We start from the raw sequence: 288,358 nt of genomic DNA, 5'->3' as shown, positions 1-288,358 counted from the left end.
GAAGAAGCTATTAATTGCTTCAACCTGCAGAAAGCCATTTTTGCTTCAGGTGTCCATTGTAATAAACCTTGTGCTGCCATCGGTTTTTTGTATATTAGGTCGGTCAGTGGAGCAGATTCCAAAGCATAGTTTGGTATCCAACTCTGGCAGAAGTTAGTTGTTCCCAGGAAGAACATCATTTCCTTCTTGGTCGCTGGTTTGGGTGCTTGTAAAATCGCTGTCTTTCTTTCCTCATCTAATATTCTACCTTCTTTGGATATTACATATCCTAGGTATCTAACCTGTTTTCTCCAAAGTTGTAGTTTGCTTTTGTTTACTTTGTGTCCCTGTGTTGCTAAGAATTGTAACAGTGCTATGGTATCCTCCCTGCATTGCTGCTGGGTGGGTGCTGCTAGCAAGATGTCGTCTACATAAAGTAGAATTTGACTACCCCCCGGTGAGGTGAATCCCACCAAATTACTAGCCATTTCTTGTGCGACTATTGTTGGACTTTCACAATATCCCTGTGGTAGTCTAGTATAGGTATACCTTTTTCCCTGAAATGTAAATGCAAACCAATATTGGCTATCAGGATGTATAGGTATTGAAAAAAAAGCATTGCAGATATCTACCACAGAAAAAATATTTCTGGTGAGGTTTCAAATCATTTAACAAAGTGTGTGGATCTGGCACCGTAGGTGCTCTAGGTATTATTGCATTATTTACAGCTTGTAAGTCCTGAACCATACGCCATTCCACATTTGCCTTTTTAACAGGAAATAGGGCTGTATTACATGGTGAATCCGGAGATTCTACCAGTATTCCTTTAAGTAATGCTGCTATTATAGGTTTGATTCCTATTTCTGCATCCTTTCTTAAAGGATATTGTCTCTTCTGCGGTCTGAATGCTGACTTTAGCGTAATAATAACTGGTCCTGCTGTTCGAATAAGTCCTACATCTGACTTGCCTGTTGACCAAAGAATGTCTGGTATGTCACATAAGGCTTTTTCTTCTTCTTCTAATAAAAATGCCAATCAGCTGTCCTTGCTAGACTGCAAGTGTACAGCTGGATGTGCCTGTGTTAACCAATTCAGTCTCTGTTTCTGTATTCCCTGTTCTGATAATTCTAATTCAGTTTGCTTTTCCCATCTTGTTACCTTTTCTCCTAGGTCTGCCCATTTTGCATTTTTGTTCTTCCTTAAACTAATATGTGGTAATTAATTAGATTTGTATAGTGCAAGGAATTCTTGAGGTAATGAACAACTAACAACACTTTTTCCCTCAGTATCCCAGTACAGATTACGTAACACTAATCTGTTTGCACGATTTCTGAACAATTCTTGCTCATATTCCTTATCAGGTCCTGGTGTGCTACACTAATACAGAGTACAATGTAACAAATGTTGTCTGTCAGTGTCAAGGGAGGGGGATTTACTGATGGCTACATTCATCAGTTCCTCGGTCACTGCCCCTGGACCAGTCGTAACTAAGTCCTGGCTGTACCAGTAAAAAGTTTCACCCTCCGGTCGCATCAAAAAAGTATCCATTTGTCACTGTGCCTCCATACCCTGCATAGTCAGAACTACTGCTATGCCAAATATCTGCATAAGGTCCCTACCTAATAGGTTCACTGGGCATTTTGCAGAAACAACAATTTTACTCCTTTGAGTCATCCCTGAAACAGGGTCAGTTATTGCTACATCATGGGAAAGTGGTTCCTGGTATAGCTGTCCATTTGCAGCTTTCACTAATATATAATCAGGTGATTCTGAATGTTCCGGTAACTTGGAGGGGTGTATCAGAGTCCGTGATGCTCCTGAATCACACAGGAATTTAACTTCCTTCCCCTCCACCAGAAGTGTAACTTCCGGTTTTGTGTCTGCTAGGTAGAGCTCTAGGCTCAATAATGCTAAATCTAAAATCTCATTTTCTTCATCTTCCATGTCTACTTGCACTTCCTCTACTCCTTCTATCGCATTTACATTTATCCTCTCTTTATTGTCTTTTCCCAATAATTTCTGACTCTCGTATGGTGTATCTTCACCATCATATAGTCAGTCCTCATCTCCCTTATCCTCTGTGGTTACCTTCTAATTTTGTTTGCAATCCCTAGCTAGATGTCCTTACTTCCCACACTTAAAGCATTCACCTCTCTTTTTCCTTTCTTCAAAGTCTTCTGACCGTTTGTCACAGTGTTTATTTCCCTGTGCATTTTTCTTACCCTTTTTACCAGATTGTAATACATAAACTTCAGCTCCGTCTTCAGCAGTGAAGACTTGCGCTTTCTTTTTCTTTTTGCTATTAAAATGTCTTTCAGCATGATATTCAAGTAAGGCTTGTAACCTACTTGTTCAATGATCTATCATATGTTTCGTAATGAAGCTACTAATAGGTGCAATGCAACCTTTTAAAAATGCATTTTTCAATTGTTGTTCATATGGGGAATCATTTGTTTGATTTTCAGGAACTGTCATGCCACTATGATTGCTAAAGCACTCTAATAATCTGGCATAGTACCCATCTACTGTTTCATTTTCATGCTGTATGCATTGATTAATACAAGTCCAGTCTGCTTTAGGTTTCCATTTCTCAGAGATTCGGTCTGTAAGGCCTTTTACTCTATTGTCAAGTTCTGCGTCACTATGTGGGAGTGGCTTAAATTCTGCATTACGAGGATTCCCGGTGCCACTAATCATGTGCCAATCTGGACCTACAATTTGTCTAACTACTTTTCCTACTTCTTCCCCATTTAAGTGGTAACTTAACCTCATGTCTTGTAAATCTTCTAGGAATTTTGTAAAATTAACTTTTGGATGGGGAATTCCCTCAGTAGCCTTCCGGATATCCTCTGGTGTCCATGGCCTATATACCAAGAAGGTTGGGTCCTGTCCAACCGGTCCTGCCTGAGTATTTGGTACCTCTATAAGTGGACATATTTCTTCCTCACTCTCAGCTTGTAAATTTCTCTCCATTTGATACGATTCTATGTCCCCCTGTGTTTTACGTGTTCGGGACCTAGTTTCAATGGGATCTCTAACAAACAATTTCAATTTCACTGAGACATCAAGATACCGTGGAGGTGGACCAGCTTGTCCACCTGCTTCATAACCTGAAAAAAGGAGTGTTGGGGGTGGAGGAGCCGTTGCTACTACTATATTATTATCTTATTTATTTATTTATTTATTTGCAGTTGGTTTACCAGGATAGTCCATTGGGCCTAAAAGAACCCGTTTTCAATGGAGTCCTGGGGAGAAAAGCTCCAAAAACAGACACACAGAATAGGTACAAACAATTTAAAAAGCCCTTAAAGCAAACCAGAGGACAGGAATAAACAATAGATAGCTTAGATACTTATACAAATGTAAAATAGGATACAGTCATTGATTTTGCATTTGAGGTAACATTCATATAATGCAGTGTAATAGAAATAGGTAAAATAAATGAGAGTTGTGTAATGACTTTAGAGAGGTAGAGTTGTTTTGTTATAAGTGAATTTAGTTATGAAGGGAACGATAAGTTATGTAGGCTTTGTTGAATAGCTTAAGAATGGATGAAGGATTAAGAGTTCCATATTTTTATGATGGATGAGAACAGGAACCTTCCCATTGCAACTTTAGATGTGTGTGTAGAGATTTTTTGAATGTATAAAGATTAGAGGTGGTACGTATGGATGGTGGGAGTGAGTTCCAAAGACGGGCTAGGTTAGAAGATAGAAGGTATTTGCCTGGGGGACGTGTTGGTTTATGTACTTCTAGTAGGTTTTGGTTGTTAGACCTTAAGACTCTGTCTGGTAGATGTAACTTAAAAGCAGAAGACAGGGAGGGACAAAGAGAGGGGTTATTTATGAGTTTATGGGCTAGGGTAAGCTGAATGTAGTTGAACTGATGAGGAAGTTCAAGCCAGTTTAGTTTTTGGAGAGAGGAACAGTGGTGGGTTGTCTAAAAACAATGCCTTTGAATCATTACTCTTTTGTTTCCTACGGTTTGCTTCCTCAATCCACCTGTGTGCCTGAGGAATGCCTAATTGCCTTTGTTTTTTTGCCTGACCTTTCATATCACTTTTAAGCTAAGAAGTTTAACAAGCAAATATTTGTCTGATTTTCCACCAAATTCATATTTGTTAACCTATTTTGCATAATATCTAACATTATCTGCATGTTGTAGTTGCATATATTTTGCGTCTTCGGTTAGGGACAGATCTCGCGATGTTTTAGTGCACTGATTTCCCATGTCAATAAATGTTACGTAACCCTTTTACCACGTGGCACCACAACTTCAGTTCCTTTCACAGTTTATCTAGAATAACTGCCTACCTTATTCTGTTACCCTGATCTATGACCAAATAAACAGTAATTTTTCTTGTCCCTGATCTGTATGACAAATCTGACAAAAAAAAACAAACAATATTTACTGTAACCTAGTCCCTGATCTAAAACAAAAAAAAAGGCAAAAAGTCTCCCTACCTGAGCCTCCGTTATTGACCAGTCATGGTTCAAAGTTGAAATCTGCTCTTCAGCCACAGATCAGAAAGTGGCCAGCCTCTCTAAACGACAATTCAGTCGGAGGTCTTTTCACTCAAGAAGAACCATTTCGGTATCTTCTCCTGCATGCAGTGTTCGACCACCGCTACACTCTGATCTGCAGTGTCTGAGGGATTCCGGTATGCAAGGACCAATCTGTTAAATGAAAAACACTGTAATAAAAAGATCAATACACAGGAGGTTCAGGTTCTTTACTAGAGTACACCAGGAGGCAAAAAACGTACAAGTACAGAATTTTGTCTGAATGAAACAGGAAGAACACAACTTTTATACGATTTCTCACTAGTATTAACCAACCAGGCTGACATAGTCAGTCACAAGGGGTTTTCCATCACTTTAGCTTACAATATTCTATTCATCTAAAATGCTGATACTACATTTTGCTTAAAAAGTTTTTCTGGTAAACAACGTGGCCTTGCTAGCCACCTGGTTAGTTATAATACCCTTTTACAAAAGTTGCCATTCAAGGTTTTGAACTAATTCGAGCATAATAGCAGGTACAGTTCTCAATACATTTCTCTTGTTACAAGTTATCACTTCTTCCTTGCAGCTGGTACGTTATCTAGCAACATATACAAGGTTGATTGCTCAAGCAGGAAAGAGCAGAAGATTCTCATTTTTTCACAAATTTAATTTCCTGACCCAGCAGATAATCACTTGTGAGAAGCATACACATCAATTCTTGCTGAGCTAGCAGTTGCTGGGGTCAGAGGCCACCTTGCAAAAAGCACACTGCAGTTTCCAAAAGCTTCTTGCAGTTTCATATGAATTCATTTTTCTTGTCATAACATTAATAGAATAAAATGCATATCTTTCTTATTTCTTAATAAGCACTAAACATATACATTAATACATATTTTTCTAACACAAAAACTCAACCACATTGAATTATTACAAGCAACTAAGAAACAAACCCCCCCCAAAAAGGTGAAAAATGACAAAAAAATAATTTTACAGCAACCCAACAAAAGTACTAAAATAACCCCCCAAAAATCTGGGCAACTATAAATCATCTCCTCAGCCAGACCAGTCTGCAACCCCAACTCCTTCCACCACAAATACATTGGACAGTACAGCCACCCAGGTCAACAGATACTTCACCAAGTCCATACTAAACCTAACCAAATCAAATAGCACTACAACACTAACAATCCCTAGTGAATCTAATGAAGCATCCGTCAACTTTTCTTTTAAGCCCATCCAGGTTAGTACTATAAAAAGAATGCTCCACAAACTTAAACCTACCACCCTTGCTGCTGGCAAACTACCCACTAAATACCTTCAGTTAGCTGCTGACGTCATACCTATGTAGTCTCCATATTGATCAAGCACTCCATAACTGAACTCCAAGTTCCCAAACTCTGGAAAACATCCTACATAACACCCCTCCACAAAGGGGGAACTGTACAGACCTTTATAACTTCAGACCAATCACAATTCTGTCATCTCTATCCAAAATTTTAGAAAAATGCATTCACTCTCAACTCATGAATCATATAGTTTCCAATAATCTTCTAACTAATACACAACGTGGCTTCAGACCCAACTACAGCACCACCACAGCTTTTCTAAGCTTTACAAACCCCATTAACTATCTCATAAACAATGGACAACTAGTCTCCTCAATATTTCTAGATATGCCCAAAGACTTTGCCACCATTCTCACCAGAAACTTCTACATGAACTACAGTCTCTAAAACTAAACCATTCTGCCCTTCAAAGGTTTCATGACTACCTGCCAGACATCAAGCAGTAAAATGGCAAAATTAATTCTCCCCTATATTACTTGTTACACCAGGCATACCAGAAGGCTCAATTTTAGGTCCACTCCAATTCAATATTTTCAATAACAAGCTCCACTCTGCTACCTAGCCACAATCATACAATATGCTGATGACTCAACACTCATCTGTGCGTCCCCCCCTCATTCACTAAACTCCAAGAAAAAAACAGGTTTCATTCTCTGCAGTAGAATCTTGGCTTACTGCATCTCAACTAAAATTAAATCTCAAAGACAAAACTAATGATCTTCAAAAATAACATGCATGCTGTCATCTAATAACACCAAGATCGAACCGGTACCCAACAGTAAGCTACTTGGCATCACAACTGATAATATGAAATTTGATAAGTATCTGTCGACTACAATAAAAAAAGTCCACACAAAACTAAGATCTCTCTGCAGATCAAAACAATGTTTCACTGGGGGGCGGAGCCTGAATGGCTAACTGAAAGCAGCAGTATTTTAGAGCTCCATATAACTAGTTAAATAAGACAGGAAAAATATTTTTTTTTCTTCAAAGTATAAAATCTTATAGATAAAAGACTAATTTACATAATTAGAAACTTTGGTGAAGTTTTACAAATAATTTCCTGTCAAAAAGCTTGGAGATATATTCACTTGTTAAAATGAGCAACTTAAGGAATTCTCACCAGGATGCTGCCTTAAAGAAGGAACTACAACAGATGCAGGAGTTGTCTTTGAAGAGGGATGATTTTAAAGAGAACCTAGAAAATCTTAAAACAAGCAGTCAGAAACAGGTTGACACCCTCAAGGAAATGCTACAACAACACCAGACAAGGATAATAGAAACAGGGGTGCTCTAAATGACTTAGAAAGCAGACTTAAGGAAGAGGAAACACAGAAAGAATTGCTTCTTCAACAAAGCACTTGGTTGGTTAATAAAGTATATGACTTGGAAAATAGGGAGAGGAGAAATAACATCAGGATTTTTGGATTACCTGAAAACACAGAAGGTGAGGATATAGGTTCATAGGTTCATAGGTAGGTACTAGGCTATCTGCCCGAGGGCATTTATAAGCCTAGCCAGAGTGTGTCAGTTTTTGCCAGCCCATTGATTAATTAACTGAGCTTCTGTCAAGAAGAGCCAATGAAGTGATCCCAGGGGTGTATTTTCTATTACCCATCCACTCGTCAAGGTTTCTCTTGAAGAGTGTTAATGAGGGGCTCTGCCTAATGTAGTTAGGAAATTTGTTCCCAAGCATAGGGAGTCTCTGTGACAGGAATCTATCCCTCCAGCATGTTCTATTTATTGTTGTGGTGAGGTTTAGCTCATTAGAGCGAGTGGCTCGCAGTGACTTGGATTTCTTTCGGTGGAGCATGTCCATCAATTCTGAGTCGGACATGGCTTTGTAAGTCAGGCAGAGATTACCTCTGAGTAAGCGATATGCCACTGAGTACAGCCGGACTTCTTCCAGTCAGGCTGCATAGGACATATGTTTGAAGCTAGTAATCCTCTTGGTGAGGTACTTTTGTGGTCTTTCCAGCTGTTGGAAGTATCTTGTGAGGTACATCCCAAATGGGCATTGTACTCTATGACTGGTCTGATGAGTGATGAGTAGAGAGGCACTATAACCTCTTTATTTCTAGATGCGAACCCTTTAGTAATTAGATGGGCTACATAGAAGGATTTCCTAACTTCTTTGGCAATATGATTGTGAAAGGAGAGATTACTATCTACCTGGGTCCCCAGATCTCTTATTACCTCTTCTGTATTAAGGGGGCTGCCACCTATGTTGTAATTCATGGGGGTTTTGTTTTTCCCAAACAGGATGACTAAGCATTTCTTGGCATTTAGCATGAGACCATGACTTTGACACCAGGTGTCGGTCTCAGTAAGGCCCTTTTGGAGAATGTCCATGTCAGCCGGAGAGTCAATTATGGCTCCCAGTTTGCAGTCATTGGCTAACTTGGTTAGCCATAGTCCTCCTGTGTTTGCCTGTACTTCTGAGAAGTATATACCGAACAGTAGAGATCCCAGGAATGAGCCTTGTGAAACACCAGTTGTGACTGGTTTAGAGTCGGACCTGGAGCCCACTATTCTTATAGGGTCATAGGTTCATAGGTAGATACCAGGCTATCTGCCCTAGGGCATTTATAAGCCTAGCCAGAGTGTATTTGGCTTCCACCTCCCTATTAGATTAGCCTACTGTGCCTCTGTAAAGTAGGTCACAGAAGGTACCCTTTTAAGATTAGTTTACTGTGCCTCTGTCTAGCAGGGACACAGAAGAGATCCCAGAGGTGAATTTGCGATTTCCCATCCACGCGTCAAGATTTCGCTTGAAGAGGGTCAGCGGGGGGCTATGTCTAACATGAATTGGGATTCTATTCCAGATTGAGGGGAGCCTCTGGGAAATGAATCTGTCCCTCCAGCATGTCCTATTTATTTTTGTGCTGAGGTTTAGGTCCCTGGAGCGTGTAGCTCTAAGGGACTTGGATTTTTTGAGGTGGAGCATGTCCATTAATTTTGGGTTTGACATGGCTTTATACATCAGGCATAGATTGCCTCTGAGTAGGTGGTAAGCAACTGAGTAGAGCTGGAGTTCCTTTAGTCGAGCTGCATAGGACATCTGTTTGTAGCCCATGATCCTCTTGGTGAGGTACTTTTGGGGTCTCTCCAGTTGCTGCAGGTGTCAGGTAAGGTACAGCCCAAAAGGGGCATTGTATTCAATTATGGGCCTGATGAGTGACGAGTAGAGGGGCACAATGACCTCTCTTGATCTAGATGCAAACCCTTTCGTGATAAGGTGGGCTCTATAGAAGGCCTTTCTAACCACTTTGGCAACGTGATTATCAAAGGAGAGATTACTATCTATGTTGGTCCCCAAATCTCTAATTACTTCTTCCGTACTTAATGGATTACCACCTATGTGGTAATTTGTGGGCACCTTGTTTTTCCCAAAGGGGATGACTATGCACTTTTTAGCATTTAGCTTGAAGCCGTGGCTCTGGCACCAAGCATCCGTCTCTCTGAGACCCTTTTGGAGGATGCTAGTGTCAGCTGGAGATTCGATTATGGCCCCCAGTTTGCAGTCATCTGCGAACTTTGTCAGCCATAATCCCCCGTGTTAGCCTGAACCTCAGACAAGTATATACCGAACAAGAGAGGTCCCAGAACTGAGCCCTGTGTGATGCCACTTGTAACTGGTTTGGATTTGGACATGGCATCTGCGATTCTGACTATGTGGGTTCTATCTCTGAGCCAGTTTGCAACCCATCTTGTGATATAGGGGTTGATATTTAAGCTGGTAAGCTTATTTATGATGCCCGAGTGGGGTATTGTGTCAAAGGCTTTTGTGAGGTCAAGGTAGGCTGTGTGGACTACCTTGCCCTCATTTATGGCTTTGGTAACTGTTTCAAAGAAATCAACTAGGTTTAAGAGGCGAGATCTGCCATTAACAAAGCTGAATTGGGTAGGGTCCAGTGTCTGGAGGCTCCCAATGTCTTTGTTTATGTATTCCATGATAATACGCTCCATAGCTTTACAGACCAGACTAGTCAGGCTTATGGGGTGATAGTTTCCGGGGTCCGTTGTGACACCACCTTTGTGGAGTGGGACCATTGTAGCTTTACGCCATTCTTTGGGTACATATCCTGTAGTAAGGCTAAGTATGAACAGTGACTTAATGTGAGGGTTCAGTTCTTCTTGGAGCTTGTGTAAGACACAGCCTGGGACACCGTCCAGTCCCATAGATGCTGTGTTTGTTGCTTTGGAGAGGGCAGCTTTCACCTGTGTATCTGTGATGTCAGTGAGGTTACATTCAGTTGGGTTAGGCATTTGCTCCTTTGGGGGGGGAAGGGGGAGACGTTTGCACTGAATCTGTCTGCCAGGATGTTGGCTATGTCTGTAGGTTTGGTATATTTTATACCGTTATGCAACAATTCAGAGCATATCTGGGAGTTTCTGCCCATGTTCCTGACATAACTAAAGAAGGCCTTATGATTATCTTTAGTGCAATTTTTCTTTCGAAACTGGCCTTTGATGATTTTATGAGGGATCGAAGTTTCTTGCTAATACTGATCAGAGATGCCTTCACTTTTTGGGATTTTGTTCTGTCATGGAGTAGCTTCCTCCTTCTGTTGTATAGCTTATTTATGGCTGGGATCCACCAGACCGGTGTCCTGTTTTTGGAGGAGTGAGTCTTGGTTTTATTTGGGATAGCATGATCCATGCATTCCTGCAGGTGCTCATAGAATGCATTTGTAAAGGATTCTGCGGATTGGGTTGTATTATCCTCTGGCCCAGGGGCTTTGAAGGATTCCACCTCAGTCTTGAGAAGTACAAAGTTGGCTTTTGAGAAATTCTTTACAGTGATTTGCTTGGCTGGGTGTGGGGTTGGGATATGGATGTCCAGGGAAATTTGTTTATGGTCTGATCTTACCAATGAGGGGTTTACCTCTGGTGTGGAACATAGAGTCCCCATGTTGGTGATGACCAGGTCCAATATGTTGCTCCCTCTTGTGGGAGTGGTGACCAGTTGTTCCATTGTGTTAGAGTTTATAAATTCAAGGAACCATTGGGCGAGGGTGTTTGGGCTTGAGTAGTTTTCCCAGTCAATGTTTGGGTAGTTGAAGTCACCCAATAACATAGTGTTTGGAGAGACCTTCATATTCTCCAGTGCTCTCAGGAATACCAAGTGGGGTTCCTGTAATAGGGAGGGTGTTCTGTAGCAGGCTACAAACTAAAAGGCAGTTTTGCCCACTGTTAGTTGCACATGGATGGTTTCCGATGCTTCGTGCAGTGCCACTAACCTGGAGGTGTAGGTATCTTTGATGAATATAGATACTCCCCCTCCTTTTTTGCTTCGGTCCGAGTTTTGGGGCCGAAACGCATGGTATGAGTTATAACCTGGTAGTGCTGGGGTGCTCTCAGGAGCCTTGAACCAGATTTCTTTTACTGCACAGGCATCGATTTTCTCCATACTGAGGAGAACCTCGAGTGCGTGCATTTTGAGGTTTAGACTTCTGGCATTGAGTAGCATTACCTTTAGTTTTTTATCCTTGGGTTGTCTATGGAGGTGGGTTTGTCCTTTGAGCCTTGCCTAAAAAAGGCACTATGGGGGGTGGCAAGAGCCTTGGTCAGTATATGAAAGCCTAAAGGTAACAGGTGCAAGTCATCCCTGGTGAAGCAACGTGGCTTGTCGAGCATGTCATCCCAGGCTGACAGACACTGGATCCCCTTTGAATGACACCAATACTTTAGCCAATTGTTGAAACTGATAATTTTGTCTTTATACTGTGGCATCATTCTTGGTGAGGGCAAGATGCTACTCAAGGTCAGGGTCATACCAGCCTGGGCTACATGGTCAGAGAGCTCCTCTATGTCTCTTTTCATGTAGTCCAGGAAGGTACATCTCAGGTCATTCACACCAGCATGGACAATGATGGAGTCATACTTGTACTTGCTTTGGAGTGACCTGAGTGCTTGCATTATGTGGCAGATCCTGGCACCCGACAGGCAGCTTACAGTGACCTTCTCCTTGTTCAGTCTGGTGAGCGGGACGTCAGTGTGCCGGACAATAAAGTCCCCTATAACAACTGTAGTTGGTGTGTTGTTTGGCCTTAAGGACTGTGACTGTGAGGCACACTGATTTTGTGAGATATGTGATTCATGGGTATTGTTGAGGGGTGGCTGTTGCTTGGATATCTGCTTAGGAGGTCTTTGCTGTTTAGTCAGATTTTTATTTAGAGCCTCTGAGTATGTTTTTGTGTGTTTATGTGTTGGGTATGCAGATGCAATGGTCTGTGTGAGACTGGATTTGTGGTGTGGGTGGTTACCTTTTCCTCCTGACTGACTGTGCCAGTCTTGGGTTGAGAGAGCTCTGCCTCCAGTTTGGCTGTGTAACTGCATCTCTCACATGTATTAGAGTTTGTTGGAAGGAGGAGAGGGTTGTCTGTGTACATAAAGCAATTGTAACATTGCCTCAAAATTCCCAGATTCACCAGCTGGACTGGAGAGTAACCTTGAAACTGACCCTTGGACATACCATATTAGTATAGGGAACTGTTTTTTTACTGATCCGATTAGGGAAGGGAACAGATTTTTCACTTGATCAGGAAGGACCAATACTTATGAGAAGTCAAGGAGGCTGTAGTGCTTTAGTTAGTGTTTCCTTATAAGAGCTGAGCAAGTGCAGGGCTTTAGAAAGAGAATAGAGTGATTACTTGGAGAGTTTGAACAGTTCTAAGGGAAAAACTGAAGAACAGACTTTGTGGAGCCTGGGATAGTTTAAACCTGTTTAGGCGGCACTGCCCGACGCTGCTCAGTGCGCAAAACCGTGCAAAAAAAGAGTTGTAGGGTTTTATGAGAGAGAGAGAGATAAAGGAGTTTAGAATTGACCCAAAATGGCCAATAAAACTACAGCTTCTAGGTAGGAACCACTCCTCCAGGGACAGGCAGGCTGTTCAGTGTTAACCACTCCCACTGGTGAACACAGAGACTTCCCTTTAGCCCAAGCAAGCACTGGCCTTCTAGAAACTTCCAAACAGTTCAGAACATCAAATCTGTAACTGAACTTTCTTAACTTTCAGAAAGTGGGAAAAAAGCAAGATTTTTTCATTTTTTTTTTCTTTTGTTGTAGTTTAAAGGTAGCAGAGACAGACAAGCAGCAAAAAAATCACAACAGTGCAATAAAAGACTCCACACTTGAGTGCTAGGCCAAAGTCAGGTAAAATGCAGTTTTTTAGAGAAAAAAATGATTTTAAATTAAGTGCAACACAGGAAATGCAGTAAACAGGCTCTAGATGTGTTCCAAGTATTGTTACTGTTACAGATATAAACTATAGCAAGCCGGAAAATGCCAAAAAGTAGGCGGCAAAGCAGTAAAACAACAAAACATCAGAAGAAAATACTTAAAATCACAAAAGTGTCTCCTTTTCTTCTCTCAATGTTTTCTCCCCTTGGTAGATGCTTCAGCAACAACTAGCAAGCCTGAAAAGATGCCAAAACCACGAGGCAGCCGGGTTTTAAGAGAGACAGATCAAGGAGTTTAGAATTGACCCAAAAATGGCCAATAAAACTACAGCTTCTAGGTGGTAACCACTCCTCCAGGGACAGGCAGGCTGTTCAGTGTTAACCACTCCCACTGGTGAACACAGAGACTTCCCTTTAGCCCAAGCAAGCACTGGCCTTCTAGAAACTTTCAAACAGTTCAGAACAGCAAATTTGTAACTGAACTTTCTTAACTTTTTTTTTCTTTTTGTTGTAGTTTAAAGGTAGCAGAGATACACAAGCAGCAAAATAATCACAACAGTGAAATAAATGACCTCACACTTGAGTGCTAGTGCTTACCATGTAAGTTCTGTCTGTAAGCCAGTTGACAACGCATCTCATGACATAGGGATTTATGTTCAGTCTGGTGATTTTTTCTATAATTCCTGAGTGAGGAATGGTGTCAAAAGCCTTGGAAAGGTCAAGGTAGACTGTGTGAGCCACCTTCCCCTCATCTATGGCCTTGATGATTGTCTCAAAGAAGTCAACCATGTTTAAATCACTGTCATGAAGCAAATCTTTTCTCACTACAGCACTATTAACACCACACACAAGCCTGTCCTTTATTAACTCATTTTTCAAGTCACCAAATCTGCACTGTTTAGCCATATTTCCAAAGTCAGTGATATAAGCTGCAAAAGTTTCACTTGGGTTTTGGTTTCTTGTATAGAATAGGTGCCTCTCTAATGTAACATTTGACTGGGGGTTGCAAATTTCTTTAAATTTACATTTCAAGCACTCAGTGTACTCTCTTGATTCAGCCAGTACAACAATATGGCGGTTTCCACCTCTCCTGCATACCCTGCTGGTACATACACAAATTAACTCTCTCTCTCTCAATGGCCTCTGACCCAGCTAAGTTAAACAAAATGAATGCCCTTGTATGTGCATCTTTGTCAGAAACATCTGCTTGTATGAAAATATTATATTCTTGCTCAAATATTCTTCAATTCTCTGCAATAGTATGACCAAACACAAGTGGACTGGGTATGTGAAATACCACTGCCATATCAACAAACAGTAGTGAAAGTGCTTGGAAAGATATACAAACATACACAGATAAATATATGTCAGAATTTTATGCCAGAACTTGTAATTATGCCCAATAGCACAACAGATTCTTTGAAACAGCTGCACTTTGCCAAATAAATCTCCATAGCTAAAGGATACTTTAAAATCAGTGTACTTTGCAAAACCACTCATCACTGTAAGAAATACTTTGAAATTATTGTACTTTGTGAATAAACTGTCCACAACAGAAGCTCAGAGTAAAAAAACACTTCAAAATTAATGCACTTTGCAAATAAACTGTACACAGCACAAGAACCTTTCAAAATGGCTGTACTTTGTGAAATAGCTCTGCACAGTGTAAGAAACACTTTGAAATGGTGGCACTCTGCGAATAAATGTACACAACACAAGAAACTTTTCAAAATGGCCATACGTTGACTGCACTTTGCAATATAAATGTACTTTGCACACAGCAAACCCTTTGAAATAATTGCACCATAATAAAGTACACACTCTGCAAACACTTTGCACACTTTGAGATACTTTGAACAACTCTAGTTATGCCTTGAATGGTTTTGGCCAACGCAAAATAGTAGTTTATGCCCAAAACACAGTCTTTTACTAAAAAAAATGAAGTTGCCTTGCTCTTTAAGCTTATTTTTCCCTTTTATTGTACACATCATGTCCATTTAACCTCTTATCATGCTCATTATACTTTTCCTGTGTCTGTTTTACTTTAAACATGCTTGTTATGCAAACCAAAGTTAATTCTGAGCCTCATATGAATATATTGTAGTTTCAAACATTTTGTTTAATTAATAATGTTTTGTGCCTTACAAATCCTCCATTTAATTTTCTTTGCAAAATAAATAATTTGTGCAAGTTTTGTTTACCTTTAGTTAATTTCTGGCCCTTTTTGATCATTTGTGCACTGTTATTACCCAATCTGCTGAATACATCTTCAGCTTCAACTCTGCACCTCATGGCTTGAAGAAGTTGCACCCTCAATCCCACTTCTGACACCATGTCACTCATCTGGTAAGGATAAAACATGCGAACTGTTGTGGGTTCAGTTCAAGCAGCTTTATTACACATAAACACATCAGGAATGAGGCTTTGTAACTTTAACTTAAATAAACTTATAAGCAGACCGACTACCCTATGCATACAGGTTAACACTCTGGCTGTTCTCTCAAAAATGTCACTGCTGCCTGCACATGCTCACTATTTATATGCATGTGCTTACATCTGGAAAATCTTCTTAAAGTTACATACACATGCTCTGTTCTACAATATCCTTACACATTTTAAGGCCAGTGATAGAAAATGGCTTACAGACTGTAAATCTCAGATTACTGGTCAGACAACTGAAGAACAACCATGAAACATAGAGAGGTGAGATAGACCTATATATTTGCAAGCAATTATCATAACAGATTGTGTAGTCACTAAGTGCACTATATCCAAAAAGGATGCATGTACTAATAACAGCTGTATGGTTTCATATTACTCTAGATGATGTTGCAGTTGGTTATGTGCAGAATGATTTCAGTTCTTTGCTGCAAAGCTGTTTGTGTGGCAAAGAGGAATAAGACACCCATCCTGTGTTCTGAAGGTTCATTGGTGTGAGAGTTCAAATCAAGATCTATGTAGACATATGTCATGTGAACCATCATTGTTTAGTGTGCATGTCATAGATCGAGTTTTCCTCATTTCAACTACTTGTCCTTTTTTCCTTTTCTGTCTTTTTTTTTTAATTATTGCTCTTTTTTTTGGCCAGTGTTTGCATGATGTGGCGTGTAGAACAATCATGACAATGGAGGAATTAAATGGCAAGTATGGCTGTGCTTATCTCATTGTGCAGTGTGCAAACTGGACAACTGGAGCACCCAGGAAGAAGACAGGACCCAGCAGGCAAAAATAGAAATGAGATGCATTCAATTAATTCTATTGGGCACTACACAAACCTGCTAAGTGGTGTTCTGCAGCACTTAACAGAGAGACCTTAATAATGATTATTAATTTATGGAATGTCATGTAACTAGTCCTGTGCCAGCAGGTGTAAATGTACAGCTGGACTACAGATGGTCCTGGATTCTAGTATAGGGAGTGCAACTTTTTTTTACCATTGTGACATTACAGATGATAGCAATGTACTGATACATGAACATCTGTCATTTTATTCCATACACATTTACTGTGGTTCTACTTCCCATTATAGTCTCTCAGTTATAACACTTTAGCTAGTGGAGCTGATCTTAATTATATGTATGAGGGATGAGACATCATTATTGTGTTATTATATTAATCTTCCAATTATAATAATTTCATTCCACACTGTTGCACTCTGTGCACCATTATGCAAATGCATCACATGGCTGGGCGCACTCCAGTAAATGCAATAACTGGAATTAGTGGGAAAGCAACAATCTCCATTGGTCTAGAAGATCCATAGGTAGATAGACATGGCAGACACTAGTATGAAAGGTGCTAGGATTAGGGCACATAGGTGGGGTGTCCAGGAGTCCAAGATATTCACTGGACTCCTAGTGAAGAACCACAGCCAAAGGCTTCTGCAGGGGGATTATTCTGGCTCCTGGTACAAGTCTGAGGAGTGGGACAGTTTATCCCATGCTGCATCCAGAGCCACTGGTATTCCAGACATTGGAGAGCAATGTAGGCATCATTATAATGACTTGTAGAGGAGAAAGAGGGATGCATTTGACTATTGGATTGAGGAATTTAGGACTGTGAACATCCCACATCTGTGTAAGTATCAACTCAAGAGAGTATTAGTAAGCCTTAGTAAGCTAAGCTGAATATAGAGAAGACTGGTATGTATGATGGTCTTTTATTCTTTTCTGTTTTTTCCCCACCTGCCAGTGATTATAAGTGCAATGTTTAAGCCCAGGGGGCTAGATTGGAGAGACTGAGGGGAGTAAGTGGTATGTATGCAGCAGAAGAGAATTGTTATTGTAGCATTAAAAGTTAATGATAGCTTTTTGGTATTTTATAGAGCTGTATCAAATTGAGCATACATATCCCAACTATAAATTCATGCATGTATGCATTAGTCTGTAGCATAAACTAATTGTAAGAGTCCAATATTAGACTTTAGTCAGATGTTGTGGGTTCAAATACCATAATTCACAGCTATACCATACTGTTATTTCTTCAGTTATATTTACATTAAATTAAAACCTTTATACCAGTGGCACAAATGCCCTGCTGTAAACTGTAATCTGTATAACTGGAACACGCATATGTGCAATATATGCAAATTTAAAGGAGTACTTGCAGCAATCTGTAGTATAGTGTTTATCTGTTAGTGGGTAGACTTAAATGTAAAACATAAGATAATAGAGTTGTATAATTGTATTAATGCACTGTATTTCACATATGATGGCACTGATCTTATCTCTTTTTTCTCTCACCCTAACCCTTATCGCTTTTTTATTTTCTTTATTTTTATTTTATTTTATTTTTAAAAATATTTTTTATTTTATTTTTATTTTATTCTAAATACATTTTTTATTTTAATTTTTATTGTATTTTATTTTATTGTTAAAATATATTTTTATTTTATTGTATTGTTAAAATATTTTTTATTGTATTTCATTTATGTGTTTATTCTTGTTTGTATTTTTATTATGTGTCATCAAAATTTGTCCATGTCATCCATCTGAACAACATCACTAAATACTCCACAGCACAGCAAGGTAGGCCACCCAGAGTGGATCAGCCTGCCCCCACTCCACTAGCTGCTGCATTGATGCCTAAAATGCCTGGGAGCCAACGTGGCAGCACTGCTTCTGCTGGCCCTGGAGTACCTGCTTCTTCAGATAGGCCTTCCCCAGAAGCTGAATCAGAGGCACTTCCTGGAGCAGTGGCAGATGTGGTGGTTTCATCACCCACAGTGAGTTGCCAGAGATGGTGCATATAATGGTATACCACAAAATTGGTGCATGCCTACACTGGCTGGAGAGGCTGCTCTCCCTCATGCTGCATACTAGGACTTGGAGGAGGAGGAGGAGTCATGCACTTCAGCCACCTGTGCAGTAAGGTGACAGTGATGACAGTCCAGTGGGTGGGGAATCGATTCTCAGTTTCTCCAAGACTGATGGCTGTAGGCCTGGGTTGTCCCCACTTACACCCCAATCATGGTGTCCCACAACCTTTTGTGTCCATCACCATCCCTGTCTCTTGTCTTGTTTTTCTTGTCTGTCTGCAATTGCTTCCTCACCTACTCAATTTACCTGACCCAGACATACCTATGTCCCTTCCCCAACATTCCTCTCTCTCTCAAACAAGAAAAAAATGGGCACCTGTCCCACAACAAAAATCATCCCATACATAACTCTCTATTTCACATGTGTCTTCTTGACACACTTAATTTGGTCCAATTGGCTGTACAACATGATTGCATTCTAGTCACCCCTCTCTCTGGAGGTGACAGTCCAAATTGAGTTAATATTCTGCACATATTTTCAGTTTTCACTGTTAAAGAAATGGATAACTATGTTTTTTTCCTACATTCCTCCGGCACATTCCTGTCCTGCTTCCACTTTGTTCTTCCCCATTTCAGCACTTTCCTATTTACCCCATTTTAACACCTTCATTTTGGTCAAAAACAGAATCACCCACAGCACACATCCATTGCTGCAAAAGCAATGGATTCCCTTCAATTTTTGGGCTCCATATTTGCATGTAGGTATGCATCACATACCAATGAACAGCAATAGTGAGCAGCGGCAAAATTATTTGGTTACCGCCTAGCAATGTCGCTTAACCCTGATGCGCTATGCCAACACACAGCTACACATGTACTATAAAGAATTCATGTTATTGCATTATTGATATTTAAATAAAAGTATTTAAAAGTATTAGATAGACCTGGATTTGAACCCAGTATCATCTGGTCCCAAAAAGGAATGTATCAATGCATTAATACATTGCCACAGAGTCAGTTAAGCAGCAGGTGTGTTGCTTAGACTCAATACTAACTGTCAGACTTTAGCAATGTAGTTTGCATTTGCACACTGCTTAACTATGGGCAAACATTTTTATCTCGCATGCATATACACTATACCAACCATCATGCAAACCCACTGCTCGCCGCACTATGGAAAAGTAAATATTATTAATGGGAGATAGGAAATTCACCCCTGGGATCATGCCAGTCGCCCTGCTAGACAGGGATCCAGAGAAGTAAATATCGTGGGAAGAAATATCCATGGAATTGTTATGGTTAGGCTTGCATAGGCCATAGGGCCGATAGCCTAGTACCAACCTATGAACCTATGAACCTGTTATGTATTGCTGCTGTTTACTGTCCATTTCCTCTCTATGACATGACATTACATGTGGAAAAATTACAAACTGAAGGTCTATCTAACAATATTCCACATATTTATAATACAGCCATGTGTTGCCATTCCACCAGTCACTGCAACCCTGGTGTCTCAGTATTTTTTCAAAAAATATATCACCTGCACTACAGAAAGTAATATCCAATGTTGTGTGATATGCAAGACACATCAATATAATAACATGCAGAACTACAACTATTGACCCATAAGCCTAAAAAGCCTTATGTACCAGTCTAGGGAAGGAATCAGCATGGACCTTATCCATAGGGACATAGTTGACCTTCAACACTCTTGAACTGACCCATTCTGTTTTTGTTAAGGGTAGATCTTGCTTACTGAACTTTGTGAACTTCTTTGATACTGATTCCAAAGACCTGGATGAGGGATAACAGGACAGTTCTCCAAGGCCTTAACAATATCCCCAATTATTGTCTCATAGCAAAGACCTCCCATCTGGGAATTAGGCTATACAGTACTAGATGGATTGCCAACTTGCTCACCAACATAACACACACTGACAAAGTTGGGGACTGCACCTTCAGCACTAGCCCACTTACCAGTGGAATACCACAATAATCTGTGCTGGGCCCTCAACTGTTTGGAAACTACTTCTGAAGAACAGGCAATAACATTAGAGGGCCTGTGGTTTCCCATGTTTGCAGATGACTCTTAACTGGATGCACTCATATAGAGTCCCCCAGTGATGGCAACATATTACAGAAGGGGCTGACACTCATGAACTGAACCTTAAAGCAAACAATGCCTCATTGTCTCACTTGGCAATGAAGTACCCCTGATAATTATGATATGCATAGCAACCCTATAAGCTCAAACACAGTGTTGTGACACTTTGGAACATATGTTGATATCAATCTACAATTTCATCACTATGTGTTAATAGTGGAGAGGCACATATTCTGCATTTGTGCATCTCATACATATGGACATCAAATACAAGACCAGGAAGGTCATAGGTCTGCAGTAATCTAGCCCTTATCAAACCACTAATTGAGTACAATGCACCCTTCTGTCTGTACCTTACCAGACACATGCAGCAATTGGAGGAAACACAGAGGATTGTGACTGGGAGAATCCAGGTTCTCCAAATATAGCATACATGGAAAGACTGAAAGACCTGTCACTGTATTCAGTATCATGCAGACTGCTGAAAGATGACCTATGCCAGTCCTACAGATCAGTCTCAGACCCTGTCCTACTGGAAATGCTGAACATCTGCAAATCAAGTAGGATAAGAATAACTTGCACCAGGGTTCTCAACCTAGCCTATGACATAAACATAGCATGCTGGGGACACAGCTATATTCCTTAGCAATTGACCCTCCTATGTAATAGGCTCCCACTGCATGTGAAGCAGTGCTCTTCAATGACACTGTTCAAGCACAACCTTGACAATTGGTTGAGTAATTATAAAGTCATCTCTGGGGTGGCACCTATGTCCCTCATGGACAGGGCCAGTCGGTGCTTCTCACAAAATCGCTCTCCTAACAATGACCATCTAACTATGCTCAATAAGGGTACTTGTGTTTTTACACAGCTAGGCTTGTAAACAGCTTAGGGCCATTAGGCTAGTAGCTACCTATGAACCTAGGAAGCAAAGAACCTATGCAGGCCTCCCAACATCATGTCCCCCAAATGTCCTGCTTATGTCATCTACTATAAGTTGACCTGCACTGTTTTAAAAAAATAGACTGGTGCCATGGTGATTATGTAAAGTAGTATGTTCTGTAGTCTGTGTACTTAGACAGGCGGCGGTTCCATTCTCACTGCAGTCAACTTGGTGCGTGTGTGTGTGTGTGCGTGTGTGTGTGCGTGTGTGTGTGTGTGTGTGTGCGTGTGTGTGTGTGTGTGTGTGTGTGTGTGTGTGTCTAGACAGAATAGCAGAAGTGTATATCCTGCAGTTACTGCAACAGTGCCATGGATTGCCAATATTTTGACACTTGCACATACCTAGACATCCATTCCATGCAGGCCTCCCAACCTCTTGTCTCCCACATGGCCTGCTAATATCCCCTACTTTAAGCTGACTTACACTCTGTAAATCAGACTTGTGCTTGTGCCATGGTGCTTGCATAAAGTTCTGTGCTTTGTAGTCTGTGTACTTAAATAGGTAGGGGTTCTGTTCTCACTACTGTCATGTGTGTGTGTGTGTGTGTGTGTGTGTGTGTGTGTGTGTGTGTGTGTGTGTGTGTGTGTGCAGATGCATGCTCTTGTTTGACATTGCAGAGAGCATTTTACACCAGCATGTGGGACACTGTTATTACTATACTCTCCACAACAGACCCTGCTGATATCATCAACTATAAAGTGTTGTTTGAGACCTCCAGGTTGGACTTGTGCTGTGGCACTTGTGTAATGTACTGAGTTTTATAGTCTGCGTACATAGATACGTAGGGGTTCTATACTCACTGCAGTCAACTGTGTGTGTGTGTGTGTGTGTGTGTGTGTGTGTGTGTGTGTGTGTGTGTGTGTGTGTGTGTGTGTGTGTATGTGTGTGTGTATGCACACTCTTGCTTAATATTACAGACAGCATTTTACCCCAGCATGCGGGACAATGTTATAAACATATTCTCTTCAACTGACATTGCTGATGTCATCAGCTATAAAATTTTGTCTGAGACACTCTATGTTGGACTTGTGCTATGGTGCTTGAGTAACATACTGAGTTCTGTAGTTTGTGTACCTAGATAGGTAGGGATTCTATTCTTACTGCAGCCAACTGGGTGTGTGTGTGTGTGTGTGTGTGTGTGTGTGTGTGTGTGTGTGTGTGTGTGTGTGTGTGTGTGTGTGTGTGTGTGTGTGTGTATGTGTGTGTGTGTATGTGCATGTGCGTGCTCTTGTTTGACTTTACATAGAGCATTTTACACCAGCATGTGGGACACTATTATTAGCATATTCTCCTCAAAAGACACAGCTAAGTTCATCAGTTATATCAGACTTGTGGATATACAGTACTTACACTAGGCAGGGCCAGAGACTGGACTGGAGGCCAGGCAGATATCACCTCATATTAGATTAGATAGATTACAGCGACGTGGCTTTTAATCTATCCACATACATCATGGCATGATTTGTAGGCCCTGTGTTTTCTTGATAAGAAAGCCTGGTCTGCATACATTTAGTGAGGTACATGCAAAAGAGAGCATTATACTCTTTTTGTCTTGTGATGATGCTCATTCTACTGAGTACAGTGTGATCAGTTGTGAATTCCCACCCCTTTAGCTTCCTAACCTTGAATTATCTTTTGTCTCCTCCCTTTCTATTCAAAAAATATTGTGTTCCTTCCTACTTCATTTTGTTGCTTATGCTTAGGTATTCAACTGCTTTTAGTTTGCCGCATTTGATACTGCTTGTCAGGAGCCTGATTAAATTGATGACAGTAGTCTATTGCATTGCTGCTTTATTTGAGCTGTTTTTATGTTGTGATTGTTAGCTAATATACCTCATTTGCATTGTTTTAAAGCAATTTGCTGATTAACTGCATTTTATTACTGTTTAATTGTATTTCATTGCTATTTACTGCAATTCACTACTGTTTACTGCATTTTACTGCATTTCATTACTGTTTAGCTGTATTTTTTCATATTGTGAGTTCTGTTTTTGTCTGTAAGTGGTTAGGCTGTGCTTTTTTGTGAGCTTTACTGTGTTCTTACCCTGAAATTGAGTAGCATAGTCTGAATGCAATGTTTGCTGCATCCAGAGCTGTTTGTTTTTGCCTTCTGTGTTTCTGGCAGCCATCTTGTGTTTGCCTTCTGTGTTTCTGGCAGCTATCTTATGTTGGTAGGAATCTATCTCCTCTGCTAGTGAGAGTAGCAGGGCTGCCTGGACATTGCCTTACACAGGTTGGAAAAGAAAGCAGGGACTAGCAGGACTGGCTAGATTACTGTGTTACTAGAACCTTTTTTGTGGTATTTAAACCCCATGTTTGAGATGGTTTGGGCTTGTTTGCACATCACTCACTACAGCTGCATGGTTTCTAACCCATTGCAAGGTATTCCAGCTACAAATTTACCCTTAATTGCACTTGTGTGATCACCTGGTAGTACTCCTCTTAGACCTTCCACCCTTTACCCCTTAGCTCTGTCTCTGGCCTCTCTCCCTCAGATTCTGACAAATATGGACAGACAATTTCCTATGTTTTTTCCTTGCATTCTGGTTGATATGGACTTCCTGGAGACAGTGTAGCAACTGCCTCATGTATACGGACAACCCTCTACTACTACTACCTCCTAGGAATACAATTTGTGAGAGATGCAATTACATTATGGGCTTAGAGTCTATGCTCTCTCCCCCACAAGCCAGTATATCTGGCACTGAGAAGGTTGTTAACACAAACACCACACCTCGGACATCACTCACACCTACACAACACACAGCCGCATATGTGGAGGTCCTCAATAAAAACATAGTCAAACAAAAGAGCTGACCGAGGCAAAAACACATGCAAACAGCACTGGCAACCACACAACACACCATAGTCCACACACCTCTGTCTCACAGCCACTAAGGCCTAAACAAAAACCCAGTATATTAGTCATAGGAGATTCCATTGTGAGACACACAGATGTACTCCTCACCAGGCTGGATAAGGAGAAAGTCACGGTTAGTTGTTTCTCAGGTGGCAGAATCCACCATATCCCCCATGTACTCAAGTCTCTCAACAACAGGTACTATTATGTTGCTGTCATAGTCCATGTTGGCGAGAATGACTCGAGACATGTTTAAATACAGAAATTGAGTTTTTAGATGTACATCTTGAAGTTGTCCATATGGGTAACCTGAATACCTCTCTATATCATAAAAAATGTTGGAAAAATAATTAATTAACAAGGGACAGCATACATCCTAGACATATTTATCTGAATATTGTAACGGGACAATATATGAGAGCTTCTAGGTTATGTACTCGAGACAGAGTTTAAGAGCACTGTAGAATCCATGACTATGATATGAATATGTTGGATGTGAACAAAAATTGATATAAGATGGAAGAAAGACTATATATAAACCATTTTTTGCACGAAAGCCATCCACTGATAGCCAGTTAGTGAATAACAGCAATAATAATAATAATAATAATAATAATAATAATAATAATAATAATAATAATAATGATAATAATAGTGACTGCGGAGTAAGATTTGGTACTAAATATACCAATGATATAGGTACCATTTTTTATATCATATGTAAAAATAAGAAATATCTAATAACAGCTGAGAAAACAGTGCCATGTGTAGGTGAGTCTCCCAAATTTTCTTTAGGAATGCCTTGAACATAAAGAGACAATTGTGTGGAAACGTAAAGAAGAATAACAGATTTAACATAATATCAACAAGAATTAGCACATATGCTTGTCGAACATGCCATCCATGTACATTCATTTTTAAGGAACAAGTTGTTCAACATCCAAGATTGAACTTTGTATTTAAACCTCATGCCTACATGGATTGCTGTACTGAAAATGTTGTCTAATTAGCTACATGTGATTTATGCACAAGTTTCTATGTAGGAAAAACTAACAACAAGTTAAAAGATAGAATAATGAGGCATTTGTATGACATTAAGAACGGCTATGTTAAAAACACACTAGCTAAGCATAATATAGAACATCAGAGACATACTTTTTCTTTTAGAGTGCTACAATATGTATATTCTAACTGTAGAGGGGTGATTTAGGGAACCTTACAGAGAAAGATGAATTAAAATGGATTTTAAAATTGCAGGCAGGTAGATATCCAGGTTTAAATGGACCCATTCCATTAATGCCAGCTTTGGAGGGATGTAAATTAATTTATTGAGAGAATATTTTTGATTGGCCATGATTTTACAGCATGATGGGGATTGGTTGATCATGTGTATTTAAATGGTTATCTGAGTTGTTGTTTTTAGATCTGATGAAGCGTTTGCCTGAAAATGCGAAAGCAGTTGTCTTTTATTAAAGTTGATGCCATTAGCCATGGCGGTCCTGCTATTTTCTTTTATTTTTGTGCTATATTGTATATACTTGTGCAGCTTGGACCTTAAAGGACTGTTGGTTCAGATTTTTGGTTAAAAAAAGAAAGAAAAAAAACTCAAAGCTATAGTTCAAAGCCAACAAACTTACAACAGAAAACGCTTGCTTAAATAGAAATACATGCAGTTAAGTGACAAATTTGGGGTCACCTTTTAAATATTGATTCTACATGCTTTTTTTGAAGGATATGAAGTCTGAAATTCTGATGTCTGTCATTATTTAGTGACACTATTCTTCAAAGATTTGTCTGAAAATTATAAAGTTTATGAAGAACAGACCAAAACTATGAGGCAAATTCAGAGAGATTCTGCAAAATCTGGGACAGTTGAGAAAATAGTCTCCAGGAATTAAGAAAAAAAAAAGCTTCATCACCATGCTGAAACATATGTGAGTGAGTTTATCTCACCCAAATGCATGCTAATTATTTTATTTGTTTGCACTTTGTTGACTCTGTTAGTACTATGAGGTAAGCTGCCTCATTTTTGGGGCAACCCACTATATTCATACCCAGCTGAACTTACCATGCCTCTCAACCTCTTAGTGAAAAAAATCTGGACAAAGCCTTACTAAATGGGGGGGGGGGGGCAAAGGCAAAAAATAAAGACAGATTTTAAACATTGCTCTTATAAACTTAGAAAGTTGTTAAAGTATTAGAGTTTGTGTTGGCATACATTTTCTGAAGGATTTGAAGTCTGAAACACAAATGCATGTCAAATTATCCCAGTGATTTGCTAGCAAAATATGAGGTAAAAATCTAGACATTGTGTGAAAATCTGGACAGTTGAAAGGTATGGAACTTACTCACTATACTTCGCTCACCCCCTTTAACATGTCACACCTCACAATCCTCTACAACATCTAACCCCATTCCTTTATTTTTTTCCACTACCTTACCTTATCCACTTCATCTCTGCAGACCTTTCCCCTACTCTTTCTTTTTCCTCCTACTCACCTAAGCTACCTGAAGACCACTACCCTGTGCTCTTCTTATAATCTCCTCTTCTCTTCATCCTTCTTCCTTCTATAACCATAAGATGAATACCATCTTTCATACTATGAAATCATTCAATCTCCCATCATAGTATCATTGGAGATTACTAGGCTAATAGACCAAGGGCCCTTACAAGCCTAGCCAAGTTCAACCCATGTTCCCAAGAGTGCCTGATTCAAGCAGACACTCAAATCAGCACCTATTGCCCTATCCAAGAGGGACTCAGGTAGAATGCTCAGGGTGAATTTCCAGTTACCTATCCAATTGCCAAATTATGCTTAAAGAGGACCAATGAGTAGTTTTGCTTAACATGAGTAGAAAGCTTGTTCCAAATGTGGGGCAACATTTGAGAGACAAATCTATCTCTCTACCAAGTTCTTTTGATGTCGCATACCAGGCTAAGTTCTGTTAAGCGAGTGACCCATGTACCATTTCACTTGCAAATGTGCAGCATTTATGTTAAAGATGGGTCAGAGATTGATCCATATGCAATGCACAAGTTGCATCTGAGCAGTCTGTATGACACAGAGTAAAGTGCCAATGATTTCAATCTCATAAAACAGATCTTGAAGACCATGATTTTTTTTTTTTTCTAAGGAACCTTTGTGGTCTCTCCAATTGCTGCAGGTGTTTGGAAAGGAACATACCAAAGGGAGCATTGTACTATATTATTGGCTTTATGAGGGAAGAGTACAGGGGAGGTTATGACCTCTTTTTCTGGAGGAAATGCCCTTACTTATGAGATGAGCAATATACTGAAAAAACCCACACTGTGAAAGAAGCAGACTCCAGATCCAACTTCAGACCAGTGACAAGTGGAATACCACAGGGTTCAGTCCTGGGACCTCTCCTGTTTGGTATCTACTTCCCTGAAGTACAGGCTAACAAGAAAAGATCTTTGGCTAATGAAGTTCACAGATGACTGCAAACTAGGAACCATAATAGAAACTCCTAACAATGTGGACATCCTACAAAAGGGCCACACTGAGATAGATGCCTGGTGTCAAAGCCATGGCTTCAAGCTCAATGCCAAAAAGTGCATTGTCATCCCCTTTGGTAAAATCTCTTTACCCATGAACTACCACATAGGCAGTAGTCTACTTAACACTGAAAGTATGATAAGAGGCCTTGGGAAACAGGTGGACAGTAGTCTCTCCTTTGATAATCACATCGCCAAGATAGTCAGGAAATCCTTCTATGTGGCACACCCCAAAAAAAAAGGTTTCTCATCCAGGAAAAAAAGAGGTAATTGCTCTCCTCTACTCATCACTCATTAGACCCATTATAGAGTACAACACCCCTTTTGGTATGTACCTCACAAGACATCTACAACAACTGGAAAGGCTGCAGAAATACCTCAAAAGAGGATTACTGGCCTCAAACAGATGCCCTAAACAGACTGTCTTAAAAAACTCCAGCTTTACTCCATTGCATATTGCCTACTCAGAGGCAATCTCTGTCTAACATACAAAGCTATGTCAAACTCAGAGCTGTTGGACACGCTCCACTTAAAGAAATCCCAATCTCTCTGAGATACATGCTCTAGGGACCTAAACCTTGTCACCACAATAAACAGAACATGCTGGATGGATAGATTCCTGTCCCACAGACTTCCAATACTCTGGAACAAACTACCTATCTATATCAAACAAATCTCCTAATTAGCACTCTTCAAAAAAAATCTTGATGATTGGATGGGAAATAGGAAATTCACCCCAGGGATCACCTCTGGGGCTCTGCTCGATAGGGGCACAGGAAAATAATTTTCTTGGGTACCGAAAGCCAGGGTACATTTTTGGCTAGGATAATATAGGTCCTAGGGCCAATAGCCTAGTACCTACCTATGAACCTATGAACCTATGAAAATGTCCTTTTTACCATGTGGAGAAGTGGTGATCGAAGTTAAGGTTGCTGTCGACGTGTGTGCCAAGATCTCTCACCACTAACTGTGTGCTTAGGGTATTGCTATTGATGTGGTAGTTTGCAGGAACATCACCCTTGTCAAATGGGATGATAATGAAATTTTTTGCATTAAGTTCAAGACTATGACTTTGGCACCAATCGTTAGTCTGCATAAGACCTTCTTGCAGGATGTTGGCATTGCTATGAGTTTCAATGATCGCTCCCAGTTTGCAGTCATCAGCAAACTTTGTCAGTCACAGTCCTTTAATTTTCCCCTGTACTTTGGAGAAGCAGATTCTGAGCAGTAGGGGTCACAGAACTGATCCTTGTGGAACACCACTGGTTATAGATCTGCTGGAAGAGGCAGAGTTCCTTATTTTGATCATATGAGTTCTATCAGTGAGCCAGTTTGCAACCCACCTAAAAATATATGGGTTGATACCTGGCTGGGTGAGTTTATCGATGATGCCTGAGTGGGGTATTGTGTCAAAGGCCTTGGCTAAGTCTTGGTGAGCCATATGCACAGATTTGCCTCATCTAAGGTTTTGGTGACTGTCTCGAAGAAGTCCACTGGTTTTACAGGCATGATCTCCACTTGACAAAGCCAAACTGGGTGGAGTCAAGTGTTTGGTGATATCCTATATCTTTGTTAATAAGGTCCATGATGAGTCATTTCATCGCTTTACAGATAAGGCTGGTCAAGCTAATGGGTCTATAGTTCATGGGGTCAGTGAATGTAACCCTGTTGTGCTAGGGGATGATGGTAGCTGTTTTCCATTCTGCTGGGATGAAGTTAGTGCTTCGGCTGTGATTGAAAAGCATTCCCAATGGTGGTGCTAACTCCTGTTTTAATCCATATCAAACACAGCCCAGTATGTTGTCTGATTCCATAGAGGCTGTGTTTTTGGCCTTGGGAGGGCATTAAAGACCTGCTTCTCAGAGATGCTATGTGGGGGACAGGTGTTAGGGATACTTTGGGATATATGTGACAGGGACATGGGAGTGAAGTTTTCACTGAACCAGTCAGCCAGCAGGTTTGCTATATCCACAGGTTCTTCATATGTAGTACCATGATCTATGAGTTCAGCACAAATTGTGGCCTTACATTTGAGGTTACAGATGTAACTAAAAATGCCTTGTGTTTATCCTTAGTTAGGCAAGCTAATTTGGATTTGTATTAGCTTTGGAGGACTTCACTAGGAGTCTTATTTGCTTGTTTAAGTTGAGTAGGGAGTGTTTCCTGTTTTGAGACCATTCCTTCCTACTTTTAGATAGCTATTTCTTTCTCCTATTGTGTAGCCTACTAATGGAGGTTGTCTACGAGGCAGGTTTATTTTTCCTTGAAAATCTTGCTTTGGTTCTATCAGGTATGGTAGAGTCAATACAATTGTACAGGTGCTTGTATAAAGCACTGGTGTATAAGCCAGCAGAGATGTCTGTTCCATCAGTGGGGGAGCTGCTATGAAGCTATTTATGCCATCGTGTAAAAGGCTGTAATTGGCCTTGGAGAAGTTTGGTCTAGTTGTTGCCAAGGGGGGGGGGTTGTGTTATACTTACTTCAAGCGAGACTGATTTGTGGTTAGATGTCACCAGGGATGGCCATACATGGTGCAGCGGTCCCCCATGTAGGTAAGCAACAGATTCAGGATGTTTGAGCCCCTTTTGGATGTGTCAACCAGATGGTCCAGGGCATTGGAGTTAACAAAGTCCAGAAACTTTTGGGAAAGTGAGTTAGAGCATGTATGATTTATCCAGTCAAAGAATGGGCAATTAAAGTCACCCAAAACCAGGTTGTTTGGTTGTATCTTGACTCAATCAAGTAGATCCAAGTAGGCTGAAGGATGTCGTGATTCATGGAAAGGCCCCTATAGCTGGCAGTGACATGAAGAGGGGTCTTACCTACAGTTAATTGCACCTGAAGTAATTCAAGGTAATCATGATATTTAACCAATCTAGAGGTGTATTTATCTTTAATGAATATTGATACACCACCTCCGTTAGTTCTCATGCCTTCAGTTTGCGGTCTGAAAGTGTGGAAAGAAATGTAACCCTGGTATAGTTGATGTGGTCTCTGCAGCCATAAACCAGGTCTCAGTGACTGCACAAATGTCAGCATCTTCCAGGGTGAGGACTGCGTCCAGTAAGTGCAGTTTCTGATTTAGACTCCTAGTATTTAGCAGCATAACATTGAGGTTGTTTTTAGAGGGTATTTTTATGTTGGGAATGCTGTTCTTGTGACACTGCCTAAAAAGGCACTATGGAATGGCAAGAGCCTTATACAGTAACCAAAATCCCATGGGAGACAGATGAAGACCACCTCTGGCAAAGCATTGAGGTCTGTCAACCATGTCATCCCAGGATGACATATACTGAACCCCCTTAGAATGACAACAGAAAATAAGCTAATTGTTGAAGTCAATAATTTTTTGCTTGTACCAAGGTATCATCCTAGATGAAGGTAAAATGCTGCTTAAGGCTAGGGACAAAACTGCCTGAGACACATAATGAGAAAGCATAGTCATGTTATTCATGTAGTCCAGTAAGGTATGTCTCAAGTCATTCACACCAACATGGACTATGACAGAGCCAAAACAGTGACTGTTGTTGAGAGACTTGAGTGCATGTGTGATGTGGTGGATCCTGGCAACTGACAGACAGCTTACTGTGACTTTTTCCTTATCCAGTCAATAATTAAAGGTGTGATTTGGAAATAATTCTACTTGGTGTTACCTCTGAGCTACTGTTGATCTAAAATATAGATCATACAGATGTTTAAAATTTAGTTTACTCAACCGGTGGACCAGCAACATAGCACGGACAGCTTCATGGGGTTAGTTCATAACTAGAAAAGAAACTTGCATTTTTCTTTGATTGTGTTTGTTGGGTACTTTGGACCCAAGGCTTGAGCAAGTCCCCCACAAGTAGTACTATCCAGGCCAACAGAAAGGAGGTAAAAAGGAGTAACAAGCTCAAAAATTTTATGGAAAAATCTTCTCTAGATATTCCCATGAGCAGCCAGCCAGTACATGGATATGAACACATGGAAGAAACTATCTTCCAAGAACTCAAGGAAGATTTACGCACACTAAAGTCTCTTCAATGGGAGGAAGCGTACCTTACAGCTTGCCTCAATAGCAATTTAGTTCCCAGAGGTCTACAGATCAAAAATAGACTACACTATAAATATAGAAATGAGACAGTAACTGAGAAATGGAACAAAGCACTACAAGGAGCAGGACTAAAACTTGTTGAAATCCTAAGAGATCATAATCACACCCAGCAGCAGTTCCTGACTAACAGTCTTGAGAAAGCTAACCTTAGACTCCAGGACTGGAATCTTTATGACAAAAAGATCACCAACACCATGGAAAAAATCCACAACCTTGACCAAAATCTTCGAAGCAAAAAGCTTGAGAAACTCAAATGAGTTGACTTCAATAATAACATTGATAAGTCTCCAATAATGGAGAGGAAATTCACCATCTACCCATCGGATACCAAGGACAGAGAAACTTTTGAAGTTAATGGACACAACCCACTCCAGAATCAAGTGCTCAATAAAACCAATAACAAAGAGCAGGTTTTTAAGCATGGCTCCATCACACCCCCACTGGATCCCAACATGGCAACAGCCACCACAGATGGGAACCAACCAGGTCCTTTGAGGATACACATCCCAATTAACCTTCACACCAGGAAGGAATACCACTGGAGAATGAACACAACACTGATTAGGATCAGCCAAGCCAGAAACAAGACATGGCAAGGGAAGAGGGACCTAAAGCACTTTTGGGCATCTCCAAAAAACCTACCTAGCAAGAGGAAGAGCCACCACAGACCCACATGGTCTGGAATCACTCAGAGAAACCACTCACAAGAACAGAACTAAGTTTACTTGAAAAAGGTCTGACTTTTGTACCTCACAGGAGAGGAAACACAGTAGAAACCATCATAGACCTTAAAACATTTTGCAAAGAACAAATTTAAAAATATTTTTCAATGACAAAATGGACAGCAATAAGAAAGAAAAATGGTCAAGAGCAAGTAATTTTATTCCTCCTCTGCATCCCCTGGTAACAGCCAAAATGTGAAATAGATATGGGAAAAGCCCTTAAGAAGCCACAAAAATGAAAATTCTACAACCTTAACCCACATGAAAGAAAGGCATTGAAAGACTTGAGCATGGATTGCACAAGAAGAGTGATGAAAGCAGATAAAAGAGGTGGAATTTGTGTAACAGATACTACATCATACAGCACTAAAATCCTTGGCATGCTCAACAATGAAACTTACTATGAGTGATGTGATTTTGAATCCATTAATGAAGCATACAATGGGATAAATGATTAGTTACTGCTTCTGTGTGAGGAGGACTTTATCAGCAATAGATTAATGGATTTCCTTACTGTCAAACAACCAAGGCTACCAAACATTTTCGGAATATACTTACCCCACAAAAATGTCAAAGATCAACCTTATTGCCCAGTGATTGTGAGCAGGGGATGCATAACAGAGGCCATTTTCATTTATTTGGAAGTCCAGATAAAACCGTTTGTAGAAAGGAACACTTCCTTCATACTCAACATCAGTGAACTCCTGAGAAAACTGAAGGATATACGAGTCATGAAAGAAACATTGCTAGTGACTATTAACGTAGAAGCCCTCTACACACTCCTTCCACACAACTATTGCACAGAGGCTGTGAAAGAAGCTCTAGAAAACTCAAACAGCAGGAGCTACAAGACTGAGACAATAAAAAGGCATCTTACTACCTTACTCAGCAATGGGAGCTGCTATGGCCCCAAGCTTAACTAATACAGCAAAAGGAAAATGAGAGAGGGAGCACATTTATAATTCCTCATACCATAAAGAGATGCAGTGCTATGTTCATTTTATTGATGACATGTTTATCATATGGAATGGCACAGAAGTGAGATTATTAGAATTCCTTAATCACATAGACAAATCCCCCAGTTTCCTTAAGTTCATGAATAGCTACGATGACAAAACCACCACATATTTGGACATAACCTTATGAAGACTCTGAAGACTTAACAAACAACCTCAACCAGATGCTAACAAAAGTCAACTTACTACTTCATAGTACTAGCATGCATCCCCTGACTACAAAAAATAACATAATCAAATCACAGGGGCTCAGGATTGTGCAGAACTACATGAATTCACAACCAACATAATCAATCTGGAAAGAAATTTTAAGTAGAGAAGCTATGGGGACAGTTTCATTGGACAAATTTTTGACCCTATAATAGAGAAAAAGCAGAATGACCCAGATTCTCTAGAAGTAGGGAGAAAAATAAAATTGAAAACTACAAAACAAGAAGACATTCGCAATGATCCTTACATACTCCACAAACTTTCATATGGTGAAGGACATCATACTGGACAACTGGACTATTTCAAGGAGTAATTTCACCCTCAACGAGATATTCCCCAATAAACCAAGGTTCCGTATTAGGAGAAATAAAAACCTCAGACACTACATGGAAAAAGCAAGCAAGGACTCTGATCCTCTTTCTTACACTAGACCAGGAACCTTCCCTTGTAGGAAATAGAACTCCCTCGACTGCCCACATTTGAGCAATGTGGACCACTTCTACTGCCCAAAACTCAAAGGACTTTTAACAGCAATAAAACAGGATACTAAGTTGGCATGTCTAGTCTACAGAGCCGAATGCACAAAATGCAATGCATTTTATATTGGTAAGATGATAAGGAAGTTCAAAAACATAATTGCACAACATCTACATGACCTAAGATACCACAACAACACTAACAAGACACAACAAGACAAAAAGGAGAAGTCATAGTACTTTAGTACTTTCCATTTCCACATTGATTAAATAAAATAAAGCTAGGCCAGATCAATGAGATCATGAAAAACAGGGAAAAAAGAAGCTTGAATGGCAGAGTGCAGAAATAGACCTCAGGCTTGAACTGCACATTTTCTGTCATTTCTGTCTTAACCACAAAAGGCTACTGAGGCCGCTACCTACTGAGAGACTAAGATGTTGGAGGGAGGTTAAAAAAATTTATTAATTTTTAAATAGAAATTTTTTTTTGAAGATTTAACTTGGTTATTAGATTAATGTTTTTCATGATTTTTAAATGTTTTTCACTTTTTATGTTTTTTTTTTTATGAGAAAGCGTTATTTTTTTTATAGGTGAAGTTCAGGGAAATTTTAGAGTTTTTTCTTGGAGTTTTTTGATTTTTTTTTTTAGCAAATTTTTTTTTTATTTTTTCGTTTTATTATTTTTTTAATAGAATAGCATTTTATTATAATAACTTTGATATTAAACAATAATAGCAATGGCCCTTTTAAATTAATATACATTTTTTTTTCTTAAGATTAAATTAATATTTCTTTAAACAAACCAAGAAGAACACCAAATGTGGTAAACAATTTAAGGTTTTTAAACACATTTTTGGTTTGTTTTTTTTTTTTTTCTTTATTTTATTGTTTTTGGTTAGTTTTATTATCATTTAATTTTCACAGCTGTGCTTCATTCAGGCAGCACTTTTAATTATTTTAATTTTGTCTTTTTTTATTTAAATTTTTTTTATTTATTTTTATTTGCTTTTTTTAATGTTTATTTTATTTTTATTTTATATTTTTTTATTTTTTTTTATATTTTATTTTTTTTTCTTAGTTTTACCACAATTTTTTTGGTTTTTTATCTTATTAATTTTTTCACCCCATTCCAACAAATTTGTTTTCCCACCATTTAGAATTTTCTATTCTTTTGTTTTTTTCTGTTTCCCATCTATTTTCCTTTTTTTTTAAATCCCCCATCATTTTTTTATTTTTGTTGATTTGGGTTCCAGTTATTTCAGTTTTTGGGCATTTGGCATTTTTCTTTAGGCATTTGTGGTATCCAGTTTTGTTTATTTTCGTTTTTAACTTTGTTAGCCGTTTTTGATGCCATAGATAATATTGGAAATTGTAATGTAATAATACCAATTATAGACCAGACTTACCAGTTGCATTGAATTTCTGGGCTTTTCTGCTCTCTCTCTCTATAATCTCTCTCTATACATATATATATATATATATATATATATATATATATATTAGACAGATATGGAGGGAAATGTCCCTTACATTTTCTTATTGATAAAGAACATTTGAGGAAAAAATTGTGTTAGTAATTCTGTTAGATAAAACAAGAAAAGCTTAAGTGGGGACCAGTGGTTTTAGATGGTTCATTTTGTCCTTTACTAGGAGGATGTTAGCTTTCAGGATTAATTTATTGGAAAAACATCACTGTTGATAAAGGCCTTTTTTGGTTTATTTTGTTCTGGCATAGTTTCTACTTTGATTCATAGCATACATTAAGGGATAAAATAGGGACTTGGATGATGACTCACACCCAAGATTGGTGGGACTGGATTTGGCTTTTGATTTGCCCTGTATGGTTTTGCTCCCCTGGCATGACATTGGCATGGCTGGGTTCAACTGGTTTCTACTCCCTAGTGTTTTTCCCCTAACAATGCATAAATATACTTTTTTATTTTTATCTTATTGTCATTATTCCGCCCATGGTGGTGGTTCTGCGGTAGCGTTGTCGCCTCACAGTAAGACGCTGTCCGGTTCGATTCTCAGCTAGAGCGTCTTCTGCGTGGAGACATGTGTGAATAGGCATACCTTCATTGAAGGTTGTGCATCAGGGCTGGTAACTTGACACGTAAAAATCAACTACCAATCATTTGCGGACCAGAGTTCTGCTGTGGCGACCCCTAACTGGGAAGAGCTGAAAGACACAACAAATTGTTCATTATTCCAAGCCTTGTTGTTTTCCAGTTTTTGCTGAACATTTTGATAGGTCATACAGTGACAGCCTTTTTGTTTTTTGATGCAGGTGAGTAAGTGGGAGTTGGGGGTGTTCTGGATGATTTGGGAAAGGGCGCTGATTGTGGGCTATGGAAGTTAGAAGGGCTTTTAGTTTAGGCTTCAGGAGGTGATGATGGCGAGGGTCCATGTCCCTCCTCTTGTTTTGTTTCCTTTTGCAGTTGGGCCAGGGGTTTTTGTCTTTGTTTGAAAGACGATGATGGTGTAGATTGTTTGGATGGCAGCTGCAGGTTTCTGCTTCATTGGTGTTGTTGGAATTGGTTGTGTTGGGTCTGGACAGAGGAATAATCTGTGTTTGTGGTGTGGCACATTTTTGATAGTCATCTTAGTAACAGAAAAACAAGCGCATGAAGTGTGATTCAAGCCATGACCACACCCCCAAACCCCATAGGCTGAATGGCAAACCTAGCCACCAATCCCTTTTCCAAGCACATTAGAATAGTTTTCTAGTTCTTGCAATATTATATAAAGAGCATAGAACAAGAACTAATATCACTGTTAATTTGAATTGAAGTTATCCATATACCCGGCCTAGATTTAGTTTTTAATAATACATATAACACTTAGGAATAAGCCCTCTTCTCAGGATTAAAAGGTTTATATTCAAATTTTCCTAGCAGGGATATAAACAAGATGGAGAAGGATGTGTTAGCCACAAGGGCTTACACGACCACTTTAGTAAGACCATCACAGTCTCTTAAGAAAGGTCTCTTTGCTTCTTTTAAAAATTAAAAATTAATTTTATCACTATAGCTAAAAGGAAAAGATTTTTATCTAACTAAAACCCCCCACCAGTCCAAGTTATTTCATAGCTAAAATCGCTGTAATACCTGGAGATGCCAAAACCACCCCCCTTACCCTCACGCTTAATCCTAACTTACTTTCAAAACACTCCATGATAAAGGAAACATCTTAAAGTGATTACTGGAGATCGAAAAGTTTATACAGCCCTTATATCTGCTCTGTTAACTCATCAAAATCCCCACACAGAGAGTTTTTTGCATCTGGCTTTTAATATTCATCTTATAAGCCACATGGCAGCCCCAATTGCCCTGCTATAAGTTGGTAACACTTTTTAGCTCATAGAGCTCTTTTTTGCTCTTCAAATTATTACCGGGGAGCTACAACACTTAACTAATTTCATTCTCTTGGCACCTTAATTAAATATAAAGGGACAATGGTATTGAGATAATCTATGAGTATTTTTTATATTGTGTCCTTCCACAATAATTAAGATCCACAAAAGGCAGATAATGTGTTTCCTAGCTAATAGCTATTAATAGCTACTTAAGGTTGCATGAAGCATAAATACTAACATTATTTTTTCTACCTCCTGCTTGGATTGGCTGATAAACTTGTCAACCTCCAATCAGGAACTACATTGGAAATTTCCAATCACACTCCAGGTTTGAACCTTTTTATCCAATCAAAATTAACTGTTTGGAATACAGTTTTATAAAAACAAAAATGCAGAAAGGTAGCAGTCTGTCGATACAAAAGAGATTTTAAATTAGTTTAATAAAACTTAAAACCAAACAGTAAAACTTTTTTAAAGGTTTAGAGGAAGTGTTAAAATTACATCACTTCCTATTGAGAACCTCATGACCACAGAGGTTTAAAGGAAGTGTGCAAAATACATCACTTCCTATTGAGATCCTAATGGCAACACACTTATGTAAAAACATTACTGGTGTAACTCCTAAGGTAAAAATGTGAAAGAAGTGACTAAATATAATAAAGCATAACACTGTATAGAATAACAGGTTTGAGACAAATAGAAGGTGAGACAAGATGGAAGGATGAAAGTGCAGACAGAAAAAGTGTTGTGGGAGGAAGTGTCTGAAAAGAAGAAAGGATGGGAGGGAAGCAAGAAGAAAAGAACAAGCAGAGGAATCAATAAATTTATCTAGTGTAACCAATAAAACAATATGTATATGGAGAAGATGCTCACTGTCTCTCAATGAAATGAACTTGGCATATAAAAGGATGAGGAATCATTGACCTGGACCTTTATAGCTATTTAGACATCACCTTAAACCTTGTAAATCCTCCCATGAGGGCCTTGGTGGATGGTAGGTTGTCTATGACATATCCATCAGCAATATTGTCAAAATACATCAAAGAAATTCCTACTATCTGCAAAGATTCTTGGTCTTTTAAGCAACATTAACAGCATGAATTTTGAGGATTGCAACAACTTTTAAAAGCTGTAGAATGGTTAGAACTGAAATTACTTGAACTGAAGGCTACTTCTAATGAAATTAGAATTGTCACTGAGTTACTGGACCTTGTTCTAAGTTCCAATTTCTTCATGTTTAACAACCAGATTTACCTTCAGAAACAAAACCTGTTCATGTTTTATTGGGAAAGTAAATTTCTCTTTTCTGATTCTACATTCAAGAATCAGATTCGAACCTAGATTACATCTTTATCCTCTTCAATGGAGACTGGCCACTACCCTTGTTGAACACATGAACCAAACAACTTCCTTTTTGAAATTTACTTACCATTTTTCCACTGAAGTTATTGACTATCTTGATGTGGAAATTAAAAAAGACCGATTAGGAGAAAGATACTTGTCCTCAGTGTTTGACCTACTGTAACTCAATGCTCCACTTTACTAGTCTACACCCTTACAAGCGGAATAGTAAAAGGCCAGCTAGTATTTCAAAAAGAGGTTCAATTTCTTAAGAACCAATTTTCCAGCAGACGATATCCTGAGCCACTCCTGGATGATACTATTCTTGAAATTGAGAGTAAGAACAGGTTACTTTAAACTAGATGAATTCAAGACTAACTTGTCCAATAATGCACCTGGAATCTCGAGTGTAATTTTTTCTACCTCCCCCATTGATGCAGACTGTCCTGTTTCTATTATCGCTACTTCCCAAGACAAAAATAACTTTGCTACCAGTTTCTAATGACTCCAAGAAAGTTACTGACATCATTTGGAAAAACTGGTATTTCATCAACAGCGACCTATACCTATCTGAAAAACTGGGTGCAGTCCCAAAGTTTGTTTTCAGAAGAGGTAAAAACCTTAAGGAGCTGTTACAAAGCAACCCCTCGAATATTGACTTTACTAGGAACAAGGGATGCTTCACGCAATGTGATCAAAGCTGGAAGTTCGTTTCAAGTCAGCAGGAGGAAATACTTCATTAAACACAGAATCAACTGTGACACCCGGTCTGTCATTTATTTAGCTCAATGTGAATGCTGTCCTGCATTCTACATTGGCAAGACTGACAGGAAATTGAAGCAGCATATTTACGCTATGAAGAATCATAAACTGGACAATGCACTGGCCAAACATACAGAAAGTAACCTTGGCCATATATTTTCCTTCATGGGCATTGACCATTTACCCAACAGCATTATGTTTACTAGAATTAAAAGAACTGCAATGGCACAATGCATTTAATAAGAACTGCAATATTTCAGCAGTTCTCAAACTGAGGAGTTACACTAGATAAATTTATTGATTTTTTCTCATCTTGTCTCACCTTCTATTTCATCCCCTGTCTCAAACCTGTTATTCTATACGGTGTTATGCTTTATTATATTTAGTCACTTCTTTCACATTTTTACCTTAGGAGTTAGACCAGTAATGTTTTTACATAAGTGTGTTGCCATTAGGATCTCAATAGGAAGTGATGTATTTTTGCACACTTAAAAGTCTTGGTTTCTTGTTTTATTTTGTGAAGAAGCTGCAGATTTTTTAAAAGTATCTTATTTAATTAATTTTGCATATTTCTTTGTTTAGTATCGGTCATGAGGTTCTCAAGAAGTGATGTAATTTTCTCTAAACCTTTTTAAAAGTCTCTTTACATTTCACTGCTACCTTTCTGCATTTTGTTTTTATACAGTACTTGTTTGGAATACAGTTTTAATACAGTTACTTGAAGATTCTGTATAAATATATATGTTTTTACTGGTCTGTTAATAAATACGCTCATGTACCAATAAATTAATTTGATGTATTAAAGATGTTTTCGGACCACAAACTAAATTTTTTGCAGCTTTTTTTTCAGAAAATAATTAAAGGTTTGATTTGGAATTAATTCTACTTGGTGCTACCTCTGAGCTACTGTTGATCTAGAATATAGATCTTGTGGATTGTGGATTGTGGAAACGTATATCTTCTTTTCCCACTTTATTTACTAAAACTTTGCTGCTTAGCCCTTGGAAGCAGGACTGTAACTAGTAAACTCAAATCAATGTACTGTGTGTATTCTATCCTGTTGATGTACTGAAATTCCTCATGTATCATACTATATAATAATTTCTCATACTGTATGTCACTTTTCTAGTGTAAATACCTATTTTACTATTACTTGTATTTTTATTGAAATCCTTTCATTTACTATGTAACAATATTGGTTTTAATTTCTATTTGCTACTACTGGAGCTTTTCTCTCTGGGCCTCTATTGAAAATGGAAATATATCCAGTTAGACTAGCCTGGTTAACAAATGTAAAATAAATAAAATAAATAAATAGATCATACAGCTGCTTAAAATTGAATTTATCCAGTCTGGTGAGAGGGACATCTGTGTGCCTCACAACTGAGTCACCTATGACTAAGATGTTTTTTTTTTGTGTTATGCCTTAGGGGCTTGACTGGTGAGACACTGGTCTCTAATCATGTAACCTCTAATATCTCTTTTAAATAACTTATTAGAAGTGTCTCAGGTCTCATTTATTGCATAATCTATGTAGCAAATATGACTGATGAGTTTTTACTCACATGTTTTCCTCTAACTCATGTTATTGTTTTTCATTGCTCTCTACTATGAAACATATGTACTGTGTTTTTCTCATTACATCATTTTCTTCACTCCTATATTTTGTAGTGCAATGTGATACTTTGTGGTTTAAAATATTTGTAAACTGATTTTTGAAAGATTGTGATTGTGGATTGTGGAGCTTTTCTCCCTGAGCCTATACTGAAAATAGTCTCTTGCTGGTTCAGTTTAACTTTCCCGTCAAATAAATGTCAAATAAAATAAATTAGAAGGGGAAATTTGCCCATGGCAATGAGGAACATCCCTTATTATTTTCAACCATTTGTTGGCACTCAAGAGCTATTGCAGAGGTCAATGTTTTCCTAGATAGAGGAGAAAAGGAAACAGCAAGCTTAGAGTGAGACAGAATACTGAACTATTCCAAATAGGTTCTGTAAGAGAGGAGATTGTTGTTAAAGAGCTGGAGAAATAGATCTGTAAAGTCCTGTGTTGATAGAGATGATGGATCATGGTAAGCCAAATGGTGATAAGGAATTCAGTTGGAGTTCTGTGGTGGATCATCTACTGGAAGAGATAACAGAGGAGGTGCTGCCAGATGAATTGGGAAATGCAGATGGATTACCAGAAGGGGCCAAGAAGGAACCAGAGGGGGTTATGTAGGGCTAGTGGAGTAGCTGGATTTTAAAAACATGCTCCTGCCAAAGGATGCTGTTGAAAGCAATAAGAAAAATCATTCATATACAGAAATGGTAAACAAAACAAGAAATATATTGTGATTGAAGCTCAAGAAAGCCAATGTCTGATGCAACAAAATCTGAAGAAAAAGGCAGTAATAAGAATCAAAACAAAAAGCAGTGACACTGTTAACAGATATGAAGTTATCAACTAGTAGTAGTATTACTTTTGGGGTTTAAGGTGCAGGGCATAACAGCATAGACATAAGAATAGGACATGTTTGCAAAGTTACTTTTGTAACGTTTATTTTACTTAAAAAACTAAAATTGCAGTGGAGAAAAGCAGCTGATTAGCTCCATGGAATAACTATAATATTAAAAACTTGGTAGAGCTGTTAAGGAAGAAAATTAATATGCAACTCAGTGTGTTGGAGCTGGAGGAACTTGAGTTAAAGACTGTTTTCTTTTTTTTTTTTGTTCAAAGATTTTTTATTATTTTTCAATAAAGAGAATATGAAAACATTTTAAATTTACATTTACGAATGAAAAACAAAATATGGTAAAACTATATACAAAATTTACAGAGGCCTCAAACAATAAATTAGAAAGTAGCAAATTACATACATATATAAAGAAAGACATATAAGATTCAACAGTCCAAATTCCAAGTAGTTAGTTGATTGAGGGTAGATCTGAATTCATTGTCTTAATAAGGGATATAACCTTCTTCCAAGGATTATTAGACCATTTTTGTGGGAAAAATTCTTAATTCTTTAGCTTGTATTTCCATTGATGCTACTTTATCCAACAAAGTCAAGAAGTCTTCAAAGGTTGGAACGGAAGGTGATTTCCATTTTCTCGTAATACACTTTCCGGCTACTGCCATTATTGACCAAAGAATATATTTATTATTATTATTCAGTATAACAAAATCCATTACATTCAAAAAAATTTAAGATTTTGATAACATGAAAGAATCACTGAAAATAGCTTGAAGAAATTTAACAATATCGTCCCAAAATTTCCTTATATGAGAACATTCATAGAAACTATGAGACCAATCAGCTTTACAAACTATTGAACATCTCCAACATTTTACTTCCTTAGAGAGATTACATTTAGCAATTTTATAAGGAGTGTAAAAGGCTCTATGTAAAAATTTTAAGGAAGAAATCTTCCAAACCTGCAAATTAGAAGTTAATTTAATAGAAAGTAAAAGATTAGCTTTATTATCGGATGTTAGAGACAACGTAAAATCCTTTGTAATAAAGTCCCAAAATTTCTGATTAAGGATAGATTTATAATTAATAATAATTTTATAAAGTTTTGATATTAAATTTTCCCAAGTGTATTCTCCTTGTAATGTTCCATGTATGAGTTATACATTTGGGCAAAGAATTAAAGGAAGAAGTTTCTGTTGCTCTGCATAAGTCTTGAGTGAATGGAATTAAACTATTAAGGGCTAACCAATCTGTTTTAGGTAAATTACATTTTTTGATTAAATTATGTGCATCCAGGGTAACTAAATTGATTGTGCAATGATACCAACAAGTAAAAGTTTTCTCTTCCCATATACTAAGAATATCCATATTAATATCATTGAAGAAGATTTTTGTAACTTTGAAAGGATATAGTAACTGTATCCACAATTTAATATCAATATTATTATTAACAAACCTTCTAAAAGTATTATAAATAGAGTTTATATAATTTGAATTAGTGAGTTTAGCAGTATTATACTGTAAATTAATACAAAGTGCATACCAAATCTTATTACTTAGACCATTAAATTGTAATTTTTTCATTAATTTATTTTCATTTAGTATAATGATTGCCTGTAAGTATTTCCAAGCTGAAGAGTAGTTTGGATTAATCCAATTTAAAATATTTTAAGATTAGAAGCTTTAATATATGACTCTATATCTGGAAAATGTATTCCTGCTGACTCCCATGGTCTAATGTGATTTGATAAGGCTATTCTATTTTTTGGGTGCCATAAGAATTTTAATAAAATTGTATTTATTGCTTTTAAAATATTTTTATTGGGTAGTATAGGGATAGATAAAGTAATATAATTTATTTTGGGTAACAAAATCATTTTAATTAATTGTAATCTGTCTTCAAAATTTAAATGTAAATTATTCCATTTTTCTGTAAGATCTTTATTATTTTAACAATGTTATTATAATTAGTATTTAGAGTTAAATCAAGATTTTCACAAATTTCAACTCCTAGATATTTTAAAGAAGGGACCCATTTCCCAATAATTTCCTTTGTATTCAATTTACTATTATCATTACTTTTTTATTATTTAAAATTATATGTTTAGACTTAGAACTACTCATTTTAAATCCTGAAATACAATAAATTTTTAATTAATAGATCTAATTCTTGCAAAGACTCTTCTGAATTTTTTTAAGTAAGTAGAATATCATCTGCAAATAACATTATCTTAGAATCAAATTTATTAATTATGTTAAGTTCTTTAATTTTAGGATTAGATTGTATTGTCAAAGAGAAAGGTTCTATTGCTAGAGCAAATAAAATTGGGGACATTGGGCATCCTTGTCTAGTACCTTTAGTTATTTCAACAGATTCAGAAACAAACAGACCTAATTTTAGATAAGCTAAGTTATTATTATAAATATGTTTAATAAAAGAAATAAATTGGATGGCAAACTCATATAGTTTAAGAATTTTAAAGAGAAAATCCCAATTTAGTGAGTCAAATGCTTTCTCAATATCAAGGGCAATTGTGAGGGCTTCTTGATTTCCCCTATTCAAAATATCTATGGTAGTTATAATTCTTCAGTGATAAATTGTGTTAGTGATTTCTTGAATCTATTCAAAATAGACATTAAGATTTTATAATCATTATTGATCAGAGAAATTGGCCTATATGAGCTGCACAAATGAGAATCTTTGTTTTCTTTTAGTATAGGGGTAATTAATGAATATTTCCATGAAGGTGGAATTATACCTTGTACGTATGACTCATTTAAAGCCTTATGTAAAACTGATACTGCTGAGTGTGGTAGAAGTTTATAAATCTCATTAATAATGCCATCTATTCCTGGTGCTTTATTTTTTTTGCTTTCTTTAATTTTTTTCATTAATTTCTTTTAAGGAAATTTTTTTTGAATTTCACTTATTACATTTTCTGGTTGCATTTTTATTCTAGAGAGGTCTAAATCCTTATCTGAAACTTTATTTTGACATTTTTTGTTTTTATATAAGTCAGAAAAGTGAAACCTAAAAGCATCTAAAACGTCCCCTATATCAGATACTTTTTTTTATTGTTTCTTCCTTCATGAAACACACTCACAATATTATTTTCGGTAGAGTACCTTTTAATTCTTAATGCTAGATTATACATATACTTTGGAGAAATCGATAAAGAATTTAATTTTAATTTTTATAAAGCTAAATTAGTTTTGTGGGTTAGAATATCATTATATTTTTTATTTAAGGAATAAATTTATTTTTTCTTGTTTAAGAGAGTTATTGTATTATCATCATTAATTAAAATGATTTGTTTTTGTATGTTAGATAATTCAGATTCCCATTCCTTTGTTTTAGTATTAAACCATGTAATAATTCTTCCATATAAATAAGCCTTTAAAGAGTCCCAGATAATTACTATATTCACTTCACTATTTAGATTTGTACCCAAGAAAAATGTTATTTCTGAGTCTAACCAAGGTTTAAACTGATTTAATTTGGTAATACAGGCCAGAATTCTTTTAGTGTAGGACAATTTTTTTAAAGTCTACCTGTATTTGAAAAGTGAGTGCGTTATAGTCAGAAATAGGACAAGGGATTATTGTAAAATATTGTATTTTTGTTTTTAGGTCTTGAGATGTAAAAATGTTGTCAAATCTAGTATGAGTCTTATGTCTAAATTCACAATGAGAAAAATCTAGAGAATTATTATTTTTAAGATAAAATAAATCAAATAACTGCAAATTATCTATCCATTTTTTAAAATTCTTCCCTATAGGAGTATTACAAAAATATTTTTTTATTAGAAGTTTCTGAATCATTGAATAAACAGTTAAAGTCCCCTCCTAAAATCAGACTACCCTTATAATTTTTGGTTATAAGTTCTAAGTGTTTTTTTATTGTTCTTACACCAATACCAGGAAACCAATAAACATGAACTAACGTCCAGATCCTATTACTATATTTTATTATTATAATCAATAAAAGACCTTCTTTATCCTCATAATTATATATAATTTGAGGAGAGATAATGCTTTTCTTCCATAATGTCAATACCCCTCTAGTTTTTTTGACATATGAAGAGTTGGACATTCTTAAATATTCATTTGGGTTCCAAATAAAACTATCAATACTTTTAAAATGGGTTTCTTGTAGAAAGATTACTTGTGCTTTATTTAATTTTAAGTATTTTAATAAATTAGACCTTTTCACTGGATTATTTAAACCATTAGCATTTAGGGAAAGAAAGGTTAATTATATCTTAGTTGCTCAAAAGTTGGGAATTTTGAAATGGTAAGGTAATAAGTATTTGTATTATCTAAATCTTGCATATCCTTCTTAAAGAAGCTGAATTTTAAGAGTAAATTACTAACTTTCATTAAAAATTAGAGCTTAAGTTTAAAATGAGGCCTGAAAAATAAGAAAAACATTTAAAAGAATAAGTTAACTTCAGTAAAACCTTTATCTGACATGGAATGAAATCCATTCCTAATCTGAGAGGACAAAAATATCCAATCAGATTATCCATCATACCAAAGATTTGGAATTATTGCCTAATTTGAGGCTCCAATATATGAAATCTATATGTATTTTATAAATTAATTAGTACAAGAGAACAACAAATATTGATGTAATATATACTAAAATTATTAAATATTTAATAGAAACTGAAAGTCTCTAAAATCTATACAGTCTTTACCAACTAGAAATAGAAACCTGACTAACACTAAATGAATAAGTTTATCAAATTATTTTGAGGTTAATGTATTATAAGTCTTATTATGCCGAATTCAAAAAACTTTATGATTTCTCTATTTTTATTATGAGTGAAATTGAATGTTATTATAATAAAACTGTTAACTAAGTTGATAATACCTATTAATCCATGCATGTTAATGGCTAAAATATATTGGTATACTAATAAATCACTCATGAAATGTAATAAGTCATAAGACTCTAAATAGTTGAATTTGTAATAGTCATCATTTCATTAACACTTCTAACTGAATATATAACTATATACAGTTAGTCAAATTTTAAGCTTCACACACTAAAATGTTATCATTGTCTCATTATTCCATTTTCATTTTATAGAAACTAATACAATTTACTGTCATTACCTCACTTCTCTCGGTGTTTGAATCTATATTAATAAATCTAGTGCCATATAATTGGAATGTGCTATGTTTACCAATTTTAGAGCAATGGAAAAAGTAAGTTGAATTTACTGCTCATATAATGTTTACCATTGATGATATTCCATTGTGTTCTGCCACAACCTCCTGTAGCATCCAGAATTCCATATTTCACACTATTTAAATTATCACCTGGAGAACTAGTTATGATAACATATCAACCCAATGAAAGCTGAATCAACTCATGGGTCATTACATTTTGCTCCTTAACTTCCGTCTTAAAACTAGTCACCTGCCTAATGAGTCACTTCAGGTTATCACACATAAACATTAAAGATCATTATTTTTTACTGAACTCTAATCCTCAGCAATCCCTTGAAAGCCACACATGCCTATATCTTATGAATAATAAACCATTTACAAACAATGACAGCTAAGAAGTATGATTATATCATCAGAATATTATTTTTTACTTTGTTATTACTAAAATTACTTCCTTGTCTTCATATTTTCCCACTGTTAATTCTCAGAATCTTTATTTGCCTATTTATGACTGTTCAGTTAACACCTACCCATACACTCTCACATACACACATACATGCAAATACACATACAGACACTACACAAAAATATATTCACAAAGAATTTAATTTTAGTATTCTTCTTATTAACCTTGTATTACTGTTGCTGCCCAACCTAATAATTGAATTGTTTTATAATAACTTTACCTACCTCTCAATTCCACAAAACCTTGTAAGATTACAGTTTTTTTTATCTCCAATTCCTGTCTCACCAGTCACAAAAAACGTACGGCCTTCTGGTAAATCACCCAGGACTATAGCAATTAAAAATGATGATATTTAAGATTTCCTATCGTTCAGAAAATGTATTACTAAACAAAGTCTGCTTCCTAACAATAAATAATATTTACTATGACAAGAGACAGGGAATGCATAAATTGTAAGATGTACCATTAAGAAATTAATGTTTTCCTCCTGAAGCAAATGGTAGAGGGAGTGTATGTGATAATATTTTGTTGTTGGCATACTGTGAGTAATATTTCTAGATGCCTTATTTCTTTATTAAATGCATTTTGTCTGCAGTCTTCTCAAGGGCAGAACTATCACTCTAACCTCTTTTTTCTCCTTTCCTTCTCTCCCCTCCCTCCCTCTCTCCCTTCCTCTTCCTCTTTTCCCCTCTCCTCTCTCTCCCTACAACTAGCACAACAACATATACATAATTGAGTACGTCAGTTCACATCAAGAACATAAAGTACAAATGAAATTGAACATATGACTTTTTGTAAAATGTCCTATTTTCTTAACTCTAAATAAAAGCAACAAATAAACATTTTGCTAAGTTAGTTAGAATATGAACCATTTCTTTTTGACAAGAAATATTAGAAAAACTGAGTTTCAAAGTATTTTTAACAATGTTTTCCACATTCTTTAACTCCTGCCTCTATGCATAATATCGCTACATCGGTATTAATTATGCAATAGTCATGCCAACTGGATATCAAACCAACAATGAGAAGACCTTCTTCTCTTTACTCTTGCATGCAAATTCTTTTGAGATAAAACACGTTTTTCAAAGTTTTAATTATTGAGAGGAAAGGTTTCAGTACAAAAATTTCATTAATACTTGAAATTAGTACAGCAGCATGCCACCTACCTACAAGTAACCTTACCTCCACGGATCATGCTTCTTAGCTGTGAGATGCATTTCTGAATAGTAATAGAAACTGTCGATCGTCTAAGGACTTCATAAATGTTCAAATATTTTAATGATTAAGCATACATATATGCGAGCATTATAGCTCTCTTTCATTGTATGTGTTTTAAGAAGTGCATAGCCTGGTATCAAATTTATATACCGTTCTAATTCTTTATGCTTCCCCTTCCCCTTTTCTACACATTGAAAAGGTAATTTATAGAGCTATTTGAAAATTAAACTATGTAGGTCAGTGGTTCTGAAATGATGACTGCAGCCTTCCATGGAGACCCAAACATGATTTAGGAGAGGTTCAAGCAAGTCTGAAATGCATATTTAAAATGTTAGCTTAACAATACTTATTTTATGTGCGGGTAGGGTAAATGTAAATGGGTATAAGTAAGTAAATATGTGCATCAGTTGCACATTCCTAGTAATACAGTTAATATACTAAGCCATTATTGACTATTTCAAGTTTGTAACTGTGTTTTCTGTTTGGGAGTCAGTTTATTTCTGTACAAAACAATATACTTTCTTGGGGATGGAGGAGCTACATTTGTAATGCTGATGTCTAGAAGGGTCCCAGCAACTTTTTAATGTGTTTGAGGGAGGCTAACTGTGAATAGTCTGTGAATTATAGTTTAGATTACTACCTTTTCAGCATAGCCTTTCGTACTATATTCGGCTTTCAATATGAACAACTGTTTTCCTGTATAAAAGATGAGTAAATTTCAACCTATGTCTTGCGTGATGTGAATCTTTCTCTAGACTGCATTTTCATTTGTACTGGCTGATGTTTACGAGTATACTATATCTGGCAATGGTTCTGTAGAACTGCATGCAGATACAAATACTTTTGATGTCACAAGCTGAATTTTACATATGTCAAACATACAATAAGCCAAGATGTTCACTTATTTATTATGTTAATGTATTCAGAATGTTTGGACATGACTACCTCTTTAATTTGCATATCACAGCTTACGTTATTATGGAAACCAACACAGTGCGAAAGCTAGATGCAGGATTAACTGATACTGTTTTTAAACTAACAAACTTTTAAATATACATCTATTAATGTTCTACATGTCCTCTAGGCAGACACCAACTGCCGGAAGACAGCAAGTAAATAACATGAGCTGTATGCTCATTCCAAAAGAGAAAAGGCAGGAAGAAAAATGTATATACATAAAGGTAAATTATACATAACTGTTTAGGATAACACTCGGTTTACTGTCAAAAGCGATCTACTCATATTGCTTGAACACCTTACCGAAGGGAAAAAAAACATAACCATTTTTCTGCACTGTTTTTCCTTATTATTCAAGATTTTGAACATAAGGTGGACATAGTATTTTTTTTCCCTTCGGTAAGGTGTTTGTCTGAGTCCTTAGATTTGAAATTTAACCAGTGTTAGAAATAAACTGATAATGCTATACTTTCCAAAAACTTTTTTTTGATGTGAAATAAACCAAAGATATGCAGATCCACAAAAATATTTTTTTCACACTTAAAAGTTAGGTGTAGTAGTTACTTAAAATATGCATGCCATACAATCAGGTTAGCTGGTCCCTTCTCTATATATATAATACTTTTTAATATACTTTTTAATGTATTTTACATATGTTTTTAATATATATTTTATAAAACATTTTTTATGGTTTGAAAGGATTTGTATTTGATGTTCACACCCTTGTACAAAAATATAAGAACATATAATTGATGTATTTCAGGAAACAGGAAGATGTCACTTCCTGGATGTTCCGATATATCTGGAGAGTGTGTGTTCTATGTTATACTTCCTCTGAAGAAGCCACAGACTTCTGTGGCAAAAACGCTCTGTCTTCTTCTTTTATGAATAAATTGCGTTAAGGTACTGGGCTGTTGAGTTACTCCACTGACAAGGACCTCGTTTTTGGACTACATTTTAAGGAGTTGTCAAACACAGTTACGTAAATAAATATGCCTATAAAACTAACTCCTATGATTAACTTTCATGTTCCCAACCATACATCTGAAATCTTAAACCCATTAAAAGGTTATAATCTGAAATAAAGTAAAACATGTAGACACAGAAACTATCAATGCTAGATAATATTTTAAAGAGTTCTACGCATATGTGGGAAGTTTAATTTAAATTATGTTATATATTTCATTGAAGAAGTGAGTATAGGAGTATTTACAGGTAAAATAAATGAGTAATACATACTTTTAGATCTTCATGAGTATTTTAAAGTGTAGGTTGATCTTTGAGAGAACTTAAAAGTCCAAAACTTTTTAGACCTGTCTTTAGCTTCTTCTTTTTTACATCTGACCAATTATTTTTGTCAGATGATCTTTTGAGAGTTGAAAATGGTGACCATTCCATTCCTTCTGGGATTGTAATGATATTTTGTTCTGGATAAAGGAAACAGCTTCTTCGATAGTATTAAAAGTTCTCAGTTCATTTTGATGAGTAATTTTGATTTTAGCTGGGTAGACAAGTTGAGCTTTGATATTGCTTTGCTTTAATAGTTATACTAATGGCCAAGAGTTTTTTCTCATTTCTAAAACTCTTGTGGAGTAATCATTGTCAAATCTTATTTGGTTTCCTTTAAATGACAAAGGACTTTTCCTCCAGGCTGTTTTTAGTACAAGTTCTTTGTCTAGAAAGGATAGGAACTTCACAATTATTGACCTTGGTGAAGCATTAGGAGAAGAAGGTATAGGTTTTCCAATAGTCCTGTGTGCTCTTTCAATTCCATAGGACAAACTTTCTTTTAAATCCAAAATTTCAGGGAGTCAGGCACTTAGAAAAGAGATGATGTCTTCTCCTTCGGACTTCTCAGGAACACCGAAAATTCTGATATTAGCTCTCCTTTCTCTATTTTCAACATCATCAACTTTATTTATCAGCCACTTATTTTGTTGCAATATGAGTTCACAGTGATATTCATCTTCTTTTAGCCTTCTATCTATATCACTCAGAGAGGTTTCGATGTACAAGATTTTAGATTGTTGTTCCTGGAGAATTTCCCTTAAAACATTTGTTTGTTGTTAACAGTTTACCTTTAAATTTTCAAGATTATCAGTAAATCTATCCCTCTTTAAAGATAGTTCCTGAAGAGTGGCTGATATAGACTGGATCTCTTTTTTTAGTGAAGAATCAGAATGTGAAGTTTTTGAGTTGCTCATCTCTGTTCAGGTAAGTAATCAGAAAATTTGACAGGAAAATCTTTAAGAAGACCCTTCAAAGTTGAATATCTAGTAGATTATAGGTTCTGGAACAACTTATTCAACTTTTAGACAATAGATAATAGAATTTTAATTAATAATTCCCTGTTTTCTAGTAACTGATGTGGAGCTCAAGAAAAAAGCTGTTACCAGTTGGCCATCTAGGCTCCCCCCCTGTTTTCTTTTTGTTTGTAATAAGGTGCATTAAGTTAAAAAAATTATGAAAAATGAAATATTTAGACAGAGGGTGGATGATATGGGTGACATGGGATGTGTATTAGAGAAAAACATAACATATGTCAAAGGTTAGAATGATGAATAGGAAACAGGGAAGATTGAGGTGTTGGGATAATCCTAAAGTATGTTTTCTGTGGGGATGTGAAGCACCTGGTGCATCAGTGTGGGAAAAAGAGATATACTACAAACAAAGTGTAGGCCTAAATGCAGGAAATGCAATGAGACTAAACTTTTTTTTCATTTGACTGTCCTATATGAGAAAATGAAAGTTTAGAGGAAGAAGAACATAATATATCAGAAGAAATGTCTAATGATATTATAGCTGAAGTTATTGGTGAAGAAATGTTATGGGAAAATCATCATCATCAACCCCCTTTTCCCATTTTCTACATGGGGTTGGGATGTTGCATCAACAGTCACCATCTCTTTTGATTCAATGCCACTCTCTTACCTTTGTTGACACTCATGCCTGACTGTTGCAGGTCTTCTTTCATACAGTCCATCCACCTCTTTGCTTTCTTCTTATTTTCTTCCTGTCAGTCCAAAATCCTCTTCACCAAACTTTCTACTGCTTTCCTGCACATGTGCCAGAACTACCATAATCTGTTCTCTTCTCCGTTTCTGCAATTAGAGCTACTAATGATTCTGCTCTAAAGACCTCATTTCATCATCTGTCCCACAGTGGCATCCTACCACCCATCTCAGGTACCTAATCTAATTCACCTCCAGCTTCCACAATTGCTCTGTTTTCACTGCCAAGGTTTTGTACCAAATAGTAGTACTGGTCACACCACTGCTTTTTACAACTTACTTTTCAGCTTAGTTTGATTTTTTTGACCATATACTACCTCTGACTTTGTGTGTCATTTGGCTACATACCCTCTGATTCTAGCCTTGGTCTCCTCATTAAGACTTATTTTCTCCTCAACCCCCCTCCCAGTATGTGAAGCTGTTGACTTCCACTATATCTCAATTTGCAGTTGTTTCCCCAATTGCTGCTATGGTATCTGTCTTAATTGTACTCAGTTTCATCCTATGTGCTGTCAGCTTTGCATTCCATTTCCCTATGAGTTTCTGAAGTTCTTGTTAATAGTCTGCATATAATGTCACATCATCTGCATACAGGATCTTTGTTGATCTGTCCCCTCCGACTGACTACAGTATGAACAACAATGGGCTCAGAGATTAACTCTGATGCACACCCAGTCCTGCTGTAAACCTCCCTGTGGGTCCAAACACTGTTCATACTCATGTCATTGGGTCCCTGTACATAGACTGATCTAATTCTACCAATGTTTCTGGGACTTTAAACCATTACAGGATTGCCCATATCAGCTTTCTTGGGGTTTTGTTATATACTTTCTCCAAGATTAGGAATGCTCAGTTAAACTCTATCTTCATCTGCAGCTTCTTCTCAACTATCTGTCTCATTGGGTCAGTTGTGCTGCATCCTGATCTGAATCTGAATCATCTCCCATCTTAGTTTCTACTATTCTGCATATTCATTTATCAATCACCCTCTCTAAAAATGTCATGTAGTATGACAGGAGTTTGAGAACTCTATACTAACCACAGCTGTGAATGTCCCCTTTGTTCTTGTATGCCAGCACTAGTATGCTTTTCTCCAGTCATGTGAGATATATACCTTTTTCTCTATTCTGTGATGAATATCCACAGGAGCCATTTCTCCCCTAACTCATCCAATATCTTTATCATCTCTGCTGTGACCTCATCTGAGTTTGCGGTTTCCCCTGACTTTATTTTCCTTAGTGCTGTTCTTATTTCTTCTATGGTAGATTCATCCTTTTCTCTCATCATAGGCTTTTTCTGGAGAAGAACAGCCTCTGTGGGGTTGTCTTCATTTAGAAGCTGCTGGAAATACTCCTTCCATCTGCCTTTGATATTCAGTGGACTGATGAGCAGGTTGTTGCAGGGATTCCTTATGAAGGGTGTCTGATGACTATATTCTTTTTCTTTCTATCTTTGTCTTGCAATATAAAATTATTTCTTTGTGCCATCTCTTGAGTCACTTCCCAGAGGCTGGTAGACTACTTCTGATGTCTTGTTTTTTTCTATTGCAACTGCTCTCTTAGCCTCTTTATCAGCCAACCAGTATTCCTTCTTACCTGGTCCATCTTTTCTGTCTCCCACCTTTCCCCTCTCTCTCTTTTGATGATCTCCTGGACTTCTGCTTTCCACCACCTGCTTTCTTTGTGTAACTTATTTCTATTCCTGGCCACATATCTATTGCCTAGTCTTCATACATGATATTTTAAAGCATTGAAATTCCTCCTCAGCTCCATCTATTTCCTCTTCTTCTTCTTGAGGTGCTAGAGCCCTACGTATTTCTTTAAACTCTTGTGCTTTCTCTCCAGCCAACTTCCAGGTCTTCAGCTTCTGTTGACCTTAAAACCTTCTCTGACCACTACTTGCAGCTGAATGTGGTAATCAGTGGTACATGCTGTGGGCTGTTTCACTCAGGATGACTTTGCAATCCCTGATTCTAACCAATGCCCATTCCTTACTAGGAAATAGTCTACCTGAGTTGCATGTTGGCTACTCCTGTATGTGACCCTGTGACTATCTGTCATACTTAAATATGTGTTGGTCACCATCAAGCCATTTACAAAATAGAAGTCTAGAATGGACAGAAGGCTGAAGAAGAAAATGTAATGAGTATATAAAAGGATGATGGGGAACTGGGGATGTGGTAGGAAATGTTTCACAAAAGGAAGATATTACAGTGCCAAACAAAAACAGGTATGCAGCTCTAGTAAGTGAAAAAGTAAAGAAGGGGAAGAGGTAGAATTTGAGAGAGAGAGAGGAACAAAAAGAAATGATGGCAAATTAGTTGGAAGGAGAATATGTGGAAGGAAAACAAATATAAAAACTCAAATAAAAAAAGACAACAAAAAGGAGAGGAACGCCTATTAGTGAATATTAGCAATAATGAAAATAAACAGCATTTAAAATTATAGTACAGGTGTCAAAGTGACTGAATATTGTAAAATAATATATTATTTATTTTATTTTATTTATTTTACATTTCATTACTGGGAAGTCCAACTGGATATAGATCCTTTTTTAGCAGATGCCTGAGGAGAAAAGCACCATTTTTACAACAGTACAATTGAAACATTACAACAAAGAAGTAACACATAGATACTGGCCGGGATTCACTAATTCTCTGTGTAAGACTAACTAAGTCTTACACGGAAACTGCAGTCTAAGAGTATGATGTCAGTGCATCATGCATATTCATGAGGGCGTGCTGACTCAACTCTAAGGCTAACACAGAGCATGCACGAGTGCAGGGGGTGTGTCAGACTGCCGAGCAGTCCAAATATCCACTCCCCTGCAAGTGCCTAAACTGCAAATGTCAACTGAAATGAGTGAGTCCGCTCAAATGTCTACATACCCAACACTACACTCCCCCACATTCTAAATCCCTGTACAAGTTTAAAATGTAAAGCTTTCCTTTTTTTTTTATTATTCCCGACATAGCTGCCCGTATTTGTGCGTGTATGTGCGGGTTTGCCCATTGCTTAGCTACAGTTAGCAGTGTAGACATCGAAGAGGATAATAAACTACTTATATGCAAATTAAGCCAAATAGCAATAGCATAGTGGTAGAGCCCTCGCACAAAGAGGAGGCATTCCTGGTTCGAGTCCTGCTACTCCCCTTCCTATTTTCTGTAGGAAATGTGTGCATAAAAAGAATTCCTGACAGTTACCTTTTAGATTTTAGTAAAATGCATTGAAATGGCCTATGTGGTAGTGAACGATATTTTATATATAAATAAGAAGGTGGAATGGTCATGCATACTGATAAATGCATACGTAACGTGTCTTAAGCAATGTGAAATAATGCTAAGCAAAGTTTACTAGTATTAAGCACAGTTAAGTATAATTGCTCATAGCTTAGCACTGCTTTAACTAGTGCAATGGCTTTGGGTGGAGCTGCGCATTGTACCAACTAGCTCAAACAAAACATGTTCACGCGGAGATGCGCACCGCGCTAACTAGAGCAACGTTGGGCAACGTAGAGCAAAGTAGAGCAACATCGAGCAACATTGAAAGTTGAACAAAGTCGGCTAAACACAGCCACACCTCCTAGCCGGTCTGGCCAGTAGTAAAATTAAAAGCAATGACAGGCCTCGAACCCGGGATAGTGTGCACCATAATCACAGTACTAAACCACTAAGCTATGACAGCTTTAAATATGGATGCATTTCCAACACACTCATATATATCAGTGGAAGTTTACCCATTGCTAAGCAGGTTTGCTTTTAGCTGAGATTTTTCAAAACCAGCCAATCACAAATAAGTGCGGGAAATGAGGCATATTTAAGCTCCATAGGCAGGAATAATTGCCATAACTGGTTGTAGCTCCCATCTGCAGACAGTATGGCCGGTGTTGGAGAGGGCTCTCGTTTTCGAGCGCAACTGTAGGGCATTGAGGAGTCAAAAGTAATGGTTTGGCTCCTCGTCCATCATCATGATGCAAGACTCCTGCAGGGCCAGTTTCAGGGCACTGAGTACAAAGCAGATGCCTGGAACCATCTAGCACATGGTCTCTCCAGTGCCACAGGCATCCCTCGGACTGGTGAACATGTCAGACACCACTACTCAGACCTGAAGAGACACAAGGAGGACCAACTGAACCAGTGGATACAGGAGGCCCGTGAAATGGAAAATGCCCCACTACTGAGTATGTAGACATGGAATGAAGTATGTAAGAATTGCTATTGTAGTCTACATTATGGATAGGTATGTCTCAATATCCCTTCATTTACTTTACAGCTGCAGGTGTCCTTGCTGCGAATCAGCAAGCCTATGCAGATAGGCTGCTAAGGCTGCGCCACCAGGCAGGTTAGTAATAATTCTGCATGTGTTGTCATATAAAAGAAGTGAGAGAGCCTGAAAAAGAGTGCTGAAACCCATTAATAAAGGTATAATAAGTGTTGAATAACTTCTCTGCATGTACGGTTATATAAAATAAGTGAGACAGCGTGAAAAGGTGGTGTAACCCATTAATAAAGGTATAATATGTCTTGAATAAAAGACCTCTGCATGCACTGATATATCAAATAAATTAGACAGCCACTAGAAAAGTGTGTAATGTAATTAATAAAGGTATAATTCCTGGAGTGTGTCCGTGTCACTTTCTTCGATATGTTGCTGTACCCTTGCATTATAGAAATTGTACTGTTGTATTAAGTGCAGTCAACCCACACATGGGTAGGCCCATATAAAGTGGATGAAGGGAGTGCCAGTAGCTGTTAAGCATATATACAGTCCTCAACTGTCGTTTCATGGCCTGCATGTACAGGTTAATCTGGCACATGAGTAGCTTGTTGTTGTGTTCCCCAGAAATGTCAGTGTGCTGCTAGAAATGTAGGGGGCTGTTAACATATACCTGATAATGTCACCTGAACACATCCAGATATGTAGATATATAAATATAAATAAAATATATAAATATGTAGCAGTAACATCCGCATCCAGGACAGTTTGTATGTCAGATACAGGTCAGGTATATCAAGAACTAGCAAAACACATTTCACAATTTAATGGGCACTGCCTAGTGTAATAATACATGTAGGGGATATATAACTGCAGTCAATAGGAATGTAGTGTAAACTATAAGTATATATAAGTTGTTAATGGAGGTATATTTTTACTCCCTACTGTATGTGCATAAACAATGCAATTCTACACCTCAATGGGTATGTCTAATCTCATAACATTTGTTGGGACATATGTCCTATTGGTTTATAAATATCTGCATTTACTTTGATGCATGTGCCCTGTTCACATACCACAATCTTGGTGACCTGTTGCCACCAATCAATCCTGCATGCTGTTGGAATGTCCACTGTTGTTCTATATATGCATGTGTTATGCTTGCTGTTAAACTGTTGGAACTCTGGTGTGTTGGGTTAATGGGATTACTACTGTATGCTGTTACAACTAAATTGGAATGCTGTTGGCTATTACTAACCCATATTGTCATTAAATCCTCCTAAACATAGAATGCATGGGAAGGCCGGTCCCAGTAGACCCACCTGTCCCACCTCAGCTGGCGATGGCACCTGGCACCAGTAGGTCCGGTGCCCAGCCCAGGACCTCCTCCTCCGTTGGTCCTGTGCCACCTTCAGGTGGAAGCGCTGCAGGGGATTGGGCTCATCCCCTCCATGCAAGCATGGCCGGAGGAGGGCCACCTATCACTCTCCAAATGGTCAGGGCTGTGGTGCGTAGGGAGATCGAGCATTCAGTCGCTGATCCTCTACACCAACTCGAGGCAAGAGTGTCATGACTCACAGGTGAGCCTGCCCCTCCTACACAGCCCCCAGCACAGTCACCCTCCAGGCTGTGAAGGTGGGGATCTCAGTTCCACTGTTGCCATCTGTGGGCTCATGGGCTTGCGATTTCCAAACATCCTTCCCCCGTCAATGGTGTTCACCCACCCCATGTGTCATATTCTGCCCCTGTATGCGTCTTGTTTGTCTTGTCTGTTTACCTCCCCAACCTACCTCCCAAAATATACCTACTTTCCCTACCCCACATTCCACTCTCACCTGAAAAAAAAATGGGCAATCTGCTCCCACAAAAAAATTACGACTCATACATAGCTGCCCATTTTGCACAGATGTCCACTGGACACATAAACTGAAATTTAATTGGAAGTACAACATACTTAGTTGTCCTCACCCCTCTCTCAGGAGTGGAAGGTTTCAAAGTTCCCTCCAAATTACTAGTATATGCACAGCTGTTGCTGTTAAAGAAATGGGCAGCTATGGACCTTCCCAACACCCATCCTGCACATCCCATGCTGTTTTCCCTACTGTCTGTCCCTCTTTGTGCCCCTTTTTCACCACTTTCTTATCTCCCCATTTTCTTTTCTTTCAAATAAATGAGTGCGGGGGTTAGTGGGAGTAAGCACTTTTAAGCAGTAGTTAGCGGGTTTGTGTGAGTGTGCGCTTGTGTGCGCTTAGCTAAGTATTGCTAAGCATTGCACAAACCCATGCAAACCCGCTTATAACTGCTTAAAAGTGCCTTAGTCACCCTGCATGTGAGGGCCCTTGTTCTGCTCAGCAGCAAAATAAAACACCACTGTCAGTCTCAAACCCTGGACCTTGGACACACTAGACTGCATGAAGATCCACTAAGCCACAGTAGATATACAGCAGGTTGTTGCTGAAATATATATATATCATGCATCAGAATGAGTGAATGTAAAGGAAAGATAGGAATGTCATAACACAAAACCTGTTATGTGGAACTTTACCAGCAGTTGTTGTGGGATTGCATTACATGACTGTGATAACAAAACCAGACATTCTAGCAGTAAATAATGTTACATAGCAGCACTTTACAACCCCCACACAGTATCATAGCAGGACAATCCCCACCCAAATGTACAAAATACCTGTGTGTTCAAGGTCCAGCAAGGATGTAGGTAGGCATACTCAGTACTGGAATTGTCCAGTTTTCATGAACATCCTGTGATAATGTAAACAAAATAAAAAGCACAAACTGTGCAGAAGTGAGCACATTAATATCCACAGTATAGCAGTTCCCAAACAGTTCATGTGCCAAATGAAAACATCTCAATAACTACATATGTATGGCAGCTAATTGTATAAGTAGAAAAGAAATGACATACTCCCATGTATCGTGTGTTAGCATTTGTAGGGGTGAGTACAATTCTATACTGTCAACTGTGTACTGGACGTGGCAACATTCAGGTCTGAGTACAACATTCAAATCACTGGCTACACCCCTAGCATCAGTTATAAGAAGTATACCAACCTTCTGACTTACACAACGGTGTCCACAGCAAACAAGCATGGTCCCCACTTTGGAAAGCTGAAAGGGCTACGCCTACCTGACTTAGCAATTTACAGCATTGGGTTGCTATGACAGTGAGTACTGCAAGTACCACACAGCAGGCTGCATGCAATTGCCAAATGGTGGCCACCAATTGGTGCAGAGGCCATCACATGTACATGTGCAGATACCTATAAAAGCAGGCTGTACTTGCTGTCCACACATGCAATCATTTCATTGCAGGTACGGAGGGGGGGAGAGAGAGAGAGAGAGAGAAACAGATGCAGATGCAGACAACAGCAGCAGAAAAAAAGAAAAAAGATAAAAAGAAATATATAGAAAGAAAAAGTAATATATTGAAAGAAAAAAAGAAAAAATAAAGAATATATTGAAAAAAATAATATACTGAAAAAAATAAAATATATTGAAAAAATATATATATATTGAAAAATAAATAATATATTGAAAAAAAATTATATTGAAAAAAATATATATCTCAAAAAAAATAAGATATAAAAAAGAAATCTATAACAAAACACACGGAACTGACAAATACGAACAAATACAAAGGAAAGGTATGTAACAGCTATGTATTTAATGGCATGTAGTAGATGTTTATGAAGAGTACTCTACACAGTTGGAATAATCCATATGTGGCAGCAGTACGTATCTATGCACAGATGCCCTGCATAACTACTGGCATGGAGAAATCAGTGTGTAGCTGTGTGCAGTGGGATATGACTGTGACATATGTAGATCAGCATTAAATGTCAAACATCTGATCCATGTTATCTGTGTTTTGAACAGTAGTGTGTACAATGTCTGTTTGGGGGAGTAGCACACACGGTTATATAAACATGGATGTGACAGAGTAACAAATGCATGATAGTTATATTAATGTGTAGCTTAGCATTGGCAACAGCTGTACCAGGCTAGTATGCTAATCTAGCATTTGCAGCTATATATACACCCTATAATATTACTGTGTGCTCACATGTGACACCTGTTCATGTTGCAGCAAGGCCCAACAGGTCAGCCATGAGGTACACGAACTTACAACAGTGTGGACCTTGTGTGTGTATGGCACACACATACAGAGAGATCTGTCTGTGTCAGATATATTAGCATCTGTACATGTGCATAAAGCAAGGAACATACTGCAACTGTTTGTGAAGGGTGGACATATATATGTTGTTGAAGGTTGTTATGTGCATATTTCTATGTAGGTTGTAGTGTGTGGCAAACAAGACAGCATACATTGCTGGTATATGATATGTGGTGATTAAACGCTGTGGGTATGATTCATCAGGTTTGCAGTGTTGCAGCCAGTAAGGCCTGCTAAAGCTACATGGGCTGAGAACACCTTCAATGCATTCCGCACAACACTGTGCAATATTATGACATAACTGTATACCTCACAACCTAACTGATATCCCCACCATGAAAGGTGGACTGTATATGTGCCTATATGTATATCTATATGTACACCAATGGATGTTTATATGTATGTGTGTGTGTGGATATATATATATATATATATATATATATATATATATATATATATATATATATATATATATATATATATATATATATATATAGAGAGAGAGAGAGAGAGAAAGGGAGAGAGACAAGGTCATATTTATGGCAACAGGTGCCTAGTGACAAAGCCATGGACTCAAGCTCAATGTTGACACTGCATTGGCATCCCTTCTTGCAAAAAATCTGTACCCATTAACTACCACATAGGTGGTAGTCTACTAAACACTGAAGGTGTGATAAGAGACCATGGGACACAGGTGGACATTAGGCTCTCCTTTGAAAATCACAGTGCCACACTAGTCATGTCATCTGTCTACGTGGCACACTTCATCACAAAAGGTGTGTCATCCAGGGAAATATAGGTCAGTGTTCCCCTCTACTCATCACACATAAAGCCCATTATAGAGTACAATGCCCCATGTGGTATGTACCTCACAAGACATCTACAGCAACTGGAAATGACACAGACATACCTCACAAAGAGTAATTCTGGCCTCAAACAGATGTCTTATGCAGACCGTCTCACAAACCCACAGCTAGACTGTGTCGCATATCGCCTACCCATAGGTGACCTCTGCCTAACATACTAAGCTATGTCAAACCCAGAGCTGTTGGACATGCTCCACGTAAACAGATAACAATCTCTATGAGCTACATGCTCTAGGGATCTAAACCTTGTGACCTCAATAAACAGCACATGCTGGAGGGATAGATTCCTATCTCAGAGACATCCCATACTCTGGAACAAACCACCTATCAATAGCAAACAAAGCTCCTAATTAGCAGTCATCATAAATAATCCTGATGATTGTATGGGAGATAGGAAATACACCTCGGGAATCACCTCTGTGGCTCTGCTTGTCAGGGCCACGTGAAACATAATTACCTGTGTGTCAAAGGCCAGGGTAGCATATGGCTAGACTTCTATAGGCCCTAGGGCCAATAGCCTATTACCTACCCACATGTACTTGTTGCAATAATTGCTATGTGAGGTTGACTGAGTGTGATGGTGAATGTGTTGGTGAATGTGTCAGAGTTCTGTATATGTGTGCTAGTTTATTGTGAAACTGTTTCTGTCATGGTATTATGTGTCCTAGCTGTGATCCCAGCAAAAGATGTGTATGCAATTGCTAGGTGAAAAAAGCAGTATGCCATACGGTCTGTTGTAGTCCCTTGGTATCGACTGGGGTGTCCCATTGTAGGCTAAAGCAGTACATGTATGCTTATTGAGTGTTACTGCTGGTGAATCCAACTCTTGTATGAACTGTATTACTTCCTGAAGCTGTATGCCTAAACAGCACAGTATGGTGTATGTCCACATTTCTTGGAAATACTGTTTTGTGTGTTCCCTGTAGACTTCACAGATTACATACCTCAGGCATAAGGTTTAATAACTACTGAAACACAGTAGTGTATGGTACACAGGTAAAGGTCATCTGGGTTGCCATACCTTTGTGTCTGGTATGTATGTCTGATGTGTTTGTGGGTATGCCTGTATCATGGCCTTGATCATTTGTGTGTTACAGGATATAGGTGCGTATCTAGCAACATGTATAGTCAAGTACAGCAGTATGCCACCTATATTAACGAATGTGCACATATGTTAGGCAGGGTTTTACCATCAACGACTAGTGTGGCATACTGGTAATACTGTAACTGGACTTTACGATCATTGCAATGGATTACATATTTCTTGATGCATTAGCTTGATATATACCTCCTGTGGCTAAGTGGTGCATTGTTTCACGTACAGTGTGCCATGTACTGTTGTATAGTCTTACATACTGGTTTATCTTTGTTGCTGTGCAAAACATGGTTTGATATGTAGAGTGTGCCAGGCACTGTCAGGCAGTTGTGGGCTGAGCACTGATATGTGGTATTGAAAGTGTGTATCCTCTGACAGCCAATAGGTTGCTATATATGGCAGTTAATTGATATCTGTACTTTAGAATGTTAAGTGTGCCACATGACTTGCTCACACATATTGTTTCATTGTCTTCCAGGGTCATGGCCCACCATCGTAACCCCACCTATAGCCCAGCAGAGGAGGAACAGATAACGACAAGCCTGGTGCAGCACTATTCCCTGCTGTTCTCCAGAACCAGCCAGGACCAGCATGAGTGGACTGCACTGTGGCAAGATCTTGTCCATAGGGTAAATGACATAGGCATGCATAACCGGACATATGAGCAGGTACGCCATCACTGCAGTGATTTAATTAGACATGTCCAGAAGCATGCATCTGATATCCGTAGACAACGGCTTGCCACAGGTGGTGGGGTAGCCATCCACCCTCCCCCCTCACCAGAGTGGAGGAGCTGCTCCTGAACCAGGTGGCTCCTGGCCAACAACAACAACAACAAGTAACATGTATCATCATGGAGTCCGGAGCCACCCAGCAAGTTGACATGGAGCGTGCAGGTAACATGGCATAGCTGTAGACTACTGTTACCTCTATTGGTAGACCATGCTTATGTGAGATGTGTACTGTGTAGTTAGAAGATGTGGTGCCTAGTGTTGTGCAATACTAATAATTAGGAATATAATTTGTAGGCCTGTGACTGTCAACCGTTGTACTACTGTAACATTGCAAACACACAGTAGCAATGCCACAGTTGTTGCCACTGACAAACTGTCTCATATCCTTGTAGGTCCCTCTGGTGTGACAGCAATGCAGCAGACCCATGGTGGTGAGTGTGTTATACCTTTCATATTGCTAATTATATGTACATATCATAGGTGAGGCGTAGGCCATGTACACATATCACACCTACGCATAATGCATGCTGTGCATGTTTGCTGTGAGACTATGCACATCCCAGTAACGTGGGTAGCTGCCTAAAACACAGAAAATACATAGAGCATCCCACACAGTTGTGGCAATACTGTAGTGGACATTGGATAGGCAGAGTCGATACACATGCACACAACATACACAACTTTGTCATATGCAGTACACGTTAACATGCTACACATGGCGTATTCATACACCCGGTCACACTCCAGTATCCCAAATGTCATCCACACAGCACACATAATATACTTGAGGGGTAGATGCCTCTCATATGGCTGTGCGACACTCTTCAACACATAACACATTCATGTTAGGCAATGCCCCCTATTGGGCACCATACAAACCCATGTGACAACTAGCTGTGAAAGGGTGAATGTAGCCATGGTACTGCAGTTCCAGTACAGCATGGTATGTGCCAGTCTGGCACACATTAGTAGCCTTGAGTGACCACATAATGCTACATGATGATGGCTCATGGTACTACACCCCATCCAGTTACAGTGACCACAATACCACACATAGCATTAGCTGCTATGCACCTCAATGTTGTGTGTGTGCAAACATATGCACCAATACACAATATGCATAGCAATCACCATTTGTACAAAGTGACACATATATGTCTTGTAATGCTAGAGAGTGTGTAGGTCACATGACACACACTGTGTATGTGTGATGTTTAATGTTGCAGTTATGTTGTGGCATGCCATGACATGGCAGGCACTGGCATGTCCACAATATGTCCTACACTCACCATAACCACTGTACAATGGCGATGTTGAGCAATGGTATTCCATCAGGTATACACGCACCACTCATACTGTGTGTATACATAGCATGCATGTGCTAAACCTGTGTCCACAATTATCTTCTAAAGACAGAGATGCTCTAATCAGAAATGGATATCTATGTGACACACAGATACACATCCAGCCATGGTATGTATACCTGTGACTGATGGTGCACAGGACATTGCAGAGGTTTAAATACTTGCACAGCAATGTTGTGTCCATGTACACATTGCGTTCCAGGGTGAGGCCAATCACTGAACAACAACACACATGCATCAAAGCCACATATACTGTTATTAGCAAGGGCTGTCTACACCCACACTGCATGCTGTTGAGCAACACACGTCCTGCATGGTGACACGTGTGATATAACTGTTTGCCTTGTGATACTGTACCCCACCATCACCCACTATTGAGTATGTTCTGGATTGCTGGTGGTGTGTGTGTGTGTGTGTGTGTGTGTGTGTGTGTGTGTGTGTGTGTGTGTGTGTGTGCGTGTGTGTCTGTTTTAGTGAGGAGTGCATTTGTGTTCATGTGTGCATGTGTGCATGTGTGCATGTGTTCATGTGTGCCGACATCATGCACAGGTCATAAAGTGTGTTTCCTGTCTTCCTCTCACAGGTGCTGACTTTGGGCTGGTTCACTGCATCGGGGAAACAAATGTCACTGAGAAAAATAGTGATGATGATGATAGGTGTGTTGAGGCAGAAGCATGTTTGCCAGGGTCTGTCGTTGGGCCACCAATTGACAGTACACAAGTGTCCACCCCATCCATGCACACAGTCATACTGCCAATACATCTATCACCAATGCCCTTAGCTGAGGGACATCATACAGTCAGCATCCCGACACAGCAGCCATACCCAGATGTCTGGAAGGGTACCACATAGACAGATGTCCAGGGGTTTTCGTCGGAGCACTGCTGCTCTTCATACCACTGGCAGATGTGCTACAGGTCTTACAACCTCATGCATATTCCAGGCTGTCATGGAGGCACAGGCACATATGGAGCGGTACACCAGACAGGGCCTAAGGGCACAGAGGGCACATAACACTGCCGTAATTGACAGTGTCCGTGACCTAGCAGGTGCCATCCATAATTACACTGAGGTCACTGATAGACGTTGGGGAGAGACATTAGATGTTCTCTGCAATGTCATGTCCATGTGTCAGGACAGTGTGGGATGGTTGAGTCGTCGACATGGACGTATCCCAGCAACATCAGCAGCTGGCAGTCACCGCGGACGTCACTCAAGTCACAGCCACTCCAGCAATGTTGGGGGTGAGCTGTCCATAGAATGTCCTAGAAGACCGCATGCATGTGGCTCTGGACAGTCCCAGCAGGGACCTGGATCCAGTGTACATCCATCTACCTCTGCGGATTGTACCCAGTCTGGCTTAGTACCTGATAGTGTCAGTAGCACCCCTGCCAGGCACAGGTACCGTATCCGTGGCCAGAGATGGTGATCTGTAAAGCCTGGCAGGTACAGTCTGTGGCTGTCCCACAAATACCCGTATATGGCAGCCACATGGAGGAACTGTGTGCATGCAGATACACACACACATGAACCAGACAGCTAGGGCTAACACATACCCACACACATTACATCAACATTGGCCCATAGCAGTACTCTTGCCCCTCACACACACACACACACACACACACACACACACACACACACACACACACACACACACACACACACACACACACACACACACACACACACACACACACACACACACACACACATGTCGATTGGATGGCTCACTGTAGGCCTCTGGCAAACCAACAACACACCCTGTGCATATGATGAAACCTGTGCTACTTCTTGTCATCTGTAACATCAGTGCAGGAACAGGCTACCATGGTGCTGATGCACAGGGTGACTTTATAGCAGTATAGCAATGTTACCATGTTGTCAGCAGTAGTGATGGTGTAGCTGAGCAGGCATGATGCATTAAAGCTATGATTGTCATTGTAGTATTGTTTACACCAGTGTTAGTTAAAATAGAGTATTGTCCGCCCACGTGCCACTTGGCTGATGTGTGTAGTATTGGCAGCATGTGTTAGAGAGTGGACAGTATTTGTGGGATGTGTGTAGCACAGATTTGCAGGTGTACATTTGTGAACATGGTGGAGGTGCACTGTCTGCATGTACGTGCATAGTGGACACATGGGCAGGGTGACATGCCCTGTATTACACAGTAACATTCAATAGTTTCTATTGATGGCCAGTATGCATCGTACTATACACATTTTGGAACCTGACTACACATGTGTGTATGACATGGTTTAACACTGTGCTGTGGGTGATACTGTTACTATCTGTCATTGTTTTGAATTCTGGTAGTATACATAACTTCAACAGCCTGAGCATAACCAATTGTTAGATGATCTCTTGACAACTGACACACAGATGTAGGACACACAGCAACATTTGGAACCTTCAGGTACTATACTATGCCAGTAACCAGTGGTATTCACTTGCACTCATTACTGAGACCACTCCTGTTTGGGATATAGCTCTCTTAGGTACAAGCAATCACGGTAGGGATATGTCTGTCCATGTCTGGTAATGCATACTGTGGCCTATAATGCATTCTCCAGATGACACACACATCCTCCACAAGGGTATCATACAGACAGATACCTGTTGTCAAACCCATGCTGTAAAACTATAAGCCAAACTAAGCATAGTCATCCACCTTTATGGAACATAGTGTCTCCACAGTACCACATAGGTAGTAGCCACCAACATGATGAACAAGTACCGATGTGTACATGCAACCAAGTGTTACATCGTCTCTCTTTTGATAATCACATTTCCTAAGGTATTTTGAAATCCCTCGGTGGATGACATAAGAATAAGGGGTCTGCATGCATATCCACAAAGGTTGTTCTATACCTATAATGAATAGTCCTCATTGACAGACTTTGCTGCGTTTGAACAGGTCTGACATATACCTCGACCATAAACCCTCACTCACACAATTCAATAGAAACCGTAATGAGTGTGTGTGACATGGATGAACTAGGCCAGGGATCACTGCAGTGGCTGGCCTTGTCACAAGCATACAGATGTGACCTAAGGTCTGGGAAGCAGCAGCACACTCTGGCAAAGATGACAGGTGACAGATGTGTTCTTGGAGAAAGCAGGGTTCCCACACATGCAATAATTGAGGTAACATGTACATATATGTATTTGCCACACAGCTACCTCACATGTGCAATGCATACTGATATGTCATACAGTAGTAAAAGCAAAACCCACAACACATTGACCAACAGTGTCACACATTTACAGCACACACACTCACCAAGTGCAGGATTCAAATCCCTACTTAACTACTTTATGATACTAGAGGAGCACGCATTAACACGACGTGCGACACACATTACTGGGATGGTTTTTTCCCACAGGTACATTTGTAGGATGGTGACATCATCAGACTTGACAAAGATAAGTATACCACTTGTAAGGTGTTCTACTACACTACAAAAAGGTTACTCTTCTCTAAGGTAATTACACACAAGTGCACACACAGGTGTCAAGTGCAGGATTCAAACCCCTATCGGACTACTTCATGATATTAGAGGAGTATGCATTAACACAATGTGCTATACCCATTACTGGGCTGCTTTTTTTTTTCCACAGGTATGTTTGTAGGATGGTGACATCATCAGACTTGACAAAGATAAGTATACCACTTGTAAGGTGTTCTACTAGTCTACAAAAAGGTTGCTCCTCTCCAAGGTAATTACACACAAACACAGGTGTCAAGTGGAGGATTCAAATCTCTATCAGGCTACTTCATGATATTAAAGGAGTACACATTAGCACGACGTGTTATACACATTACTAGGATGTCTGTTTTCCACAGGTATATTTGTAGAATGGTGACATCATCAGACTTGACAAAGATAAGTATACCACTTGTAAGGTGTTCTACTACTGTACAAAAAGGTTTCTTCTCGCCAAGGTAATTACACAAAAACACAGGTGTCAAGTGCAGGATTAGGTTCATACCAGGCTATCTGCCCTAGGCCATTTACAAGCCTAGCCAGAGTAAGTTTGGCTTTCACCACCCATTTTAAATGAATTTTGCTATGCCCTTTTTCGAGGTTAGTATACTGTGCCTCTGTCTAACAGTGACACAGAAGTGATACCCGGGGTAAACCTACGATCTCCCATCCACTCAATAAGATTCCTCTTGAAGAGAGTCAATGAGGGACTCTGCCTAACCTGGACTGGGATTTTATTCCAGAGTGAAGGGAACCTCTGGGTTATGAATCTGTCCCTCCAGCATGTCCTATTTATTTCAGTGCTGAGGTTCAAGTCTCTCAAGTGCGTAGCTCGATGGGATTTGGATTTTCTGAGGTGCAGCATGTCTGTTAATTCCAGGTTGGACATGGCTTTATACGTCAGACACAGATTGCCTCTGAGCAGGTGGTATGCCACTGAGTAGAGCTAGAGTTTCTTTAACCAGGCAGCATATGGCATCTGTTTGAGCCCTTTGATCCTCTTGGTGAGGTACTTTTGGGGTCTTTCCAGTTGCTGCAGGTGTCTGGTAAGGTACATCCCAAAAGGGGCATTGTACTTAATTATGGGCCTGATGAGGGATGAGTAAAGAGGCACGATGACCTCCCCTGATCTAGATGTGAATCCCTTCATGATTAGGTGGGCTATATAAAATGTTTTTCTAACCACTTTGGCCACGTGGTTTTCAAATGAGAGATTACTATAAACTTGGGTCCCCAGGTCCCTAATTACTTCTTCCGTACTTAATGGATTACCACCTATGTGGTAATTTGTGGGCACTTTGTTTTTGTCAAAGTGGATGACTATACACTTTTTGGCGTTTAGCTTGAGGCCATGGCTCTGGCACCAGTTGTCTGTTTCTATGAGGCCCTTTTGTAGGATGCTTGTGTCGGCTGGAGAGTCGATTATGGTGCCTAGTTTGCAGTCATCTGTGAACTTGGTCAGCCACAGTCCTTCCATGTTGGCCTGTACCTCCGAGAAATATATACCAAACAAGAGAGGTCCCAGGACTGAGCCTTGTGGGACGCCACTTTTAACTGGTTTGGAGTCTGACATGGCTCCAGCAATTCTAACCATGTGGATTCTGTCCTTGAGTCAGTTTGCAACCCATCTAGTGAAATAGGGGTTTATATTTAAGCTGGTGAGCTTATCTATAATGCCCAAGTGGGGTATTGTATCGAAGGCTTTTGCGAGGTCCAGGTAGGCTGTGTGGACCACCTTCCCCTCGTCAGTGGCCTTGGTGACTGTTTCAAAGAAATCGACCAGGTTTAAGAGGCAGGATCTGCCCTTAACAAAGCCGAACTGGGTAGGATCCAGTGTCTGTAGGTCCCCAATATCTTTATTTATGAGGTCCATGATGATCCTTTCCATAGCTTTGCAGACCAAGCTAGTCAGGCTTATGGGGTGATAGTTTCCAGGATCCATTGAGGCACCACCTTTGTGGAGAGGGACCACTGTTGCTGTACGCCACTCTTTGGGTACATAACCTGTAGTATGGCTGAGACTTGAACAGTAGTTTTATGTTTGGGTTTAGCTCTTCTTGGAGTTCATGTAGGACGCAGCCCAGGACACCGTCTGGTCCCATTGATGCTGTGTTTTTTGCTTTGGAGAGGGCGGCTCTTACCTGAGCATCTGAGATGTCAGGGGGGCAGCACTCTGCTGGGATAGATATTTGTCCTTTTGGTGGGGAGGGGGGGAGAAGTTTGCACTGAACCTGTCAGCTAGGATGTTGGCAATGTCTGTGGGTTTGGTGTATTTTTTGTCATTTTGGACTAATTCTGAGCATATCTGGGAATTCCCATCCAGGTTCCTAACATAGCTAAAGAAAGCCTTGTGATTATCCTTAGTGCCCTGTGCAATTTTTCTGTCGAAGCTGGCCTTAGACGATTTTATGAGTGCCCGTAGTTTTTTTCCAACACTGATCAGAGATGCCTTCCCTTTTTGGGATTTTGCTTTATCATGTAGTAGCTTCCTCCATCTATTGTATAGTTTGTTTATGGCTGGGGTCCACCAGACAGAACACCTGCCTTTGGAGGATTGGTTCTTGGTTTTATTTGGGATTGCATGATCCATGCATTCCTGAAGGTGTTCATAGAATGCATTTATAAAGGATTCTGCGGTCTGGGACATATTTTCCACAGGCCCGGGGGCTTTGAAGGATTCCACCTCAGTTTTGAGGAGTGTGAAATTTGCTTTAGAGAAGTTTTTCACTGTGGTTTTCTGGGCAGGGGGTGGGGTCGGGATGTGAATATCCAGTGAGATTAGTTTATGGTCTGATCTTACCAGTGAGGGATACACTTCTGGTCTGGAGCATAGAGCCCCCATGTTGGTGATGATCAGGTCCAGTATGTTTTCCCCTTTTGTGGGAGTGGTAACAAGTTGTTCCATAGCATTTGAGTTTATAAATTCTAGGAACCTTTTGGCTAGGGTGTTGGAGCGAGAGTAATGCTCCCAGTCTATGTTTGGGTAGGTGAAGTCGCCCAATATAATGGTGTTTGGAGAGACCTTCATATTTTCCAGTGTTCTCAGGAAGGCCAAGTGGGGTTCCTGGGTTTGGGAGGGTGGTCTGTAGCAGGCTATAAACTGGAAGGCAGTTTCACCCACTGTTAGTTGCACATGGATAGTCTCTGATGCTTCCTGCTGTGCCACCAACCTGGAGGTGTGGGTATCTTTGACGAATATTGATACTCCCCCTCCTTTTGTGGTTTGGTCCAAGTTTTGGGGCCAAAATGCACAGTATTCAAACTCCTATCTGACGACTTCATGATACTAAAGGAGTACGCATTAACACAACGTGCTATACACATTATTAGGATGTCTCTTTTCCACAGGTATATTTGTAGGATGGTGACATCATCAGACTTGACAAAGATAAATATACCACTTGTAAGGTGTTCTACTACTCTGCAAAAAGGTCGCTCCTTTCCAAGGTTATTACACACACACACAGGTGTTAAGTGCAGGATTTAAACCCCTACCTCAGTACTTCATGATACTAGAGGAATGCACATTAACACGACGCACTATACACATTACTGGGAGTTTTCTTTTCCACAGCTATATTTGTTGGATGGTGACATCATCAGACTATACAAACTGGGTGACATTAGGTGGGCTACATAGAAGGAATGTCTGAACACTTTGGCCATGTGATCATCAAAGGGGAGGTTACTATCTACCTGTGTCCCCAGGGCCATAATGACTTTCTCCGTACATACTGGATTACCACCGATGTGGTAATTTGTGTGCACTTTGTTTTACCCAAAGGGGATGACTATGCATTCTTTGGCATTCAGCTTGAGGGCATTGTTTTGACACCATGTATCAGTCTCTGTAAGACACTTCTGGAGGATGTCTGTGTCAGCCATAGAGTTGATTATGGACCACAGTTAGCAGTCATTTGCAAACCTGCAAACCTGCAAATCTGCAAACCTGTTCAGCCATACACCTCCCGTGCTTGCCTTTACCTCTGAGCAGTATCTACTGAACAGGTGGAGTTGCAGGACCAAGACCTGTGGGATGCCATTTGTGACTGGCTTGGAGTCGGACATGGCATCTGCAACTCTGAAAATTCCACTTTGGTCTTGGGAAGTGTACAGTTTGCTTTAGTAAATTCTTCACAGTGGTTTCATTGATAGGGTGGGGGAGGGGGTGGGATGTGGATGTCCTGTGTGATTACTTTATTTTCTGATATTACCAGCGAGGGGTTTATCTCTGTTGTGGAACACTGGTACCCCATGTTGGTGATGATCATGTCCAGTATGTTGTCACCTCTAGTGGGCATGGTGACCAGCTGTTCCATGGTGTTAGTTTTTAAACTCTAGAAAACATTGGGCAAAGGACGTTGTACATGAGTAATTCTCCCACTCAATGTTTGGGGAGTTGTAATCTCCTCATATAATGCTGTTTGATAGGACCTTTATATTTTCCACTGTTCTCAGGAATACTGAGTGAGGTTCCTGAGACAAGGTACGTGATCTGTAGCAGGCTACAATCTGATGAGCAGCTTTGCCCAATGTTAGTTGCACTTGCCTGGTCTCCAAGGCCTCATGCTGTGCCACTAACCTGAAGGTATGGGTATCCATAAGGTAAATAGCTACACCCCTTCCTTTTGTATTTCACTCGTGGTTTTGGGTCCGAAGGTCAGGGGGATTGTGAGTGTTTTATGTGGAGCATGTCCAACAGCTCTGTGTTTGACATAGCTTTGTATGTTAGACAGTGAACACCTCTGAGTAGGCGATATGCAAGGGAGTACGATGGAGCATTTTGAGATGGTCTGTGTATGGCATGTATTTCAGGGCACTAATGCTATTTGTGAGGTATTGCTGCAGGCTTTCCTGTTGTTGTAGTTATCTTGTGAGGTACATAGCAAAAGTGGCATCGTACTCTATTATAGTTCTAGTGAGTGATGAGTAGAGGGGAACAATGTCCTTTTCTATTCTGCATGAGACACATTTTGTGATGAGGTGTGCCACATAAGAGGGTTTCCTGACTACTGCGGGAATGGGATTATCACAGTTGTGTCCACTGTCCACCTGTGAGCCAAGGTCTCTTGTCACACTTTCAGTGTGAAGTATACTACCACCTATGTTGTAGTTCTTGGCTAGAGAGTTTTTAACAAAGGGGATGACAATGCACCTTTTGGCATTGAGCTAGAGCCCATGGCTTTGACAACAGCCATCTGTCTCAGTGAGGCCCTTTTGTAGGATGTCCACATCTTTAGTGTTTACAATTATGGCTCCTAGTTTGCAGTCCTCTGGAAACTTCAGTAGCCACAGACCTTCCATGTTAAAGTTTACTTCAGGGAAGTAGATACTACACAGCCTGGGAAGATATCTGGTCCCATGGCTGCTGTGATACTGGCTTTGGAGAGTGTTTTTTACCTGTGCAGCCGTGATGACAACAACTTTGCTGTCTTCCATTATAGAGATGTGCTCTTTCATGGGTGGGAGGGGGGTAAAGTTAATACTGATCCTATCTGCCAGGATGTTGGCAATATCAGCTGGGTCTATATATTTAGTGACATTGAGCTGTAACTCAGAAAAGATATGAGTGTAGCCATGACATTGACCTGTCTGTTGGGCCGAGATCTCCCGAGTAGATCGTATGCAACAGAATACAGATTGGGTTACATTCAGTCTTGTTGAATGGGGCAACTATTTGAGGCCAGTAATCCTCTTGTTAAGGTACTTCATTGGTCTTTCTGGCTGATGAACGTGCCTAGTCAGATTCATCGCAAGTGGGTTGTGGTACTCTCTGATGGGTTTGATGACTGCTGAGTAGTGGGAACCTCCTTTCACCTACATGCACAGACCTTGACACTTTGTGTGAACACATAGCATGGTTTTCTGACCACTTTGTGAATGTGTTTCTGGAAGTAGAGAAGACTATCCACCTTTGTCCATAGATCCCTTATTATCACATCCGTATTTAGCCTAAGTGTGTGAGCATGCCCAGTATGACCTTTCAGTATGTTGCTGCCTGACATTTGCTTTGTTTCTTTAATTGTGTCAGCATGCCCAGTATGACCTTTCAGTGTGATGCTGAATGAAATCCACTACATTTGTTGGAGTGTGTGAGCACGCCCGGTATAGACATTTATACTATATGTGTATGGAAAATCAAGTTGTATTTTTACAGCAGGGCTCACCTTTGTGTCATAGATCAACAGGGATCATGCTGTGCCTCCAGGGCCTCCAAGAGACACTTTGCATAGACTTACCAACATTTCTACATACAGCGGGGACAGCTATTCTTTGTACATTTCTAATCGGGGGCACACCTGATTGTTACTGTGGGTGTACATAGGATGAGGGTTTCACCTGACACTTATACACTTTTGCTATGCCTGTACTGCTATGTACAGTACACCATTTCAGTCTGTACTGTTGCCTATCGTACTGGCTTGAGGCATACTACTGTGCTACAGATCATAGCATCCAATGTCACGTATATTAGATTGTGACTTCATAGCCTACACAATCCACATCACACCGCCTGGACTGATGTTCTCTGCCTGCATAGGCCTGTGGGGGAGGTTACCCATATGCCTCTTTAGGGACATGATACAGCATTTTTTTGTGTTTGCATTACTGTACAATTGTCCTGCTGAGTCTGTGCCACTGAAATGCTATTATGGCCTAGTGGTTCAGTACTGTGACTATAGTGTTCAATATAGTCACAGTACTGTGACTATAGTGTACAATATCCTGTGTTCGATCCCTGTCACTGCTTTTTATTTTCATGCTGGGAAGATCAGACAGTAAAGCAAATATGAGCATGTTTACCTGACTTTGCTCAACTTTGCACGACTTTGCCCGACCTTGCCCCACATTGCTCAACGTTGCCCAACATTGCGCTAGTTAGCACGGGCAATTTTGTTTACATATACTAAATACTGGTAAATTCTGCTTAGCACTGCATTATATTGCTTAAAACATGGCAATCATGCCTCCGGTGGTGCTGCAGGGCTGCCTATGTCGGATGCACATACTACACTCCCTATACATGTTTGGAAACAGGTAGTGTCAAGTTAGGCATCCCTTTTATTTTATGTGTGAGTCAGAGAGAGGTATAATTTCCAGGGTTCCTACTGAGCCAGTATATGTGCTATGCGTTGCCTGTTTGCCAAGGCCAAGGCATACTGGGCACACCTCCTTCTGCCTATTGGGGCAGGTTCAGGTTATTCCTCCTCTGAGTCACGCTGTGCCTGTGCAGGCCTTGGCAATGGTGGGGGGCTCTTTGGCCCTGCCCCATGCTGTTCCTGCTGCAGCTGTTTTCACAGGATCATATTGTGTAGCATGGCACATACCATGACAATTTGGGTACATGTAGTTGGTGAGTACTGCAAGGCTCCACTGTATGTGTCCAATCACTGGAACCATGACTTGAGCATCCCAAACACACGCTTGATTACATTTCGTGTTTGTGCATGTGCCTAATTATGGAGTTCTTGTTCAGATGTGTGTGCATTTCTGATGGGTGTCATCAGCCACTGCTCCAGTGCGTATCCAGCATCCCCCACTAGGTGACCATCAGGCATTTCCACATTGGCAAATGTCTGGTACAGCTGTGACAGATGCCAGATATGGGAATTGTGGTAGCTTCCAGGGCAGCCAGCACACACATTCAGTATTATGCCCTGGGCATTGCACGCGACCTGGCAGTTGATGGAGTGGAAGCCCTTGCGGTTGATGCAGGCCCTACCCCGCTCACGGGCTGGTGCTTTGATGTGTATGTGCATGCAGTCAATTGCACCCACTACCTCATGGTATTCCATTATTTGCTGGAAGAGACACATATTGCTGGCCAACACCTCACGGGAATTGGGGAAATATACATGATCACTGACATCTGCAGACATGGCATTCAGGAAATGGTGCAGAACCCTGGATGCTGATGCCTGTGAAATCCGCATCATATCACCAGTTGGTTTCTGGAAGGTACCTGTTGCTAGTATTCATAGGCCAACACATACCTTGGTTTCCACTGGGATGGGTTCCCCTCTGTTGGTTCTGTGTGAGGCATGCCCTGCACAGCTCAACAATTTGCTGCAGGAGCTCTCTGTCCACTCTATAGTGCTCCACTATCTCTAGCTCATGTAGCCCCTGGTAGGTTACCCTGGGTCTGTACACTCTTCTCCGTCTCCTCACTGTGGGTTGCTCAGCAAAATTTGCAATGGCACCACCCTCAGCATCTTGCACATGTTGCCTTATAATAGCAATGGCAGCCCCTAACATTTTTTTGTCTCAGTTAAGCTTTTTAAGTTTTCACTTCTCTTTGTATACTGCAGTGTTGCAGTGTTTCTGAGTAAAACATGGGGGGATGTTGCTTGCTGAGTTTTAAGTGCTGAGCTGGGCTGGGCTAGTGTACTGCCTGTGTAATTGGCTGATTCTGATTGATTTCACCCGGCAGCTCTGCTACTTCTCCTTGCTTAACTTCCTACTACTACTTTTCCTTCCTTTTCCCTTTCTGTTTCCACAGGGGGCAGCGCCGTGCAAACAAGCACAAACACGCGCACACGTGCACACACAGCCTTACACAGGCTTACACAGGCTTAAGCGGGTGCACATCCATGCACACAGGCTTAGACAGCCTTCACAGGCTTACACGGGCGCACACATGCACACACAGGCTTAGACAGGTTTACAGGTGCACACACGCACACAGTGTACACATCTTTGCAAGAAACTTTGGTGGTAGCCACGGTGTACACCTTCGGTTTCTGGGTTTCAGTTCAGACAACTGTAGACACGCCTCTTCCAGTCCTGAGTAACTCACAGCAAACACATGCCACTCTGCTCCAATAAGCTTACAGTCTTTGATACATGCCCCCTCATGATGTCACCTATCTTCTACTCTGTTACTCCCCTAATCCTACTCTTACACTCTAGGGACATGGATCACATGGCAGGGAAAACTGGGATTCACTATCGTTATACTCATTTGTATAGGATTGCCTACTAATGCTTGGTTACATCTCTCAGACTGAGCTTCCTCCCTTAGCAACCACTACTCAGTAGCCATGTTGTCTTCAGCCTGCCATTCACATGCATGGCAGATGGATATTTTTAATAAAATGCCTATTTTTGCTTTTATTTATTTATTTTTTCTGGTTTTTAGAGTGCCACCAGTTTGTGCGGCACTGTGCTATGCTTAAACATCAAAGATCAGGGGGGGAAATATTTTTTATTATTTTGAAACACATATAAATGCCAATGGCCTTATATTTGGCCATTGGCATGCTTCCTCAACTGGATGGCATCCTTTATTTAGAGCTGTCATTGCTCCGTTTTGCTATTTGTAGAACGGTACTCATGTACCAATGGAGTACATTTCTACAAATAACACTACTCTTACTCGGACAGGTTAGTGTTTTCTGGATCGCAAATTGACTTCATTTGCATAGATTTCAGCAGCAAATGAGTCGTTTTAGGAGCTCTCATGCACGCCCCTGCTGGCTGTTCCAGGATCGCTCGGCAGACATATTGGCTGTCTGGAGTCTTACTCTACTCTTAGACTCCGTGCAAGCCTTCGTGAATCCAGCCCACTGTGTAATACACACAGAGTTCTTAATACATCAATGCTGCATATATAGGCTAAGGTTTATACACATTTCTTATAATAGAGGATACTGATATGTCTATCTACCAAAAACATTATGTATGTGCATAACTATGGAGAGATAACACAGGTAAATAATACTATATTATCAGGGAGGGAAAATAATAAAGAGAAAATAAACCAGTTACTAATTGATAAAGTTTGCTGGAAGTTTTGGGTACACAGACTGTCAGACTAAATATTGTGAAGGTAAGGAAGGTGTGGAGAAGAGAAGAAAAATTGGGAAGAGGGGATAGAGAGGGGCGGTTGCAAGAAAGAACTCATAAGTTATCCAGGGTTGGTGCATAAGCATAGTTATGTACGTTGTTGCCATTTTACAGCTTGCTGGTACCCTGTTTAGTACTCTTTAAACTAACTAATTGTGGATTGACTAAGGTTTATTTCTAAGAGTACTTGTATATCTTTGTTATGAGGGATGGTATTGAATGCTTTTGATAGATGTAGACAGATGGAGGATACTATTTTACCACTGTTCCTATGATGATTAATGATATTTGTGAAACTTATTAGGGTGGAGGTAGTGCTGTGGTAGGGCCAAAAATCAATGTCGTGTTTTGGATAGCAGGTTGTTATCAAGGAGATACTGCATAATTTGTGAGCGGATGTATCTTTCTAGAACTCTAGACATGGGTGACAATATAGCTATTTGCTTGTAATTGGACAGTTCTAATGAATTTTCCTCCTCTGTGTAGCGGAATGATGTGTGAAATTTTCCAGATAGCTGGTACCTTTTGTTCGGAGATGGATTGTTTTATTATGATGGATACTGGGTAAAAGACAGCATCTGCAGCCACATTGCGATATTCAGTTGGTACATTATCAGCTGCTAGGGTTGTTGGTTTGATTTTTTCAGTAGTTTTTTTATAGTGTCTGTTTCTGCAGATTGGAAATTAAAGGTGCTGCTATCTGAGCTTGCTGTGGGAATTTCTGTGAAGCTGGTGAAACAGAACAGAGGGCTAGTATGGACTCTATAATATTTATTAAACTGCATAGCTATAGAGCCTGAGTTGTTAGTGGTCATAGAGGGGACATACTGGTGTTTTCAGGTTGTAGGATTTTATTAATAGCCATCCAAAACTGCTGAGAGTTATTTTGATCTTTATTTGAATGTATAGGTAGTGATCAATCTTGTCCTGCTTGATTTTTTTTAGCTTTATATCTAAGTTTTTGATATGCTTATTTAGTCCCCTTTTTGCCACAGATTCTAAGCTTTATTGCTCTCTTTTAATAGTGATCTGTTTTTTTTTTTTTGTTTTGTTTTGTTAACCATGGGGCATAATTGGCTTTTATTTTTATTGTCCTTGAGGCAGGTAGTCTATTCAGAATGTTCAGGAAAGTTAAATTGAAGTATTCTATAGCTTCCTGTAGGGGGAGATGCTTTACAGAGTTTAAGGGTGGATATGAAATTTTGAGTGTTAAATTTTTTTCCCCTAATTTTGCGAAAGTTGGTGAGTTTTGTCATTGTCTACTAGAAAATATATTAACTAGGAATGCAACACACTATGAGCATTTTTTGCAAATTGAGAGTTTGGGAGAGCAGAAAGTAGGTACAGATTTAGAATAAGAGAGGACAGTGAAAGTAGGGTTGCTAAAGGGGATGTTGTATAGGGTACACTCAAAGAATTATAAACAAGTATTATAAACAAGTATGTAAAATTGTTGTTGAGTGCCCTTTTGCCACTGAAATCAATTTGGATGTATATTTGTGTATCAATTAATAGCTCCTTCTTTATGAGTGAGTTACCTACATATGTGTCAAGATCTCTTGTACATTGTCAGTCTGTGCAGGACTATCGTTTATATGAAAGTATGTGGGAATGACTTTTTGGTTTATCAGTGTTGTTCTGAGACCATTTTGTTAACATCAAGTGTGGGCATAGTCTAGCCCCTATTGCAACAATCTGGTATCAGTGGGTGATCAAATAACAGTATCTAGTTTACAAACACAAACAAATTTGGACAGCCACACTCCTGGGGTTTTGCCCTGCATGTCAGCAAAATGGATGCTAAAGACAGTTGTTATCCCAATACTTTAAAAATTATTACTGTTAACATTTTTATGATCAGATAGTGTACCCGCAACCTATCCCCTTCCCCAGGGTTCTCTTTAATAACTAGTTTGCAGTCCATGGAGAATGTAATGTTTTACATAACACTTTACTAATTTTTCTATAACCCCAGCATAGAGGATGGTTTCATGAGCCTTGGGCACATCAAAATAGGCCAAAATCGCATGTAGCTGTGTCACAGCACTGTACTGGTTTGATGAAATGTGATTCAACCACATTTTCACCAATGAATCCTATGCCAAAATAATTATTGTTTGATATTTTGCACTCAATTACGCACAGGATACATTGTCAAAATTTGGTTGACCACTCTAGTGCTGGGAGACAGTTGTTTCACCTGTAGGACACATATTGAAGCCCAGTCCAGTGGCTTGGTGATTTGTGATTCACCAGAATGAGGTCAATGGATGATATGTTTATATATGTGCTATTTGGTCATTTCGGATTGTATTTTTGTATATATTTTAGTCATATAGTTTCATAGTTTCATAGTTTAGTACTAGGCTATCTGCCCTGAGGCATTTGCAAGCCTAGCTCTAGACCATGTAGTGGTACTAAGGTGTATAGAATAAATTTAGAGTACTGTGCCTTTGTCTAGTAGTGACACATTGAAGACCCCCTTACTTATTAAAATTAGTTTACTGTGCCCCTGTTAAGTAGTGATACAGGGGTGACTCCCGAGGTAAACCTATGATCTCCCATCCACTCGTCAAGATTTCTCTTGAAGATAGACAGTGAGAGGCTCTGCCTAACATGGACTGGAATTTTGTTCCAGAGTATGGGAAGCCTCTGAGTTATGAATCTGTCTCTCCAGCATGTTCTATTCATGTTTGTACTGAGGTTTAAATCTTTGGCTCTTGTGGTTCTTATGGATTTTGATTTTTTGAGGTGGAGCATGTCCATCAATTCCTGGTTGGACATGGCCTTGTATGTCAGGCACAGATCACCTCTGAGCAGGCGGTATGCTACTGAATAGAGCTGGAGTTTCTTTAGCCTGGCAGCATATGACATATGTTGGAAACCCTTGATCCTCTTGGTGAGGTACTTCTGGGGTCTCTCCAGCTGTTGTAAGTGCCGGGTGAGGTACATACCAAATGGGGCATTGTACTCAATCATGGGTCTGATAAGGGAGGAGTACAGGGGCACGATGACCTCCTTTGATCTGGATGTGAACCCCTTCATGATAAGGTGGGCAAGGTAGAAAGTCTTTCTAACCACTTTGGCAACGTGTGTGTCAAATGAGAGGTCACTATCAACTTGGGTCCCCAGGTCTCTGATTACTTTTTCGGTACTTAGTGGGTTACTGTCTATGTGATAATTTGTGGGTATTTTGTTTTCCCAAAGGGGATGACTATACATTTCTTGGCATTCAGTTTAAGGCTGTGATTCCGGCACCAGTTGTCCGTTTCGGTGAGGCCTTTCTGTAGGATGTATGTGTCAGCTGGTGTATCGACTATGGCGCCTAGTTTGCAGTCATCTGCGAACTTTGTCAGCCACAACCCTCCCATGTTTGCTTTCACATCTGAGAAGTAAATGCCGAACAAGAGGGGTCCCAGGACAGAGCCCTGTGGGACACCACTTGTGACTGGCTTTGAGTCTGACATGGCTCCCGCAATCTTGACTTTATGGGTTCTGTTCTTTAGCCAGTTTGCAACCCATCTTGTGACATATGGATTTACTTTTAAGCTGTTTAGCTTTTCTATGATCCCTGAGTGGGGTATTGTGTCGAAGGCTTTAGCCAAGTCCAGGTAGGCTGTATGGACTGCCTTGCCCTCATCAATGGCTCTAGTGACTGTTTCAAAAAAGTCAACCAGGTTCAAAAGGCAGGATCTGACTTTTACAAAGCCGAACTGGGTGGGATCAAGTGTCTGTAGGTCCCCAATGTTGTTGTTTATGAGTTCCATAATAATTCTTTCCATAGCTTTGCAAACCAGGCTTGTCAAGCTTATGGGGCGGTAGTTCCCAGGGTCTGTAGTGGAGCCTCCCTTGTGGAGTGGTACCACTGTTGCTGTACGCCAGTGTTCAGGTACATATCCTGTAGTAAGGCTAAGGTTAAATAACATTTTTATATGCGGGTTTAGCTCCTCTTGGAGTTCACATATCACACAGCCGTGGATACCATCAGGTCCCATAGATGCTGTGCTTTTTGCTTTGTTGAGGGCGGTTCTCACCTGGACATCAGAGATGACAGGGAGGTTACATTCAGCTGGGATGAGTATTTCTTCTTTTGGAGGTGATGGAGGGGAGAAATTTGCACTGAACCTGTCCGCCAGAATGTTGGCAATATCTGTGGGTTCGGTAAATTTTTTGTCGTTGTGTACTAACTCTGAGCTTATCTGAGTGTTTCCGCCCAGGTTTCTAACATAACTGAAGAATGCCTTGTGGTTATCTTTAGTGTCCTTGGCGATTTTTCTCTCAAAGTTGGCCTTGGATATTTTTATGAGAGAACGTAGCTTCCTACTAGTGCTGATCAGAGATGCCTTCCCTTTATGGGATTTTGCTCTGTCTTGCAGTAGCTTCCTTCTTTTGTTATACAATTTGTTTATGGCTGGGGTCCACCAGACAGGATGCTTTCCTTTGGTGGAGAGGGTCTTGGTTTTATTTGGGATTGCACGATCCATGCATTCTTGGAGATGTCCCAGACTAACCTCTCTTGTCTTCTCACTAAATTTCCATATCTCAATGTCTGCATAATCTACCTGCTTACTGGAATCCAGATTCTTAACTTCTCCTTCAACTAATTTGTACTCTCTTTTATATCTTATTATGTCTCTTTGTCACACTAATATCTCATGTTGACTCACCTCTTCAAGTGTGTTCCTGTATTGTACATCTTACTTATTTTACCCAACTGTTTACTTCAATATGTTCTTTTTTGCATAAAATAGCTTAATTGTATATACTACTTCCATTTTGTTAACCTTGAATTTATTTTATAGTTTTGTTTTATAGTTTTGTTTTATTAAAAACAAATATTATTTTGTACTCTTGTGGAGCTTTTCTCCCCGGGCCTCTGCTGAAAATGGATATGTATCCAGCTGGACTAGCCCGGTCAACAAATGTAAAATAAATAAATAAATAAATAAATAAAATGTCCGTAGAAAGCATTTGTGTAGGATTCAGCATTGTGAGATGTAGTTTCCATTGGCCCTGAGGGCTTAAATGATACCATCTCAGTCTTGAGAAGTGTAAAGTCGGCTTTTGAGAAGTTTCTCACTGTAGTCTTTTGTGCTGGGGGTGGAGGTGGTAAATGTATATCCAGGGTGATTAGTTTGTGGTCAGATCTCACCAGTGAGGGCAATACTTCCGGTGTGGAGCATTTTGTCCCCATGTTTTTGATGATCAGGTCTAGTATATTATCTCCCCTTGTGGGAGAGGTGACTAGTTGTTCAATTGCATTTGAGTTTATGAATTCCAGGAACCTTTGGGCTAGGGTGTTAGGGCTAGAATAGTGCACCCAGTCTATGTTAGGGTAGTTGAAGTCTCCCAATATGATGGTATTTGGTGAGACATTCGTATCTTCCAATGACTTCAGGAAGGCTGAGTGGGGTTCTTGAGATTGGGAGGGTGGTCTGTAACATGCAACCAGTTGTATAGCAGTTTTGCCTATGGTTAGCTGCACCTGGATGGTCTCCGATGCTTCATGAGTTGCCACTAACCTAGAGGTGTGGGTGTCCTTGATGAATATGGACACTCCCCCTCCCTTTGTGGTTTGGCCCGGGTTTTGGGGCCAAAAAGCATGATACGAGGTAAAGCCTGGTAGCGCTGGGGTGCTCTCAGGAGCCTTGAACCAGGTCTCGGTTACAGCGCAGACACCGATGTTCTCCATACTGAGGAGTGCTTCGAGAGCCTGTATCTTGAGATTTAGACTTCTGGCATTGAGCAGCATTACTCTTAATTTTATTCCATTTTTTGTTTTCTAAGGAGGTGGGTTCATCTTTTGAGCCTTGCCTAAAAAAGGCACTATGGGGGTAGCAAGAGCCTTAGCCAATATCCGGAAGCCCAGTGGTGACAGGTGCAAGCCGTCCCTTGCGAAGCAGAGTGGCTTGTCCAGCATGTCATCCCAAGCAGACAGACATTGGATCCCCCTAAAATGACACCAGTAATTGAGCCAATTATTAAAGCTGATCATCTTGTCTTTGTATTGTGGCATCATTCTTGGTGAGGGCAGGATGCTGCTCAGGGTTAGGGTCATACCAGCCTGGGCTACATAATCAGAGAGCTCCTCAATGTCTCTTTTCATGTAGTCCAAGGAGGTACGTCTCAGGTCATTCACGCCGGCATGGACAATGACGGAGTCATATTTGTACGTGCTTTTGAGTGACCTGAGTGCGTGTGTTATATGGCGGATCCTAGCCACCGATAGGCAGCTTACCGTTACTCTCTCCTTGCTCAGCCTGGTAAGTGGGACATCAGTGTGTCTGACTATTGAGTCACCTATCACTAGTGTATCAGGCATAGTGTTTGGCCTTAAGGGCTGTGATTTATTGACACACCGATTTATTGAAGTATGTGTTGCATGTGTTATGTTTTGAGGTGGTGGATTTTTGGGTGTCTGCTTTGGGAGCCTCTGTTGTTTTGGTAAGTTTTTTAATAGAGCCTCCGAGTATGTTTTTGTGTTTTTATGTGTTTGATTTGCAGTTGGAGTAGGTCTATGTGTGACTGGGTTTGCTGTGTGTGTGGTTACCTTCTCCTCCTGTCTGGTCTTGCCAGTCCTGAGTTGAGAGAGATCAGCCTCCAGTTTGGCTACATAGTTACATCTCTCACATGTATTTGTGTTTGTTGGGAGGAGGAGAGGGTTGTCTGTGTACATGAGACAATTATAGCATTGTCTCAAGATTCCCAGATTAACCAGCTGAGCAGGAGAAGATGCTAGCAATCTACCACTCGACATGCTAGAATATTATAAGAGAGTGCTGTGCCTTTAACGGAAGTGGTTGGGGTGGTAGGTGGATGTAGTGCTACTCGAGTTTGAGAGTGCTTGCTTAGAGGAGTAGCTTAGAGAACAAGTGCTATACTTATAATATAACGAGTAGACTGGTTATTCTAAGAGTAGAACTTTCTAAGGGAAAATTTGAAGAGCAGACTTGGCGGAACCAGGAAAAGTTTAACCCTGTTTAACCGGCACTGCGCTATGCACAATTCGCATAAAGCAGCTAATGCGGATTTTAAACAGGGAACTTGAAAAGAGCTAGAAATGGTCCAAAACAACCAATTACTACAGCTCTTGTGCTGAGGTCACTTCCTTCAGGGACAGATAGGCTGCTCAAGGCTCCCCACTCCCACTGGTGAGCAAAGAAACTTCCTTCTTATCAAAGTAAGGTAATGGACAACACAGGAACTACACCACAGCCCAGAATACAGCAAAGCCTGTAAACTGGTCTAAACTAGTCGAGGAGAGGTGGGAAAACAAGGATTATTTTTTTGTTTTTTTTTGTTTTTAGATAGAAAACACTCAAAAATAGAGAAGGCAGCAATAAATCAGTTACACAGGCTAGCACACTTTAGTGGGCAGCCTCAATAGTTAAATTAAACAAACAAACACAGATTTTTGATTAATTTTCGACCAGATAAACTTTTAAGTGCAGATACTATAAAATGCAGAAAACAATTAAAAAAACAGTATAAGCTTGTTTAAATTAATACTGGCATTTTTGGGAGGTGGAAAGGAAAACAGAGTAGACAGAGGAATATTTGCTGAGTATATGAACCTATATGCATTACACTGGCTCATGTATTCAAAGAACTTGCCAGCAACCATGCCTTGTATCCCATGTTAGAACTTGAGGGCATTCATTTAGTCATCAAGTTCCTCCTTGAAGGCATGAAATGATTATCTGAGTTTAATTGACAACTGAATTTATTCCACGGGTATGAAAGTCTTTAAGATATGAAGCTGTCACATTTCATAGTAAGGCTAATCTAAATATCAATTGAAGATAAGTGCCCTCTTTTGTTCAGGTCACTGGAAGGTGGCCTTCCTAAACAAAAGGGTTCAGACAGTAAGGTGTCTTTTAATGTTCTGTATGTAAGGCACAGAGGTTAATCTCTAAAAAGGCAATAAGATAGAGAGAAGATAAAGAAGTGCTGTGCTTTATCACAGTAAGACACAGTTTTCTTTGTGAGAAGTCTTATTACCTTGTACCACTGCATCATATGTCATGTGATTCAGTTACAGACCACAGTGAGATATTTTATAATTAGTCTGATAAGATTTCAGAAAATAACACCCTAACAGTAACAGTGCAAGAAAAAAGAAAACTCGTACAAATACAGTCAAACTCGCATAGTCCATACGCCAAAGGAAAAACAGTGCATAGTAAAAAACAGCTTTAATAAATGGTAAGCACTTTCACAATTACAAATTGCTTCCTCAGACCGCAAATACAACTGATGACAAGCCATTTAAATAGCCAGTACAATTAAGGACTCAACCAATCCTAACAGTATTTTCAAAAATGCATAATAAAATCTATTTAAAGGCAAAAGTTGTTTAAAAATGAATGGGCATATATAATAAAACCTGTTTCCTAGTTGTAAGTGCCAGATAATTTATGAAGCCTATCTAGTCAACCTTCTACTTTTTAATTCTGGATTCAGAGAATTATATAATTTAAACCTGAACCTCTATGGTTCCTAAGTCTAAGCATCCACCTTAGTTCAACTCATTCTGTTTCATTAACCACATCCCCCCATCCTTGTATTCCCTCCTATCACTTCTAATACCTGAAAGAGAAATCCATGTTACTCACCATTCAGTATCATATGTTTAACTAATGCACGATATTCCAACCCTTTCCTCATGCAGTACTCATGATCCCTCATATGCTCTTTTAAACATCTATTGGTCTTTCCTATATTTCACATTTCTTGCAACATGCCAGATACACTAAATGCTTAGTGTTACAGTCTGCTGTTGATTTAATAAAAAATGTCTTCCCAGTATCTGGATGTACAAAAGATGTAGACTGATTAATATATTTGCAAAACGCACGTGTTACATTTTCTAGTGCCAGTTTGTAGATTCCTATACTTGTCATTTATAGATCTTGGATAACATAGCTTTAATTTAAGAGTCTTTTTATTTTTATAGTTAAAAATGGGTGCTGGTCCTGCTAGTTCAGCTACACTGTCATCGGTTTGCAGGATGTGCCAATTATATCTAATAATATTCCTTACTTAATAATAACATGAAGCTTACTTCTGAATCCCTTTTTCAAAATTTTTCATGAAATAAAGTTCTGTTTATTCTATTTATTCTCTCAGTGTGTTTTCCTCTGAACTACAGTATTTCAAATTGCAGTATCCTAGCAATGGTCCCATGAAGTACAGAGATAAATACCTGTATTATGACAGAAACTTCACAGGTGAAGGACGAAAGTAGGGGAGGGTTGGACAAAGCAACAACCAACAGCTTGCACATATGGGAAAACATCTTGGGTCAGAATGACTCACTGCACAAACTTGTGAGGTGGTACTGTGTGTATGGAGGCATTTTAAGGGAGCTCTCTAGAAACATATGTCTGTAAAGCCATTCAGCCATAACAAGAAGGGTTTAAATTAGTGCACCACATGAGTGGCAGGCTAACCTGGTCCCTTACACACAACTTATTTTGTCAAAGGGGAAAAAATAGGCTGGGTTTTCACCTTGGCTAGGGAACGCTTGAGCCACATAGGTCTCATCCTGATCAAGGAGCAAATGGTTCTTGCCTTCATCAAGGTAAACTGGTTAGATCTGACCACAAACTAATCACCTTGGAAATCTGCATACCCCCCCCCCCCCCACAAAGGTAACCATCATGAAAAACTTCTCCAAAGCTAACTTTGGGCTCCTAAGAACAGAGGTGGCTAACTTCACGACACCCATGCAAATGGATAATAGTTGCATGACCACCGAATAATACACCAATGCACTGTATGTACACGTACACAAATGCACAGATCTTGGCAGTTTGTGTGAACACATAGCATGGTTTTCTGACCACTTTGTGAATGTGTTTCTGGAAGTAGAGAAGACTATCCACATTTGTCCATAGATCCCTTATTATCACATCCGTATTTAGCCCAAGTGTGTGAGCATGCCCAGTATGACCTTTCAGTATGTTGCTGCCTGACATTTGCTTCGTATCTTTAAGTGTGTGAGCATGCCCAGTATGACCTTTCAGTGTGATGCTGAATGAAATCCACTACATTTGTTGGAGTGTGTGAGCACGCCCGGTATAGACATTTATACTATACGTGTATGGAAAATCAAGTTGTATTTTTACAGCTGGGCTCACCTTTCTGATATAGATCAACAGGGATCATGCTGTGACTGCAGGGCTTCCAAGAGACACTTGGCATAGACTTATCAATATTTCTACATACAGGGGGACAGCTATTCTTTGTACATTTCTACCCGGGGGCACACCTGATTGTTACTGTGGGTGTACATAGGATGAAGGTTTCACCTGACACTTATACACATTTGCTATGCCTGCACTGCTATGTACGGTACACCATTTCAGTCTGTACTGTTGCCTATCATACTGGCTTGAGGCATACTACTGTGCTACAGATCCTAGCATCCAATGTAACGTATATTAGATTGTGACTTCATAGCCTACACAATTCACATCACACCGTCTGGCCTGATGTTCTCTGTCTGCATAGGCCCGTGGGGGAGGTTACCCATATGCCTCTTTAGGGACATGATACAGCATTTCTTTGTTTTTGCATTACTGTACAATTGTCCTGCTGTGTCTGTGCCACTGAAATGCTACTATGGCTTAGTGGTTCAGTACTGTGACTATAGTGCACAGTATCCTGGGTTCGAGCCCTGTCACATCTTTTTATTTTCATGCTGGGCAGACCAGACTGCTTAAGGAACAGTAAAGCAAATATGAGCATGTTTACCTGACTTTGCTCAACTTTGCACGACTTTGCCCGTCCTTGCTCAACATTGCCCAACATTGTGCTAGTTAGCACGGGCAATTTTGTTTGCATATACTAAATATTGGTAAATTCTACTTAGCACTGCTTTATATTGCTTAAAACATGGCAATCATGACTCTGGTGGTGCTGCAGGGCTGCCTATGTTGGATGCACATACTACACTCCCTATACATGTTTGGAAACAGGTAGTGTCAAGTTAGGCATCCCTTTTATTTTATGGGCGAGTCAGAGAGAGGTATCATTTCCAGGGTTCCTACTGAGCCAGTGTATGTGCTCTGCATTGCCTCTTTGCCAAGGCCAAGGCATACTGGGCACACCTCCTTCTGCCTACTGGGGAAGGCTCAGGTTGATCCTCCTCCGAGTCACGCTGTGCCTGTGCAGGCCTTGGCAATGGTGGGGGGCTTTTTGGCCCTGCCCCATGCTGTTCCTGCTGCAGCTGTTTTCACAGGATCATATTGTGTAGCATGGCACATGCCATGACAAACTGGGTACATGTAGTTGGTGAGTACTGCAAGGCTCCACCGGATGTGTCCAGGCACCGGAACCGTGACTTGAGCATCCCAAACGCATGCTCGATTACATTTTGTGTTTGTGCTTGTGCCTCATTATGGAGTTCTTGTTCAGGTGTGTGTGCATTTCTGATGGGTGTCATCAGCCACGGCTCCAGTGCGTATCCAGCATCCCCACTAGGTGACCGTCAGGGATGTCCCCATTGGCAAATGTCTGGTACAGCTGTGACAGATGCCAGATATGGGAATTGTGGTAGCTTCCAGGGCAGCCAGCACACACATTCAGTATTATTCCCTGGGCATCGCACACGACCTGGCAATTGATGGAGTAGAAGCCCTTGCGGTTGATGTAGGCCCTAACCCGCTCACTGGCTGGTGCTTTGATGTGTATGTGCGTGCAGTCAATTGCATCCACTGCCTCATGGTATTCCGCTATTTGCTGGAAGAGATGCATATTGCTGGCCAATACCTCACAGGAATTGGGGAAATATACATGATCACCGACATGGCATTCAGGAACTGGTGCTGTACCCTGGATGTTGATGCCTGTGAAATCCCTATCATATCACCAGTTGGTCTCTGGAAGGTACCTGTTGCTAGCATTCTTAGGCCAACACATACCTTGGTTTCCACTGGGATGGGTTCATGGTTCTGTGTGTGAGGCATGGCCTGCACAACTCAACAATTTGCTGCAGGAGCTCTCTGTCCACTCTATAGCGCTCCACTATCTCCAGCTCATGTAGCCCCTGGTAGGTTACCCTGAGTCTGTACACTCTTCTCCGTCTCCTCACTGTGGGTGGCTCAGCAACATTTGCAATGGCACCACCCTCAGCATCTTGCACATGTTGCCTTATAATATCAGTGGCAGCACCTAACATTTTTTTTTCTCAGTTAAGCTTTTTAAGTTTTCACTTTTCTTTGTATACTGCAGTGTTGCAGTGTTTCTGAGTAAAACATGGGGGAATGTTGTTTGCAGAGTTTTAAGTGCTGGGCTGGGCTAGTGTACTGCCTGTGTAATTGGCTGATTCTGATTGATTTCACCTGGCAGCTCTGCTACTTCTCCTTGATTAACTTCCTACTACTTCTTTTCCTTCCTTTTCACTTTCTGTTTCCACAGGGGGCAGCTCTGCGCAAACAAGCGAAAACACGTGCACACGACCGCACACGTGCACACACAGCCTTACACAGGCTTAGGGGGGTGCACATCCATGCACACAGGCTTAGACAGCCTTACACAGGCTTACACGGGCACACACGCGCGCACACAGGCTTAGACGGGTTTACAGGCTCGCACATGCACACGCACACAGTGTAAGCATCTTTGCAAGAAACTTTGGTGGTAGCAATGGAGTACACCTTCGGTTTCTGGGTTTCAGTTCAGACAACTGTAGACACGCCTCTTCCAGTCCTGAGTTACTCACAGCAAACACATGCCACTCTGCTCCAATAAGCTTACAGTCTTTGATACATACCCCCTTATGATGTCACCTATCTTCTACTCTGTTACTCCCCTAATCCTACTCTTACACTCTAGGGACATGGATCACATGGCAGGGAAAATTGGGATTCACTATCCTTATACTCATTTGTATAGGATTGCCTACTAATGCTTGGTTACATCTCTCAGACTGAGCTTCCCCCCCTTAGCAACCACTACTCAGTAGCCATGTGGTCTTCAGCCTGCCATTCACATGCATGGCAGATGGATATTTTTAATAAAATGCCTATTTTTGGCTTTTATTTTTTTTTTCTGGTTTTTAGAGCACCGCACGTTTGTGCAGCGCTGCGATACGCTTATACATCGGAGATCGGGGGGGAGAAATATTTTTTATTATTTTGAAACACATATAAATGCCAATGGCCTTATATTTGGCCATGGGCATGCTTCCTCAACTGGATGCATCCTTTATTTGGAGCTGTCATTGCTCCGTTTTGCTATTTGCAGAACGGTACTCATTTATCAATGGAGTACATTTCTGCAAATAACACTACTCTTACTCGCACAGGTTAGTGTTTCCTGGATCGCAAATTTACCTCATTTGCATAGCTTTCAATATCAAATGAGGTAATTTGCATAACCTAACACTGTCCGTGCAAGAGTCGTTTTAGGAGCTCTCATGCACGCCCCTGCCGGCTGTTCCTGGATCGCTCAGCAGACATATTGGCTGTCTGGAGTCTTACTCTACTCTTAGACTCTGTGCAAGCCTTCATGAATCCGGACCACTGTGTAATACACAGAGAGTTCTTAATACATCAATGCTGCATATATAGACTAAGGTTTATACACATTTCTAATAATAGAGGATACTGATATGTCTATCTACCAAAAACTTTATGTATGTGCATAACTATGGAGAGATAACACAGGTAAATAATACTATATTATCAGGGAGGGAAAATAATAAAGAGAAAATAAACCAGTTACTAATTGATAAAGTTTGCTGGAAGTTTTGGGGACACAGACTGAGTCAGTCTAAATATTGTGAAGGTAAGGAAGGTGTGGAGAAGATAAGAAAAATTGGGAAGAGAGGATAGATGGGGGGGGTGGTTGCAAGAAGGAACTCATAAGTTATCCAGGGTTGGTGCATAAGCATAGCTATGTACATTGTTGCCATTTTACAGCTTGCTGGTGCCCTGTTAAGTACTCTTTGAACCAACTAATTGTGGATTGACTAAGGTTTAGTTCTAAGAGTACTTGTATAACTTTGTTATTAGGGATGGTATTGAATGCTTTTGATAGATGTAGACAGATGGAGGATACTATTTTACCACTGTTCCTATGTTGATTAATGATATTTGTGAAACTCATTAGGGTGGAGGTAGTGCTGTGGTAGGGCCAAAATCAATGTTGTGTTTTGGATAGCAAGTTGTTATCAAGGAGATACTGCATAATTTGTGAGCGGATGCATCTTTCTGGAACTCTAGACATGGGTGACAATATAGCTATTTGCTTGTAATTGAACAGTTCTAATGAATTTTCCTCCTCTGTGTAGCGGAATGATGTGTGAAATTTTCCAGATAGCTGGTACCTTTTGTTCGGAGATGGATTGTTTTATTAAGATGGATACTGGCTAAAGGATGGCATTTTCAGCCACATTGAGATATTCATTTGGTACGTTATTAGCTGCTAGGGTTGTTGGTTTGATTTTTTCAGTAGTTTTTTTATAGTGTCTGTTTCTGTAGATTGGAAATTAAAGGTGCTGCTATCTGAGCTTGCTGTGGGAATTTCTGTGAAGCTGGTGAAACAGAACAGAGGGCTAGTATGGACTCTAAAATATTTATTAAACTGCATAGCTATAGAGCCTGAGTTGCTAGTGGTCATAGAGGGGACATACTGGTGTTTTCAGGTTGTAGGATTTTATTAATAGCCATCCAAAACTTCTGAGAGTTATTTTGATCTTTATTTGAATGTATAGGTAGTGATCAATCTTGTCCTGCTTGATTTTTTTTAGCTTTATATCTAAGTTTTTGATATGCCTATTTAGTCCCCTTTTTGCCACAGATTTTAAGCTTTATTGCTCTCTTTTAATAGTGATCTGTTTTTTTTTTTTTGTTTGTTTTGTTAACCATGGGGCATAATTGGCTTTTATCTTTATTGTCCTTGAGGCAGTAGTCTATTCAGAATGTTCAGGAAAGTTAAATTGAAGTATTCTATAGCTTCCTGTAGGGGGAGATGCTTTACAGAGTGTAAGGGTGGATATGAAATTTTCAGTGTTAAATTTTTCCCCCTAATTTTGCGAAAGTTGGTGAGTTTTGTCATTGTCTACTAGAAAATATATTAACTAGGAATACAACACACTATGAGCATTTTTTTGCAAATTGAGAGTTTGGGAGAGCAGAAAGTAGGTACAGATTTAGAATAAGAGAGGACAGTGAAAGTAGGTTTGCTAAAAAGGATGTTGTATAGTGTTACACTCAAAGAATTATAAACAAGTATGTCAAATTGTTGTTGAGTGCCCTGTTGCCACTGAAATCAATTTGGATGTATATTTGTGTATCAATGAATAGCTCCTTCTTTATGAGTGAGTTACCTACATATGTGTCAAGATCTCTTGTACATTGTCAGTCTGTACAGGACTATCGTTTATATGAAAGTATGTGGGAATTACTTTTTTGCTTATCAGTGTTGTTCTGAGACCATTTTGTTAACATCAAGTGTGGGCATAGTCTAGTCCCTATTGCAACAATCTTGTATCAGTGGGTGATCAAATAACAGTATCTAGTTTACAAACACAAATTTGGACAGCCACACTCCTGGGGTTTTGCCCTACATGTCAGCAAAATGGATGCTAAAGGCAGTTGTCATCCTAATACTTTAAAAGTTATCACTGTTAACATTTTTATGATCAGATAGTGTACCCGCAACCTCCCCCCTTCCCCAGGGTTCTCTTTAATAACTAGTTTGCAGTCCATGGAGAATGTAATGTTTTACGTAACACTTTACTAATTTTTCTATGACCCCAGCATAGAGGATGGTTTCATGAGCCTTGGGCACATCAAAATAGACCAAAATGTCATGAAGCTGTGTCACAGCACTGTAGTGGTTTGATGAAATGTGATTCAACCACATTTTCACCAATGAATCCTATGCCAAAATAATTATTGTTTGATATTTTGCTACCACACAATTACACACAGGATACATTGACAAAATTTGGTTGACCACTCTAGTGCTGGGAGACAGTTGTTTCACCTGTAGGACGCATATTGAAGCCCAGTCCAGTGGCTTGGTGATTTGTGATTCACCAGAATGAGGTCAATGGATGATATGTTGATGTATGTGCTATTTGGTCATTTCGGATTATATTTTTGTATATATTTTAGTCATATAAACAATATACTTTCATTTTTGGGAGGTGGAAAGGAATATGCATTACACTGGCTCATGTATTCAAAGAACTTGCCAGAACCCATGCCTTGTATCCCATGTTAGAACTTGAGGGCATTCATTTAGTCATCAAGTTCCTCCTTGAAGGCATGAAATGATTATCTGAGTTTAATTGACAACTGAAATTATTCCACGGGTATGAAAGTCTTTAAGATATGAAGCTGTCACATTTCATAATAAGGCTAATCTAAATATCAATTGAAGATAAGTGCCCTCTTTTGTTCAGGTCACTGGAAGGTGTCTTTAAATGTTCTGTATGTAAGGCACAGAGGTTATTCTCTAAAAATGCAATAAGATAGAGAGAAGATAAAGAATTGCTATACTTTATCACTGTAAGACACACTTGCATTTTTCTTTGTGAGAAGTCTTATTACCTTGTACCACTGCATCATATGTCATGTGATTCAGTTACAGACCACAGTGAGATATAATTAGTCTGATAAGATTCCAGAAAATAATACCCTAACAGTAACAGTGCAAGAAAAAAGAAAACTCGTACAAATACAGCCAAACTCGCATAGACCATACGCCAAAGGAAAAACAGTGCATCGTAAAAAACAGCTTTAATAAATGGTAAGTACTTTCACAATTACAAATTGCTTCCTCAGACCGCAAATACAACTGATGACAAGCCATTTAAATAGCCAGTACAATTAAGCAATCAACCAATCCTAACAGTACTTTCAAAAATGCATAATAAAATCTATTTAAAGGCAAAAGTTGTTTAAAAATGAATGGGCATATATAATAAAACCTGTTTCCTAGTTGTAAGTGCCAAATAATTTATGAAGCCTATCTAGTCAACCTTCTACTTTTTAATTCTGGATTCAAAGAATGACATAATTTAAACCTGAACCTTTATGGTTCCTAAGTCTAAGCATCCACCTTAGTTCAACTCATTCTGTTTCATTAACCACATGCCCCATCCTTATATTCCCTCCTATCACTTCTAATACCTGAAAGAGAAATCCATGTTACTCACCATTCAGTATCATATGTTTAACTAATGCACGATATTCCAACCCTTTCCTCATGCAGTACTCACGCTCCCTCATATGTTCTTTTAAACATCTATTGGTCTTTCCTATATAAAAACATTTCACATTTCTTGCAACATGCCAGGTACACTAAATGCTTAGTGTTACAGTCTGCTGTTGATTTAATAAAAAATGTCTTCCCAGTATCTGGATGTACAAAAGATGTAGACTGATTAATATATTTGCAAAACGCACGTGTTACATTTTCTAGTGCCATTTTGTAGATTCCTATATTTGTCATTTATATATCTTGGATAACCTAGCTTTTGTTTAAGAGTCTTTTTATTTTTATAGTTAAAAATGGGTGCTGGTCCTGCTAGTTCAGCTACACTGTCATCAGTTTGCAGGATGTGCCAATTATATATAATAATATTCCTTACTTAATAATAACATGAAGCTTACTTCTGAATCCCTTTTTCAAAATTTTTCATGAAATAAAATTCTGTTTCTTCTATTTATTCTCTCAGTTTGTTTTCCTCTGAACTACAGTATTTCAAATTGCAGTATCCTAACAATGGTCCCATGAAGTACAGAGATAAATACCTGTATTATGACAGAAACTTCACAGGTGAAGGACGAAAGTAGGGGAGGGTTGGACAAAGCAGCAACCAACAGCTTGCACATCTGGGAAAACATCTTGGGTCAGAATGACTCACTGCACAAACTTGTGAGGTGGTACTGTGTGTATGGAGGCATTTTAAGGGAGCTCTCTAGAAACATATGTCTGTAAAGCCATTCAGCCATAACAAGAAGGGTTTAAAATAGTGCACCACATGAGTGGCAGGCTAACCTGGTCCCTTACACACAACTTATTTTGTCAAAGGGGAAATAATAGGCTGGGTTTTCACCTTGGCTAGGGAATGCTTGGTCACATAGCTCTCATCCTGATCAAGGAGCAAATGGTTCTTGCCTTCATCAAGGTAAAGTGGTTAGATCCAACCTCAAACTAATCACCTTGGAAATCCGCATACCTCCCACCCAACCCCCCACAAAGGTAACCACCATGAAAAACTTCTCCAAAGCTAACTTTGTGCTCCTAAGAACAGAGGTGGCTAACTTCACGACACCCATGCAAATGGAGAATAGTTGCATGACCCCCGAATAATACACCAATGCACTGTACGCACACGCACACAAATGCATGGATCTCACCATACCCAATAGAACCAAGATGCTGTCCTCCAAAAAAGGAAGCCAATCTGGTGGTCCCCTACAATAAACAAACTCTACAACAGATGGAGGAAACTGATGCAGAATAAGGCGAAGTCCCAGGACTGGAAAAACTCCCTTATCAGCCTCAACAAAAAGTTGAGATCCCTCATCAAATCCTCTAAAGCTAGCTATGAAAACAGAATTGCAACAGTTAGTAAAGACAACCACAAAGCCTTCTATAGATATGTAAAGAACCTCCACAGTAATACCCAGATTTGGTCTGAGCTACAGCACAATGGTATCTCCTATACTGAGCCAACAGATATTGCCAATATACTGGCCGACAGATTCAGTGCCAACTTTTCTAAGGAAGTTCACGTATTAAACAGTGGATGAAAGCGCTAAATTTTTGGCTTCTGGGTTACTTGGTTTTTTTGCCAGCAGTTCTGCAGTTCATTTTTTCATTTAGTTTGGTTGTCACCAACTTTTCCCCTCTCTCACCCCCCCAAAAGAACCAATCACAATACCAGTAGATTGCCAGGCACCCAGTATTACTGCTGCACAGGTTAAAACAGCACTGTCCAAGGCCAAGAATACAGCTTCTATGGGACCTGCCAATATCCCTGGCTGTGTTCTACATGAACTGGCACCTCACCTGTGTGCCATGTTTAGTCACAGCCACCCATCAGGCTTTGTCCCTACTAAATGGTGCACTGCTATAGTCATCCCTCTCCACAAAGGAGGAGCGACTACAGACCATGAGAACTATCAACCAATTAGTTTGAAAAGTCTGATACACAAAGCTATGGAACACATCATCATGGATCTAATAAACAAGGATACAGGGAATCTCCAAACTCTGGATCCCACACAGTTTGGTTTTGTGAAGGGTAGATCATGCCTGGTCAACTAGGTCAACTTCTTTGAGTCAGTCACCAGAGCTGTGGATGAAGGCAAGGTGGTTCATACAGCCTACCTTGATCTGGCCAAGGCTGTTGATACCATTCTCCACTCAGGAATCAAAGAAAAACTCACTAAGCTAGGCATCAACCCCTATATCACTAGGTGGGTTGCAAACTGGCTCACAGATAGAACCCACAGTGTGAAAGTAGCTGACTCCAAGTCAGACTGCTGACCAGTCACTAGTGGAGTCCCACAGGGATCGGTCCTGGGCCCTCTCCTGTTTGGTATCTACTTCTCAGATGTAAGGTCCAACAGGAAGGGACTCTGACTGACAAAGTTCACAGATGATTGCAAGTTGGGAGCCATTATTAACTCCCCAAGTGATGGTGACATCCTACAGAAAGGCCTCACTGAGCCCAACGACTGGTGTCAGAACCATGGCCTTAAGCTCAATGCCAAAAAATGTGTTGTCATCCCCTTTGGGAAAAACCCAGTTCCCATGAACTACCACATCAATGGTAGTTCACTGAACACAGAATGTGTTATAAGAGATTTGGAAACACAGGTTGACAGCAACCTCTCTTTTGACCACCACATTGCCACTGTGGTTAGAAAGTCCTTCTATGTGGCACATCTCATTACTAAGGGGTTTACATCTAGGAAGAAAGAGGTCATTGTCTCCCTCTACTCTTCCCTCATTAGGTCAATCATCGATGCCCCATTTGGCATGTACCTCACTAGACACCTGCAACAACTGGGGAGGCCGCAAAAGTACCTCACAAAGAGGATCCTAGACCTTAAACACTTGTCCTATATGGACAGACTCAAAGCACTCCAACTATTCTCAGTCTCATATCGTCTACTTAGAGGCGATCTCTGCTTGACTTACAAAGCCATATCTGACCCAGCTCTGTTAGAAATGCTACATCTAAAGAAATCCCAGTCCCTCTACACCACACGCTTCAGAGACCTCAACCCCATTACCACAATCAACAGAACAAGCTGGAGGGACAGGTTCATAACCCAGAGACTGCCCATGCTATGGAATAGACTTCCCATACATGTCAAACAGAGCACCTCACTGGCCCTCTTTAAGAGAAATCTTGATGAGTGGATGGGAAATAGAAAATTCACACCGGGGATCACTCCAGTGGATCTACTCGACAGAGGCAGTGAAAAATAAGGTCGGGTGGCACATTGCCAGGGTAATCCTATGGTCTAGACTTGTAAAGGCTCCAGGGCCATTAGTATAGTGCACATCTATGAACCTATGAACCTATGAACAAATGGCCCAATTGGGTATAGGTAAAGCAGCCACCGTTTAAGTCAGGTGACATCAAGGGAGAAAGAAAGTTCAATGTAGTATTAACAAATTTGCTTTGTAAACAAAACTAGCAAAAAGCACTTTACTGTATATCGATAAGTTTACTGGCATTGCTCAGCATGGCTACATAACTGCTATGAGCAAATACCATACCTAGATAAAGCTCCTCCATTTACTTACGTGATCACTCATTAATACAATGAGCCATGATTCTCTTTAAAAGTCTGCAGCTTCTCGTTGCACAGAATGTTAGATGATGCAGTCAGAAGAAGTAAAGATCAAGCATTGCTGTCAAACAAGCTTTAACAACATGCAGGCTAGCTGCCATTACTGTTGGGCAGTCATACAATTTATTTTACAGAACTGCAGTAACGAGCGGTTTGGTAGTTCAATATGTTATTTTTCGCAAAATAAACTTACCGCCAGCCATAATGTAGTCAGGCTGTTTACTTAGCAGTTCAATAATTAATTCAACCTGTATGTGAAGCAATCCACTTGACTGTCATCACTTATTTTAGTTCCCTTTTTTTGTATAGACAGCCATGAATACACTTGAAAAACTTCACACTAATGCATAGAATATGTGGGAATGAGTTGATATGGGGATATTTTTACTAACGTTTTTGCTTAGTGTGGAATATACTGTCAAGTAAAGCATATTTCTCATGCTTAGCACCTTTTCACCGACAGCAAGACAATCTTTTTTTATCATAAAACAGCTGCCTTGTTTGTTTCCATAGGAAATCTTAATGCAAGTTCTGAGAGATACATATCTCTCATCCTCTCAGTGCAAAAAATCTGGACAAAGCTTGACAGAATGAGTGGGGGGGGGGCAAAAATAGGGACGGATTTTAAATACTGCTCTTACAAATTTATAAAGTTGCTAGAATAACAAGATCTGTCTTAGCCTGCATTTTTCTGATGGGTATGAAGTCTGAAACACAAATGTATATCATTATTTAGTGACTTCAGTCCTCAGATCATCCCAGTAATTTGCCAGAAAATCATAAATTTTAAGAGGAACAGACCAACAATATGAGGCAAAAATCTGGACATTCAGAAAAAATCTGGACAGTTGAGAGGTATGAATACAACCCAATATAAGCATTAATTTAGAGGTGCAACTCAGAGAAGCTGTGAATCAATATCATAACTCTATACAAGACAAAAGTTGAAACTATACTTTATAAGAATGCTATACATAATAGAACTGATCCACAACTTTCACAAAATATCATGCATCTTAGCAGTGAGCTTCTACATCGTCAAGGTTGGAAGTTTTAACCTAATTATAATAAAAAAATGAATTATTACATTGTTTGGCAGTTAACCACCTATCAATAATCCTCATGTACATTCTTCTTCAGTAATGACTCCAGATTTCTAATTATTATAAGCTATATATTATGGTGTTCCACATTTATAATCTGTACTAGACATACACAAACAATTTTTCAAAGATCTGCCAGTATCAGAGATTAAATGTTGCATTTGACTGACTGCCTGTGCCTGTCACACCTTTTGTCATCAGTTAGAATAATTCATTCATTCACTATCTAGTAGAATAAGTTGTATAACAAAACTGTTTCTATCAAGGCATGCAAGATATGTTGTTGGTTACATGCAAGTTCCATGATACGTGTAAAATACATTGGTGGCTATGTAGTGAATATCAAATGCCTAAGTGCACTCAATATCCACTGACACTGACAAAATACAGTACTTGTAGAGCTTTGGACTGCTTCAGCCATATTTTCTTTATGTTAGGTTGATTGATCAGCTTTACATGTGCACCCTTCTACTAGGAACTGTTGCCATTAGTCAATGAAAGTACTTCAGAAAGATGTCTTTCTTAATTGTTTTAGAAAACATAAGAAAAATAGTGTTCTTTTAACATTATTTTATCTTTCAGTGTTATAAGTAATCCTTAATAAAGGTTGCTGTCAGGCAGGGATCAACTATGAGTGGATGAAAGCAAAGGCACAGAATATCAGTATCCCTGAACTGCATTCACAAAAAAAAAAAAAAAAAAAAAAAACAGCCCAAACATCTTTGGTCATTGTGGCTCAGTTTTAAACCAGCAGTGAGGTCCTGTGCGTATGGAGGCATTCTGAGAGAGCAATCCAGCCATCACAGGGAGGCCTTAAATTACTGCACCACATGAGGGACTGGCTAATTTGGTCCCTTATGCACAACTAACTAATTTCTTCAAGGAGAAGAAAAAAAAGCTAACTGAGCTTTCATAAATAAATAGGCCACATGGCTCTCATCCTCACCAAAGAACAAATGGACCAGGTTCTTGCCCTCCTAAAGCAAGAAATGGACCAATTGGATATAGGTAAGGCAGCCATTATTTAAGTCATGAGACATTAAGGGAAAAAGAAAAATTATTAGCAAATTTCTTTGTAAACTAAGCTAGCAAAAACTACTTTACTGTAAATCAGTAAGTTTACTGGTTATCTTTAGTATGGCAACATAACTGCTATGAGAAAACACCATACCTAGATAAAGCTAATTCATTCACTTATGTGATCATTCATTAATACAGTGATTGAGCTAATTTAATAGAAAACTCTGATCCATGATTTTCTTTGAACATCGGCAGCTTCTCACTGCACTGAGTTCTGAATGCAGAAATGATAAAATCAGCAAGAGATGGAAAATAGCATTGCTAGAATCAAATTCATCCTCTAGTGTTGATGAATACCATCAAATTATGGACCCTGTTTACACAAAATCTCATCAAGACAACACTGAGACATAGACTGCATTTTATACAGCATATATATATTGGACACAGGTAGGTAAAAAAAGACAGTTGGGTGCATAAGTCCCAGGATTAAAAAAGTCCCCAATCCTGGTAGGCAGAATGGTTCCAGAACTGGAAAAAAAGAAATTGTAGAATTCTCAAGACATGGAAACATTGTTACACTAGAGCTAGGTCAGGCCCAGGGGGAGGAAGGCCCCACTGTTGCAGAAGGAAATAGTAGTCCACAAAAAAACACAAAAACTGGGCAGGTCAAAAAAGAGCCATAAAGATGATAGAGTGTACTACTGAGAATAAGGAAGAGATCTTGTATTATTACTATTATGCAAGAAGCTCAGAATTTCCAGATAGAAGACATTCAAAAAAGATTAAGAGCGAAATTAGAGGAAAGAAAAATACTTATACAAGAAAAATTGTCAAAAGTTTCAAATGCAAATTTGCTTTTATTGATACAACAGATCCACGAAAAACATTATATAGACAAAATAACTTTGGTCCACTTGGAAAAAGAAGAGACAGAGGAAGTGTGAAAGTGTGAAAATCAAAACCAAGAGATTTTTGGAAGGTATAAAAAAAGAAACATGGATATGGAAAAGAAAAAGAGATCTTATATGGAGCAATATTTATGGAAAAGCAGAAAGCTACACTAATCAAAACCAAGAGATTTTTGAAAGGTATAAAAAAGAAACATGGATATGGAAAAGAAAAAGAAATCTTATATGGAGCAATATTTATGGAAAAACAGAAAGCTGCACTAATCAATAGAAAAAACAGCTCCAAAGATATTTGAAGACAAGTACAGACAAAGGCACCCATATATGAAAAAATTTACAACACAAGAAATAAGATTACAAAGGGGTTATGCAGAATAGAAGATTAGTGAAGTAGACGTTAAATCGAAGGGCTGAAGTTATGGAATACCAGTGAAGGATTTATTGTAGGAAGTCTAACACAAGTTATGTCACAGCACAATGAAACAAGTCCCCAAGGTAAGGTGAAACAGGTGGAGCAGGAGACATCTGAAGCAGATATATGGACATGGGAAAGAAAAAGAAAGCTGCTATGGTGTAATATTTGGTTCATAGCTCATAGTTCAGTTCATTGTTCATAGTTCATAGGTTTACTATCAATTGTATGAATGACAAGCTGTCGGCACGTATGTTGCCGAAAATCAGATTGTCTTTTACACAATGTCAAGTGTATGGGGTAGTCGAACACACTTATGCGAATGCAGTAGTGCATTTGCATAAGCGTGCTCGACAAACTGTACAGAGATAGCAGTACAGTGGGGATTGGAAATTCATCCATATCTCCACTGTAGTGTGATCTCGGAGTTGGAATATATTATTAGCAGGGGGTGTGGGGGAGGCTTTGCCCCCTGCAAAAACTTGGAGTTTAATTTACATCAGCTCCTATAAAGATATCATTTCATATTTTCAATGACAATGTCAACTCAAATGTGTCAATCATTTGAGTTGACATTGTGTATCAGTTAAGATTCCGGTTCAACGGTTTACTTCGATATTGCCAATGGAATATGTTTGGTCATTCGCAATACTGATAGTAAACTGTAATACTTATGCAAAGGAGAATGTAAAACTAATCAATACAAAAAAGTAGCACCAATGATATTTGAAGAGAAATAAAAGGCATCCGCATATGGAAAATTGGACGATACAAATTTTGAGGAAAATAAAGTGGGAAAGTAGAAAAGAGGATTAGTGATGGAGAAGTTAAAGTAATAGAAACTGAACTTATGAATTGCCTGCAAAGTGAAGAATTTAGTGTAGAAAGCCCAACTCACTCAACATGATGTAACAATGATTCCCCAAATTAAGGAGAAAGAAGTGGAATAGGAAGCATGTGATCACTTGTCACATGAAGATACTTTGAAGTCTTCAGTAGGAAAACAGTATAAAGGATCAGTTGGAGTTGGACAGCAAGGGACGGAAATTGAAACAATGGCAACTCTCACACAGTCAATGTTGTGGAGTAATAGGCCACTGAGTTCCCATATAAAAAGAGCAATTGATGATGCAGGATGCAGCTGAGGAGAATATGTCACAGGAAGATGTTCTAGAACTTTCTATAGAATGCCTGCAGGAAAAAGAGAACAAAGAATATGCCCTCAGTTTATAAGAAAATGATCTAAGGGAGGAGTTGCTTGATATAATAGAGATGGATAGCCATATTAAGATCGATGAAAGAAATGGAGTTTAGAAAGTCAGTAAGGCCCAAAATGTTAGAAGTCTGATAAAACAGGTAAACACAGTAATTAAGAGTATTAACAGAAATTCATGTGATATAACAGAAACAAATAGAATATATTACTGTGCAGATAAATTACTAGCAGATAAAGTCTTACCACAAATTCAAAAAAAAAAAAAAAGCACAGTGCAATAAGGGAAATAAAGTGAAGAAATCAAATGCCATCATGGAAGCATCAAATAGAAAAAAATATAAAGCATTTAAAAAAGAAGTGTCACTGTTTTATGAGTACTGAAGAGAGAGAACAGCTCAACAAAACTATTTAGAAAGGTGGACATTATAAAAGCAAAGTGCAGTATTAGAACAGACCAGGATCTATTGTACACTAATGCAAATACTAAACTAAAAATATCAGCACAGGCAGAAAACTTTAGATGATATGCAGATTTCTATAAAAGAAAAGTTCAAAATAAGCAGTTCTTTGATGACCTTGATGACCCAAAAAGGTTTTATGGAGAATTGGGAAACAAAGAAAAATTAATAGAAACACCACCAAAAAAAAAGTAGACACATTTTGGGAAAAATATCTATGAAGACCCTGTGGAACAAAGCAAAGCTGCTGAATGGATAGAAGAAATAAAAGAAACACTAAGAAGTTCAAATGCATAGGATATGAAGTGGGATGAAGTTAAAGTAATGGCCAGAGAAATTGAAATAAAATTAGGAAAAGCTCCTAAATGGAAAACCCCAGGCTCAAGTTCAGGACCTAACTTCTGGGTAAAATATTAATATTGTTACATGAAGATTTAGCCATGAGTAAGAACTATTTGTCTGTGCATCCCAAACAGACACCAACCTGGTTAACAACAGGAAAAATTAATACTTCTTGAGAGTCAGCCTGCAAGCTATCCTGAAGACTATAGACCAATAACTTGCTTTCCGACGATGTATAAACTATATACTGGTATTTATGCTAACAGAGTCTGTAATCATTTAGAAGAAAACTCAGTTCATGGCAGTAGAACAAAAGGGTAACAAAAGAAAGCCATATGGAACAAAGGATCATTTGTTGTTAAATAAAGTTATAATGGAGAGTTGTAAAAAGGATAAGAAAGTATGGCATGGATAATTAACAAAAAAGCATTTGACAGCATTCCACATTCATGGATAAAGGAGTGCTCACATATGTATAAGATACACCCTATAATGATCAATTACATTACAGTGACAATGAAATAATGGCAAACTATTGTGCAGCTAAGCCATGATAAAAGACAAATTATTATACCAGGGATAAAAATTCAAAGCGGGCTATTTCAGGGTGACTCTCTGTCACCGCTGCTCTTTTTTTCTTGCCCTTAACCCATTAAGCTGTCTACTTAGCAGATTCGGTCATGATTACAATTTGGATCCCAGAAAAGAACCAAAGACGTATCTGTGAATGATTTAAAACTGTATAGTTCATCAGATGAGGAGCTGAAAGCACAACTACAAGTAGTTATAACTTTCTCAGATTATATTAGAATGTAATTTGTTTTTTTTAAATGTGCAAAAGCAACATGTAAAGCAGGAAAGTTGCTGCACTAAGAAAATATTAGTCTAGGACAGGAATGTGATATAAAGGAACTTGAGCAGGAGGGAACATGTAAATATTTGGGAATTGATGAAGGATTGACAATAAAACATGATTTGAGCAAAGCTCAGTAAGGAAATGTTTTAGAAGACTAAAATTAATGCTGAAATCATGACATCTAAGAACAAAGTCCAAGCTATAAACCAATTTGCTCTTCCTGTTCTGATTTACAGATTTGGGGCAATTGAGCCCCAAAAGGTATTGGATTGGCTGGACAGGAAAACAAGACAAATACTTTGTGCTTACCAAATGATATATTAACATATGTATATAACAAGATTATATATTCCTCATTCTGATGGAGGTATGGGCCTCCTCAAAATTGATTACATGTATAGACCTGCAATTGTAGGACTGCATACACATTTGCTGACTTCACCAGATCTGAACATAGTGAAAGTTTTAAACTTGAGGGGAACAAGTCTAAGCTGACTTTCCAGCTTAGTTTAGCAGAAGCATATTGGAGTCAAGTGGGAAGTGAAATCAAAGCAATAGACAAAAATCAGGCAGCAAGTGAATATGCCAAAAACAAAAGAAAGAATATAAGGAGAAGGATCAGATAAGAAGGCAGGAGATGTGAAAAATGCATAAATATAGTTACAAGTACTGAAGACTCCTGGAACAATCTCATTTTGCTCAAGATTTGATGCAGGAATGGTTAAGGAGAGGCGAATTTAAACCAAAACATGAAAGGTTAATATTAGCGGTTCAGGATAGTGGACTTTATGCACATTAGTTTACAAAGTCCATTGAACATTTGGGAGAAACAGACAAATGCAGGTTCTGTAAAACAGAATAGGAAACAATCGCATATCTTGTTGCTGGTTATGATATACTAATGGCAGAGGGCCTGTATAATGAAAAGAATAATACCGTGGCAAGACTGTTACATTGTGGATTGTGCAAACATTGCAATATTAAAGTAGCTGAAAAGCATTAGAAACATGAACCACAAAGCATTATAGAGAATGATGAAGTTTATATATCACGAGATTACCCATTATTAACAGTTCAAAAAATAGATGCAAGAAAACCAGATATAGTAGTACCTGAAAAGAAGACAAAAGTAGCCTTAATCACTGAAATAAATGCGGGTCTATATTAGAACATCGAAGTTTCACAACTTTGAATGTTCTAATATTGACCCCTATTCAGCGAACGCTGAAAATAGCGGTTATGAACACTGAATTTCTTCCTAGGGAAGGAATTCAGTTGGCCGTTCCTGTGACTTCGCTATGTTCAGCACTGCGGTGGAAAGATACGGGTTGGGATCAGGTAAGTGTGCGATTGTGTGGATGTGAGGGTTAGGGCAGGGTAGGTGTGTTAGGGTTAGGGCACGGGTGAGGTGAGTGTGCGATAGTGACGGACATTAGGGTTAGTGTTTGGGTTAAGGTAAGTGGATAGCTAGTGGTGTGTGTACAGTTTAGTGCAGGGTTAGATGGATTTTAGGTGTATGTGTGTGGATTGCTGTTTGTTTGGTGTGTTTGTGTTGTGTGTATGTGTGTCAGAACAGCATTTTTTTCCCCTTGGAAAAAATTCATTGTTCTGCATGTTTGATGTTGTCAGCATTCTCTGAATAGGGATCGATATTAGAACATTCAACATTTAAAAATCGATGTTCTAATATAGACCCAAGAAATGCACCCAGGAATTACAATATCACAAACAAAGAGACCCAAAACTCATAAAATACCAGGATTTGCAGGCAGAAATGAGTGCTTTGTGGATGAAGGATACCCAGAATGTTCCAATAGCAGTAGGAGCAACAGCTTTTATAAAAATAGAATTTACAGTTATATTTAGATATGTTACCGGTACATGTAACTCCATATAAATTACAGAAGGAGTCAGTTCTGGGAACACTGTGGATGCTGTGAAGAGCACTTTTGTCTAACATCAGAGACTGAAACAATACTAACTTCATGAACTTTAATCATACTTTGACTTACAAATGGGGTCCATCCCCATCATGGTACTAGTCACCCAGAAGACTTGGAGAAATTAAACTCACAGAATGTCAGGGAATGTGGGCAGAGGAAGCAAGATCAATCAGTGCTGCCAAACAAGCTTTAATGACACACAGGCACACATGCTAGCTGCTAGTACTGTGAGGAAATTATACAATCGTTTTAACAGAAGCACAGCGACGAGCCCCTTGGTAGTTTGACACCATCTTCTTTTTTACCAAGCGAAACTTACCTCCAGTGATACTGTAGTCAGGCACTTTACTGAACAGTTCAGAATCAAGTAGTAGTCAGTTATGTCTTGGGCAACTCATATGAAATTTATGTAACCTCTGTATGAAGCAAGCCACTTACATTAATTTCCATTGTTATGCAGATGTCCATGAAAAACTGGGAAAAAAACTTCACACTAATACATGGTATATGTGGGAATGAGTTTATTCTATTTGTATTTGTTTTCTGGGATAGAGCACTGATGTCCATGGAGCTTTTCCAGACACAGCCCAGGAGCAGTGTCTAGTTAAGTGACTTGCCCGCAGTGGCACAGCAGATTGTCTTGTCACCCCACAGGAAGAGGTTTCCCAGTTCGATTTTTGGCTGGGTTGCCTTCTGTGCGGAGTCTGCATCACCTCCATGTGTCCATGTGGGTTTCCTCCAGGTGCTCTGGTTTCCTCCCATGTTCTAAAGACATACAGTAGGTACATTGAACACTCTAAATTGACCATAGGTAGGTGTGAGTGTGCATGCAAGTGTGTGATGAGAATGAACTCCTGCACAGGACTAGTGGTGCAAACCATGGCTCTAGATGACTGTCACTGTTAAAGTGGCACCCCACATCCATGTGCAAAAAATGGAAAAAGGGGGTTGTGGATGGACAGAGTTAGCAATGAAGGATGAGGGAAGCAAACCTTGTACTACTGGACCACAGAAAACAGCTCATTAACAACTCCTTAATCCTCTAAGCCAACCACGAAAGTTGATATGGGAACAGTTTTACTGATGTTTTTCTTTGGCGTGGAATATGCTGTTTAGTAAAACATACTTTTTATTCTTAACATCTTTTCACTGGCAACAAGACTGTCTTTTTCTAACATTAAACATGAAACAGCTGTCATGCTTGTTTTAGTAGTAAATTTTAATGCAGATAGTGACAGACACAACCGAACAAAAAAATATTTAGAGGTGCATATCAAAGAACTTGTGAATCAAAGTTATAACCCTGTACTAGACAAAATTTTAAATTGTACTTCATAACAATGGTATGCATAATAGAATTGATCCCCATCTTTCAAAAACATCATGCATCTTAGCAGTGATCAATGTCTAGCTTTTGTCTCTAAAACAGATTTGCATTTGTGTCTGTCCTTTATAAGGCAGGATGGATACAATGCATCATCTTTCTCAGGCTGTAATCCTGTTGTAAACTTTCCACGTCTTCAAGGTACAACGTTTTAAGCTAACTGTAATGTAAAAAATGAAATATTACTTTGTTTAGCAGTTGTCAGTCTATCAATAACCCTTGTGTACATTCTTAAGCAGTAATAACTACAGATTTCTGATTATTACAAGCTATAAAGTATACTGTTCTAAATTCATAATCTGTACTAGAGACACAAACAATTTTTCAAAGGTCTGCCAGTATCAGAGATTAAGTGTTGCATTTGACTGAATGCCTGTGCCTGTTTCACCTTTTATCATCAGCCAAAGTATCTCATTCATTCAGTATATTGTTTAATAAGTTGTGCAACAGAACTGTTTCTATCAAGACATGCAAGATCGCATGAAAGTTCCATAATACCTGTAAACTACATTGGTGATTCTGTGGTGAATATGAAATGCCTAAAGGCACTCAACATCCACTGGCACTGACAAAATCCAGTAGCTGCACAGATTTAAATTGCTTCAGCCATATTTTCTTTAAATTAGGTGGACTCAGCTTTACATGTGCACATTTCTATTATATCTCAGTATAAGCCATGGAAGGAAGCTTTGCCATTAGTCAATGAAAGTACTTCAGAGAGATGTGTTTCTTAACTGTTTTAGAAGACATGAGAAAAATTGTGTTCTTTTAAAATTATTTTCTTTTTCAGTGTTATAAGTAGTCCTTAATAAAAGTTTCTTTCAGGGATCCATTATGAGTGGATGAAAGCAAATTAACTGAATCCCTGAACTGCAGTCACTGAAAAATGTTGTTTGGAACAGACAAATTTGTCATGGAGTATCTTTAAGGGTAAGGGAGGGTGGAGGTTAGGAAGGTCAGGTAGGAAAGGTAGGCTTTACAGGGAGAGTGGGCAAGAAAGGGTTAACTAGTGGAAGGAGGAAGGGAGGAAGTGAGGTATAGAAAGGGGAGGGGTCTGTAGGGCTTTTGAGGTGGGGAGCTGGCTGTTGGGATCCATATGTTGGCATGACTGACAACAAAGATAATGCAATGTTAATGTTGTAAGGAAAGAAAAGTTTTTCAGGATGCTTAACACAAAGATAAAAAGTGAATTCCCTTTAGGGGAAGTAGAGTTATGAGTGGAGGCTAGACCCTGAGGATAAGTAGGAAACCTTTGTATGTGCCCATATACAAGGAGATTAAATAGCTTCAACAGGCATTTGAAGAAGATCACTACTCTGGTTGGCCTATTTGAATGGGAGCCATGGAGGGGGATTCCTTGAGTAAAGGCTGCTTCTGCTCATGAGCGATAGCAGTTTCTTCATTATAGAAAATAAATAATAAATAAATATGTAAAAAAAAAACCCAGCAGGGATTGACTATATTCCGGCAGCGTAGTTTGTACTATGCAACTAGATAGGGCAACGGGTGGGCAGCCTAGAAAAAAACAAAAAAAAAAAAAAGGAAAAAAAAGATAAAAATCAGCTTACTGTAGCAGGTTTATATTGTACAGCTGGAAGAAGGAAACTCACTATCTTCACCACAGAGTAATTATTGTCTGAATCTTATACAAGGAGTTACATAGGCATACCATCTTGAGAGTGCTAATTATTTGCTCTGAATGGGTTGTGCAATGTCGCAATCTTAGTACTCTAGAACCTGTGTTGCATTGGAGAGGGGCCTGGGGTTCAACACGTGGCAGGGGTGTTTTATTCTTCAGGGAGACATTTTTTTTTGGATGCCTCTTACTTACCATTTGTTTATACTGTTCTTATCTCATTTCAGGTGTCCAGGGGCAACAAGACTGATTGCAAGGCTTTGCAGCAGAGGTGGGTGAGCATTGTGGCCCAGGCAGAGGACCTTTTCCAGGAGTGACACTACAATGGCAAGGATGCAGGGCACCAACACTCATAAGAGATGGGAAACATCAAAGGGTAACCAGGCAGCTAGAGACAAGAGAGCATGCCGGGTACCACCAGCCAAGGATGTGACAGCAGTGGTCTCACCACTAGAATCAACACTTGCTGCTCTGCCAGGTAACGGTCCTAAAGTCCCTGTTGGGGTGTTGCAGGAATAGGGGTAGCAGAGTTAGTGGGCGATATGTTGGGGGACAGGGCTTGCAGCATAACTGCATCTTTTGAGGATCCAAGTGGAGACCCTGGGGGCTCTGCAGACTTTAGTGGGACAGGATTATGGCCTTAGGAAGCAGTTTTGTTGTGGGGATAGTCCAGCCATGGGTGATAGTTTTGCGACACTGGAGGAGGATGCTGCCACCTGTCTGGATGAGGTAGGTTCAGACTTCGGGACACAACCGGGAGACTGGTTAGCTACACAGGTGCTGGGACAATAGGGTGCAGCAGTATCTTTAATTCCTCACATACCACATACGGTGAAGGAAAAAATTTGGAAAGGAGAGTACGTGGACATATTTGAGCTAATTGATGCAGATGGTGTCCAGCGCATGCTAGAAGCTGAGATGGCAAATGGGAAGGACCTGCCTTGGTTGCCCTTGGTTGGAAGCATGTGGGGAAACTGAGGCAGAGAATGTGGAAGAATTAGGTGCTGGGATTTGTTTATTACATGGTGGTATGGTTGGAGAGGGATAGTGCTATGGCCTTTCTGCTATTGACTTATTTTCTGACAACACAGGAAGACACAAAGTATATGGGTTTAGAGTGCTTGGTTGTGGTTTGATCAGAAATTTCGCAAGCAGAAGGCAGTCAATAGGTGTATGCATAGTGAAGTAAGACACCCTGATAGAGTGCTGTCTGCTATGATGGATAGCTTCAGAGTTGGTGGCAGAGGGAGTAAGGTCGGAGAAGGGGTGCTGGAGTATGTTGGGCTTTCAATGCCGGGAGATGTTCTTGGACAGCTTGTAGATTCTCCCATGCCTGCTCAAAGTGTGCAGGTGTGCACCCAGTGGTGCAGTGTAGTAGGTGTGAGAACCAATTGCTAGGTCAAACCCCGTCCTTTGCAGGTCAATCATCATTCTTTGTAGGTCAGAGGGAAATGGGTGGATCGGCTTTGGGGTTGCAAGGGGTACCAGGCAGGGGTACTTTGTGTGGTCAGAGAGGGAGTGGCCTTTCTTGAGACAAGGGTGTGGCTTGGGGACACATTCACCTATTAAGGTGCATGTCCTGCTGGACATACTGCAGTATTCACAGCTGACAGTGACGTGGGACTTGATTGAGGGTTCTTCAAAGGGGTTTGTGATTAAGTCAAGCTTGGTGGGGGATGGCAAGGTGGGAAAAAAATTGAAGTCAGTGTGGGGGAGGGAGGATATTTTGGAGGCATTGGTCAAGAAACAACGTTAGGCCGGCAGGTTACTGGGCCCATTTGATAGCCCCCCCATTTATCCATTTTAAGGTGTTGCCCTTGGGGTTGGTTCCCAAAAAGAAACCAAGTGAATTTTGTTTGATTCACCATTTATCTTACCATGAAGGACAGTCTGTCAATTATTTCATCCCAATGGAGGAGGCTAATGTGAGTTACACATCATCGGGTAATGTTGTCCGCATCATCACAGGTTTTGATGATCCATGGTTGATGAAAGTGGATATGGATTCTGCCTTTCATCTTTCACTGGTAAGTGAGGAGGATTGGCCATTGTTGGGCATGGTGGTTGGGGATAAGTTTTATTTTGCCACAGCCATGCCTATGGGATTTGCAGTGGCTTGCTCCACTTTTGAAAAGTTTGACATGGCTTTACAGTGGATATGACAACAGCTAGTGAAGAAACAGAAAGCGGTGCATTATTTGGATGATTTTTTTGCTAGTGGGTAAAGGGAAAGAGGCAGTGGTGTTGGCTATGCAGGAGTTTTGAGGATGTGTGAGGAGCTGGGGGTCCCATTGGCTACTCACAAGTTGGAGGGCCTGGCAAAGGCATTTGATTTCTTGGGGTTGACCACCTACCAGGAAAGAAAGTAGCTAGGCTAAAGGAGAAGATAGTTTGGATGCAGGCTAGGGATAAGGTGCAGGTGAAGGATGCTATGAAACTTTAGTGTTTATTGAATTTTGCCTGTCAGGCAGTTCATCTGGGTGGACATTTTGTAGGTCAGTGGCATTTCTCTTGAAAGGGGGCAAGAGTAAGCACCACTGGGTGAGAGTTGGAAAATTAACGTGTGAGGATTTAACTTTCTGGCTGCAGTTTTTACAGCAATTTAATGGCGTCACCTTTTGGTAGTCAGATTTGAGTGGTCAAGGGGATTTACAGCTATTCACTGATGTTGCAGGGGGCCTGGGTATTGGGGGCATTTTTTGCGGAGCAGTGGTTGGTGGTCCCATGGTCTCCTGAATGGTCGGAGGACTGGAAGCGTGATGTTGCCTTTCTGGAACTGATGACAATCTGGGCGGTGGCAGTGGTGTGGCAGGAACATTTGAGGGGCAGGATGGTTGTTTTTAATTCTGATAATATTGCAGTTGTGCAAGTTTTACAGGCCAAGATGCCTATGTCTGAACATTTATTGTTGTTTTTGCATAAATTGGTTCTCCAAAGTTTGTTGATTCATTTTTCTTTCACAGGGCTACATGTGTCGGGGGTGAAGAATGAGATTGCTGACAGCTTGTCTGGTTTTCAGTTTTCCTGGTTTTGGCAGGTGGCCTTGATGGCAGCATGGTGGTGCCAGACAAGGTGTGGCAGATTGGGCAGCAGTGACTGGCAGGTTGGTTCAGCAGTTCTGGCCAGTGTCCACCAGGAAGGCTTATGGTAGGGCATTGCATGATTTTGACAGGTTTGTTAGGCAGCTTCCAGAGGATGCATGTGTGTTGTTGGAAGAGTTGCTGTTGTGATATTTAGCTGGGGATAGGCTGCAGGGCAAGGCAGTGAAATCGGTGAGAGCAGACTTGTTGGCAATTAGTATGTTTGCTCTGATGGCAAGGGCAAGGCAGTGAAATCAGTGAGAGCAGACTTGTTGGCAATTAGTATCTTTGCTCTGATGGCAAGACTGAAGGATTTTACTAAATCCTGGACAGTCGGGAGAGTATTGAAAGGATGGGGCAGGGAGGAAGGTTTGAAAAGGGATAGGTGTTGGCCAGTGGCAAGGGGGATTTTAAAAGTGTTGCTATGGACTTTGGTTAGAATATTTGTGGATTTGTAGGATCATGTATTGTGGGGAACACTGAGTGTATGGCTATATTTTGGAGCATTTAGGGTGTCAGAGTTGTTGGGGTTGTTAGTGTGGAACGATGTCATGTTGTTGTCCAGAGCAGTTCATAAGTTCAGTTAAGTTCAGTTAAGGTAATCTAAGACAGATCAGTCAGGAAAAGGGGCACCAATAGTTTTGGGGGAAGACAGGTTAGAGCAGATAATGAAAAAAAATGAAAAGACCAATGGTTAGACCACAGCTGAAGATAAAAATGGAATAATCCACGTCAGGAAATAAATCACTTGCAGCTTCACAGTAGTGCCCTTTATAAAACCAAAAGTTGTAACTGAGATGTAGTAGTCAAGGTAGGAAACGGTTCACTTGCAGTTTCACACCACTTTATTAAACAAGAGTAAGCGCTTTCGCGATCTAAGTCAGCTGATCGCTTCTTCAGACTCATAAAAACAGTTAAAACATTGTTATTTAAAATATGGTTCAACCAATGAAAACACATATAGAACTATGACATAGACTAAGTAAAATTGCATACATCAGTACATTAATTTGCCTTATATTCTGCATAAGATGAAATAAAATATACATATAACAGACACATTTTATGTAATAATCCATATTACTTAATGTTTTAGTGGTCTGGATTTTAAAAGGTTTCAAGGAAACAGCATTGTTCAATCAGGAGACCTATCTGCCTGAAGTAGTAAAATCCATCTTTGTTAGGCTTCCTCTACCTTATTCCTTATATCACCTCCTCTTACTTTTATTTATTATTTCTAAAACCATGAAATTAAAAATATGTTTCCTATCTTCTTCTTCCACATGTTTTGCTAAAGCACTTGTGTCTTTTTTATTCCTTATATCTCTAAGGTGTTCAAGGATACGTTCCTTTAGACACCTATTGGTTTTGCCTATATAAAAGGCATGACAGACAGTGCAGAAGCTGAAATAAACCAAATTTTGTGTTCTGAAGTCAGCATAAAAATCTATATCAATTATAAATCCTAGTGTAGGATGTTTATATGTAGATTTATTATATAAATAGTCACATGCTGTACAATTTCTGCATCACTGTCTGTCATGCCTTTTATATAGGCAAAACCAATAGGTGTCTAAAGGAACGTATCCTTGAACACCTTAGAGATATAAGGAATAAAAAAGACACAAGTGCTTTAGCAAAACATGTGGAAGAAGAAGATAGGAAACATATTTTTAATTTCATGGTTTTAGAAATAATAAATAAAAGTAAGAGGGCAGGTGATATAAGTAATAAGGTAGAGGAAGCCGAACAAAGATGGATTTTACTACTTCAGGCAGATAGGTCTCCTGGATTGAACAATGCTGTTTCCTTGAAACCTTTTTTAAAATCCAGACCACTAAAACATTAAGTAATATGGATTATTACATAAAATGTGTCTGTTATATGTATATTTTATTTCATCTTATGCAGAATATAAGGCAAATTAATGTACTGATGTATGCAATTTTACTTAGTCTATGTCACAGTTCTATATGTGTTTTCATTGGTTGAACCATATTTTAAATACCAATGTTTTAACTGTTTTTATGAGTCTGAAGAAGCGATCAGCTGACTTAGATCGCGGCGCTACTCTTGTTTAATAAAGTGGTGTGAAACTGCAAGTGAACCGTTTCCTACCTTGACTACTACATCTCAGTTACAACTTTTGGTTTTATAAAGGGCACTACTGTGAAGCTGCAAGTGATTTATTTCCTGACATGGATTATTCCATTTTTATCTATAGTTGTGGTCTAACCATTGGTCTTTTCATTTTTTTTTCGCTTGAGGTGTATACCAGGCGTTTATCCAGCTTTTGTTTTCTTTCACGTGTAGAGCAGATAATGACTTGGGCAAGGAGGTATTTGTGACCCATAAAGGTAGATCACAGGAGTTAGTTTTTCAGTCAGTAGGTGGTAGAGTGTTAATGGAGGAACAGTTGATTTTTGTTATGAGAAGGGCTTTTCATAGTATGGGCCTAGATGGACAGAAATATTCCACTCATACTTTTAGGATAGGCAAGGCGTCTGATCTGGCAAGTTGGGGGTAGGTCGACCGAAGTCATTAAGGGTGGGGTGATGGTCTTCCAATGTCTTTTTGGCTTATATTAGATAAGTGAGGGTGTTTTGTTATTCTACTAGTAACCCCCCCTTTTTTCCTCTCTTTTAAGCAAAAGGATTTTCATCATAGGCCATTCGTACGTGTACTGGGCAGGAAGGAGGGCTGCAGTCAGGAGTAATGGTTCTGACTTGGGGTTACACCGGTTCAGTTGAAAAGTTACATGGCATGGCATTAGAGGGCTTAAGTGGAACCGGCTGCTTCAGGTATTTACAGTGATTTAGACTCAAGTGAGGCTTCCTCAGAATTTGCTAGTGCACCTAACAGGTAATGATTTGGGCTTGACACCAAAGCGTCAGTTGGTGTATCAGATAAGGGAAGATTTTTTAGCTTTAAGGAAGCTATAGCCAACTTTATGTTTGGTATGGTCAGAGATTATTCCTTGTTTGGCTTGGAGGGATGCTAGGAAGTATTTTGCAGTTGAGAGGGCATGAAAGTTTGTAAACTTTAGGCTGTCAAATCAGTTGGGTGTGATGGGAGTGAGTACCATATGGCAGAATGAGTTTGTTTATAGGGACCCTATGTGGTTCAGGGAAGATGAGGTCCATCTTAGTGATTTTGGTCTTGACTTATTTAATTAAAATCTGGGATTGTTTTTGGAAGAGTTGGTCAGTGATTGGAGGGAGTGAGGTGGAACAGCCTGAGTTAAGCTGGTGGGTGGAAAAGATGGACAAGCTTGCCCCTCTTCTGTTCCTCCTCTGGTATATAATTGGAGGAAGGAAGTTTGGAGTGGTGGAAGTGAATGTGTGGATGCTGCTTGCACCTGGCAGTTTGGATGGAAAATGAAGGTGAGCAATTGAACGCTGCCTGAAGGGGGAAAATAAGCGAGCAGATGGAGAACACTGCTTATTCCTCAAGGGTGAGTGGTGTTACGCTGCCATTATGAATGGTCATTTAATGTTTATCAATCTGCAATTAAAGAAAGTTATATTTAATACAGTTTGATGCATTTAATTTTTTATGTTTAAGCAATAAAGGTCGTCAAAGGTCTTTTGGTGTTTGGTTTCTTTATTAAAGTGGAATGTGACAAAAAAAACCTGCTGAAAAACAGTCTTTTAAATGTATTGTGTGTGTGAGGGGGTTATATATACCAACTCCACAGTTGCACTAATTTAAAAAAGTGTAGAAACCCCCCCCAAAAGGGAATCACTTCTGGTATGACTCAGTGACAGTTATTTCCAGTTGAGAAACTCAGCTCATTGGGGGTTGAACCTCAAGCAACCGAAGCTTGAGCATTCAGTCTTCGTCCACCAGTAGGTTACCTTTCTTTTAGTGAGATGATTTTTTTATGCAGTGTCTCCCAGGTTAAAAAAAATGGGTGCTAGTGCCTTCCACTAATGAGTCTGTTCTGCCTAGTATGTCATAATTAATTTCATTTGTTTCTTTTCCACTGCACTCTGTCCTCGTCCTCCTATCTTCATCTTTATTTTTTTTCCTGGTAGATACTCATGTAATAATAAGTACTTTCTTGTCCAACTGTATTGCTATACTCATAGATTTACTGCACTTCTGCATGTTTATTTTAGACCTTGTTGCTGATTTTTAAGAACCTGCAATCCCTCTTGAGTGCTTAGCAACTTTTTTCTGTATTGACATACGTATTTCTTCATTACTGCAACCTTAATTTGAAAGCATGTCTTTCATATATATTTTTTCAGTTCTTAGAACACTTAAATGCTTTGAGGACACCAGGGCTACTATTTCTTTTGTTTTATAAATTTGCTGATGTCCTCCACTGTTTTCACTGGGAGTAATGTAATTAGATAATACGTTTGTTGTATCTATTATTCTTAGTTTCTTTTCCATTTATTAACAAAATCCTTTTTTTATAACAATTTGTTTCCCACACTTTGAATGAAATCGAACATATCAAGTTATACAGTGAAGAGTAAAGTGCCAAAAAACACAAAACTACTACAAACAATAATGGTACTTAGAAAGCAATAAGGAACAGCCCGCAGGCTTAATAATAGTTATATAAAATGTTGCTCTCCAGTACATTTTACATAACTATAATTAAGCCTGCTGGCTGGCTCTTATTGCCTCCACTTGCCCTTATTGTTTGTATTAAGTTATACGAACTCATATTACTAAAATTTCCATAACCCTCAGCTGTCCCTTAGCTGTTTAAAGATTAGTGCACAAGTCATCTTGATTTATAACCACCTTGCAAGTGGTACTAGTATGTTGTCCTAGCAAATTATTTAAAGTATATATTGCATAATTAACATGACTATTTTAATTAGTTCATTGATGACAAGTGTATTAAAGAAATCTATTTCAAAATGTTTTGAAATACAGGTGGCATGGAAATACAGTTCTCATCAAATTCTAGCCCTGCTTTATGATTCATTCTTATTATAATTTAAAAAAATTAGGAGTAGAATAATTATTTTAAAATACTTCTCAAGGATTCTAATAGGTTAGTCATGGGTATGGTTAAAAGCTTACCTAAATAATTTTTGATATTATGAAGTACTCAGTTGTTGTATCAGGCAGCAGTTGTTGAAAACAACGTGCTAAAACTTGTATTAGTAATTAAGACAGACAGATGACCAGAAAGAAAGCTGCTATGTCATATAAAATGTCTGCAGAAGTTTTTGCATTTGTTGGCTAAAATTTGCACAAAACAGTGGTTATACCCCCTGCACCCCTAATAAGGGGGATTCAGACCACACAATGCAGCTACATATATATATATATATATACATATATATATATATATACACACACACACACACACACACACACACACACACACACACACACACACACACACACACACACACACACACACACACACACACACACACACACACACACACACACACATCTTCTTCACATGACTGAAAACTCAAAATACTGAATTTCATTTGACTGAGATCACAGTGCCTAATTTTCAAAATACTGAAAACTTATTTGACTGACTCATTACACTGACAGCTTACAATGCTGAATTTTAAAATACTAAACTTTAAGCCATAATACATGTACACTTACAATACCAACGACTAACTCTTTCCAAAACTTAAAAATTACTTTCTCACCCTCTTAACATAAACTGGACGATATAAAATCAAACTAGGTGGGAACTATGTCCTCCACACCCTCCAATGTGGGGGCTGTGCCCTGCCCACATCCCCCAACTATATATATACTAACTCCAGGATCACACTGCAGTGGGGATAAGGGCATATTCCTTTTATTACCTTATAGTACTGTACACACTGCCACAGTTGCTGGGAGCACATAACACATCTGCCATATTACTTTAGATACTTCCCATAAAAATGTAGAGACATACCCACATTTAGAAATACTACAACACTACTTTCTATGCTACTGCTGGTATTCTGACAGTCGTCACTTCTTAAGTTGCAGTAATGATTTTTATCACAAGCAAGTCACAGGTGAACAGAAAGATACATCAAGTCTATGGCTTAAAATTCAGTATTTTGAAATTCAGCATTGTTAACTTTCACTATAATGAGACTCAGTCAAATAGGTTTTCAGTACTTTGAAAATTAGGTATTGTCTCAGTCAAATGAAATTTAGTATTTTGAGTTTTCAATCATGTGAAGTAGACCCATATAATATATATATATATATATATATATATATATATATATATATATATATATATATATATATATATATATATATATATATATATATATATATATATATATCTATATATATATCTATATGTATATATATATATATATATATATATATATATATATATATATATATATATATATATATGTCCCCTACAGATGCTCAAACTTCCAAAAAGGCTGACTTTCATATGGCCGAGACCATATGATAGACTTTTGCAAGTTCGAATGTTCTGAACGGACATCTCCCTATAGTGCAGAACAGGAAAATGTCCACTTTCATTCCCGAATTTCAGTATTTTGAAATTATAACACCGAAGCCTTGAAATCCCAAAACACCAGAAGCAGGAAATTCAAAATCCCAAAGTACGGAGATTTTGAATTAGCGCTTCTGGTGTTGCAGTGTGTTAATGGTTAGGTGTTAGTTCGGGTATGTATGTATGTATGTGTAAGTGTGTTAGTTAGGGTCTTTAGTGTATGTCAGTGTGTGTTGTGACTGTGATGTGTGTGTGTGTGAGAGGGAGTGTGAAATGTGTCGGTGTGAGTTACCTTTGTGTGTCTGATTGTGTGATCTCGGAGTTAGTATATATAAGTAGGGGGTGAGTGGGGCGAAGTCTAGGTTTGTCTGTGTGCTTGTGGAAGTTGTGTGTATGTTTATGTGTGTGCTCTGTGTGTAGTGTAGGTTTGGGATTTTGAGTTTCGCGATTATGGGTTTTCGGAATTGGAAGGTTTTGGCTATGTAATTTCGAAATACTGAAATTCGGGATTTCAGTATTTTGAGATTTCATAGTGAACTCATATATATATATATATATATATATATATATATATATATATGTATATATATATATATATATATATATATATATATATATATATATATATACATATACACATACAAATGCACACACACAAAAAAAAAAAAATATATATATATATATATATATATATATATATATATATATACACATTTCTTAGTTGCATTATCTTGTGGAAACAAAAAACATTTTCCCACAATCTTCATCTTTGGTGTAAAAAAGAGAGTAATGCAATAATGATCTTTCACATGAAAGTCAAAGATAACTGAGTCTAATAGAAACCTGGACTGCAGAAAGTTTGACTTCAAAAGATTAGATATTACATTTTAAAATAAGTGGCCATATGGTTAACAATGTAAGGCATATTTGATATTTGTGTTTACAGTTTTGAATAACATGGAAATCAATAGAAAATGAAAACCTAAATCAGCCTAAAATTGTGCCAATCAAATATGCACATAAAAGCAATGTAGTGTTTCACTGGTTAAGCTCTCTGTCTCATATTCCAGAGATTGGTGCTCAGTCATAACCTTTAGCCACTGCATGAGTAGAGATTTGTATATTCTCAGTTTGTCTACTTGGGTTTTCTCTGTGGTTCTTCAGCTTGTTTCCAAGATCATGCTGGTAACTTATTACAACAAAGTATCCCTAAAATCTCTCCATATGTATATCTTTATGTGTATATTTATGTGTGTGTGTGTGTGTGTGTGTGTGTGTGTGTGTGTGTGTGTGTGTGTGTGTGTGTGTGTGTGTGTGTGTGTGTGTGTGTGTGTGTGTGTGTGTGTGTGTGTGTGTGTAGATATGTGCATTTACTCTTGCCGTATGGTTCAGGTTATGGAAGAAGAGGGTTCATGATGACAACTTCCCTTAATCGGTTATAGAATATATTAAAAATGAAAAATAGCTGAAGTTTACTCCTGCCATAAATTACGTAGTATGAAAATATTAAAAGCATCAGCATCTTAGGAGTCTTCAGGAAAAAAATGATGTATTAGCCATTTAAATTCAGTACAGCTTGTACACAGTACTTCTTCGGATTGCTTAAAATTGTTAGCATCATCATCATCATCTTCTTTCGGCTGTTCCTGTTAGGGGTCGCCACAGCGGATCATCTGTTTCCATTTCTTCCTGTCCTCTACATCTTGCTCTGTCACACCAACCACCTGCATGTCCTCTCTCACCACATCCATAAACCTTATCTTAGGCCTTCCTCTTTTCCTGTTACCTGGTAGCTTCATCCTTAGCATTTTTTTTCCCCAAGGATGGCCTAATGGTTAAGGTGTTTGCCTTGCAAACACAAGGTGCAGGGTTTGAGTCTCACAAGGGATAATTGGCTAGGCTTAAAAATGTCTCGAAAGGGCAGTTAGCCTAGTACTAACCTATGAACCTATGAACCTATGAATATACTCAGCATCCCTCCTCAGCACATGTCCAAACCAACATAATCTTGTCTCTCTGGCATTGTCTCCAAACCTTCCAACCTGGGCTGACCCTCTAATATACTTATTCCTAATCCTGTCCATCCTCGTCACACCCAGTGCAAATCTTAACATCTTTAACTCTGCCACTTCCAGATCTAACTCCTGCCTTTTTGTCAATGCCACTGTCTCCAACCCATATAACATAGCTGGTCTCACTACCCTCTTGTACACCTTCACTTTCACTCTTACTGGTACTTGTCTGTCTCAAATCACTCCTGACACTCTTCTCCACCCATTCCATCCTGCCTGTACTCTCTTCTTCACCTCTCTTCCACACTCACCATTACTCTGAACTATTGATCCCAAGTATTTAAACTCATCCACCTTCGCCACCTCTACTCCTTGCATCCTCACCATTCCTCTATCCTCCCTCTCATTCACACATATAGTCCTGCTGTCCTTCATTCATCTTCTCTCTAGAGCATATCTCCATCTCTCCAGGGTCTCCTCCAACTGTTACCTACTCTCACTACAGATCAAAATGTCATCTGCAAACATCATAGTCCATGGGGACTCCTGCCTGATCTCGTCTGTCAACCTGTCCATCGCCATTGCAAATAAGAAAGGTCTCAGAGCTGATCCTTGATGTAATCCCACCTCCACCTTAAACGCATCCGTCACTCCGACCGCATACCTCGCTGCTGTTACACTACCCTCGTACATATCCTGTACCATTCTTACATACTTCTTTGACACTCCCGACTTCCTCATACAATACCACAACTCCTCTCTAGGCACCCTGTCATATGCTTTCTCTAAGTCTACAAAAGCACAATGCAACTCCTTCTGACCTTCTCTGTACTTCTCCATCAACAATCTCAGAGCAAACATCGCATCTGTAGTGCTCTTCCCTGGCATGAAACCATACTGCTGATTGCTAATCATCACGTCCCTTCTTAACCTGGCTTCCACTACTCTTTCCCATAACTTCATGCTGTGACTGATCAATTTAATCCCTCTGTAGTTACTACAGCTCTGCACAACACCCTTATTCTTAAAAATCGGTACCAAAACACTTTTTCTCCATTCCTCAGGTATCCTCTCACTTTCCAAGATTTCATTAAACAATCTGGTTAAAAACTCCACTGCCATTTCACCTAAACTCCTCCATGCTTCCACAGGTATGTCATCTCGACCAACAGCCTTTCAATTCTTCATCCTTTTCATAGCTATCTTTACTTCCTCCTTGCTAATTCATTGCACTTCATGATTCACTATTCGCACATTATCCAACCTTCTCTCCCTCTCATTCTCTTCATTCATCAACCCCTCAAAGTACTCTTTCCATCTGCTCAACACACTCTCCTCGCTTGCGAGTATGTTACCCTCATTATCCTTTATCACCTTTACCTGCTGCACATCTTTCCAAGCTTGGTCCCTCTGTATAGCCAGTCAGTACAGATCATTTTCTCCCTCCTTAGTGTCCAACCTTTCATACAACTCTTCATATGCCTTATCCTTAGCTTTCACCACCTCTCTCTTTGCCATGCACCTCATCTCCTTATACTCCTGTCTACTTTCTTCATCTCTCTGACAATCCCACTTCTTTTTTGCCAACCTCTTTCTCTGTATACTCTCCTGTACTTCCTCATTCCACCACCATGTCTCCTTCTCATCCTTCCTCCGTCCAGATGTCATAACAAGCACCTTTTTAGCTGTCTCTCTTACTAGCTCTGCTGTAGTTACCCAGCTATTTGGTAACTCTTCACTGCCACCCAGTGCCTGTCTTAACTCTTCCCTGAACTCCACCTCACAATTACCCTTTTTCAGTTTCCACCATTTGATCCTTGATGCTGACCTCACACTCCTCCTTCTCTTCTTGATCACCAACATCATTCTACAAACCACCATCCTATGCTGCCTGACTACACTTTCCCCGGTCACCACTTTACAGTCTCCAATCTCCTTCAAACTGGCCCTCCTACATAAGATATAAGCCACCTATGTGCATCTTCTTCCACTCTTGTATGTCACCCTATGCTCCTCCCTCTTGTTAAAATACGTATTCACCACAGCCGTCCATCCTTTTCGCAAAATCCACTACCATCTGACTTCTGCATTCCTTTGCTTAACACCATACCTACCCATCACTTCCTCATCCCCTCTGTTTCCTTCACCAACATGCCCATTGAAATCTGCTCCAATCACCACTCTCTCACCCTTGGGTACAGTCATCACCACTTCATGCAACTCACTCCAAAATTTTTCTTTCTCATCCATCACACACCCAACTTATGGAGCATATGCACTAACAACATTCATCATTACACCATCAGTTTCCAGCTTCATACACATCACTGTATCTGGCACTCTTTTCACCTCCAAAACACTCTTAGCATACTGTTCATTCAGAAAAACTCCTATGCCATTTCTCTTCCCATCCACACCATGATAAAAAACGAACCCACCTCCGATACACCTAGCCTTATTCCCCTTCCATCTGGTCTCTTGCACACACAATATACCAACCTTCCTTCTGTCCATCATATCGGCTAGATCTCTCCCTATACCAGTCATACTGCCAACATTCAAAGTTCCAACCCTCACTACCAAAGTCCTAGCCTTTCTCCTCTCTTCCTGCCATCGGCCATGTCTTCCCCCTCTTCTCCTCGTTCGTCCAACAGTAGCCCAATTTATGCCAGCACCCTGTTAGCTAACAGTACTGGTGGCAGTCGTTGTTAACCCGGGCCTCGACCGATCCTGTATGTAAATATTTACTGCTGTGCGCATGAATGATTTGGTGAAGTTTTATGCCGAATGCCCTTCCTGACGCAACCCTCCCCATTTATCCGAGCTTGGGACCGGCACAAAGGAATTCACTGGCTTGTGCATGCTTAAAATTGTTAGCATAAAATCAGCAAATTAACTGCTTGCATCAGTTAAAAATAGTTGCATTCTACTGCACCAAATCAAATGTTTGAAAGCTTGCAGCTTTTATCTTGTTAATAAATCACTTAAATAAGACATACCAAGTATTAATTATCCAAGAATAAGTGCTATAACTCAGAAAATCATAAAGAATTAGGAAACCAACTCAGTTTCTCACCTATTGACTTGTGAAGTTAACAATTATGGTTTTGAACCTGTGTCTTGAGAGGACTGACTGCATAACAGCACTGAGTAAAATACCTCATGAATGAGTTATACATAGCAAGACACAAGTGCAGTTTTTACCTGTAAATGATTAAATGGATTGCATGCTGTCTAATTACTATTGCAGTAAGCTCTGTATAAGTTAGTCCACACTTGTGACAACACACGTGTGTAGCAGATAGACATTGGTCAGTCTTTGCTGAGTCTGTGCTTGGGTTTGTGCCATGGATGTGTCTCTTTAAAATATGTCACTTCCTCAGTGCTTGGCTCTGTTGCTATTGTTGGGCATGCTAGAATAACCCTAGCTCTACATGGCCAATGTATCTTGGCAGCACATGCAGAAACGAGGACTTAAGTAGATAGACAAACAAAGTCATATTTAAAGATAAAAATAAATGGTGTTTTGAATTATTTACATATATACATATATATATATATATATATATATAGTAGATATACATATATATGATCCAACTGCGGGTTCCTTTAGGCATGTCAGGTGGCCACTAATTGGAAATCTTGCTTATTAATCTTTAAAGTCAGAGTTTTGTTTTCTAAAACCCAAAATATTTCTGGATAAGAAAACATGGAGAGAGTTGCAGTTTAGATAGCACTGCCATATTGTCTGCAGATAGTGTACATGAACAAAGTGCTTAGGTTAGGTTCCTTGAGCCATAATGGAAAAGTCACTTTTTATCTTACTTATTCACCCTTCATTGAATACAGAACATTCTGTACTTCTACCTTTTAGTCATCATGAACATAATACAAGCATTACTTATGAACAATATGAGGGGTCTATGGTATCTTTGCCTTAAGCAGACTAAATCCTAACATTAATCAATGTTTTATGTTTATAACGTAGGAGAGACCTCTGCCTGGTCTTTATGGCTTTGACTGATCCTCTTTCCTTGGAAAATGTGTGCTGTGGGCACTTACCAGGGAGAGCAAGGAGTCATTTATATAATATTATTAACAGCAGTAAGAGGGGCAGGTACGTTACTCAAAGGCTACCATGTCTGCTGTGGAACAGTGTTTCTGAAGGTAAAGCAATATAATTGTACAACTTACCTTTCAATGGAGAGGAGTCAAAATTTCTACATGGTGTAACTGCATCCATACCTCCAGATAACTAATTCAGTCAAAACTTTGTTCTGAAAACAATGTTAAATATAGGAATATGTCAGATAATTCTAGAAGCAACATAAGTGATTATGATCAGGTCTTCAATCATAACCACATTATTATGCATTCAAGACATGGATGCCAAGAAATTCACCATGAGAGTGAAGCTCGAGAGGTAAATCTTGGCATCAATGTTGAGAACAGAGAACACATAATTAGGGGGTTACAATCAGAGACCCAATCATAATTCTTTGAAGTGCATGGAGCTTTATCTACTACTGGTTTCAGTGAAAAATAAGAAAAAAGTGAAAAGTGTTTCACTGGTTTTGAAAGTTGGTAAAGCTTTTAGCCATCCTTGGCAGTACTAAGTGTCTAAAGTGAGACACTGCATAAACAGTGGATAGAAAGGTGCTTAATGTTAAGCACCTTTTAAAGGTTTGCTAATATTGTGTCTCACAGTAGAGTCCCACTCAACTAGGTTGTCTTTTTCCCAATAATAGACAGTTAATGAGTGTGCTTTATGCACTACAACATTTTGGTCATTGAGAGTAATTTAGATTGGCAAGCATCACTAAAACGTGGCGGACAATAAGCATTGAAAATAGACATAAAAAACTTAGAGTTTCAAATTATGTTTATTTATTTATGATACTTTATTTGTTTGTTTCTTCCTTTATGTGTTATTGTGTATACTTATTCATTTATTTACATTTATTTCCAAATGTTTACCAGGATATTCCAGAGAATCACAGAGCCCATTTTTGATTGCTTGGGGAGAGTCACCCCACAAAACAATAAGGATATATATGTTAATTATGAAATTAAGTAAGAATTGTGCATATTTGTGAACAATATCTGACGGTATTTTACATTAGGACTCTCAAAGTGCATAGGTGTTTTATGCAACTTGTCCCACCCCTTTTTCCTGCACTGCTGTTAGATGTACTGCAGGGAACTTGTGCTGTAGTTGATTACACATTAAAAAACAGATAGACTAACATACATCTAGGGGCATTTGCCCTGCACCTCTCACAGTATGAAGGGGGTGTAGAGAGTGGCAACCCCCTTGCTCAATATTAATTATGCCCTCCCACTGCTTGTTGCTGCCAAGTAGAAAGCTGTCAGTTACTTATGCCCACCCACTGCTTGTGTGACTATGAGAAGGTGAGTCCACCTGTAAAGTTTTGTCCTATATCTCAATTATATATACACAGCTACACTACTGACATGAGGCATTATTTACAAATATCTGAGTGCATATTGGTACTGCATTCATAATGTGCAATGGATTGCATGAAACAGGACAATTTCAGTCAGGAAAGAAATAGTTTGCTGCTTGGCACATTGCTGAAAAGCCGGAAAATATGTGCAATATATTCCATAAATAAATGAGCTGCAGGTAGATGATACATGGGTGATTCCAGTGTTGGTATGTGCCATTATGTACAGCAGTGAGAAAAACAAAGATGTAGAACTCATTAATATTATCAATATACAATTAAAAGACATAAACTAGTATAAAAGATTTAATACTACATAAATAAGTACTATCATAGGTAACAATTATAGCAAGAGAAATTGATTAATTGCTCTGCTGTTGTATATCTCCAGGATAAATGTCACTGTTTTCTTCAGTTTGATATGTCATCAAACCATTTCAATTCATTCAGAATCGTTTGCCTTATAACTTGTATCCACCAACCCCTAATAGTTTTACTAGCATGTCCCAGCCATATACATAGTTTTGTGACACTGCTCAGCCCCGCCTCTATACTTCTAATGTAATCTTTATTAAATCCATATAAAGAATTAACCTGCTTTATACGCCACGTCTTAACTGCAATATTCACATTTTCTGCAATACCTAGTTCCTTCCGGCACCTCCATTTCTTCAAATTCCTAAACACCAATCACATGATCTATTATCAGTTTGACAAACCAGCTAATACACCTCTTGAAATGCTAAATGTTCAAAATCTAGTAATGCATAAGAGTATTTTATACTGTACTGGTTTTCCTTCATTTCATGTGAATGTAATCTCACTAGCAAATGAATGTGTAATTGTTCATGTATATTACGTAATGTCTGTTCAAGTATATTACTGAATGTTTGTTTAAAAATGTGATTAGCATGTTGAATCTTTTTTCCTGAGGTCTCCGCTGAAAAGGGATTTTGGACTAAACCCAGTTGGACAAATCCAGTAAATAAAGCAAAGTAAATAAAAACAAATAAATAAATAAATAAAATTACAATCAAAAGTTGCTAACTAGTACTGAATGTACAGATGGTATTTGTACTGTTAGAATAGTGGTTTAATACAAAGCAATAGAGAGTTCTGGTGAAACAATAGGGCTAATGACTGTAGTACAGATATTTACTGATCTGTGTAAAAAGAATACAGAAGTTGTATTGCTTTACAAGGAATTTTAAGAGATGAGTACTCCTTATAATACAGGAATGCTGGTTTATTTGTAACACAGATTATCCAGCAGAATATATAGCCAAAGGTCTGTGTATGCTTAGAAATGAGTTAAAAGTAGAAGGGACCCAATTCATTAAGTGGTGATCAGTATTAATGGTGATATAAACTGCAGACATATAGTTCTTTGTACTTCATTGTGAGGAACTACGGAGAGATGTTATTTTATCATCAATAAAATGGAACAAAAAGCAAAAATATTACTGCCATTTGTTGAGCAGGAAGAGCTAAGGACCCATTCCACTTAATCATGCAGATGCATAGCACACACATATAGACACACACACACACACACACACACACACACACGCACACATATGCCCAATTTTATAAATAAACAGGTTCAGAGATTTTTTTAATGATTAGCGCATGTTCTGTCTAAGGATGGTTTTGTCTTAACACTTGGCTTTTCATTTGCATTTCAATAATTATAAGAGGAAGACAAATATGCAGTTTTTTTTAGACTGGTTTGAGGTTTACTTGCTAGTCAGAACAGTAGCTGGCTCACCTGACACCCTATGCATTTCCCCAAAATTGGCACCCCGCCAACATAAATGTAACAAACAGCTTGCTCATCAATATATTCATTTCTTCATTCCTTCAGCTATGATTACAAATGCAATATTGGCATTCCCTTCTGGAGTTGTGATAGTCTCATGGCTTCCTAAATCAATGCCTGTACAGCAGAACCACACCATCAGATACTGCCAATCATTTTCCTAGTAGCTTGTGCTGCAGGCAGTCACCCACTTTGTCCTGCCCTAATTATACCTCTGTTGTTAACAAATTGAATTTCCTGATTTTCTAAGCACTTCTTCCTTTTTATGCAAGCTTTGGAGACAGACACTGTATACTGAGATCAAAAACTATTTAGGATATTATTTGAATTCTGTTAGGGAAGAACAGACTGATTGTTAAGAGCTGTGCTACCATTATGGTAATAGGATTATCAGGATCTGATTTTATTCTCTATTTTTCTTAATTCCAAGAAAAGCTTGATGATATATTAAATATCTGAAGTACTAGATCTGTTTTTTTCTTTTTTTTTAATTATTGTCTTAACATACATTTTTTATCTATCCCATTTTGACAGCTTATTACTTGTGTGTATTTAAGTGAATATCCTTCAAATGATTACATTTTGAAATGCTGCTTGTTTATGTCTTGACTAAAAATCATAATTATTCTTTTCTATGTCTTTAGTTGCATCCATCTGCCTAATATGTATCACTGTCTGTCTATCCATTGTCCTTCTAACTCATATTTTATATGAAACTTGGTCTGCTTGTTGGTTTGTCTGACTTTTTGTCCACCAAGCTGTCTCTTTTATTTTAGTACAGTGCTCATCTGTAGTATCCTTTATCTGTACATAGAATATTTATTTCATCTGATAAATATATGCATGTTCACATTGGCACATGGAGATGCTGCTATATAATTTTAGACTTAGTAACTAAAATGGCACAGAAGTACTCTGCAAGCTGTGGCCCATCTGTCCGGAATGACAGCATCTCCATAATTAGTTGTCTGTTCATAAACAGTACTGAGAACCTGCAGGCCATTTAATGGAATGCAGTGGACTGTATTCCAAATGGTTACACCAGACTTGGAGACAGAGGCAAACATAGTCCAGAAAATGTCTGCAAGTCACAGCAGAGTCTAGATAATGTGGCTTGAAGAAAGCATATAGAACAAACTGTGAAAAAGATGTCAGATGCTATGACTTTTGTAGTCCTTCAGCCCTCATATTTCCTGTACAAATTAATCATAAGCAGATACAGACCATCTCTAGCACAAACAGAGTATCACATAAAATCAATAAGAAAATTAAAGTTGAGTCTGTGTTTTTTTCAAAGCATATCTATGAATATAGACTTAATAAAGGTATGTTTTATTCTTCTTCAAAAATACTAATAACCTGCTTACTTTATCTTGCTCTTTTTATGCTTTCTATGTTTACAGTTTAAATAATGGAGTATAATTAAATAATAATCTCTATTTGTTAATTAGGTAGGCCTTATGGGCACACAGTCCTTTTTCAGAGGCAATGTGGAAGCAATTACTAGTTAAGTGCCTTTCTCAAGGTCAGACAATAAGCAAATAAGAGTTGAGGGGGAAAACTGCACTCTAGGAACCAGAGCACAACTTTAAACGTTTTGCGAACTGCAGTGCAAAAAAACTTCCAAACTTCCAAATGCTAAAAAGGTCCCAACCAGATAATTGCCTTTGTAGTAAGGGTTCCCACCAGATAACTGCCTTTGTAGTAAGGGGAAATGAACTAGCATGTGTATTCTGAATTTCAAGCAGATATGTATTTTATCTTTCCCTTTGTTGTCTTGCTGTCAAGGGTCTGTTTTTGTATTGACCATAGATTTTTAAAACACATTTATTATACACATTTTCAGTATATTTTGTTTGCTGGTGTTTTTGATAGAAAGTGCAGGCATTGGAGAAAGGGGAGATTCCTGAGGGATTGATACCTGACAGACTTCTTCCATCCTGCTGTGTTCCACTTTTAATCAATTTGTATTTATTTTATTTTCCTTTTTATCCTTACCTTCATCATCTCCACAAAAATTTAGAAACAGGGTTTATATAAACAGCTTGGCTTAGTGGGTAACCATCTGAGTGAGTCACGAAATGCGGAGACTGAATAGATGAAAATCTAGATTTATATGTACTAGTCTAATATGCCAGTTCTCAGAATGATCCCTTATCTCCGAGGTATGACTATCTCATAGTGGCTATGTATATGTTTGGTGGGGTGGCCTGCCCTCCCTGCAAAAAAAAGTTTAAAGGACAAAAGTGATTTTTGAAATTCGTTGTTCTCCTCTGTTTTTGATCTTATTTTTCTCAACAGATAATAAGTATAGCATTACTCAAACCAATAATTTAAAAGAAAAAGCAACGCTGGCTGTCCCACCACCAAATTCACAGGCCTCCAATTGTGAAACACATGTATCACTTGTAACGCAACTGTACCATTATTGAACACTGGCCACCAATAATAAAAGCTTATACCTCATTTATTAAACAAAAACATAAATGTAAAACTAGTTTTATGTTTATGTTTAATAAATGAGGTATAAACTTTTATTATTGGTGACCCGTGTTCAATAACTGTGGTGGGACAGCCAGCGTTGCTTTTTCATTTCTATTATTGATCATATTTTTCTACCAACATTTCAGTAAGGTGGGGGCTTTGCCTAAGGTGCATATAAAAAGGATCAGTCATTGAAGAACATTTTGGAGACTGCTACCCCTAGTAGAAGTGGACATCAACATAGAATTAAGGGTAACTTTAAATGTAATATGTGTACTTTTTGTTCATATATTTTGGAAACGACTGAACGGTATAGATAAAACAACACCTCCATATTTATTGATGGACATTTCAATTGTAGCAGTCAAAATGTAGTATATGTGGCTAAGTGCCAATCTTGTCCTGTTTTTATGTAGGAAAAATGTGCAGACAGTTTAAGAAAAGAATAGCTGAGCATCTGTTGCATATCAGGCACGGCAAGCTAACAAATGCTTTAAGCAGACATATTAATCTATATAGGTTCATAGGTTCATAGTTTCATACTAGGCTATCTGCCCTAGGGCATTTATAAGCCTAGCCAGAGTGTGTTTGGCTTTTGCCACCCATTTTAAATTAATTTTGCTATGCCCTTTTTCGAGGTTAGTATACTGTGCCTCTGTCTAACAGTGACACAGAAGTGATACCCGGGGTAAACCTATGATCTCCCATCCACTCATCAAGATTCCTCTTGAAGAGAGTCAATGAGGGACTCTGCCTAACCTGGACTGGGATTTTATTCCAGAGTGAAGGAGCCTCTGGGTTATGAATCTGTCCCTCCAGCATGTCCTATTTATTTCAGTGCTGAGGTTCAAGTCTCTTGGCATGTCCATTAATTCGGGTTGGACATGTCTTTATATGTCAGGCACAGATCGCCTCTGAGCAGGCAGTATGCCACTGAGTAGAGTTGGAGTTTCTTTAACTGGGCAGCATATGGCATCTCTTTGAGCCCTATGATCCTCTTGTTGAGGGGTCTTTCCAGTTTGCTGCAGTGGCTGGGGTGGTACATTCCCGCTGATCTAGATGTGAATCCCTTCATGATTAGGTGGGGCTATAAAAATGTTTTCTAACCGAGCTATCAACTTGGGTCCCCAGGTCTAATTACTTTCTTCTGTATTTAATGGATTACCACCTTATGTGTTTAATTTGTGCACTGTTTTGCCAAGGAAGGGATGACTATTTCTGGTGTTTGGCTTGAGGCCATGGCTCTGGCACAGTTGTCTGTTTCTGTGTTTTGCGACTTGTAACTGGTTTGGAGTCTGACATGGCTCCCATCTAGTGACATAAGGGTTTATATTTAAGCTGGTGAGCTTATCTATAATGCCTGTGGACCACCTTCCCTCATCAAATGCCGTGGTGACTGTTTCAAAAGAAATCACAGGTTTAAGAGGCAGGATCGGTCCCCAATATCTTTATTTATGAGGTCCGGAGAAGTTTGAGCTGAATCTGTCAGCTAGGATGTTGGCAATGTCTGTGGGTTGGTTCGGTTTTTTGTCATTTTGGACTATTCTGATTCTGAGGAATTCTCCCCACAGGTTCTTCTAACAAAACTAAAAAAATTATTTGTATGTGATTATGTGTTAGTGTCCTTTTCTCTCTTTTCTCGAAGCTGGCCTTAGGCGATGTTTTTTTAGTTTTGCTAATACTGATCTTTGGGATTTTGCTCTATCATGTAGTAGCTTCCTCCTTCAAATTTTTGTTATTCAATAGGTAACCAAAGATTTTCAGGGTAGAATTATAGACCTTCATTTAGACATATGTGAACTTAAATGGCAGCTGTGGCTGAATGCAACTGAGTATCCGGGGATTAAAGAAACGACTGTGTTTTAAAATTGAATAATATTTAGGTTAAAGTCTTTTAGTGTACTAGTATATGTATCAATGAATATGCTTTTTTAGTCTGTAGCTTTAATAGTTAATTGATGTTTGTCAATTGATTAATTGATAATTTATGATTTTGGTTGTTATATAAAGGCTGGGTGGGTTTTGATGCATTGTTCTGAGGAAGTCCCTATTGGTGGGAAGAAAGTGCTCAACCTTGGTGAATAAAGTTATTGTACCCTGCATTTGCTGTGTTGTGCTTGTGAGGTTCTACAGATTTCAATAAGGAGCCCTGTTAGTGAGTATATGAAAGCTACAAGAGACATATGACTAGCAGCAAAGTATGCTCAGTGCATTTGGTGAAGGAGATCAGGTGGCAGCTAATTCTTAATTTACAAATTACACATTGCAAACTACAAAATTAACATAGTAGTTGCTTATTAGTTCAATAAACCATGCCTTAAATCTATTGGACAGTTAAAAGGCAGGGAAGTTGTGAATGGTCTTTGTAACTACCTCTTTGCATTTCGTAAATGCATAAATAGAGGCTGAGCCATGGAAGAGATAGGCAAATACTGTTTATTTCATTTTTTAGAAAAAGGATATCTAAAACAGTGCAATAATTGCAAACGGACTTACATTGTTCACTCATTGTCTACATTTTACTATTTTATACTATTATAGGAACTTGCTTCCATATGTAATGTATCTAAGGTAATTGGTCTGGTCTTTAGACCGGACCAGTCATTCCTGTTTTTTTTTTTCTTTTTTTGATATTGTAACTGTATTTTTGTTTCTATCTTTCTTGCAATGTCATCTAAAATTTTTACTAAGAAACATTGTACTAACAATGAAGCTTTTCTCCCCGGGTCTCCTCTGAAAAAGAGTAACATGCCCAGTTGACTCTCCAGGTAAACAAATGTGACATAAATAAATAAATAAGTAAATAAATAATGTATGGAAATAAAATGGTAGAATGTATAGTGGAAAACAAGATCTGTGGAAAATGGCATGATTTGAAATTCCAATAGAACAAGTAGTTTTAAAGTAAGATTCTGACAGTCGGAGGTTACAGTGACCAACAGTATGTTTTCTTTGTTTTTTAAATATTTCATCAGATAGCTCTAGCAGGTTAACTACAAGCATGAGAGAAGAAGCCATATTTTTAAAAATGCCGCTCAGGAGACCACTATAACCTAAATATAAAACGTTTAATAAGCCACACTCTTTCACGCAATGGTTCATCAGCTTTAAAAAACAGAGACACTTATCAGAGTTAATTAAGTAATAAAACTTTCCAGGTCATACGACTTATAAATTACAATCAAAAAAGCATTCTTATTACCTACAACAACACATCTTTAAAACAGGCTTGATGATAAAATAACCATTCAGACCTGGTGATTGCTCAGCTCTAAAATATTTATCCAATTATATTCTGCATTTTCCTTTCAGCTACATCGATGTCCTTCTCTTCTGTTTTCATTGAGAACTTGTAAAATAACAAGTTTAAGCAAAAGCTGTCACCCATTTCTGCCACATGTTTAAATAGAGCATTTGTAATAACTTTCACTTTTATATCTGAAAGATAATCTGCCAAGCATTCCTTTAACTTCTGATTCATCTTATCAATATACATTTATTAACATAGTATGCATGTTGCAATTTAAATTACATTTTTAGTATCACAGTTAGCATAAATGCTCCAGTGGTAGATCTTCCCTGTTCCTGGATGCTCAAGCATTTCCTTTCTATAAATATAACTATAAAAATAACACTTAGAACAGGGCATAATCCATTTTTTCTCACTTTTATACTGTGTCATATTTTTATTTTCTTTAGAAAATTTTACATGAGGAAGGGCTCCTTGGAGAAACCTTGACGAGTGGATGGGAAACAGAAAGCTTACCCCAGGGACCACTTTAATGGCTCTGCTGGACAGAGGCACAGTGAACTAAACTAAGGGGGTGGTGAAAGCCAACACATTCCGGCTAGGCTTATAAATGCCTTTGAGCAGATAGCCTAGTACCTACCTATGAACCTATGAGCATAGTCTCTGCTTCAAATTTCTTCCTTTTCTGTATGTATAAATGGGAAATTCTAAAATATTACTCTTTGATGAGTGGTTTATAGCAACTAAAAGAAAGAAGATAGAAATTGATATCCAGAGGCAATGTTTTTCTTGGTCTACATAAACATTCACAAGGTAGAATGATAATATACAGAATAATACAGCTAATACCCATGTGAGAACTGCCACTGGAATGCAAAAGGAATTGGTGCTGGGATATCTTGAAGTGAGCACCTCAGCACTGTATTGTATAAATTTTCCAGCTTTATTGACAAAACCTCCTTTATCATTACCTTGGAGAAACAAATCTCAAGAACACAAGGAGGAAGAAGAAGGGACAGAGATCAAAGCTCTCAGGTTGAACAGGACTTGGAGAAAGTAGTCTGATTAAACATTGTATATAACATTTCCTCTTATGAACTTAATAAATAGAAACTAGAGGTATTACTGGCCTTATGTTTGTTCAGTTTGAAACTGTACATTTAACAAACTCCTCAAATGACTAGAGAAATTTATTACAGAGTTAAACTTAAAGCTACTGTTTCCAAGTACACAGCATGGTCATGCTGTTTCTAAAAAAAGAAGTATATTTATGTCTAAAAGTCATGCTGTTGTTAATGTCTTTCAAAATGTATGTGAAAATGAAATATAGAAACTTTTGGAGGTAAAAAATAAATTAAAATCAGTTTAATAATTTGACAAAAATAATAAAACAGGAAGCTCTGAAAAAAAACTATAAAATAAGGAAAATATAGTAATAAAACCTGCAGAAAAGGCAGATGCTATAGTTATATTAGATGAAAATAAATATGAAGACTTTTTATATAACATCTTTGTAATGATGATACTTTTCAACTATTGCAACACTATGAGGTAGATACGATTAAGTCTGATGATAATCAAGTTTATAATATGCATTTACATGGATATCTGACCATAGAATGGTTGCAATTTATATAGCATATCCAGTCATGCATGTGTTTTATAGATTTCCAAAACAGATGTGGATACAGAAACCCCAAACTTTAGTCTGATAGTTTCTGCACATGGATAGGTTATATAATTGATATAGATGATGTCTAAAATGAAATTGAAAAAATATATATTGCTAGAAAAAGATGGTTATATTAAGACATTTGCTTGGACTTTCTCAATAAATAAGCTATCTGGAGTTCTATTAATGTGTAAGATATACATTTATTTGTTTTGCTAAACATATATTCTTTATTCACTGTAATACTGAATGATTAGGGGATAGAATCAATTAGGAGACATTTGACATTAAGGAAAGAAGTTACAAATATGGAAAGTACTTGTCTGTGTGAACTAGTACAGTTGGTGCTAAATATAAATCTATTTTCATTTCAAAGTATGTATTATTTACAAGAGAAAGATGTAGCCATGTGTAGCAAAAGCATATGCCAATAGTGTTATCATTATGAGAAAAAATAAGTATTTTTAATCAAAAATATATATTTACGGATAAGGTTCTGTTTATAAATGGTTTGTGGATGATATTTTTATGATATGGAAAGGAATATTGAAGAAGTGTATATATTCTTAAAATATTTGACAAAGATCACTGACTTTTTATTGATTAAGAAAACAGTTTCAGACCATAATATATGTTTCTCAGATATACAATTAGATAACAATTCTAAAGTAAAATTAAAAACCAGAATATATAAAAGAGCTATAAAGAAGAATGTATACATACATAATCTAGCATATGCTCTCAATTTGTTTTTAATAACATTGTTATGAGGCAACTGTATTGCTGTTCTAGGTTAAACACAAAACAAGAAGTGTTCCAAGAACAGATTGTTGATTTGAGCTAAGAGTTGGTATTGAAAGGATGCAATATAGAAAAAGTAGACAAAATTAAAGATGTAGCAATTCAACAATGAAATGGGGTAGAGGAGCTTGTAGTTTCTACTGAACATCATAAAAATAGGAGTGAATACAGAAATAAAAATAGTAAAAAAGCATTGTATTGGATTATGCCAAACCTACTCAAGCTGTTGAAATAATAATTAAGAAACACTGGCATATTTTAACAAGTATGGTTGGTCTGAAGATTAATATTTTAGAATTTCCTGCTTTTACATAAAGTAAAGATAAGACATTTGAAGCAGAGACGGTATAAAAAAATAAAAATTAGAACAAAGTATAAAAGTGAGAAAAAATTAGCAATATCCCCACATCACTTTGAAATCATATTGATAGAAAGGGAACATTTGAATATCCAGTAACAGGGAATATCTACCACTGGAGCACATGCTACGTTGATAATAAAAATGTCATCACATTGCAATAGGCATATTATGTCAATCATTTTATATTGGTAAGACAAAAGTTAAAAGAACATACATCAGATCACTTTTCAGATATAAAAAAGAAAGCTATAACTGGATGATTGCTTTACATTTGCTGTATTACACATTATTTATGAAAATAAGGAGACAATCTATGTGGAAGAAGAGAAAATGTGGAATATAATTGAATAAATATTTTTAGAACTTTACAATCATTAGGTCTGGCTGGCTGTTGAAGCATAATGATCCTTTCCTTAGGTAACGAGAATGTTTTTTTTATTACAATGTATAAGTCATATGATCTGAAAGTTGTAGTATTTAATTAACAAAATAAATGAAGAAGCCACAAGGAGGTTAACTGGACCACACAGGAAACAAAGTAAATCCAAACGAACAAACCAGCAGTCCAACCATCTCAGTAAAAACATTTATTAGGAGACAAAGCTTTCAAGTTATTAAAAGCTATTCCTCAGTTTAATTCAGACTAACCTCAAACCAGTCTAAATAATCAAACAATTAAAAGCCAGCTTATCAAAACCAAGTAATGGACCACATGATCTATGAAACCAGTTAAAATATAAAACAAAACTTAAAGGACATATGTTTGTCTCTCTTTAAATATAGGCTTAACGCTATTAACATAATTAAGACCTAGAGGGTGGTCTGCAATAAAAAAAATGTATCCACTCATATTCTTCTATTTCAGTTTTGTTAGCTATATTGCCAGCCCTTCTATTCAAAATAATTTTTTTTCCAGTACCCTAAACCTAAAACTATGGTCATTGTCATTAATGGCAATATGCTTAAATAAAGCATTAGAATCCACTCCCCTTCTAATCTCTGATAAATGTGATGAAATCCTATCTTTAAGTCTCTGATTAGTCTTGCCAATATAAAAGCAGGAGCATATTTCACAGTTTGCTAGGTAAATTAGATTATCAGTAGTGCAAGTAGCATTAACTCTAAAATAAAAACACTTTATGTATAATAGGATGTATAAACTGATTTGATTAATTGATATACTTACAAAAAGTGCAATTTAAACAGGGTATGGTCAGTTTCTTATTAATATGCATATCTAATGTTTTAAAAATAGATGCAATATCCTTATAACAAAAATTGTTTACGGTTCCTTGCTTTTTTTATATACAAAACAAGGTTTATCACTAATTAACTTAGTTCATTGTCTGACTTTAACAGACACCAGTTCTTTTCTATTATTGTTTTAATTTGTGATGTTCTTTGATTATACTTCATAATATAACTTAAATTGCCATAGTCACTAGCCTTTTGCATATTATCAATATCATTATGGTCCCTTAACAAATAGTGTTTACATTACCATTCCTCTCAGATTTTATGAGAGATTTATTAAAGTCAACTAATTTCTGACTATAATTTCTTAGAGCAAAATCATCAGCCATACGTTTTACTTCTTTCTCAAAACCATCTTCAGTGGTGTTTAACCTACCTGCTCTCATGAATTGGCTACTTACTGTGCTTTTAAATACATGTCTAGGATGCATACTATCTGCATGAACATACTAGTTGCTTGCACATTTTTCTTAAAGATATTTGTTAGGAAATTTTCATTAGTCAAACTCATAGTATTATCAAGAAAATATACATATTCTCTTGAACATTTGAATTCAAAACATAGAAAATTTGTGCTATCATGGAGGCTTTCAACAAACATATTGGCCTCCCTAAAATACATAAAAGTCAAACTGTTCCACAAATGAGGCCTATAGTATCAGGTAGCTGCTGGATTACCACAGCTATTTTAAAGTATACAGAAAATATTCTGCATTGGCTATTGAGGAAAAGTAAGAGTTATATAAGGTTCATAGGTTCATAGGTTGGTACTAGGCTATCAGCCCCAGGGCCTATACAAACCTAGCCATAACAATTGCCTTGATATTTCTTCCCACAATATTTACTTCTCTGGACCCCTGTCTAGCAGAGTGACTGACATGATCCCCGGGGTGAATTTCCTATCTCCCATCCAATCATCAAGGTTCCTTTTGAAGAGGGCCAAGGAGGCGGTCTGCTTGACATGTATGGGCAGTCTATTCCAGAGTCTCTGGGTCAGGAACCTATCTCTCCAGCATGTTTTGTTCATTGTGATGACAAGGTTTAGATCTCTGGAGCATGTGGCTCTGATAGATTGGGATTTCTTTACGTGGAGCATGTCGAACAGCTCAGGGTTTGACATGGCCTTGTATGTTAAGCAGAGATTGCCTTTGAGTAGACGATATGCCACAGAGTATAGCTGGAGTTTTTTTAGACGGTCAGCATATGGCATCTGCTTTAGGCCTGTGATTCTTTTAGTGAGGTATTTCTGTGGCCTTTCCAACTGTTGCAGATGTCTTGTGAGGTACATACCAAATGGGGCATTATACTCTATAATGGGTCTAATAAGGGATGAGTACAGTGGGAAAATGACCTCCTTTTTTTTGGATGAAAAGCCCTTAGTGATGAGGTGTGCTACATAGAAGGATTTCCTGACTGTTGTGGTGGTGTGGTTATCAAAAGTGAGACCACTGTCCACCTGTGTCCCTAAGTCTCTCATCACACTTTCGATGTTTAGTGTACTACCACCTATGTGGTAATTCATGGGTACATGTTTTTTTCCAAAGGGGATAACTATACATTTCTTGGCATTAAGCTTAAGCCCATGGCTCTGGCACCAGGCATCTGTTTCTGTAAGGCCCTTTTGTAGAATATCCACATCATTTGGGGATTCAATAATGACTCCCAGTTTGCAGTCATCTGCGAAATTTGTTAGCCAGAGTCCCTTAGTGTTCGCCTGTACTTCAGAGAAGTAGATGCCAAACAAGAGTGATGCCAGGACTGAACCCTGAGGTACTCCACTTGTCACTTGTCTGGAGCGGAATTTGGAGTTAGCTAATTTTACAGTCTGGGTTCTGTCAGTAAGCCACTTGGCAACCCATCGAGTGACGTAGGGATTTATGCCCAGCTTAGTAAGTTTATTTATGATTCTAGAGTGGGGGGTGGTGTTGAAGGCCTTGGCGAAGTCCAGATAGGCTGTGTGGACCACCTTACCCTCGTCCACAGCTCTGGAGACTGATTTGAAGAAGTCAATCAGATTCAGGAGACAAGATCTGCCCTTCACAAACCCAAACTGGGTGGGGTCCAGAGTTTGAAGGTTACCAATGTCTTTGTTTATAAGTTCCATGATAATGCATTCCATGCCCTTGCAGATCAGGCATGTCAGACTGATGGGACGGTAGTTCCCGGGATCCAAGGCGGATCCCCCCTTGTGGAATGGGATAACTGTAGCTGTGAGCCACTCAATGGGCACAAAGCCTAAGGAGAGGCTATGATTAAACATGACACTGAGGTGAGGTGCCAGATCATTTTGTAGTTCATGTAGTACACAGCCTGGGATGTCATCTGGTCCCATGGATGCTGTATTCCTAGTTTTGGAGAGTGTGTTTTCTACCTGTGTGGCTGTGATTACTGGAATTTGGCAATCTTTTGGTATTGAGATGGGCCCTTTAGGGGTTGAGAGGGGGGTGAGGTTGGCACTAAATCAATCTGCCAGGATATTAGCAAAATCCTTTGGATTAGTATATTTAATGCCATTCTGTTGTAGCTCAGGGCATATCTGAGCATTGCTATTTAGATTCTTGACATAACTATAGAATGCCTTGTGGTTGTCTTTGGAATCTTTGGCAATTTTATTTTCGTAACTAGCTTTTGAGGATTTTATGAGGGATCTCATCTTCTTACTGAGGCTGGTGATGGAGTTTTTTGCATCCTGGTATTTTCCTCTTTTCTGCAACAGATTCTTCCTTCTGTTGTATAGTTTGTTTATAGCAGGGGACCACCAGATTGGCTTCCTTTGTTTGGAGAAGAGCATCTTGGTGCTATTTGGGATAGCACGATTCATGCATGAGTGGATGTACTCATACAGTGCCTTAGTGTAGGATTCTGAAGTCGAACTTTCAGATTGCGTCTGCCTGGGTGTCATGAAGTTTGTCACTTCTGACTTCAGTAGCATGAAGTTGGCTTTGGAGAAAATTTTTAAGGAGGTTTCCTTACTAGGGGGTGGGATGTGGATGTCAAGGGTGATTTGCTTATGGTCAGACCTGACCAATGACGGGGTGACCACTGGTGTGGAGCATCTATCTCCCATGTTGGTAAATGGTAATGACCAGGTCTAGGATATTGGAGCCCCTGGTGGGGCAATGGATTAGTTGATCCAGGGCATTGGAATTTATGAATTCCAAGAACCGTTCGGAAAAGGAGTTGGTACCCAAGTAGTTTTCCCAGTTAATGGCAGAGTAGTTGAAATAACCTAGTATTAGGGTGTTTGGTTGTATCTTAATATTTTCCAGTATGTTTAGAAAGGTGTAGTGAGAATCTTGGGGCATGGTGGGGGATCTGTAGCATGTTACAATTTGGATTGCAGTCTTATCATGTGTTAATTGCACCTAGAGAATTTCAGATGCATTGTGTTGGGCAACTAGCCTGGAGGTGTGAATATCCTTGGTGAATATGGACACTCCTCCACCTTTAGTGTTTCTGTCTTAGTTTTGTGGCCGAAAAGTGTGGTAAGAATTGTAGCCTGGTATTGCAGGGGTGCTCTCTGGAGCCTTGAACCAGGTCTCAATTACTGCACAGATATCAATGTTCTCCATTTTTAGGAGTGCCTCGAGAGAGTGCATTTTGAGGTTTAGACTTCTAGCATTGAGTAGCATTACCTTCAGATTTTGCATGCTTGTATCTGTTATGGTGGAGGGTTTATCCTTTGAACCTTGCCTAAAAAAGGCACTTTAGGGGTGGCAAGAGCTTTAGCCAGTAACCTGAATCCCAGGGGTGACAGGTGCAGACCATCTCTGGCAAAGCATCATGGTTTGTTGATCATGTCTTCCCAGGCAGACAGATACTGGATCCCCTTTGAATGACACCAGAAGCTTAGCCAATTGTTGAAGTCAATCATTTTGTCCTCATACTGTGGTATCAGTCTGGACAAAGGCAGGATGCTGCTCAGGGCTAGGGTCATACCTGCCTGGGCCACATGATCCAAGAGCTCTTCCATGTCTCTTTTCATGTAGTCCAGGGAGGTACATCTCAAGTCATTCACTCCAGCATGGAAAATGACAGAGTCGTATTTGTACTTGTTGTTGAGTGACTTGAGTGCATGCTTTATGTGGTTGATCCTGGCACCCGACAGGCAGCTGACTGTAATTTTCTCCTTGCTCAGCCTGGTGAGTGGGACATTAATGTGCCTTACTATAGAGCCACCTATGACTAAAGTGTTGGGTACATTGTCTTGCATTAGGGGCTGTTGTTGGGTGGCACACTGGTGTTGTGAGCTATGTGTCACTTTGTGGTTGTGACTAGTGTTTGTTTGCTTTTCAGCTTTGGAGGTCCTTGTTGCTTGGGCAGGTTAATGTTAAGGGTCTCCACATATGTAGGTTTAATGTTGCTATGTGTGGGTGTTGATGGTGTGGGTTTTGAAGGGTTATGAGTTGCTTGAGGTGTTAACCTTCTCCTCTTGACTGTCTAGCACAATCTTGGCCGGAGAGAGCTTTGCTTCCAGTTTGGCTATGTAGGTGCATCTCTTGCAGGTTGTAGTGTTGGGTGGTAGGAGGAGAGGATTGTCTATGTACATTAGGCAGTTGCCGCATTGCCCCAGTATGCCCAGATTCACCAGGTGGACAGGAGAAATCACCGGAAGCTGACCCTTGGACATGTCTGTTTAGGTGCTTTTTTTGTAAAGTATAAGACCTGTTTTCCCTTACCTTTGCAAGGTACTTTGCAATTATAGGCTGTTTAGTGCCTACGATTAATTTTCCTTATTGACAAGGAGAGCTGAGTGCTTGTATCAGTTTCAGGCTTCTTAGTGCTTTCCAGCAGGTTCTAGAGCAAGTGCTAGTCACAGGGGTTCAGATTTTAGTGCTACTACTGAGAAACCAGCTAGTTCTAAGGGAAAATTTGAAGAGCAGACTTTCTGGCACCTGGAATAGTTTAACTGTAGACTCGCAGTGCTGCACAATGTGAAAAATGTGCAAACACATGCGTTTTTTAAGCCAGAAAGTTGAAAGGGATAAAAATCAGCCCAAAAAGGCTAATAAAATTACAATTTTATTGCTGGAAACCACTCCTCTAGTGTTAGATAGGCAGTACAATGCTCACCACTCCCACTGGTAAGTAGTAGGACTTCCCTCTACCACAGCAAGGCCTGGTTAGCTCTGAACACAGAAAATGAAGTCCTAAGACAAGCAAAGCCTGGGATATGGACTGGCTAGTAAAGGTGGGAAATGGGCAAACAAGATAGTATTTTTTTTTTGTTAAAACAGGCTAAACAATGCAATAATACAGGAAATAAACACAGAAAAGGCTAACACACTTGAGCGTGTAGTCCTAAACAGTAAATACAATTAAAACTCTACAAAATTAGCATTTTAAAACTTTTTAAATGAAGTAAGGCAAGTGCACAACTGAAAAAATGATTTAAGAGGCAGTAATACAGCAGAATAAGTAGCTAGTCTACATATACAGAGAAGTCTATATATACAGAAAAGCAGCTAAAATACACAAACAATTCAGATGCAGTGCAACCTAGAGCACTTGATTTGTAGCAATATTAAGGCAATTACAGTTATAATAAATGCTCTAAAATATACTGTATATTTCCAAAATGTTTGAGAAACACCGTCAGAACACAAGGAGATTCAGGCAATCTAATGAATTCCTAGTTGCGTTACATGATTGGACTCTTCAACAATTTTCTGATGGATTACTTGTAACATTAGATATTAAACATTATTTAAAGTTATTCCTAGTGACTTTGGAATTAAATGTATTAAGGAATTCCTATGTAGTCAGAGCGATTTCTCAGGAACTAAAGTAGAACTTGTTCGTTCCATGTTAGAGATAGTGCTTGGTGCTTAATAGTATTGTTTTTATTGTTAATGATTATCTTTATCATCAGTTATGGGAGGTAGCCATGGGCACCGCTGTACCTAACAGCTATGTGAATTTAGTACGGTCTAGATGGGAAGACATTTTTGTCTGTGACCATAATGATACCTTCTACAATAAGAATTTTGTCTTTTATAAATGGTTTGTAGACAGCATATTCCTCCTTTGGAGGGGAGATGCCTCTAGTCTGCATATGTTTGTTGAAAGTCTCCATGATTCCACACATTTTCTATGATTTTAATTAAAATATTCAAGAGAATATGTACATTTTCTAGATATTACCGTGAGTTTGATTAATGATATGTTTGAAACAAATATCTTTAAGAAAAATGTGCAAGCAGCTAGGTAAGTTCATGCAAATAGCATGCAGCCTAGGCATGTATTTAAAAGCATAGTAAGGAGACAATTTATGAGACCAAGTAGGTTAAACACCACTGAAGATGGTTTTGAGAAAGAAGTAAAAAGTATGACTGATGATTTTGCTCTAAGAAATTATAGTCAGAAATTGGCTGACTCTAATAAAGCCTTTATAAAATCTTAGAGGAATGATAATGCTAAACCATATTTGTTTACGGATCATAATAATATTCATAATGTGCAAAAGACTAGTTAACATGGCAATTTAAGTTATGTTATGAAGTATAATCAAAGAACATCACAGATTAAAACAATGATAGAAAAAACCTGGTGTGTGTTAAAGTCACATAATGAACTAAGTAAGTTAATTAGTGATAAAACTCATTTTGTATATAAAAAAGAAAAGAACCTTAAACAATTTTATGTTATACGGATATTTAATCTAATGTTAAAACATTAGATATGCATATTAATAAGAAAATGGCCCTGTTTAAATTGCACCTTTTGTAAGTATATCAATCCATCAAATCAGTTTATACATCCTATTATGCATAAAGTTTTTATATTTTAGAGTTTATGCTACTTGCACTACTGAAAACTAATTTATCTAGCAAACTGTGAAATATGCTCCTGCCTTTATATACTAACAAGACTAATCAGAGACTTAAAGACAGGATTTCATCACATTTCTCAGAGATTAGAAGGAAAGTGGATTCTAATGCTTTATTTAAGCATATTGCCATTAATGACAATGTCCAAAGTTTTATGTTTTGTGTGCTGCAAAAACATTTTTTGAATAGAAAGAGTGGTGATATAGTTAACAAAACTGAAATAAAAGCATATAAGTGGATAACATTTTTTTAGAACAGACCACTCTCTGGGTCTTAATTCTGCTAATATTGTTAAGCCTATATTAAAAGAGAGGCAAACATATGTCCTTTATATTCTGTTTTGTATTTTAACTGGTGTCTTAGGTCATGTGGTCCATTACTTTGTTTTGATAAGCTGGCTTTTAATTGTTTGATTATTTAAACTGGTTTATAGTTAGTTTGAACTGGACTGAGAATGAGTTTTTGTTATCTTGAAAGCTTTGTCTCCTAATAAAAGTTTTTACTGAGATGATTGGACTACTGGCTTGTTTGTTAGTATTTAATTAACTTTGAAAAGTATCTTCGTTTTTGAAACCTGATAAAGCACTGTACAAAAAGTGTACTTTGTTATTATTAAATACATTATATTTACATTACTGTGGTCTCCTTAACCATGTTTTGCCAGTGTTTGGCTTGTTGCTAAGATTTTAAAGAGAAGATAAGTTCAGATATTTGTAAGTTGAGTTAAAATTACAGTGAATCAGTGATGCAAACTGATTTGGCATTTAAACTTCATCTTCAAACTAGCCGGGCAAATTACTTGAAAAATAAAATAACAAAATGGCAGCGTAACTGAAACTCGTTGCCCTCAGGTTTACTAAAACTAAAAAAAAATAAATAAATCCAGTGGGCATTTTCTTTTTTTTACCTGACAGATTCAGAGTCTGATGAAGTTCCAGAAAAGGAATGAAAGTGCTCAGTGGATGGATTGTAAGTTTTTAGTAAACCTGTGCACATTCTGTTTCATTTCTACTGGTGATTTATTTTATTTCAGTCTTGTGCTGTTTTTACATTAGTTGATGATTTAAGTTTTCTAAACCTGACAAATGAGGCTGAGATTAAAATCACTGAGGAAACAAAGGATAACAATATGGTAGAAGCTAACACAAATGTTAATTGAGCTCTGTATTAGTTGATTAGACCATATGAATCTGAGAGAGGAGACATTAGTAAATATTGACAGTGATGTTTCTTACTGTCTCAATCTACAAAAAGAGGTAGCATGTGTATTTTGATACATGCATCATTTGTGCAGCAGGTAAGGGTGATAAAGGATAATGAGGGAAACATACTCACAAGCGAAGAGTGTGTGCTGAGCAGATGGAAAGAGTACTTTGAGGGGCTGATGAATGAAGAGAATGAGAGGGAGAGAAGGTTAGATGATGTGCAGAGAGTGAATCATGAAGTGCAGTGGATTAGCAAGGAGGAAGCAAGGATAGCTATGAAGAGGATGAAGAATGGAAAGGCTGTTGGTCCAGATGACATACCTGTGGAAGCATGGAGGTGTTTAGGTGAAATGGCAGTGGAGTTGTCAACTAGATTGTTTAATGAAATCTTGGAAAGTGAGAGGATGCCTGAGGAATGGAGAAAAAGTGTTTTGGTACCGATTTTTAAGAATAAGGGTGATGTCCAGAGCTGTAGTAACTACAGAGGGATTAAATTGATCAGTCACAGCATGAAGTTATGGGAAAGAGTTGTGGAAGCTAGGTTAAGAAGGGAGGTGATGATTAGTGATCAGCAATATGGTTTCATGCAGGAAAGAGCACTACAGATGTGATGTTTGCTTTGACAGTGTTGATGGAGAAGTACAGAGAATGTCAAAAGGAGTTGCATTGTGTCTTTGTGGATTTAGAGAAACCATATGACAGGGTGCCTAAAGAGGAGTTGTGATTTTGTATGAGGAAGTTGGGAGTGTCAGAGAAGTATGTAAGAGTGGTAAAGGATATGTACGAGGGTAGTGTAACAGCAGTGAGGTCTGCGGTGGGAGTGATGGATGCGTTTAAGGTGGAGGTGGGATTACATCAAGGTTCAGCTCTGAGCCCTTTCTTATCTGTAATGGTGATGGACAGGTTGACAGACTAGATCAGACAGGAGTCCCCGTGGACTATGATGTTTGCAGATGACATTGTGATCTGTAGTGAGAGTAGGGAACAGGTGGAGGAGACCCTGTAGAGGTGGAGATATGCTCTAGAGAGAAGAGGAATGAAGGTCAGCAGGACTAAGACAGAATATATGTGTGTAAATGAGAGGGAGGATAGAGGAATGGCGAGGATGCAGGGAGTAGAGGTGGTGAATGTGTATGAGTTTAAATACTTGGGATCAACAGTTCAGAGTAATGGTGAGTGTGGAAGAGAGGTGAAGAAGAGAGTACAGGCAGGATGGAGTGGGTGGAGAAAAGTGTCAGGAGTGATTTGTGACAGACGAGTTCCAGTAAGAGTGAAAGGGAAGGTCTTCAAGAGGGTAGTGAGACCAGCTATGTTATATGGGTTGGAGACAGTGGCATTGACAAAAAGGCAGGAGTCAGAGCTTGACGTGGCAGAGTTGAAGATGTTAAGATTCGCACTGGGTGTGACGAGGGTGGACAGGATTAGGAATAAGTATATTAGAGGGTCATCCCAGGTTGCAAGGTTTGGAGACAAAGCCAGAGAGGCAAGATTACGTTGGTTTGGACATGTGCTGAGGAGGGATGCAGAGTATATTGAGAAAAAGATGCTAAGGATGAAGCTGCCAGGTAACAGGAAAAGAGGAAGGTCTAAGATAAGGCTTATGGATGTGGTGAGAGAGGACATGCAGGTGGTTGGTGTGACAGAGCAAGATGCAGAGGACAGGAAGAAATGGAAACAGTTGATCTGCTGTGGCGACCCCTGACGGAAGCAGCCGAAAGAAGAAGAAGATCATTATGGGGACCTGGTTCAAGACCAGTGAGCGCACCCAATCAGAGCAGGGTTTCAATGCCTCCCACATGTTCAGGATCACAGCACTGAATGAAGGCAGTAAAGGTGGTGATGTCTCCATATCTGTAAAACATAGTTTACTTCCAGATTTGTTAAACACGATAATCTGGAACACATCCAACTTACCATTAATAAGACTATTTAATTATAGGACCCCATCTATATCTCCCTCAGCCTATAATACTCCTGTCTGACTTGTATGGAGTCCATATGCAATAAGCCAAGCACCATTCATCTAGAGAAGTTCAACTACTCCTCCATTAAATGGGAGATGTATACATTCTCTAGCATGTATGATCAGAGATTTCTGGACTTTATCAATACAATCTCTCTGAACCAGTTAGTCCACATCTCAACCAGGAGCAAAAAAAAAATCCTGGACTTGGTCCTTACTCATGGTCAAATTGGGCCACAAATCAGTCACATTCATCTTTAGGCTGAAGCCAAAAACATCCTCCAGTACCACAGTATTTAAAGATTATGCTAAAGTTAATTTACTGAAACTGAATGAAGACTATGCTAAATTCAGCCTCCCCTTCCAACCTGACAACACTGCTTCTCCAGAAGGCTTTACTGCCAAGTTTTATGCACATGTGAATAGCTGCATAGATGCATTTGTTACCCTTCAAGTAAGTACAATATCAAATTCAAAAATGAACTCCTGTGATAGAAACCAAATACAACTAGGTATTATAATAAAAGAATAAAACTCATTGCACGTAAAAAAAATGTAACACTCGAGTGCAAAAACAGATCATAGGTTCATAGGAGGTTACTAAGCTAATGGCCCTAGGTCTTTACAAGCCTAGCCATGTAATAGCCAGAGTACCCTTATTGACCATAGTTAGATGGTTGTTGTTAGCAGAGCAATTCTGTGATCAGCACAATCAGCACAGACTGTTCCTGTCCATGATGGACATAGGTACCACCCTTGGGGTGAATTTACAGTCACCCATCTAGTTGTCAAGGTTGCGCTTGAATAGGGTCATTGAGGAGCTCTGCTTTACATGGTGTGGGAACTTATTCCAGAAGGGCAGCAATTACTGGGAGATATATCTGTCTCTCCAGCATTATCTGTTAATGTCACATTCTAGGTTGAGATTCCTGGAGTGAGTTATTCTTATCCCATTTGATTTGTGGATGTGCAGCATTTCCATTAGGTCATGGTCCAAGACTGCTCTGTATGGGAGGCACCGGTCACCTATCAGCAGCCTGTATGATACAGAGTATAGTGACAAGCCCTTCAGTCTTTCCATATATGTCATGTTTTAGGGCCCTGGATTCTCTTGGTTAGAAACATGTGTGGTCTCTCCAGATGCGGCAGCTGTCTGGTAAGGTGCATACAGAAGGGAGCATTATACTCAATTTGTGGTCTCATAAGGGTTGAGTACAGTGGAGCTATAACCTCCCTGGTCTTGTATGTGATGCCCTTATTTATGAGATGTGCAATGCAGAATGCTTTTCTTACCACTGCAGACACATGGTGATCAAAGTTTAGATTGTTGTCTACCTGTGCTCCCATGTCTTGCATTGTAGAGTTTGAGCTTAGAGGGGTGCTATCTATATCATAATTAGCAGGGGTACTTCTTTGCCAAAGGGGATAATGAGGCTTTTTTTTTTGCATTAAGTTTTAGTCCATGAGTTTGGCACCAATCATTTGTCTATGTCAGCCCTTTCTGTAATATATTAACATAGTTGGGGGACTCTATGATTGTGCCCATTTTACAGTCATTTGCAAAACTGTTAAGACACAGGCCATCTACCTTTGCCTTAACTTCAGAAAAATAGATTACAACCAGTAGAGGACCCAGCACAAATTCTTGTGGTACCCCATTGGTAACTGCTTTACTGGGGGAGGTGGACTCCAAAAAAAAAAAAAAAAAAAATTTAATCTGCTTTTACTGTACTTGTGTTTCTACCTACTTTTTTTTACTTTTGCATCATCTTAAAAGTACTCAATTGTATTTATTACTGCTTGGTGTAACTCATTCTAAGCCTTTTGGTTTAAACACTTGGGCTTCGGACCAGTTGTTTTGCACTGAGAGGGTTTGTGGTCTGCACTGTAGTGGCAGAACAGGTAGCTTACATCCTTCTAGGTTGGGAACTGCTGATTGAGGGCTCAGTGTCTGGTATTCTAAAAGTGTATTCATTCTGGTTTAAGCACTTGGGCTTTCAGGCCAGTTATTTTACATTAAGAGGGTTCGTGGTCTGCACTCTTGTGAGAGGAGGCTGGACTCTCTGCCCTTCTGAGCTATTTCTGGTTGAAGGCTTATAGTGCATGCATATCTGAACTGCTTCTTACTGAAGTTTGTTTGCTGTGGCATAGACTGGATTCGGGCCTGCTGGATCTAGCTTTGTTTGTGTAACTTGAGCACTAATCCAGGCATTCTCTAAAGTATCCAGTTGTATTTATTACTGCTTGGTAGTAACTTGATTAAAGTGTAGCTATCATTCTAAGTCTTTTGGATTAAGCACTTGGGCTTCAGACCAGTTGTTTTACATTAGGAAGGTTTGTAGCATGCACTGTGGTGGCAGGACAGGTAGCTTTCATCCTTCTAAGTTGGGAACTGCTGATTGAGAGCCCAGTGTCTGTTATTCTTAAAGTGTATTAGTTCTGGTTTAAGCACTTGGGCTTCAGGCCAGTTATTTTACATTAAGAAGGTTTGTGGTCTGCACTCTTGTGGGAGAAGAGGCTGGACTCTGCCCATCTGAGCTGGGAATTTCTGGTTAAAGGTTTATAGTGCCTGAATATTTTAACTGTATCTTACTGAAATTGGTACACCTTGTTTGCTGTAGCATAGACTATATCCAAGCCTGCTGAATCTAGCTTTGTTTATATGCTTGTTGTTTGTTTGCTTGTTATTTCCCTGGAACCTAATTCCACGTGTCTGTGCGGCTTCTCAAGCTTCTGTGGATCACTAGTGATATCTGCATTGCTTACTGTACTTATTTCCTTGTTTCACTTGAAAGAAAGTTACTGTTTGTCGTTTTTGCATTTAAGCTACCTGTAACACATTGCACTTAAGTTACCTGGCACTTGCTCACTAAAGCAATTATATAAGTCAGCACTAAAAATTAAAAGCACTACACCCTCACTCCCCACTGGCCCTGGTTTTCAATTATTAAGGAATTCCACATTATTCTAGCATGTCCAAAGGTCAGTTGTCAATCTCCTCTCCGGTCCAACTGGTGAATATGGGAATCTTGAGGCAATGTTACAACTGCCTCATGTACACAGACAACCCTCTCCTCCTCCCAACAAATTCCAACACATGTGAGAGATGCAACCATATAGCCAAACTGGAGGCTAAGCTCTCAACTCAGTACTGGCATAACCAGTCAGGAGGAGAAGGAAACCACACTCACTACAATTCCAGTCTCACATAGACCTACCACAACAGCAAACCAAACACATAATCACACTAAAACATACTCGAGGCTCTAAATAAAGATCTGCTGAAGCAGCAGAGACCTCCAAAGCAGACACCCAAGCAGCCACTACCCCAAAACAAAACACGTGCAACACATATCTCACAAAGCCAGTGTGCCAAACAGTCACAGCCCTTAAGACTAAACAACACACCTGATACACTTGTAATAGGTGACTCTATCGTCAGGCACACTGGCGTCCCAGCTCACCAGGCTGAACAAGGAGAGGGTCATGGTGAGCAGCCTGTCGGGCGCTAGGATCCGCCACATAACACAAGCACTCAGGTCACTCCAAGGCAAGTACAAATATGACTCAGTCATTGTCCATGCTGGTGTGAATGACCTGAGACATACCTCCCTGGACTACAAGAAAAGAGACATAAAGGAGCTCTCTGAGCATGTAGATGACCCTGACCTTGAGTAGCATCTTACCCTCACCAAGAATGATGCCACAATATGAAGACAAGATGATCAATTTCAACAATTGGCTTAAGTACTGGTGTCATTCAAAGGGGATCCAATGCCTGTCAGCTTGGGATGATATACGATATTGGCAAAGGCTCTTGCTACCCCATAGTGCCTTTTTATGCAAGGCTCAAAAGACAAACCCACCTCCATAGGTATCACAAGGGATAAGAAACTAAGAGTAATGCTACAAGTCTAAACCTCAAGATGCACGACTTTGAAACTCTCCTAGCATGGAAAACATTGATATCTGTGCAGTAACAGAAACCTGGTTCAAGCACCCCAGCACTACCAGGTTATACCTTATACCATTCTTTTCAGCCCCAAAACTTGGACCGAACCACAAAAGGAGTATCGATATTCATCAAAGATACCCACACCTCCAGGTTGGTGACAAAGCACAAAGCATCAGAGACTATCCATGTGCAACTAACAGTGGGTAAAACTGCCTTCCAGTTTATAGCCTGCTACAGACCACCCTCCCAAACCCAGGAACCCCACTCGGCCTTCCTGACAACACTGGAAAATATGAAGGTCTCTCCAAACACCATTATATTGGGTGACTTCAACTACCCAAACATAGACTGGGAGCATTACTCTAGCTCCAACACCCTAGCCCAAAGGTTCCTAGAATTTATAAACTCAAATGCTATGGAACAACGGAAAACATACTGGACCTGATCATCACCAACATGGGGACTCTATGCTCCAGACCAGAAGTGTATCCCTCACTGGTAAGATCAGACCATAAACTAATCTCACTGGATATTCACATCCCGACCCCACCCCTGCCCAGAAAACCACAGTGAAAACTTCTCTAAAGCAAATTTCACACTCCTCAAAACTGAGGTGGAATCCTTCTTATAAATGCTTTGGAATGCATGGATCATGCGATCCCAAATAAAACCAAGACCCAATCCTCCAAAGGAAACAAACTATACAATAGAAGGAGGAAGCTACTAAATGATAGAGCAAAATCCCAAAAAGGGAAGGCATCACTGATCAGTATTAGCAAAAAACTACGGGCACACATAAAAAAAATTGCACAGGACACTAAGAATAATCACAAGGCTTTCTTTAGTTATGTTAGGAACCTGGGTGGTAATTCCCAGATATGCTCAGAATTAGTCCAAAATGACAAAAAATACACCGAACCCACAGACATTGCCAACATCTAGCTGACAGGTTCAGCAAAAACCACCCCCCCCCCAAAAGGGCAAATATCTATCCCAGCAGAGTGCTGCCCCTGACATCTCAGATGCCCCTCCAAAGCAAAAACACAGCATCAATGGGACCAGACGGTGCCCCGGGATCATGCCCCACACTCCAAGAAGAGCTAAACCCAAACATAAAACTACTGTTCAATCTCAGCCTTACTACAGGATATGTGCCCAAAGAGTGGCGTGCAGCAACAGTGGTCCCTCTCCATAAAGGTGGTGCCTCAACGGATCCTGGAAACTATCGCCCCATAAGCCTGACTAGCTTGGTCTGCAAAGCTATGGAAAGGATCATCATGGACCTCATAAATAAAGATATTGGGGATCTACAGACACTGGATCCTACCCAGTTCGGCTTTGTTAAGGGCAGATCCTGCCTCTTAAACCTGGTTGATTTCTTTGAAACAGTCACCAAGGCCATTGACGAGGAGAAGGTGGTCCACACAGCCTACCTGGACCTAATACCCCACTCAGGCATTATAGATAAGCTCACCAGCTTAAATATAAACCCCTATGTCACTAGATGGATTGCAAACTGGCTCAAGGACAGAACCCACATGGTTAGAATTGCTGGAGCCATGTCAGACTCCAAACCAGTTACAAGTGGTGTCCCACAAGGCTCAGTCCTGGGACCTCTCTTGCAGGCCAACATCATAGAAACAGACAACTGGTGCCAGAGCCATGGCAAATTACCACACAGGTGGTAATCCATTAGCCAAAGTGGTTAGAAAAACATTTTATATAGCCCACCTAATCATGAAGGGATTCACATCTAGATCAGGGGAGGTCATCGTGCCTCTTTACTCATCCCTCATCAGGCCCATAATTGAGTACAATGCCCCTTTTGGGATGTAAATTACCAGACACCTGCAGCAACTGGAAAGACCCCAAAAGTACCTCACCAAGAGGATCAAAGGTCTCAAACAGATGCCATATGCTGCCCGGTTAAAGAAACTCCAGCTCTACTCAGTGGTATACCGCCTGTTCAGAGGCGATCTGAAAGCCATGTCCAACCCGGAATTAATGGACATGCTGCACCTCAGAAAATCCAAATCCCATTGAGCTACGTGCTCGAGAGACTTGAACCTCAGCACTGAAATAAATAGGACATGCTGGAGGGACAGATTCATAACCCAGAGGCTCCCTTCACTCTGGAATAAAATCCCAGTCCAGGTTAGGCAGAGTCCCTCATTGACTCTCTTCAAGAGGAATCTTGATGAGTGGATGGGAGATCGTAGGTTTACCCCGGGTATCACTTCTGTTTCACTGTTAGACAGAGGTACAGTATACTAACCTCGAAAAAGGGCATAGCAAAATAAATTTAAAATGGGTGGCCAAACACATTCTGGCTAGGCTTATAAATGCCCTAGGGCAGATAGCCTAGTATGAACCTATGAACCTATGAACCTATGAACTTTGACAGTGTGCAGTCTGTCAGTGAGCCAGTTTGCTACCCATTTATTAATGTATGGGTTACTCCCCAGCTGGGAGAGTTTCTCTATGATACCTGAATGGGAGAGTGTATCAAAGGCTTTGGCTAAATCACAATAGGCAGTATGTACTGTTTTGCCCTCATCAAGAGTTTTGGTGACATTCTCAAAGAAGTCCACTAGGTTTAATAAGCAAGATCTTCTCTTGATAAAACCAAACGGGGTCATGTCAAGGATTTGAAAGTCACCTATGTCCTTGCGGTAAGGTCCATGATGATTCTTTCCATGGCCTTGCAGATAAAGCTAATTAAACTAATGGGTTGACAGTTCCCAGGGTCAGTTGATGGACCCCCTTGTGCAAAGGGATTACTGTTGCTATTCTCCAATCTGCTGGGACAAAGCCATTTTTCAGGCTATGGTTAAAGAGAGTGTCAAGTGGTTCCAATAAGTCTTGTAACAACAACAGCTAAGATTGTTTAATAAGCAGCCGGGGATATTATCTGGTCCCATAGAGTCTGTGATTTTGTCCTTGGAGACTGCTTGTATGACCTGTTCTTTGGAGATACTCAGTAGAGGACTGGTGTCAGGAATGCTTTAGTGTATATCTGGTGGGGACTGGGAGGTGAAGTTATTTCCAAATCTGTCAACAAGCAGGTTGGCAATTTCCTCAGGTTCAGTGTAATTGGTACTGTCCACTATAAGTTCGGCACACAGCTGGCCATCCCGTTATAGATTTTGGATGCAGCTAAAGAATGCCTTGGGATTGTCTTCAGCTAGGAATGCTAATTTAGACTCATAGCTAGCCTGAGGACTTAAGATATCTGACTTGCTTGTTTAAGCTGTGGAGGGTATTCTTCCTCTACTGAGTAAGTTCCATACCCCTCAACCTCTTAGAGCAAGACATCTGGACAAAGCCACAAATAATGGGGGGACAAAGGCCTAAAAATAGGGACACTTTTTTAAATATTGCTCTAGAAACTTAGAAAGTTGATAGAATAACAGGCATTGCATTAGCATGAATTTTCTGAAGGATATGAAGTTTGAAACTCAGTTGTCTGCCACTATCTTTGGACTTCATTCCTCAATAATTTGCCACTGACTTGCCAGAAAACCACAATTTTATGAGAAATAGACCAAAAGTATGAGCCAGAAATCTGAATATTCTCCATATATTTGGACAGTTGAGAGATATGGTAAGTTACCTCCTGTTCTTAGATATTAAGTTTCTTTCCTTTGTTCTATAGCTTATTTATACTTACAGTCCACCAGGGTGGCTTGTTTTTTGGGAGGACCTGGTTTTGTTCCTGTTGGGTACAACTGAATCAATGCATTTGTTTAAGTGGCTGTATAGGGCATTTGTGTACTCCTCTGTATAGGAGTCATTGTTTGCTTTGTTGGCAGGGATTTTGATACTTTTTATAGCATTGCTTAGTAAGCAATAGTTTGATTTGGAGACATTTTTAATTTGTTTTTTTATCCTCTAGGGATGTCAGGTTTCATCTTTACTTCAAACGAGACAGATTTATGGTCTGACCTTACAGTGCAGTGACTCCCCCCCCCATGTTGGTGTGCACTAGGTCCAGGAAAGTTGAGCTCCTTTTAGGGGTGCGGACCATCTGTTCCAGGGCATTTGAATTATCAAAGTCCAGGAACCTTGTAGTGATCGTGTTTGTGCTCATGTAAGTTGCCCAATTGATGGAAGGATAGTTGAAATCTCCCATGACCAAGGTGTTTGGCTGTATACTGAGAGACTCTAGCAAGGGCCAGATAGGCGGTGTGTTTCTCTTGGTTCATGGTAAGTGGCCTGAAGCTAGTGATGATGTAGAGGGGTATTTTACCTTTAGTTAATTAGACCTGGAGTAGCTCAAGAGAGTCAGACTATTTCACTAGTCTTGTGGTGTATTTGGATTTAATGAAAATGGATATATCTCCACCTTTGATACTTCCATACTTGTTTTGGGGTCTCATCATGTGAAAGGTATTGGAGTCTTGTATGGCCGGGATGCTCCCAGCAGTCTTGAGCAAAGTCTCAGGGACTGCACAAATGTCAGCATCTTCCAAGGTGAGGAGTGCTTCCAGGGAGTGCAGTTAACTGCTTAAGTTCCTAGCATTCAGCAGCATGACCTTGAGTTTGCCTTTAGTAGATTTCTTTACATCAGGAGTTCTGTAGTTTGGATATTGCCTAGAAAAGGCACTATAGGGAAGACAAGCATCTTTGCCAGTATTCAAAAGCTTTGAGGAGACAGGTGAAGGCCATCTCTGGCAAGGCAGTTGGACTGTTGACAACGTCTTCCCAGGCAGACAGATACTGGATCCCTCTGGAATGACATCAGAAACTAAGACAATTATTGAAATCAATCAGTTTTATCTGTATTGTGACATCATCCTAGGTGAAGGTAGAATGCTGCTTAGGGCTAGGGACATACCTGCCTGGGACACATAATCTGAGAGTTTGATCATGTCTGTCTTCATATAGTCCAGAGCGGTACTTCAAAAGTCATTCACACCAGCATGCAGTAGGACAGAGTCATAACGGTACTTGTTGCTGAGCGACTTGAGTGCATGCGTGATTTGATGGACCCTGGCACCTAACAGGCAGCTGCCCATTACCTTCTCCTTGTTCATCTTGGTGACCTGAACATTAGATTTTGAGGTGTTTTGCATTAGGGAACTTAATTGTTGAGACACTGACATATGTGTTGTTACGATTCAGTAAACAGGAGATAGTAGTTAGACAGCTTTTAATGAGACTTCAGAAAAGTTGGCAGTACACACATTTATTAGAGTGAGCGGTCTTTTCCGTCTGCCCGAATAGCAGACTTCGCTCAAAGCTGTACTGTAGAATCTGCTTCCTTTTTGTCTCAACCTTTCACTTCCTGCTTTAACCTCTGGCTAATTCTCTCTGCTCGTTCTGATTGGACTCTACTGTTTGTTACGTGTAGTGGTAGATTCTGTTTGTGCACCAGTATGTGTGTGTTGTTTGCACTTGAGTGGTCTCCGGTCTTTCAGTAGGCTCTTAGTGAGTGCCTCTGCATTTGTGGGTTTATGTGTCTTGACCGTATCTTGTGTGAGAGGAGAGTCGTGTGTGCTGACAACCTCTTATATGTCTTGTATATTGTTATGTGAGAGGACTGATTTTAATTTTATGGCATAGTTACATCTCTCACATGCTGCATTTGCTTGCTTTAGGAGCAAATGGTTGTTAGCATACAGGAGGCAATTACTACATTGCCTTAAGATGCCCATGTAAATCCAGTTGGTTGGAGAAATGGTGGGGAGGTATATATTGTAGTAACTAGTGGGGATTAGCTAGATGGACCAAGGTTTGTTTGTGAGACTAACAAAGGTGGCTATTCTGTGCAAGGCTAATGGTGAAAGAATGCACAACTGAGTTGCTTGCTAGGTAGCAATGTGCAACTGTATTGTGCACAGAGAGGCAGTGGAGCTAAGGAGGGTTCTCTAGCAGATATCAAGGGAAAATTGTATTTCTAAACATCTGTGTCTATACACAGAAAGTCTAAACCCTGCAGCGTGTTGCACAGTTATGCACAAATTTGGGACTTAAACACAAGCAAAGTTAAACAGTTTTAATACAAATTAATAATAGGAAAGCCCAAAACTGAGCATTTTTCCAGCAATCCCCAACTCAGATGGGTCCTAGGCTACACACTTCTGCCACAAGGGTGCAGGAGGGCATTCCTAATGTAGGATGACTGGTTTAGTGCTCAAGTAATACCAAACAGCCTAGATTTACAAACCTGAATCTAGCCTATGCTATAAATACAGAAGTACTATAAATTCAAAGTTCAGAAAAAAACAGTCAGGGGTTAAGGGTGTATGTCTGACCAAGTCTGCAGATGATGGTAAACTTGATGCCATCTTAATCTCCCAAGAGGACACTAGGATCTTCCAAAAGGGTATTTCCCAAACCAAAAACTGGTGTCAAAACCATAGACTAAAACAAAATGCGAAGAAATGCATAATAGTATCCTTTGGCAAGCAAGACATCCCTTGGAACTATCACACTGACAACACACCACCTGAAAATGTATTTAGTAGTTAGGGGCCTGAGAACCTACGTAGACAATGAACTGTCCACTAATCTCCCCTTATCCATTATTGTAAGAAAGAGCTTTTTCATTACATAGCTTATTACTAGGGTATGGTATACAGGTCCAGGGATGTGATCATTCCACTGTATTCTGCACTCATCAGGCCAGTCATTAATCAAAATGCCCCCTTCAGTATATCTCTGGCCAAATATTTGACACAACCTGAATGCCAACAACATTTTCTTGCTAAGAAAATCAAGGGCCTAAATCATAAAAACTTTGCAAACTATCTCAAAGCCTTGCCCCCCTCTCAATGTCATGTAGGCTACTGAAGGGGGTAAACAATGTATTGTGTACAGAGCCTTATCAGACCCTGTATTGTCATATCTACTGTACATTCAAAGGTCCAATAGGGTATAAATACTTGATTAGGAAATCTAAATCTCTTTTGCAACATAAACAGAACCTCCAAGGATGATGCCACAATACGAACAAAAGATGATTGACTTTAATAATTAGCTTACTTTCTGGTGTCATTCTAATGGAGTGCAGTATTTGTCAGCATGGAAAGAGATGGCCAACAGACCACGCTGCTTTGCCAGGGATGATCTGCACCTCTGCCCTCTAGGCTTTCAAATATTAGCTAAAGCATTGTCTTCCCCATAGTGCCTTTTTTAGGCAATGCCAAACTGAAAGTACTTCCCACAAAGCAATTCAAAACCAAGAAAATCTAAAGGTATTCCTGCACAATACTAGGATTCTAAACAAAAAACAAAAAACTCCACTCCCTAGAAGCTCTCTTTACCCTAGTGAATGCTGATGTTTCTGCCGTCACTGAGACATGGTTTAAAGCCACAGAGAGTACACCAACAAAACAAGGTTATAATGCTGTCCACACATTTAGGTCAGCTACTTCACAGGGACTAAAGGTGGAGGTGTCTCTATTTACATCAAAAATAAATATACTTCAAGGCTGGTCAAACAGGACAATTCACTTGAGCTGCTCCATGTTCAAATCACTATAGGCAAAATCCAATTCCACTTCCTTACAAGCTATAGGTCCGTCTCCATGACCCTGGAAACCCATACCATATATCTAAATGTATTAGAAACACCAACCATCCAACCCAATAGCATATTCATGGGTGACTTTAGTTACCCCTCTATTAATTGGGAATCATATACAACACTAAACGTACATGCACAAAGATTCCTGGATTTTGTAAACATTACCCTTCTAGGCCAGATAGTCTATACACCAACCAGGGGTGCAACCATACTGGATCTGGTCCTCACAAATATGGGATAATGCTGCACACCCCCTACTGGAATGCTTTCCCTTATAAGGTCAGACCACAAAATGGTCTACTTTGAAGTTAACATAAAACCTGGACCCCCAGCTTAACCTGGAATATTCAGGAACTATTCAAAGGCTAACCTCCTGCTGTTAAGTGAGAACCTGGAAAAATTTCAAGCCCCTATAAACCCTGAGAACACTGCTGCCAATGCAGAACTGTTTACAGAAACCCTGTACAAGCATGTTAATAGCTTCACCGCGGCAGATGTACCCACCAGGAAAAAGTTCAGAACTAACTCAGAAAACAAGCCAACCTGGTGGAATCACAAAATCAATAGGCTGTATAACAGGAGAAAGAAAATCATGGCAAAAATTAGGAGGTGCAGCACCCAGCAGGATAAAACCACTCTCATCAAACTAAACAAACAATTCAGAGGACAAATAAAGTCTACCAAAGCCAAATCTGAGGTAAGTTTGGCCTCCCAGGCCAAGGACAACCAAAAAGCATTCTTTAGCCATGTCCGCAACCTCAAAGGCAATACACAATTGTGTGCAGAGCTCATTGCAAATGGAGTCACCTATACTGAAACAAAAGATATAGCGAACCTCCTGGCTGATCAATTCAGCTCCAACTTTACCCATCTCTCCCCCTCTTAAACTTCCTTCAGGAAATATCATCAGATACAACTCCCCCTACTATCACTAGGGAACCAGTCCTTAATGCTCTATCTAAGACCAAGAACACTGTATCAATGGGACCAAACAATATTCCAGGATGTCTTCTAAATAGCATAAAACATGAGCTATTAGGGCCTCGGGAATTACCATTTAACCATAGTCTCCAAACAGGGTTCATGCCTCATGAATGGAGAAAGGCAAAAGTCATCCCTCTGCACAAAGGTGAGCCATCTACAGACCCTGGAAACTATAGACCCATAAGTCTCACTAGTCTTACTGTATTTGTAAAGTCATGCTGAAACCAACACAACAAAACCAAATTGAAAAACCAAATGAAAACAGCCTTCTTGGGTAATAAAAAAACTTTACTGGTGTCTCCTGGTACCTCTGCTGATGCCTTCAAGGGATCCCTTGAAGGCATCAGCCGAGGTACCAGGAGACACCAGTAAAGTTTTTTTATTACCCAGGAAGGATCTTTGCATTTAGTTTTGTAAAGTCCTGGAAAGAATTATCATGAAGATGAACAATAGAGATATAGTAAACCTCCAGACACTGGACCTAACCCAGTTTGGTTTTGTGAAGGGTAGATCATGCCTAATCAACCTGGTGGACTTCTTTGAGAAGGTCATCAAAGCAAAGGATGACAGCAAAATCATTCACAAAGCCTACATTGACCTGGCCAAGGCATTTGACACAATATCCCACTTGGGCATTGTTGACAAACTCAAGAGTTAAAGTGCAAACCCATATGTCACCCGGTGGATAGCCAACTGGCCCGCAGATAGGACCCAGGAAGTCAGAACTGGGAAGTCCAACTATACAAAAAGGCCAGTCACAAGTGGAGTCCCTCAAGGCTCAGTCCTTGGATCACTCCTTTTTGGCATTTACTTCTCAGAAGACAAGGACAATATCAGTGGTCTCTGGCTGACTAAATTTGCAAATGATTGCAAATTAGGAGCTGTCATTAAATCTCACACTGACACAAATGTTCTCTAGTAGGGGCTAGCACAGACAAACAACTGGTGTCAGAGGCATAGGCTAAAATTAAATACCAAGAAATGCATAATCATATCCTTTGGGAAGTCATCCATCCCTGGTAACTATCATATTGACAACACACCCCTTAGAGTTGACACAGTAATCAGGGACTTAGGAACACACATATATAGTAATCTAGCCTTTGACCATCACATGTCTACAGTGGTGAGGTAATCATTCTATGTTGCACAACTTGTAAACAAAGGTATGGCATCTAAATCCAAGGAAGCCAATGTTCCACTGTATTCTGCATTCATCATAGGTTCATAGGTTGGTACTAGGCTATCAGTCCTAGGGCCTTTACAAGCCTAGCCATAACAATTTCCTGGCTATTTCTTCCCACAGTATTTACTTCCATGGACCCCTGCCTAGCAGGGTGACTGATGTGATCCCCAGGGTGAATTTCCTATTTCCCATCCAATCATCAAGGTTCCTTTTGAAGAGGGCCAAAGAGGCACTCTGCTTGACATGTATGGCCAGTCTATTCCAGAGTCTGGGGAGTCTCTGGGTCAGGAACCTATCCCTCCAGCATGTTTTGCTCATAGTGATGACAAGGTTTAGATCCCTGGAGCATGTGTCTCTGAGGGATTGGGATTTCTTTAAGTGTAGCATGTCCAACAGCTCTAGGTTTGACATGTCCTTGTATATTAAGCAGAGATTGCCTCTGAGTAGATGATATGCAACAGAGTATAGGTGGAGTTTTGTTAGACAGTCAGCTAAGGGCATCTGCTTTAGGCCTGTGATTCTTTTAGTGAGGTATTTCTGCAACCTTTCCAGTTGTTGTAGATGTCTTGAGAGGTACATACCAAATGGGGCATTGCATCTATAATGGGTCAAGAGAAATCATTGAGTACAATGTCCCCTTTGGTATGTACCTAACCAGACATATCCAACAAATGGAACATCCATAGAGGTTCCTCACTAAAAGAATGTCCTATGCAGACCACCTCAAGGCTCTATCCCTGTAATCTGTCTCCTACAGGCTTTAAGGTTCATAGGTTCATAGTTGTGTACTAGGCTAATGGCCCTGGAGCCTTTATAAGCCTAGCCCATAGAAGTACCCTGGCATTGTGCCACCCGACATTAGTTCCCAGTACCTCTATCAAGTAGAGCCACTGGAGTCATGCCCGGGATGAACTTTCTATTTCCCATCCACTCATCAAGATTTCTCTTGAAGAGGGCCAGTGAGGTGCTTTGCTTGACATGTATGGGAAGTCAATTCCAGAGCATGGGCAGTCTCTGGGTTTCAATCCTGTCCCTCCAGCATGTTCTGTTGATTGTGGTAATAAAGTTGAGGTCTCTGGAGTGTGTGGTGTGGGAAAGATTGGGACTTCTTTAGATGTAGCATTTCTAACAGAGTTGTGACAGACATGGCTTTGTAAGTTAAGCAGAGATCGCCTCTTAGTAGATGATATGAGACAGAGAATAGCTGGAGTCTGTCCATGTAGGACATGTGTTTAAGGCCCAGGATCCTCTTCGTGAGGTACTTTTGTGGCATTTCTAGTTGTTGCATGTGTCTGGTGAGGTACATGCCAAATGGGGCATTATACTTGATGACTGGCCTAATGAGGGAAGAGTAGGGAGAGATGATGACCTCTTTCTTCCTGGATGCAAAACCCTTGGTAATAAGATGTGCCACATAGAAGGACTTTCTGACCACAGTGGAAATGTGGTGGATGAAGGAGAGGTTGCTATCAACCTGTGTCCCCAGATCTCTTATAACGCCTTCAGTGTTCAGTGGACTCCCATCTATGCAGTAATTAGTGGGAACTGAGTTTTTCCCAAAGAGGATGATGACACATTTTTTGGCATTAAGCTTAAGGCCATGATTTTGACACCAGTCACTGGTCTCAGTGAGGCCTTTCTGTAGGATGTCTACATCACTTGAGAGTTAATAATGGCTCCAGCTTGCAGTTGTCTGGGAATTTAGTCAGCCAGAGTTCCTCTGTGTTGGGCTGGACTTCTGAGAAGTAGATGCCAAACAGGAGAGGACCCAGGGCCTATCCTTGTGGGACTCCACTTGTGACTGGTCAGCAGTCTGACTTGGAGTCTGCTGCTTTTACACTGTGGTTTCTATCTGCAAGCCAATTTGCAACCTACCTAGTGATATAGGGGTTGATGCCTAGTTTGGTGAGTTTGTCAATAATTCCTGAGTGGGGAATTATTGATAAATTATTTTGAGGGGAGATCTCTGTATGGCATACAGGGCATTGTCATACCTCACTGTGATGGACCTCCTTCATATCCACAAAAGAAGAAGTACCAGAATTACCTGTTCTAAACACTTAAACATTGCCTGTGATATAAATAGGACCTGCTGGAGAGACAAATATATATCCCAGAGACTACCCTGTCTCTGGAACAGGTTCCCAGTCCATGTGAAGCAGTGCTCCTCCTTAAACCAATTCAAGTGTAACTTCAACAATTTAGATGGGGAACTGGAATTTCATCTCTGCCTTAGCACCTATATCTCTAATGGATACAGGCAACATGTAAATGGTTCATCTCCCAGGCCCCTGCTTGTAAATGTTTCATCTCCAAAGCTCCTGCTTACACTTATAAAGAGTACCAGGACTTGTCCGAGATTTGGGATGCATGGCTAGGCATAAAAAGCCCCTTGTGGTCATTAGCCTAGTAAACACCCATAAACCTATGAACCTATGAGTCGTAGGTAGAATACTTAACCACATATTTGCTAGGCAGTGCTGTTAGCATTTACTGTTGTCTCCTTTATCTGTAACTCATATTTTGATCAATTTGTTTATCATTTGTTGACCAGGTTTGTCTCACTAGGCAAGTAACCTCTTTCAGGTTAACCTGATGTGGTATTTATACTATGGGGTCATTTGGCCAGGGCATTGTGGAACTTTCCCTGATCTTTTTAAAAACAGGCTGTGGGATCTTTTACATGCACTTGAGCTACCACCAACTCAGGCAGGTGGGGTCTTGGTTTAATGTCACATCTAAAGGACAATCTTCTTTCAGCTTTTTTCAGGTAAGGGGTGGCCACAGCAGATCATCTGTCTGCTCATGATTAGCAGTGGAGTTTTACAGTGTCGAGTTGTCAGCTTGGCACCCAACCTTCCACAGAAGGCACACACACACACACACACACACACACACACACACACACACACACACACACACACACACACACACACACACACACACACACACACATACTCACTCACACCTAGGGCCAATTTAGTGTGTCCAATCCACCTACTACATGTCTTTGGTATGAAACTGGAGCACCTGGAGGAAACTCACATGACCACAGGGAGGACATGCAGACTCCGCACAGAAAGCACACCAGCTGAAAATCAAACCGGAAAACCTCTTGCTGTGAGGCAGCAACGCTAACCGCTGCACCACCATGGCCGCCCATCTAAAGGCCAATATGATGAAATATTTATAAGCATGTCATAAAAGTGAGGAGAGGACATTAGGACATTAGGACATGTTACCTTTTTGATAGATATCAGGACATTTTTAGCTAAGTGCTTATGGCTTATATAGAAGTTGTTCGGTTATGTTCTGTTATGAATTTACTGAAATAACAGCTTTAGCTGACTTTATCACTACATCCTCCACTTTCTTTGCCCCCCTTTCCTTACTCTTTTTTTTTCTTTTTGTCCCTAGTCCCTTTTCCTATCATCAGCAGTTCTATATTCAGTGTCCAGCTCTTAGGCAGTAAGTACGGGTACTCAGAGAGGGGGACACAACATGAATCCTAGTATTTTATCTCTGAGTAAGGACCAATATGTAACACAATGGCTTGGTATTTTATCTGAGAATAAGGGCCAGTATTAATAGTTTCATGTAATGATCTATCTTTAGTTGCACAATGCCAACAGGAGGAACAATATCATATATCTTGGCAAGATCCAGGTATGCTATTTGGATTGAGTGCCCACTGTCCACTGTCTTTGTAACCTTCTCAAAAGAAATTTATCAAGATGAGTATCAGTGCAGCTCTATGATATTTTGATATCAGACTTTAAGAGGTTGGATATTATGCATTCTATGCCTTTACAAATTAAGCTAGTTAGGCAATGTGATTGTAATTCTTATGGTCTGTGGTAGGGCCCCATTTGTGCAGAATGACCACTAGAACTGTTTTCCAAACCTCAGGTACACACCCTCTAGTTAGGGGAAGGTTAACTGTGGAGAAGGAGTTCACTGAGGGCATGTCTATCACCTAAATAAGTCATCTAGGTAAGTTGTCTGGGCCCATGGAAGTGTGTTTTTATTTATTTACTTATTTTTTTTTTTTAGGTTTAAAGAGGACAGCCAGGTCTTGTTCCATGGTGATTATGGGAGTGAGTGGGATTCAAAGATTTATGGAGCACAAGTGACTGATTCTACAGCAATATTAACACTATCTATCTATCTATCTATCTATCTATCTATACACACACACACACACACATATATATATATATATATATATATATATATATATATATATATATATATATATATATATGTTAGCTATGTCTGTAACTCATTCCTACCAGTGGAGCTTGTACTCAACTTCCAATGCATGTGGTCTGAGTCTTTTAAAAATGAAGTTATGGTCTCACAGTTCAAACAAATATTCATATCTCAAGAACCGTAATTGTTACTAGAAAACTGTAAATGGCAAACTGTTCATCACCCAAGAATCTTTACAGCAGTTGCATTCTTGAAAATGTAGGTCACAATATAGACAACAAATTATCACTTTCAACAGTTGACTAAGCTTCTGGTGTCATTCAAAGGGGATTCAGTGTCTGTCAGCCTAGGATGACATGCTCGACAAGCCACGCTGCTTCGCTAGAGATGGCTTGCACCTGTCACCCTTAGGCTTTTGAATACTGGCCAAGGCTCTTGCCACCCCCATAGTGCCTTTTTTAGGCAAAGCTCACAAGACAAACCCACCACCGTAAATAGCACAAGTAACAAAAAACTGAGGGTAATGCTACTCAATTCCAGAAGTCTAAACCTCAAAATGCACACACTCGAGGCACTCCTCAGTATGGAGAAAATTGATATATGTGCAGTAACAGAAACCTGGTTTAAGGCTCCAGAGAGCACCCCAGCACTACCAGGCTACAACTCATACCATACATTACGGCCACAAAACCCGGACCGAAATACAAAAGGTGGGGGTGTATCCATATTCCTCAAGGATACCCACATCTCCAGGTTAGTGGCACAGCACAATGCTTCAGAGATCATCCACATGCAACTAACAACAGGCAAAACTGTTATTAAAATTGTAGCTTGCTACAGATCACCCACCATGTCCCAGGACCCCCATTCTGAATTCCTGGAAACACTGGTAAACATAAAGGTCCTACCAAACACCCTGATATTGGGTGATTTCAATTACCCAAACATTAACTGGGAGAACTACTCAAGTACAAACTCTCTTGCCCAACATTTCATAGAATTTATAAACTCAAACATCCTGGATCAACTGGTTAACACCCCCACCAGATGTGAAACATATTGGACCTGGTCATCACCAACATGGGCGACCGGTGTTCCACACCGGAGGTCAACCCCTCACTGGTTAGATCTGACCATAAACTAATCACTCTGGATATCCACATTCCGCCAGCACCCCCGGTCAAAGAAACCACCGTGAAAAACTTTTCAAAAGCAAACTTCACATTACTTAAGACCGAGGTGGGAAGTTTCAAAGCCCCCATGCTAAAGGATAACGCTGTCCAAGCTGCAAAATCCTTTACTAATGCACTCTATGGGCACCTAAAAGAATGCATGGATCGTGCTATCCCAAGCAAAATCAAGACTCACTCCTCCAAGAAAAGGAAACCAGTTTGTTGGACCCCTGCCATAAACAAGCTATGCAATAGAAGGAGGAAACTAGTGCAGAAAAGAGTAAAATCCCAAGAAGGGAAGACATCCCTGATCAGTATCAGCAAGAAACTACGATCCCTCATAAAATTGTCCAAGGCGAGCTTCGAAAGAAAAATTGCCATGGACTCCAAAGATAACCACAAGGCATTCTTTAGCTATGTCAAGAATTTAAGTGGCAATTTTCAGATCTGCTCAGAGTTAGTGCAGAATGGCACAGAATACACTGAACCGACCGATATAGCCAACATCCTGGCAGGCAGGTTTAGTGAAAACTTCACCCCCCTGTCACCCCCAAAAGGGCCCATAAATATACCAGAAGAATGTAGTGCCTCTGAAATCACAGACACTCAGGTTTAAAAAGCCCTCTCCAAAGCCAAAAACACAGCATCAATGGGACCGGATGGTGTCCTAGGCTGCATCCTACATGAGCTCAAAGATGAACTAATCCCTCACCTAAACACACTGTTTAAACTCAACCTCTCCATAGGCTACGTGCCCACAGAGTGGCGCACAGCAATGGTTATTCTGCTCCACAAAGGTGGAGCCACAACAGACCCCGGGAACTATCATCCTATAAGCCTGACTAGCTTGGCCTGCAAAGCTATGGAGTGCATAATCATGGATCTCATTAACAGAGATATTGGGAACCTCCAAACACTGGACCCTACCCAGTTTGGCTTTGTTAAGGGCAGATCATGCCTCCTAAACTTGGTGGACTTCTTTGAGACAGTTACCTAGGCTATAGATGAGGGAAAGTTGGTCCACACAGCCTACCTAGACCCACTCAGGTATTATAGACAAGCTCACCAGCCTGAACATAAATCCCTACGTCATGAGATGGGTTGTCAACTGGTTCACGGACAGAATCCACATGGTAAGAGTTGTGGGAGCTAGGTCTGACTCTAAACCGGTTACAATTGGCATTCCCCAGGGCTCAGTCCTAGGACCACTCCTGTTTGGCATATACTTTTCAGAGGTACAGGCAAGCACAGGAGGACTATAGCTGACCAAGTTCGCAGATGACTGCAAACTAGGGGCTACAATTGACTCTCCAGCTGACACAGACATCCTCCAAAAGGGTCTCACTGAGACAGATACCTGGTGTCAAAACCATGGCCTCAAGCTAAATGCCAAAAAGTGCATAGTCATCCCCTTTGGAAAAAAACAAAGTACCCACAAACTACCACATAGGTGGTAGACCCCTAAATACGGAAGATGTAATAAGGGATCTGAGGACTCAAGTAGATAGTAACCTCTCCTTTGATAATCACATTGCCAAAGTGGTTAGAAAATCCTTCTATGTGGCCCACCTAATCACAAAAGGGTTTGCATCTAGATCGAAAGAGGTCATTGGGCCCCTCTACGCATCATTCATCAGACCCATTATAGAGTACAACACCCCATTTGGGATATACCTTACAAGACACCTGCAGCAACTGGAAAGACCACAGAAGTACCTCACCAAGAGGATTGCTGGCCTCAAGCAGATGCCCTATGCAGCTCGACTGAAGAAACTCCAGCTTTACTCGGTTACATACCGCCTACTCAGAGATGATCTCTGCCTCACATACAAGGCCATGTCCAACCCATAATTGATGGACATGCTCCACCTAAAGAAAACCACATCCCCTCGAGTCACACACTCCAGGGATCTAAACCTCACCAAAACAATAAATAAGACATGTTGGAGGGATAGATTCCTGTCCCAGAGACTTGCCATGCTCTGGAGCAAGATTCCAGTCTACATTAGGCAGAGCTCCTCACTAACCCTCTTCAAGAGAAACCTCAACGAGTGGATGGGAAACAGAAAGTTTACCCCAGGGATCACTTCAATGGCTCTGCTGGACAGAGGTACAAGAAACTAATCAAAGGGGGTGGCGAAAGCCAGCACATTCTGACTAGGCTTATAAATGCCTTCGGGCAGATAGCTTAGTACCTACCTATGAACCTACCTATGAACCTATAAACCAGCCTTTATAAGCCACAATATACATGGTAAATATAAAATTTGATATGTTGTATAAACAGCTTACGATATCTTGGTAACTATTTAAGCCGCACTTATCCTGCCAGCATCATTTTCTACACACAGCTGTGAGCTTTCCAATGAGTCTAAGCAGTTCTCCATCACTTCATTGCTGAGATAGTTTGAGAAATATAAAAATTATTACAAAACAGATGAACAGTATACAAACAGTATTCAATACTTTATCTGCACTAGTCAGAGGTCAAATATCAATATAGTTATATTTACCATTGTGTAAGATTTAAGATGAAATCTTCTATCACTTTGTATGTGGCATGGTTTTGGAATTATTAATGCAAATATGAACAATCAATATTTGATGCCTAAAGGTATCAATAGGATGCAAAAGTAGAACTGACCAGAAGAATGTAATTAGTTAAGGTCAGATTGAATAATTAATTTTTTGTATTGCAAGATGTTATCTGTCAGTTTCCTAAATTAATTAAAGAAGTATTTCTAGCCATCTTGGGCTTCTAATTCCAAATTCAGTTCACATTCAGCTTTGGCCTTTCTGTTTTGGTTCCTCATCCTTGTTTGTCTTTTTAATTAACTCTTTAATGTGGGTGGATTTGTTATAAGAGTTAAAAGGTTGTTTTTTTTTTCTTTTTTGTTATATAATTTATTTATTTATAGCAGTGAACTAACAAGATGGCATATTTTTAAATGTCCTATTATATATGGCTCAAGGTAAGACTGCTAGAGCTATACAGTTTTTATGCTGGAGTACAGTTCAGATAAAAATGTAGCAGTTGAACCTTCATGGGGAATGGTGACATTGCAAGTAAACATATGTAGCTCATCAGACAATTTAATCATGCTTGTATGTTTAAAGTCCTTGAATTCAAAACTGTTTATTCACATGTTGTTTAATTGCTCTAAAAGAAAAGGTTACTAATTTGTGGTACAAGTTTCGAAGGAATGGAAACATCGAAGGATTAGTACACTTGGCAGCAATGCAGATGAGCAAGAGGTCTAGAATATTCAGGCCCTTAGATGGTTGGTTAATTATCTGTTAAAATGAGTTATCATTTACTAGATCTAGGAATCTTTGAGCATACCCAACTTTAGATGTTTGGGTAAACCAGTTATTTAAAGTATAATTGATATCACCCAATATAAAAGTACTTTTTTGATAAGGGTCGTTCACTTGGTACACTGAAAAATCAATCATGGTCAACTGAATACATGAATGTGTGCTATATACTAAGGGTAAGTTTGAGTTCAACAAGTTCACTGTTAATGCCACAGGGTATTTACTTAGAGGTGATATATCTTACAATTATGAAAACACTTCTGCAATGGCTCTCTTGTCAAAAAACATGGTAAGCTCTGAATCCGGGTAAGGAGGGAAGCTATCCTTGTAATTAAACCAAGTCATAGATACAAAGTAGAATTGTATCAAATACACAGAAGCTGGCTAATGTTGTGCTCATTCATGAAGGGGGAGTATATAATAAAATAAGTAATTATCACTCAGTTTGACATCATTATTGGGAAAATGTTTTAAAAGCTGTCTGTTATTAGTTATGGCAAATGATGGTATAACTGGCTGGCAAAAGGATATTAATCAGCTTTGTTTTACAAAGGAAAAAGCTAACATTGACAAGCCTGGTGGATTTCTATGAACCAATGAGTCAAGCTGTGGCTATGGAAGATGGTATAGACATGGTATTTGTGGACCCCCAGTCATGTAATTATTGATTCTGTAATAAAATTGGATATATATCCATTTAGAATTGAATGGGTTAAATACTAGACAGGGGTTGGTTTTAATGGATTAACTCATTACAGCCAAGTGACACCTTTAGATATTTTTGCAACTGCATCCTGTTGAGGCCTGTAGGTGTCAAATATTGCTTGTTTGTATTTGCACTAATAATTCCATAAACATGCTATATGCAAGACATTAGAAGATTTTATTTTAAAGCTTACACAATAGCAAACACAATTGTATGGATTTTTGATCTCTGCTAATGCAGGTAGAGAGATATTACTTGTCGTTCAAATAATTTTATTTATATTATCATAAATTTCATGTTTTTTTCTAAACATCTTGAAAACCAAATATTGCAGACAGGACTGCTTAGCCTCATATGAACACTGTCAGCTAGATGAACAAAATCCTGCTAGCCATGTAGGTGTAACTTGGGTGATTGCTGAGATATTTTAAACTGTTTACAAAATATTGCAAATTTAATAGTTACTGTGTTGACTGTGACATATGAAATCCTGTTTAAGACCTAGAATCTAAACAATGTTGCCACTACAGAAAATAGCTTGTGCTGAACAGTTTAAAATTTACACTTTTTTAGTAACCCGTATGGTTCCAGTGATCACAGGATCATAGGACCATAGGAGGTTACTAGGCAAGATAGCCTAGTCATGTTATACCTTTGTTCCCCTGTGGATCAAGATTTATAGTCTATGTTTGCATGCCAATCTAAGATCAGCAATGGATTCCCTGGTTTATGAGGGTCATAGATGAACCCCCTGGTGTAAATTTACAGTTTACCATCCAATTGTACAGATTACGCTTAAATAGGGCCATTGAGGAGCTCTGTTTTTCATGAATTGGGAATTTGTTTCAGAGGAGTGGCAACCTCTGGGAGACATATCTGTCTCACTAGCATGCCCTGTTAATATTGCATGCTAGGTTAAGATCCCTAGAGTGAGTGAGTGAGTGTTGTCCCATTGAATTTGCTGCAGCTTCATCAAGGCAGGGTCCGAGACTACTCTGTACGCCAGGCACAAGTTACCTCTAAGCAGTCTATAGCATACTGAGTAAAGTAATAAGGCCTTCAGTCTGTCCGTGTAGGTCATGTGTTGTAGGCCATGAATTTTCTTGGTGAGAAACCTCTGAGATCTCTACAGTTGCTGCAGATGTCTGGTGAAGTACACACAGAAGGGAGCATTGTACTCTATCATTGGTCTGATAAAAGCCAAGTACAGGAGAGTTATAACTGTCTTAACTTTGTATGCTATACCCTTTCTTATGAGGTTTGCAATGTAGAAGGCCTTCCTTACTACTGTGGACACCTGATGATCAGCATTAAGGCTGCTATCAGCTTGGGTTTCTAAATCTCTCACCACTGGGTTTGAACCTAGGGGGATATCATTAATGTTGTAATTAGCAGGGGTTTCTCCTTTTCTGAAGGGGATGATAAGGCATTTTTTTGTGTTTAGTTTAAATATGTGGCTTTGACACCAGTCATTTGTCTGGATAAGCCCAATTTGTAGTATGTAGACATCTTTGGGGGATTTGATGATTGCTCCCAGTTTGCAGTCATCAGCAAACTTGGTAAGCCATAGATCATCTTTTTTTCACCTGGACTTCTTTTTTTTTTTTTTTTTTTTTAATTTTATTGATTTTGATTATAACAAACTTATAAGCAGTCACACAGAAGTGTATAAGATAATATAAATTACAAATTTAAGAATTAATAACATACATTTATCTCATTTAAATATTAATATAAATTTAACAAAATCATATAAACTAAAGTATACACAAAGACATCCAGTATTTATACTTTAGAATACACTGTAATCCTCAGTTAGTAGCTTATTTCACAGATGAAACGAGGAAAGTCAATTACATTTATGAAGGAGGTTCATTCTTTTCCAACAAATTTTACACTTTAACCCACAAATGATGTTCATATGTCTTTCTAGTTGTTCTAGAAATTGTGGTTTTCATCTGTAGATGACATATTTATTTTAATGCATTAGTAAACTCAGAAAATGTAGGAGCATATTTTGAGATCCAATTTTTCGTTATGGTCTTTCTAGCCACTGCCAATATGGTGAATAGTAATGAATATTATATTTTTCTAACACATTGTGGAATAGGCGTATTAAATATAACCAAAGATTTATTCAATATGAAATTATCTGAAAAGAGTCACCTGGACTTCGAAAAAATAGATACCAAACAGTAGGGGGCCTAGCACAGATCCCCATGGAACACCTCTGGTAACAGGTCATAGAGTAGTAGAGTTGGCATCCCGATTTTGACTGTATGTGTTCTGTTTGTGAGCCAGATGGCAATCCATCTAGTGACATAAGGGGTATTCCCCAGCTAGGGGGGTTTCTCAATGATTCCTGAATGATGGGGTGTGTCAAAGGCCTTGGCTAGGTCGAGATAGGCAGTGAGGACTGTTTTGCCTTCATCCAGGGCCTTGGTGACAATTTCAAAGAAGTCCACAAGGTTTACCAGGCAAGATCTGCCCTTAATGAAGCCAAACTGTGTTGGGTCAAGAGTTTGAAGGTCACCTATATCCTTGTTGATAAGATCCATGATGATTCTCTACATGGCCTTGCAGATACAGTAAGTCTGGTTAGGTTTATGGGTCTTTAGTTCCTGAGGTTGGTTGAAGGACCCCCCCCTTTGTGCAAGGGGATTATGGTTGCTGTTTTCCACTCAGGTGGGACAAAGCCAGCGCTTAGACTGAGACTGAAGACTGTGGTCAGTGGTTCTGCTAACTCTTGTCTCAGGCCATTTAATAGGCAGCCTGGGATGTGGTCCAGTCCCATAGAGGCTGTATATTTGGCCTTGGAGGGTGCAGCTATGACTTGCTATCTGGAGATGCTAGGCAGAGGACTGGTGACAGGCATGTCATGGGGTATGTTTGGTGGGGACAGCGGGATGAAGTTTTCACCAAACCTGTTCACTAGCAGATTGGCGTTGTCCTCAAGCTCAGTATAAGTGGTACCATCCGCAACTAGTTCAGCACAAAGCCGGACCTTCCCTTTTAGATTTTGGATGTAGCTATAGAATGCTTTGTGATGTACCCTAGCTTGGGATACTAATTTAGATTCATAATTAGCTTCAGAGGACTTTCCAAGATGTCTAAACTGCTTGTGTATGCTTTGGAGGGAGTTATTCCTTTGCTGGGACTGTTCACTTTTGTTTTTTAACAGCAGTTTCTTTCTCTTATTGTATAACCTATTTATGCTGGTTGTCCTCCAGGGTGGCTTATTTGATGTAACCCATTCCGGTACAGCTGAGTCTGTACATTTAAATAGGGGTTTATACAGGACATTTGTGTACACCTCAGTATGGGGGGGTGGGTCATTGCTGTCAGTGTTGCCAGGAAGTCTGAAACTATTGATGCCATTGCTCAGTAGGCTGTAGTTTGCTTTGGAGAAATTTTTTAACCTATTTGCTCCTGAGGATGGGTCAGGTAAGACTGTTACTTCAAACAAGATTGATTTATGATTGGACTTTACCAGGGATGGCCACACCCATGGGGTGGTGTAGGTACATTGGTGAGCATGATGTCAAGGATGATAGAGCCCCTTGTGGGGCTGCTGACAGTCTGTTCAAGAGCATTTGTGTTAACTAAGTCCAGAAGCCTTTGTAAGAGCATGTATGTGCTCATATGTCTTGCCAAGTCAATGGAAGTATAGTTAAAGTCACACATGACCATGGTATTTGGCTGTACTAAGAATAGGTGCAGGTAGATTGTGTGGTTTTTGTAGTTTATGGTTGGGGACCTATAGCTAGCAATGACATGAAGGGGGGGGGGTCTTTCCTACAGTTAGCTGGACTTGGAGTAATTCTAGGGAGTCATGCTTTTACCCAGTCTAGAGGTGATTATGTCTTTAATGAAGATAGATACTCCTCCTCACTTGTTTTTTATGTTCATTTTGTAGTCTGAACTTGTGGAAGGCATTGTAGCCCTGCATGGCCAGGGTACTCTCAAAGGCCTTGAACCATGTCGCTGTGACTGCACTGACATCACATCTTCCAGGGTCAGAAGTGCTTCAAGTGACTGCAGTTTCTAATTTAGATTCCAAACATTAAGCAGCATAACCCTTAGTTTGTTTCTGGAGGATATTTTTATGTCTGGAATTTTGTTCTTATGATATTGCCTAAAAAAGTCACTATGGGGGAGGCAAGTACCTTTGACAGCAACCTAAAGCCTAGAGGTGACAGGTGAAGACCATCTCTAGCAAAGCAGCATGGTCTGTTGACCATATCATCCCAAGCTGTCAGATACTGGACCCCCCTGGACTGACACCAGATGCTAAGCCAATTGTTGAAATCAATAACTTTTGTTTGTATTGTGGCATCATCCTGGGTGAGGGAAGAATACTGCTTAGGGCTAGGGACATACCTGTCTGGGGCACATCATCTGAAAGCTCCATCATGTAGTCTTCGAATATTCCACAGAGGTACGTTTCAAGTCATTCACTCCATGGTCTATGACAGAGTCATAACAGTACTTGTTGTTGAGAGACTTGAGTGCATGCATGATTTGGCGGATCCTGGCACTAGACAGGCAGCTGACCATGACATTTTGCTTGTCCAACCTAGTGAGGGGGACATCTGTGTGTCTCACTGTGGAGTTGCCTATGACCAAAACATTTGTTTTAGATAAGTTTTGCTTAATGGGTAAAACATTGATGCATGTGTTATGTGTAGTTGGTGCTGTTGGGACTGTATTGTGTGCGAAATGTTTGTGCTTGGAAGGTTTGCTCTTTTGGTACATTTCTAGTGAGTACCTCTGCATATGTGGGTTTATGTGTTGTGTGCTTAGTATGTGTGGGAGGTGGAGTGTGGGTGCTGACAACCTGCTTGGTATTTGGAGGGTCTATCTCACATAGTCGAAGTTTAATAACTTTGAAAACGGAATGTTTGAACCATCCTGTTCAAAGTTAAAAAACTTTGACTATGGATAAAAAAACAAAAAAGAGAAAAGAAAACCAAATAAACTGTTGTAAGCAGGGGGCAAGCCCCCCTGCACCCTCCACATCCTCTGCTACTTAAATATACCAATTCCGAGAGTGCACCACATTGAATAAAATGGAAACCTCCCCTTATGGAGATTTCCGTTGAAACGCTCAAAGTTCAGCAAATTAGAACTTATGGTCTCGACCATATGAGGTTCGAACTTGCTTAAGTTCGACTATCTGATAGGAACCCGGTATTTGGTTTGTTGTTATGTAAGTAATTCCATATTCATAGCATATATACATCTTTCACATGTTGTATTTGCATGTTTTAGGAGTAGTAGGTTGTCTGTATACATGAGGCAATTGCTACATTGCCTCAGGATGCCCATATCAATCAGGCTGGCTGGAGAAATGGTGGGAAACTGACCTTCCATTATTCCAGGTGTATTCTTTAATAAGTAGTGTAGGGTGGGCTAAATGGATTAGGTTCTGTTGTAGAACTAGTAACTTCAGCTAATCTATGGGAGGTTTAGGGGTAGAAACCTGTGCCAGAACCTCAAAAAGTGCAGCTGTGTTGCTGTCTGGGCAGCAGTGCACAACTGCATTGCGTGCCAAGAAGCAGGGAAGCTTAAGAGGGTTCCCTAGTAGTTATTTAAGGAAAATTTGACTTTTTAAGCATTTGCATCTCTATGTGGCAGTGCTAACTCCCATTGTGCAGTGTGGAGCTAAGCACAAACTCTGTGATTAAATATTAGCTAAGTAAAACAGTTTTCAAACAATCCAATCAATAGCAAAGCCCAAAACTGAGCCTTGTTCCACTAATCCCCAACTCAGATGGGTCCTTGGCTACACTCCTCTGCCACAAGGATGCAGGAGGGCCCTCTTAATGTCATCTTAATGTAAGATGGTTGGCTTTAATGCTCCGAAAATGCCAAATAGTCTAGCTTTAGCAAGTCTGAATCTAGCCTATGCTATAAATTGTTCAAGTACTATAAATAGGCAATGCAGAAAACACAGTGACAAACAATAAAAGCAGTTTAAAGTAGGTGGGCAAAACACTTGCAATCAGTTTAAAAGTGCAAAGAAGGTTGTAAAATACTTATTTTTCAGTAGAATTAACAGGACGCCTTGGATTTTGTTCATATTGACTATCTCTGACTAAGGAGGCCAAACTCTGAGCAGCTCTGGTAAACTGAGCACAAACCCCAGCAAACATTGTGTTTAAATATCAGCTAAGTAAAACAGTTTTCAAACAATCCATCCAATAGGAAAACCCAAGATTGAGCCTTGCTCCAACAATCTTCAACTCAGATGAGTCCTTGACTTCACTCTTCTGCCACAATGGGTGAAGGAGGGCTCTCTTAATGTAGGATGGTTGGCTTTAGTGCTCAGAAAATTGCAAACACTCTAGATTCAGCAAGTCTAAATCTAGTCTATGCTATAAATTCTTCAAGAACTGTAAATAGGCAGTGCATAAAATATACGAAGATTTGTTTTATATGCAAGAACATCTTTTTCTTCTTGTTCCCGTTAGGGGTCGCCACAGCAGATCATCTGTTTCCATCTCTTCCTGTCCTCTGCATCTTGCTCTATCACACCAACCACCTGCATGTCCTCTCTCACCACATCTGTAAACCTTATCTTAGGCCTTCCTCTTTTCCCCTTACCTGGCAGCTCCATCCTTAGCATCCTTTTCCCAATATACCCAGCATACCTCCTCAGCACATGTCCAAACCAATGCAATCTTTCCTCTCTGGCTTTGTCTCTAAACCGTTCAACCTGGGCTGACCCTCTAATATACTTATTCCTAATCCTGTCTATCCTCATCACACCTAGTGCAAATCTTAACATCTTTAACTCTGCCACGTCCAGCTCTGACTCCTGTCTTTTTGTCAGTGCCACTGTCTCCAACCCATATAACATAGCTGGTCTCACTACACTCTTGTAGACCTTCCCTTTCACTCTTACTGGTACTCGCCTATCACAAATCACTCCTGACACTCTTCTCCATCCACTCCACACTGTCTATACTCTCTTCTTCACCTTTCTTCCACACTCACCATTACGCACATAATTTTCTTATATCAAAAAGCTTAGGCTCCCCCCATTAGAAGTTACACTGCAAACTTCCTGATCCCCAGTGGACGGAATGAGTTAAGGTTAAGGGGTTTGCTCTAATTAGTTGAGTATAAGTTCAAGCTTTCCACAGTGATTGGTACTGGGCCCAGACTTACATAATTTTGTGTTTTCCTTGTTTCTATTATGTAAAAAAGTATAGGATATCAACATGCACAGTGTAAAATAAGGAGGCAGTTTTCTGCAAATGGGTGTCTAGTCTTCGGTACCTATTTATCAAATCTGACAGAGCAGATCTATGTAAAAGGATTAAAAATAAACTATGATAATAGTGGAGTAATGTTTTCTAGAACTATAAAGCCAAAACATATAATCTCTTTGAGTAATCATAATCTGATTGCAGTTTGCCTTTATTAAAATCTAGAAGTCATGATAACAAATAGTTTGACATACAAGTCCACTTCACAACCTGTACCTCTAATAAGCTTGTTTAGCTATTTATATCCTTTGTTAGGCTGAGTTTACACTAAATGTAACCTATTGGTATTGGAATTACTCAAAGAAAATTTACAAGAAGGATTATGACTTTTAGAAACTGTTGAATACATATTTACTGGAATGACTTGGGTTATATTCAATTAGATATAGATGGCTAGGGGTAAAGCTCTGTTTAACCTTTAACACACTTTATGATAAAGAAAAAGAACTATGTTTAACTCAGAACTTCTTTATTGTGTGATAGTATCTAGAGGTAGGAACTTTATAACTTTACAAATGTAGAACTATTGCAAGAATTATGCTTATTTGTCAGTCCTTATTATGGAATAATTTACCTTTAGCAATCTGACACAGTATCTCATTAGATATATGTAAGGCTTACTTAGATACTTGAATGGGTTCTAATGCATTGTTATTAGATCCAGAATCTGCATTTTAATGCGGCTGTTTGGGCCAAAACTCAGTAACTGTATAGTATGAAATTCTGAAATTATAGATAAATGCTAGATGCTGGAAGCCTCAAGTTCAGGTAGTTTGGTGTTAAGATGTAGTATTGAGAACAGCAATACTGACCTGGTCAGAATTTAGACTTGCAATGTCACTGTATGATATGTTGCAGTGCACAGTAGTTTGATTTGGCCTAAAAAAGGCACGATGGGGGTAGCAAGGGCTTTGTTCAGTAAGTGAAAGCCATAGAGTGAGGGGTTGGACTATTTTCCATTTCCTTTCAAGTTGACACATACTGGACCATCTTAGAATGATACCAACTGCTTATAGAAATGATTCATGTTAATTATTTTGTGTTTGAATGTAAGCATTATTCTTGGTGAAGTTTGGATTCCACTCAGGGACAGAGTCTTGCCTGCATCCAACACATGCATGGTGAAAGCCAATATGTCTCTCAGTTTCCTTCAGGTTTGATCACTGCAAAATGAGGCGAAGTGTAAGAATGAGTGCGGGCAAAGCCTAACTGGTCACAAGGGCCAGTGTATTTCCATATGTTTCTGAGATTCTATGCAAGTCAATCACTCCTGCATAGATGATCACTTAGTGATATTCATATTTATCTCATGTGAGGAAATGAATGAATAGCTTTCATGACATAATGGATTCTGGTGTAGAAAAGACAAGCAACTGTTACCCTATCCTGTCCAGTCTCACAAGCATGATGTCTTTGTGCCTAAAAATGGTGTCACTAATTGTAGAACATTTCTACTAGTTTTCTCTGAGTTAGAGGTAAGGGAAGGCTTATAGCCTACAGGTTGGTAATTATTATAGCAATGTGTGCTGCGTGGGTAATGCTAAATTTACCAAATGTTGCGGTTGTTGGAAGGCGAGTGGCATATTTACCACCACACCCACACCCGTGGCTTATGCTATTAAATTTATAAAATGAGAAAATTTTCACTAATTGCTTAACACAAATAATGGCATAGCCCCATGCCGCCTGTTTACTGCCCTTGGCGAGATGTCTGATGTGCCCCAGCAGTCGCGATATGCAGGCACTGGCGCAACATCAAAGCAGTTGCTATTTGAGAATCTGGTGTTACTGTGGTAGCTTGCTTATACTGAGACTTTACCATTCTGGACTCGAGAAGTTCTGGAACTAATTTTTTGACAATCTCCTCATATGTTGGCTTGGTGAGTACATATATATGTGAGAATTGTACCATATGATTTTCACAGACCTTTAAGAAAGAATTTTTATTTTACATTCACTATTATTAGAAACATTAAACATTTATACAGCAATTATTTACTAAGGAAGCAAGAGACATATTAGGATATATATATATATATATATATATATATATATATATATATATATATATATATATATATATAATCTGAATTTAGTGTTTAATAGACTAAGCAAACATTAGTTTATTAACAATCTAAATGATTACCCAAAATACCTAAGCATGTCATCTGTATTAGTTCTAAAAGCTAACTGGAATTAATATATGATTAGCTGTTTATCATCACTATTTTTCTCTTAATTTATAATATATTCTCCATTTTTTACTTTGTTTTCATGGGCTCGATCCAACAAGGGTTGATGGTTGGGATGGGTAGTCTAGCAGATTTAGTTTTGTTTGCTAGACTAGGAATATATCTGATTCCATGTATAGGGTGAATTAAAGTTTATATCAGAGTGAAATATGCACATTTTTTGTTATTCAACTGTTTTTCTAGTTTTGAAATGCCTGACACAGTTGTTTTACTTTTGTCTTTCATGGGGAAAGTTATTTGGATTGAGATAAATAGAAATACAGCAATTGATATTCTATTGTCTAATCAGGAAGAGTATTATGTATACAAGATTCTATTAATACAAGTCCCTTTATTATTTGTTATCTTTAAAGAATTCTGATATGGATTTAACTTTGATATCCTTAAATACTCATGGCTTAAAAAACCTATATAAGAGAGCCAACCTACTAAGGTATGTTAAACCGAACAAGGCTCAGATAGTTTTTCTCCAAGAGACACACTTTAAAATAAATGACACATTTATGTGGGACCCTAAGGAATACACAATACTTGCTCAATCTTCTTATAAAAATAAGACCAGAGAAGTAACAATTCTATGGAAAAAGACTTTTCTAAATCCCAAAATCATTTACATACATGTAGATAATGATGGACTCATGGCCTTAGTTATACTTAAGTTTAATAATAGAACTTGGACCCCGGTTAATTTATACTGGTTCCCTTGTATGGGGGTTGGGCTACCTAAGAAATACTTAGGCAGGGATTCACTAATCCTCCGTGTAAGACTAAATAAGTCTTACACGGAAACAGCAGTCTAAGAGGAAGAAGTCAGCGTGCCATGCATATTCATGAGGGTGTGCTGACCCAACTGGAAGGCTAACACGGAGCGTGTAAGACTGCAGGGGGCGTGTCGGACTGCCTAGCAGTCCAAATATCCACGCCCCTGCAACTGTATAAATGTGAAAATGACAAGTGCAATGAGCTAGTCCGCTGAAATGTACACATAGCAAACACTACACATCCCCACATACTAAACCCCTTTGTAGTTGTAAAATGTAAACTTTTTATTTTTTTTATAATTCCCGATATAGCTGCCCGTATTTGCGCGTGTTTGCGTGGGTGTGCCCATTGCTTAGCTACAGTTAGCAATTTCGTCATCGAAGAGCATAATAAGAAATGTTTATGCAAATTAAGCCAAATAGCAAGAGCGTAGTGGTAGAGTCTTCGCACACAGAGGAGGCAGGCATTCCCGGTTCTAGTCCCACCACTCCCCTTTCTATTTTATGTTTTAAATTAGTATATAAAATAATTCCTGACATATATGAATGAAATTTTAGTAAAAAACATAGAAATGGCCTATGTATTAGTGAACAAAATGTATATATATAAATATAAGAAGGTGAGCAGCATTAAGGATATTGACATATAATTGCCCATAGCTAAGCAGTGTTGCACCCAGCGCAGTATAGTTGCCCATAGCTAAGCAGCATTGTACCCAGCGCAATATAGTTGCCCATAGCTAAGCAGCATTGTACCCAGCACAGTATAGTTGCCCATAGCTAAGCAGCATTGTACCCAGCGCGATATAGTTGCCCATAGCTAAGCAGCGCTTTACCTAGCGCAATATAGTTGCCCATAGCTAAGCAGCGCTTTACCTAGCGCAATAGGTTTGCGCAGAGCTGTGCACTGTGCTAACCAGCGCACCGTCGGGCAACATCGGGCAACGTGGAACAACGTAGAGCAAAGTTGAGCAAAGTCACCTTAACACAGCCACACCCCCTATCCTGTCTGGACAGTAGTAAAATAAAAAGCAATGACAAGGCTCGAACCCGGGACACTGTGCACCATAATCAAAGTACTGAACCACTAAGCCATGACAGCTTAGCATAAACATGCACTGTTAACATACATATACTTATAAATGGAAGTTTAACCATTGCTAAGCAGGTTTGCTGTTAGCTGAGAATTTTCAAAAATGGCCAATTACAAATAAGTGCGGGAAATGAGGCATATTTAAGCTCCATAGGTGGGAATACTCGCCATAACTGGTTGTAGCTCCCATCTGCAGTCAGAATGGCCGGGGCTGGAGAGGGTACTCGCATTTGAGCACAACGGTGGGGCATCAAGGAGTCAAAATACATGGTTTGGCTCCTTGCCCACCATCATGAGTCAAGACTCCTGCAGGGCCAGTTTTAAGGGACGGAGTACAAAGTGGAGGCTTGGAACCGGTTAGCTCATGATCTCACCAGTGCCACAGGCATCCCTCGGACTGGTGAGCAGGTCTGTCACCACCATGCAGACCTGAAGAGACGGAAGCAGGACCAACTGAACCGATGGATACAAGAAGCCTGTGACATGCAAGATGCCCCACTACTGAGTAGGTAGCCATGGAATGAAGTATGTAAGAAATGCTATTGTAGCCTATATAATGGATAGGTATGTCTCAATATCCCTTCATTTACGTCACAGCTGCAGGTGTCCGTGCTGCGAATCGGCAAGCCTATGCAGATAGGCTGCTAAGGCTGTGCAACCAGGCAGGTTAGTAATTATTCTGCATGCATTATTACATAAAATAAGTGAGAGAGCCTGAAAAAGAGTGTTGTAACCCATTAATAAAGGTATAATAAGTCTTGAATAAAGTCTCTGCATGTATTGTAATATAAAATAAGTGAGAGAGCATGAAAAAGTGTTGAAACCCATTAATAAAGCAAAATAAAACACCTCTGTCAGTCTCGACCCCTGGACACACTACACTGCATGAAGTACCACTAAGCCACAGTAGACATACAACATGTTGGTGCTGTAATAAATATATCATGCATTACAATGAGTGAATGTAAAGGGAAAATAGGAATGCCATAACACAAATCTTGTTCTGTGGATCTTTACCAGCAGTTGTTATGGAACTGCCTGACATGACTGTGAAAAGAGAACAAGCCATTCTTGCAGGAAATAATGTTACAGTAACACTTTACAAACCCCACACAGTATCAGAGCAGGATAAACACTGGCATATTTGAATAGGGCAGAGGCCATACCTCCCAACTATGACTGCTTATCAGGGATGTCCCTGATTCGTAAACAAATGTTAGCTGTGTCCCTCTGAATCCCTCTGAAAAGTACTGACGTTAGGCAGTAAAGTGGGGAATTACACTTAATGAATAATGTCAATAAGTAAGAGTAGACACTGCTTGCACGTCAGAAAAGGTGTATTAATACATATGCTCTGATTCTCTCACAGTTTCAACTTAATGTATGTAATATATTACAGGTGTATCTCACTTATATGTACCTTTCCCTGAGGCTGTTCAAACATATACCTGAGTGTATCAGAGGCCTGGCAGAGGCAGAAACACACAGGCATATCAGCTTTTCTGCTGTTACACACTCTGCAAATAGCTTGGGAAGGAGTCCCACAAGCATACCCTTATGTAGGAGTACAACACAGAAATATCAAAGGATGTAGCCATGTACTGGCAGCAACCAACTGTGACAATGCCATTGTTCCAGTGTTGAAAAAATCGGTGTGGTGAACAGACAAAGAATAATAGGCTAACCTCTGGCTACCATCTGGATATGTCCACAGTTGGAAGCTACGCAGACAGACTACTTGCCTTGATAGACTAACAGGTACACAGCAACCCTGTATGTTCAGCAAGATAAACATCACACAATAATAAATAATGCTCTCTGTACTTCTGCACCCCTACCCAAAAGAACAATATACCTGTGTATTTAGGCTCTACCAAGGATGTAGGTAGGCATACTCAGTACTGAAATTTGTCCAGTTGTCTTGAGCAGCCTGTGCTAATGTCAACACAAAAAAACACAAACTGTTCAGAAGTGAGTAAATTAATATTTACAGTATAGTAGTTCACAAACAGTTCATGTGCCAGAAGAATACATTGCATTAACTAATTTTGTATGGCAGTTAATTGTCTAATTAGAAAAGAAAGTACATACTCCCATGTATCTTTTGTTAGCATTTGGAGGGGTGAGTAAAATTCTACACTGACAAGTGTGTACTAGAAGCAGTAACATTCCGGTTTGAGTACAACATGCAAATCACTGACTACAACCCTAGCTTCAGATATAAGAAGTATACCAGTCTTCTGACTGACACAATGGTGTCCACAGCAAACAAGCATGGGCCCCAATTTGGAAAGCTGAAAGGGTTACGCCTACCTGACATAGCAATTTATTGCATTGGGCTGCTATGTCAGTGAGTACTGCAATTACCACACAGCAGGCTGCATGCAATTACCAAATGGTGGCCACCAATTGGTGCAGAGGCCATCACATGCACATGTGAAGATACCTAGAAAAGCAGGCTGTACTTGCTGTCCACACATGCAATAATATCATTGCAGCAACAGAGAGAGAGAGAGAGAGAGCGAGAGAGAGACAGAGACAGAGACACTGACAAAGACAAAGAGACAGAAACAGACAGATATAGAAAAAGAAAGAGCAACATCAACAGACAGAGAAACCCCCCCCCCCCAAAAAAAATATTTCCTTTAGAAACAGACGGAACAGAGAAATACAAATGAAAGGTATGTAACACATATGTATTTGTTGGCATGTAGTAGATGTTTTTGATGAGTACTCTACATACTGTGAATCATCCATATGTGGCAGCAGTACATATCTATATGTATCTGTACATGTGCATAGGGCAAGGGACATACTGCAACTGTTTGTGAAGGGTGTGTATATATATATATATATATATATATATATATATATATATATATAGATATATGTTGTTGAAGGTTGTTATGTGCATATTTCTATGTAGGTTGTAGTGTGTGGCAAAGAAAACAGCATGCAGTGCTGGTATATGACATGTGGTGGTTAAACGCTGTGGGTATGATTTGCAGTTTTGCAGTGTTGCAGCCAGTGAGGCCTGCTAAAGCTACATGGGCTGAAGACACCTTCAATGCATTCTGCACAACACTGTGCAATATTATTACATAACTGTATATCTCACAACTGTCGCATAATTGGTATTCCCACCATGAAAATTGGACTGTATATGTGCCTATATGTACATCTATATGTACAGCAATGGATGTTTATATGTATGTGTGTATGTATGTGTGTGTGTGTGTGTATATATATATATATATATATATATATATATATATATATAGAGAGAGAGAGAGAGAGACATGGGGTCATACTTACTGCGACAGGTGCCTGGTGACCAAGGCATGGACTGAAGCTCAGTGTTGACACTGCAGTACCATCCCTTCTTGCCAAAACACTGTACCCATTAACTACCACATAGGTGGTAGTCTACCTAACACTGAAGGTGTGATAAGGGAACATGGGACACAGGTGGACAGTAGCCTCCCCTTTGATAATCACAATGCCACACTAGTCATGTAATCTGTCTACGTGGTACACGTCATAACAAAAGGTGTGTCATCTAGGGAAATATAGGTCAGTGTTCCCCTCTACTCATCACACTGAAAACCCATTATAGAGTACAATGCCCCATGTGGTATGTACCTCACATGACAACTACAGCAACTGGAAAGGCCGCAGAGATACCTCACAAAGAGTAATACTGGCCTCAAACAGATGCCCTATGCAGACCAACTCACAAAACCACAGCTAGACTGTGTTACATACCGCCTACCCAGAGGTGACCTCTGCCTAACATACAGAGCTACGTCACACCCATAGCTGTTGGACATCCTCCACGTAAACATATTACAATCCCTCTGAGATACACGCTCTAGGGCCCTAAAACTTGTCAGCTCACTAAGCAGCACATGCTGGAGGGATAGATTCCCATCTCAGAGACATGCCATATTCTGGAACAAACCACCTATCAATAGCAAACAAAGCTCCTCATTAGCAGTTGTCATAAATACTCCTGATGATTGGTTGGGAGATAGGAAATACACCCCGGGAATCACCTCTGTGGCTCTGGTTGACAGGGGCAAGTGAAATTAAATTACATGTGTGTCAAAGGCCAGGGTAGCATATGGCTAGGCTGCTGTAGGTACTAGGGCCAATAGCGTATTACCTACCTATGACACGATGCACACACACATGTACTTAGTGCAATAATTGCTATGTGAGGTTGACGGAGTTTGATCGTGAATGTGTTGGTGAATGTGTGCAAGGTCTGAAAAGGTGTGATAGCTTAGTGTGAAATTCTTTCTGTCATGGTAGTATGTGTCTTAGCTGTGATCCCAGCAAAAGATGTGTATGCTATTGCTAGGCAGAAAAAGTAGTATGACATACGGTGTGGCGTAGTCCCTTGTTATCGACTGTGGTGTCCCATTGTAGGCTAAAGCAATACATGTACGCTTAGTGAGTGGTACTGCTGGTGAATCCAACTCCCATATGAACTGTAGCACTACCTGAAGCTGTAGGCCTAAACAGTACAGTATGGTGTATGTTCACATTGCTTGGAAACACTGTTTTGTGTGTTCCCTGTAGTCCTCACAGATTACATACCTCAGGCATAAGGTTTTGTAAGTAGTGACACACAGTACGTATGGTACACAGGTAAAGCTCATCTGGGTTGGCATATATTTGTGTGTTGTATGTATGTCTGATGTGTGTTTAATTATGCCTGTACCATGCCCTCAATCATGTGTGTGTTACAGGGTATACGTGTGTATCTATCAACATGTATAGTCTAGTACAGCAGTATGCCACCTATATTAACAACTGTGCACATATGTTAGGCAGGGGTTTGGCATCAACGACTAGGGTGGTATACTGGTAATACTGTACCTGTACTTTACATTCATTGCAATGGATGACATCTTTCTTTATACATTAGCTTGATATATACCTCTTGTGGCTAGGTGGTGCATTGTGTCACATACAGTTTGCCATGTACTGGTGTATAGTCTTACATACTAGCTTCTCTTTGCTGCTGTGCAGAAGATGGTTTGATATATAGAGCATGCCAGGCACTGACAGCCAGTTGTGGTCTGAGCACTAATATATGGTATTGAACGTGTGTATCATCTGACAGCCAACTGGATGCTATATATGGCAGTTAATTGATATCTGTACTTTAGAATGTTAAGTGTGCCACATGACCTGCTCACAAATATTGTTTAATTGCCTTCCAGGGGCATGGCCCACCAACGCAACCCGTGTTATACAGCTGCAGAGGAACAGGAAATACACAGCAGCCTGGTGCAGCACTACACCCTGATGTTCTCTAGAACCAGCCAGGACCAGCATGAGCAGACTGCACTGTGGCAAGATCTTGTTCATCGGGTAAATGACATAGGCATGCATAACCGGACATATGAGCAGGTACGCCATCACTGCAGTGATTTAATTAGACATGTCCGGCAGCGTGCGTCTGATATCCGTAGACAACAGCTTGCCACAGGTAGTGGGGTAGCCATTCATCCCCCCCTCAACAGAGTGGAGGAGCTGCTCATAAGCATGTTGGCTCCTGGCCAACAACAGGAACAGCAACATACATGTGTCATCATGGAGGCCGGAGCCACTCAGCATGTTGACATGGATTGTGCAGGTAACATGCCCTATCTGTAGACTACTGTTACCTATATTGGTAGATTATGCATATGTGAGATGTGTACTGTATGTTTAGCAGTTGTGCTGCCTAGTGTTGTGCAATATTGATATGTGGAATATAATCTGTACGCCTGTGAATGTCGACTGCTGTACTACTGTAGTTAAGCAAACTCACAGTAGCAATGCCACAGTTGTGGCTACTGAAAAACTGTCTCATATTCTTGTAGGTCCCTCTGGTGTGACAGCAAGGCAGCCGGTCGATGCTGGTGAGTGTGTTATAAATGTAATATTGCTAATGAAATGTACATGTCATAGGTGAGGTGTAGGCCATGTACACGTAACACACCTATGCATAATGCATGCTGTGCATGCTTGCTATGAGACTATGCACATCTCAGTAATATCAGTAGCTGCCTCAATCACATGCAATACACAGAGCATCACACACAATTGTGGCAACACCGTACTGGACATTGGATAGGCATAGCTAATACACATGTACACAACATACACAACTTTTTCATACGCAGTACACATTAACATGCTACACATGGCATATCCAGACACCCGCTGTAAGATCACACTTCAGTATCCCACATGTCATCCACACAGCACACATAATATACCTGAGGGGTAGAGGCCTATCATGGGGCTGTGCGACACTCTTCAACACATAACACATTCATGTTAGGCAATACTCCCTATTGGGCACCTTACAAACCCATGTAACAAGTGGCTGCATAATTGTGAATGTAGCCTTGGTATTGCAGTTCAGGTACAGCATGCTAGGTTGCGGTACACATTAGTAGCCTTGAGTGACCACATGATGCATGATGATGGTGGCTCATGGTAATACACCCCATCCAGTTACAGTGACCACAGTACTATACATAGCAGTCATTGCTATGCACCTCAGTGTTGTGTGTGTGCAAACATATGCACCTATACACAATATGCATAGCAATCACCATTTGTACAAAGTGACACATATATGTCTTGTAATGCTATTGAGTGTATAGGTCACATGACACACATTGGGTATGTGTGATGTTCAATGTTGCAGTCATGTTGTAGCATGCCATGTCATGGCTGGCACTGGCATGTCCACAATATGTCCTACACTCACCATAACCACTGTACAATGGCCATGTTGAGCAATGGTATTCCATCACGTATACATGCACCACTCATCCTGTGTGTATACATAGCATGCATGTGCTAAACCTGTGTCCACAATTATCTGCTACAGACACAGACACTGTAATCAGAAATTGATATCTATGTGACACACAGATATACATCCAGCCATGGTATGTATACCTGTGAGTGATGGTGCACAGGACATTGCAGACCTTTTAATACTTGCACAGCAATGTTGTGTCCATGTACACATTGCATTCCAGGGTGAGGCCAATTACTGAACAACAACAAACATGCATCAAAGCCGTGTATACTGTTATTAACAAGGGCTGTCTACACTCGCACTGCATGGTCTTGAGCAACAAATTTTCTGCGTGCTGACACGTGTGATGTGACTGTTTGCCTTGTGATACTGTAACCCCCATTCAACCACTATTGAGTATGTTTTGGATTGCTGGTGGTGTGTGTGGGTATCTGCTGTAGTGAGGAGTGTATTTGTGTGCATGTGTGCATGTGTTCATGTGTGCATGTGTTCATGTGTGAATGTGTTCATGTGTTCATGTGTTCATGTGTGCATGTGTGCATGTGTGTTGATATCATGTACAGGTCGTAAAGTGTGTTTCCTGTCTTCCTCCCACAGGTGCTGTGTTAGGGCTGGTTCACTGCAGCAGGGAAACTGATGTCACTGAGCCACATAGTGATAATGAAGATAGGTGTGTGGAGGCACAGGCGTGTTTGCCAGGGTCTGTCGTTGGGCCACCAATCGACAGTACACAGCTGTCCACCCCATCCATGCATACAGTCATACTGCCAATGCATCCATCACCAATGCCCATAGCTGAGGGACAGCATACAGTTGGCATTGGCCAGGACAGTGTGGTATCCATGGCACATGCATCCCAACACAGCAGCCATACCCAGATGTCTGGAAGGGTACCACATAGGCAGATGTCCAGGGGTTCTCATAGGAGCACTGCTGCTCATCATGCCACTGGCAGATGTGCCAAAGGTCTGACAACGTCACGCATGTTCCAGGCCATCATGGAGGCCCAGGCACATATGGAACGGTACACCAGACAGGACTAAGGGCACAGAGGGCACATAACACTGCCGTCATTGACAGTATCCGTGACCTAGCAGGTGCCATCCTTCATTACACCGAGGTCACTGATAAATGTTGGGGAGAGACATTAGATATCCTCTGCAATGTCATGCCCATGTGTCAGGACAGTGCGGGACGGTTAAGACATTGATGTGGACGTATGCCAGCAACATCAGCAGCTGGCAGTCGCCGCAGACATCCCTCAAGCCACAGCCACTCCCGTAGTGCCAGTACCAGCCCCAGCAATGTTGGGGGTGGGCTGTCCATAGAACGTCCTAGAAGACTATGTGCACGTGGTTCTGGACAGTCCCAGCAGGGACCTGTGTCCAGTGTACATCCATCCATCTCTGGGGATAGTACCCAGTCTGACTTAGTACCTGATAGTGTCAGTAGCTCCCCTGCCAGGCACAGGTACCGTATCCATGGCCAGAGACTGTGATCTGTAAAGCCTCGCAGGTACAATCTGTGGCTGTCCCACAAATACCCATATATGGCAGCCACATGGTGGAACTGTGTGCATGCAGACACACACACATACTCCAGACACCTAGGGCTAACACATACCCACACACATTACAACATTGGCCCATTCCAGTATTCTTGCCCCTCACACACACACACACACACACACACACACACACACACACACACACACACACACATACATGTCAAGTGGATGGCTCACTGTAGGCCTCTGGCAAACCAACAACACACCTTGTGCATATGATGAAACCTGTGCCACCTCCTGTCATCTGTAACATCGATGCAGGAACAGGCTACCATAGTGCTGATACACAGTGTGTCTATATAGCAGTATAGCAATGTTAGCATGTTGTCAGCAGTAGAGTGTAATGATATGCTTGAAGGTGTAGCTGAGCAGGCATGATGCATTAAAGCTATGATTGTGATTGTAGTGTTGTTTACACCAGTGTTGGTTCCAATTGTGTATTGTCCAGCCATGTGCCACTTGGCTGATGTGTGCAGTATTGGCAGCATGTGTTAGAGAGTGGACAGTATGTGTGGGATGTGTGTAGCACAGATTTGCAGGTGTACAGTTGTGAACATAGTGGAGGTACACTGTCTGCATGAACGTGCATAGTGGACACATGGCCAGGGTGACATGCTCTGTATTACACAGTAACACTCCATAGTTTCTATTGGTGGCCAGTATGCATTGTACTACATACATTCTGGAACCTGACTACACATGTGTGTATGACATGGTTTGACACTGTGCTGTGGGTGATACTGTTACTATCTGACATTGTTTTTCATTCTGGTAGTATACATCACTTCCACAGCCTGACCATAACCAATCATTAGATGATGTCTTGACAACCGACACACAGATCTAGGACACACAGCAACATTTGGATCCTTCAGGTACTATACTATTCCAGCAACCACTGGTATTCAGCTGCACCAATTACTGACACCACTCCTGTTTGGCATATAGCTCTGTTAGGTACAAGCAATCACAGTAGGGATATGTCCGTCCACATCTGGTAATGCATACTGTGGCCTATAATGCATTCTCAAGATGACACACACATCCTACACAAGGGTATCATACAGACAGATGCCTGTTGTCAAACCCATGCTGGAAACTATAAGCCAAACTAAGCATAGTCATCCACCTTTACGGAACATATTATCCCCACAGTACCACATAGGTATTTGCCAACAACATGATGAACAGGTACCGATGTGTATATGCAACCAAGTGTTACATCATCTGTCCTTTGTTAATCACATTTCCAAAGGTATTTTGAGATCCCTCGGTGGATCACATAAGCAATAAGGGGTCTGCATGCATATCCACAAAGGTTGTTCAACACCTGTTATGACTAGTCATCATTGACAGACTTTGCTGCGTTTGAACAGGCCTGACATATACCTCGGCCATTGACCCTCACAAACACATTCCAGTAGGAACCTTAATGACTTTGTATGGCACAGATGTCCTAGGCCAGGGATCACTGCAGTGGCTGGGCTTGTCACAAGCATACAGATGTGACCTAAGGTCTGGGAAGTAGCAGCACAGTCTGGCAAGGATGACAGCTGTGTTCTTGGAGAAAGCAGGGTTCCCACACATGCAATTATTGAGGTAACATGTACGTATATGTATTTGCCACACAGCTAGCTAACATGTGCAATGCATACTGATATGTCATACAGTAGTAAAAGCAAAACCCACAACACATTGGCCAACAGTGTCACACACAACCACCAAGTGCAGGATTCAAACCCCTACTTAATTATTTCATGATACTAGAAAGGTACGCATTAACACAATGCGCTACACATATTACTGGGAGCTCTTTTTTCCACAGGTATATTTGTAGGATGTTGACATCATCAGACTTGACAAATGTTAGTTTACCACTTTTGAGGTGTTTCACTAGTCTCCTAAAAGGTTGCTCCTTCCAAAGGAGACCACACACACACACACACACACACACATACACACACACACACACACACACACACACACAGATGTTCAGTGCAACATTCAAACCCCTACCTAACTACTTCATGATACTAGTGGAGTACGCATTAACACGACACGCTATACATATTACTAGGGGTTATTTTTTCCACAGGTATATTTGTAGGATGGTGACATCATCAGACTTGACAAAGGTTAGTTTACCACTTTTGAGGTGTTTCACTACTCTCCTAAAAGGTTGCTCCTTCTCAAGGAGGCCGCACACAAACAGTTGTCCAGTGCAGGATTCAAACCCCTACCTTACTACTTCATGATACTACAGGAGTACACATTAACACAATGTGCTATACACATTACTGGGAGTTATCCTTTCCACAGGTATATTTGCAGGCTGGTGGCATCATCAGACTATACGAAGTAGGTCACATTAGGTGACATTAGAAGTCCTACATTGAAGGAATGTCTAAACACTTTGGCCATGTGATCATCAAAGGTGAGTTTACTATCTACCTGTGTCCCCAGGGCCATTATGACTTTCTCCGTACATGCTGGATTACCACCTATGTGGTAATTTGTGTGCACTTTGTATTACCCAAAGGGGATGACTATGCATTCTTTGCCATTCAGCTTGAGGGCATTGTTTTGACACCAGGTATCTGTCTCTGTAAGACACTTCTGGAGGACGTCTGTGTCATATGTACAGGCAATTATGGACCACAGTTTCCATTCATCTGCAAACCTGTTCAGTCATACACCTGCTATGCTTGCATGTACCTCTGAGCAGTATCTACTGAACAGGTGGGGTCCCAGGACCCAGACCTGTGTGATGCCATTTGTGACTGGCTTAGAGTTGGACATGGCACCCACAATTATAAACATGTGTGTTTGATCTGTGAGCCACTTGGCCACCCATCCTATGACATAGCTGTTAATGTTCAAGCTGGTACACTTGTCCATGATGACAGAGTGGGGAATGGTGTGGTAAGCCCTTAGTGAGGTCCAGGTGGGCTGTGTGGACTACTTTCACCTCCATCTATGTTCATGGTAACTGTTTTAAATAAGTCAACTAGGTTTGGGAGCCAAGCTCTGCCTTTAACAAGGCAAAGTTGTGTAGAATCCAGTGTCTGGAGATCTCCAATGTCTCAGTGTATGGGTTCCATGACAATTTGCTCAATAGCTCTGTAGACCCGGCTGAGTAGACATATTGGGCAATGGTTTCCAGGTTCTGTTTTGGCACACCCTTTGTGGTGCTGGATGACTGTTACTATATGCCATTCTTTGGGTACATAGACTGTGGTACACTTGAGTCTGGACAGTGAATGTAGATGAGGGTGTAGTTCCTTATGGGCCTAGTGTAAGATGCAGCCTGGACAACATACAGTCACATTGATGCTATGTTCTTAGCTTTGGTGAGGGCTGTCTTTACCTGCATTTCCATGACGTCTGGGTCTCTGCATCCTTCTGTGATGGACACAGGCCCTTTTGGGGTGATAGGAGGGAGTTTACACTGAACATGTCCCCCTGGGTGTGGGCAATGTAAGTTGGTTTGGTGTATGTCATTCCTTTTTTCAGTAGCTGACAGCATATTTGGAAGTTGACACCTACATGTCTGGTATAGCTACCAAAGGCTTTGTGGTTGTTATTCTTACATTCCTTGGCTATTTGTCTTTAAAAACCATCCTTGGATTATTTTCTTCCTGATAATGATCACTGATGCCTTTCCTTTAGTGAAGTTGGATCTATCATGTGTTCGTTTCCTCATTCTCTTGTCTACCTTATTTCTGGACTACAAACACCTGCTTGTTGTCCTATTTTTGGAGGTGTGCATCTTGGTTTTATTTGTGATGTCTCATTCCATGCATCCCTGTAGATGCTCATAGGATGCACTTGTAAATGATTCTGCAGATTGCATACCATTATCCTATAGCAAGGGGTCTTCAGAACGTTCCACTTTGGTCTTGGGAAGTGTGCAATTTGCTTTTGCAAATGTCTTCACAGTGGTTTCATTGACTGGGTGTGGGGGTGGGATGTGGATGTCCAGTGTGATTGCTTAATGATCTGATATTACCGGCGGGGGGTTTATCTCTGTTGTGGAACACTGGTACCCCATGTTGGTGATGATCATGTCCAGTATGTTCTCACCTCTAGTGGGCATGCTGACCAGTTGTTCCAGGGAGTTAGAGTTTCTTAACTCTAGGACACATTGGGCAAAAGACATTGTATACGAGTAATTCACCCACTCAATGTTTGGGTAGTTGTAATCTCCTCATATAATGGTGTTTGATAGGACCTTTATATTTGCCATTATTCTACAGAATACTGTGTGAGGTTCCTGAGACAAGGTACGTGATCTGTAGCAGGCTACAATCTGAAGGGCAGCTTTGCCCAATGTTAGTTGCACTTGCATGGTCTCCAATGCCTCATGATCTGCCAGTAACCTGAAGGTGTGGATATCCATAAGGTAAATGGCTACACCCCTTCCTTTTGTATTTCACTTGTGGTCTTGGGTCCAAAGGTCAGAGTGATTGTGAGTGTTTTACATGGATCATATCAAACAGCTCTATGTTTGACATAGTTTTGTATGTTAGGCAGTGAATACCTCTGAGTAGGCGATATGCAAGGGAGCACGGATGGAGTATTTTGCGATGGTCTGTGTATGACATGTATTTCAGGCCACTAATGCTCTTTGTGAGGTATTGCTGCTGGCTTTCCAGTTGTTGTAGTTGTCTTGTGAGGTACATAGTAGCAGTGGCGTTGTACTCTTATAGTTCTAGTGAGTGGTGAGTAGAGGGGAACAATATCCTCTTCTATTCTGCATGAGACACATTTTGTGATGAGGTGTGCCACATAAGAGGGTTTCCTGAATACTGTGGGACTGTGCTTATCACAGTTGTATCCACTGTACACCTGTGATCCAGGGTCCCTTGTCACACTTACAGTGTGAATTATACTACCACCTATGTTGTAGTTCTTGGCTACAGTGTTTTTAACAAAGGTGATGATAATGCACCTTTTGACATTGAGCTACAGCCCATGGCTTGGACAACAGCCATCTGTCTCAGTGAGGCCCTTTTGTAGAATGTCCACATCTTTAGTGTTTACAGTGATGGCTCATAGTTTGCAGTCCTCTGGAAACTTCAGTAGCCACAGGCCTTCCATGTTAATGTTTACTTCAGGGAAGTAGATACTACACAGCCTGGGAAGTTATCTAGTCACATGGCTGCTGTGATACTGGCTTTGGAGAGTGTTTTTTACCTGTGCAGCCATGATGACAGCAACTTTGCAGTATTCCATTATAGACATGTGCTCTTTCATGGGTAAAAGGGGGGTAAAGTTAACACTGATCCTATCTGTCAGGATGTTGGCAATATCAGTTGGCTCTGTACATTTAGTGCCATTGAGCTGTAATTCAGAACAGATCTGAGTGTAACCATGACCTGGACCTGTCTGTTGGGCAGAGATCTCCTGCGTAAACAGTATGCAACAGAGTACAGCTTGGGTTACTTTCATTTTTGTTACATGAGGCAACTATTTGAGGCCAGTAATCCTCTTGTTAAGGTACTTCATTGGTCTTTCTAGCTGCTGAATGTGCCTAGTCAGATTCATCGCAAGTGTGTTGTGGTACTCTCTGACAGGTCTGATGACTGCTGAGTAGTGGCAACCTCCTTTGACCTACATGCACAGACTTTGGCAGTTTGTGTGAACACATAGCAGGATTTTCAGACCACTTTCTGAATGTGTTTCTGGAAGTAGAGATGACGATACACATTTGTCCATAGATCCCTTATTATCACATCCGTATTTAGGCTAAGTTTGTGAGCATGCCCATTATGACCTTTCAGTATCTTCCTGCCTGACATTTGCTTCATTTCTTTAAGTGTGTGATCATGCCCAGTATGACCTTTCAGTGTGATGCTGAATGAAATCCACTACATTTGTTGGAGTGTGTGAGCATGCACAGTATACACATCTATACTATGTGTGTATAGTAAATCAAGTTGTATTTTTACAGCAGGGCTCACCTTTGTGTCATAGATCAACAGGGATCCTGCTGTGACTGCAGGGCTTCCATGAGACACTTTGCGTAGACTTATCAACATTTCTACATACGGGGGGGCAGCTATGCTTTGTACATTTCTACCTGTGGGCACACAGGATTGTTACTGTGGGTGTACATAAGATGTGGGTTTCAGCTGACACTTATACACATTTGCTGTGCCTGCACTGCTATGTACAGGACACCATTACAGTCTGTACTGTTGCCTATCGTACTGGCTTGAGGCATACTACTGTACTACAGATTTTAGCATCCAATGTCAGGTATATTAGCTTGTGACTTCATAGCCTACACAACCCACTTCACAACACCTGGCCTGATGTTCTCTATCTGCATAGGCATGTGGGGAAGATTACCCATTTGACTCTTTAGGGGCATGATACAGCATTGCTTTGTGTTTGCATTAGTGTACAATTGTCCTGCTGTGTGCATGTGCCACTGAAATTTGCTCATGGCTTAGTGGTTCAGTACTGTGACTATAGTGCACAGTATCCTGGGTTCAAGGCCTGTCACTGCTTTTTATTTTCATGCTGGCCTGACCAGACTGTTTAAGGAACAGTAAAGCAGATATGAGCATGTTTGACTGACTTTGCTCAACTTGCCCTGACCTTGCCCAATATTGCATGAGCGATTTTGTTTACATATACTAGATATTGGTGAAAGCTGCTCAGCACTGCTTTATATTGCTTAAAACATGGCAATCATGCCTCAGGTAGTGCTGCAGGGCTGCCTATGTCAGATGCACATACTCCACTGCCTATACATGTTTGGAAACAGGTAGTGTCAAGTTAGGCATCCCTTTTATTTTATGTGCAAGTCAGAGAGGTATCATTTCCTGGGTTCCTACTGAGCCAGTGTATGTGCTATGCGTTGTCTCTTTGCCAAGGACAAGGCATACTGGGCACGCCTCCTTCTGCCTACTGGGGCAGGCTCAGGTTGTTCCTCCTCCGAGTCACACTGTGCCTGTGCAGGCCTTGGCAATGGTGGGGGGGGCTCCAAGAAATTAGAACCAGTAAAACCAAACAGGATGAACCAATTCGACTGTAGAACACTGGTTTGTTAATGCTGGTTAAAAATGTGACACAACAGTAACGAGTACTAAGCGCTTTCACCCATAGAATATACTGGGCATCATCAGAGTACAAACACTATCACAATGAATTCCATTTAAATAGAAGCAGCAATTAGTAAATTAATTAACCAAATCATGACTAATAAAAAACAATTATAATTAATTTAATTTAACAATCATTTGTGCAAAACTCATTATAATCCCTGAAAAACTGCTTTAAAAAGACTGCCTACATCAACGATTATAATGCCAAGACTTATAAAACAAATATTGAAGTGCAATATAAAATATCTTAAAAAATTGTATGTATAACAATTACATATAATAAAAAACTCTATGATTGTATAAAATAGTTAAAAACATTAGCATAAATATTAAAATAAATACATCCATTAATTGTCTAAAATAGGCCATTAGATGTTTATAATTAATTAAATTGTGATTTTTGTCTAAGTATACTGGCTATAGAAATATAGTCATTGATACCTGGGTGAATACTTGCATTAAGTCTTAATTGCCATAGACATTCTTTAACTTCTAGTAATGTCTTGTCATCACCTCCTTTGTTATTGCTATAGGGTATTCTATCTATCACAAAGAATAGGAGCCTTTTAAAATTATCACACCTTACACTGTGTGTATAAAGGGCACTAGTGTCGTTTTTCTTTTTTATGTCTCTAACATGTTCTCCTATTCGATCTTTAAGCTTTCTAATAGTTTTCCCCACATAGTAGGCTGAACATCTGTGTCACTGCTGGACAGAGGCACAACAAACTAATGGGCACAGTATTTTTTCATATAAGAAAATTTGGGCTAGGCTTATAAATGCCTTAGGGCAGATAGCCTAGTATAAACCTATGAACCTATGAACAAGTAGCAAGGTAAACTACCATTTTTGTATTGCAGTTGCAATACCCCGGGCATCTGATAGTTTTTCCAAAGTTACAGACTACTACATAGGGACCGTCATTAATATATTTGCATGTGTGGCATGTACCACATTTACCCATCTTGGACTTTAGGTAAATATTCTTACTATGTGTTGCTTCAAAGTATTATTTTAAATTCATGCCTCTACTGTAAGTAATTTTAGGCCATAAACCCAGAATATCAATACATTCATCATTGTTCATAAATACACTAGCCCAACTCTCTCGTACAGTATTGACAATTTTGATAGTTGTTTCATTAAAAGGAATAACTAACGTATCATTTCCAATTGTTGGTCTATTCTCACAAATAGCATTTGTAATCCCAAACTTTATAATAGGTTGATACATTTGCTGTCTTTTTATCTGTATCTCAGCACTTACTTTGTCAATCAATTCCTTTGGGTATCCTCTATCTAAAAACATACTTGACAATATTTAAAAGAATACTTTGAAGCAACACATAGTAAGAATATTTACCTAAAGTCCAAGATGGGTAAATGTGGTACATGCCACACATGCAAATATATTAATGACGGTCCCTATGTAGTAGTCTGTAACTTTGGAAAAACTATCAGATGCCAGGGGTATTGCAACTGCAATACAAAAATGGTAGTTTACCTTGCTACTTGTTCATCATGTTCAGCCTACTATGTGGGGAAAACTATTAGAAAGCTTAAAGATCGAATAGGAGAACATGTTAGAGACATAAAAAAGAAAAAAGACACTAGTGCCCTTTATACACACAGTGTAAGGTGTGATAATTTTAAAAGGTTCCTATTCTTTGTGATAGATAGAATACCCTATAACAATAACAAAGGAGGTGATGACAAGACATTACTAGAAGTTAAAGAATGTCTATGGCAATTAAGACTTAATGCAAGTATTCACCCAGGTATCAATGACTATATTTCTATAGCCAGTATACTTAGACAAAAATCACAATTTAATTAATTATAAACATCTAATGGCCTATTTTAGACAATTAATGGATGTATTTATTTTAATATTTATGCTAATGTTTTTAACTATTTTATACAATCATAGAGTTTTTTATTATATGTAATTGTTATACATACAATTTTTTAAGATATTTTATATTGCACTTCAATATTTGTTTTATAAGTCTTGGCATTATAATCGTTGATGTAGGCAGTCTTTTTAAAGCAGTTTTTCAGGGATTATAATGAGTTTTGCACAAATGATTGTTAAATTAAATTAATTATAATTGTTTTTTATTAGTCATGATTTGGTTAATTAATTTACTAATTGCTGTTTCTATTTAAATGGAATTCATTGTGATAGTGTTTGTACTCTGATGATGCCCAGTATATTCTATGGGTGAAAGCGCTTAGTACTCGTTACTGTTGTGTCACATTTTTAACCAGCATTAATAAACCAGTGTTCTACAGTCGAATTGGTTCGTCCTGTTTGGTTTTAATGGTGGGGGGCTGTTTGGCCCTGCCCCATGCTGTTCCTGCTGCAGCTGTTTTCACAGGATCATATTGTGTAGCATGGCACATACCATGACAATTTGGGTACATGTTCAACCAAATGGTGTTGAAGTGCTAAAGTATAACCAAGTAAGAAGTAGTAGCACAACGTTGCGAGTCCACAGATACGATTTATTAATACAAAATACACAAGTAGTTAAGCGCTTTCATCAAACAGTATGACTTCATCAGAACAATTAAAATATGAACTTTCAGGCTTAAATGAACCACAGTTTGAATTAATTGGTCTAGAAATTAACAAATCATATTTCAAACATGCCAAATCTCATGAATAATGAAACTAATAAATAAATAAGTCCAGCATTAAACATGTGTACCATTACAATATACATATAAAAATATCACATTTTTATATAAAAATTATAATGCAAAAGTGCAGAAGTATAAACTGTTGACATTTTAAAAAATACTTTTTTGCATATTAAAAATTACTTCACTGACTAAACAGCCAGTATATTATACTGAATCTGCCTTCTCTTTCAAAACAGGCATAATTGAAAGGTATTCATTAATACCCGGGGGTTGGTCAGCAGCTAGTCGGAGTTGCCACATCAATTCCTTCTTATGCAACCTATTTTGCCAATCACCCCCCCTCACATCTACTGTGACAAAATCCAAAATACCAAACTTAAAACCACTAAAATTTCTACACAAACCACTATGTTTGTATAATGCATTAGTATTTTTTTCCACATTTGATATCATATAAATGCTCATATATCCTGTTCTTCAACATCCTTTCCGTCTTTCTGACATAGAATGAAGAACAGGAATTACATTTAGCAAGATATACCAGTTTACTGGAACAACAGTTCCCATTTTTCAAATAAATATGACACTTGTTGAGATTATTAATAGTGATGTCACGTTCAAGCATTATATAAGAACAATAATGACATCTACCACAAGGCTTACTAGCATGTGAGTTTCTCTGTTTTTCATTCGAGTTTCTGGAAACCTCCACCAAGGATTTTATGTTACTACCTACTTTGGTGGAGGAAATAGGCTTATCACCAAGAACCCGGATTATTTCAGGATTGGTTCTAAAAATATTCCAATTCTTTGACAAAGTTGTTTTAACTTGAGAATAAAGGGGACTAAACTGCACTACACATGCCTGTTGGAAATTAGTGCCAACCCTGGTATTACCAAAATCAACAGTATCAACTGGCTTGTGATTAATGCTACCCAGTAATGGTTTGTACACGGTACCCCATTTGTCACCAACCTCCTTGAGTATTGAATCAATGAAGTACCCCGGGTAGCCTCTCTCTAAAAACATCTTCCTTAAATTCTGAAATTCCAGTATCACGTCCTCTTTTGTAGTGGTCATTCTGGCTATCCTCACTGCCTGCCCCTTTACAATACTTCTTTTCTGGTGAATAGGGTGGTGACTGGTATAATGCAAATATGCATTGCAAAATGTATTTTTTCTGTAGATTTTGGAGTGGAACCTATTTTGTTTTTTAAAAATCTGCACATCAAGGAAGTTAATTTCCTGCTGGTGGTATTGAAAAGTAACCTTTCCTAAGCATCTTCATAACCTATCTATGAAAATTAAGATACAAAACAAATAACATAGTAGTCTGATTTATATATTCCAAAAACCTAGGGATTCCTACTACATCCCCTTTCCACACAATGAAAATGTCATCCAAAAATCTACCATAGTATGCAATGCAGGATGAAAATTCCATATCAGGTTGAAAAATATATTTTTGTTCCCACCCTAGAAGCACAAAGTTAGCATACAAAGGGGCACATGCAGCACCCATAGCAACTCCCTGCAGTTGTTTAAAATATTCACCACCAAAAAATATAAAATTATTCTCAAGAATCAGGCTCATTAACTCACATAAAAGTGATACCTCATCAGATTTTAAAACGGAGTGGGAAAAAAGAACTTCCTTGAGAAAATCTAGCCCTTCCAGTTTTGGAATACAAGAAAAAAGATCCTGTACATCAACTGTAAGAAACCAACAATCAGGTATCCAAATATCTTGCTTAAGCTGACCCAAGAAGTCCCAAGAATTCTTTAACAAGTGCGGAAATTTGCTGACAATATGTTTCAGTTTCACATCCACATAAACCACTAGGTTATGCATCTTGGATCCTGTGGCTGCAACTATGGGTCTGAACGGTGGTTTCCTAAAATCTTAGTGGACCTTCGGTATCCCAAAGATGGTTGGTATCCTAGGAAATTTGTTTGATAAAAAGTTGTATTCTTCCTTCGAAATTCTCTGATCTATCAGATATTCATATAAGAAACTATTCAATCTCTGGTAAGAAATATTGATTTCATTTTTAGAGCATAAAGAATATCTATCCTCCTGGAATAGAATATTCGGCATATCATTGTTGTATTCTTCTACACCATAAATAACCACCCAACCCCCTTTACCCGGGGTCATGATTCTTATATCCTTTTGTTTCTGATACTGTCAAGGATGTTTTTTTTCTTGAGTGTCCAAACCCCACTTGTCAAACATTTCAGAGGAACTCTTTAAAGTCACATTGTCATAATAAATTCCATAAGGAAACTTAAAAACCCTTAGTCCCTGTGGTACTAACTCTTGCTTAATACATTCATTTAAATAGCATATTTCCATTTCACACAGCTTACATTTGAACAGCTTCTTTTCAAAAGCATAAATCATTTCCCTTAAAGATGTGTATTCAACATGCTTAAAATTTCTAGACTCAGAATTCAAATTATACAATCTATTACCAGTTTCCTGAAAATAAAAATGTCTTTGTGTTAACTTTCCATATCTGTCAGTTTTATTACTAGTTGAGTTATCATTACCAGCATTATTTTTTCCCCTAGAACCACTATTAACATAACATCTTTCCTCACCCAGTTCATGTTGCTTGTTTCCCAATCGACTTTGAAAAGGTTTATTTTTATAATTACATGAACAGTTTGTACAATAGGGTTCTTTGCCTACCCCAACTCTGCATGGAGGAGGTTGACAATGGCTATTAGAGCCATGAATAATGTAAATCTTGTCAGCTATTGACTTAGCAACAGTACCTGGTTTAGAATTAAATTAAATAAAATTTGGGTACATGTAGTTGGTGAGTACTGCAAGGCTCCACCACATGTGTCCAGGCACCGGAACCGTGGCTTCAGCATCCCAAACACATGCTTGATTACATTTCGTGTTTGTGCGTGTGCCTCATTATGGAGTTCTTGTTCAGGTGTGTATGCATTTCTGATGGGTGTCATCAGCCACGGCTCCAGTGCATATCCAGCATCCCCCACTAGGTGACTGTCAGGGATGTCCTCATTGGCAAATGTCTGGTACAGCTGCGACAGATGCCAGATATGGGAAACGTGGTAGCTTCCAGGGCAGCCAGCACACACATTCAGTATTATGCCCTGGGCATCACGCACGACCTGGCAGTTGATGGAGTGGAAGCCCTTGCGGCTGATGTAGGCCCTACCCCGCTCACCAGCTGGTGCTTTGATGTGTATGCACGTGCAGTCAATTCCACCCACTACCTCAGGGTAATCCGCTATTTGCTGGAAGAGACCCATATTGCTGGCCAGTACCTCACAGGAATTGGGGAAATATACATGATCACCGACATGTGCTGACATAGCATTCAGGAACTGGTGCAGTACCCTTGATGCTGATGCCTGTGAAATCCCCATCATATCACCAGCTGGACTCTGGAAGGTACCTGTTGCAAGTATTCTTAGGCCAACACATACCTTGGTTTCCACTGGGATGGGTTCCCCACTGTTGGTTCTGTGTGTGAGGCGTGGCCTGCACAGCTCAACAATTTGCTGCAGGAGCTCTCTGTCCACTCTGTAGTGCTCCACTATCTCCAGCTAATGTAGCCCCTGGTAGGTTACCCTGGGTCTGTACACTCTTCTCCGTCTCCTCACTGTGGGTTGCTCAGCAGCATTTGCAATGGCACCACCATCAGCATCTTGCACGTGTTGCCTTATAACAGCAATGGCAGCCCCTAACATTTTTATGTCTCAGTTTAAGCTTTTTAAGTTTTTACTTCTCTTTGTTGACTGCAGTGTTGCAGTCTTTCTGAGAAAAACATGGGGGAATGTTGTTTGCAGAGTTTTAAGTGCTGGGCTGGGCTGGACTAGTGTACTGCCTGTGTAATTAGCTGATTCTGATTGATTTCACCTGGCAGCTCTGCTAGTTCTCCTTGGTTAACTTCCTACTACTTCTTTTCCTTCCTTTTCCCTTTCTGTTTCCACAGGAGGCAGCGCTGTGCAAACAAGCTCAAATACGTGCACACACACGCAAACAGGCTTACACAAGCTTAAACAGGCTTAGGCGGGTGCACATTTGTGTATACAAGCTTAGATGGCCTTACACAGGCTTACACGGGCACACACATGCACACACAGGATTAGACGGGTTTACACGCATGCACACGCGTGCACACAGTGTAAGCAGCTTTGCAAGAAACTTTAGTGATAGCCACAGTGTACACCTTCGGTTTCTGGGTTTCACTTAAGACAACTGTAGACACACCTCTTTTAGTCCTGAGTAAGTCACAGCAAACACATGCCACTCTGCTACAATGAGCTTACAGTCTTTTTGATACATACCCCCTCATGATGTCACCCATCGTCTACTCTGTTACTCCCCTTATCCTACTCTTACACTCTAGGGACATGGTTCACATAGCTGGAAAAATTGGGATTCTCTATTCTTATCCTCATTTGCATAGGATTGCCTACTAATGCTTGGTTACATCTCTCAGACTGAGCTTCCCCCCTTAACAACCCCTACTCAGTAGCCATGTTGTCTTCAGCCTGCCATTCACTTGCATGGCAGATGAAGATTTTGAATTATATCCATATTTGTGGCTTTTAAGATTTGATTTTCTACGTGCGACGCTGTGCTATGCTTAAACATCGGAGATCGAGGAAAAAAATACTTTTTATTATTTTGCAGCACATAAAAATGCCAATGGCCATATATTTGGCCATTGGCATGCTTCATCAACTGGATGCATCCTTTATTTGGAGCTGTCATGGCTCCATTTTGCTATTTGCAGAATGGTACTCAGTTGCCAACCAAGTACATTTCTGCAAATAACACTACTCTTACTCGGACAGGTTAGTGTTTCCTGGACCACAAATTTACCTCATTTGCATAGCTTTTAGCAGCAAATGAGGTAATTTGCATAAACTAACCCTGTCTGTGCAAGAGTTGTTTTAGGAGCTGTCTTGCACGCTCCTGCCGGCTGTTCCTGGATCGCTCGGCAGACATGTTGGCTGCATGGAGTCTTACTCTACTCTTAGACTCCGTGCAAGCCTTCATGAATCTGGCCCTTAGACTTTATTACAACTACTTCTAAAGGTAATATTATACTAGGAGGTGATTTCAATAGTATCACAGATATTACAGAAATTACCAATAGGAAATTTCCTAGATTATCGTCCTCAGCCAAACAGTTAAAAAAATGGACATAAATGTTTAAATTAAATGATACCTTTAATCTTAATTAATGCTTTGGGACCAAATTCTTTACTATTCTCACACCAGGACTATAGATATGGCACCCAAACTAGAATAGATAAAATTTATATCTCACAAGATCTTTATTCTAAAATCTTGAATTTTTCAATACAACCTTGTCCCTTTTCAGATCATAATTCTCTGTTGTTAACAATACACTTAGAATTCAATCAATTAGTTATTACTTCAAGGATTCCTTCATATATCACAAAAATTAAAGACTTTAAATCTTGGATAACTTCTAAATTTCAGCTTTTCTTAGAGATTAATTATAAACCTGAAGCAAACACAATTATGGTTTGTGATTCTCTTAAGGCCTATCTATATGGTAAAACCATTAGCTGGGACAAAAATAAAATTAAAGAATGGGACTCAGAGTTACAGCAACTCCAAAATCAAATAGTATCTTTTAAATCTAATAAAAACTTAATTGCTAGAGATAATAAGAGGAAAATAAAAGAAGCAAATAAGAACTACAATGAAATATTATCCCATAAAACTAATTTAGCTATGGAAAAACTGAAATGAAATTCTTATGTTACCTTTCCTAAGCATCTTCATAACCTATCTATGAAAATTAAGATACAAAACGAATAACATTGATAGTATCTTTCATGAAGGGAAAAGAAAAAAGTCTCACACATAGGGGACATTCTGGAGGCTTTTAATTATCATTATGCAGATCATCATAAAGATAAAATAAGTACAAATGAATGTGAGAAGTTAGAGAATATAGTTCCCAACATAACAAGAATTCCTAGAGGAACTTAAGTTAGATCTACAAAAACCTATTTCTCAAAAGGAAATTATAGATGAGATTAAAGGCAGTAAGTCCAATAAAGCACCTGGAATAGATGGCTTAATTATCAAAATGTATAGATTGTTCCCTTCTTGTTCTATAATCTCACTCTTACATAAATCCTTTCTTAAAGTTCAGACATTAGCAAATATTCCTCCTCCTTCTTGAAGATATTCTCTAATTTCCCTTATATTAAAAGAGAATAAGGACCCTAATCATTGCAACTCATATAGACCAGTTTCTTTGTTGAATAATGATTATAAACTATTTATGTAAATTATGGTCAATAGATTGAAAATACCCATATCTAAAATAATTAATGAAGACCAAACTGGTCTCATACATAACAGCCATACGCAGGATAATATTAAAAGAGTATTAACTCTGATAGATTACCTCAATGCAGGAAACCATGAAGCATTGATAACAGGTCTAGATATTCAAAAGGCCTTTGACTCCTTAAATTGGGGTTATTTATTTAAAGTCTTACAGTTATTTGACCCCCCCTTTTTTATAACAATGATAAAGAAAATCTATGAAAATAATCTAGCATATGTCAAATTAGCTCCCTTTACTTCCAAATCTATCCAGATAACTAGAGGTACTAGATAAGGATGTCCCATGTCCCCTATCCTATTTGCTCTGGCCATAGAAATACTTGCCATTTTAATATGTAATAACCCAAAGATAAGAGGTATAAATATATATGACCAATATATTTCTAAAATAATGATGTTTTCTGATGATGTCTTACTTACCTTACCAAACTCTAAGGAAGTGTTAGGTGAAATGGATATAGTAACAACAAATTTCCAAAAAATCCCAGGACCCTCCTTCAACAAATCTAAATCAAAATGTTATTATTAAATAAAAAAAGAACATACAGGTTCCAATTAATCATATTATTGGAAACCAGGTTTCAACTCTAGACTATTTAGGAATAGTCCTATGCAAGAATATAGAGGAAACCTTACAGCTTAACTATGCTAAAGCCATAGGCTTAATCAAGACATTAATAAGCAAATGGAATAATTTGTTTATAACATTTGATGATAGGTTACAACTGATAAAAATAGTTTTGTTACCTAAAATATTATATATACAGCACAAGCCCTTATACTTCCACCAGGAAAGAAAATCCTTAAAGAAATCACTTAAACTCTGATGAAATTCCTATGGTACCCCAAAAGAAACAGAGTGGCATATTCTCATCATATCAGAAAATGGGAACAAGGGGGGGAAGGTAAAATTCCCAGAGACTGAAACTTATATAAAGGCATCTATAATTAAAATAGTGATGAATTGGATAAATCCTAGATACTCTTCCAGTTGGAAACAGTTACACTCCATTATACTAATGAATGCAAATTGTTTATCAAAGAATGCTTTGGTAACTGACAAAGATAACAAGATATGGCATTATTTAAGTTTAAATTTATAGTATAGTACAACAAAATTAACTAAACTAACACTAATAAACAATATTTTGATGTGTTTAGAAAATTTATTAACACAAATTTAGATATAAAACTGTGGCATAGATTTTTAATACCATTTACTATTACAAGGGTTTTCCCTGATAAAACACATAGAAAGATTTTTGGTTTATGGGAAAATAATAACCTATTTTGTTGGTTGCAATGTATTGAAAATCAGCAAGCTTTGAACACACAAAGTATATTGTCAACCTATGGCCTATCCCCTAATGACTAGTTGGTTTTTCAGAGTGTCACTGCATACACTATGGATCTGTGTAGAATAATACACAACTCATCCTTCGAAGCTGTACCAAAAATTATAAACTGGATTTTGTGAATTCTATATAATAATATCAATGTAAAGAATGAATTATCATATCTATAAAATACTTTAATTGTCTATAAGACAGCTCCTATAGATTCTTACTGGCAATACCTAAATAAAGTGTTTCAAGTATCATTATCAGTGGAAGATAAAACAAACATTTTATTTTCAGTTAAATTAACTTCTTACTCACAATTCTGGAGGATTTTTCATTGGAAATCTCTACACAGATCATTTTTGACACATGAGAAACTCTCAAAAATGAACCCTTCAAACAGCAAGTTATGTTGAGATGTCATCTGTCCATTAATGTTGACTGGTTTCATATTTTTTATGACTGTACTAATATTAAACCATATTGGAATGAGATTAACAAATTTCTTCAAGCTATCTATACTGATACATTTGTTTTGACAGAGTCCTTAATTTTATTGAATGCTGTTAATAGTAATAATATGAAGAAAGATGACTTGTATTTGTTGTGGACAACGTTAGCAATAGCCAGAAAATGTATAATTAGAAGATGGACCTCTAATATAGCACCCACAATGGATAAAATCATATCATCACTGAAGAAATGCATACTAATGGAGAAAGGAACTAAAGAGTTAAGAACTTTTCCTAAGCCATTGGTTAATAGTCGGTGGAGGAAAGTTTTGAATTTGATTGATACCCTACAGATGGAACCAAACTTTTCCTAACTATCATAGTTTATATATTAACATATTATTTAACTACAAATGTTTTATCTGACTCCTTTTTCAAATTGAATGTAAATACTGTAAATAGTTATTGAATGTTATGAATGTATTAAATTACTGTGCTATTTCATCAAAATAAAAATCATTTGAGTAAAAAAAAAAAGAAATACTTTTTTTTCCATGTTTCTAATTGTAAGAATCAAATATTAATTAATTGTTTGTGAGGCATAGGTAGTGCTTATTTTCTCTAAGGGCAACCAGAGCTTTGAGTCTGGCTACAAATAAGACAAAAGCTGATTTGACATCCATGTTGGCAAGTTGATTTTATCTCGTAAGAGGTCACAGAGGTCTGACCTAACAGCTAGTCAGCTGATGCTTGGGGATATATGGGAGATTACAGCAATAGATGAAGGGCAGTTAAAATCAACGTTGAAATTAAAGGCTTTAGACTTGACATTTTCGTCTGTTCTGCACGGGGTCATACTTTTAAATTTTTATAACTTAACAAACTGGTGCAATGCAAGTAAAGACAATGGTTAAAGTAACAGCCAACAGCTAGGTTTTTAATAGTAGGTACCTTGCAGTTTGATGTGCACTAAGGCTCACACAACAATAGCCAACAGTAATAGTGAGCAGTGAGCAAGGAGACAAGTAGCTTTAAACGTGTGTAATATGGGGATGTCAATACTGTTGACAGATGATTTTAGAGGCTTGCATCAATAGCTTGCAGGTTCCATACTGCTGTACAATACAAAATTCAGTTCATCAAGAGGCCAGCACAGGGGCAAGCAAGAACTTCTCTTTAAATGGATGTGACAGAAGCTGAAACAGCCAATCAGTTTGAACCTTCTGGTTCCATGGATCAACCAGTCAACCAAAGCACCAGCCAGTTACTTTCTCTTACAATGCAACAGCATTTAGTGCAGAACTAAACTTTTCTCCCAGAACAATCGAGGAAAAAAAAAAAAGAAATCATGTTTTAGCTTAGAATTTAAATATAAATGAAATGCCACTTCCAGGAATGTAGAAGGTGTCAGTAACAAGATTACATTTGGTAAAATTCAGCCACAGCAGCTGACATGCTGAACAGCTGAATGCAGTCCATTAAAACAGAATACAGGGACAAGAAAGGTGCTGCTATTTTAAACAGACAAGTTAGAAGCCAAATCAGTCAATCAAGGTAAACTTTCTTGTTCCCTGGGTCAGCCAGACAGTTAAAGTCTCTCACAAACAAACAATGCAGAAACAGATTTTTCCTCCCAGCACAATCAAGTAAACACAAATTAGTTTCAATCAGAAGCTGTACATGGGTAAGAATAACATTTTACTTCCATGGATGCCAAAAGAGACCCATGCCAATGTCATATGGATTCATGGTTCATGGATTATTTGTAAGGCAAGCACCTTAACCATTAGGCCACCCTCCCAACTGTATCTAGTAAATCTCAGCCACAGTGAGAAACATGTTGCATGGTCAGAGCTCATCACCAAAATGTAAAGTTTGTACATTTTTTCTTTTCATTTTGTGAAAGCTCTCACAATTCACAGTATTGAACTGTAAGCATTTCCACCACAATAACATAGATATGTGACCTATAGGTTCAGTGACAAAACCAATAATTATCAAGGACAGAAGCCATAAATGAGTGACAATTGTATTATTCGGTTAGAATGCTAAAAATATGACTTACACTGACATGAATTTTCTGAAAAACAATATGAGCACAATTAGCTTATTGGTGTCCATTGATTTTTCTGTCATGAAACTAGAAATTACGGGAAGGATGAAGCAAAACTGTGAGCCAAACCAGAGATGTTCCTGAAAACCAGAAACAATTGATAACTAGTTTACTGAAAAGACTAAAATGTTGCTAAAAATTTCAACAACAAAAAAACAGCTATCAATTGACAAGGCGAAGAAAAGAGAATTTGTATTTTTAGCACAGGTATGGAAAAGGATCATTTAGGTCAAATGTTATTCAGAAATGCAAATGACAATATGTTACCATTTGCCCAGCCACTTATATTACCCCCAAACTGGAAAATTTACATGGACAACTGATGAGGCATGAAAATATGAGAAATTATGCTACTTATAAAGGTTAATCTGCAGGCATGCTTAATAGAAAAAAAATGTAATCCAACAAACACCACACTAGACTGATTTGTATTTCAGATAACCACCAAAGGCTATACAAAGTTAAATATAATTGTGCTTCACATCCCAACTATTCATCACTCCACTTCTGCAAGACATGTTAGCTAATGCCTTCAAAAATCTCTCATACCAACATTTTATACTGATAAGAGACATTATTGATAATTAGACTGGAGCTAAAAAATAAATTAATTGAAAGGCCTTTAGTACACAGTAACCTGCCTTGCTTATTAATGCTAGAATTAGCCCAAAACCACACAAAGTGGAAACCACTTGAATTAGCCCAATGTCAGACAAAGTAGAAAGCAATATCCTGCCATTGGACTTCACAAACATGCCACTTAAATGCATAATGAACCGATCGCTAACTAATTCTCTTATTGCTCATTATTCGGTAATATCATGGTAGTCCTTCATAACACAGAAAGCTATACCGGTCTTTGTCACTGATAGATACATGTTAGGATGCACAGGAGCTACTCTTCTTTGAGAATTACAGTCTTATAACTGGGATTTAGTCTTAAAATTCTACAGCATCTATGTAATGCTAAACCTCTTCCTTAAAACTTTTGGCCACAATTTGAGTAAACATTATCCCCTAACAACAAGGTAAATCCAAAAGCATAAACACAACTGGCTCAACAGAGAACTAAAAAACAACGTAAGACAAGGGAAAATAGAGAAACGTTCCAACAGCCTAAATCTCTACCACTAATTTTTTAATCTATGAAGGGAAGTGCTGTTAGCAGTAAATGTAGCCAAATCCAAGTTAATTGCTTATTATAAAACAGATAACCCAAACCAACTGACTAAAGCATTTTGGAAAATTATTCAAAACTTGTCCAAATCCCCCCTATAATGCTTCAAAGAATGCTGCAGGAATTATATAACCAGTGATATATACAGAATATTCCTACCTGAATAATTTCCAACTACAGCTACCCCCCACACGCACACCTACATACACCTATATACCTATACATCTATATACATTGATGAAACCCATGGGCTACCATTCTATCTCTGAAATCTGTTAACTCCTACATTTAAAAAAATATAGTATCTTGACACGGAGTATAAAACAGAATTTGTTCAGCTAAGTTCCTCTTTTCTCACAGTGGTGGCTCTAGTATTACTTACCTCTTAGCACACCTTTACAATCTCTCTTATACTCAGTATGGCTCTATCGTAATAGCTCAGTATGGCTCCATTGTAATGGCTCAGTATGGCTCTATCATAATGACACTCACCTGTAATCTCTTTTCTCAAAAGTTTTTGATATGAACCAGTCAAAACATTCCTCCTGATAGCCAATGTATGCCTATTACAAAAAGTGAATGAACAAATAGTTTAAGGCCAACTCACAGAATATTTTGAGGACTACCATATTTAATCTAATAACTAAAATGTGGATTCAGAAAAAGCTTTAATATGTTCACATCCTTATATATATAGTAACATACAACTTTTCCAGAATGGAAAAAGGCAACTCAGTTAGAGCCATATGTTTGGTCTAAAGAGAGGCTTTTCCAATCTAAATTCAAAACCTTGGGTTCAATGATAGACTGAGAGCCATCTGTCATGACTTTTAATGTTATATCTGTCTCACTTTCTGTAAAAAAACAAATCTCAAATCAAAATGTTTTATGCGGGTCTGTCTTGGACCTGGTTCTCCTTGATCTTTTTATTAAGGACTTGCCAGCAGCACAGTATAACTACAAGGGTTCCTATTACATTATCGAAAGATAACGTAATCGAACGCTCAAAACTTTGAAATGGCCGCATTTCAAAGATTGCATTGTGGGATCAAAGTACAGTGAAGATTAGGATATTTGCCCTTTCCTCACTGTAGTGTGATCTTGGACTTGGAATATATATTTAGTGGGGGGGTGTAGGGGCACAGCCTCCCACACTAAAAGCTTCGATATGCGTCCATTTCGATGTTTAGAGCGTTCGATTACATTATCTTTTGATAGCACAATATGAACCCTAACTATAATATAGCACTTTATATGAATAGCATAACTCTTTCGAATGAAGAGAAAGAGACATATAGGAGCATCTGCAACAAGAATATTGTAGTATTTTACATGGCTCTATAAAAAATGTAATAAACTCAATTAAACCAAATCTGTGTTGTTTGGTACCCCTCAAAGGTTTATTATGAATAAATACATGAAGGTATGTATGCATTTATTTGTATGTTCACTTGACTATGTTTTTATTTTATGTGTAATTATTGTACTCGGATCGTTTTCAGCCACAACCTGGGCCAACAGCCAGACATAGTCATGGAAAGGAAAATTTACAGTGAGGTTAATTATCCACCATACCTAAAAATAATGAAAGCATCTTTAGATATGTTAAATACCATATACAAAAGTATTTTGTCAGTCTTTAGCACTGGGAAGATACCTCCCGTATATACCATTTTTACTGCTTCTTGAGTTGTTCCTTTAACTTTATTTTGAATGTAAACAGATTTTGTTTATTCTTTAAAGCAAAAGGCATGCTATTCCAGCCTGCTGGAGCAAACTTTCTAAATGCTTTTTCTCTCAGAGAAAATGTGAATGTGGGTTATTCAAGTGTAGAGGCACCTTAATTTAAAGATCACGAGATATAACAGGTGTAACAGTTTTTGTGATCTGGGCTGGCAATGCTATGAGTGCAGAAGCTCAAAAGTGAGTCATTTTTTTTTTAAAGGAGAGTAACTCTGACTAGGCCTAGAATCTAGTTTCTTTAGACTGACAATGACATTCTGTTATTATACAGGGAAATAAATTGCCATTACTTACTAAGGGCAGTTTGGAGTGACTGTGTATTAACAGAAGAGCATGAGTCAGGACGTGGAAGTAAGTATTTAAGTCCTGGTATGACAATTTTTAAAACAGTTGTTTTACTTGTCTCTGAAGTTAAATGAACAGTTCACTGGCATTAAATCTTTAATTGTTAGTGCACTTTCTCTATAATTGATTTTGTATGTAATTTAAATGATAGATTCAGATTAACCATAAAACTAAACATCTGTAGTAGAACAATAAAGGACTCAGATGCATCTTTAAGATATACTGTAAGTTGTGTGCCTGCATTAGCTTCTGATTTGTGCCAAACTGCATAGTTGATGACTTGGTAGGAATAAGTAATAGGTTATTAAAAGAAAGCCAGCAACAAAGAAAGTTAAAATCTCAGAGACATTTTAACAGCAGCTATAGCTTTGGCTAATTTAAGTATACTCATACAATTAGCGTGTTGTCTGAAAGGATGATTAGGAGACCATTAATAACAAGTAAAATGAGGATAGGCCCCAAATCACATACTTGAAAAAATCCTTGTATAAATGTTCCCCAATCTGAGATGGCATTGTTCATTTTGACATTAAAAGTACAATATTTCACATTGCCGCTAAACCTCTTCTTAGTCTCCTTCTTCAAAACTAATCTCCTGCAGCCTTGTTAGTAAAACTCTGTGTTCCCCTTTTCAAATGTCCTGTAGTGGTTTACAACAATTGTATAAACCAGGAGTCTTTTTTTTCCAGATTTGTGAAAATTGTATAGAGAAATACGTGAAATGGTTCTTTGTGTTCTATAAACAGGTCTCAGGCTGTGTTGTGAGTTGGTAAGCAGATCATGTGTGAAACAATTGTCCCCCAGTTATGAATAAATAATTTCATTAAATATCTTTGCAAAACATCCTCAATCAAAAATTGACTTAGGCCTCTAATTTTTTTAGAGGTTTGCCTGTACCATCAAAACTGGAGCAACTGTGGAATGCTTAATTGCGGGTGGTATATAGCCTAACGGAAGTGAAAGGTTAATAATATAGGGGAAAAGACTGGCAGTCAGTTTGGGTGCCATCTTGAAAACAGATGGCTGCAGTTAGTGGCTGATATTTCCTTTCTTTTGCAATTGGTCTAATAGTTAAATCACAGTTTTCAAAAACACAGCGTTGGAACTAAAGTTGTTTTTTCAGATACTCAGACCTTATTTGGTTGTAACAACAAATTAGAGATAATAGGAGTAATACTTAAATGGAACCATTTCCATTGGTATAGAGGGAAACATCTGACTATGACCTAGGTGATCTGAGTTCAAGAAGTAGCCTGGTTACCTGTTTGGGGCTGGCATAGGGGAGGAGACAAAGGAATGTTGAGACTTAGTCTGAACATATGGGTGTGAGGACGTATTTGGGGATACATGGTGGTAGCATCAAGGATAAAGAAAAATTACTAAAGGTGATGGAAATGAAGTGCCTGAGATGGGTGGTAGGATGCACACTGTGGGACAGACAAAGAAATAAGGACATAAAAGCAGAAGTCAAAGTATCTCCAATTGCAAAAAAGATCAAAGAGAACAGATTACGGTGGTTTGAGCACATGTGCAGAAAAAGCAGAAGACAATCCGGTGATGAAGATTTGGGACAGATAGGAAGAAAGCAAGAGAAAATGAGATTGTCCAGCAAAGAGATGGAAGGATTGTGGTGGGGGGGGACTTGTGGCAGTCAGACATGAGTGTTAAAGAAGGCAGGAGTGTAGCATTGAATCTAGAGAGATGGTCAGTTAACACGAAACCATGAGCCCATGTAGAAAAAATGGGAAAATGGGGGTTGATGATGATGATGATGGCAGAACGCAGAAGTGCTGATGGTGATGCCATAACCACGTATGACTTGCTGTAGTGTGTGGGGAACAGGCAGCTTAAGGAACAAGTCAATCACACAGGCTGGGATATGTCCATTGTGATGTTATTGCATACCTACCAATGATGTCAGCCCAGCACTGTAGAGTGAGGTGAGATCAAAATAAATAAAAAAATAAATAAATAAATAAACTGGGTGTAGCATGATGGCTACAGCATTCTCACTCTCCTCCACTGTCATAGGGGATGTATGCCTGTATGGCCAAGAAGTCTTTGTTCAGAGAGAGAAAAACAATTCCATGCAGGGGAACTTCTAAGGTAAATGTCAATTACAGTGACAATGGGGTCAGAAGTAGCAAATAGGGGACAATAGGGTTTGATGTCAGTGGAAGCTGGGCAAAAGAGTATGTAAATGATTATTAGTCATTGCATTACAAGCTCAAATTTGGTTGTGGATCTTTTGTATTATAAGCTACATCAGCTATGTTTTTTACTTTTTTTTTAACTCTTTTCGATGGCTAACTTGTAAACATTGACTTATTTTAAAACAGTCAGCTCAAGCTACCATTGTTGTTAGTTTGCATTTTTCTTTGTACTAGATACTTTCAAGGATTAACAAAAAACCTCTTATGCTGCTTATAAAGGCAAAAAACAATGTTGAAGTAGAACACAGTGTAGCCTAGAGCTGATTAAAACATCACAGGGAGCAATACTTTATGACACAGATAAACTAAGGAGAAAATCCACACATGTAGACTGCCACTGTCAGATGTAAGTCATTTGACCCAATGAGCCCAGTACCATGAATGTCAAGATGACCAATGGCCACATGTGCATCAACATGACGCTATGGGCAAAACATACTATTTTAAAGTTATAATTGGGAAGAAGATAGGGGCATAGAACAGTCAGAAAAGTGGTAAAAGCAAACAGATGAGCACATAGATGGGAATGTGGAAGGGAAGTCTGAGTTGGAGACTGGAAAGCAAGTTTTTTTTTGTTTTTATATGACAGCCAACCATGTTTAAGATTCTGAAGAAGGGTAGAGAGAGAAAGTAGCAAGAAGAAGTTGTGGGAAGGATATAGTATCTCGGTATGGTAGTAGCGGCAGATAAGCAGACATAAAACACAGGCAAAGGCCAGCAGAGGAGGTACTGGTACAAATGGGGGAGAAAATGGAGAAGAGACTCAGAGACACACAGAGAGGACAGTTTGTAATTGGGATGACTAGATTACAAACTGAGCAGGGAGAAGATACAGATGGAAAACAAACACCATGATGGGGGAGAAGGTGAAATGATATCTATCTGCTGCATTACCCAGATTTATACACAGTCAGAGGTCAGCCACCTCTCTCACCACCCTCATCAATGATGGCCTGCAATGGTGACCACGGGTCAGGATCAGGCAACTGTGTGGTGTCTGACTGTTGGATAAGAAGATGATCCATGGTTAATACAGGTTTCCCGTCACCAGTTCAATAAGGCTGTGAAAAGTCCTTTCAGTTCCTGCCAGTTGACATATTGTGATCCAACAGTTGTGGCTCTGTTAGGAAGTCTATGTCCCCCACCAAAAAAAAAAAAAAGACTACTGCTGGGCATCAGAGTACCCAGTTGCATCCTTCTGGATGACCTATATCACCCTGTAGAAAGGATGGCCTGGCTTGAAATCCAGTAGGACGTTGGCATGACAGATGGTTGGTATGACACTGTATAAATTACAAATATAAATGGATAGAAACAAAGTAACAAACAAATGATAAAATATAAAAAAGAACAGCAATAAAATAAAGACAGAGACTTAAAAACAAAAATAATCATCACTAATGCATATGACAATGTGATGCGTAACAGTTCTTGGAAGAGTTAAATGCTGCTATCTATGCAGTGGCAAACAAAATGTTATATACCAGCGAGACCAAAGTTGCTACAGTTGCCAATGTGCCAGAAGTGTCAGGAATAAATGCTGCCTAACCATTTCCCATCTATATATGACATGCAAACAGTGCATTCTTTGCAAAGAGTGATGTCATGCAACACAGAAGCTGAATGTAAAAACCTTGAGTGCAGCGTGTTGCATCTTCAGTCATCATCAATCATCAATCATCAATTCAATAATCAATAATAATAATAATCAATTCAATCATAAGTTGGCAGATTCAGTCTAACTGGCAGTACCCTGTATGATATCTTGGTGACCCTGGGGTCGCTACCACCATAGCCAAAATGTCCTAAATATTGGCCACAGACACCTGGCATCAGTAATGTAACATGAAGTAGGATAACCATCAGCAAATGACAATCAGCAGTCTGTTTGATGCATGCCCACAGTTTGCCTGGTTTAACTGGCACTGACTTTGAGGGATTGAATAGACAGTTGAAGAATATTGCTTGGCAGGCAGATGAGGGTGCTATTTGTAAATGACAGTGGTATGGCTATGGTCATAGTATAGCTATAGTCATGTCAGTGTATTAAGATAAACACTTAGATCTGACAAAGAGTATGTGTAACACTGGGCGCTGTAAGGCCAAATCATTACCATGCCAGTGGGGGGTAACAGTCCCCAGACATAAGATGGATTACAGAAGGCAGTACACAATGCTTAAACTAAGCAGTGGCACTGCAAAAACAGACCATATTGCAGTTATCCAAAATATATACAGCTGTAACGTGATGCTTCCAACACATCTACTGTCATCCCTTATCTTACCAGAAATTGAAAAAAACAGAAAAGGAAAGATGCCCGTAACTCACATATCCCTTATATAGCTGAACAGTTATGCCTAAATAAACACAAAGCACAGGTGCAGTTTCTGTAACCTTCTCTTCATAAGGGCTAAGAAGATTATGGTGACACATTTTTAGGCTGCTTTACCTGTACCTGCACTGTTCACCAGTTACAGATGATACCAATGGACATTGGTCACCACCTTGGTAAGACAGGCCCATGCATCCATTTTGTATTGTGGACCCTTGTAAGAGTCCCCCAGCAATTATAGGAAGTACAGAAAGACTGTTGTTTCCTTCCTGAACCATGCTCAAGCTACCTCAAATTCAGCACACTCAGATGTCACAGCCACTTCATAGGTTGTTATCCAGAGGAAAATGGTATTAGATTTACTATGACATATGGCAGTGTCACACAATATGTATTGATGGACAGCTAGAAAACGTGACACTGCTTGGTGCCACAATATTGTCAAGGATGGATAAATGGCATGCTAATGTGGTAGCTGTGGTCATGAAAATCATGATGGGCTAAACGTATACACTCCATACAACCCACATCCCTGTCTACACTTGTATTCTAGTCCCCCTATGAGCCAAGAGGTGAATTAATACACATGCAGCCTCCATGGGGGTCACTGATCTGCCCACACATGCACAATGTAATTTGTGGTCATTTGTGCATGCACATGGTCAGATACAAGCCTCACTGTGCAACTCAAGACAGATACATATTGGGTTAAATGTGCCTTTCAGAGACATTTACCCTTAGTTATTTATTTATTTATTTATTCATTCATTCATTCATTCATTCATTCATTCACTCATTCTGTCTAGGATAATATCCCTTTACAATGGAGTCGTGGGAAGAAAAAGCTTCACAGTTACAGTACAATATTAAAATTACACATACAGGTACGACAAAGATATGTGTGGGTATGTAACACTACTTTAAATACAACTGCAACTGACAAAGGATTCACAAACCAATAAGGGAAACAATTTATTTCTCTCTGGCACCTTGACTATAAAATGCCTTCAAGGAATAAAAAACAAACTTTGTCTCCACATAAATACACTCCAAAACAAAATTGTAAATTAATTAACCTTCACAGGCATAAATTGCTAAGTTACATATTACCAGTTGCATTCCTTGTTCAAACTATTTGGTATTAAATTATTATATTTAAGTATATACAAAGGTTCTTTATACAGCAATTTTTCTTTTATATCCACATGGTCACCCGCCCTTCTGCAAACCTGTTCCAAAATACTGCTTGTCAACAAATCCAGAAGGCTTGCATGAAATTCGTTAAAATGAATTCCTAAAGGGATCTCAAGACATTGATTGTTGATACCCATGATATGTTTCCATAACCTGATCTTAAATGATCTTTGTCTCTCCCCTATATAAAACAATTCACAAGAACACTTTAAAACAAATATAGTCCCCTCAGTATTACATGAAAACTCCCTGTATTTACATTATATTTACATACAAAACATCTACCATATTCAAATGTACCTATTTTTGGGGGGAATAATGGTATACCATACCTGTCTGATGGGAAAGCAAATCTACTGTGTACTACCATATCAAAAATATTGCATCCTCTTTTGTAGGAAATACAAAGAAATGTCTTAATTACATTAAAAGTCTCTCTATTATTAAACAACATAGGCTAATAGCACTTTAAAGAATCTACCAATTGTTTACTCAACATATTATATGTTTTAACAAAAAATACATCCTTATTACCCCCAGTCCATATTTATATCAGAATTTACTTTATATCTGTTATAAGCTCTATACGGCATGACTTGGTTATCTTTAGATTGATCTGTAATTTGATTATTACTCATCATCTTCTGTTCTTTCCACAAATGTTTATTCCCAAATTTTTTTAGGGAATTTTTTTGTATTTAGTTTTGGAGCTATTTGCTTGTCGTCTTGGTATAACACTACATTGTCTTTTGCTATGTTTCCCTACTGGAAAACTATGATTACCTAACCTGTGATAGTGTTTTATGATAGGGGCACATCTAATATTAGCACAGCACACCATAGCAAATGCTGCATACATATATCCTTACATATCCACAGCTCTCTGTCCACATCTGCATGTTATGACATTCTGTCAGGCAAAGAAAGGTGTGCTACTGCAAGCCCTCTTTGAGCATGAATGATATTTACTAAGAATAGGTAAGAGCACCTGGGCATTTCCATGACTGCCTGTGGCATGACCTAGTGCTACACATTAAGCTGTAGGTGGCTGCAACATGGCAGTTCATCAGGTCTAGTGAAAGGTTGCCAGTGTGATTTTACATGCCTGCTAAAAGTTATACACTACTGAATGGCAGAGGATGGCCATGGATAGGGGTCCACTATTGCAGGCCACTTTTACTGTAATAGAGGAGCTCCTGATGTCCCTTTCTGGAGACATCAGAACAGAGATTAATACCTCTTGGAGAACTGGATGTTGGAACTGAACTGGATGCACCTTTATGCATCTCTGTTGGCTATGCACCAGGTGGTATTACCTTTGGACAATAGCATGGTTTAGAGGCACACCTGTGCCATAAGTTCAAGGTTGATTCTCAATGCCATCTCATATCAACTGGCATATCTGAAATGCAGGTGTAATAGCATATTACACAGGGTATGTGTGTTTTCATTCTTTGCATAGCAATTATATGTAACATGGATGAATCGCTAGTTGGTAGCAGTGTCACATGTCACACATGGGTGCCTATCAGTGACCTTTCACAGGTTATGTCAGTATAGAGTCCTTTGCCATGCCTAATGTTGATGGTGCACTTGACACTCAGAGTTGTAACAATTTTATGGTACCAGAGTTTGAGGGCACAGTGCCAGTGTTGCCAGTGGTGACTGTGGAGCATACATTACTACCTCATGCTGAAGCATATCTCTGTTGCTTGTGAAATCTGCTCATATCTCAGCTGAACTTGTGTAAGGGCAGGTAATACCCAGCACACCTGTTTAGGTGGCACAGTTGTCCCCTGCCCATGCAGTTGCAATGAGCAATGGTGCATCAACACAGCATTGGGACCCAGTTCAGTTGCCATTATAGACATTCCTTACAGTCATTGCCTAAGATGGGTGCCACAGTGGGTATCACTCAACAGATAATGTCTAAAGGCATAGATAATTATGAAATATGATAGGTGAGATGAAAGGAGGGAAGGTAGGATAGGATAGTAAGAGGGGGTGGCTAATGAAAAAGAAATGTAATGGGTGAAGGAGTAGGAAATGCCTAGAATTGTAAAGTAAAAAGTAATTAAATATTTTTTAACATTTGTTTACCAAGAAAGTCTGACTGGGACAGAGCCCATTTTCAGCAGAGGCTCAGGGAGAAACACTCCAGACACATGTCTTTGGAATGTGTAGGAGGAAACCAGAGCAGCCAGAGGAAACCCACTGTAATGCAGGGAGGACTTGCAGAATCCACACAGAAGGCACCTCAACAAAGAATTGAACCGGAAAACCTATTGTTGTGAGGTGATAGCACTAACCGCTTCACCACCAATGCCTTATTTGTATAATAGCTGTGATTTAAGCCCCAAAACTGTGAAATAAAAAGAGGCAGATGTCACAACTACCTTGGCAGACATGGTAGGATATACTATGTGTCATGAGTGATGAGGTATTTGGGGGCTTACAGTATATGACCCACCTCACTGATGTGTTAGACAGGCACATGGATACCTCTGCTACCTCTGCACACAGAGGCAGATGCTATTCCTGCTGCTGCCCATCCTCACTGGCCAGACAAGTCTTGTTCAAATACTGCTAGACCTATCTAATGTACTCATCTACCACTGTCATAACTGAGGAATCATGGCATAGACACCAGCAGATATATGGAGTATGCAATGTTTGAGCACATGCCACAGACAGGATGACATAGTATCATAGTTTGCCATACTGGTGTGTATTGGTACTAGGCCCTGTCCTTGAAGGGAAAGAAATTGTGGCCAGGAATGTCCATGGAATGCATCCTTCCCATTTAAAGCTACACAATACCTGTTCTTTAACTCTGGCCTTTATTATAGATATAAAGTAGAAGCAAGGGTTTGGCAGGATTTAATAATGTATAATATTAGGATTATGTGTCACTGCATTATTAAATTGAATTTTAGTTGATGCAGAAGATGAGGTCATGTGATTTTTAGAAAAACCCTGTCTTTATGAAAAAAAACTAATTAGGTGGTTTATATGAAAAAGCTTGAAGCTCTGAAATCCTTTTAGCAGAAGTGAGTCAATCAAAAAGACTGTTCTCCACGTCAAGAACTTAAGATCTACTGGGAGACTGTGTGAGAGCCTGAAGCATCACTGTGATGTCCCATGGAAGGACAGGATCCCAAACTTGAGGGAAAAGAAGAAATGTTCCCTTAAGGAAACCCTTAGATACCTTTAACAAAGCTAAAGGAGTCTCATTATTGCCTGTGTGGAAACTGGAAATGGCTGCCAGTTGAACTTTGACTGGTAATAAAATAGAACCTTTTTTGCAATAACTGAGACAAGAATGCTAATATAGAGGTAAGGGGAGCAGATAAAGGGTCCAAACCTTTCCTCATAGCCCAGAAAGACAATCTTTTCCATGTGCTTTGATATACTCTTTGGGTGCAAGATTTTTGTGACACAGGATATGAATAACATTTTCAGTAAACCTGGCATTCCTGGCCATCATTAGAACTGAAGCAATAAGGTGGTCAATTTCAAGGAGTCTAGGTCTAGGAGAGGATGCCCAGAGGGATGAGAGATCAGATCCAGCCTGTGCACCAGAGTTGATGGTGGACTGACCAGTTGAGACCAAAGACATGGATACTAAACCTGTCAAGGCCAATATGAGGCAACGAGGATCACCTTGGCCTTACACTTTCTAGCTTTCTGAATGAATTTCATAATTAGAGGAAAGTGTGGAAATGCATAAATGAGACCTGGGGGCCAACTGTAGATAAAAGCATCCCTTGGTGAATGTCCCTGTGGAGGGATCAGGGCAAAGTAAATGCTGCGTTTGTTGCTCAGGTAGGAAGCAAACAGGTCACAGCAAAGTTGGCCACAGTGACAGAAGATTTTGTTTGCCACTGTTGGATTGAGGGGACCACTCATGAAGCAAAAGAATGTACCTGCTCAGTTTGTCTGCTAGTACACTGGAAGTTCCCAGGATGTGCATTGTCAGCAGAAAATTATGGAAGACATCACGCATTGCCTAACTATCATAGCCTCTCAACACAAAAGGTAAGACCTGCTGTTGCATGTCTGTTGATGTACCAGACCACTGACAAGTTGTCTATCTGGACTGCAGTCATACCCACTGGAAGAGAGTCTTTAAATATTTGCAATGCCAAAAGGACTGCTCTCATTTCTAAAACATTGATAAGGAACTTGGTGTCTGAGGATGTCCATGTACCTTGAACTGTCTTCCCCTCATAATGCCTTCCCCACCCTAAAAGTAAACAATTCAAAGTAACTACTGCCATAGAGGAGAGGAGAGGGAATGGATGACCTGTTGTCAACAATGATAATATGATCCACCATTTTATTTGGATTCTGCATACTGTGGTTAACTTGACTGGGGTGTTGAAGGAGTGATAATGCTGAGACCATTGGACTGAGAAAGTCCATTACTGAACCCTAAAATAAATTCTGGACATAGGATAAAGAATGGTGGTTGAGGCCATCTGTCCTATATGTTTTAGAATTAAGTGCACTGGAGGGGATGAATTGGCTAGTACTTGTGATGCCACTTGGCAGATTGGAAGCACCCTGTGCAGAGGTAAGGAGGATGTCTGAGTTGTGGTGTTCAGTTGGCAACTGATAAATTCTAAATTCTGAGTCAGGAGCAATTTGCTCTTCTGTTTGTTCAACATAATCCAAAAAAGTGAAGTAACGGAATTAAGAGGTCCCATTGGAGAAGAAGCAGATCCTTGATTGGAGGAATGAAGAGCCAATAGTCTAAGTACGGGATAATCTGGAAACCATGCAGTCTGAGGTGAGTTGTTACTGATACCTACCATGCATTTGGTAATCATCCAAGGGGCTGTGATAAGTCCAAAGGGCAGTGGTCTGAAATTAAAATGATTGGCTCCCAGCCTGAAATGGAGACATTTCTTGAAATATCTGTGTATCTCTATGTGATAATAGATATTCTGGAGATCTATGGAGCACATCCAGTCGTCTTTCTTGAGTAGAGGCAAAATAGACTGAACCGTGACCATTTAGAATTTTGTCTGCTTCATGTAGTGGTTTAAAGGACTCGGGTTTAATATTGGCCTGTCTATTTTGGAACTAAAAGAACCTGGAGTAGACACCAGATCCTATCTTGTCTGGTGTGACCTGCTGGATGATTCCCTTTTCCAACACATTTTTGACTTCTGTTGTTGCAGATTCCAACTGATTGAGTGGCACTAAGGGAATTCTGGATTTTGCCTAAGGCATTGTTAGAAAAGCAACAGAGTATCCTTTAGTTATTATCCTTAACACCTAGGATTCGGAAGTGATGGCCCACCAGGTTTGAGGGTTTAGGGATAGCTGCCCATAACTGTCTCTGGAGTGAGGCAGTCTGACAACTCTTCAGGAGTGCTGGAAGGATTTCTTGGAGAAGGGTCCATGAAGTCCTTGGTTTTGCTATCCACTTCTCCCTCTTGGGTGACATCCATTGAAATTACCTCCTCCTCCTCTGCCACAGGGATGCCTGTCCACAGAAGCATCCTGAGTATTATCCTTTGATTTCTGGAAATATACTTTCTTCTCTCCTTACTGATTGCTGAAGAAGATTCTCTGAGGAGAGGGGGAAATGGATTCCAAGGGCATAAAGATTCCTACCATCGTGCTCACTTTTATTCAGCATGTCTTTGACTTTTGGACCAAACAATGTGGTATCCCAAAGGGAGCATTGATGAAGAACATCATAAAGTCCTCCACAAAATCATGCAACTGCATCCAGGAATGGTGGAATAAGGCTATGCTGATACCTGCTCCTCTGGTTGCCCCATTAGTTGCATTTGAAAGCAGATGCATGAAAACATTTGAAATAGATGATAAGGTAGAAAGCCAGGATTCCATGGCCTTTTGGATATCCCTTGCAAGTTACCTGAAAGAGAACTGGTAATTTCTTTGCTCAATTCTCTTTGAATCCAAACAGTATGAGCCACATAGTCCAGCACTGTCAGGAAAAAAGTCACTAAAGTGTATGTGTATGTCTTAAAGCTGTATAAAGCCCTAGACACACTGTTAGGGGGATGGACAGACAAACCTTCCTCTGAGAGTTCCTTCTTTGTGGCTGCAGCCATGACCATGGCATACATGGGATGATACATATTCAGATTTCTTTGGTATAGGCTCTACTGTATCACACTGTTTCCAGGCTCACTGAGCCACCAGATCAATGAGGACATCAGGAGAAGTAAACACCCAGGATGTAGATGAACCAGCTCCAAAAGTCTCCAGGAACACCGATTCTTCTGAGGAAGGTATAACTGTGGGCCATCTCTCTTTCTGTTTGACCAATTCTAGGATTTCTCCAAAGGAGACATTTCCAAAGAGGAATCTAAGGGAGCCACCCCCTTCCTCCAAATCCATGTGTTCTGTGATGGATTGGAGGAAGGGGTGGCTCCCTTAGATTCCCCTTTGGAAATGTCTCCTTTGGAGAAATCCTAGAATTGGTCAAACAGAAAGAGGGATGGCCCACAGTTATACCTTCCTCAGAAGAATCGGTGTTCCTGGAGACTTTTGGAGCTGGCTCTTCTACATCCTGGGTGGTCACTTCTGATGCCCTAATTGATCTGGTGGCTCAGTGAGCCTGGAAACAGTGTGATACAGTAGAGCCTATATCAAAGAAATCTGAATATGTATCATCCCATGGACTGCCCCATGGCCTGCCCCTGTGGGAGTGGTTACTGACTTGAAACTGTAGTTTTATTGGCCATTTTGGGTCAATTCCAAAACTCCTTCATCTTCCTCTCTTAAAACCCTATTTTGCACAGTTTTGCGCATTTTTGTGCATAGCCCAACAGCGGGCAGCACCGCCTAATTGGGTTTAAACTATTCCTGGCTCCACAAAGTCTGCTCTTCACTTTTTCCCTTAGAACTGCTCTATCTCTCAATTTAAACACCATATTCTCATTCTAAGGCCCTTCACTGGTCCAATTAAGTAATCCTACAAGTTAGCACTATTAAACCATAAGCACTACTTACTCTTATACTCTCTACGATTACCCTGTCCTCTATTGGTCCATCTTAAATTCAGTTTCCCTATTACTATAGCATGTCCAAAGGTCAGTCAATGGTTTCCTCTCCAGTCCAGCTGGTGAATCAGGGAATTTTGAGGCAATGTTACAACTGTCTCATGTACACGGACAACCCTCTCCTCCTCCAAACAGGTTCAAATATATGTGAGAGATGCAACTATTTAGCCAAACTGGAGGCTGAGCTCTCTCATCTCAAAACTGGTGTAACCAGTCAGGAGGAGAAGGTAACCTCACACAACACAATTCCAGTATCACATAGTCCCACCACATCAGCGAACCAAACACATAAATACACAAAACATACTGAGGCTCTAAATAAAAATCTACCTAAGCAACAGAGACCTCCAAAGCAGACATCCAAGCAAACGCTACCTCAAAACAAAACACACACAACACATAACCCACAAAGTCAGTGTGCCAAGCAGCCACAGCCCTTAAGGCTGAATAACACACCTGATACTCTTGTTATAGGTGACTCTATTGTCAGACACACTGACGTCCCGCTCACCAGGCTGAATAAAGAGACGGTCACAGTGAGCTGCCTGTCGGGTTCTAGGATCCGACACATAACACAAGCACTCAGGTCACTCCAAAGCAAATACAAATATGACTCAGTCATTGTACATGCTGGTGTGAATGACCTGAGACGTACCTCCCTGGACTACATGAAAAGAGACATAGAGGAGCTCTCTGATCATGTAGCCCAGGCTGGTATGACCCTGACCTTGAGCAGCATCTTACCCTCACCTAGAATGATGCCACAGTACAAAGACAAAATGATCGATTTTAACAATTGGCTAAAATTTTGGTGTCATTCAAAGGGGATCCAGTGTGTGTCAGCCTGGGATGACATGATCGACAAGCCATGTTGCTTCACTAGGGAAGGCTTGCACCTGTCACCACTGGGCTTTCAGATATTGGCAAAGGCTCTTGCCACCCCCATAGTGCCTTTTTTAGGCAAGGCTCAAAAGTCAAACCCATCCCCATAGACAGCACAAGGAACAAGAAACTAAGGGTAATGCTGCTAAACGCCAGAAGTCTTAACCTCAAGATGCACGCACTCGAAGCTCTCCTCAGTATGGAGAACATCGATATCTGTGCAGTGACAGAAACCTGGTTCAAGGCTCCAGAGAGCACCCCAGCACTACCAGGCTATACCTCATATCATGCTTTTCGGCCCCAAAACCCGGACCGAACCACAAAAGGAGGGGAGTTTCCATATTTATCAAGGATATCCACACCTCCAGGTTAGTGGCATTGCACGAAGTATCGGAGACCATCCATGTGCAACTAACCGTGGGCAAGACTGCTTTTCAGTTTATAGCATCCTACAGACCACCCTCTTAAAGTCAGGAATCCCATTCGGCTTTCCTGAAAACACTGGAGAACATGAAGATCTCTCCGAACACCATTATATTGGGTGACTTCAACTACCCAAACATTGACTGGAAGCACTACTCAAGCCCCAGCACCTTAGCCCAAAGATTCCTGGAAATTATAAACTCAAATGCTATGGAACAACTAGTCACCACTCCCACAAGAGGGGACAACATACTAGACCTGATCATTACCAACATGGGGACTCTATGCTCCACACCAGAAGTATATCTCTCATTGGTAAGATCAGACCATAAATTAATTTCACTGGATGTCCACATCCCGACCCCACCCCCAGCCCAGAAAACCACAGTGAAAAACTTCTCAAAAGCGAACTTCTCACTTCTCAAAACCGAAGTGGAATCCTTCAAGGCCCCGGGGCCAGTGGAAACTACAGCCCAAACTGCAGAATCCTATATAAATGCATTCTACGGACATCTCCAGGAATGCATGGATCATGCTATCCCAAACAAAACCAAGACCCAGTCATCCAAAGGCAGGCGTCCAGTCTGGTGGACCCCTGCCATAAATAAACTGTACAACAGAAGGAGGAAGCTACTACATGATAGAGCAAAATCCCTAATAGGGAAGGCATCTCTGATCAGTACGAGCAAAAATTACGATCCTCATAAAATCCTCCAAGGCCAGCTTCGAGAGAAAAATTGCACAGGACACCAAAGACAATCATAAGGCTTTTTTCAGTTATGTTAGAAACCTGGGATGCAACTCCCAGACTTGTTCTGAGTTGTTTCTAAATGACAAAAAATACACTGAACCCACAGACATTGCCAATATCCTGGCAGACAGGTTCAGTGCAAACTTCTCCACCCCTCCCCCCCAAAAGAGCAAGTATCTATCCCGGCAGAGGGCTGCCTCCCAAACATCTCAGATGCTCAGGTGAAGGCTGCCCTCTCCAAAGCTAAAAACACTGCTTCCATGGGACCAGATGGCGTCCCAGGTTGCGTCCAACATGAACTACAAGAAGAACTAATCCCTCAAATAAAACAGCTATACAATCTCAGCCTCACTACAGGATATGTGCCCACAGAATGGCATACAGCAACAGTGGTCCCACTCCACAAAGGTGGAGCCTCTACGGACCCTGGAAACTATCGCCCCATAAGCCCGACTAGCTTAGTCTGCAAGGCTATGGAGAGGATCATGATGGAGCTCATAAACAAAGACATTGGGGACCTACAGACACTAGATCCTACCCAGTTCGGCTTTGTCAAGGGCAGATCCTGCCTTTTGAACCTGGTTGACTTATTTGAAACAGTCACCAAAGCCATAGATGAAGGGAAGGTAGTCCACACAGCCTATCTGGACCTTGCAAAGGCATTTGACACAATACCCCACTGGCATCATAGATAAGCTATCCAGCTTAAATATAAACCCCTATGTCACAAGATGGGTCGCAAACTGGCTCAAAGACAGAACCCACAGAGTGAGAGTTGCTGGAGCCATGTCAGAATCGAAACCGGTCACAAGTGGCATCCCACAGGGTTCTGTCCTGGGACCACTCTTGTTCGGTATATACTTTTCCGAGGTACAGGCAAATGTGGGAGGACTATGGCTCACCAAATTCGCAGACGACTGCAAACTGGGTGCCATAATCAACTCTCCAGCTGACACAAACATCCTTCAAAAAGGTCTCACAGAGACAGATAACTGGTGCCAGTGCCATGGTTTAAAGCTAAATGCCAACAAATGTATAGTCATACCCTTTGGCAAAAACAATGTGCCCACAAATTACCACACAGGCGGAAACTCATTAAGTACAGAGAAAGTTATTAGGGACTTGGGGACCTAAGTTGACAGCAATCTCTCCTTTGAAAACCACATTGCCAAAGTGGTTAGAAAGACCTTCTACATAGCCCACCTCATCATGAAGGGTTTCACATCTAGATCAAGAGAGGTAATCGTGCCCCTTTATTCATCCCTCATCAGGCCCATCATAGAATACAATGCCCCTTTTGGGATGTACCTTACCCGACACCTGCAGCAATTAGAAAGACCCCAAAAGTATCTCACCAAGAGGATCAAGGGTCTCGAACAGATGCCATATGCTGCTCGGTTAAAAAAACTCCAGCTCTACTCAGTTGCATACCGCCTACTTCGAGGCGATCTATGCCTGACATACAAAGCTATGTCAAATCCAGAATTAATGGACATGCTCCACCTCAGTAAATCTAAATCCCTTAGAGCCACACGCTCGAGGGACTTGAACCTCAGCACAGAAATAAATAGAACTTGCTGGAGGGAAAGGTTCATAACCCAGAGGCTCCCTTTGCTCTGGAATAGAATTCCAGTTCATGTGAGGCAGAGCACCTCACTGAATCTCTTCAAGAAGAATCTCGATAAGTGGATGGGGATCGACGGTTTGTCCCAGGGATTACTCCCGTGTCACTATTAGACAGAGGCACAGTAAACTAAACCTTAAAAAGGGCACAGTATACTCAATTCAAGGGGTGGCGTAAGCCATACAGAATCGGGCTAGGCTTATAATTGCCCCAGGGCAGATAGCCTAGTATGAACCTATGAACCTATGAACCTATGAATCTGATTTGCTTCCACTTGCACATTTGCTTTTTTTCTGTGCACTTATTTTATCTGGTGTTGAGTCTGAATCAGACTGAGAACTTAAAGAGACTACTTCTCTAAGATGTTTGGGAGTGACTCACCCATGGACAGGAAGGAGTGGACTTGAGGTTGTGTCAGATCTGAAAAGGATGATGACACTTCTTCTCTCGAAAGTGAAAGGACCTGCTGGAAATCCTTGAATGCCAAGGAAGATATAGAAACTGGGGAAGTCTGTCTAAATGCTGGTACAGAAAGAGATGCTGAAGCCCCAACCCTCCCTGGTTCTGAGGCTAAAACTGGAGCTGAGCTATTGACAGCCAAAACTCCAAGAGGAAAGGATGGCTCCTACAATTTTGGAGGCAATCCCTCTGCTTGGACATTGGCTACAAAGCAGGAAAGCACTCTCAGCGATTACATAGGTGCTGCAGAAATATTTGGATCTGAGGGAAGGACTGACCTACAATGGAGATGAACAGGGAAGAGTAATGTTACTGACAGTATCAGAGGGGGTGGAGCAGGGAGGACCCCAAATGGATCTGAGTCAGAAGGAATTTCTACATCATTCTTTCAATGTAGGCTAGTAAGACTCCTAGTAGAACAGGCACACCTGGACGAAGTAATTTATGAAGCCATGGATCATTCTTGCAGAATGGGTGAGGGGACCTAAGGACTAATTGGAGCCATAGGGAAAAGCCTGAATGGGAATGCATAGTGGACCCAAGGATTCAGATCTTAGGGCTTTGGCATTTGTGGTACCAGGCCCATGAAGGCTGTGGGATCCAGAGACCATTTTGGGGGTTTCCCAGTGTAATTCTCAGGAGCCTTTGACTTAGAAGCTTGCTTATCTTTTTATCCATCTGTTTCTTTCTTACTCAGAGTTGAAGATGAGGGAAAAATCACTGAAGATCCTTAAGTAGATTGAAGGAGGTCCTTTAGAATCAGCTTGCCTTTTCTGCTCTGAAGAGTTTTGTGGCCAAAAGAAGCACGGGTTTTGCATTCTGTATAAAAGTGTGTCACTGCCAAACAGTATACACAAAGGGATTGGGGGGGGTCCTAGGGAGGAATTTTGTAGCCACGTTTACGACACTTCTTAAAGATTTTGTCTGACATATTAAGGAAATTAGACTCCACAAAAAAATTAATAACAACACTATCTTGCAAAAAAGTACCTAACTTTTAACTACAGATAGATCTAGAAATAACTACCAAGGTTTCTGTAGATATCATAGAAAAATTGTAAATAGGGCAGTTTATGGGAACATTTTTTTTATTATAATAGCAATAGGGGAGGAGAGAGGTTTATAATAGACAAATGGGAAAAAAGCACAATTTTTAGTAATACAAAAAGAGGGAAAAGTGAAAAAAAACAGTCATCCGTGCAACAAGCTCATAGCCCCAGTGATGGTTCAGTTGAAGCAGCAAACAAGATTTGAGGTAATTTTACAGTGGTCAGGGAATTATGTGTAGGGATGGAGTCAGAGCCCAGGATCTGAAGGTTTGAAGACACTAAGGCTGGATATGAGTCAGATCCAGGTTTCCCAAAGGTTGAATCAGATGAAAAAGGTTTGAAGACACTAAGGCTGGATATGAGACAGATCCAGGTTCCCCAAAGGTTGAATCAGATGAAAATGGACAACATTGTATCTATAAGTACATAATTTCTAACAGCAGTTGTGGCCTTATAAAGAAGTGTATCTAAGTGGTCAACATATGACAGATAATTTACATCTAATCATTAGACCATCATTGTGGTATAATTGTTAAGTACTTGGTATACAAGTTCATCTAGTTGTTTGGAAGTATCTGAAAATATCAGGATGATACCTCTCAGCTGTCCAGATTTTCAGAGAATGTCAAGATTTTTGCCTCATATTTTTGGTCTGTTCCTCATAAAATTTGTGGTTTTATGAATTTTTCACAAATCAGTGAGTATTGAATTCACTATATAATGACAGGTATTTCAGTTTCAGGCTTCATATCCTTCAGAAAATATACGGTAACGCAAGAACTTTTATTCTAGAAACTTTCAAAGTTTATAAAGCAATATTTAAAAATTGTCCCTATTTTGGGGGCTTTGTCCCCTAATATTTTTGACTTTGTCCAGATTTTTTGTGCCAAGAGGATAAGACTTATGATTAGAACATAATACTCCACAGTGAAGCATTACTTCTACTGTAAGGATATGTTGAAGAGCAGCAAAGAAAAAAAATTGTTGTGAACCTAGAAATAATCTATGATTATTTTTGTGACATAATGTTATAGTTCCACATTTGAGCTGGGCTTTCCGATCTCTTTGATGATAACTAATGTGATAAGTATGCTATTGTCTCTGTATTTCAGGACTTGGTGTTGAGCTCTTGTTGTTTGTTTGTTTATTTATTACTTTTGTTGACCTGGAAAGTATGGGTGGGTGGGAACCCCATTTCAGTGGTGGCCCAAAGAGAAATGCTCAACAACATGCAGACAAAAAGTATCATACATAAATACACAGTGTGATTTATCATTCGAGCATCTTCTTCTTCTTCTTTCGGCTTTATCCCGGTTAGGGGTCGCCACAGCGGATCACCTGTCCGCACATTGAATGGCAGTGGAGTTTTACGGTGTCGAGTTGCCAGCCCGGCGCCCAACCTTCCACAGAAGGCACACTCACACGCACACCTAGGGCCAATTTAGAGTGTCCAATCCACCTGCAGCATGTCTTTGGGATGTGGGAGGAAACCAGAGCACCCGGAGGAAACCCACGACCACAGGAGGACATGCAGACTCGACAGAAGGCACCCCAGCTGAGGATCGAACCGGAGAACCTCTTGCTGTGAGGTGGCAATGCTAACCACTGCACCACCGTGGCCGCCCTTATCATTCGAGCATACAATAATGAAAAAAAATCAAAAAATGTCTGAGCAAACTCTAGTGAGAAAGCAAAATTTGGTAAGATATTCAGTGAACCTCAAAGTGCTACTGTTGAATGCCAGAATCCTAAATAAAAAAACTACAATCCCGCCAAGCCCTCCACACACTTGAGAATATAGACTTCTATGCAGTTAATAGCATGTGCAAGGGAATTCAATAAAGCTTACAAAGTAATTTTTCACCATATGCATGTCACAGGAAAGTTTTAGATTCATTAAGTGCTGTGTAATGGCACTCACCACTGCACAGACAAGGTAAACACTGTGTCATGCTAATTACTGCATACGCAGCTGAATTGCATGCTAATCAACTAATGCAACATGGTTGAGCTATTCAACAAACTATAAAGCAGCTATGTAGACTCCATGCTGATGTTCCCTGTGAATTCCAAAACTTTTAGAATACAGCTATGTAAATGAGTCTACACAGGCAGAATAAATGTAAAAGGTGTGAGATTTGTACAGAACTGACCTTAACATCTGACAGCATTAGATACAGGCTGGATGCAACATAAGGAGAGTAACAATAGCGACATAATCCTTTTTTTTGCCATAACAGAAATACAGATTTGTTCCCCCACCCCCAAATAAACAGTACACTTGTAAGTAATGCAGACAAATAAAATTGTAAAGTGTGAGCTAATCAAAATAAATATAAAAAAAACATTAAAAAGACTATTCATAGTTACATGTCAGCATATGGAATCTGTAGCTGACAAAATGCAGGCACATCATCTAAAAATCACTACTCCTCTGTGCAGATATATCCAAAATAATATCCTCTCTTCTGTGTTCAACACATACAAAACTCAGCTCCCCTTCTGTTTCCCTAGCTACACTGTTGCCTTCTGGTGTAGATTCAGGGCTGCCAGCACAATGAAGTTGCAAATGAGGTCTGAACTCATTAGAACTGCTGAATCCCAAATCCTTGGCTCTGTGTAGAGAATGTAAACATAGTGCAGGCCCTCCCTCGGTGTTTGTGTTTAATAGATGTCAACTGTGAATACTTACATTAGGTGGGTGTGTCAGGTTAGACTTACAAAGTGTTACATGTATGTCTGTCAAGGTTGAAAATGCAAGTAAGCAGCTCACACTTCACTGGCTCTGTTTCATTAACATCCAATTCCTCTTCATTTGTTGGCAAATTGTGTTTTCTCTGTCTGTGTTTTAATTATTATTTTATTATATTTTGGCCATTGTTTGCACGATGCAGCACTTAGCACAATCATGGGAAATGGAGAAATGAATGGAAGGTTTGTCTGTGCTTATCTTGTTTGCACAGTGCTGCATGATGAGCAAAAGGGAGACCTTAAGAATGATCAGTAAATAAGGGAATGTCATGTAACTATGTCAGTGGCAGCATCGCTAAACTATGACAGCTAGTATTGAGTTTGTGGAATGCACCTGGTACTTTAATGACTCTGTGGCAGCAGGTGTTAATGCAGTTAATGCAGTGATATGCTCCTTTTCAGGGCCAGATGGTTCTGTTTTCAAGTGCAGCTGTATATAACGCCTTTAACTACTTTTGCCTTACTGTTGCTGTGTGCTGGTGAGTGATGGGAAGTATTGTACAATAATGCACTAAAGAAAAGAAATGGAGAAGATAGGACGTGGTGAAATGGGGAGCAAGCAGGGGGAAGAACAAGGGGAAAGCAGGGCAGGAATGTGCAGTATGGACATAGGAAAGAACCATAGGTATCTATTTCTTCAACAGTAAAAACTGATTATATGTGCAGAATATTAGCTGAATTTGTCATCTCCAGAGAGGAGTGACCACAACACAATCATGTTGTATAACCAGTTAGGCCAAATCAAGTGTGTTAAGAAGCCACGTGTGCAAAATGGAGAGCTGTGCATGGGGTGTTTATTTTTTTTGTTTTTTGGTTTTTTTTTTTGTGAGACAGGTGCCCTTTTTTTTGAGAGAGAGAGAGAGGAATGTTGGGGAAGGGACATAGGTATGTCTGGGTTTGGTAAGTTGGGTAGGTGAAGAAACAATCGCAGACAGACAAGAGAGATAAGACGAGACAGGGATGGTGATGGACACAAGAGGTTGGTGGACACTGTGGTTGGGGTGAGGGTAGAAACATCCAACCCACGGTCATCAAGCTGATTGACAGTGAGAATCAAATCCTCACCCACAGGGCTGTCAACACTGTTACCTCACTCCACCACTGGCTGGAGCTCTTGACATCTGCTTCTCCTCCTCCTAGTAGCAAGTAAAATGAGGGAGAGCAGCCTGTCCAGCCAGCATAGGCGTGCACCAGCAGTGTGGCGCACAGCCCAATGCACCATCCCTGGCAACTCTGTGCTGTTGACAAACACACTACCTCTGCTACTGCTCCCAGAGGGAACCAATGGACTATCCACCAGGACAATACTACCTGATGAAGCAGGTAGTGCAGGGTCAGCAGAGGTGATGCTGCCAGGTTGGCTCCCAGACATGTTAGACAACACTGCCATAGCTGGTGTAGTGGGGGCAGGTGGATTTTGCGAGGCATGCCTACCCCACTGTGCTGTGGAGCATTTCATGATGTGGTACACATGGATGACATGGACACATTTTGATGATGTAATAAAATAAAACATAAAATTAAAAAAATATATACAAAATAAAATAAAATAAAATAAAAAATGAGAGATAGGGCTGTGGTGAGGGAAAAAGAGATAAGATTAGAACCTTCATACATGATATACAATGCATTAAAACAATTATTTGACTCTATTATCTTAACCTCTACTCTTAAGACTACCAACGTTCAACAGCTAACTTTTACTTGTAAGATTACCAGCTCCTAATAGATGCACAGTATAGTACAGATTGCAGCAAATACTCCTTGACATGTGCATATACTGCATATATGTGTGCTACAAATTACAATTATACAGACCACACTTTACAACAGGGCATTTGTGCCACTTTTATAGCAGTCTTAATGTAATAAAAATATAACTGCAGAATTAACAGTATGGCATACTTGGGAAGTGTGGTATTTGAAGCCACAACCTCTGACTACAGTCTAATATTGTACTTTTGACTTGTGCTACAGACTAATGTATTCATGTGTGCTTTTACAGTTGAGATATGCATGCTCAGTTTGGTACAACTGTATAAAATACCAAAAAAGCTATCTTTGACTTTTAATGCTACAATAACACTAGTCTTCTGCTACATACATACCACACGATACCCTCATCCTCACCATTCTAGCATCATGGGTCCTAACATTGCACTTTCTTTCTATGGCAGCTGTGGAAAAAAACAGAACGAAACAGAATAACATTATGCATATTTGAACTGTTTCTTACTGAAATTGGTGGGCCTTGTTTGCTGTCACATAAACTAGATTCAGGCCTGCTGAATCTAGCTTTGTTTGTATAACTTGAGCACTAATTCAGGCCTTCTTTTTTGGAGAAGGTTCCCCTGCACCCCAGTGGCAGTTAGAACTTGTCTGATTGAAGACTACAGGAACAGGGCTCAGTTTTGAGATTTTTTTACTGGTTAATTGGGTAGCTTGTTTAAAAACCTTTTCTGATTGCTTGTAGTCATTGAAAGCTGTTTTAAGTGTATTCTTTACTGTTTGTAGTCATTTAAAGCTATTTTAAGTGTATTTTTTACTGCTTTTGCCTTATCTTTTCAAAAACATTTTTCTGTTTCCCACCTTTCTAAGCTAGTATAGTCCAGTTTTCAGGCAAGTGCTGAATTCAAGGCTGTGTTACAAGTTTCTGAGTTGCTCATACCTTACTTGGATAGAAGGAGGTTTCTCTGTTCACCTGTATGAGAGGGAACTTTGAGCAGCTATCTGTCCCTGGAGGAGTGGTTCCAGTCCAGCAGTTAGTACTTTATAGGCCATTTTGGCTAATTTCTATCTCTTTCATTTCCCTGCTGTAAAAAACGTGTTTGCACGGTTTCGCACTTCCGGGCAGCACCAGTTAGCTAGGGCTAAATTATTCCCGGCTCCACCAAGTCTCCTCTTCAGGTTTTCCCTTCAAAGTAGTCTAACTCTCAACTTAAGCACTTAAAAAGCATTCTACAGTCCAGCACTTGCTCAGACCCAATAGCAAGCACTAAATATACCCCGACACTTGATTGCCCAGTAGGGCAAGGCTCATTATTCACCCTTCGCCAACCAAGCGACTAAGCAGCTCACCCTACTATTCCGGCATGACCAAAGGGCAATTTCAGGTATACTCTCCAGTTCAGCTGGTGAACCTGGGTACCCTGAGGCAGTGTTACAACTGCCTCATGTACACAGACAACCCTCTCCTCCTACCACAAAACATTAACATATGCAAGAGATGCAATTATATAGCTAAACTGGAGGTTACGCTCTCTCCACCCAAGACTGGAACAGGCAGTTATGAGGAGAAGGTTAACACTTGCACCACACCTCCAGCCTCACATACACATACTAAACCAGCACTGGCAAAAAAATCACACTCGGAGGTTCTAAATACAAACCTGCAAAAGAATCAGAGACCTCCAAAGCAGACACCCAAAAAACCTGCACCTCTCATCACAAAAAAGACAACACATAAAACACAAAATCAGTTTGCTGCACGGTCACAGCCCTTAAGGCAAAATAACATACCTAACACACTAGTAATAGGCGACTCTATAGTCAGGCACACTGACGTCCCAATCACTAGGCTGGACAAGGAGAAGGTTACTGTTAGCTGCCTGTCGGGAGCCAGACTCCGCCACATGACACAAGCACTCAGGTCACTCCAGAACAAGTACAAATATGACTCTGTCATTGTTCATGTTGGTGTGAATGACCTGAGATGTACCTCCCTGGACTACATGAAAAGAGACATGGAAGAGCTCTTTGATCCTGTAGCCCAGGCAGGTATGACCCTGGCCCTGAATAACATCCTGTCCTCACCAAGAATGATACAACAGTATAAAGAAAAAAATATCAATTTCAACAATTGGCTAAGCTTCTGGTGTCATTCAAAGGGGATCCAGTGTCTGTCAGCCTGGGACGACATGCTCGACAAGCCTCATTGCTTCACAAGAGATGGCTTGAACCTGCCACCCCTAGGCTTTTGAATACTGGCCACGGCTCTTGCTGCCCCCATAGTGCCTTTTTTAGGCAATGCTCAAAAGCCAAACCCATCTCCATAAACAGAACAAATAAAAAAATGAGGATTATGCTACTCAACACCAGGAGTTTAAATCTCAAAATGCACATGCTCGAAGCACTCCTCAGTATGGAGAACATCAACATCTGTTCAGTAACTGAAACCTGGCTCAAGACTCCACAGAGCACCCCAGCACTACTGGGCTACAATTCATACCACACATTTCGGCCACAGAACATGGACCGAAACACAAAAGGAGGGGGTGTATCCATATTCATCAAGGATACCTACACCTCCAGGTTAGTAATGCAGTATGATACCTCTGAGATCAACCCTGTGCAACTAACATTGGGAAAATCTGCAATACAAATTGTGGCCTGCTACAGATCACACTCCATGACCCAGGACCACCACTCTGCCTTTCTGGAGGCACTAGAAAACATGAAGGTCCTACCGAACACCCTGATATTGGGCGATTACAATTACCCTACCGTTAACTTGGAAAACTACTCAAATAACAACTCCCAGGTCCAGCGCTTCCTGGAATTTTTCAACTCAAATGCCCTGGATCAGCTGGTAAACTCCCCTACCAGAGGTGAAAACATATTAGACCTGGTCATCACCAACATGGGTGACAGGTGTTCCGCACCGGAGGTCAACCCATCACTGGTTAGATCAGACCATCAACTAATCACTCTGAATGTCCACACCATACCACCACCCCGAACCAAGGAAACCACAGTGAAAAACTTTTCTATAGCAAACTTCACCTTACTTAAGACAGAGATGGTAAATTTCACAGCCCCCATGCTAAAGGATAACAGTGTCCAAGATGCAGGAACCTTTACAAATGCACTCTATGAGCACCTACAAGGATGCATGGATCGTGCCATCCCTAGCAAAACCAAGACTCACTCCCCTAAGAAAAGGAAACCAGTCTGGTGGACCCCTGCCATAAACAGGCTATACAATAGAAGGAGGAAACTAGTTCAGAAAAAAAGCAAATCCCAAGAAGGAAAGACATCCCTGATCAGTATCAGTAAGAAACTAAGGTCCCTCATGAAATCATCGAAGGCTAACTTCAAAAGAAAAATAGCCAAGGATTTGAAAGATAACCACAAAGCCTTCTTTAGCTATGTCAAGAATCTAAGTGGCAACTAGCAGATATGCTCTGAGCTAGTGCAAAATACCGCAAAATATACTGAACCTACTGATATTGCTAACATCCTGGCAGATAGATTCAGTGCAAACTTCACCCCCTTCTCACTCCCAAAAGGGCCCACAACAATACTGGAAAAGTTAGTATCCCGGAAATCACAGACGCACAGGTGAAAACAGCCCTTTCAAAGCCAAAAGCACAGCATTAATTGGGCCAGATGGTGTCCCAGGCTGCATCTTGCATGAACTACAGAACGAACTAACCCCCCACCAAAATGCACTGTTCAACCTCAGCCTCTCCACATGCTACATGCCCATACAATGGCGCACAGCAACAGTTATTACACAAAGGAGGGCCACAACTGACCCTGGTAACTATCGCCCCATAAGCCTGACTAACCCGGTCTGCAAGACTATGGAGCGCATCATCATGGAACTCATTAACAAAGACATTGGGAACCTTCCAACACTTGACCCAACCCAGTTTGGCTTTGTTAAGGGCAGATCACGCCTACTAAACCTGGTTGACTTCTTTGAGACACTCACCAAGGCCATAGATGAGGGGAAGGTGGTTCACACAGCCTACCTTGACCTTGCTAAGACTTTTGACACTATTCTCCACTCAGGAATTATAGAAAAATTCACCAGCCTGTACATAAACCCCTACGTCATGAGATGGGTTGCCAACTGGCTTACAGACAGAACTCACACGGTAAGAATAGCGGGCTCCAGGTCAGACTCTAAACAAGTCACAAGTGGTGTCCCACAAGGCTCAGTCCTGGGACCCCTACTGTTTGGCATATACTTCTCAGAAGTACAGGCAAACACAGGAGGACTATGGCTAACCAAGTTCGCTGATGACTGCAAACTGGGAGCCATAATTGACTCTCTGGCTGACACGGACATTCTCCAAAAGGGCCTTACTGAGATGGACACCTGGTGTCAAAGTCACAGTCTCAAGCTAAATGCCAAAAAATGCATAGTCATCCCATTTGAGAAAAACAAAACACCCATGAATTACCACATGGGTGGCAGCCCCTTTAATACAGAAGAGGTAATAAGAGATCTGGGGACCCAGGTAGATAGTAATCTCTCTTTTGACAATTATATTTCCAAAGTAGTTAGGAAATCCTTTTATGTAGCCCATCTAATTATTAAAGGGTTTGCATCTAGAAATAAAGAGGTTATAGTGCCCCTCTGCTCATCACTCATCAGACCCATTATAGAGTACAATGCCCCATTTGGGATGTACCTAAAGACACTTCCAAAAGCTGGAAAGACCACAAAAGTACCTCACCAAGAGGATTACTGGCCCCTAGGCAGCTCGACTGGAAAAACTCCAGCTGTACTCAGTGGCATATCGCTTACTCAGAGGTGATCTCTGCCTGACTTACAAAGCCATGTCCAACTCAGAAATAATGGACATGCTGCACCTAAAGAAATCCAAGTCACTGCGAGCCACTCGCTCTAGTGAGCTAAACCTTGCCACAACAATAAATAGAACATGCCGGAGGGACAGATTCCTGTCACAGAGACTCCCCATGCTTTGGAACAAAATTCCTAACTACATTAGGCAGAACCCCTCACTAACACTCTACAAGAGAAACATTGACGAGTGAATGGATAACAGAAAATACACCCCTGGGATCACTTCATTGGCTCTTCTTGACAGAGACTCAGTTAACTAATCAATGGGGCAGCGAAAGCTGACACACTCTGGCTAGGCTTATAAATGCCCTCGGGCAGATAGCCTAGTACCTACCTATGAACCTATGAACCTATACTGGTCTTGCCTATATTCAGCTTTTAAGTCTTTTGCGTTTCTAATACCATGATGGCAATGGACACCATTCCTAAGATTAAGTATGATTAAAGTTCATGAAATTAGTATTGTTTCAATATTTGATGTAAACCAGAAGTGCTCTTTGCATCACCTGTAATGTGCCCAGCAATGACTCCTGCTGCAATTCATACAGAGTTACATGTATCGGTAACATATCTAAATATGATTGTAGATTGCTTTTTATAAGACCCGTTGCTCCTACAACTATTGGAACTGTCTGGTATCTTTCTTCCACACTGCTCTCATTTCTGCCTGCAATTTCTGATATTTTATGACTTTGTGTCTCTCTGTATAGAAGACACTGTAGTCATTGGTTGTATCGATTTCAATGATCAATGCTATTTTTGTCTTCTTTTCATGGACCACTATATATGGTTTTCTCGCATCTATCTTTTGAACTGTTGGTAATGGGTAATTCCATGTGATGTAGACTTCATCATTTTCTGTGATGCTTTGTGGCTCATGTTTCCAGTGTTTTTCAGCTAAGTCAGTATTATAATGTTTGCACAATCTCCAGTGCAGCAGTCTTGCCACATTATTATGCCTTTCAGTATACAGTCCTTCTGCCATTAGTATGTCACAACCAGCAACAAGGTGTGCAACTGCTTCAAGTTATGTTTTACAAAATCTACATTTATCTGTTTCTCCCACATGTTCACTGGACTTTGTAAATGAATGTGTATGTAGTCCACTATCTTGGGCTGCCAAAATTAACCATTCACCTTTTGGTTTGAATTTGCCTCTCCTTAGCCATTCCTGCATTTGATCCTGGTCAACATGAGGCTGTTCTTTTTTCTATACTTGCAACTATATTATGCATTTTTTAAATTTCTTGCCTTCTCATCTGACCCTCCACCTTATATTCTTTCTTTTGTTTTTTGGCACATTCAGTTGCTGCCTGATTTTCATCTAGCTCTGGTTTCATTTCCATTCCTATTGATGCCGATATGCTTCTGCTAGACTAAGAAAGAAAGTCATCTGCGATTTATTCTCCTCATTTTTCAAAACCTTTACTATGTTTGGGTCTTGTGAGATCAGCAGATATGTATGCAGTCCCACGATTGCAGATCTATACATGTAATCAGTTTCAACGAGGCCCATACCTCCTTCAATACAGGGAATATATAATCTTGGCATGCACTGATTTTTATAAATCATCTGATGAGCATGAAGCATCTTTCTTGTTTTCCAGTCTAATCTATCCAACATGTTTTGGGGCCAGTCAGTAACTCCAAAACTGTAAGTTAGGATAGGAAGGAATTGGTTTATAGCTTGAAATTTGTTCCTAGATGTCAACACTGTTTTCAGGATAAATTTAACTCTTCTAAAATATTCCTTACTGAGTTTTATTCACATTTGTTCATGTTTTATTGTTGATCCTTCAATTCTCAGATATTTATACACTCCCTCTTGCTCTAATTATTTTATATCACATTATTCTCCCAAACTGATGTTTTCTTGGTGCTGCAGTTTTCCTGCTTTAAAGGCTGCTTTTGTGCATTTATCAAGACCAAATGACATTTTAATATAATCTGAAAAAAGTTTTGACTATTTGCAGTTGTGCTTTTAGTTTCTCATCTGATGAGCTATACAGTTTTAAATCATCAACAAAGAGAAGGTGAGAAGTTTTTACACTTTATTGCTTTCTGGAAGGGAAAATATAGCCATGACCTAATCTGTTAAGCAGACAGCTTAATGGGTTAAGGGCAAAGCAAAAGAGTAGCACTGACAGAAAGTCTTCCTATAATATCCCTCATTGGATTTTTATCCCTGGAATAATAATTTGTCCGTTATCATGGCTTAACTGCAAAGTGGTTTTCCACTGTTTCATGGTCACTATAATGTAGTTGATCAGTGTAGGGTGTATCTTATACATTTTTAAGCACTCTTTTATCCATGAATCTTGGATACTGTCAAATGCTTTTTTGTAGTCTATCCTCCCTGGACTACATGAAAAGAGACATAGAGGAGCTCTCGGATTATGTAGCCCAGGCCGGTATGACCCTGACCCTGAGCAGCATCTTACCCTCACCAAGAATGATGCCACAGTACAAATACAAAATGATCAGTTTTAACAATTGGCTTAATTACTGGTGTCATTCTAAGGGGATCCAATGTCTGTCTGCTTGGGATGACATGCTCGACAAGCCACGCTGCTTCGCAAGGGATGGCTTGCACCTGTCACCCCTGGGCTTCCGGATATTGGCCAAGGCTCTTGCCACCCCCATAGTGCCTTTTTTAGGCAAGGCTCAAATGACAAACCAACCTCCCTAGAAAACACAAGTGGAAAAAAACTAAGGGTAATGCTGCTCAATGCCAGAAGTCTAAACCTCAAGATGCACGCCCTCGAAGCCCTCCTCAGTATGGAGAACATTGATGTCTGTGCAGTGACTGAAACCTGGTTCAAGGCTCCAGAGAGCACCCCAGCACTATCAGGTTTTACCTCATATCATGCTTTCCGGCCCCAAAACTTGGACCGAACCACAAAAGGAGGAGGAGTATCCATATTAATCAAAGATACCCACACCTCCAGGTTAGTGGCAATGCACGAAGCTTAGGAGACCATCCAGGTGCAACTAACCATAGGCAAAACTGCCTTACAGTTTGTAGCATGCTACAGACCACCCTCTCAAACTCAGGAACCCCACACAGCCTTCCTGAAGACGCTGGAGAGTATGAATGTCTCTCCAAATACCATCATATTGGGAGACTTCAACTATCCAAACATAGACTGGGAACATTACTCAAGCCCCAACACCCTAGACAAAGGTTCCTGGAATTCATAAACTCAAATGCGATGGAACAACTAGTCACCATTCCCACAAGAGGAGACAATATACTAGACCTGATCATCACAAACATGGGGACAAAATGCTCCACACCGGAAGTATATCCCTCATTGGTAAGATCAGACCATAAATTAATCTCACTGGAAATCCACATCCCACCCCCACCCCCTGCACAAAAGACCACAGTGAAGAACTTCTCAAAAGCCAACTTCACACTTCTTAAGACTGAAGTGGTATCCTTCAAGGTCCCTGGGCCAGTGGAAACCACAACCCACACTGCTGAATCCTTTACAAATGCCTTTTACGGGCACCTTCAAAAATGCATGGATCATGCAATCCCAAATAAAACCAAGACCCATTCCCCCAAAGGCAGGCGCCTGGTCTGGTGGACCCCAGCCATAAACAAACTTTACAACAGAAGGAGGAAGCTACTACATGACAGAGCAAAATCCCTAAAAGGGAAGGCATCTCTGATCAGTACTAGCAAAAAACTACGATCACTCATAAAATCATCCAAGGCCAACTTTGAGAGAAAAATCGCAAAAGACACAAAAGACAATCACAGGTCTTCTTTAGCTATGTTAGAAACCTGGGTGGAAACTCCCAGATATGCTCAGAGTTAGTCCAAAATGACACAAAATACACTGAACCCACTGACCTTGCCAACATTCTGGCAGACAGGTTCAGTGCAAATTTCTCCCCACCCCCCCCCCCACAAAAGGAGAAATAACTATCCCAGCAGAGTGTAGCCTCCCTAACATCTCAGATGTCCAGGTGAGAGCCGCCCTCTCTAAAGCTAAAAACACAGCATCAATTGGACCAGACGGTGTCCCGGGCTGTGTGCTACATGAACTCCAAGAGGAACTAAACCCACACATAAGGCTGCTGTTTAATCTTAGCCTTACTACAGGATACGTACCCAAAGAGTGGCGTACGGCAACATTGGTCCCACTCCACAAAGGTGGTGTTTCTACGGACCCTGGAAATTACCGCCCCATAAGCTTGACGAGCCTGGTCTGCAAAGCTATGGAGAGGATCATTATGGAACTCATAAACAAAGACATTGGGGACCTACAGACCATTCCTACCCAATTTGGCTCTGTCAAGGGCAGATCTTGCCTTTTGAACTTGGTCGACTTTTTTGAAACAGTCACTAAGGCCATTGATGAGGGTAAAGCAGTTCACACAGCCTACCTTGACCTTGCAAAAGCCTTTGACACAATACCCCACTCAGGCATCATAGACAAACTCACCAGCTTAAATGTAAACCCATATGTCATGAGATGGGTTGCAAACTGGCTTAAGGACAGGACCCACAGGGTCAGAGTTGCTGGAGCTATGTCAGACTCCAAGCCAGTCACAAGCGGTGTCCCACAGGGCTCAGTCCTGGGACCCCTCTTGTTCGGTATTTATTTTTCTGAGGTAAAGGCAAACATAGGAGCATTGTGGCTGACAAAGTTCGCAGATGACTGCAAACTGGGCACCATAATTGATACTCCAGCAGACACAAACATCCTTCAGAGAGGCCTCATAGAAATGGATAATTGGTGCCAGAGCCATGGCCTTAAGCTGAACACCAAAAAATGTATAGTCATACCCTTTGGGAAAAACAAGGTACCCACAAATTACCACATAGGTGGTAATCCATTAAGTACGGAAGAGGTAATCAGGGACCTAGGGACCCAGGTTGACAGTAACCTCTCATTTGACACTCACATTGCCAAAGTGGTTAGGAAGACCTTCTATATTGCCCACCTTATCATGAAGGGTTTCACATCTAGATCAAGAGAGGTCATTGTGCCCCTGTACTCTTCTCTTATCAGGCCAATGATTGAGTGCAATGCCCAATTTGGGATGTATCTTACCCGACACCTGCAGCAGTTGTAAAGACCCCAAAAGTTCCTCACCAAGAGGATAAAGGGTTTTAAACATATGTCATATGCTGCCCGACTGAAAAAACTCCAGCTCTATTCAGTCGCATACCGCCTACTCAGAGGTGACCTGTGCCTGACGTACAAGGTCATGTCCAATCTGGAATTAATGGACATGCTCCATCTCAGAAAATCCAAATCCATCAGAGCCATGAGAGCAAGAGACTTAAACCTCAACACAGAAATAAATAGGGCATGCTGGAGGGACAGATTCATAACCCAGAGGCTCCCTACACTCTGAAACAGAATCCCAATCCATGTTAGGCAGAGCCCCTCACTAACTCTATTCAAGAGAAATCTTGACGAGTGGATGGGAGATCGTAGGTTTACCCCGGGGGTCATCTCTGTGTCACTACTAGACAGAAGCACAGTAAACTAAACCCTAAATGGGCGTAGTATTCTCATCCTAAGGGGTGGTGAAAGCCACACACACTCTGGCTAGGCTTATAAATGCCCTAGGGCAGATAGCCTAGTACGAACCTATTAACCTATGAACCTAATCCATGCCATACCTAGCTTCTTCCCCTTTTTACAGTTCTCCACTATGACTTTAACAACAAATGATCCTTTTTCCATATGACTTTCTTTTATTACCCCTTTGTTCTATTGTCATAATGACTGTAAACTCTGTCGGCATCAATTCCAGTGTATAGTTTATAGGTCATCGGAAGGCAAGTTATTGGTCTATAGTTTTAGGGTAGCTTACAGGTTCACTCTAAAGTAAGAGCATTGTTTTTCCTGTTCTTGGTCAGGCTGGTGTCTGTTTGAGGTGCATATCTAAATAGTTCTTACTAATGGCTAAATCTATATGCAAAGGTGTTAATACTTTTAGCCAGAAGTTAGGTACTGCATCTGGACCTAGGGTTTTCCAATTAGAGGCTTTTCTTAACATTGTTTCACTCTCTCTGGATGTTACTTCATTCCATTTCACATCCTGTACATCTGAACTTCTTATTCTTTCTTTTACTTCTTTGATCAATTTAGCATCCTTGTTATGTTCCACCAGATCTTCATTAATATTTCTCCAAAATGTATCTATTTCTTCTTTTCTTAGTCATTTTTGAATTCCTTTTACTTTGTTTCCCAACTCTCTACAAAACCTTTTGGGTCATCAATAAATTGCTTATTTTGTTCTTTCCCTTTATATTTAACTGCATATCTTCTAAGGTTTTCTGTCTGTACTGAGATTTTTAGTTTATTATTTGCAATAGTACATGATAATTCCTGATCCATTATAATACTGCACATTACTTTTATCACGTCTATCTTTCTGAGTATTTTTGTTGATCTGTTCCCTCTTCTACACTCTTCTAACAATGTCACTTCTTGTCTTAATTGCTTTATAGTTTTCTCTACTTGATACTTCCATGATGGCATTCAATTTCTCCCAGTCCTTTCCCTTACTACCCTGTGTTCCATTGGTAAGACTTTATCTGTTATTAATTTGGCTGCACAATAATGTAGTCTATTTACTTCTGTTATATCGCATGAATCTCTATGGACAGTCCTAATTACTATGTTCATTCGTTTTATCAAACGTTAAGCTTTTTGGGTTTTTATTGACCTTCTGCAGTCTGTTTCTTTCATTGATCTTAATATGTCTATCCATCTCTATTATTTTTATTTTATTTAACATTTGTTGACCGGGAATGTCCGACTAGGTTCCACAGAGCCTGTTTTCAGTGGAGGCCCGGGGAGAAATGCTCCAGATTAAATAATTAGGTACTAATAAACCTATTAAATCAAGTAACTCTTCTTAGATAATTTTCTTCTAAACCGAGGGCACATTCTTTTTTGCCATTTCCTGCGGGCATTCTATAGAAAGTTCCAGAGCTTCTTCCTGTGCCATGTTCTTTTCAGTTTCACCCTGTGTCATCCATTGCTCTTTCATATAGAAACTCACTGGCCTTTCATTCCAAGGCATTGATTATGTCAGAGTTGATACAATTTCCTGTTCTTTCCCTTGCTGTATAGCTCCAACTAAACTTGTGTACTGGTTTCCTGTAGGAGACCTCAAAATATCTTCATATGTCAACTGATTAGATGCTTTCTGCTCTACTTGTTTCTCCTTAATTTGGGTATCCATTGCTCTATCCTGCTGTGTTGTTAGCTGAGTTAAATACATGTGTGGAATGCCCTCTGTGCTAAATTCTTCAATCCAAGCATCGAGGGAACCCTTTTTCCTTCTACAGAGGTCATTGTAGTGATGCCTGCATTGGTCACCCGTGCAAGGCATACTGGTGTCAGTGGTTATAGCCTGACCAGACTACCCAAGCCACGGACTTATACTGGGACCCAGAATAGTCTCCCTGCAGTAGTCTGGCACTGTGGTGTTTCATTAGGAGTCCAACAAAAATCTTGGACTCCTGGACACCCCATCTCTGAGCCTTAAATCTCATACCCTTGCCACAAACATCTGCCATGTCTACCATGGATCAAGAGCAGTGCTGAATGATGGTTTCCCACCAGTTCCAGTTATCACATATACTGGGAGTGCACACCCTGTTTGAAATTGTTGTGCTATGCTTACTATCTTGCAAACACAGTGCTTAGCAGTGCACAGTAAGCAAGTTGCAACAATGGCAAGAAATGCAATTTCAAGGATATTAGATGTACAGACAATTGTGTAAGTGTGTTAGTCAAATGTGAAGACCATGCCAGTCCAGATAGCAGAAAAAATAATTACAGGAACATAGTACACAGTATACCCACAGTCATACATTTGATAATAAATGTGATAAAACGTACATAAATAAATAAATAACTGACACAATATTAGTGTTTCAGTCCTCATACATATAATTAGTATCATGTACATTATGTCAAGTGTCATAAGTGAGAATGACTATAATGGTAAATAGAATAACAGTAAAAGTATGTAGAATATGCTGTATTTGAACCCAGGACCATGTGTATGAAAGTCCTACACTTATACCTGTTGCCACAAGAGAGATGAAATTTCAGTTGTTCATGTTACAGTTCATTGGTCTAAACTGCAATGTCACCCTGTACTAGAACCCAGAGCAAACCTGCTGCCACAAGATTAGTTACATGACATCCCCTATTTTACTGTGATCATTGTTAAGGTCTTGCTGTTAACCATCACGCAATGCTGCTTACAGAGTTTGTGTGATGCCCAATAGCAATAATTTAATGTATCCAGTTTCTATTTTGAGCTGTCTACTTTCTTGGTGGTCCAGTTGTCCAGTTTGCACACTGCCATGCTTTGCTCAAATGAGATAAGCACAGCCAAACCTGACATTCTTTTTTCTCTGGTTCCCATATTTGCACTAAGTGGCACATCACACAAAAACAAAAAAAAAAAAAGAAAAGAAAAAAGTGAGAAATAGTTGAAATGAGGAAAAGCAATCTATGATGTATACAGTAGAGAATGTTAGTACACATGAGATATTTCTACATAGGTCTGGATTTCAACTCTCAGCACCTTCAGAAAACAGGATGTGTGTCTTAGCTCTCTTTACCACACGAACAACTTTGCAGTAAAAAACAAGTCAATCTTCACACAAGCAATACAAGAGAATATGCACTTATATCAAAACATAAACAGTTATTCACACATTTATTATATTTGGATGTAGTTCACTTAGTGATCACACAAACTGTTATTATTACTGTTTGCAAATATATAGGTCTTGTTTTTTGGTCATCCATCAGTCATCTGACCAGCAGTCTGAGACATACAGTGTGTAAGCCATTATATATCATTGGCTTTAAAATGTGTGAGGATATTAACTGGGAATAATATGATATGCAGTTGCCATCATCTGAAAGGTAGGTTGGATGGCACAAACAAACATAGATTGCTCTTTTGAGGGGGAGCAAATGTGAGTTACTGTTATGGCACAAACAAGTATAGACTTTCCTTTTTGTGTGGGGGGGGCAAAGGTGACTTATAGCTATGGCACAAACAAGGATATGTTGTTCTTGTTAGTCTCCTTGTTTTCCATCCTGCCTGTTTCATCTTGTAATGGTTGTGATGTCAGAAACTGCAATGTTTATAATTACTTTCTAACTTCTCTCTTTAATTATTTTCCAGTACAAACATATGGTGCTAAAGGCATGCAGTGATCATCACTACTTTTGAGAGGTATGATTGTATGAATCTTTGATGCCTGAGGCCTACTACTTATTAATGGACACATATAAGCTAAAAAAAGTCTCTGCTGTCACATGTTAAAGTAATTTCTGTACAAATCTCCCTCCTTTCACTTGCTTAATGTACCAAGTGATAAAATACAAGAATATACCATAATATTATTAAACAATATACTCCAGGTTCAGTACTTAACTTGTAAATGCAGCAGTTGACACAGTATTAGTTCAGGACTTACTCTGATGCAAGCAATGCACAGCCAATAATGTGGGGAGGTAAAGGTTGTGTGAGTTTCCTTGCATTAATGTTACTATATGTATGTGAGTAGTAGGAACATTTTAGGCCCCTAGGTGGTGAGTGAGTGTGCTATGCATTGTCTCTTAGCCAATGCAAGGGCATACTGAGCATGCCTATGTCTGCCTTCACCCACAGCAGCTAGTGGTTCCACCTTCTGACTCCTCATCTGCCTGTGGCTGTGGTGACCTTGGCATTGGTGGTGGGATGTGTGCCCTTTCTCCTTGCTGATCCTGCTGCAGCTGTTTCCTCAGGATTATGTCATATAGCATGGCACATACTGTAAATATCTGTGCACATGTCCATGGATTGTACTGCATGGCTCCCCAGATGTATCTAGGCACTGGAACTGTGACTTCAGCAGCCCAAACACATGCTCTATGACATCTCTGGTTTGAGCATGTAGCTCATTATGGCATACTTCCGTGGGTGTGAGTGCATTTCTGATGAGTGTCCTCAGCCATGGTTCCAGTGCATAGCTTACATCCCCCAGTAAATGGCCCTAAGGTATATTCCTCCAAGCAAACATCTAGTACATTTGGGAGAAGTGCCAGATATGTGAGTCATGGTAACTGCCAGGTTTGCCAGCACACATGTTCAAGATGATTCCCTTTGCATTACACATGACTTGATAGTTGATATAGTGGTAGCCCTTTCTGTTAATGTCAAACCTACACTGTTCCCAAGGTGGTGCCTTGATTCTACATGAGGGCAATCTATGGCACTCAGTACTTCAGATTAGTGTGCTACCCAATACAACTGTTGCATATTTCTGGTCTTCTCCTCAGAATTACAGGGAAAATACATATGCTTACTGGCATGTTGGAGCATAGCATCCAAGAATTGGTAGAGGATCATGGATGCTGATGCCTGTGACACCCCCAGCATGTCCCCTGTTGGTCTCTGAAAAATAATTGTAGCTAAAATTCTAAGGGCTCCACATACCTTAGTTAGTTTCCAATGGGATGGACTCTGCTCAGTTGGCTCTGGTTCTGAGTTGAGGGTGGCAGAGGTTGCAGAGTTCCTGTAGCATGTCTCTGTCCATCCTGTAGCACTCTACAATTTCCATGTCATGCAGATTGTGAAAAGTTAAACTGGGCTTGAAAACTCTTCTCCTTCTTGGCCTAGGCATATTGGTAGAAGCATCATTGCCTTCAACTTGTAGCACATACAAATGGATTAAAGCAGTAGCAGCTCCTAGCATTCTGTATTTCTAGACTTTCCATGTCTGCACTCCAAAAGTTTTGAAGTCTGCAGGAAAAAGCAGCATGGAGACTACATGGATGCTTTATAGCTTGTTGAATAGCTCCACTGTGTTGGATTGGTTGAGTAGTATGCAATTCAACTTCTTATCCTGTAATTAGTATCTATGAAACACAGACAAAGACAGATGCAATCCATGAATAATATATGCCATATAAAAAGGTAATCATGTAGCTAGCCAAACTGATGGTAAGGAGAGTTGCATATGTTTGGAAGACTGCAAAAATGCTTTTTCTTCAGGATACATCTGTACAGAGTAGCAATGAACATCAGAAGGTATGCTTCCATTTTGTCACCTACATGCTGCTTATGCTGGAATGTATTTAAGAATAATGTGAAGCAAAGGCTTTTAGACTTTTATCTGTATGCATTAGTTAAAAATGCACTGATGACATGGGCATTTTGGTGATCCTTTTCAGAGGTACTCATGATTTCCAAAACATGAAAATGGAATGCAGTGTGATAAATATATGCAAATGTTTCAGGGACAGATCCTTTGACAGTACATTTAGGATTTCAAAGATGTTTTGTTAGCAAAATGGGTCATTTGCCGGTTCTTTTGTGGGGACGAGGAGCAAAGATGAGTTACTGTTATGGCACAAACAAAAATGGACTGTTCTTTTGGGGAGAGCAAAGGTGAGTTATTGTTATGGCACAAACAAGCATATGTTACTCTTGTTACTCTCCTTGTTTTGCATAATGTCTGTTGTTTTATGTTTCTCCAGTGAGTAATATTAACTGGCTGCCTTTTCTATTTTATCTGGAAACAGTTATTTTGTAGTTATGTGATACTTATGTGTATTATACTACTGTTGTCTTTTAGGACACCTACAAGTATGCCATTCAGGTGTGTCAATCCATGGAAACTCACTTGACTGATGCTGAAAACCAAGTAATTATTGTGTTTAGGCAACATGGTGCTTTTCTCCTGGAAAGAGGATGGGAAGATATGGCATGTAGGGTTCAACTATAGTAGTAGATTGTCCAGGATGTAAATGCCATGGGTGGCCACAGCAGAACATAGGAACAGGTGCTCCACAGGGAGACTGACATGATCACATCTGCACGGAGGGGAGCAGCTGAATGGGCCATGATGAAATGGTTACCAGGGGAGGGCCTGCTAGGGCACCACCAATAACTCCCATTGAACAGTTTCTGCCAGTATCAGAAATCTAGACAACTCCCAGTAGAGTGGAGTACAGGATATCCTGAATGTGGGCACCTTCCGAGACAACACACATCCCAGGGGGAGCTTAAAAGGTAGGCTTTGTTATCTGAATAGCTGAATACTGTTAAATAGTAAAACGATTGAAATTAATGTTAATTCTGTGTCACATGTTTTCTTTTGGAGAGAGATTGAAGATTGCTACAGTTATAAGCTTAAGTTGGAGTTGTAACCCACATTTTCTTGAAAGTAGAGTTAATGCACATATAAAGGGGTAAATGTATTACCTCTTCTGTTTCTGTTAATTGCAATGATGTTGCCCTTATCTCTTGCTTAACGTCTTCCAGGACCATCTGGACTCCAGCACAGTATGTCTTCTGCAGATGGTAAGCCAAATATTTTTATGTCGGTACTGCTGAAAATTTTAAAGAAATATTTTAGCGTGTGATTTTTATCTCAGGCCTGTTGTGTGTATTGCTGTACTCTCTGTAATAGTGGCAGCACTGTTGCATTATAGGAGTACTGGTATTAATGTATTCCTGTGTTTCTTGCTTTTTATCACACGTGATCATGACAATGGGCCCCATGCCACCTGATGTCAGTGTATCAGTAGACTCTAATGATGATGATGGTTGCCAAACTGAGGCATAGCTCATGGGTGCAGAGGTTGAATCTGACACAGAGGTTGACCTACAGCCATCCTCTGCATTTCCATTGAACACAGTAGGCCTACACCTACCCAGTTCACTGAGCCTCAAATCTGCAGCCACAAAGATTCCTGGACTTTGTAAATACAAACACCCTTGACCAAACAGTGCAAATGTCCACTGGAGTCTCCAATATACTGGACCACATACTTACAAGTATGGGAGAATCCTGCACCTATCCCCAATGTTTCATCCTCCCTGGCAAGGTCCAACCACAGAGCTGTCTGCTTCAAAATAAAAATCAACTGTGTAGTCCCAATAAATCCAGCAGCAGTTAGGAACTATTCCAAGGCAAACTATCTTTCATTAAGTACTTTTTTTGTCAAAATTCAATGGCCCTCCAAAACCTGACAACATAGCCTATTCTGAACTGCTCTCAAAAACCCTGTACCACCATGTCAATGGCTGTATAAAGGCTGCTGTATCTACCTGAAGTAAGCCTAGAATTAACCCAAGAAGCCAACCAACCTAGTGGCATCTCAAATTAAATAGGATGTACAACAAAAGCAAAAAAACATTATGGCAAAAATCTGGAAGGTAATTCCTATTAAGTTAAAAAAAAATCCCTCATCAAACTGACAGACAATTAAGAGGGCTAATTAGATCAAACAATGCCAACTTTGGGGTTAAGATGGCTTCTCAGCTGAAAGATAACCATAAGGCCTTCTTCAGCTATGACAGAAACCTCAAGGACAGTGCACATCAATGTGCTGAACTGGGGATTAATGCTGCCACATTCACTACGCCTGACAATGTAGCAAACCTGTTAGCGGTTAAATTCAGTTACAACTTTACCAACCTATCACCTCGAAACATCTTTCAAGAATTCCCTCAAACATAGCATATAACTATAACTAGGGAGCAAGTACTGGCTACACTCACTAAAGCCAAGAACAAAGCCTCAGTGGATTCTCATAACATCCCAAGATGCCTCCTGAACAGTCTAAAATATAACTTACCTGGAGCTCTGGAGTCATTCTTTAACTAAAGTTTTAAAATATGCTTTGTGCTATGAGAATGGAGGACTGCAATGGTCATCACCCTTCATAAGGGAATACTTTCAACAAATACTGGAAACTGCAGACTAGTCAAAGCCACAGAAAGAATTATTGTGCAAATTATCAACAAGGACATAGGATACTTCCAGACACTGAACTCATTCCAGTTTGATTTTGTCAAAGGAGGGTCATGCTTACTGAATGTGGTGGACTTCTTTCACAGGGTCACTAAGGGAATGGATGAAGAGGAAGAGGTGCCTTCCTAGATCTGGATAAAGCATTTGATACAATACCTCACTCAAGCATTGTCAATAAACTTACTAAAATAGGCATAAACCCCTTTGTAAAATGCTGGATAGCTAGCTAGCTCATGTAGAGAACCCAAGTGGTTAGGATCGGTGAGAACACCTCCACAAAGAGGCAGGTCACAAGAAGAGTCCCTTAAAACTCTGTTCTCGGTCTGATGCTCTTGGGCATCTACTTCTTGGAAGTCAAAGCCAATGTCAAAGGTAGTAAGACAGTCCTTCTGTGTTGCTCAACTTATAAGTAATGGCACAGCATCTAGGTCCAGAGAAGTCATCATTCCACTGTACTCGTCCTTCAATCGACCCATTGCAGAGTAAAATGCTCCCTTTAGTATGTACCTCACCAGGATCATGCAACATACATGTACATACAGGGAGTAAACAAAATATTCTATGGTGACCATGTGAAAGCCCTGTCTCTTTACTGTGCATCATACAGACTGTCTAGAGGTGATTTTTGCCTGGCATACATAGCATCCCTGGATCCTGTTTTGAGGAACCCTTTGCACATCTGCAAAACAAACAGCATCAGAACTACTAGATCAAAATACCTAAATTTTGCTTGCAGCATAAATAGGACTTGTTGGAGAGACAGATATGTTTCTCAGAGAATTCCTCTTCTATGAAACAGACTTCTCATCCATGTGAGGCACAGTTGCAACCTAACTCTGTTTAAGTACAACTTTAACCAATGGATGGGTAATCATAAATTCATCCCTGGCCTGTTGCCTATGTCTCTGTTGGACAGAGGCAGTCAGTAAATCACCCCTACCTAAGTCAGATTTATGGATCACACGTGTTGCATGGCAATGTTTATAAGGGCCCTAGTTGATGTTATCCTGGTATACAAAAGATGATTAACTTCAATAATTGGCTTAGTTTCTTGTGTCTTTCCAGGGGGATTTAGTATTTGCCAGCATGGGAGGACATGGTTAATAGACCACATTGCTTTGAAAAGGATGGTGTGCACCTGTTTCCCTAAGGCTTCCCTATGATTTCAAATATTTGATAAAACTTTGTCCACCCCTTAGAGCCTTTTTTAAGCAATGCCAAACTGACAAACCTACCAACATAGCAAATAAAACACAATGAAACTTAAAGGAGTTACTGTTCATTGCTAGGAATCTAAACAAGAAACTCTATACCTACAAGCTCTCTTCACTCACTAGAATATAGCCATCTTTGTTTTTGCAAAGACATGGCTTAAATCTGCAGAAAGTAATCTGTCAATGCAAGGATTCACATACACAGACCATCATCTGCACAGACAGGGACAAAAGGTGGAGGATTCTCAATTCATATTAGCAGCAACACATATTACTCTGTGTTGATTAAATAGAACAATGCCCTGGATTTTATCCATGTGCAAATTACCATAGACAAAGTCACGGTCACACACCATATACTAGAAAGCTATAGGTCACCCTCTATATTCGTAGAATCCCAAAGCTTGTACCTAGACCAACTGGAGACCCACACCATTAAACCAAATATCCTATTTATGGAAGACTTTAACTACCATTCTATAGACAGGAAACATGCACTGCCTTACACTTGTAGGCAGAATGATTCCTGACTTTATTAACACAAATACTCTTGACCAGATAGTGCACACACACACCAGAGGTTCAAACATACTGTACATGGTACTCACTAATATGATACAGTGCTGCACACCCCCTTGTCACTTCCTCATTGGTGAGGTCATGAGGTCAGACCACAAAGTTGTCTCCTTCAAAATGAAAATCAACTCAGTAACCACAGCAAACCCTGTAACAGTCGGAAACTATTCCAAAGCAAAACTACATCCTGCTAAGTGATGGTTTATCAAAATTTAATGGCCCTTCCAACCCGGAGTCCACAACAATCTTTGCAGAACTGCAAATGTCAATAGCTGTACAGAGACTGCTGTAATGAACAGAAGTAAGACCAAAACAAACTTTAAAACAAACCACACTGGTGGAATCCTAACGGAAATAGTGGGCCGGATTTACAAAGGTTTGCACGGAGTGTAAGAGTAGTGTAAGATGGCAGACAGGCAATATGTCTGCTGAGCAATTCAGCAATAGCCAGCAGGGGCGTGCATGAGAGTTTCTAAAGCTACTCTTGCATGGACAGTGTTATGGTATGCAAATTACCTCATTTGCTGCTGAAAGCTATGCAAATGAGGTAAATTTGCGATCCAGGAAACACTAACCTTTTCATGTAAGAGTAGTGTTATTTGCAGAAATGTACACAGTTGGTAACGGAGTACCATTCTGCAAATAGCTAAATGGAGCTATGACAGCTCCAAATAAAGGATGCATCTAGTGGAGGAAGCATGCCAATGGCCAAATATAAGGCCATTGGCATTTGCAAATGTTGTAAATTCTTAAAATCCATTAATTTTTTTCCCCGATCGCCGATGTTTAAGCGTAGCACAGTGGCACGCAAATGTGCTGCACTTTAAATAAAATGAAAAAAAGAGAAAAATAGCCACAAATGGGCATTTTCACTAAAAAGCTTGTTCTGCCATGCAGGTGAATGGCAGGCTGAAAACAACATGGCCACTGAGTAGTGGTTGCTATGGGGGGAAGCTCAGTGTGAGAGATGTAACCAAGCATTAGTAGGCAATCCTATGCAAATGAGGATAAGGATAGTGAATCCCAGTTTTACCCGGCATGTGAGCCATGTCCCTAGAGTGTAAGTGTAGGAGTAGGTGAGTAGTAGAGTAGAAGATAGGTGACATCATAAGGGGGTATGTCTGAAAGACTGTAAGCTGATTGGAGCACAGTGGCTTGTGTTTGCCCTGAGTTGCTCATGATTGCAAGAGGTGTGTTTACAGTTGTCCTAGCTGAAAACAAGAAACCAAAGGCATACGACATGGATATATCTGAAATTTCTTGCAAATGGGCACACAACGTGTGCACTCGTGTGTGTGCGTGTGCGCCCGTGTGCGTGTGTTTGTGTGGCGCTGCCCCTTGTGGAAACAGAAAGGGAAAAAGGAAGGAAAAGAAGTAGTAGGAAGTTAACCAAGAAGAACTAGCAGAGCTGCCAGGTGAAATATATCAGAATCAGCCAAGTACACAGGCAGTAGACTAGCCCAGCCCAGCCCAGCACTTTAAACTCTGCAAACAGCAGTTTACCCTGTTTTTTCACAAGAACTCTGCAACACTGCAGTATACAAAGAGTGAAAACTTAAATAGCTTAAGTCTGACAAAATGTTAGGGGCTGCTCATGCTATCATAAACACACATGTGCAAGGTGCTGAGGGTGGTGATGTTGTGAATGCTGCTGAGCAGCCCACAGTGAGGAGACGGAGAAGAGTGTACAGTCCCAGGGTAACCTACCAGGGGCTACATAAGCTAGAGATAGTGGAGTGCTATAGAGTGGACAGAGACCTCCTGCAGCAAATTGTTGAGCTGTGCCGGCCACGCCTTACACACAGAACCAACAGAGGGGAACCCATCCCAGTGGATACCAAGGTATGTGTTGGCCTACGAATACTAGCTACAGGTACATTCCAGAGACCAACTGATGATATGATGGGGGTTTCACAGGCATCAGCATCCAGGGTACTACACCAGTTCCTGGATACAATATCAGCACATGTCAGTGAGCATGTATATTTCCCCAATTCCAGTGAGGCATTGGCCAGCAATATGTGTCTTTTCCACCAAATAGCAGAATACCCTGAGGTGGTGGGTGCAATAGACTGCACGCGCATACACATCAAAGCACCACCTGGTGAGTGGGGTAGTGTCTACATCAACCGCAAGGGCTTCCCCTCTATCAACTGCCAGGTCATGTGCAATGCCCAGGGCATAATAATGAATGTGTGTGCTGGCTGCCCTGGAAGGTATCACGATTCCCACATTTGGCATCTGACACAGCTGTACCAGAGATTTGCCAATGGCGACATCCTTGGCGGTCACCTAGTGGGGGATGCTGGATACGCACTGGAGCCGTGGCTGATGGCACCCATCAGAAATGCACACACACCCGAACAAGAACTCCATAATGAGGCACACGCACAAACAAGAAACATGACTGAGCATGTGTTTGGGATGCTCAAGTCATGGATCTGGTGCCTGGACACATCTGGTGGAGCCTTGCAGTACTCACCAACTACGTGTACCCAAATTGTCATGGTATGTGCCATGCTACACAATATGATCCTGCAAAAACAGCTGCAGCAGGAACAGCATGGGGCAGGGCCAAACAGCCCCCCACCATTGCCAAGGCCTGCACAGGCACAGCGTGACTCAGAGGAGGAACAACCTGAGCCTGCCCCAGTAGGCAGAAGGAGGCGTGCCCAGTATGCCCTGGCATTGGCAAAGAGGCAATGCATAGCACATACACTGACTCAGTAGGAACCCTGGAAATGACACCTCTCTCTGACTCGAACATACAATAAAAGGGATGCCTAACTTGACACTACCTGTTTTCAAACATGTATAGGGAGTGTACTATGTGCATCCGACATAGGCAGCCCTGCAGCACCACCTGAGACATGAGTGCCCTATTTTAAGCAATATAAAGCAGTGCTAAGCACATTTTACCACTATTTAACATATTTAAGCACAAATGCATGGAGCTGTGCGCTGCGCAAACTAGAACAACGTTGGGCAATGTTGGGCAACGCTGGGCAATGTTGGGCAATGTTGGGCAAAGTCAGGCAAAGTCAAGCAAAGCCGGGTAAACACGGTCACACCTGCTTTACTGTTCCTTAACCAGTCAGGTCTGCCCAGCAGGAAAATAAAAAGCAGTGACAGAGCTCGAACTCAGGATACTGTGCACTACAGTTACAGTACTGAACCACTAAGCCATGACAGCATTTCACTGGCACAGACACAGCAGGGCAATTGTAGACTAACGCAAACACAAACAAATGCTGTATCATGCCCTCTGAACTTCCCCCCAGGCCTATGCAGACAGATAACAGCAGGCCAGGCAGTGTGATGTGGGTTGGGTAGGCTATGAAGTCACAAACTAATATAAGTGAAATTGGAAGCTAAGTTCTGTAATACAGTAGTATGCCTCAAGCCAGTACGATAGTCAACAGTACAGACTGAAATGGAGTACCTGACATAGCAGTGCAGGCCTAGCAAATGTGTATAAGTGTCAGGTGAACCCCTCAACCTATGTACACCCACAGTAACAATCAGGTGTGCCCCCTGGGTAGAAATGTACAAATAATAGCTGTCCCCCTGTATGTATAAATGTAGATAGGTCTATGCAAAGTGACTCATGGAAGCCCTGCAGGCACAGCGTGCTTCCTGTTGATGTACAACACAAAGGTGAGCCCTGAAGTAAAAACTAACTTGATTTTTCACATACATATAGTATATATGTCCATACTGGGCATGCTCACACACTTCAACAAATTTAGCAAATGTCAGTTAACAACATACTGAAAGGTCATACTGGGCATGCTCACACCCTTAGGCCATGTCTGAGTACAGCAGTGGGCCACACATATCTGGCAGTTGCAGTTCTTACCCCAGAAACTTGTCACTATTCACCAATCCTGCCTTGCGCACACAGTTATATGAAAACAGACCCATGGGGTTGGGAGGATGGCCTAATGGTTAAGGTGTTTGCCTTACAAACACAAGGTGCAGGGTTTGAGTTTCACAAGGGATAATTGGCTAAGCTTAAAATGGCTCGCAAGGGCAGTTAGCTTAGTACTAATCTATGAACCTATGAACCTATAATATATTGGACTCCTGTCATAATCAAACTATGTACTACAAGTACTTAAGTTGTTCAAAGAAAGTGAAAATTCAAAGAAGATCAATAAATCTCAGATCAGTATCATCAATAAACAATGAGCATTCCTATCATTATCCAGTCCATGCTCTGGCAAAAATATAGTCAAAGAGTCCATAGAGAACCATGAAGCTTTCTTTTGCAATGTCATATTTATCAATGTAAACACATGTATGTTCTGAGCCAGTGCAAACTGTAAATGAATACATGTACATGACTGACACTGCCAACATCTTGTCAGACAGGTTCATACATATTTACCCCCCTCTCACTGACAAAAGGGCCCATTATCATACCTGGAGATTGTGAAAACCCAGAAATCACATATACAATGGTTAAACAGCACTTTCCAAACCTAAAAACACAGCATCTATGGGATGACATGGTTTCCCTAGCTGTGTCATATGTGAACTCCAAAACAAACAGACCCTGCACCTGAGCAGTCCGTTGAGACTCACCCTCTGTACAGGATATGAAACTGCTGAATGCGTTATAGCAACATTTGGCACACACCACAAGTGTTGGTGCACAACAGATCATATGAACTATTGTCTTATAAGCCTGTTAAGCCTGATCTGCAAGGCCATGGAGTCCATCATGATGGAAGTCATAAACAGAGCTATTTTGAGCCTACAAACACCCAACCCTACCAATTTTGGTTTGGTCAGGGGCAGATCATGGTTCCCAAACCTGCTAGACTGTTTTCAAGGCAGTCACCCAGGATATACATCAATGAAATGAGCTACACATGTCCCACATAGACCTTGAAAGAGCCCTTTTGCAACATCCCAGACACATGTCGTATCCACAAAATCAACAACCTGTGCATAAATATGTATGTCATCTGATGGATTGCCAACTGGGGCACAGATAGATCCCACAAGGTAAGAATTGTGGTCTCCTGTTCAAGCTGGTAACAACTGCTGTCCCCCATGGCTCAGTCCTGGGACCCCTCCTGTCTGGTGTATACTTTTCAGAAATACAGTCAAACACACGAGGGCCATGTTTACAAAGTTTGTGGATGACTGCAAAAAAGTTGTCATAATCGATGTTTGGGACAACAGAGACATCCTTAAAAAGGGTCTCAGTCAGACATATGTGTTGTAAAAATCATGGCATCGAGCTACAGTCATACAAATACCACATAGGTGCCAACACCCTAAATATGTAGGTGATAATAAGTGATCTATGGACACATGTGGATAGTCATCTCCACTTCCAGAAACATATTCACAAAGTGGTTAGAAAATCATGTTATGTGTTCCCACAAACTGCCAAAGTCTTTGCATGTAGGTCAAAGGAGGTTCCCTCTACTCATCAGTCATCAGACCCGTCAGAGAGTACCACAACACACTTGCGATGAATCTGACTATGCACCCTCAACAGCTGGAAAGACCACTGAAGTACCTCAACAAGAGGATTACTGGCCTCAAACAGTTGCCCCATGCAACAAGACTGAGTTTAACTCAATCTGTACTCTGTTGCATACTGTCTACTCAGGAGATCTCTGCCCAACAGACAGGTCCATGTCCAATGCAGAACTGATGTACATGTGCTATCTGAAGTAAACCCAAGCTCACTGTACCACATGCTCTAGGGATATCATCATCACAACATTAAATAGAACATGTTGGAGGGATATATTACTAACTCACAGACTTCCCTTGCTTTGGAAAAGGCTCCCCAAAGACATTAAGCCAAGACCCTCACTGACACTCTTCCAGAGGAGCCTTGATGAGTGTATGTGAAACTGAACTGTCACACCATGGATCACTTCATCAGCTCAACTACACAGAAGCCTAATGAACTAACTCCATGGGTGGTGATAGCTGCACACTGGTCATACTAATATATGCCTTCAGGCAGATAGCTTACTACCTACCCATGTACCTCTATATATATGTAGGGGGAGCACAGTGTAATAAGCCAAATATGGATGGGCAGAGATGTGTGTAAGAGGGTGAACATGACAGGGAGCCATCCAGGACTGTCCTAACCAGCACACATCCCAATGGCACGAAAGACATGAGGTGCACATCTCTTTTCCACTGTACATAACAGCCACCAGTATCTGTAAGCATTACAATGTATGTGGTCCATGTGCCTGCTGTACAATATGACTGTACAATGAAGTACACATCTACTGTCTGTAGACATGTACCTTTCACATAGGTTCATAGGTATGTAGTAGACTATCTCCACGAAGGCATATATCAGCCTATGCAAGTTGTGCAGCTTTCACCACACCATTGGGTAGTCTCCCAAGGCCTAGTTCCAATAGTTAGTACACTAAGCTCCTTTCTAGTGGGGCTGCTGATGTGATGCCTGCCATGAATTGTCTGTTTCCCATCCACTCATCAAGGTTCCAATTGAAGAGTGTCAGTGAGGGGTTCTGTCTGATGTACATTGGGACAGTAAGGCAAGTGCCTGTGATGGTACTCTATCCCACCAGCATGTTGTATTCATCGTTCTGATGAGGTTCATATCCCTGGAATGTGTAGGGCGACTCAGTGTTGTTATGTGTAGATGGAGCATGATATAGATAAACCCACTAAACTAGGTATAACTTGCTATGTCACAAGATGGGTTGCCAACTGGCTCACTGACAGAACACACACTGTGAAAGTAGCAGACTCCAAGTATGACTTTGGACCAGTGATGAGTGCAGTACCACAGTGTTCAGTCCTGGGTCCTGTCCTGTTTTGTATCTACATCCCTGAAGTAAACTTTAACATGGAAGGTCTGTGGCTAATAAAGATTCCAGATGACTGCAAACTAGGAGCCATAATTCTGAGAGAATGTTTTCCTTTGTAAAAAAAGTGAAACTCTGTGTTCCAGACAGTCCCTGTGTCAAACACTTGCATTTTCCCGGGTGGATGCCTCTGAAGACCCGTACTAACTAAGGGAATAACTAAACAGCTCACTGAGAGAATTTTTTCCTTTGTAAAAAAAGTGAAAGTATGTATTAATTCATACAGATATAAATTCTATCCATATGATTGTTTAGACTCTGCTAAGCTAGACTAGCTTCTCGGGCAGGAAAGCCAGCAGCCAACCGCCCACACCCTCAGCCATTAACTTCTGCTCTTTTACATAAGTTTTACCTCTCCCTATCCTCCTTCCTACATTCTCTTGTTCTTCCACATGTCCCCCTAACCTGACCAAACTAGGTAGGGACCTCTCTTTACCATTACCTTACACCTCATTAGAAAGAGTCACTAGCATAGCTCTCTGCATTATACTGCCTTCCCCTTTACTGCACTCTCTCCCTCTCCACTAGTTCTCAGCTCTTCTTGGACTCACTTACCCACTCACTCCTCTCAGTCATACGACACCCTTGGTCTGCGTCCTCACCCTGACCTCCTTCCCACTTGACTCTGAGCTTTCTTCTACAGTCCCCATGTTTAGACTTACCTCTGGATCACTCTCTTTCTTCACTGATTGTCTTCCGTCACACTCTGCTCTCTTGGCTCTTCCCGCTCCGTTCGCCCTGCGGACTCACTCCGCTCCCCTACCCTGCCCCCAATTCCCACCTGCCCCCCACTACTCCTACATATATTACTTTAGAGGACACACCCTCACTTGACTAACTCCAATCAAATACACCTCATCATTAACACCCTCAACCCCTTTAGCATCACTTCATATCCACTTATTACATAACTTAAACTTCTCCTTTCTCTCAGGTCAGACTACTACTTCTCAGTTTTGCTACAAATCTACCCCTTATTACCTCTCTCATCTCCCTTAACTTTGAAATGCCTGCATTATTTATCCCTTCACAACTCCAACTACTTTTCTGTATCTCTCTCCTAACTCCTCTAGCCACTACCTATCTCCTTACATCATATGAACAACCAATCCACTACTCCCTCACCTTTCCCTACTCACACACCTCTACAGCTATACTCCCTTTAATCGCTATTTCCACAAACCTAACTTATAAAGCTAGCTACCAACTACCCAAATACCACAGACTTGTACATATCAAATTCTACAACCTCAAAATAAAAAAATCACTAGTCTGCCTCTATAAACCTCTCCAGACTAAACAACTATTACTTGTCCATGCTCTATTGGATGGTGACATCCATCATAACCCTGGCCCTCACCATAACTATTCTACAGGAAACACTTACCAAAATATAACTAGTACCCTCTTAACTACCAAACCTGGCAACACACTCTCAGTCGCTCATGTTAACATTCATAGTATATGTAACAAAATTGCTCAAGTTCATGCCCTCTTAGATGTCCACCAATTTGACATTCTTTGCTTATCTGAAACATGGCTTAAACCTCACATTAAAGACAACAAAATTACCCCACCTGGATATAATATTATAAGACATGACCGCCCAGTCAAAAAGGGAGGAGGAGTTGCTGTCTTATATAAAGCTAACCTTCAAATCAGTACTATATATCCCAACCTACCCCTTGACAATAATACCGAAATTATCTGCTTAAAGCTTCCACTCAACAAAAGTAAAGCAATAAATATTATTTGTACATACCTTCCCCCAAGAAATAACATTATTACACTAGAAAATATCCTAAACTGGCTCTCCTCCAACCTCCCTCAAGAAGCAATTATCCTAGGTGATGTAAACATTGATTGGAATACCTGTAAAAGTATAAACCCCACCTCCCATATAAACTTATATGGCTTCTCACAACTTATCAATAGCCCTACCAGAACCAATAAAATCAGTATCCATGAAACTACCTTAGACTGGATACTTACAAATAACCCCCAACAAATCTATACATCTGGTACACTTCTGGATGATCTAAGTGACCATTCACTAACTTACATTATTAGACATAGAACAAACCTAACTCTTCCTAATACTGTCCTAACATTACGCTCAAAAAAGCAATTTAACTTTGACCTCTTTCTAGCTGAACTAAAACAATGTAGCTGGTCTCTACTAAACCTTCTTTCCCTTAATGAAGCAGTAGAACACTTCAATTCCACATTCCTATCCATTCTAGACTGTCATGCACCTCTACGTACTATTAGAACCAAAGCTAAACCAGCCCCCTGGCTCTCCAATGACACCAGGCAAAAAATCACTCTTAGAAACAAATTTTGGGCAAAATGGTGCACTACTAAAAATCTGACTGACCGCCAAACCTTCAAAGAACTTAGAAACAGTACAAAAAAAAGCTATTCTGACAGACAAAAAGAACTATTTTCTCTGAACTCAACAAACCTTTAACAAGCAACCTAAACAATTCTGGACAAGTATTAATAGTCTTCTTTCCCCAGGCCAATCTGTCACACCCAACCCACTAGGCTCCAACCCTGACAATCCCTCACAAACAGCTAATGCCTTTAACTCTTTCTTCACAAATGCTATCCAAACATTGGCTAGTCACCTATCTCCTGACACCTCAAACCTGCCCACATCTTCTTCTACTCCACCTCCTGCTTTTCATTTTGAACTTATTCCTACCTCCTTTATCTTCACACTCCTTAATAAACTAAAACCTACCACCCCTTCTGCCGACAGACTCCCTGCAGAGTTTCTTCAAATAGCTGCCAAAGCTATAGCCTATTCCATCCCTATACTCTTAAACAGATCTATTACAGAAGGAACTGTTCCTTCTATCTGGAAAATATCTCATATTATTCCACACCACAAAGGTGGGAACTCCAATGACTTCTCTAACTATCGTCCTATAGCACTCCTATCCCCTCTTGCTAAAATATTGGAAAAATGCATACATAAACAACTACTTAACCACCTTCTCCAAAACAGCCTACTTGCTTCTTGTCAGCATGGATTTAGACCTTCCCATAGCACCACCACCACTGCATTGCTCTCCTTTAATAACTCCATCAACTTTAACCGCAATAAAAATATTCTATCATCTGCAGTCTTCATTGACTTGTCTAAAGCTTTCGACGTGGTTAACCACCAACTTCTGCACGTTCTTACTTCTCTCACTTGATGCTCCTTCTATTACTTGGTTCACATCATACTTAAATAACCATCAACAGGCAGTTCTCTGGAAAAACGTACTATCTGATCACCTTCCTATCTCTGTAGGGGTTCCTCAAGGCTCTATCCTAGGCCCCCTTCTATGTTCCATCTTTATCAATGACCTGCAAACAGCTATCCCTAACACCACCTGCATTCAATACGCAGATGACTCCACAATAATCTGTACAGCCACCTCTTAAACTGAACTCCAGTCTATTACTCAAAACGCCTTTAACACTGTAGAACAATGGTTCTCTCAATGATGCCTGCTCCTTAAACCTAAGAAAACTAAACTACTACTCTTCTCACCTACCCGAAAGTCCATTCCTTTACACTTCACTCTCACTTCCAACAACAGTACAGTTATCTCGCCTGATCTTACCACTAAGCTACTAGGAATAACTATAGACAATAATCTCAACTTTGATTCTCACATTAACAATACTATAAAATCAGTTAACAAAAAAATAGGATCACTATATAGAATCAAACCCTTTCTCACTCCACTAGCAAGGACTACAATAGCTAGAACCCACCTAATCTCTACCCTGCTCTACGCCTCACCAATATTCACCAATCTCTCTAAAAATAACCTCAATAAACTAGTAACATCCTATAATAACATTGCTAGATTTGCTACAGCATCTACTTTCAGGACCCATCACTGCCTGAACCTAAAAGAACTAGGATGGCTCGAACTCCCCAATCTACTCAAACTCCAACAGCTTACTATAGTGCACAAGACCCTATACCAACCTAGCAAAACCCCAATACTTTCCAGTCTCATTACACCTTACACTAACCTGAGACACCTGCGCTCTTCTAACAAACCTCTGATCCATACTACTAAAACTAACAATTTAGCAGGTGACTGCTTATTCTCCAATGCTGTTGGAAAAATATGGAATAAGCTTCCATCTGAGATCTCATCTCTCACATCACTCCCTCTGTTTAAAAGGAATCTAAAACTTTATCTCAATAAACACTGGATCTGCTCCTGTACTAACCCAGTCTAACCCTCTCCTCTTTTCTTTTTCTTATTTTCTTTCTCACTTCTTCTCTATTCTTTTTCTTCCTCATATCTCTAATACCTTTCCCTTTTCACCTCAATGCATTTTTTTATCAATTTATACGTTAAATTTCATTGTAATTAATAATATGTTTATGTCACAATAATACTTGTTTTGTAATTTTGTAATTAATATTGGAGCTTTTCTCCCCGGGCCTCTACTGAAAATGGACATATATCCAGCTAGACTAGCCCGGTCAACAAATGTAAAATAAAAAATAAATAAATAAATAAATAAATAAATACTAAAGATGTGGACATCCTACAAAAGGGCCTCACTGAGACAGATCCCTGGTGTCAAAGTCATGGCCTCAAGCTCAATACCAATAAGTACATTGACATCCCCTTTGGTAAAAACTCCGTAGTCATGAACTACAACATAGGCGGTAGTATAATTAACACTGAAAGTGTGATAAGAGATCTTGGGTCACAGGTGGACAGTGGACACACCTGTGATAATCACATCCCCACAGTAATCAGGAAATCCTTCTACGTGGCACACCTCCTCACAAAAGGTATCTTATGCAGAATAGAAGAGGACATTGTTCCCCTCTACTCATCACTCACTAGATCCATATAGAGTACAATGCCCCTTTTGCTATGTATCTCACAAGACATCTACAACAACTGGAAAGCCTGCTGAAATACCTCACAAAGAGCATTAGTGGCCTGAAATACATGCCATACACAGACCGTCTCAAAAATGCTCCAGCTGTACTCTCTCGCATATCGCCTACTCAGAGGTGATCTCTGCCTAACATACAAAGCTATGTCAAACACAGAGCTGTTGGACATGCTCCACGTAAAACACTCACAATCCCCCTGACCTTCGGACCCAAAACTCAGAGTGAAATACAAAAGGAAGTGGTGTATCCATTTACCTTATGGATATCCACACCTTCAGGATAGTGGCACAGCATGAGGCCTTGGAGACCATGCAAGTGCAACTAACATTGGGCAAAGCTTCTTATTAGATTGTAGCCTGCTACAGATCACCTACCTTGTCTCAGGAACCTCACTCAGTATTCCTGAGAACAGTGGAAAATATAAAGGTCCTACAAAACACCATTATATAAGGAGATTACAACTACCAAAACACTGACTGTGAGAATTACTTGTGTACAATGTCCTTTGCCCAATGCTTCCTAGAGTTTGAAAACTCAAATGCTCTGGAACAGCTGGTCACCATGCCCACTAGAGGTGACAAAATACTGGACCTGATCATCACCAACATGGGGTACCAGTGTTCCACAACAGAGATAAACCCCTCACTGGCAATATCAGATCATAAAGTAATCACACTGGATATCCACATCACACCCCCCTCACAGTCAAGGAAACCACTGTGAAGAAAGTTTCTAAAGCAAACAGTGCACTTCTCAAGACAAAAGTAGAAAGTTCAAAAGCACCCTTGCTATAGGATAATGCTATTCAATCTGTAGAATCATTTGCAAGTGCATTCTATGAGCATCTACAGGGATGCATGGATTGAGACATGCCAAATAAAACCAAGATGCACTCCTCCAAAAATAGGAAACCAATCTGGTGGTCGTCGCACATAAATAAGCTATACAACAGAAGGAGGGAATGAACACATGATAGAGCAAACTTCACAAAAGGAAAGGCATCACTGATCATTATTAGGAAGAAACAATGATCTCTTATAAAATAATCCAAGGCCAGTTTCTAAAGACAAATTGCCAAGGAATGTAAGAATAACAATCACAAAGTCTTTGTTAGCTATACCAAACATTTAGGTGGCAACTCTCAAATATGCTGTCAGCTAATGCAAAATGGAAAAAAGATACACTGAACTAACTTACATTGCCCACATCCTGGGGGACAGGTTCAGTGCAAACTCCCCACCATCACCCCCAAAAGGGCCTGTGTCCATCCCAGAAGAATGCAGAGCACCAGACTTCATGGACATGCAGGTAAAAACAGCACTCTCCAAAGCTAAGAACACAGCATCAATGGAACTGGATGGTGTCCCAGGTTGCGACTTACACCAGCCCCAAAAGGAACTACACCCTCACCTACATTCACTGTCCAGACTCAACCTTACCACAGGCTATGTACCCAAAGAATGGCATACAGCAACAGTCATCCAGCTCCACAAAGGGGGTTCCACAACAGAACCAGGAAACCATTGCCCTATAGGCCTACTCAGCCTGGTCTGCAAAGCTATGGAGCAAATTATCGTGGAACCCATAAACAGAGAAATTGGGGACCTCCAGACACTGGACTCTACCCAACTTGGCTTTGTTAAAGGTAGATCCTGGCTCTTAAACCTAGTTGACTTATTTGAAACAGTTACCAAGGGCATAGATGGAGGTGAAAGTAGTTCACACAGCTCACCTGGACCTCACTAAGGCTTTTCGGCACCATTCCCCACTCTGGCATCATGGACAAGCTTACCAGCTTGAACATTAGCAGCTATGTTACAGGATGGGTGGCCAACTGGCTCACAGATCAAACACACATGTTCAGAGCTGCGGGTGCCATGTCCGACTCTAAACCAGTCACAGATGGCACCCCACAGGTATTGGTCCTGGGACCCCACCTGTTCAGTAGATACTGCTCAGAGGTACAGGCAAGCATGGGAGGAGTATGGCTGAACAAGTTTGCAGGTGACTGCTAACTGTGGTCCATAATCGACTCCACGGCTGACACAGACATCCTACAGAAGGGTCTTACAGAGACAGATACCTGGTGTCAAAACAATCCCCTCAAGCAGAATGCCAAAGAATGCATAGTCATCCCCTTTGGATAAAACAAAGTGCACACAAATTACCACATAGGTGGTAATCCAGTATGTACGGAGAATGTAATTATGGCTCTGGGGACCCAGGTAGATAGTAAACTCTCCTTTGATGATCACATTGCCAAAGTGTTTATAAATTCCTTCTATGTAGCCCACTTAATGTCACCTAATGTAACCCACTTTATCTAGTCTGATGATGTCACCATCCTACAAATATACCTGTGGAAAGGAGAACTCGCAGTAATGTGTATAGTGCATTGTGTAAATGCATACTGCTCTAGTATCATAAGGTAGTTAGATAGGGTTTGAATCCTGCACTTAACAACTGTATGAGAGTGTGTGTGCATTTCCTTGTAAAGGAGCAACCTACAACACCTTAAAAGTGGTATACTTATCTTTGTCAAGTCTGATGATGTCACCATCCTACATATATACCTGTGGAAAGGAGAACTCCCAGTAATGTGTAAAGCACGTCATGTAAATGCGTACTGCTCTAGTATCAGAAGTAGTTAGGTAGGGGTTTGAATCCTGCACTTGACAACTGTATGAGAGAATGTTTGTGTGTGTATCTCCTTGTAGAGGAGCAACCTACACCTTAAAAGTGGTATACTTATCTTTGCCAAGTCTGATGATGTCACCATTCTACAAATATACCTGTGGAAAGGAGAACTCCCAGTAATGTGTATAGTGCATCATGTAAATGCATACTGCTCTAGTATCATAAAGTAGTTAGGTAGGGGTTTGAATCCTGCACTTGGTGAATGAGTGTGTGTGCTCTATGTGTGTGACATAGTTGGCCACTGTGTTGTGGGTTTTGCTTTTACTACTGTATGACATATCATAATGACAACAGTATGTGCATTGCATGTCAGGTAGCTGTGTGGCAAATACATACACGTACATGTGACCTCAATTATTTCATAGGTGGGAACCCTGCTTTCTCCATGAACACATATGTTATCTTTGCCAGAGTGTGGTGCCACTTTCCAGACCTTAGGTCACATCTGTATGCTTGTGACAAGCCCAGCCACTGCAGTGATCCCTGGCCTAGGTCATCCGTGTCACACACACTCATTATGGTTTCTATTGAATAGTGTGAGTAAGGGTTTATGCCTGAGGTATATTTCAGACCAGTTAAAATGCAGCAAAGTCTGTCAATGATGGCTATTCATTATAGGGGTACAACAACCTTTGTTGATATTCATGCAGACACCTTATTGCTTATGTGATTCACTGAGGGATTTCAAAATACCTTTGGAAATGTGATTACTAAAGGAGAGATGATGTAACACTTGGTTGTATGTACACATCGGTACCTGTCAACATGTTGGGGGCTACTACCTATATGGTACTGTGGGGATACTATGTTTTGTAAAGGTGGATGACTATGCTTTAGTTGGCTTATTGCTTTACAGCATGGGTTTGACAACAGGTATCTGTCTGTATGATACCCTTGTGGAGGATGTGTGTGTCATCTGGAGAATGCATTATAGGCCACAGTATGCATTCCCAGACATGGACGGACATATCCCTACTGTGTTTGCTTGTACCTAAGTGAGTTATATGCCAATCAGGAGTGGTCCCAGGAATGGGTGCAGGTGAACACCACTGGTTACTGGCATAGTATAGTTCCTGAAGGATACAAATGTTACTGTGTGTACTACATTTGTGAGTCAGTTGTCAAGACATCATCTAATGATTGTTTATGGTCAGGCTGTTGAGGTTATGTATACTACCAGAATGCAAACCAATGACAGATAGTAACAGTATCACCCACAGCACAGTGTCAAACCATGTCATACACACATGTGTACCCAAGTTCCAAAATGTGTGTAGTACAATGCATATTGGCCACCAATAGAAACTATGGAGTGTTAACACTGTGTAATACAGAGCATGTCACCCTGCCCATGCGTCCACTATGCATGTACATGCAGACAGTGCACCTCCACCATGTTCACAAATGTATACCTGCAAACCTGTGCTGCACACATCCCACACATACTGTCCACTCTCTAACATATGCTGCCAATACTACACACATCAGCCAAGTGGCACGTGGGTGGACAATACACTATTGTGATTAACACTGGTGTAAACAATACTACATTGACAATCATAGCTTTAATGCATCATGCCTGCTCAGCTACACCTTCAAGGATATAATTACACTTTACTGCTGACAACATGCTAGCATTGCTATACTGCTATAAAGTCACCCTGTGCATCAGCACCATGTTAGCCTGTTCCTGCATCAATGTTACAGATGACAGGAGGTGGCACAGGTTTCATCATATGCACAGGGTGTGTTGTTGGTTTGCCAGAGGCCTACATTGAGCCATACAATCGACATGTATGTGTGTGTGTGTGTGTGTGTGTGTGTGTGTGTGTGTGTGTGTGTGTGTGTGTGTGTGTGTGTGTGAGGGCCAAGAGTACTGGTATGAGTCAATGTTGATGTAATGTGTGCGGGTATGTGTTAGCCCTAGGTGTCTGGTTTATGTGTGTGTGTCTGCATGCACACAGTTCCACCATGTGGCTGCCATATACAGGGATTTGTGGGACAGCCACAGACTGTACCTGCCAGGCTTTACAGATCACTGTCTCTGGCCGTGGATACTGTACCTGTGCCTGGCAGGGGTGCTACTGACAGTATCAGGTATTAAGCCAGACTGGGTACTATCCTCAGAGGTAGACATATGTACACTGGACCCAGGTCCCTGCTCGGACTGTCCAGAGCCACGTGCACGTGGTCTTCTAGGACGTCCTATGGACAGCCCACCCCCAACATTGCTGGGGCTGGTACTGGTACTACAGGAGTGGCTGTGACTTGAGGGACATCCGCGGCAACTGGCAGCAGCTGATGTTGCTGGCATATGTCCACGTCGATGTCTCAACCATCCCGCACTGTCCTGACACATGGACATGACATTGCGGAGGACATCTAATGTCTCACCCCAACGTCTATCAGTGACCTCAGTGTAATTACGGATGGCACCTGCTAGGTCATGGATACTGTCATTTAAAGCAGTGTTATGTGCTCTCTGTGCCCTTAGTCCCTGTTTGGTGTACTGTTCCATACGTGCCTGTGCCTCCATGACAGCCTGGAACATGCATGAGGTTGTAAGACCTGTGTCACATCTGCCACGGGCATGATGACCAGCAGTGCTCCGTTGAGAATCCCTGGACATCTGCCTATGTGGTACCGTTCCAGACCTCTGGGTATGGCTGCTATGTCCGGATGCATGTGCCATAGATACCACACTGTCCTGGCCATTGTCGACTGTACACTGTCCCTCAGCTAAGGGCATTGGTGATGATGGATGTATTGGCAGTATGACTGTGTGAATGGATGGGGTGGACACTTGTGTACTGTCGATTGGTGGCCCAATGACAGACCCTGGCAAACATGCCTGTGCCTTAACACACATATCCTCATTATCACTATTTGTGTCAGTGACATCAGGTTCCCTGCTGCAGTGAATCAGCCTAACCTCAGCACCTGTGAAAGGAAGACAGGAAACACACTTTACAACCTGTACATGATGTCAGAGCACATGCACACATGCACACATGCACACATGAACACATGCACACATGCACACATGAACACATGCACACATGAACACATGAACACATGCACATATGCACACATGCACACATGCACACAAATACACTCCTCACTAAAGCAGAGACACACACACACACAGACACACACACACCACCAGCAATCCAGAACATACTCAATAGCGGTTGATGGTGGGGTACAGTATCACAAGACAAACAGTCATATCACACGTGTCAGCATGCAGGATGTGTGTTGCTCAACAGCATACAGTGCAAGTGTAGACAGTCCTTGCTAATAACAGTATACATGGCTTTGATGCATGTGTGTTGTTGTTCAGTGATTGGCCTCACCCTGGAACGCAATGTGTACATGGACACAACATTGCTGTGCAAGTATTACAAGCTCTTCAATGTGCTGTGCACCATCACTCACAGGTATACATACCATGGCTGGATGTTTATCTGTGTGTCACATAGTTATCCATTACTGATTAGAGCGTCTGTGTCTTTAGCAGATAATTGTGGACACAGGTTTAGCTCATGCATGCTATGTATACACACAGGATGAGTGGTGCATGTATACCTGATGGAATACCATTGCTCAACATAGCCATTGTACAGTAGTTATGGTGAGTGTAGAACATATTGTGGACATGCCAGTGCCAGCCATGACATGGCATAATACAACACAACTGAAACATTAAACATCACACATACCCAATGTGTGTCATGTGACCTGTACACTCAATACCATTACAAGACATATATGTGTCACGTTGTGCAAATGGTGATTGCTATGCATATTGTGTATAGGTGCATATGTTTGCACACACACAACATTGAGGTGTATAGCAATGAATGCTATGTGTAGTACTATGGTTACTGTAACTGGATGGTGTGTAGTACCATGAGCCATCATCATGCAGCATCATCTGGTCACTCAAGGCTACTAATCTGTGCCAGACTGGCACCTATCATGCTGTACCTGAACCGCAGTACCATGGTTACATTCACCATTTCACAACCAGTTGTTACATGGGTTTGTAAGGTGCCCATTAGGGAGCATTGTCTAACATGAATGTGTTGTGTGTTGAAGAGTGTTGCACTACCCCATGATAGGCCTCTACCCCTCAGGTATATTATGTGTGCTGTGTGGATGACAATTGGGATACTGGAGTGTGACCTTACAGCGTGTGTCGGAATATGCCATGTGTAGCATATTAGCATATACTGTGTATGACGAAGTTGTGTATGTTGTGTGCATGTGTATCGACTGCCTATCCAATGTCCACTATAGTATAGCCACAATTGTTTGGGATGTTCTGTGTATTGCATGTGTTTGAGGCAGCCACTCACGTTACTGAGACGTGCATAGTCTCACAGCAAACATGCACAGCATGCATTATGTGTAGGTGTGTTACATGTGTACATGGCCTACACCTCACCTATGACATGCACATTTTATTTGCAATATTAAATGTAGAACACACTCACTGGCATGGGTCTGCTGCCTTGCTGTCACACCAGAGGGACCTAAAAGGATATGAAACAGTTTGTCAGTGGCAACAACTGTGGCATTGCTACTGTGGGTTTGCAATCTTACAGTAGCACAACAGTTGACAGTCACAGGCCCACACATCATGTTCCAAATTATCAGTATTGCGCAACATCAGGCTCCACATCTTCTAACTACACAGTATACATCTCACATATGTATGATCTAACAATAGAGGTCACAGTAGTCTACAGATATGCCATGTTACCTGCACGCTCCATGTAAACTTGCTGGGGGGCTCCGGCCTCCATGATGATACATGTGTGCTGTTGTTGTTGTTGGCCGGGAGCCCCCAGGCTCAGGAGCAGCTCCTCCACTCTGGTGAGGGGGGGATGAGTGGTAACCCCACCACCTGTGGCAAGCTGTTGCTTACGGACATCAGACGCATGCTGCTGGACATGTCTAAGTAAATCACTGCAGTGATGGCATACCTGCTCATATGTCCGGTTATGCATGCCTATGTCATTTATCCTATGGACAACATCTTGCCACAGTGCAGTCTGCTCATGCTGTTCCTGGCTGGTTCTTGAGAATAGCAGGGTGTAGTTTTGGATGAGACTGGTGGTTAGGATTTCATCCTCTGCATGACTATAGGTAGGGTTACGATGGTGGGTCATGACCCTGGAAGACAATGAAACAATATGTGTGAGCAAGTCATGTGGCAAACTTAACATTCTACAGTACAGATATCACTGAACTGCCATAAATTGCAAACGATTGTCTGAGAGAAGATATACACATTCAATACCACATATCAGTGCTCAACTCACAACTGCCTGACAGTGCCTGACACGCTCTTTATATTAAAACATTTTCTGCACAGCAACAAAGAGAAACCACTATGTAAGACTATGCAACAGTACATGGCACACTGTATGCGACACAATGCACCACCTAGTCACAGGAGGTATATATCAAGCTAATGAATAAAGAAATATGTAATCCATTGCAATGATTGTAAAGTCCAGTTACAGTATTACCAGTATACCACACTACTTGTTGATGAAAAACCTCTGCCTAAAATATGTGCAAATTTGTGAATATAGGTGGCATACTGCTGTACTAGAATGTACATGTTGCTAGATACGCTCTTATATGCTGTCACACAGATATGACTGAGGGCATCTTACAGGAATACCCACACACACATCAGACATACATACAGGACACAGAGGTATGGCAACCCAGATGAGCTTTACGTGTGTACCATACAATACTGTGTGTCAGTACTTACAAACCCTTATGCCTGAGGTATGTAATCTGTGAGGACTACAGGGAACACACAAAACAGTGTTTCCAAGCAATGTGGACATAAAGAATACTGTGCTGTTTAGGCCTACAGCTTCAGGTAGTACTACAGTTTATACAGGATTTGGATTCATCAGCAGTACCAATCAATGAGCATACATGTACTGCTTTATCCTCCAATGGCACACCCCAGTTAACACCAAGAGACTACGTCAGACCGTATGCCATACTGCTTTTTCTGGCTAGCAATAGCATACACATCTTTTTCTGGGATCACAGCTAGGACACATAATACCATGACAGAAACAGTTTCCCACTAAGCTATCCCACATATACACAACTGTGACACATTCACCAACATATTCACCATCACACTCAGTCAACCTCACATAGCAATTATTGCAACAAGTACATGTGGGTGTGTATTGGTTCATAGGTAAGTAATAGGCTATTGGCCCTAGGGCCTATAGAAGCCTAGTCAGACGGTACCCTGGCCTTTGACACCCAAGTAATTTCATTTCATGTGCCCCTGTCAAGCAGAGCCACAGAGGTGATTCCCGGGGTGTATTTCCTATCTCCCATCCAATCATCAACACTATTTATTACGAGTGCTACTGAGGAGCTTTGTTTGCTATTGATAGGTAGTTTGCCACAGAGTATGGGATGTCTCTGAGATAGGAATCTATCCCTCCAGCATGTTCTGTTTATTGAGGTGACAAGGTTTAGGTCCCTAGAGCATGTAGCTCATAGGGATTATGATCTGTTTACATGGAGCATGTCCAACAGCTCTGGGTTTGACATAGCTTTGTATGTTAGGCAGAGGTCACCTCTGGGTTGGCGGTATGCGACACAGTCTAGCTGTGGTTTTGTGAGATGGTCTGCATAGGGCATCTGTTTGAGGACAGTAATACTCTTTGTGAGGTATGTCTGTGGCATTTCCAGTTGCTGTAGATGTCTTGTGAGGTACATACCAGAAGGGGCATTGTACTCTATAATTGGTTTTCTGGGTGATGAGTACAGGGGAACACTGACCTCTTTCTCCCTGGATGACACAGCTTTTGTGATGAGGTGTGCAATGTAGACAGATTACATGACTAGTGTGGCACTGTGATTATCAAGGGGGAGACTACTGTCCACCTGTGTCCCATGGTCTCTTATCACACGTTTAGTGTTAAGTCGACTACCACCTATGTGGTAGTTCATGGGTACAGAGTTTTTAGCAAAAGGGATGCCAATGCATTTCCAACATTGAGCTTGAGGCCATGGCTTTGTCACTAGGCATCAGTCGCAGTAAATATGACTCTGTCTCTCTCTCTCTTTCTCTCTCTCTCTCTCTCTCTATATATATATATATATATATATATATATATATATATATATATATATATCTATATATACATACATATAAACATCTATTGGTGTACATATAGATATACATATAGGCACATATACAGTCCACCTTTCATGGTGGGAATATCAATTATGCGAAGTATGTGAGGTATACAGTTATGTAATAATATTGCATAGTCTTGTGCAAAATGCATTGAAGGTGTTCTCAGCACATGTGGATTTAGCAGGCCTCACTGGCTGCAACACTGCAAACCTAACAAATCACACCCACAGCGTTTAACCACCACATGCCATATACCAGCACTGTATGCTATCTTGTTTGCCACACACTACTACCTGCATACAAATATGCACATAACAACCTTCACCAACATATATATGACCTCCCTTCAGAAACAGTTGCAGTATGTCCCTTGCTCTATGCACATGTACAGATGCTAATATATCTGACACAGATATATCTCTCCGTATGTGTGTGCCATATACACACAAGGTCCACACTGTTGTATGTCCCTGGACCTCATGGCTGACCTGTTGGGCCTTGCTGCAACATGAACAGGTGTCACGTGTGAGCACACAGTAATATCAGAGGGTGTATACATAGCTGCAAATGCTAGATTAGCATACTAGCCTGGTACAGCAGTTGCCAATGCTAAGCTACACGTTGATATGACTATCATGCATGGGTTAATCTGTCACATCCATGTTTATATAGCTGTATGCACTATTCCCCCAAACAGCCATTGTCCACACTACTGTACGAAACACAGATAACATGGATCAGATGTTTGACATTTAATGCTGAGCTACATATATCACAGTTATGTCCCACTGCACACAGCTACACACTGATTTGTCAATGACAGTAGTTATGCAGGGCATCTGTGCATAGATACATACTGCTGCCAAATACTGATGTTTCAAAGTATGTAGAGTAGTCTTCAAATGCATCTACTACTTGCCAGTAAATACATATCTGTTACATACCTTTCCTTTGTATGTGTTCGTAGTTTTCAGTTCGGTGTGCCTTTGCCTTTTTTTTTTTTTTTCAGCTGATGTGAGTGGGTGTGCCTCTCTCTGTCTCAGTCTCTGTCTCTCTCTCAGTATCTGCAATGGGATGATTGCATGTGTGGGCAGCAAGTACAGCCTGTTTTTATAGGTATCTGCACATGTGCATGTGATGACCTCTGCACCAATTGGTGGCCACCATTTGGTAATTGCATGCAGCCTGCTGTGTGGTAATTGCAGTACTCACTGTCATAGCAACCCAATGCTATAAATTGCTATGTCAGGTAGGCATAGCCCTTTCAGCTTTCCAAAGTGGGGCCCATGCCTGCTTGCTCTGGACACTGTTGTGTAAGTCAGAAGGTTGGAATAGTTCTTAAATCTGAAGCTAGGGGTGTTGTGCTCAGACCTGAATGTTGCCACTTCCAGTACATAGTTGTCAGTGTAGAATTGTACTCACCCCTACAAATGCTAACACAAGATACATGGGAGTATGTAGTTTCTTTTCTACTTATACAATTAACTGCCATACAAAAGTATATACTGAGATGTATTCATTTGGCACATGAACTGTTTGTGAATTGCTATACTGTGAATATTAATGTACTCACTTCTGCATAGTTTTTGCTTTTTTATTGTTGACATTAGCTCAGCATGCTCAAGAAAACTGGACAATTCCAGTACTGAGTATGCCTGCCTACAACCTTGGTAGACCCTGAACACACAGGTATGTACATTTGGGTGAGGATGCAGACATACAGAGAGCATTACGTATTATTGTGTGATTGTTATATTGCTGGACTTTAATGGTTGCTGTGTAACTGTTAGTTTAGCAAGGCAAGTAGTCTGCATAGCTCACAACTATGGACCTATCCAGATGGTAGCCAGATGTTAGGCTGTTATTCTCTGTCTGTGCAATGCACAGGTCTTTTCAGCACTGGTACAATGGTATTGTTACAGTCTTTTGCTGCCAGTACATAGCTACATCCTTTGGTATTTCAGTGTTGTACTCCTACATAAGGGTATGCTTGTGGAACTCCTTCCAAAGATATTTGCACAGTGTGTAACAGCAGAAAAGCTGATATGCCTGTGTGTTTCTGCCTCGGCCAGGCCTCTGAAACACTCAGGTACATATTTGAACAGAGGGAGGTAAAGGTAGATAAAAGTGAGGTACACCTTATAAATATTAGGGATAGTAAGTGGAGACTTCAAGAGAACCAGTGTTTATGAATTACTACACCTTTTCTGAAGTACAAGTGGTGTCTAACTCCTACATACTGTCATTATTCATTAGGTGTAATACCCCACCTTTCTGCCTAACGTCAGTAGTCACAGTTGGGATGTATGTCCTCTGCCCTAGTCAGATATAGTTTCATAGTTTCATACTTTAGTACTAGGCTATCTGCCCTGAGGCATTTGTAAGCCTAGCCATAGTGATGTGGCTTTTGCCACCCCATGAAATGGTACAAAAATGTACAGAATAGATTTAGAATACTGTGCCTCTGTCTAGTAGTGACACAGTGAAGGTCCCCTTATGTAATAGAATTAGTTTACTGTGCCCCTGTCTAGTAGTGATACAGAGTTGACCCCTGGGGTAAACTTACAATCTCCCATCCACTCATCAAGATTTCTCTTGAAGAGAGTCAGTGAGGGGCTCTGCCTAACATGAACTGGGATTCTGTTCCAGAGCATGGGAAGCCTCTGGGTTATGAATCTATCCCTCCAGCATGTCCTATTCATACTTCTGCCGAGGTTTAAGTCTTTAGCTCTCGTGGTTCTGATAGATTTGGATTTTTTGAGGTGGAGCATGTCCATCAGTTCCTGATTGGACATGGCCTTGTACGTCAGGCACAGATCACCTCTGAGCAGGCGGTATGTTACTGAATAGAGCTGGAGTTTCTTTAGTCAGGCAGAATAAGACATATGTTGGAGACCCTTGATCCTCTTGGTGAGGTACTTTTGTGGTCTCTCCAGCTGCTGCAAGTGCCGGGTGAGGTACATACCAAATGGGGCATTGTGCTCAATCATGGGTCTGATGAGGGAGGAGTATAGGGGTACAATGACATCCTTGGATCTGGATGTGAATCCCTTCATGATAAGGTGTGCAAGGTAGAATGTCTTTCTAACCACTTTGGCAATGTGGGTGTCAAATGAGAGGTCGTTGTCGACTTGGGTCCCTAGGTCTCTGATTACTTTTTCCATACTCAGTGGGTTACTGTCTATGTGATAATTTGTGGGTACTTTGTTTTTCCCAAAGGGGATGACTATACATTTTTTGGCATTTAGTTTAAGGCCATGACCCCAGCACCAGTTGTCCATTTCTGTGAGGCCTTTTTCTAGGATGTATGTGTCAGCTGGTGTATCGACTATGGCGCCTAGTTTGCAGTCATCTGCGAACTTTGTCAGCCACAACCCTCCCATGTTTGCTTTAATTTAACATCTGAGAAATAAATGCCGAACAAGAGGGGTCCCAGGACAGATCTCTGCGGGACATCACTTGTGACTGGCTTTGAGTCTGACATGGCTCCAGTGATTTTGACTTTATGGGTTCTGTCCTTTAGCCAGTTTGCAACCCATCTAGTGACATACGGGTTTACATTTAAGCTGTTGAGCTTATCTATGATGCCTGAGTGGGGTATTGTGTCGAAGGCCTTAGCCAAGTCCAGGTAGGCTGTATGGACTGCTTTGCCCTCATCAATGGCTCTAGTGACTGTTTCAAAAAAGTCAACCAGGTTCAAAAGGCAGGATCTGCCCTTTACAAAGCCGAACTGGGTGGGATCAAGTGTCTGTAGGTCCCCAATGTCTCTGTTTATGAGTTCCATAATGATTCATTCCATAGCTTTGCAGACCAGGCTGGTTAAGCTTATGGGGCAGTAGTTCCCAGGGTCTGTAGAGGTACCCCCTTTGTGGAGTGGGACCACTGTTGCTGTACACCAGTGTTCAGGTACATATCCAGTAGTAAGGCTAAGGTTAAATAGCATTTTTATGTGCGGGTTTAGATCCTCTTGGATTTCACGTAGCACGCAACCCGGGATACCGTCAGGTCCCATTGATGCTGTGTTTTTAGCTTTGCTGAGGGCGGCTCTCACCTGGACATCTGAGATGACAGGGAGATTACATTCAGCTGGGATAAGTATTTCTTCTTTTGGGGGTGAGGGAGGGGAGAAATTTGCACTGAACCTGTCTGCCAGAATATTGGCAATGTCTGTGGGTTCAGTGTATTTTTTGTCGTTGTGAACTAACTCTGAGCATATCTGAGGGTTTCCACCCAGGTTTCTAACATAGCTGAAGAAGGCTTTGTGGTTATCTTTAGTGTCATTAGCGATTTTTCTCTCAAAGTTGGCCTTGGATGTTTTTATGAGAGAATGTAGTTTTCTGCTAGTGTTGATCAGAGATGTCTTCCCTTTATGGGATTTTGCTCTGTCGTGCAGTAGCTTCCTTATTTTGTTATACAATTTGTTAATGGCTGAGGTCCACCAGACAGGATGCTTGCCTTTGGTGGAGAGGGTCTTGGATTTATTTGGGATTGCATGATCCATGCATTCTTGTAGATGTCCATAGAAAGCATTTGTGAAGGATTCAGCATTGTGGGATGTGGTTTCCACTGGCCCAGTGGGCTTAAAGGATACCATCTCAGTCTTAAGAAGAGTGAAGTCGGCTTTTGAGAAGTTTTTCACTGTGTCAGTGTGTGTCCTGCTATGATACTGTGTGGGGGTTGTAAAGTGCTGCTGTAACATCATTTACTGCTAGAATGGCTGGTTCTCTTATCACAGTCATGTAATGCAATTCCACAACAACTGCTGCTAAAGTTCCACAGAACAGGTTTTGTGTTATGGCATTCCTATATTTCCTTTACATTCACTCATTCTGATGCATGATATATCTATTTCAGCAACAACCTGCTGTATATCTACTGTGGCTTAGTGGTATTTTATGCAGTCTAGTGTATCCGGGGTTCGAGACTGACAGTGGTGTTTCATTTTGCTGCTGAGCAGAACAAGGACCCTCACATGCAGGGTGACTAAGGCACTTTTAAGCAGTTGTAAGTGGGTTTGTGCGGGTTTGCTCTTAGCTTAGCAATGCTTAGCTAAGCGCACACAAGTGCACACTCGCGCAAACCCACTAACTACTGCTTAAAAGTGCTTACTCCCACTAACCCTTGCGCTCATTTCTTATAGGTTCATTGGTTCATAGATTAGTACTAAGCTAACTACCCTTGTGAGCCATTTTAAGCCTAGCCAATTATCCCTTGTAAGACTCAAACCCTGCACCTTGTGTTTGTAAGGCAAACACCTTAACCATTCGGCCACCCTCCCAACCAATTTTCTTTGAAAGAAAAGAAAATGGGGAGATAGGACAGTGATGAAAAAGGGGCACAAAGAGGGAAAGACAGTAGGGAAAACAGTTCGGGATGTGCAGGACGGGTGTAGGGAAGGACCATAGCTGCCCATTTCTTTTACAGCAACGGCTATGCATATGTAATAATTTTGGAGGGAAATATGAAACCTTCCACCCCTGGGAGAGGGGTGAAGACAACAAAGTATGTTGTACTGCCAATTGAATTACATTTTATATGTCCAGCAGACATGTGTGCAAAATGGGCAGCTATGTATGGGGCGTAATTTTTTTTGGAGCAGATTGCCCTTTTTTTTTCTTTTTCCAGGTGAGAGTGGAATGTGGGGTAGGGGATGTAGGTATATTTGGGGAGGTAGGTTGGGGAGGTTAACAGACAGGACAAACAAGATGCATACAGCGCGGAATATGACACGTGGTGGGTGAACACCATTGACGGGGAAGGATGTTTGGAAATCGCAAGCACATGTGCCCACAGATGGTAACAGTGGAACTGAGATCCCCACCCATGGGCAGTCACCACTGCACCTTCAGAGCCCATAGGGTGGCTGTGCTGGGGGCTGCATAAGAGGGGCAGGCTCACCCATGAGTCACGTCACTCGTGCCTCAAGCTGGCGTAGAGGATCAGCGACAGAATGCTCAATCTCCCTACGCACCACAGCCCGGACCATTCGGAGGGTGATAGGTGGCCCTCCTCTGCCCACACTTGTATGGGAGGGGGATGAGCCCCATCCCCTGCAGTGCTTCCACCTGATAGTGGCACAGGGCCAATGGAGGAGGAGGTCCCAGGCTGGGCACTGGACCTGCTGGTGCCAGGTGCCATCGCCAGCTGAGGTGAGACAGGTGGGTCCGCTGGGACCGGCCTTCCCATACGTTCTATGTTTAGGAGGATTTAATGATAATATGGGTTAGTAACAGTCAACAGCATTCCCAATTAGTTATAACAGCAAGCAGAAGTATTCCCATTAGCCCAACACACTAGAGTTCCAACAGTTGAACAGCAAGCATGACACATGCATATATGGAACAACAGTGGACATTACAACAGCATGCAGGTTTAATTGATGGCAACAGGCCACCAATATTGTAGTATTTGAACAGGGCACATGCATCGAAATAAGTGCAGATATTTATAAACCAATAGGACATATGTCCCAACAAATGTTTTGAGATTAGACATACCCATTGAGGTGTGGAATTGCATTTTATATGCACATACAGTAGTGTGGAAAATGATAGCTCCATTAACAACTTATATATCCTTCTAGTTTAGACTACATTCCTATTAACTGCAGTTATATGTCCCCTACATGTATTATTACACTACCCAATTGTCCTTAATGTGTGAAATGGGTTTTGTTAGATCTTTATATGCATGGGCTGTATCTGACATACAAACTGTCCAGGATGCAGATGTTACTACTACATATTTTGTGAATTGCTCAGACACACTACTGCTGAGATGGTACACTGACAGCTCTACTTTCCTATACTTATTTAGATATGTTTAGGTGAAATTATCAGTTATATGTTAACAGCTCCCTATATTTCTGCCAGCACAATGGCATTTCTGGGGAACACAATACCAAGCTACTCATGTGCCAGATTAACCTGTACATGCTGGACATGAACCAACACTTGAGGACTGTGAATATGCTTAAAAGCTACTGGCACTCCCTTCATTCACTTTATATGGGCCTACCCAACTGTGTATTAACAGCACTTAATACAACAGTACTATTTCTATAATGCAAGAGTACAACATATCAAAGAAAATGACACAGACACACTCCAGGAATTATACCTTTATTAAAGACTTAAAACACTTTTCTAGAGGCTCTCACATTTATTTTATATAACAGTACATACAGAATAATTATTTGGGAATTGTTATACCTTTCTTTATTGTGTTAAAACACTTTCTTCAGGTTCTCTCATTTATTTTACATAACAGTACAAGCAGAATAATTACTAACCTGCCTGGTGGTGCAGCCTTAGCAGCCTATCTGCATAGGCTTGCTGATTCGCAGCATGGACATCTGCAGCTGTCAAGTAAATGAAGTGATATTGAGACATTGTAACCAAAAACAGAAACACCCACGAAATAATCCACAAGATTCTCCGGCACAATGAAGGTTTTCCAATTTCCAGTAAAAGCAGGCAAACCACTTTCGAAGTATAACACTTTTATTGTATAAAAATAACAAACCACAGCAAAGGTCGATTAAGCTTTGCCTCCTATTACGGAGACTTCATCAGAATAACTTTTACCCCTCGACCATTCCTTTTATAGTCATCATTTTCATTAATTAAACAATCTATTGCCCACAATTAAAGCCATCTACATTAAAGCCATAGTACCACAAATAAACACTAGGTCTGGTACTTATAATAACAGTTCATTTTAAAGCCATGTAAATAAATAATAAATATTACTAAAACCCAAAAACTGAAGATGGTAAAAAATCGTAAGTGCTGCTTAAAGGAAGCCTACGTTATTTTTTAAAAAACTTATAATACATGTCATAAATAAGTTGTTAACAAATTTGCATATTTATATATTCTTGTCGTACTTTCAAGGACCTATACTAAAATTCCAGGAACCCATGTTAATAAATACATATGTGGACAATATTATAATCTACAGAAGCATACAATAACAGGTACACTTTTAAAGAAGAAAATATATGTGTCATTTC

The sequence above is a fragment of the Protopterus annectens genome, chromosome 1.part1, assembly GCF_019279795.1.
Source record: "Protopterus annectens isolate FY-2018-M chromosome 1.part1, PAN1.0, whole genome shotgun sequence".
Lineage (NCBI taxonomy): Eukaryota > Metazoa > Chordata > Ceratodontiformes > Protopteridae > Protopterus > Protopterus annectens.
Note: the sequence above shows the minus strand (reverse complement) of the source record.